Raw genomic sequence first — 237,815 nt, forward strand, 5'->3', positions numbered from 1 at the left:
TTAGATTAAGAAGTGAGTAGAACCAATCAGCCATTTTTCTGTGACTCAATACATTATGACAGAAACCAAACTGGAAGAAGCCATACTATGAGTAGGCCTTAGTTACCACTTATCTTATTCATCAAATATTGGGCAGTTTCTAGGGAACAAATCCATACCCCACAAAATGAATCCAATATGAGTTATCATAAAGGGATATCATAGATTCCAAAGGCAATTTCAAAAGATGAATAATCATCAATCCCCTTCTCTAATCCTCCCCATCCAATTTTCTTAGCAATGGCAGCATCTCTGAAATAAAGTCATGGCTTTTCCCAAAGGCTTCTGTCATTTGTTTACTATAAAATTGTAGACATTCAAAGGACACTTAGAGAGACCCTGCACTAGCCTTTAGACACAATGAAAAACCAAACCATTCCCTGTCCTCAAAGGGCTTACATTCTAATGGTACAGATGATAAATTTTGAACAAGAGTTTATGATAGGTCATCTATTTCAACATCCTTCCTTTACATTTAAACAAACTTGGGTCCATGACAGCTGATGATCATCAGGTTGTAAATAAAAGAACTGAGGTTTGAAATCAGGTTTAAATTGAACAAAAACTTTCAAACATAGGTTTAAGATGAAAGAACATGAAGAGATCATCTAGACTGGGAGTTCTTAATGGTGATCAGCAAATTTGCTTTTTAAAAAAAAACCTTATATTTTGATAACTATATTTCAATATCATAGCTTTGAAGGCTTTAAAATAAAGAAGAAAGCTCAGAGAGTTGGCATTTTGTACTCTGTTACAAAGTTTAATTCAATTTAAAAAGCATTAATATTCATTACTTGTAGTAGTGCCCAGAAAGTTTCATCACTAGACACATGGAAAAGCCTTTGGAAGATAATGAGGGAATGAATGTAAAATCTTTGATTTTATTCAGTCTTTGTGTTTCCAGGACCTGGCACAAAGGAACCAACTCATCAAAGCTTAGTGATTGAAATGTGCTTTTAAAGATATTGATAATAATCACTGATATTTGTGTAATATGTAAAATGGGGGGGTCACTTCATATTTATATTATCTCAGATGAGCCTTATAACTATCCTGTGATGTAACTGCTATTATTACCTCTATTGTACAGATAAGGAAACTAAGGCAGAGGTTAATGATTAGCTCAGATCTTCCAGCCTCCTAATTACTCATTCTGTCTCCTAGGCCATGATGTCTCCTCATTTTACAAAAGAGGAAACTATTGAAGGAGATTAACTGATTTGTCTGAAGTCACCTGGAAGCTCAGTGTTAACTCCTGAGTTACACATCCCTCTTTGGATATTGGCTCTCTGGGTGAGATGGGGCAAGACATGGCCTCCAAGGCCAAAGTTTCCCCACGTACAAGATGAAAAGATTGAATGAGATGGTCTTTGAGCATCCCTTCAGCTCTATATTTATGATTATATGATCCAGCTCCACAAAACTCGAAGCTCAGTGTGGTTTCCACAGCAGATACAGAGAATTTTTAAGATGATTATTTGAGATGTAATAATAACAAAAAATAAATTATTGCTTCAAAGTTCATAAAAGAACTTTAGATAGATTATCTTGTTTGAGCTGTACAACAACCTCTATCTAAAGTAGGTACTATTATTATTTACAATTTTTGTTGTTCTTGTTTCACTTGTGTCCAATTCTTTGTGAGCCCATTGCATTTTCTTGGCAAATATCCTGGAGTGGTTGAATGTTTCCTTCTCCAGATCATTTTACAGATGAAGAAACTGAGGCAAATAGGGTTAAGTGGCTTGCCCAGGGTCATACAGGTATTTGGGGCTGAATCTGCACTCGAGTTTCTCTGACTCCAGCTCTGACATTGAAAACTGAGCCTGAGGAATATTGTGATTTGTTAAAGGTCACATGAGCAGCAAATCCATGGTAAGGTACTTGGGCTTTTTCTGAACCCATTCAAGTTCCCCAGCTTGGATTTCCTCTCTCTACTCTTGGATGTGAGAGAGATAGAACTCTGGGTTAGTGAGTATACTATGAGATCACTTGGACCAGAGTGCAAAGAGCTTGGACCTGGAGTGGGGAAAATCTAGATTCAGACATATCAGATGGATGACCCTGGCCAAGTTGCTTAACCTTAACACTATTTGCCTCTATTCATTTAGTGAGATAATGCTAGAGAATTCTGACTCAAAAAGCTGACATACTATCTTTTCCGAGTCTCCCCCCCTCAAAAAAAATCAATGGCCTGAGGCTCATGAGTGGTGAAACTTGTAAAACTGGGATCTGGGTGTTGAGCCACCATGAGGGCCTAGTGAAGGCGCCACGTGGTCCTTTTAATGAAGCAGGTTTTGTCCAGTACCTCATAGTCTCTGAGAATGGTGTCTCCTTGCCGCCCCTGGAAAATAGGGGTAAATAATCACAAGGTTGTTGGGAGGATAAAAACAAGATATATTAGTCAAGTGCTTTGCAAACCCTTCCACGTTATATTATTACAGATGAGGAAACCGCATCCCAGGGGGGATTGCCCAAGTTCACACGAATAGGCAAGGTTTGAACCCAGACCATGTGACTCCTATTGTCCCTGCACTCAGTCTAGCATAGCACTGTTCACTTTGCAGAATTTCCCGTGTAAAGAGCAAATATACCTCTGTTCTAACAGTGAATGCCCTCAGGTTATAAAGGAGGCTGGGGGGAGGAGGACACAGAGCCTCTCCCCCATCTGAAATCTTCTTTCTCCTGACATTGCACCCTCTGACTCAGGCACCATGTAGCAACCGAGATGCCTGCCCCTGGATTCTGGCATAGCCCAAGGGCACAGTGTGATCACTCTGTGCTACCCAGGGACTGCAAGCCTGGGAAGGGCAGGAGCGGGAGGAGAAGGAGGGAGGAGGAGGAGGAAGAAGAGGAGGAGGATTTGATAAGCTGGGCTGACCAATGCCCTACCTCTCTTGCCCCTGAGCTCACTGCCTGTGTCTCTCCCTCCTTCACAAGAGACTCCATCTGGCCAGGGTAGTGAGAGAAGAGTGTCCCAGAAGCCCCTGCTTTGTGCTCAGCTCCAGCGCCTCTGTCCAAGGTCCTCTGGAAGCCCTATCTTTGAGGGAGGAAAAAAGCAAGGAAGGCAGAGTGGGAGGAGCAGAGATGAGTTGGAGAAGGCCTGCCCCCAGGTGTGTACCTGGGCCAGCTCGGTCAGGCAGCTGATACAAAGGGACAGAGAACAGCGGGAAGCACCTGACAAGAGCAGGGGCTAATTAGCCAGGGAGCCACCGACGCCAGAGCTTGTTTCTTCATCAGAAACCCTTTCAGCAGGAAGCAGAGGCATAAAAATGGTAATGAATTATGATTTTTTTTCCTTTCTCATTTTGTGATAACTTGATACTGGGGGGCCGGGGGGGAGATCCTGAGACATTCAGAGCAGAGAGACATAAGAGTCTATTTATTATTACTACCCACAAAAGTTGAAGAGACCCAAGGAGAAGCTGCTGAAAGAAAACTTGGTGTGGTGCAGTAAGGAACTAGCTCCATGAGTAGAGGTGGAATTCTGTCTCTGCTACCTGTGGAAACTTGGGCCAGTCACTTCCAATTCCAATTCTTGGGCTTAATTTCTTCTTCTGTAGAAAAGAGCCAATTTGTTTATACCAAGGATTAAGTATCTTTCTTCCTTGGAAGGGATTCCATGGACCCCCATCCCTAGCTAGATTTCAGGGATCTGTGACCTTGTATAAAGAGAAAAAGAAAACACGCCCAATTTTACTCATCTCAAACTGAAATTCAACCTTTCCTTTGATTATTAATGTAAACAGCAAAAATGATTGTGATAAGGGGTTCATAAGTGACACCAAACTAATTGCCCAAGGGGTACAGGACACAAGGGGCATTAAAAATTGCTGGTCAAGAATAGATGATCTCTAGGGCCCTTTCAGGGTATGAGCTTTTGACTTCTATATCACTTCTACTTGAGTTTTTGTGAGAGAGACAGAGACTGAGACAAAGAGAGAGACAGAAACACAAAGACAAAGAGAGAAACACAGAGACAAAGACAAAAATAGAAAGAGAGAGAGAGAAAGAGACAGAGACAGAGACAAAGACAGAACAGGAACAGAAAAAGACAAAGACAGATGGAAATGGAGAGATAGACAGAGACAGAGATTGAGAGAGACAGAGAAAGAGACAGAGACAGAGGAACAGAGACAGACAGAAAAGGAGAGCAGAGCAGAGAAAGGGGAGAGGAAAGGAAGAAACAGAGTTAGAAAGAAGAGATAGAAGGAGAGGAAGAGAGAGAATATAATTGGGGAGAACATTGAGTATCTTTAATGGATACCAAAAAGATGAGGATGGAGTAATTAGGGAGAAGTTTGACCTTGGTGGGGAGAAGGTTCACCTATACATCACAGATTGACTTAAAGGTCAATTAATCTTTTGAGAGGCAAAGCAAAGTCAAGAGAGAAGAGGCTGCTCAAGCCCCCTTCTCCCCTCAGAGGCAGACCAGGGAAGCAGAGACCAAACAGGATTCTCTCTTCCTCTTTCTTTTCCATTTAATCCTCATGCTGATGAGGCTAGTCTGAGTCTCTCCTCTCCCTTTACCTATTTGTGTGAGTTTCTTCTCACCCTGTGAAGCTGAAACAGATCCCTGTGGGACCTCCCTGTGTAACAGAGTCCCTTGGTAAGCCCTGCAGGATAGGGAAATCACCTGGTGTAGCAGGGTCTCCACAGTAAGGATGCTGGGTAGAGAGTCGGAGAATCGGAGTTTAAATTCTGGCTGGGCGACTCTGGGGAATCACATTCCCTTTCTGTGCCAGTGCAATGGGCCATGAGACTAACAAGTCCCCAGGAGATAGAGATGGGAGATCTCTGCCATTCTCTATGTGGAGGGGGCCCTGAATATAGATTCGGGGGGGTTCTGGGTTCAAATCCTTTCCAAGTTTTTTATTAGTTATGTACTCTCAGGGTAGCAAAGTTTCCTTCCCAAGGCAGGCTCCATTTCAGAGACCTCCCTTGCATCTGCTAGGCACTTGAGATAAGCAGTGGGTCGGGGGGAAGGGGCAAATATTGTAACTTTCCCAAAGTTACGTTTGTGTAGCATTGCTCCAAGATAGCTATGAGAAGAATTCCAGTCAGAAGCTACTAATATCCTTCCATTGTTCTGGGCGGCCTTGATGAAGTGAGGATTCCGAGCCCATGTGTGGGGTGAAGGAAAGGTGAGGGATTTGCTTGAAACTTGGTCTCCTGCTTTGGTTTCAGCTGCCTTGGCCCGAGGCCTCCACAGACAAATAAAAATCTTTATTTCAGTATAAAACGTTTGTCTCAGAATATCCCTCCCAAAGGTGAGTGATCAACTGGTCCTTTCCATCTTTCCTGGGATAGCAAGCACTGGGATCATCTCCCAAACAACCCCAACCACTCCCCTACCCTATTCCCCAACACTCTCCCACCCAACCCTTGTCTCCAAGACACAAACTCCCACTTCTGAGCCATCTCAGTTCAGTTACAACCTAACAACTACTGGTGTGCCCATAGATACAGTTGTATAGACAACTTCAAGAAAATCCCTTCTCCCCTCCACGAATTTACTCACCTTGCATCCCTCAAATCCCCTCCTGGCTATAGAAAACAGACACCCCCCTTAAAGTAGGTTCCACTTTGAAGCAATGATCACCCCCTACTTCTTTGGGGGGCACTTAATAAATGCTTGATTCCTTTCTTGTTTCTACCAAACATGTATTGAAATTCAACAGAATCAAGACCCCGAATTAAATCCTCATAGTCCAGGAGCCTTCTATGATGTCCTCAACCTAAAGATTCCCCCTATTCCTACAGCTCTTATTGTCCCCAACCTAAAGATTCCCCCCACTCTTACAGCTCTTATTGTTTCTCTCTGTTGGGAGTGGTTTATTGCATCCAGATCCCTTGTATCGTATCCATGTGTGTTCATGTCTCATTTTTGAGATCACCTTGGGTAGTGAGAAAGAAGGTACCTGGGAATGACATGAGTGTGGATCCCAGGCCCTACTTATATTAGCAAGTTAGGCCCTATTCTCCGTGGATTTCTTCCCTATAACATTTGTTATTGGAAGTCTATTACAGAAAGAAGTTTTGTTCAGTGTGATTTGGACTAGAGGAAGGATTTCCCAGCTCTGAGATTCTAAGAACATGTCGCCACTAACTTTAAGACTTTGCTAACCAATAAACTAATGAAACCAACTCAACCCTAGCCATGACATTCAACCTTGGAAAGAGATGCTCGAAGGGCAAGAAATTGCCCAGTTATATCTGAACACTGGAGAGGGAGAAGGCTGCAGCTTTTCTTTTCATCCATAATGGATGTCATTCTGTCTTTAAAATCTAATGTTCACATTTATTTTTTAAAATGTTTGTAAGCTTATATTCACTAATACATCTGTGAGGACAGACAACAAGATTAATCAAATTTTCCTACCCAAGAAGGAAAAAAATGATCAAAAGAAAACCATGTGGTGGATTGAGAAGCTTAAAAGGGGGATTTCATCTTTCCTGACTTTGTTATCTTAGAATAGGAAGCCCCCTGTGGTTTCCAGTGGAATCAGATCAGATTAGCTCTAGGGACCGTGCATGTCAATCACTCCAAGATCTTCATTTTTGGAATGATGAAGCTAAGGCACAAAGAAGTGATTTTTTTTTATTATTTAGGGTTTTTTAAAGATTAAAATGCAAGAGGTTAATGAATTAAGAACTGGATCCTAGGACCCCAATATCCCAGTCTAAATGCTGCATTAGCTCCACTTTTATGGACTCCTCTGAATTATGTTTATAAATTCATAAAATAAACTATGGAGGATTGCCAAACAAATCAGTGATATCAGAATAAATATGTAACTTTTCCAAGGTTCATGGATTCCTGGAATATTTATGAACTCCTAATTGAATTCCATTATCCCATTTTACAGTAAAGAAACTCAAGATTAAGAAATAGCTTCTAACTAGACTGTAAGGTCCCAGAAGGCAAAGGGCATGTCTTATAATGTATGGTGACCTTCCCCCCCAGGGGTCTGATGCATTACCAAGTAAACAATACACATATTAGAAGCTGGACCAGCATGGTCCAAGATGTTATGATTTTTACGTTTGTGGTTGAGCTGAAAGGTTCTAGAAATCCCTTCCCAATTTTCAGTTCTATAATTCTGTGGAATCATCTATATATATTTTTGTTGATTTTATTTGGATTTAGTGATTCCAGTCCCCTCTGGACTGGAAAGAGTTAGTTTGATAATCATACCTACAAAACTGTCATTTCTACTCTGCCCTAATTTATCCTGGGACTCAGCAAAAGTTATTGTTCCTTTGGGACATCAATACCTTCTTTGATCCATGAGGAGATCCATTAGAGTAAAATAAATATCCTCATCAGATCTACTATTCAATGATTTTTCCAGTTCACTCACATAATCATTAACAGATCAGAGACATGAGTCCAGGTTGACTGAACCCCTTCAGTCAAGTGCTCAGAACCAGAAACAAGGATGTCTCTGCTCTCAAGGAACCCCTTGACCTTCTTCCTTTCTAGTCTATCAGATCCTGGAGCCCAATTAACTTCTGCCATGCACTGTCTGCTTCTACCAAACGTTTCTGGAGGAAATCATGGAACCATTCTGATTAAGTTCAGTACAAATGGAGGGTATCCAGACTCAATTGACCACCAATGGCCATCATTCTCCTTTTCTTCATCTCTCACTGACGGTCACCCTTTTCACAATGGAGATAGATTTCCAGTCTTCCTTTTCTTCTCAAAATCCTAGTTTCCCTCATTCCTCCATCTCAGTAGTCTTGCCTCCTGCTTCCCTGGGAGATTGAGGACATCCCGTACAAATTTTCTCAAACCAAGTTGGGCAGTGTGGTACAGATGAAAAGGCACTGGATTTGGTGACAGAAAACCCGGGTCAAAGCCTAGTTCTGCTGCTTGCTACCTGTGTGGTCTTGGACAAATTCTAAAACTTCCCTGCTCTAGTTCTCCCACCTGTAAAACTCCAGCAAAATATCAAACTTCTGGAGTTTCAGCCATTCTCTGAGCTCTGAATTTATGATCACCCTCTTAAAGATAGGAACTCTACCTTTGATCTCTTTGGAAGAGGACACCCAATTTCCAGAGATGTCACTTTGCCTGAAACAAATCATTAAAAAGTTACCTAGATCACTAAAAAGTAAAATTATGTGCCCAGGGTCATGCAGGGCACCTAACAGGTGTCATAGTACACAGAGTGCCCAGCCTAGAATCAGGAAAGCTCATCTTCCTCAGTTCAAATTTGACCTCCAACACTTAATAGCTGGGTGATCCTGGACAAGTCACTTAATCCTGTCTACCTCCATTTTCCCATCTGTTAAATGAGCTAGAGAAGAAAATGGCCAGTCATTCCAGGATCATTGACAAGAAAATCCCAAATGGAGTCGCAAAAAATCACAACCAAAAATGACTTAACAACAATAAAGTTGATTAATAAGGGAGTATAGAGAAGGAATAGAAGAGGGTTCAGGACAAAGTCTTGGAGACATCCATGCTTTGGAAGGAGGAGATTGATGCTGTCCAAAGAAAAAATAAAAAACCAGGAAAAGAATCAAGAGACTATCATTTATGCCAAGGAGAGATGATTTTATTATGAACTCACTTAGTGTCAGGTACTGTTCCCAGGGCTGGAATCCGGCAAAAAGACGGTCTTCCTCCCCTCAAGGAGGTCATACTCTAATGGGTGAAGACAACATATAGAAGTGACCTGGAAAGGATGGGAAAAAGTCCAAAGGCAAATCCAGGATATGTAGTGGCAGTGGGAAAAAAGTGAGTGGATGGGGAGAGCTGAGGATGAGAACATGGAGAGCATTAAAGAGGGGGCAAAATCCTTGAGAAGAGGAAAGGAATTGGAACAAAGGCTCTTGGCTCAGGCAGAAGGGCCACCTCTTCGTTAGTGTCTGAAACAAAGGAAGCAGAGCTGTAGAGAGATGGGGAGGTGTTTGGTGAGGTGAGGGAGCTCTTATCCGATGATCCCCAAAAGGAAAAGGACCAGTCATGTGGTGAGAAGCCAAAGAGCCCCTGCCTGAAAGAGCCCCCACCACAGCACATCACAGAAACCTTGATGTACAGGGAACACAAAAATAGCAGGCCAGACTCCTGCAGTGACTGTGAAGAATGATCACCACATAAACAAAATGAGAATGCCGATCCTCGGGAATATGAATGCTAATGAAGCCCGGATTAGGAGATGTTTAAAGAAAATCTTCTAAGTTGCTTTAGGAGCATGTGGAAAGTGATTTGTGCTCATTTAGAGCACTTGAAAGTAGGGTCACTTAGAAATCCTACTAGCTTTCAGCTAAGCCAGATGAAGGAAATTATCTTTCTATACTAGAATTTAAAACAAAGACTGTGCTATAAATAGTTTGATTCTGGTTCTCAGAGCCCAAGGCTGAGCATCTAGAGACCTGGGTTCTAGAGCCAGTTTTTCAATACTGTTGTTATAAATAGTTTGATTCTGGTTCTCAGAGCCCAAGGCTGAGAATCTAGAGACCTGGGTTCTAGGGCCAGTTTTTCAGTCAGCATGCCCTGCAACAACAAAAAAAGTCCTTTCACCTCTGTGGGCCTCATTTTACTCAGTGATATGAGGGGAAACAATATAACAACATGACCACTTCACAGCATATACTTCAACATTTCAACACGAGTGTTTACTAGTATAAGTATTCCATTTCCCATTACACTTTAGTAAATATTCCTTAAAGTTTCCTGTGGCCAAAAGCTTTATCTCCCTGCATTCAATCTGCTGATAAGTTTCTTTGAACTTAGCCAGGCTTGTGTTCTTAGAGCAGACACCTGGCCCAGCACCAGCTCTGTCTCTGAAGCCCTCCCCAATAATACCACCAGCTACGGTCTGTTCCTTTTAAAATAATCTGCAAGAAATCAAGGTCATTGTTGTACCACAACGAGGTATCAGAAGAGGACTTTGATGGAGATTATTTAGCATTTATGATTTTATCAGCTCCCTCGAAGTTCATAAGCACAGAATTATAGAACTGAAAAATGGGAAGGGATTTCTGGAACCTTTCAGCTCAACCACAAACGTAAAAATTATAACATCTTGGACCATGCTGGTCCAGTTTCTAATACGTGTATTGTTTACTTGATAAGCCCTAGAAAGTTGCCTGTGACTCAGTAAAATTAAGAGACTTGTCCAGAGTCCCACAGCTGGAAGTTGGATTGGAAACCTGTCCTTTGGAACTTTGTGCCCAGCATTCAGTCCAATATATTAAAAGAAAATATAAGATCATAAATGTAAAATGCTTTAAAAATTTAAAGTTATATCAAAAATGGAAATCAAAAATGGTGATGGCAATCAGCTAGGCGACCTCAGTTGCCACCAGAGTTTGACCTACTTCACTTGGCAAAAGTTTCATTTTGAGACATAAGTAGTCTTAATAAGGACAACTAGGTGACTTAGTGAATAAAGTGCTGGGCCTGGAGTGAGGAAGACCTGAATTCAAATTCAGCCTCAAACAGTTGCTAGCTATGTGACCCTGGACAAGTCATTTTACCCTGTTTGCCTCAGTTTCCCCTTCTGTAAAATGAGCTGCAGAAGGAAATGGTAAATCTCTCCAGTATCTTGACAAAGAAAATCCCAAATGGGATCATGGCATGTTTGACAAAACTGAAAAATAACTCAAGAACAAGTCTTTAGTAAGCCAGAGCCCTTACCAATGTTTTATGCAAAAAGAACCATAGAACTAATGTGGTCATTGGTAGAACGCACACTGCCTGTAAAGAAGCAGCCTTGAATTTGACTCCTGCTTCCAATGCCTGTTGTCTGTGTCTCTGGGCAAGTCACCTCATCCATCTGACTTCATTTAGCTCTTCTGAATAATGGGAGCAATAATTCTTCCATGATTTACCTGTTTCTCGGGCTTTTTGTCCGGTACAGAATACTGTCAACCTTAAAACATTATGTGAATGTATCCAGAGCCAGTGGAGTACCGTGGGCAAAAAGTAGGAGATTTGGAATCAGAAGTCCTGAGTTCAAATTTTGACTCTAAATGTCTCTTATTCATTACCTTTGTGACCTTAGGCAATTTACTTCTTTTGTGCATGAGGGCAATATTATTTGTTTGTGCCATATTCAATTCATTCATATGAATATTTCATATTCATTCATATTTATTTTCCACCATTAGATCATGAGTTCCTTAAGGGCAAGAATCGTCTTTTGGCTATCTTTGTATCCTTGGCACAGACTTTGTGCTTACTAAATTCTTCTTGGTCAATTAATTAACTAGAATATTCTTTAGAGGCTTTTTGTTGCTCTGATAGTCTCTGATTCATTCATCTTCAAAATGTACTCATTAGTCAATCATGTGATCTTGATAAATCTTTTGGTGCCTCAGTTGTCCTCACCAAAAAATATCAGAATAAAATAGTTAGACTTAGTGGTTTCTCAGGTTCCCTTTGATTGTAGAATCTATGATCTAATGAAAGATCTTAGAATTTTCACAGGTGTAGGCCCTTTGGGTTTTAATTGAGTTAGTAATAGAAGGAGGAGGGAAAACAGTGCTGGTCAGAATAAGAAGTCTAGAATAGACTTGCTCCTCCTCTCTCCTCTTTTACCCTTCCATGTTAGACTCCTATTCTGGAAGTGAAAAGCTTAAGATCCATATTTTGTGGGACAAGCTTTTGGTAATTAAAATATTTATTTAACTCTTCATCACTATGACCAGTGATATTAAATCCCATTAAAGTGGAAGTCAAATTTAACATGGCATCTGCTATTTCCAAAACTCCCCAAAATCCTCTTAAAACACAAAGAATGTAAGGAAAGGAAGAAGAAAGACAGAAAGATAGAAAGAAAAAGGAAGGAAGGAAGGAAGGAAGGAAGGAAGGAAGGAAGAAAGGAAGGAAGGAAAGAAGGAAGGAAGGAAGGAAGGAAGGAAGGAAGGAAGGAAGGAAGGAAGGAAGGAAGGAAGGAAGGAAGGAAGGAAGGAAGAAAGAAAGAAAGAAAGAAAGAAAGAAAGAAAGAAAGAAAGAAAGAAAGAAAGAAAGAAAGAAAGAAAGAAAGAAAGAAAGAAAGAAAGAAAGAAAGAAAGAAAGAAAGAAAGAAAAGGAAAGAAAGAAAAGAAAAGGAGAGAAGAGAAAAGAAAATGGCCTATTCAAAAATTCAATACCTTCCTGTCCAATGTTATTCTACTTTCAAGGACTTTAGCCCTTAGACTAAAGCTTATCCCTGAGATTGATTGGTTGAGTCACTTGCTCTAAGCAGGGTAGGCTGACTTGATTAAGTAAATGAATCAACACCACCCTTAAGTGGATTTGGAGAGTGATCATCTTGTCCTACCTTATCTTCTTATAAATGAGAGAACAAGTTCAGAGAGAAGGGTCTTCCAAGGTTGACAAAGTCAATAAGTGACAAAGCTGGGTCTCAAGCTCTGGTCCTCTCCCTCCAGGGCTGTTTTTATTATATCACTGCCTGCACTTTATTTTTTCCAAAGTATGTTCCCCTCTATTAGAAAGGATGCCCCAAAAATCTTAGTGCAGTTTGAAAGGTTACTAGCTTTAAAACTGCACTAAAACTTTTAAGACACGCTGTAACATGGAGGTATCTTTTAGTTGACCTGTGTCCAAAATTGTATAAGACCCTCAGGGACAGATAAGGACTATCGCTTATTTTTTTCTTTTTGTATCCAGAGCTCTGGGCACAGAGCCTTGCAGATAGTGGTAGCAGTTGCTAATAATTAACATTTATGGAGCATTTTAAGGTTTGCCTGATGTCCTTTGTTTCAATCTCACAGCGGCCATGTGAGGTGGGAATTACAGGGATTATTAACCCCAATTTATGGTGAAAGAAACTGAGGCTCAATAAAGCTAAGGAATTGGCCCATTCTGCTATGCCTGGGGCAAGATTTCAATGTGGGTTTCCTTGACTACCAATCCAGGCCTCTAGGTACCAATATATCAATTTCACCCTTCATCCACCATGTTCATTAGTTCAGACCTGTAATTTCATCAATGTGGGGGTTTCTTGGGGTAGAAACTGTTTTCATCGATGCAGATTGGAGATTTATTTGGAAAAAAGAGACTTCAACATTTATCCAAAGCACTGTGAGATTAAGTGACTTGTTTACATGGTTACACAGCTGCTACACAGGAGAGATAAAGCTCAAATGCAGGCCTCCTGGTCTCCAAGACAGTGCTGGCCCCAAAACCCATCCTGCCTCCAACTTCACATCCATTGAGGGAGTAAGAGTAAGAACACTATGGGGTACATTTCATAAAGGGCTGGATATGGAAGCAAGAAAAGTTGGATCTAAATTTCACCTTTAAGACTGATTAGTTTTGTGACCATAAGCAAGACAAATAGTCTTGAGTCACAGATTTCTCATCTAATAATACCAGCAGGTAATGAGATTCACATGGTAGAATCTATGCAAAATGTTTTCTGAATTTTAGAGAACTACTGTAATTGTTTCATCCTGGTGTTGGATTTACTCAATGGAGGGAACTTTAGATGAGGAAAATCCCTCTTACCAATGGAAATCATGATTTATTAAGTCAGTCCTTCAACAAGTATGTATTAAAATATGCTATTATTAGATATTGTATTAAGTATGTTGGGGATAAAAAAGGAAAAAAAAAAACAGCCCCTTGTCTCAAGGAGCTCACATTAGAAAGAAAGAGTCAATGAGAAATTAACTAAATACACTCCAAACAAACAGATATAACTAGCTGTCTGTAGATACCTACCTCACTATAGATCTATGTATATCTCTCTATATCTACATTTAGATATTTAGGTCTACATGTAGATATATAAATATATAAATTTAGGTCTACATATAGGTATATAAAATAGAGAGAAAGATAGACAGAAAAGAGAAAGAAAGAAAAAGAAAGAAAGAAAGAAAGAAAGAAAGAAAGAAAGAAAGAAAGAAAGAAAGAAAGAAAGAAAGATGAAGAGAAAAGAAAGATAGAAACAGAGACAGAGAGATAGAGAGAAAAGAGAGACAAAGAGAGACAGTGTCTCTATCTCCTATTCTCTATTGCTTCCTAACATTAACAATGATGATGATAATATTAATGATATATAATAATTGTTGAACTGAACTTGATACATTTTTTTCCAAACATGTGCTATTTTTAAATAGGGTGAGGGAATTCAGCACTAAGGGGATATAAAGGAAGATGCAGGGCGGGCGTAAGGAGGTGAAGTCCAAGTCTGACTGATCACCTGTGATTTTGCGCCTGTATTTGTGGTGTCCAATATAACATACACATATTGGCATTTCCTCTTGTCAGCTGGAGGAAGAAGCAAAAAACCCTGTTACTGTTTTATTAAACCATTTGCCACGGTCTCCTGCTCCTTCCTTACCCTCTACTTTTGTCAACATCATTGACAACATTATGTTTGTGCCAGTGAGCTAAATGATAGCGCCTGCCCGTCTCCCCTGAGGCCCACTGGGAGCCAAGTACATCTGCTTCCTTTTGTCATCCTTTTCAATGAACTATCACAAGAGGGAGGCTTTGGGCTCCCCCGGTATTTTCCAAGGTTGGCTGCCAGTGAGAGGAAGTCAAGAGGGGGGAGGAAAGGGGATATAATAGCTGGGAGCTGGGAGGTTGGGGGGAAAGCAATATGAAAAAGAGAAGGCAAGGAGATGGTTGGAAAGAATTGAAGCAACAAGGTAGAGAACAGAGACAGTGCCCCAAGAAGCTAGGAAAATAGTTCCTGTAATTCAGGATGAAGAAAGACAGAGACAGAGAGAGACACAGACAAAGACACAGACACAAACAGATAGACAGAGACTGAGAGAGACAGAGATAGACAGAGATAGAGAAAAACAGAGACAGAGAGAGATAGAAAAACAGAAATAGAGAGAAACAGACAGAGACACAGAGAGACAGTCACAGACAGAGACAAAGAGTGAAAGACAGAGATAGACAGAGACAGACACAGACACAGATAGAGACTCAGAGAGACAGAGATAGAGAGAAACAGAGACAAAGACACAGAGAGACAGTCACAGACAGAGACAGAAACAGAGATAAAGGCACAAACACATACAAACAGAGACTCAGAGAGACAGAGATAGAGAAATAGAGATAGGGAGAGAACAGAGACAAAGACATAGAGAGACAGTCAGAGACAGAGATAGAGATGGAGAGACACAGAGAGATACAAAGACAACACAGAAATGCAAAGAGGAAAAAAAGAGAACGATAGAGACACAAAGACACAGAGACAGAGACAGAAAAAAAAACATACACACAGGCCATCTTTGAAGTGTATCTACTATTGGCCACAAACCTGCTTTAAGCTAGAATAGATGAAGAAAATGGTTTTAGGATCATGAGACTTTGAATAGGAAATGACCTTGGAGATCATCATAGGCTGGTTAAACTTTCAGGGATGGGGGAAGGCACTGACTTCTGGAATGGGTTTTCAAAACATGTGTACTTAACATGTCTGGTTCATTGTAAGTACTCAATAAGTATTTCTACATAACTATCTTCTTTCGAGCCATCCATCTATAATCCATTTATTACTTGTATGTATTTATTCAATTATTCATCTATCATGTATCTATTATCTTCCTGACTACATATTTTTCTATCCATCTCTCCATCCTTACTCTGAATTTTACTTAGGTCTAATAAGTGTCTAGCATGAATGACATAGAGATAGAATGCTGAAAAAAACCACTAGATTTGCAGTTGGGGGTCTTGGATTCAAATTCTGTTATTTTCTATGTGTGTGACCATGGGAAAGTTATTTAATATCTCTGGGGGGAATGATGTTTGGGTCAGATGATCTCAAAGATTCTTTCCAGCTGTCAATCTATTAGTCTATGATTTTATGGCCTGACAGTGACTTTTGTTCTTGTTTTCAAATGTATTTAAATGCTGTTCTGATTAATCAAATACAAGGGTTATCCTAGAAGATTGTAAATGAAGGATAACTTTTGGTACTTGATACATTAAAAACATTACTGAATTCCTAAGAGGTCTTTGACATCATGTGGTTACTGTAGCTACACCCTGTAACATCCCAGCCCTGGTTGTTCTTGGAGAAGAGACAGTAAGCAAAGAACCAAAGAGAAAATAGTAGATTGATTGAACCTAGAGATTGTTCTCCTAGCTATAGAAATCAGAAGTCAGATTGGAGAGGGCAATAAATGAGATGAGAGAGACAGAGACAGAGACAGAGACAGAGACAGAGAGACAGAGACAGAGACACAGAGACAGAGAGAGAGACCGAGGCAGAGACAGAGACAGAGAGAGACAGAGAGGCAGAGAGAGACAGAGACAGAGACAGAGAGACAGAGAGAGACAGAAAGACAGAGAGAGATAGAGAGAGATAGAGAGAGAGAGAGAGAGAGAGAGAGAGAGAGAGAATGAGTTACATACAAAACAGAGCAAACAAAAGAACAACCTTGAGAATATGGCCTGAGCAGCTGTGGTAAGCAGAAAGTGGTGTTTGGTTTGATTCTTGCAGAGGTAACAAAGGAGAGCATCTCTTCCTTATAGGAAGGTTATTTACTACTGTTTGGAAGGAGCTAGTAAGGCCACATGGACTGGATTGTAGAGAATGGAAAGGGAGTACTGACTAGCAAAGGTAGAAAAGTGTGAAGGAACCACACTGTAGTATAAGTAGCAGAAGACTTTATATTGATTCACTGACATTTAGTGAGTATGGGAGGGATATGGTCAAATGGCTTTAGGAAAATCTCTTTGGCAGCTATGTGGAAAACTAGTCAGAATGGGGAGAAACAAGAGGTATACATTATTTAAAACAGTTAAAGGAAAATTTCAGTGTTCCCATTGAGAAGTGATCAGGTAACCATTTATGTGAATTCAAACAAGAGGATGGATGCAGGAGATGATGTGGAGGTATAAATGACAAGATTAAATAAATGCTTAGGTATCTGAGGCAAACAAAAGTGAAAAATCAAGTGTGGAAAGATAAGGTCAAAAAGAGTGATATTATAAGCAAATTAGAAGAATAAAGATTAGTTTACCCATCAGATCTATGGAGAAGGAAGGAATTTACATCCAAAGAAGAACTGGAGTTCATTATTTTTTTTATTAAAGATTTTTATTTTTTAAAAAATACGTATGGACAATTTTTCAATATTAATTCTTGCAAAACGTTATCTTCCAATTTCCTCCCCTTCCCCTCAGCCTCTCCCCCAGATGGCAAGTATTCCAATATATGTTAAACATGGTAAAATATATATGTTAAATACAATATATGCATACATATTTATACAATTATCTTGTACAAAAAAAATCAGATCAAAAAGGAAAAAATTAGAAAGAAAATAAATTGCAAGGAAACATCAACAAAAAGAGTGAAAATGCTATGTTGAGCCACACTCAGCTCCCATAGTCATCTCTCTAGGTGCAGATGGCTCTCATCATCACAAGATCATTGGAAGTGGCCTGAATCATCTCATTATTGTAAAGAGCCTCGTCCATCACAATTGATCATCGTATAATATTCTTGTTGCCGTGTACAATGTTCTCCTGGTTAAGCTCACTTCACTTAGCATTAGTTCACATAAGTCTCTCCAGGCCTCTCTGAAATCATCTTGCTGGTTGTTTCTTACAGAACAATAATTCTCCATAACATCCACACACCATAACTTATCCTTCAATTGATGGGCATCCACTCAGTTTCCAGTTTCTAGCCACTACAAAAAGGGCTGCCACAAACATTTTTGCACATGGGGGTCCCTTTCCCTCCTTTAAGATCTCTTTGGGATATAGGCCCAGAAGAAACACTGCTGGATCAAATAGTATGCACATTTTGATAGCCATTTGAGCATACTTCCAAATTGTTCTCCAGAATGGATGGATCATTTCACAACTCCATCAACAATGTATTAGTGCTCCAGTTTTCCCACAGCCCCTCCAACATTTGTCATTATCTTTGTCTGTCATCTTCACCAAACTGAGAGGTGTGTAGTGGTACTTCAGAGTTCTCTTAATTTGCATTTCTCTGATCAACAGTGATTTAGAGCACCTTTTCATATGACTAGAAATGGTTTTAATTTCTTCATCTGAAAATTGTTCATATCCTTTAACATTTATCAATTGGAGAATGGCTTGAATTCTTATACATTTGAGTCAATTCTCTATATATTTTAGAAATGAAGCCTTTATCAGAATCTTTGAATATAAAAGTTTTCCCAGTTTATTGCTTCCCTGCTAATCTTGTCTGCTTTAGTTTTGTTTGTACAAAAACTTTTAAACTTAATATAATCAAAATTATCTATTTGGTGTTCAAAATTGAGTTCCAGTTCTTCTTTGGTCACAAATTTCTTCCTTCTCCACAGATGTGAGAGGTAAACTATCCTTTGTTCTTCTAATCTGCTTATACTATCATTCTTTATGTCTAAATCATGAACTCATTTCTACCCTATCTTGGTATATGGTATTAAGTATGGATCAATGCTTAATTTCTCCTATACTAGTTTACAATTTTCCCTGCAGTTTTTGGTCAAATAGTGAGTTCTTATCCCAAAAGCTGGGAACTTTGGGTTTGTTAAACACAAGATTACTATAGTCATTGACTATGTTGTTCTGTGACCCTAGCCTATTCCACTGATCCACTACTCTATTTCTCAGCCAGTACCAAATAGTTCTGATGACCACGGCTTTATAATACAGTTTTAGGTTTAGCACAGCTAGGCCATCTTCATTTGTATTTTTTTCATTAATTCTCTTGAAATTCTTGACCTTTTGTTCAAGATGAATTTTGTTATTTTTTTCTAAGTCAGTAAAATAGTTTCTTGGGAGTTTTATTGGTATGGCACTGAATTAGTAGATTAACTTAGCTAGTATTGCCATTTTTGTTTTATTAGTTTGGCCTACCCATGAGCACTTGATATTTTTCCAGCTGATTAGATCTGACCTTATTTGTGTGGAAAGTGTTTTGTAGTTGTATTCATATACTATTGACTTTGCTTTGGCAGATAGACTGCCAAATATTTTATATTATTGACAATTATTTAAAATGGAATTTCTCTTTGTATCTCTTACTGTGGGACTTTGTTGGTAATATACAATAATGCTGATGATTTATGTAGATTTATTTTGTATCCTGAAACTTTGCTCAAGTTGTGAATTGTTTCTAGTAATTTTTTAGTTGATTCTCTAGAGTTCTCTAAGTATACCATCATATCATCTGCAGAGAGTAGTAATTTGGTTTCCTCATTGCCTACTCTAATTTCTTTAATCTCTTTTTCATCTCTTATTGCCAAAGATAACATTTCTAATACAATATTGAATAGTAATGTTGATATTGAGCAACCTTGTTTCACCCTGTTATAATTGGGAATGGTTCTACTTTGTCATCATTACATATAATGTTTGCTGATGGTTTTAAATAGATGTTACTGATAGTTTTAAGGAAAACTTCATTTATTCCTATATTCTCTAGTGTTTTTTTTTTTAACAGAAATGGGTGTTGGATTTCATGCTTTTTCTGCATCTATTGAGATAATCATATGATTTTTGTTAGTCTGGTTATTTATATCATCAATTATGCTAATAGATTTCCTAATATTGAACCAGCCCTGCATTCCTGATATAAATCTTACTTGATCATGGTGTATTATAATGAGGATGACTTTCTGTAATCTCTTTGCTAATATTTTATTTAAGATTTTTGTATCAATATCATTAAGGAAATTGTTCTATAATTTTCAATCTCTATTTTCGTGCTACCATGCTACCATTAGGTATCAGCACCATATCTGCATCATAAAAGGAATTTGGTGGGACTCCTTTCTCTAATTTTTCAAAATAATTTGCATAGTATTGGAATTAATTGTTCTTTAGATGTTTGGTAGAATTCACATGTAAATCCATCTAGCCCTTGAGTTTTTTCTTAGGGAGTTGATTAATTGCTTGTTCTATTCCTTTTTCTAAAATGGGACTATTTAAGTAATTTCCTCTCTATTAATTTGGGAAATCTATATTTTTGTAGGTAATCCTCCTTTTCACTTAGATTATCAAATTTATCGACATATATTTCCTCTTCATTGGTGGAAAATTCTCCCTTTTCATTTTTGAGACTAACAATTTTGATTTTCTTCTTTCTTTTCCTAATCAAATTAACTAAAAATTTATCTATGTTGTTGGGTTTTGTTTTGTTTTTCAGAAAACCAATTCTTAGTTTTATTTATTAATTCAATAGTTTTCTTATTTTCAATTTTATTAATCTCCTTTTTTTTATTTTCAGAATTTCAGAGTTGATATTTAATTAGGGGGTTAATTTGTTCTTTTTCTAGCTTTTTTAGTTGCAAGCCCAATCCATTGATCTTCTTTTTCTCTATTTTATGCAAGTAAGAATCTAGAGATATAAAATTTCCTCTAATAACCACTTTAGCTGCATCCCACAAATTTTGGTATGTTGTCTCATTATTGTCATTCTCTTAGATGAAATTCTTGTGTCTATGATTTATTGTTTTACCCACTCATTTTTTAGGATGAGATTATTTAGTTTCCAATTAATTTTTGTTCTCTTTTCCCCTAGCCTTTCATTGCATGTAATTTTTATTGCATCATGATCTGAAAAAAATGTATTTACAATTTTTGCCTTTCTGCATTTGATTTTGAGGTTTTTACACCCTAATACATGGTCAATTTTTGTATAAATTTCATATGCTGCCAAGAAAAAGGTATATTCCTTTCTGTCTCCATTTAATTTTCTTCAAAGGTCTATCATTCTTAACTTTTCTAGGATTCTATTTACCTCCTTAACTTCCTTATTATTTATTTTGTGGTTTGATTTATCTAGTTCTGAGAGAGTAGGTATAGTTTTGCTATCTAATTTTTCTTGCAGCCCTCAAGGAATTTGGATGCTATGTGTTTTTTAAGCATTTTTTTAGTATTGATATTACTTCATTATCTATGATACATTTAAGTAGGATGTAGTTTCCTTCCATATCTCTTAATTAGATCTATTTTTGCTTCTGCAAATAATAGATTCTGCTCCAGCCTTTTACCTTTACTCTGTATGTATCACTCTGCTTTACCTTTATTCTGTATGTATCACTCTGCTTCTTGTAAACAACAAATTGTAAGAGTCTGGCTTTTAATCCAGTCTGCTATCCTCTTCTGTTTTATGGGAGAGTTCATCCCATTCACATTAACAGATAAAATTATTAACTCTCTATTTCCTACCATCTTGTTCACCCCTAGTTATATTTTTCTCTTCCCTTTCTCCCTCTCCCTCCTCCCCAGTATTTTGTTACTGACCACCCCCTTCCTCAAACAGCCTTTCCCTTTTGTAGATGCTCTCCCTTTCTTATATCTTCCCCCTTCTACTTCTGTTCTTTCTTCTATTAGCCTCCCCCCCTTTTTTTCCTTCCCCCTTCCCCTCCTACTTCCCTATCGACTGAAACAAACTTCTCTATGAAGCTAAATGTGTCTGATATTCTCTCTTTGAGCCAAATCTGATGAGGATAAGATTTGCACAATGTTCATCACCCTCTTCTTACCCCCAATTGCAATAAGTCTTTTTTTGCCTCTTCATGAGGTGTAATTTTAACTCCATTTTCCTCTTTTTTCCAGTAGAACCACCTTTCCTCCTCTAGTTTCTTTTTATATCATCACAATACAATTAAGTTTTATCTGTACCCTCTAAGTATATCCATAACAGAGATACTGATCTTAAAAGTTAAACATAACATCTTCCCATATAGGGATATAAGCTTTTTAACTTTTAAAGGAAAGTTATTTTTCCTTTCATTTTTACCTTTTTATGCTTCTCTTGAGTTCTGTATTAGAAGATAAAATTTTCCATCAGAAATAGATGAAATTCACTTACTTCATTGAATGTCCATCTTTTTCTTTCTTTCTTTCTTCTTCTTTTTTTTTTCCTGAGGCAATTGGGGTTAAGTGGTCACACAGCTAGGATGTGTTAAGTGTTTGAGGCCAGATTTGAACTCAGGTCTTCCTGACTTCAGGGCTGGTGCTCTATCCACTGCACCACCTAGCTCCCCCTAATATCCATCTTTTTCCTTGAAAGATGATGCTCAGTTTTGCTGGATAGTTGATTCTTGGCTGCAGTCTAAGTTCCTTTGCTTTCCAGAATATCAGATTCCATGCTATTCAATCCTTTAAAGTGGAAGCTGCTAAGTCCTGGATAATCCTGATTGTGGCTTCTAAATATTTGAATTATTTCCTTTGGACTGTTTGTAATATTTTATCCTTGATTTGGTAAATCTGAAATTTAGATGTTTCTTGGAGTTTTCATTTTGGAGTCTTTTTAGGGGGTAATTGGTAAATTCTTTCAAAGATTATTTTACCTTCTGGTTCTAGAACATCCAGACAGTTTTTCTTGATGATTTCTTGAAAGATAATGTCTAGGTTTTTTTTTCATCATGGTTTTCAGGAAGCCCAATAATTCTTAGATTGTCTCTCCTAGATTTATTTTCCAGGTCAGTTGTTTTTCCAATGAGATATTTTACATTTTCTTCTCTTTTTCCATTTTTTTTTTTGTTTTGTTTGACTGATTCTTAAAGTCTCATTGAGCCGTTCACTTACATTTGTTCAATTCTAATTTTTAACGAATTATTTTTCAACTAGCTTTTCTATCTCCTTTTGCATTTGACCCATTGAAGTTTTATATAAAGTGTTTGGATCGTTTCATTTTTTTCCATTTCACAGATTTTGTTTTTTAATGAATTGGTTTTTTTCGTATCTATTTTGCAAGGAGTTATGCTTTTTTTCCATTTCATCAACTCTATTTTTAAGGAATTTTCTTCAGATAATTTTTTGTTTTTTCTTTTCCATAACCTCTGGAAAAGATCTTATTTCCTTTCCCCATTTTTCTTCTAACTCTTTTTAAAGATTCTTTTTGAATTTTTCCAACAGAGCCTTGTGAAATGGGGACCAATTTATCTCACCCTTTGGTTCTTTATCTGGACTTGATTTGCCTTTAGGATCCTCAGGGTTTGAGGTCTGTTCTTTTCTTTCTCCATAAAAGCTGTCTATGGTCAGAGTTCTTTTTGCTTTTTTGCTATTTTTTAAAGGTTGAGATCTGCTATTCAGACAAAGGGGTTTAGTTTTCCCTGGGGTGGGTGCTGCTAACTGAGTTCTGGTGCTGGGTAGGCGTGGCCAGGTCCTGCATTCTTCCAGGACTCAGTTGTTCACACTTGTCTTTTGTATTTGCTTTTGGATGTCTTGCAGAAAATCTGCTGAACCATTAGTTTGCAACCAGGACAGAGTAACCTAAGACCCTCGCAGCAGATTTCCTGGTGCACACATGCCACCATGCCCTGACTCCCTGTCCCAGTTTCCTTACACTGGGGTCTGGGCTCACCAGCTTCTTCCCCTGCTGGATTAGACAGACCTTTTCTGAAATTCCTCCAAAGTATCTTCTTCTAGAAATGTGTTGTACTCCAAATATTTGTAGGTTGTGTCACTCCAAAACCAGTTCAGAGGCTTAATCTACTGTTGATTTGAAGGACATCTCAGAGGAGCTCAGATAGAGACATGTCTACTCTCTGCCATCTTGGCTCTTCCTTTTGGAGTTCAGTATTGAACACAAAATAGATAATTTTGATTATATTAAGTTAAAAAATTTTTGTACAAATGAAACCAATGCAGACAAGACTAGAAGGGAAACAATAAATGAGGGAGGACGGATTTACAAGGTTCTGATAAAGGCCTCATTTCTAAAATATATAGTTTGACTCAAATTTATAAGAATTCAAGTCATTCTCCAGATATTAACAAAAGATATTAATAGACAATTTTCAGATGAAGAAATTGAAACCATTTCTAGTCATATAAAAAGGTTCTCTAAATCATTATTGATCAGAGAAATGCAAATTAAGACAACTTTAAGATACTACTACATACCTCTCAGTTTGGCTAAGATAACAAGAAAAGGTCATGATGAATGTTAGAGGAAATGTGGGAAAATTGGAACACTAATACATTGTTGGTGGACTTGTGAACCAATCCAACCATTCTGGAGAGTAATTTGGAACTATGACTAAAGGGCTATAAAAATGTGCATACCCTTTGATCCAGCAGTATTTTTATTAGGCTTATAACCCAAAGATATCATAAAGGAGGGAAGACGACCCACATGTGTAAAAAATGTTTGTGGCAGCTCTTTTCATACTGTCTAGAAACTGGAAACTGAGTAGATGCCCATCAATTGGAGAATAGCTGAATAAGTTATGGTATATAAATGTCATGGAATATTTTTGTTCTATAAGAATCAGCAGGATGATTTCAGAGAGATCTGGAGAGACTTACATGAACTGATGCTAAGTGAAATGAGTAGAACCAAGAGAACATTGCATGGAGCAACAAGATTATGTGATGATTCAGGCCAGTTCCAATGGTCTTGTAATTAAGAAAACCATCTGCATCCACAAAGAGGACTGTGAGAACTGAGTGTGGATCACAACATAACATTTTCATCCTTCTTGTTGTTTGCTTGCATTTTGTTTTCTTACTCTTTTTTCCCTTTTTGATATGATTTTTCTTGTGCAGAAAGAAAGATAATTGTATAAATATGTATATATATATATATATATTGGATTTAACACATTTTAATATGTTTAATATTTAATATATATAAGATTTCTTGCCATCTGGGGGAGAGGGTGAGGAGAAGAAGGGGATGTTCAAAAGGAGACAAGTTTGGAAGGAGAAAATGTATAAATGTATTCCTTTGAGATGACAGACTGAGTTTTTGTTGCCTACGGATCATTGGGTATGAAGTATCCAAAAAGTAACTAGTATTGTGGAATGAGAACTCAGAAAAGAGACTAAAATTAAATATATAGCTATGAAAGTTATTTTCATAGATGATCACTGAATACATGGGAATTTATTGTGTCACAATGAGAGTGAGAAATGAAAGAGAAGAAGGACCAGACAAATTCATGGGGCACATCGATAGTTAAGAGAAGTCATATGGATGATGACCCAGAAAAGTGGGACAAAGAAGTAAAAGTCAGATGGGTAGGAAGAAAACAGATATAGGAAATTTATGCAGAGGGTTGTGTTGGGAGAGAGAATGTTTGGTTTTGGAAGTATGATGTCTGGGAAGCCTGTGAATAACCTTGGCCATATCTGAATATGGCTTTGATTTCTACAGCACTTCCAGATTACAAAATGCTTTCCCCCAATTTCATGTTAAAACAATTTTAACATCTTTTCTTTAATTTTGAATTCCAAATTCTCTCCCTCTTTTTCCCTCCCCCATTGAGAAGACAAACAATTTGACATAAGTTATACACGTGTAGTCATGCAAGACTACACGTGTATAACTTATATTTCCATATAAGTCATTCTGTGAAAGAAAAGACTCAAAAAAAAAAAAAAACTAAGAAAAATAAAGAAAAGGCGTCTTTGATTTGCATTCTGTGCACTACCGGTTCTTTCTCTGAGGATGGACAACAACTTTCATAAGTCCTATGAAAACATCTTTGATCATTGTATTGTTGAGAATAGCTAAATTATTGCTAGTAGGCTATCATACAATATTGCTATTACCATGTATATTGTTCTCTTGCTTCTGCTCATTTCACTTTATTTCAGTTCATGTAAATCTTTCCATATTTTTTTCCAAGAGCATCCTGCTCTCACAACACAACACAAAAGTGTTCTATCACAATCCTATACAACAATTTGTTCAGTTGTTCCCCAAGTGATGGACATTCCCTCAATTTCCAATTTTTGCCACTACTAAAGGAGCTGCCATAAATGTTGTTGTACACAGAGATACTTTTTCTTTTTGTTTTTAATATCTTTGGGATATAGACATAGTTTAGTCAAAGTATATTTGTGGTTTTATTGCCTTTAGCTCCAAATTGCTCTCCAGAATGGCTGAATTAGTATACAAACTCACCAATAGTATATTAGTGTTTTAATTCTTCCACATCCTCTCCAACATTTAGCATTTTCTTTTTCAGTCACATTGGCTAATCTGACATGTATGAAGTAGTAGCTCAGAGTTGTTATAATTTATATTTATCTCGTTGATTATGATTTAGACATTTTTATATGACTTTTAGATAGCTTTTGATTGCTTTGTCTGAAAACTGCCTGTTCAAAAATTCTTTGAGCATTTAACAATTGAGGAATGGCTCTTATCTGTATAAATTTGACTCAGTTCTCTATGTTTGAAAAATGAAGTCTTTACCAAATAAATGGGTAATGGCCTTGAGATCATGTCATACAGGAATCAGTCAAAAAAAACTAAGTATGTTTATACTAGAAAAGATAGAAGGGTCAAAACAGACTACCCAACAAAGTGTCTGAAGGACTCTCACGGGGAAGAGTAACATGCTATCCTTTACCCCTAAGTGCAGAACTGAATCACAGGTGCAAGTAGCAGAAGATCAGATTTAAATTTAATGAAAAGAAATCCTAAAATGGGAGCTCTTCCAAAAGGAAGATGGGCTATTCCTGGAGGCCACACCTAGTACTTGAGACTGCATTGTCTCTGTAGCAATGGGCTAGAGTCAGCTTTCACATAGCAGACTGGTAGAATCTGCACCTCAGAAATTATCAAATGCTCAGGATCAGGGCTTGGTTTATTGCTTTGTTAAGAAACAAATCTAGACAAAAGAAAGTGATGGTAAAAAAAATATTAATAATGCAGATTAAATGTAAATGTATGTCATGGGTATATCTTTTTTCCCCTCGGGTGGTTAAACATTTCCCAGCACAATCCTAGAAATCAGGGACATGGTAGAAAGATTTTCAGTTCAGATATGGATTGGCCCTAATGCCCCCATGAGATCCCTTCCAAATATAAGATTCTGTGATTCTTTGTCTTAGTCCAACATCATTTTTATTCAGCAACACATTTTCATTAAGAATTTATTGCATCCAATGATCTATTAATCACCAGGGGAGATAAACAAGATAAATTCCAACCTATTTAGGAGTTTTGAGTAGAAGGGATAAGACATGCACAAATAAATGAACCAGAAATCGGAATATGGTGAATTAAAGAGATGCATAAAGTACTTCTACATCACTTGGTTATTCAGTGTCCAAGAATACACAGACATAGAGGACCCTGTGTGAAGCATTTTGGATGGTAGCCATATTTAGAGCCTGAAGCAATGCTGATACAACACCTAGTTCAGTGCTCTCAATTTTTTTTTAGTCTCGCCTACCCCTGCCGGAAAACTATTTTGAGTCTCCACCAATGTGTTTGCTTATAAATTATATGCATATACTTACCAATAGTTATGTACATTATAAAACTTAGACCCCAAAAAGAAATTTTTAAAGGATAAAATAAAGATGAAATATTTGAACCTTGAATCACTGGAGAACCATGGAGTTTTATTAAGCACTTTAGGAAAATCTCTTTATCAGCTTGCCAAGGGGAAAGGCCTGAAATTTTTAGGGAAACCACCTATTGCAATAGTTCAACAAGAGATGATGGAGCTGTATGAGTGGACAGAAAGGGTCAATGGCTAGATCAAAGCTTGGCCACCAATTGACCACATTTGTGAGTGAGAACAAATGAGGAGCCAAAGATGATGCTAAAGTTGTACCTACTTGGAAGGATGATAATGCTCATGTCAGTAATAATCTGTATCTCAGATTGTAACCCATTCATGTCTGCTCATACTCTGTGGCAGGTTTGTTGAATCATTTCAGCCCCGTTTGACTCTAGGTAACCCCATTTGGGGTTTTCTTGGTTAAGATACTGGAGTGCTTGCCATTTCCTTCTCTAATTCATTTTACAGATGAGGGAACTGAGGAAAACAGGGTTAAGTGACTTGTCCAGGGTCACACAGTTGGGAAGTTTCTGAAACCACATTTGAACTCAGGAATTTCTGACTCCTAGCTCAGCCCTCCAACTACTGAACCACCTAGCTGCCCATAACTCACCTAATCCCACCCAAAATGAAATGGGGGAAAGGGAGAGCTCTTCTTTATCAAGTGCCAGAACAGAGCCTTCCCTCAGAAGGTGATCCAAGGAGTAAGGGTACAGGAAAGGAAACGGAGATTATCCCAATGGATCCTGTATCACTGCTGTGTCCCTAGTTTAAGGCAGGTTGACCTAGAACAGGAGAGGTTGGGACTCTGAGCGTGGGTTAGAATGACCATGCTAGAAACAAGTACCATGTTGGTCTTTCCTAATGAGTGTGGGAATTAACTTGTCTGAAACTGCATTTGAACTCGTCTTCCTCACCAAAGTTTAGGGAACTACATGGCTGCTTAAATGCATTAACATTCATATTTATGATAATAAATCCTTTGTGGTCTCTTCCTGTGATTTCATGGATAACAGGAAACTCCCAAGAATGGAAAGCTATTCCTCAAGTTCCGATCAGCAATTGAGTTTATAGTTTAGATCCTCAGGGAATCTCGCATTTCTGAGAAATTAGTTATTTGCTGTATGGATGTGTATACATATAATATATTTAGCATATACTTTAACATATTTAACATGTATTGGTCTATCTGCCATCTAGGGGAGGGGGTGGAAGGAAGGAGGGAAAAAGTTGGAACAGAAGCTTTTGCAAAGATTAGTGTTGAAAAATTATCCATGCATATGTCTTGTAAATAAAAAGCTGTAATAAAAAAAAAAAAAGAAATTAGTTATTTGCCCAGGGTCACACAATCAGTATGTGTCAAAGGTGGGACTCAAACTCAGGGCTTCCTGACCTGAATGTCCATCTTCTAGCTATTCTTACTTTCATCTCTCAAATATCTTCCTCTATAGTATACTATATATAATATACTATATAATATGCATCATATACTGTGTTATAGATATAGGTAGATATATTACATATAGTATATATACTATAATATAATATACCATAGTAATAGTTATGATTATTTGGAATATAAGCAACATTCTCATTTCAAGGACCCCTAACTGTCAATGTGTTGTTTCCTTCCAACAGAAACCTTAGTGCATGATCTTTTTCACACATTAGGGAGGACAGAACCTATAGCCAAGGCCCTTCACCAGGAATCTGCTTCCCCTTTGCCTTCTCTTCCCCATCTGGGCAGCCAAGAACACAGGCAGCTGCTGGACCACTCACACAGTTTAGATGAGATGGGAACCATTCAGTCAATAAGCATTTATTAAGTGCCTATGGTGTGCAAGCCCTGTGCTAAGGACTAAGAATACAGAAAGTAAAAAACACTTCCTGACCTCAGGGAGCTCATGATCCAATGGATAAGATAGTATGAAAATACATAAGTACATGTGTGTATTTATGTATTTTCATTCTATCTTATGCATTGGATCATATATGTGTATATACGTACATATACACATATATCGTATACCACATGTGTACATACACACATACATCATATACCACACATATACACATATAGTATACTACACATGTACACATATATGTATCAAGTTATACATAGGATAAATAGAAGATAATTAACAGAGGGAAGACATTCAAATTAAGAAAAATCAAGGAAAGCTTCCTGTAGAAGACAGGATTTTAGTTGGGATTTGAACGAAGCCAGGGAGATCCGAAACTGGAGTGGGAAGAGGGAGAACATTTCAGGCATGTGAGAGAACCAGAAAAGATGGTCAGAGCTGAGAAATGGAGCACCTTGTTTGGGGAACAACAGGAGGGCAGGATCCCTGGACAGAAGAGTATGTGCTGCGGAGAAAGGTGTAAGAAGGCTGTAAGAAGGTAGGAGAAAGTCAGGTTATGAGGGCCTTTGACAGACAGACAGCATTTTGTATTTGCTCCTGGAAGTAATAGGGAGTTAATGGAGTTTATTGAGTATGGAGGTGACATGATTGAGTTTTAGGAAATCACTTTGACAACTGACTGGAAGATGAACCAGAAGAGTGGAGACATAAGCAGGAATACCCGGTCCCTGCCCCTCCAGGCTCCTGCAAAGGTTCTACTCCTTCCAGAGTGGGGGAGGACTAATAAATACGCCTTTCCCTGCACTATGATCCTCCAGGCCTTGCCATCTGCTCCATCATTCTGCCCTCCATCCTGAGGGAACCGCAGAGGCCCTGGACCTGGCCCTCAGCCCCCTCTGCTGCTCCCTCAGGACTTTGGTGCTTTTGTGTCTGCCCTGCAGAAGGGCCTCCATGTTGTTTCACCCATTGAGAGGATGAGCTTCTTGGGAGGTGAAAGAGATATGCGAAGCAGACCAGTCATTGTGTTTTTGGCATTAGGTGAATCGTGCAAAAAATAAAATAAAATGAACGAATGAATGAAATATAAAATAAATGAAAACATCATAAATTGTAAGAATGCTGGGCAACTGACAGGACTGTAATGGCCAGATCTGGACATTGAAAAGATAATTCCTTTTGCCACAGAGTTCTCAGAAATGGTTTTTCCAGCCCTTTCTCTGGGCCCTCTCCACTGCCCCCAGCCCAGCAAGATGTGGCCCCACAAAGTAGCATTTCAGTGTTCTGTAACAACAAAGAAACATTTATTACTAATTCCTATATTCTTCAAATCTCCTTTTCATGCATTTCTTATCACATTCAGAGAACATTCCCTCTCCTAGAGTCCTCCTTGATGGTTCTTTGTGATATGGAGGTAACTGGGCTTCTTGAGGGCACTCTGGCAAGTGATGGGGAAGTTAGCCAGAGAGCACAGAGCTGAGCCCGGCCGCGGGCTCTGTGGCTCCTGTGAGAGCCCAGCTGAACGTACAGACGCACCAGGGGATGGTGATGGGAATCCCCTCCACCAGGGGATGGAGCTTTAGTCAGAGCAATGCTCTGTCTCTCTTTCTCCCCCCCTCCACCACACATGTGTGTCCACACACAGACATAATGATTCCCTATTTTCAAATACAAATAATATAAAATCCTATTTGGCATTCAAAACCCTTTATAACCTCATTTCCTCCTACCTTCCTAGTCTTCTTACACCTTATCCCCCTCTCCCCTACAGACTCTTCAATACAGAGACACTGTAATGCCTTCTCACACTTCCTCAAACAAGGCATCCCTTGATTTTTCTTTAAGTCTCAATTAAAGTGCTATCTTTCACATGAAGCCTTTTCCAAATCAGTTTTAATCCTAGTTTCTTTTGATCATTCCCTATGTATCATGTATGTAGCATATGTGTACACAGTTCTTTATATATTATCTCACTTATTAGATTGAGAGCTTCTTGAGGGCAGGGACTGTCTTTTCCCTTCCTTTGTAGCCCTACCATTTAGCCCAGTTCCTGGAATACAGTAAGTACTTAATAAATGTTTGTTGATTGCCTATGCTTAGTATTGTTATTGTCTTATTATACTCTGCATATTTATGAAGGAGGTTTTATTTGGGGGCTTTTGTTGTTAAATTGTGGGGTAATAAGATTAGATAACAAATTTTTTTAACTCTTTGCCACATCCTCCCTTGAAAGAGTGTAAAGAAACCATTGGCTACAATAATATCTGATTATTTTACAAACAAATGACATAGACAATAACTATATGGTGATATTGATGGTCATGGCAATAACTGCTGATTTTTGCTTCCAGTTTACAGCAAAGTCTTCATTTTTTAACTCTTTTTATGTTCAAAGTAATAGAAGACTCTAGGCTAGCATGTTTAAAAAAAATGCTACATAGAAATGAGACTCGAACTGAGCCTTGAAGAATGAGTAGGATTTTGATGAGATTTGGAGGGAGTGACATTGCAGGTGAAGACAAAAGGATCTGAAAAAAAACCCACAGGATATTCCCAAAGAGAAGTGAATTTAGAGAATTCCATAATCTTTCATTTAAGAGAACCTCAGGAGCTCTCTATTCTGCTCTATAATTGAACATGGATCTCTCCTCAACGTACCTAAGAGGTTATCTTCAAGTCTTCAATGGAAAAACTCTAGTAAAGGACGTCATGAAAGATATTGTCTAAAAATTCAGATAGGATAATTTTGTGGAACGCTTGAAAGTTCCGAATCAAGAATATGAGCTGTGGGCACTGGAGAGAAACTGAAGGTTTCAGAGTAGAGGAAGAACACTCTATCAAAGAATTATTTTCTCTTTTTTTGACTAGTATCCATATTATAGAAATCTCATTAGGTTAAATGGCTTTTTCTACTCACTTTGTGCTTTGTGACATGAAGCTATTATAAATTCAATGTATTTAATGGTGATTTTCTTGAGTCTGAAGAATGACTGCAAGCGAAGTCCAATTAGTTTCATCCTATGATAAATAAGAGCAATGTTACTACCAGTTAAAATAGCAGTGTAGCTTTAATTCTTTGAAAGTAATATATATTTACTTAGGATAACCCTCAAAGTTTAAGATTCAGGCTAGTCTCTTCCCATACTAATGAAACTGCTTCTTCTCTTTTGCCTTAGGAAAAAGTAAAAACTGTGGAAATGCTTCAGAACCGATACCAAAATGAAGAGAGAATTTATGCCATTCCGAGATCCAACAAGCTGCAGGCTGCATATAATTCTGGCACTGACCACCAAGTTTCGACTGACAGAAACTCAGACTCATTTACTTATAAGAACTTAGACAAATTACCACTTTGTCCCAATGGCAATTCACAATCATCTGACCCTTTTAAAATCCAAACAGAAAAGACCAGTGAGGAAGAGAAATGTTCCACATTCTCTGAAGTTTCAGGGAAGAATGTATTTCCTCCAAAATATTCTATGCAGGATGTACTTATTGCCGACAAAGGCCAGTCACCTCAAAAGACAATCAAAACAGAGGAGGTAAAGCTGAAAAATTACTTTAGGAACACCCTGGACAATTGGGAGAAAGCAGTGACTCAACACAGTGGGACACAGGTTGCAACATCCCTTGCAAAGTATTCAAATAAATCCTTCCCTCAGGAAAGCCAAAACAGTGCTGTAGGAAATACCCCAGAAAGCCAAAAAACAAAACCTAGGAGAAATCCAAAATGGACATTACCTTCCCAGAAGCACATGATTATTCATGGACTAATAGTCGCCTCTTTCAAGGAACCTTCTGAAACCTCTTCTCCTTCCAGTGACAGGAACCCAGGGTCAAAACCTAAGTCTTTCAAAGAGACTTCCAAGATTCCTTCTTTCTCTGCTGATAAAAGTCCAAAAACCACAGTGACATCTTTCAAAGAGACAGCTGAGATTCCTTCATCATCCAGTGACAAAAACCCAAGGGCAAAACTGGTTTCTTTTAAAAAATCATCTGAGATTTCTTCTTCCTTCAGAGACAAAAGAGCAAAGAAACCACAGGTGTCTGCCAAAAAGTCTTCTGAGATTCCTTATTCATCCAGGGACCGGAGACCGGGGAAAACTTTGGCCAGTTTCAAAGAGACCTCTCCGATTCCTTCATCACCTAGGGACAAGAGAGCAGGGAAAACAATGGCTACTTCCAGGGAGTTCTATGAGATTCTTTCTTCGTCTAGGGACAGGAGATTTGGGAAAACACTATCATCTCCCAAAGCACACTCTGAGATCCCTTCTTCCCAAAGTGGTAGAAAACCAGGAATAACACTGGTATCATTTAAAGAATCTTCAGATACTATTTCTCCATCCATTGACAAGAGACCAAACACAACACTTGACTCTTTCAAAGAGGGCTGTGAACTTCCTTCTAACACAAGTCAAGTGAGCGCACTGGGCTCTTTTACAGAATATTATAAGGTTCTTCCTTTGCCCAGAGACAAGCAGTCAGGGAAAACAATGGAATCTTCCACAAGTCACTATGAACTTTCTTCTTTACCTGATGACAGAAGCCCAGGAACAACAGTGGAGTCTTTCAAAGATTATCATGATATCCTTCCTTTGCCGAAGGATGAGAAACCGAGAAAAACAGTGGATCCTTCCAAACAGTCCTCTGAATTCCATTCTTTATCTGGTAACAAAAGCCCAGGAACAATATTGAACTCGTTCACAGAATCTTATGAGATTTCTCCTTTGTCCAGGGACAAGAGACCAGACAAAATGTTGGACAGAGCCAAAGAGTCCTCTGAGCTTTCTTCTTCATCCAGTGACAGAAACCCAAGTCTGATATTAGACTCTTCCAAAGATGCCCCTGAGATTCCTCTTTTAACCAGGGACAAGAAAGCATGGAAAATGCACACCTCTGCCAAAGAGTCCTCTGAGCTTTCTTCTTCATCCAGTGACAGAAACCCAAGTGTGATATTAGACTCTTCCAAAGATGCTCCTGAGATTCCTCTTTTAACCAGGGACAAGAAAGCATGGAAAATGCACACCTCTGCCAAAGAGTCCTCTGAGCTTTCTTCTTCATCCAGTGACAGAAACCCAAGTGTGATATTAGACTCTTCCAAAGATGCTCCTGAGATTCCTCTTTTATCCAGCGACAAGAAAGCATGGAAAATGCACACCTCTGCCAAAGAATCCTCTGAGCTTTCTTCTTCATCCAGTGACAGAAAGCCAGGTGTGATATTAGACTCTTCCAAAGATGCCCTGAGATTCTCTTTTATCCAGGACAAGAAAGCATGGAAAATCACACTCTGCCAAAGATCCTCTGAGCTTTCTTCTTCATCCAGTGACAGAAACCAGTGTGATATTAGACTCTTCCAAAGATGCCCCTGAGATTCCTCTTTTACCAGGGACAAGAAAGCATGGAAAATCACACTCTGCCAAAGAGTCCTCTGACTTTCTTCTTCATCCAGTGACAGAAACCAGTGTGATATTAGACTCTTCCAAAGATGCTCCTGAGATTCTTCTTTTATCCAGCGACAAGAAAGCATGGAAAATGCACACCTCTGCCAAAGAATCCTCTGAGCTTTCTTCTTCATCCAGTGACAGAAAGCCAGGTGTGATATTAGACTCTTCCAAAGATGCCCCTGAGATTCCTCTTTTATCCAGGGACAAGAAAGCATGGAAAATGCACAACTCTGCCAAAGAGTCCTCTGAGCTTTCTTCTTCTTCTTCCAGTGACAGAAACCCAAGCATGGAATTAGACTCTTCCAAAGATGCTCCTGAGATTCTTCTTTTATCCAGCGACAAGAAAGCATGGAAAATGCACACATCTGCCAAAGAGTCCTCTGAGCTTTCTTCTTCATCCAGTGACAGAAACCCAAGTCTGATATTAGACTCTTCCAAAGTGCCCTGAGATTCTCTTTTATCCAGGACAAGAAAGCATGGAAAATGCCAACTTGCCAAAGATCCTCTGAACTTTCTTCTTCATCCAGTGACAGAAAGCCAGGTGTGATATTAGACTCTTCCAAAGATGCTCCTGAGATTCTTCTTTTATCCAGCGACAAGAAAGCATGGAAAATGCACACCTCTGCCAAAGAATCCTCTGAGCTTTCTTCTTCATCCAGTGACAGAAAGCCAGGTGTGATATTAGACTCTTCCAAAGTTGCTCCTGAGATTCTTCTTTTATCCAGCGACAAGAAAACATGGAAAATGCACAACTCTGCCAAAGAGTCCTCTGAGCTTTCTTCTTCATCCAGTGACAGAAATCCAGGCATGGAATTAGACTCTTCCAAAGATGCTCCTGAGATTCCTCTTTTGTCCAAGGACAAGAAAGCATGGAGAATGCACAACTCTGCCATAGAGTCCTCTGAGCTTTCTTCTTCATCCAGTGACAGAAAGCCAGGTGTGATATTAGACTCTTCCAAAGATGCTCCTGAGAGTCTTCTTTTATCCAGCGACAAGAAAGCATGGAAAATGCACAACTCTGCCAAAGAGTCCTCTGAGATTTCTTCATCCTGTGACAGAAATAAAAAGATAATGGCATCATGCAAAGAATCTTCAGAGATTATTTCTTTATCTGAACACATAAAGTCTGTGACAACACCCGCTTCTTCCAAAGAATCTTCTGAATTTGCTTCTTCACCCAGTGTCCAAAGCCCAGGTACAATACTGGTCTCTTCCAAAGAATCTTTGGCGACTTCTCCTTTGTCCAAGAAAAGGGGGCCAAGAGGAAGACTTAGCTCTTTCAAAGAGTTTTCTAAGCTTCTTTCTTCATACAGGAACATGAAATCAAGTACAACACTTGACTTTTCTAAAGAGTGCTGTGAGCTTCCAATTTTATCCAGCAACAGAAGCTCATGGACATCATTGGACCCTTTAAAAAGATCTTCCAAGTTGCCCTTATTATCTGAGGACAGGAGACGCAAAACAAGCTTTGGTTCTTTCAAGGAATCCTCTGAAATTCCATCTTTGTCCAATGACAAAAGCCCAAGGATGACAACGGCCTCTTTCCAAGAGTGCTCTGATATTCCTTCCTCATTTAGTGAAAGAAGTTCAAAGCCAAAAATTGCTTCTTTCAAGGAATCCTCTGAGATTCCTTCAATGTACAGAAACAGGAGAATAAGGGCAAAAGAATCCTGTGTGCGTCCTCGTTCATTCAGTGGCAAGAAACCCGTGATGACACTCTCCTTTTCCAAAGAGTCCTTTAATACACCTTCACCCAGCGGGGTAAGCCCAGGGACAATATCGGACTCGTTAACGGAATATTCTGAGATGTCTTCATTATCCAATGACAGAAGATCAGGGCCGAGATGGACCTCTTTTAAAGAACCCTCTGAGATTCCTTCTTCTTGCAGCCACTTGAGCCCAGAACCAACATATTACAAAAAGTCTTCTGAGCCCAATCCATCATACAGTAACATACCCAGAATGGCTTCCTTCAAAAAATCTTTTGAGATTCTTTCTTCATCAAGTGACAGGATCTCAGATCCAACATTTATCCCCCTCAAAGAATCTCCTGAGATTTCTCTAACTAGTGATGTGAATCCAGGTACTATTTTAAAATCTTTATCAGGCTTCATCACGAGCTCAGAGCCAACAATGACGTCTAGTAAAGAGTATTTTGAGATTCCTCCATCTCCAAGTGACGGAATGCCAGAGCCAGTTTTGATTTCAATCAAAGACTCTTCCATCACTCCTTTGTCTGGTGACATGAATCCAGGGATCCTAGCTAAATCTTTTAAAGGGCCTTCTGAAACTCCCTCTTCATCCACTGATCGAAGCCCAGGGATAATACTTACCTCTTTCACGGAATCTTATGAGAGTCGTTCTTCTTGTGAAATGGATTTAGTAACCATATTTGTGTCTTTCAAAGAATCTGCTAAGATTCTTTCTTCTTTAGATGACAGAAAATCAGAGCCAACATGTGCATCTCTTAGAAAGACCTATGAGATTCCTTCCTCTGTTGACATGAATTCAAGATCGATATTTGTCTCTGTGAAAGAATGTTCTGAGATTTCTACTTCATCTAGTGATGGAATCCCAGGGAGAACAACTGACTCATTTGGAAAGTCCTCTGAGGTTCCCTCATCACATGATTCCAAAATGACTTCTTTCAATGAGTCTTCTAATATACTTTCTTCAGCTGTTGACAGGCATCCAGGGATAACCCTTACAACATTCAAGGAGCCAATATTACTTCCTTTCAAAGAGTCTTCTGACTTTATTTCTTCATCTGATGACAGGAGTCCAGGATTAACAGGGGCTCCTTTAAATGATGCTTTTGTCACACCTCCTTCATCTAGTGATGGGAATTCAGGGACAGCCCTGGCTTCTTTCAGAGATATTTCTACGATTCCTTTATCATGCGTTGCCAGAAAATCAGGGCCAACAGTGACTTCTGTTAAGGAGTTTTTTGAGATACCTTCTTCTTCCACTATTAGAAAGCCAAAAAAAGATCTTACTACTTACTCTTCAGATATTCCTTTATTATTGAATGACAGGAGTCCAGAGACAATAGCAGTCCCTTTTGAAGAGTCTTCTCATATTATTTCTTCATCCAATGATAGAAGACCAGAGCCAAGAATTGCTTCTGTCAAAGAGTCTTCCGAGATATCATCTTCATCCAGTGACAATAGACAAGGTATATTTACCCTTATCAAAGGATCTTCTGAAATTTCTTCTTCATGCACAGACGGGAGACAAGGGATAACACTTGCACCGATCAGAGAAATTTCTAAAACATCTTCTTCCAGTGAAAAGAGCTCACGAGTGATATGGGCTCCTCTCAAAGAGTCTTCTGAGAGTCTCGTTTCAATCAATGACAGGAAGCCAGGAACGAGACTAGCTCCTGCCAAAGAGTCTTATAAGATTCCATCTTCAGCCACTGAGAAGAATCCAGACGCAACAGCCACTCCTCCCAAAAAGTCTCCTGAGATTCCTTCTTCAACTAGTGACAAGAATCTGGTACTTGCTCCAGCCAAGGAATCTTCTAAGATTCTATTGTTATCCAATGACAGACCATGGCCAACAGTGAGTTCTATCAAAGAATCTTTTGAAAATGCTTCCTTATTCAATGACAGGAGACTAAGGGCAAGTTTTTCCTCCACCCAAGAATTTTCTCAGATTCTTCCCTCATGCACTGATAGGCAATTAGGTAAATTAGCCCTCATCCAAAAGTCTACTGAGATCCCTTCCACGTCTGTTAACGAAAGACCAAAGACTACGTTTGCCTCTTTCAAAGAGTTTTTTGATATTCTTTCTTTAGACAATGTCAGGAGTCAAGGGACAACACTTACTTCTGTCAAAGAACTTTCTGAGAGTCCTGACCGAGGATTGGAACCAAGAGTCACTTCTTTTCAAGATTCTTCTGTGATATGTTCTGTCCTCAAGGACAAGGAATCAGGGACAGCCCTGACCTCTTTCAAAGCTATTTCTGAGATTCCTTTATCATGTATTGACAGGAGACCAGGCCCAACAGTGACTTCTGTTAAAGAGTCTTTTAAGATACCCTCTTCTTCCACCAATAAGAAACGAGGGAAAGGCCTTACTACTACTACTACTACTATTAAAGACTCTTCAGATATACATTTATTATTGAGTGATAAGGGTCCAGAGACAAAATTAGTCCCTTTTGAAGAGTCTTTTCATGTTATTTCTTCATCCAGTGACAGAAGACCAGAGCCAACCATTGTTTCTGTCAGAGATTCTTTTGAGACCAGTGATAAGAGACCAACCATATTTATCCCCATTAAGGAATCTTCTGAAATTCCCACTTCATGTACACACAGGAGACTGGGGATAACACTTACACCAGTCAAAGAAACTTCTAAAATCTCTTCTTCTTCCACTGACAAAAGTTCAGGGGCAAAATGTGCTCCTCTCAAAGAATTTTTTGAGATTCTTGTTTCAACTGGTGACGGGAAGCCAGGAACAAGATTAGATCCTATCAAAGAATCTTCTGAGATTCCATCTTCAGCCAATGAGAAGGATCCAGGGACAACAGCCACTCTTGTCAAAGAGTCTTCTGAGATTCCTTCTTCATCCAGTGACAAGAATCTAGTACTTGCCCAAATCAAAGAATCTTCTAAGGTTCTATTGTTATCCAGTGATGGAGGACCATGGCCAACAGTGGGTTCTATCAAAGAGTCTTTTGAAATTTCTTCTTCATTCAGTGATAGAAAAGCAGAGGCGAGTCTTCCCCCTGTCCAAGAGTTTCCTAAGAGTCTTTCCTCATCCACCAATAGACAACTAGGCTCAGTAGTCCTTGTCCAAGAGTCTTCTGAGATTCCTTCTTCAGCCAGTGATGAGATGCCACAGACACTGACTCCTGACCAAGAGTCTGCTGAGATTCCTTCTACCTCCATTGTTAGAAGAGTAGGGACAACACTTGCTTCTTTCAAAGAGTCTTCTGATAGTCCTTCTTTAGAGAATGTCAGGAATCAAGGGACAAGTCTGACTTCTGTCAAAGAGTCTTCTAAGAGTCCTTCATCTCCTGATGGAAGATCAGAACCAAGAGTCACTTCTTGCCAATATTCTTCTGTGAAACCTTCAGAACCCAATGAGACGGGGCCAGAGATACCTCTGGTCTCTTTCAAGTCATCCAGCGATAGAAAACTAGGGTCGACGGTGTCTTTGGCCAAAGAGTGTTTTAAGATACCTCTGCCCACTGGCAAAAGACCAGGGGCATTATCTGCTGCTATCAAAGAGTCTCCTGAGGCAGCTTTTTCATCCAGTGACAAGGGCCCCGAGACGGCACTCGGCTCTCTCAAGGAGATTTCTCCTCCAGTGGATGACAGAAGACTGGGGCCAACAATGTCTTCTATCAAAGTGTCTTTTAATATACCTTCTTCATTTAGGGACAGTGGACCAGGGATAACACTTGCATCTTTCAAAGATACTTCTAAAATCCCTCTGTCATCCAGTGAAAGAAGATTAGGGCCAACGGTGGCTTCCATCAAAAAGGTTTTTGAGACCGGAAAATTTGTCTCTTTCAAAGAATTTTTTGAGGTTCCTTCTTTGATCAGTCCCACAAGCCAAGAAGATACAAAACATAGGAAGAGTGGGGAAAAAAACCCATCGCTGCCTATTTATGAATCAGTAGATCTCCATGGGGTAGAGCTAGATCCTCAAGGTATGTTGTTTTAATCATTTCTTCTTTGAAGAAAGGGAACTCTGTTGTTTTTAACCCCCAAATATGATATGTTTTAGAATCAGGGGTCCTCAAACTTTTTAAATAGGGGGCTAGTTCACTGTCCCTCAGACTGTTGGAGGGCCGGACTATAGTAAAAACAAAAACTTTGCTTTGTGGGCCTTTAAATAAACTTCATAGCCCTGGGTGAGGGGGATAATTGTCCTCAGCTTCCACATCTGGCCCACGGGCCATAGTTTGAGGACCCCTGGATGATTTCAATCTACTTTTCTTGCTCCTCTACCATTTTAGAGAGAAAGAACAAGTGAGATAAAGTTCTTTGCCTCCAATTCTAACTGGAAGTAACTAGAGAATTGGGGTTTCAAACAGATCTTCTTCCTCCTCCTCTAAATAAGGATGTTCTTTCTCTACAGTGTTGCCCTCCTATTAATTGGATGCTTCATGACCTTATGATTTAAGAAAGACATTAGAAAATCTTCAGCCATTTTAACAAGACAGAATGAAAAGGTTTGCTTGAGACACCAATGAAGACATTTTAGTTCCACCTAACTTCATTCCTAGTTGGTGAAGTGCCCAAGCTTAGATAGCATTCTTTCTTTCCCCCTCTCCCCCTGAACTCTCTCCCCAGTTTTCAATCCAACCTAAATTTTCTGAAATGAAAGTGGAGAAGTTGGGCTCATGACTGTGCCAAAATTAAGAATGACCTTGATATATAGGGGGTATCATTGTGATGCTACCAGCAAAATAATGTTGGATGTAGATTACGAGGACCTGAGTTCAAATTCCATCTTTGCTAATACCTATATGTCCTGGAGGGTGTTTAACGCCTTTGAGTTTCAATTTCCTTATCTGTAAAATGAAAGGGTTAATCACTCAAAGTTCCATCATAGGATCATAGGTTTAAACCTGGAAGAAACCTTAAAGGTCATCTAGTCCAATGTCCTCATGTTAGGGGCTGAGATCTAGAGAGATCACACAACCTCTGAATCACCAACGTGGAATCAAAACTGTATTTTCCTGCCTCCCCAGCAGAGCCCCATTCACCATATCGCACTGCCTTATACTATCTCATATGGACAGGATAAGAGCCAAAGGTGGGTTGGTCTCCAAAGGGTTTCCCTTCAATGGAGGCTTAATAACTACTTCTCATCTATTAGGACGATTCTTTTTTGATGTCAGTTGGAATGAGCTGTCCAAGAAGTCCCTTCCAACTCTGAGCCATTGGGATGGTGCAATTAGGCTTAAAATTGGTTCTGGAATCAGAGGTCATGGCTTAAAACCCTCTCTCCATCTTTTACCACCTGTGAGACCTTGGCAAGTGACCTAACCTTTTTGAATCTTACCAACTGTAAGGATGAGAATGATTACTCTCCCTACTGCCTTCTTATGAAAAAATGGCCTTTGTGAACTCGAAGGGAATATAGGAACAGGACTGCTGATATAACAAAAACAAACAAATGTGAGAGCTGATATAATGAAGGACATACAAACCAAGAACTTGACTCCACCAACAGTAAGGACTAAGTTCCTCTAAAAGCTGTGTCCTGGGCTTTCTTTCTTTATCTCTTAGAACAAAGGACAGAGTAAATATAAAGTAAGCACTCCACAAAGAGGGGCCAAATGGAACTTTAATGAATTTTAAGATGGAAGTGTTTCACTTTATCTAAAAACGATCCGAGGGTTAAAAAAAAAACCCAACAATTTTATTGTGAATATCTACTACCCACCTGATAAATGCTCATCCAGCCTTTGCTTGAGCCACTTTGCTTCACCACCACTGCTAAGTCCCCATTCCATTCTGCTTTTGGATCTTAAATAATGTCAATACGAATGATTATACAGGAAGCAAGGTGGTGCAGTGGATAGAGCACCAGCCCTGAAATCAGGAGGACCCAAGTTCAAATCTAGTCTCAGAACACTTAGCACTTCCTAGCTGTGTGACCCTGGACAAGTCACAATCTCAATTGCCTCAGCAAAAAAAAAAAAAAAAAATTAAAAAACCCAATATGAATGATTGTAATCTGGAAACCCATTTGCTTTTTTATTTTGTTTGATGAGTTTTTTACTCTACAATGTGGTTCAATATTTTGTTTGCTTTGCTGGTTGGTTAAAAAAGCCTACCTGACTTAACCATCTCAGCCAGATCCCAATTCCAATGAACCCCAAGCTCCCTTTTTGCTATTTAGAATGGAGCGTGGAGTGAGGTAGGCGGCTGGCCCCCAACAAGTCTATGTGACTATTTTTGAGACAACTTTCTGAGGTCATCAAGGCAGCCCCTTCCTGATTCAAGCCTTGTTTGCTTAAAATGCACATGTGCGACATGGGCTGGGAGTGAAAGGAGGCAGACAGTGATGAGGAACGAGACACATTCACCAGCCTTCAGATATGGCGCTGATTTTGGAATATGTGGCACTACCGAACCTCAGAGACAAAGGAGCGAGTACAGAGACTTGGGAGCCGTCCACACTGAGCAGGGGGGGATGATGGAACTTCTCAGAGCCTCTGCCTTCCCTCATGTTTCCCTATGTTCTTCTTCTATCAGGCATTAGCGCTGTTCTTCCGCCCACATCTGATAGCTCCATGAATGACCTCCTTGGATCTAACACAGGTACGAATGTGTGTATTGTGTCATTAGAACCCCCGTTCCCTTATTTGAATATTATTTCCCTTATATGAGAATTACATCCTCATTTTGGAGAAGTCCTTTTATGAATGTACTGAATGAGGAATACCCCCCCCCATTCACTTGCTCAAGTGCTCTTAAAGCCTTTTTCTTACCTTTCTGAAGTGTTTTGTAAGAGGGAAAAGTAAGCGTCTACTTCCCAGTCCGATTATGTTGTTTAATAACAATAATAAATGGCATCTCATAAAATCCTTCCATAAGAGACCTAGGATACCCTCATGTTATGGATGGGAAAACCAAGATCTAGGAAGGTTTATAGGAAATTGTCTTTGTGTAGCACTTAGGATTTTAGATTCTATTCTTCATTCATTCATTCATTCTCTTTGGCCAGCCAAAGCTTTACTTATAAAGCACCTGCTATGTGCAAAGCACCTACTACGTGCTTCAGCAGATAGAAAGTTTAGAGGACACACGTGGTATTGACTTCATTCTGAAAGGTGAGAAATGCTTTCCTCCCAACAGTCCTGTGAGAGCGGCTTTCCTGGCTCCCACTCCACCTACCTACACAGTGCCTCCACTTCTAGATACCTAGGGAATTGCATAGGGGGCTGTTTGAATTTTCTGGATTTCTAGGACTTACAAGTTCTAGACATTTTTAGAAATTTCTAGAGCCAAGGGGAATAGGTATCAAATAAATTAGCTCCTGATCTCTGCCTTCGCCCAGAGCATGCAAAGATGGCATCTCTCCCCCTGCATCTTCATCTTTTGGAACCTCTAGCTCCATTCCAGACTCAGCTGAAGGGACAGCTCCTACAGAGCCTTTCCTGACTTGGACCCCTCTCACGTGGTCAGACTCTCCTCCCTTCTGTATTTGTTGTGTCTGTTTTGTCTCTATTCCCCAGTACCTTATTTGTGGGTGTCTTGCTTCCCTCATAAAAATCAGGCTCCTTAAAGGCAGGAGCTGGGTCTTCATTTCCCTCTGGCTCATCAACACCTGACCCAGAGCTCGGCCGGGGCGGGGGGTTAAGAAAAGTGCACGGACTCGAAGGATCGCAGCTGACGGGACATCTGCTCTCTTCTCAGAAACCCCGGACTCTGGGCCGGGCGTCCAGGGACCCAAGAAGAGGCCCCTGCCAGCCCCAGAGACCCTGGGCTGTGCACCACGCAAACCGCCCAGGCCTCCAGCTGTGAGCCTCCTGGCCCTTCAGAGCATGATCTCTGCCTCCGCCACGGCACAGAGTGGAGGTGAGGAAGCCCTCTCGGCTCTCCGTGTCCGGGGGGAGAGCTTGTCACACGCCAGCCCCTGAGAGGCAAGGCCCTATGTAGTGTGTGTGTGAGAGAGAGTGTGTGTGTGTGTGTGTGTGTGTGTGAGTATTGTGTTTGTGTGTATGTGTATTGTGCATGTGTGCTGTAATAAGTATATGTATGTGGTGTATGTGTGTATTGTGTATGTATGTGTGTGTGTGTGAGAGTGTATTTGTAGGGGGAGGGGACTAATAAGGCCCTGCTCACCCACCCCGAGTGACTGCCAGGTCTGCGGCCCATCGAGGGCTCACCCTCGGCTCTGGAGGCCTTTTTAAGTCCGGAGGGATTTCGGTTCCGGACCCGGGGCTCGCTGGGTGAAGCAGGACAGCTCCCTCCGACCGGGCCGCTGCACCTGCTCCAGTAACTTCCCCAGAGTCACGGGGCCCAAGCTTTCCTCCCTCTCCGTGCCTTCTCCTCACTGGGTCCCGCCGCCTCCTTTTTTAATATTTCCCAGAATCATACCAAAGTTCTCTCGGGCAGTGTGTGCTACAATTGGAGCTTGGTAGAAGGAATGACCATGGCCTCTGCCCAAGGATGAGGAGGAGCTGGGCTTGTAAAGATGGAGATTTGGGGAAGGGAGGAAAGAGAAAGAGAAAAATCGATGTTTCTTAGTTTAAAAAAATGAATTTTAAAAATCCTACTTGTGACACAAGCTGCCCATGACCTGGAGTGGGGAGGTGGGGGGAACTTCACCGCTGTGTGCCTGAAGTTAGGAGCTAGGATATTATTTCAAGTCATAGAAATTAGTGGAAGGAGGTTCTACACCATGAATAACAACCAAAATCCCAGGCCCTCCCTGTAGTTACATAGTGGAAATCTTAAAATAGAAAAAGGAAGAAAGAAGGAAAAAAAGAAGGGAGGAAGGAAGGAAGGAGGGAGGGAAGGAAGGAAGGAAGGAAGGAAGGAAGGAAGGAAGGAAGGGAAGGAAGGAAGGAAGGAAGGAAGGAAGGAAGGAAGGAAGGAAGGAAGAAAGGAAGGAAGGAAGGAGGGAGGGAGGGAGAAATTGAGAAGGGGAACAGGAAGGGAAAGGGGAAGAGGAAGGGAGAGGAAGGGAGAAGGAAAGGGAAAGGGAAAGGAGAAGGGAAAAGAAAAGAGAAAGGGAAAAGGATTGGGAAGGGAAAGAGAAAGGGAAAGGAGAAGGGAAAAAAGGGAAAGGGGAAAGGATTGGGAAGGGAAAGTTAAAGGGAAAGGGAAAGAAGAAGGGAAAAGGATTGGGAAGGGAAAGGCAAAGGGAAGGGGAAAGAAAAGCCAAAGGGAAAAGGGAGGGAAATCATTTTTTTTTAAAAAAAGCGCTTTTGTATAATAATAACAGGATTTGAGACGAACATCTCTTTTGCATATCTGTCTAAGATTCAGACCGGTTAAGAATAATTTCATCCATGTTAAACACCTCAGAGATAAGGCCTAGAAATGAGGGCAGAGTATAGACAAACTATAGACAGTTTTTGGAAATCTTCATACCATATGGTTTCCACTGAATCATTTCCCCTTCACACCCTGAGGAAGAATATATAATCTGATGTGAGGATAAAAATAATAAGCCGGAGTGGCAATCTCAAGAGAACTGGTGATTGTGGGCAGGTGGAAGCCGATTCTTGACGTCAAGGTCCCGTCCACAACCAAGACGGCCAAGGGGGCTCAGTCCCAATCCCTGAGGGAAGCTGTTGCAGACCTGAAAGCTCCAGCACGCTGGGGCCGCTCTTTGCTGGCACCCCCTTGGTGCCTCTCACCCACTATGGCAGACATCTGCCACTTGGTGGTAAGGACTGGGATGTGACTCACGCATTATAAAACACCACAAATGTTGAGCTTTCTCTTTTCTCTGCCTCCTTCCAGCTGCTGCAGAACAGAACTGCCTCGCTCCAGAAAAGTAAGTATCTGATTCTTAATTGGGCAGCCCAGAAAGTGGGGCCATTAAACCGGCCCATGAGCCCTTAATGCAGCCTAGATGAGCTTGGTGATACCGTGGAAAGGAGCACAAGTCTAAAAGTGATGAATTGCTACTTTTGTTCAAATGAAAGATTAGGTAAACTCCATCATACTACGGGATAGACACTAAACTGTAAATATTAACCTCCTGGGTCTCCTATTTATTATACGACTGAGGACGGTAAATTGAAACATCAACTGCCATTGTCATAAATCAAATTAAAGTCAGAGAGGCACTGGACAGCTAGATGGACTCAGGGAACCGGGAAAGAAAATATGGTGCCTTTGGCCTTCAGTCTCCTCGTCAGTAAAATGCATCCCCATTTAATTGATTGGGATTGTTTTCAAGTCAAATGAGATAATGTATGCAAACTTTAAAGCATCCCATTAATATTAGCTATTGTGATGACGCAGAAGATAATGTGTGGCCCAGGAGGGTGTGCAAAAATTTAAAAAGAAATGGATAAGGGACAGTGAGGTGGCGCAGTGGGTAGAGCATCAGCCCTGAAGTCAGGAGGAGCTGAGTTCAAATCTGGTCTCAGACACTTAACTCTTCCTACCTGTGTGACTCTAGGCAAGTCATTTAACCCCAATTGCCTCAAAAAAAAAAGGAATGGATAAGAAGAAAAAGTAGAAACTCATCCCTTCCTAGCACAGCCTGACCCATAGCAGATGCTTAATCATTGGTTACATAATTATAGGCCATTACGACCATTCTGGAGTGTGAGGTCCTGCTTCAAAAACTTGATGAATTGGTTGTAGGTTTCCTAAAGTTCCATTAGATGGTCACTGATGACGATGGCCTTTTAGCTCTGAAATTCTGTGACTCCATGGAGACCTCCTGGAGGAGGTGACATTTGGAGCAAGTCAATAAGGAAAGAAAAGAAGGGCAGGAGTGTGGGAGTCATTGAAAGGGCTGAGTGTAATCCATCTTGCCAGGGCTTAGGCTAAGAGATGGATGCAATGGGAGGTGGACTTGGAAAGTTAGAGAGTTTCTAAATTGGAAAGGACTTCAGATGCTGCTCAAGGAAGCAGTAAGTAACAGGGAGCCACCGACAGAGTCTGCAGAGATTGACATGATTGGCTGTCTCAGTGGGATAAAGACTGAAGGTAAAAGAGAGATTGGAGGGGGAATGAGTGGAGATGGGAAGACCTGTTAGGAGTCACCCTTAATAATCCAGGGGAGTGGCAACAGTGGCTTTTGCTAGAATGATGACAATGAGGACAGAAAGGAAGGGACACATGGGAACAATGTTATATAATCAGGAGCTGAGAGAACATGGGAACTCATTAGACCTGAGAGGTGAGAAGGAAAGAGAAGAATTAAAGCACCAGTTCAGGAATATTTTTTCAGTGTCTTTTATAAGCAAGATCCCAGGAGGGCCCAGATTAAAGAAAAGCTGTCCCTTCACCCAAAATTTGCACTTTACTTCTTATATTATAAGACATACAAGGATCTAAGTGTATACATGATAATGTCAGGAGGGACTGCTCTCATGACATTTATTTATTTTCTTATTTTATTAAAACTTTTTATTTTCAAAACATAGACATGGATAATTTTTCAACATTGGCCCTTGTAAAACCTTGTGTTCTAAATTTTCCTCCCCTTCCCTCACCCCCTCTCCTGGATGGCAAGTAATCCAATAAATGTTAAACATAATGACATTTATTGTGAGTTGAAACATTCTGACTCTGAAGTCAATGATTTGTCATTCTATCATCTCGGTCATTTCCAACTCTTCGGGACTCCATTTGGGGTTTTCTTGGTAAAAAATACTGAAGGGATTTGCCATTTCCTTCTCCAGCTCAGCTCCTCCAGCTGAGGAAACTGAGGCACTCCGAGTAAGGTGACTTGCTGGGGGAAATCACACAACTAGGAAGTGTCTGAGGCCATTTTTGAACGCAGGAAGAGGTGTATTCCTCAGCCCAGCTCTCTGTACCCTTCACCACCTAACTTACTGGACTTGGGTTCGAATCTCAACTCTAAAACTGACTACTTGTGTGGTTTTGGGCAAGTCTTTTAATGTCCCTGGGCCCAGGTTATCTGTGAAATGAGCGTTAAATGGTCTCGGAAATTCTTCCTGTTTTTTGACCATTGACACAATCATCAAAGGGGACAAGGAAAGGCTTCTCCTAAGAAGTAACATCTGAGCAAATCCTTGTGGAAGCCAGGAATTCTATATGGCACAGGTCATCAGGGAATGCATTTCCAGCATGAGTCTAGGGAGCTGCAAGAAGAACGTTTAGTTGGGAAGATAGTAAGTGGGTCCTTCTTAGCTTCAAATATACAAACATAAATAATATGTAAAAAAAGAAATCCTGAAAAAGATAATGGCCACCATCTTGGAAAGGACTTTTGTGAAGGGAACTATCAAGCCAAAGAGTTTGATTTTTTATTCTAGGTGCAGAGAAAGCCCCTAAGTTTTCTTCAGCTGGGTATGTTCAGATAAGCTTCAGGAAGGTTGTTTTTGCAGCTGTTTGGAGAATGATTTACAGAGGAAAGAGCGTAGACGTTGAGGGTGCATCAAGAGGCTATATCAGAACTCTAAGTGAGAAGAAATCTAAGTGACCCTAAAGTCAGTCAGTATCCAAGCAAGTGAGAATGTGGGGATGGATGTGAGTGATGTGATGGGGGAAGAGCCAAAGGAAAGAGAGCTCTGTAGTTTGGGTCTTGGTGAATGAAAGGATGTTAAAGAGACTGACGAAAGTGGTAAGATCAAAAGGAGGGAATGGCTGAGGACAGGGGAAAAAGAGGTTTTCTTTGGATGTGTTGCTTTGGAGATGGTAGTAGCCTGGAGTCAGATAGTGATTTAGAGAGGAGGGAGATAGCCAAGTGATTAGAGCACTAATGCCAGAAGTCAGGAAGCCCTGAGGGCAAATCCAGCCATAGATATTTATTAGCTATATGACCTTCCAGACTTGCTTAACCTCCATTTCCATCAATTTCCTCAATTATAAAATAGGAATAATAATAACACCTCTCTCCCAGGATTATTTATGAAGATCAAATGAGAGGATATTAAAGATAATAATAGCACAGTGGCAGGCACATAATAGGTGCTAAATAGATGACAACTATATATCGTATCATTATTTATATCATTATTTATTTCCTGCTGTAGAATCATCCATTTTTGTTAGCACCTCCATCAGAACCAGCGGTATCCAATGCTTGTTTTCAAAGGTGTGGGCTCCCACTGGTCCCCTCCTCCTGGAGAAAATAATCCTCTTTTAAGACTGAGCTCAAAAGCTTTATTTTCTACAAAGCCTTCTCCCATTATCATCCCCTTGGGATCAAACTCCTCTCTCTGTTTCCAAGATACTCTGTTTATTCCTTTTGTTCAGTACTTACCACACTTTCTGTCGTGTAATATACTGGTTTGGCTGCATTTCCATTTCTACAGAGACCATGTTGTGTCCATTTTTGCATCCTCCCTGAACACCCTTTTTTTTTGACAATCTGATGTGGGTTTGTTTTCAAAATTAGACAAAGAACGCTTTTCCTTCCCAAGGGCAGCCCTTCAAATATTTGAATATGGCCATATTGGAACCAGGAGCTAGGTGACACAGTAAAAGGAGAAAGAATCATCTTCTTGAGTACAAATCTGGCTTCAGACGCATGAGACCCTAGGCAAGTCGCCTAATGCTCTTTGCCTCAGTTTCCTTTTCTGTCAATTGAGCTAGAGCAGGAAATGGCAAACCATGCCCAAGAAAACCCCAAAGGGGCTCACCAAGAGTAAGACACGACCAAAGTGATTGATCCCCAACATATTTGAATGCCTTCCCCCCATGGCCAGGCTACTCAGACCTAGCTTTAACAAGCCCAGTTCCTTCAAGTGATCCTCAGATGCCATGACACTTGGAAAGCTGCCTGGGAACCCCTGAGTTCACATTTCATGTTTCCTTCAAGGATCTAGAAGGCCATCACGAAGATACCTGAGAATCATTTCTTTTCTCTCCCTTAGATTTACTGCTCTTATCATTCACTTGGGCATCACAGTGCCAAATTCATTGGCCAAGTAGCCCTCAGTTTTACGCCTGACTGCATATTAATTCCCTCCGTGAACCTCAGTTTCCTTCTTTGGAAAAGGGAGACGAGACTAAAGTTTCATCTAGCCCTGACTTTATTCCATAGCTATGCGACAGTGTTAATGTTTCATTAGCCTTGGATGGGAAGCTAATTCTCCAAGGTTCATTTTTAATCCTTGCTCTTTTTTACGGCAGAGCAAGTTTGTGTCCTCCCTCCTTAAATAAGCTGGCCCTTTTTGTGGGAATAAAGCCAGTTAGATCACAGGGCAAGCTCCGTGGTGGGTCTCTGTGGATACACAGTGGGAACTAGCAGTTTTATTCACTGTTTGCCCAGGGGAAGTCCCCACCCCACTCCATAATTAAGCATGGGGAGGGGAGGAGGAGGAGAGAAGGGGGTGCTATTTTTGACTCACACTTTTTTTCTATTATTTCTAACAAAAATACAAGGAAGAAAGGGCTTATTTATTAAACAGCAGCAAAGGGTAGCAACAATTTGAAGTCTAAACATGACAAACCCGGAGGGTGGAGAAGTGGGCAAAGCTAGTCTTCAGGCTTGTAACCGAGGCCCTCCATCATTCAGGCTTGTCACTAATATTCTTCCTGGGAGCAGGTGACACTGAGCTTTCTAAGGCCAGGAACTAATCAGGACAAGAAGGTATGGAGGGACTGTGTGCAACAGCTAGGGAGTGTATATATGGACTCCTAAGAGATCTAATGATTTAGGATGATGAGAGTCTTATTTATGTGATAGGTTTTTAAAAATAAAAACAACTTTTTTTTTCATGAGGTAATTGGGGTTAAGTGACTTACCCAGGGTCACACAGCCAGGAAATATTAAGTGTCTGAGGATTTGAACTCAGGTCCTCCTGACTTCAGGGCTGGTGCTCTATCCACTGCATCATCTAGTTGCCCCAATAAAAACAACTTTCACAGCATCACAAATTTAGAACTGAAAGGGAAGGTTATTAGAGGCAAGAGAGACTAACCCCCTCATTTTACTGAAGAGAAAACTAAAGTCTGGGAAGGATCCATGGTTGCCCTGAGAATGCTGAGTGGCAGAATCAAGGTTTGAACTCAGATCCTGGGACTGCATGACTAGTGTTTCCATTTGTTTTGGTTTTCATTGTATTATGTTGCTCTTCAGTTTCTAACTCAGTCCAGTGCTCTTTCCACACACCTAGCAGCCAACTAAAAGTTCAAATACCACTTTAAGAGGTTCACTGGAGCAAGGTGGTACAGTGGGCAGAGCACCGGCCCTGGAATCAAGAGAACTCGAATTCAAATTTGGCCTCAGACACTTACTAGCTGTGTAACCCTGGACAAGTCACCTCATCTTGATTCCCCCCCCAAAAAAAAGAAGTTTTGCTAAGCTACTGGCCTAAAGCTCTTCTCCTTTTCCCAGCTGCACCACCAGAAGAAACCTCCTTTCCTCACCTCTGCTTCTTTTCCCAAGGGTTCCATTATCATCTCTATCTAAACGAGTCCTCAAACCTACATATCCAGCTCTGGTCTCTAACCTGAACTCCTGCCCGGATTCACCAACTGCCCGTGGCTCGCCTCCAGCCAGATGTCCCAAAGGCAGGTCAGTGCCTTGAACTTAAGAGTATTTAATAAAGTGTTTGTTGGGCTGAATGGAGGGAGGGTAGTGGTAATTATGGGATATTTTTCCCATGACCCTTCACATCACCTAGGTATATCCAATAGATATTTATTTCTTGATATCTAATCTAAGATCTAAAATGAATTTGAGGATTTTTGATTAATAATATCAAAACCTAAATTGACTCTATAGAAAGAGGGGAAAGATTACCAATTGGAAGGGGAAACTACCGTAAAGATCAAAAGCACTTAAAAGTCTGTAAGTAAACAATGATTTCTGGGGTGTTTTGGAAAGAAAATGTCTGAATGTGTGAAAATTAAGAGCTTTAATCTTACTTTTCCAAGAACCACTTTTGGGCCTTTTCTACTGGAAAAATCCTTGTTATTGTCCTTTTTTCTGGGAGAGATCAGAGTGTCTCATATCTTTTAAAAATATGCTTTCTTTTCCAAATGGCTGTATTTTAAAACAAATCACTGAGAAAGTCACAAGTCAGAATATAGCTAGCAAACTCTCCCTCAATCCGTTTGTCAATCTTCCAGTTTCTAAATTTTTTTTTTTTGGGGGGGGGAAAGGAATCAGGGTTAAGTGACTTGCCCAAGGTCATACAGCTAGTAAGTATCAAGTGTCTAAGGTCCCATTTGAACTGGGATCCTCCAGACTCTAGCTGCTCTATCCATATAGCTCCACCTAGCTGCTCCTCAGTTTCTACACAAATGCTCCTTCTTAGCCCTGCTCCCTTCTAACTATTCACTAAGTGCTTTATCCTCTTATACCTGGACTATTTTAGGGAACTTTTAGTGAATTTTCATATTTCAAGTCTTTCCTCCATCCTGATCTAATCTCCACTTAGCTTCCAAAGTGATTTTCCTTAAGCATAGTCTACAAACTCCAGTAGCTCCCTATTGCTAATGGAATATGAAAAACTGTTCTTTTGTTAAAAGTTAAACAATCTGGGACAAGTAGATATATCTGTCTGTATATCTGTAGATGTCTATAGATGTAGATATATGTACAGAGAGAAAGAGAGACAGATAGAGAGAGAGAAAGAAAGAAAGAAAGAAAGAAAGAAAGAAAGAAAGAAAAGAAAAAAGAAAGAAAGAAAGAAAGGGAAAGAAAAGAAAGGAAGGAAGGAAGAGAGGGAGGGAGGGAGAGAGGGAGGGAGAGAGAAAGAAAGAAAGAAAGAAAGAAAGAAAGAAAGAAAGAAAGAAAGAAAGAAAGAAAGAAAGAAAGAAAGAAAGAAAGAAAAAAAAGAAAAAAAGAAAGAAAAGAAAGGAAGGAAGGAAGAGAGGAGGGAGGGAGAGAGGGAGAGAGAGAAAAAAAAGAAAGAAAGAAAGAAAAAAGAAAGAAAGAAAGAAAGAAAGAAAGAAAGAAAGAAAGAAAGAAAGAAAGAAAGAAAGAAAGGAAGGAAGGAAGGAAGGAAGGAAGGAAGGAAGGAAGGAAGGAAGGAAGGAAGGAAGGAAGGAAGGAAGGAAGAAAGAAAAAGAGAGAAAGACTTTCCAATGATCTTTCTAGGTCTAAAATGCAGCATCCTATGATTTCCTCCACCCTTCCCCACTTTGCCCGTCAAATCTCTTCTTCTTACTAAGCATAACCAGTTCCTTCAAAGAAGCCTCTTTATTTTCACGTAGATTGTATTTTATGCTTCCTCTGTACATTCTGAAACAGAAACCTTTAGCAGCTTAAGCTAATGTGACTTCAATTAATTTAAGTATTACCACAAGTTCATTCTAAACCTTTAATAATTGTTTTGAAACCCATTCTTTATTTCTTTCTGTTTCATAAGGTAGATAGATAGTGGATGATCAGCCCTCTGGTTTTTTCCATGCTAATTCCTCCATGACTTTCCTCCCAAATTGTCTCTATTGACTCCTGCATGTGGCTTGTATGGACAATTGGTTTCTTTCTGGTATCAGCTAAAATTACAACTATAGTAGGAAACCTTTCTGGGTTTCCTTTAATACCTTCCTTCTGACCCCCAATGTGCCCTTTATACATCTTACCTGCTGTTTGCTATTTGCATGCTATTAAATTCGAATCTCCATGAGAGCAAGGACAGATTGGGGTTTTATTTCCCCACTACCAACTATGTGCCTAGCATACATTCAGCCCTTAATAAATGCTTCTTGTTTAATTGATTTTTTATAAAAAACAATCACAAACCTATCCCCTAAAAGAACATTTCTGACCCAACAAAAGTGCCCCCCCAGTAATGGTACCCATAAATTATATTACCTTTGCTATCATCAGGACTTGTAGGCTATTTGACTAAAATGCAGGTGGAATGGAGTATTTTTCCCACCACCACCTCCATTTTCCTTAGCAGGTAGAACTGCTACAATTCAAGGAGAATATTGTACCCAATTCAACAATTATTCTCTATCTACTGGGTACAGAGCACTGTATGAAACACTGGTCAGGCCATAGTTTAGATAAAGTCAAGTTCTTTATCTCATGAAGCTCATGCTCTGGCATGGAATGTGATACTAATACATAATAATATACAATATTCCAATAATAAGTATAAGAGAATGTAAAGGATGTAAGGAAGATTTATCAAAAGAGGTACAAAGGCAAATTTCTGTATTCTCTCCTCTCTCTCCTCTTTTCCCTTCCCTTCCCATTCCTTCCCCTCTTCTTCTCTATCTCTCTCTGTCTCTCTGTCTCCATCTCTGTCTCTCTGTTCCTGTGTTCCTCTGTGTGGGTGTGTTTTGTTTTCTGACTCTCACTCTCTGTCTCTTTTTCACTCCTCATCAGATTTCTCTCCATAGCCAGACTTTATCTTTCTCTCTTGAAACTCAATCCCACATCCCCCACTTCTACCTAAAAACCCCACAGACATCTCAATGTCAATATGTCCAAAACTGAACTCATAGATTTCCTAAAATCTTTCTCTCTAGCTTCCCCATTTCTATTTAGGGCAGTTTGCATCCTTTCATGGTTCATAACTCAACAAATCATTATCAACAAAGAAGTGGGGAAACAAATGTCTGAGTGAATCATGTCAATTTATTCATAGAAATGGAAGGGATCTGGGATTTTGTCATCACCATAAGAAATTAATGAGGGATGAGGAAACTGAGGCAGGATGAAGTGATTTTCCCAGGACCACACAATTAGCAAGTGGCTGAGGCCATATTTGAACTGAGGTCTTCCTGATTCCAGGTTTGATGCTCCAACCACAGACTACCTATATACATCCCATCATATAAACATACACTTCACAGTAGCCTGGAAAACTCAACTCAATCCATACTGGAAGCAAAGCATTATCTCAGGAAGAACTGTTACCTTCAATTTCTCAGGCATAAAACTGATCCATGAGAACATAGGGAACATTTTAATAGATGTTGTCATACCAAATGGCCACAGTCTCCAATGTGCTTGAAATGAAAAGCTTTAAAAATAGAGACCCAGCTGAAAAAAAGTCCAAATTATATGGCACCTGTAGGAGGTCCATATGTTTTCTGTCATCTTGTTCTGCTACTGGAGTTGGACCAAGAATAGTTTGGGTGGCTCTCTAGAAGATGAGATCAAACCCTAACACTTTTATTCGACTGCAAAAAGCAGACATTCTCATGCATCTATGCAGTAGTCCATAGAAGATTCAATGCAAAAGAATCACAGCATCATAGACCATTTCAATTAAACTCCATTTCACTGTCATAATAATGAATATTATTTATTTAATTTTTAATTTAATGCTTTTAATTTAATTAAATAAATATTATTTAATCTTTCCATATTACTATAGAAAGATGAACACTTTCTCATCAAAAAAGAAGGGAAAAATGGCTAGATGTCCTCAGGGCACAAAAGAGATTTAAAACACAGAAAAATACTGAGCTCTCTCAGTCTCTATTTCTTCATCTGTAAAATAGGTATCCCCCACAGAGCATCCCTAGATATCTAGAATTGTTCCCTGAAATCAATTTTGAAAATTACCAGGGGAAAATAAACTAACCTCTGCCATTCCTCCCCATTGCTTCTCAGCCAAGAATCTGAAGAACTGCATAATTACGAGGCAAGAATCCCATTCCAGAAGCCATCTGAGGACTTCATTTCCCCATGCGCTGATAAATGTGAGTCTACAGAGCTGACGAATGTATTAATAGTCTGGTATATGCAGGTGGCCAAACGCCACACTGCCTGGCCTACTTTGGGCACGACAGATACGGCACCTCCCTGGCTGAGCCCACGGTCCCCATTTTTCCCTGAGGGGAGGGAAGGGTGCATCAGCGCTCTTTCTCATTGCCTCTCACAACCCCATTTCTGCTTCTTTTCCTTCCTATCCAATCTACTTTGATGTCCTTCTTTTTGTAGATATTGGGTGGGGGAGAGAAAAAGAAAATCAAGATAGGAAGATTAATTTTTTTCTCCCTATGCCTTCTGTAAGGAACTTATCCTGAAAGAGGGCTTAGAGCTTCCTCTGTACTTCTGATATCTCCTTTGAAGTCACAGGCTGTTCTGTGTGTGTGGAGGGAGATAACAGACCTGGGGAATTAGGTCCCGGGGTTCTGTCTAAGGGAGGGCAAAGGGCCGGCTCAAAGGGATGAAGTCACTGACTTGTAAGCCTCTGGGTTTTCTGCTGGCAATCAGAGCTTTCTGTGGAAACATTTCTTCTCAAGTGAGGGGGAAAGGGATGGAGTAGGTTGTTGTTGTTGCATTGCAGTTCCTACTGCCTTTTATCCATTCCCATGGCACTCAAATCATTGGCCAGTCTTCTATGGTGAACTAAGGATGTCAGAGCTGGGAGGGACCCAGAGTATTGGAGCTAGGAGGGATGTCAGGAAATCCAATGTTATAATGATGATAATTCACATTTCTGTCAACCTTGAAGGTTTATAAATCATTTCTCCTTCCCCATGAAAGCACTGGGCCATGGGCAATGAGGTATTGCTAGCTCTGTTTTAAAGATGATAAAATTGAGTATCAGAAAGACATGGTAGGTATTTCCACAATCACATGCCTGGAGATCAATAAACCCTGAACTTGAGAGTCCAAACATGGACCTGTTGGCTTAAGCACAAGCAACTGCACCAATATTTTGTGATCACTTTGATGGGAATACTCCTTCCTGTGAGGCAGGCCATCACCCATGTGAGCCTTCTCATCTTGGGTTATCCTATTTGTGTTTTCCCTTAAGTCTTCCGTAGAAGCTCTGCCCATGGGTACTGGTACAGTGCTCACATTATCCCCCCAATGCTCATTCTACCTTATGTCCTTTTGTAATCAGGCACTTCCTGAGAGTTCTTTACATCACTCGTGTTGGTATAAGCCATCACTGTTAAAAACTATGATCCATGCAACAATAGTTGTCTGTTCTTTGGGCCAACCCATGATTTTGGATCTTTAGAGAATGACTTTGTATGATTTGTAATCATAGGGGGCAGCTGGGTGGAGCAATGGATAGAGCACCAGCCCTGAAGTCAGGAGGACCTGAGTTCAAATCTGGTCTCAGACACTTCACACGTCCTGTCAGTGTGACCCTGGGCAAGTCACTTAACCCCAATTGCCTCAGCAAAATATATATATGTAATCATAAACAATCACTGGAAGAATACTGGTGTTAAAAAAACAAGTTTTATTTTCTCAGGGAGCATCTTGGGATCACTTTCTGACATCCTAAAATATAAATCAGGCCATTGTCTTCCTTCTGTTGAATTCTGAACTTAGCATCCGACCATCTGCAGTGTCTATCCTGTATATGCTAATAGACTAACTTAATAAATTTTCAGATCAAGTGCAGGTCCTAATCTGGATAATGGACACTCACCATCCATTTGTTTTATCCCATGTGGATTGTTAGTCTGATCTGCTGAGTAGCCAAAGATGTCAGATCTCAGTAAAAAAAGGTCTATATCTGGCACTGTGTCCTGGCAAGTGTGATGGATTTAGCAGCAGAAGCACCTGGGATCCATCCTGTTTCAGAAACTTGGGTGGGACTATAAGAGGGTCCTGATCTCCCCTAGGCTCAATTTACTACTTATTTAGACAAATAAGAAGAATGCCTGTAGAATCTGCCTTACATGGTCCTTGGAGGCTTAAATATGATGTCGAGGCATTGTGGTTCAGGGATTTAGGACCTCTTGACACAGAAAATTTGGATTCAATCCTGAAATTTATTATGTGAGACCTTCTCTGGGTCTCAATTTGGTAATTAGTAAAATGGCAGTAAGATCTCTTCTTGTTCAAGGGCAACAATCCTAGAATTGTGTGTCTTAAGGTGATTTGGACGCTTTAGAACTCAGTCATTATTATCATAGGCCAATGGGACTGTATAGAGAACCTCACATCTCTGGATGATGTAGTGTAGACAGTAATGGACTTAAAGTTAGGAAGATATAGGTTCAAAGTCTGCCTCAGACATTTAGTTAGCTATGTAATCCTGGGCAAGTCATTTTACCTTTCTCTGGCTTTCATCCAAGTCAGCGATCCAACTGGCAAAGATTACAGGGTGATATACACGATCCCAGATCTCTCTCTCAACTTCTTCCATGAATGACTCCTCTTGGGGTCTTTCTGGCCAACTAGCTTTGAATCTACTCCAACTGGACCATCATGGTGTCTCCATGACAAAGGAATAGAAGATCTAATTAAACTATTTCTAAAAGTAAATCTTTCTCCTGATTTACTAGTTTAGTAACTCTGTTGAGAGAGACAGACAAAGAGATAAAAGGGGGAGAGAGAGAAAAGGAGGGAGAGGGAGTAAGTGAAAGAAGGAAGGAAAGAAGGAAGGAAGGAAGGAAGGAAGGAAGGAAGGAAGGAAGGAAGGAAGGAAGGAAGGAAGGAAGGAAGGAAGGAAGGAATTCCAAGATTTCCAGGCCTCTGCCAAGTAGCTCTTTCCAGAATTCTTTGATCAGGAATGCTCCAGTGTAACCAATAAAATGGCTAATTGAGAGCACTTGAAGGCTCACCAATTGCCTTCCCCATCACACTTTATGCAGGTAGAGGACAGGACGTACCACAGTCTGTCCCAGGCCACATGGCCAGTGTCCTAGTGCTGTCTTCTCTCCAGAACCTCAAGTGCTCCCTGTTCCCGTGGTTTCCCCACTGCTTTAGCCTCTGCAGCACATGTGGCTCGGTGCTGGGGATGGGAAGAAGAAAGTGAGGGCCAGAGCAGACCGTCTTGAAATCTAACTTTTCTGTCTGTTTATTTTAGCCCCTTCTGACATGGGGATAGAAGTTATCGCCAAGGTAATTTTCCTCCTTCCTAGCAAGCGTCTATCTGAAAAAGCAGGAGCAGATTGGACTGAAGCACCTTGGTCTCTGAACGGCTTTTCAATTTCCAAGAACACCCATGGGGGCTGATTGCCGAGGCTCTGAGCCTTTGAGAGGCTGGTACAGGAGGGTGTGGAGGGCAGAGCCAATAGGAGCTTAGTGGGATGCCAGCCCCCCATCTTGTGCCAGCAGGTCCCGTTTTAGCTTTAATAAACTCGCTCTTCAAGGGCAGAGCCCTCCGGCATTTTCTGGGATCCCATTTTCTCACTTCCAAAGAGGGCAGTCACCTTAAACCCATCCAGAGCCTGAAAAACCCCTCCCCGTGTTCAGAGGGCAGTCAGAGGTTACCCAGGAGCCAGGCAGATTCGGGTAAGAGCAGGTGACCGGGAAGGAATTATTATACCATATCTGGGCAGGAGCGGGGGGGGGGGGGGGCTAATTCTGGGCTCCTGGGACTTTTCCTCTGTTAATGAGCAGCTCTCAGCCGGTGTGGGAGCTTCCGTTGTGTCAGGAGACTCTAACAAGCACAGGGCGGGGAGGTTATTAGACAAACATTTCTCTGTCTCTCCGTCCTCGGGCTCCCAGAGTTGGGCAAGGATGGTCAGAAACATTCTTATTTCAAGGTTGGCCTAAGAGCTGAGCACAGCAAATGGAGAAGGCTCAGAAGTGGGGCTCAGAGGTCCTGAGTTCAAAGCCTCTGCTGCATTCTGGGTGACTTTGGACAAATCATTTCATCCTCTGGGACATGGCTTCTCATTTGTAAAGTGGGGGGTAATAACAGCATTCCCTGATGTTTGAGGGGCAAGTGCTTAGAGAATGTCATAGTCTTGCAAATATAGAAATGCAAATGTATTATTACGACTACTATAATTATCTGGATGCCCATCATGCTTACCACAATACTCTATATACAACAGGTGCTTAATAACTGTTTCTGGAATCACACTGAATTGAAAAGAGAAGGCAAAATGTTGGTGGCTGAAATGTTAAAAAAAAAAATTCTTAAATCGGCCTCCTGAACTCTTCCCTCTCTCCCCCAAAATCAATCCAACTGTATTCAGCAAGCACTTATTAAGTGCCACATGTGCCATGCCATAAAGGAGCTGAGTCTGGACCACAAAGCAAAGACTTCCCTTCACGGGTGTTCTGGGCCAACATTTTGGTCTGAAACTTGGAGACCATATGACCTAGTCCACAAGATCCATAGAATTGTGTTCCTTAGCTAGAACCCCTGAGATCTCCCTCTGAAACAACAGATCCAGCCCAGGAAATCAGGGGAGAGACTTAGAAACCACAACTCCAAGAGGAACCTCCAAGAGGTTTTTCTCTTCAAGTTTCTCTTAGGGTGGGAAAATAATGGATCAGTAGATGATTGTCTCTGGTACCAGGGGATACCTAGCTGTCCAAGTGGATTGTCCAATTGCCTGAAGTTTTCCTCTTTTCAACCTTACAAACCGGTTATTCCATCAACAAGAATTTATTAATCACTTAACTTTGGGGCTGGAAAGGTACTCTCTCTGCTCTCAATGAGCTACATTCTTTCTGAGGCAGAGGAGGGAATATATATATATATATATATATATATATATATATATATATGTATGTATATATTCCTCCTCTGTCTATATATATATATATATATATATATATATATATATATATACATAAAAATAAAAGTAAAGTAATTAGAATGAGAAGGAGCTAATTCAAATATGGCCAGTTATAAAGCCCCATCTTCAGTGTATTATTCAGGCCTTAGGCTGGACTACTGAGGAGGAGTTAGTCTCCTGCTATAGGACTTAGACCTTTAAATTAGCAATAAGTGCCTAGTTCTGCTACTTGCTCCTCCACCCCAAAGTCAAGGTCAAGTCACTGAAGGGAATGTTTTCTGTTTACAATCCTGAATACTCTCCCTTCTATTTTCAGCCTCGGAAGAGTTTTGTCCATCAAGGTTTTAGGTAAGTTCTCAAAGGCCTGATACTTTTCCCCTGCCCCTAACCCCCAGTTTTCCCAGTCTATATAAAACTTTGGGCTTGTTTTGTTTTAAGCCAGTTACAATTGTGAGCTCTGGAATAGGTCACTGATCCATCTCTGCTAAACAATTGTACCAGACTCTGCTTTTAAGGCCAGCAGGACAAGACAAATTGTCAGATTACAGTAGAGTGGGAAGAGCTGTACATTTGAAGGTCAGCTTGACCTTGGCTGGGCCCCAAATCACCGAAAGTCAGAGGCGAAAGGGACTTCAGAACCTGTCTAACACAAACCATGCAGAACTAGGGATGCTGCTACCACCAACTTGACAACCAGCCCTCCAAGCCAAGTGTAGTGACTTGCAGGAATGGAGATCTCCCTACTTTTTAGTTCAGTTTCCTTGTCTAAAAGAACGGCAGTGTGGGTTTGGATGACTCATCTGAGAAATGAATCAGAGTTGGATCCTCTCCCATTGACATGGATCCGATATTTGGAAATAGCCATGGTCCCCTCAGTCCCAACTCCTGTGAGTCTGGAAGTAGTTAATTGGCCTTTGGGGCTCAGGTTTGTGTTGCTCCTCTAGCTCCTGTCTGGTCTTTCCCCCGTTTTAGTCATGAGGTAGATGGAGATATTTTGCTCCTCGTGGCCCCAAAGGAGAGAACAAGCTCAGAAGGGGCAGAAGCTTCTGAAACGTCAGAATCGCCTCCATACCGAGCGCGATGATGGGTCCTAAGCCCGTGGTTCGGGAAGGACAGCATGTCTCTAGAAGAGGGTGATGAGAACTGGAGGCCGTGGCTGCTAGGACTGCTTGGAGGAAGTGGGGAGGGTTAGCCCAGAGAAACCTTGGGAAGCCAGGAGAGTTGGTTTCAGGTATTTGAAGGTTTTCCTGAGGAAAAGGAATGAGCTTTGCTTGGCTTTGACTCAGAACTCGATGCAGAGCAGGAACGCCAGCTTGACAGAAGGGAAATCCCTCCAGAGATCCTGGGGCTCTTCTGCCATGGCTCAGGGGATGCTGGGGAGGGACTTCTCCTTCAGGCAGGGTGGGAGGGGAGGAACTCTGACCTCTCTCCAAATTCTGGGGTTCTGTGAGCTGGCTCTCCAGCCTATTTCTGACTCCTCATCAAGTTCTCTTCACACCCTAGAACCTCCCTAACTGCTCCCATCTGGCTTAGAACCCCTGGGTGTGTATTTGGGTCAGAGACTGGCAGGAGACGGCTGGCTCTGGGCAGAGCAGCCTTGATGCCCACTAATTCCTGGGGCAGATGGACTTAGGAATAAATCCCTTTCTGCTAAAAAATCAGCCTCTTCCCCTCCAAGGGCATTTGGGAGAAAAGAGGTGTCTGGATGGATTCAGACGGTTCTCCGGCCCGAACTGGTGCTCTTCAACTCAGCGAAGGGCTAAGGTTTGTTACCCAAAGATAAGACGTGACAGTGGCTAATCCACAGGTCCAGCCTGTCTACTGCTACTATGAGACTGTCCTCAGTTCAGACTTGGTTCGAGCATCTCTTAATTTTTCAGCCATGAACACGCCTCTGGGAACGACAAAAAGAAGGGGAAACAGCCACGGGAAGGTGAAGTGCACCAAAAGGACAAGGACCCAAATCTGAAGAAGGTATTTGTCTGCTTGGGTAGACATCGGGATCCCCTCCTAGATGCATCATTCTGTACGTGTGATGTCTCATTAAGGCACAGGAGCTTCTGGGAGCAAGGGCTCTTTGTGATGGTGGTCCTTGAATTCTAAGGCATCCAGTGTAGCATTACTATGCATAATAATAATAATAATAATAATAATAATAATAATGATGATGATGATGATGATAGGTGCTTAATGAGTGCCAGCTGAATTATAAGGAGGTGAATCCTAGTCTGTCAGACTTTATAATGGGCCAAGGAGAGCTGACAGTCAAAGGAACTAGATTCTCTCTGATGTTCCCCGTCCCATTCCCATATCTCACACTCTAAGGGTTCCCCATTCCCATGTTCCAAGGTCCTTCCATTATCCACACATGACTTTCTTAGTGTCACATAGATCTACTAAGTGTCTGAATCTGAGGTAGGATTTGAGTTTAGATGTAAGTTTAGATTTTATTTTTATTATAGAAACTGTGTAAACTTCTTAAAAGTAATTTAGGGATTTAATTAATTCAATAACAATTTATTAAGTGTTTACTGTAGGCAAGGCACTGTGATAGACGTGAGGATAGCGTATCCTGAGAATTGCTTATGGAAATCATTTTATAAATCTTAAACCATGAAGAAGTTTGTGGCACCGTAGCCAGAGAACTATGGAGTCAAAAAGACTAAATTCAAATCTTGTCTCAGACATGTACTAGCTGCAAGACCCTTGGCAAGTCATTTAAGTCTATTTGCCTCAGTTTCTCATTTGAAAATTAGTGGAAAAGAGAATGACAAACCACCCCAGGATCTCTGCTAAGAAAACCCAAATGGGGACACAATTGAGTACTGTTTGCAGAACACTCTAAAGTTCCTCCCAATCCTAAATCCTCCGATCTTATTAGGAAGTCTTTTTTTTTTTTTTTTTTTTTTTTTTTTTTGTCATTGTCTTTAATTTATGAGAGAATAAAAAGGAAATAGCTTTTTAAAATGGAAATGAAGTTCCTGAGAACTCTGCTGATTTCTTCTCATTTCTTACATTTAGATCAACGGGGCTGAAGGCATTCCCCGAAAACTCCAGGTAAAGGAGGACTTCCGAGGCAAGAGAAATCTGCTACGCCTAAAGCCAGGTGAGACTCGCTGGGAGCATCCCAAGGGAGGCAGCCCTGTGGGGATGCTGCTGTCCAAGAGCAGAGACAAGCTTTAGGAGTGTGCAGGGCACTGTGGGAGGTACAGGAGATTTACAAATAGCATCCCTGTCCTTGGGAGTTTACATTCTCCTAAGAGATGCATAAATAGGCAGATACACACTTAATAACTTGAGGAGAGAGAAAGCACTGACAACTGCTGGGTTCTTACCTCCTCCCTGAAGGAAGAGGTACCTGAGCTGAGAGTCAGAAGGAGATAAGAATGGAGTTTAGAAGAGGTGAAACAGAGAGGCTGGTTCCTCTTGCCTCCCTGACCCTCGCCTCCCATGGTGATATCATTTATCAAAGTTCACATACAAATAGCATTTTAATAAGCTGTGGTTCTTTGGATCTGAAGGAAGCTTTATGGTGGGGAAAGCTGTTGTTTCTGATGCAATCTTGTGGAAAACCGGGGGCCTCAGAGAGCTTGGTATCCCTATGCATTCTGTGACCTTGTTAAGTGTCTGTCGGGATCTTTGCTGTGGTTACATTGCAACTTAAATGTAATTTAGGGATTTAATTAATTCATTAACAATTTATTAAGTGTCTACTCTAGACAAGGCACTGTGATAGATGTGAGGATACAGTATGCTGAGAATAATCTATGAAAATCATTTATTTTCTTAAATCTTAAATCACTATATAAACATTAGTTTTTTATGGTTGTTTTATGGTTTGGTTTGATTTTACATAATAATAACATTAGGGTTTGTGTTGCCTCCTGGGATGTGGGTAGGAGTTAAAGAAATGACAGAAATGGATAGATTAGGATCTACAGCTTTGAAAAAAGAGAAAAGTGAGTGAGATGAGTGGAGAGGAGCACATGGACTCACAAAATGCATTTAAGGAAATTATTGTTGTTGCTTTTCCAAAAGAAGGGCCTTGGAGTATTTGAAAGCATTGTACTCGCCTTTTATAGAGGGGTGACTTTCAGGAGTTGACCACTTTTGTGAAAGAATTAACATCGGAGGCAGCTAGGTGTCCTGGCCCTGGAATCCAGAGGATTCAAGTTCAAATCCAGACCTGTATATTTACTTACTAGCTGAGTGATCCTAAGCAAATCACTTAACCTCTAATTAATTCCAAATAAAAAATTAAAAAGAATAAACACTGGTTCCAAGATTGCAAGCTTGATGATTGAAAGAGAACTGGAGTGAGAACTAGCTGGGAGTGATAGCCGGAAAGAAGTGAAAAATACAAGTTGAGTTTAGAGAAATCAGAGCTGGAAAGAACATTTGTAGAGTTATTTGGTGATGAAATTATTGGAGAGATGGACTTGAACTCATGAAGAGCTAAGTTCAAATCCTACCTTCAACACTTATTTCATAATGTCTCTTAACCTGTCAGCTTCAGTTTCTTTGTGTATAAAATGGGGATAATAATAATATCTACTTCCTAGATTTGTTGTGAGGATCAAGTGAGATACCATATTTTAAATGTTTTGCAAATCTTGAAGTACTTTACAAGACGTCTCAAAAGTGTTAGGATAAATTTATTAAATATTGAAAAGGGCTACAAGTTGTATGTAATAAATTTTCAGTTCCATGTGCAATCATCATCATGTTATGGATGCTTATTTTATTCCATAAATTTAAAATAAAATCAATAAATATTCTTCTTAAAAGTCTTTGTTCATTTTCAAACTTTAATAGCTAAAATTCCACACAAAGACTTTTGGAGCACTATCATCATCTCTTTGTCACCATTATCGTGTTTCTAGATAATTGGATAATTGGATGATAATTGGAGGCAGAAGGATGGATAAGATAAGCAAGAGACAAGTTTAGAGAGGGAATAAGAGGTATGCATGCAGAGCCTTGGAGGATGTTCCCACTGGAGGCAGAAGAGAGCACAAAAAGGAACCACGGGAAAGTGCTGTGATGGCCTGAGAAGTTTGTTGAGTTCACAAGGTATGCCCTTTACCAGCCCATAGTTTTTGCACTCTGGAAAGCTGCTCCATGTTGAACTCATCCTAATGATGAGGAATAAAACAATCTGTTCAGTCCTCAGCCCAGTGTGCTATTCAGAGTTGTATGGCTGCCCCTTTGTGTTTCTAAATGGGCAGGAAAAGCCTGGAAGAGGATGATGGCCCAAGAATGCTCCTGGAGCACAGTGCCCTCATCTATAAAAGGTCTTTGCAGCCTGGGGAAGAAGAATGGGTCTGGATTTGAAGTCAAGGCACAGGGGATAGGATCCTCTCTCTGCCATTTGTATGACTTTGAGTATGTCATTACTCCCCTCAAGGCCTCCATTTCCTCATCTATAAAATCGGAGCTTGAACTAGGTGGTTCCTAAAGTCCCCTCCAGCACTTGTCCTCTGGCCCCAGGACCTCATACACTCAAAGTCCGCCCTAACCCCTTTGGCACTTCTTTGCTTGGGAGTTTAGTCTTGTCTCACCAGCCCTAATTTTATTTCACAAAGTGCTTAAGCACGTAGTAGGTCCTCAAGAAATGCTTTCTAATGACAAGCAAGTCAGTTATCTTCTCGGGACTCCGGGTTCCTGAGACAGAAAAGCAGAACACTGGACATTAGAGGACCCCATAATCTGATGTCTCCGAAAGACTCGGGAAACACGGAGGTGGAAAGGATTTCCTTATAGAGTCTCTCAGATTCAGTTTCCCTCATCTGCAAAATCGTAAAAGCTCAGGAACACACTACCTAGCTCACAAAGATCTTTTGAATATTGAATCAGGTGATGCGTATAAACTGACTTGGAAATTTTGTAGTGTCTTATAAATACTAGTTATCATTATTCTCTTAACTGACTCATCAATGGCTCTGTGGAGTTTCTACAGAAATGGTCTTTCGAATACTCTGACGTCTGATGATCAGTGGATCACTGAACAGGTGGACAAGATACTCGTTTCTTTCTTATTCCAGTTTTCTTGTGGTCCGGTTTTTGGCAACAAGATGAAAGTGTGGGGGTGTTAGCTCACGCCCACAGGCTCAGTCAGGGCCAGCACCTTGGGGCCACCCAGTGCTAGAACGTCTGAGGAAGGTGACAGGGGCAGTCCTGTAGCCTTGTGTTTGTGTCTCCCACTGGCACTCTCTGTCTAGAAAGTTTTTCTGCCGGTGCAGCTCAGAAACTGTAAGTTCTCATTCTTGCGCAGGGAGAGATGACCGGCAGGATGATCTCAGACAAACCCGGAGAGACTTGCAGGGACCGGCGTCCCACGTTGCGGGCCCGTGGGCGCCGCTTCCCCGAAGGATCACGCTCTCCCAGGCGGCCTCCCTCTGGGCCCCGGGGCACACCGCGCTCACGGAGGTGACCGGCTGCTCTCCTTTGTTTTCAGACGCGCACGGCGGCGAGGAGGTGTACGAGGACCTGTACGGCGGGGAGAGCGGCCAGGCCCAGACCGAGTGAGTGCCTCTGCTCCTGGCCCGGCTTCTGCTGGGGGGGGCAGCCCCGCGGTGGGGGGAGGGGGAGGCTTCTCGGAAGCCTGGAGCTCAGTCACGTGCAAGAGCGCGCAGCCTGGTTCTAACTAACCCCAGAAAGGGGGGGCGGGGGGAGGGTCATGAGCAGATCTCAGCTCGGTGTGAGAAGAAAAATGTCCCGGGAATTGCCGCTGGTCCCAAGTCACTCAAACTGCCGGGAAACGCCGGTAACCGAGCGACGGGGGCGCTCTTGGCTGGGCTGCGCCCTTGTCCGCGTGGGGGGAGCGCGGGTAGAGCGGGGCCGGCCCTCTCAGAACGGGGGAGACCCAGTTCTAACGCCGCCGACACCAGCTCTTCCTGAGGCGGGTTTGTCGGCGGTAGAACGGGGGCCCCGCCTTCAGTGTGTCCCCAAGTCACCCAGACCCCAGCGTGGACGTGGGGGCGGGGGTAGATGGGACCCTAACCCTGCTTCTCTAAACCAAAGAACGAGGCGCAGAGTGGGGCGCCCCCTGCGGCCGGGGGGAGCAGGTGGCGGCCCACGAGGCAGCACGCGCAGAGTGGGGCGCCCCCTGCGGCCGGGGGGGGAGCAGGTGGCGGCCCACGAGGCAGCATGCGCAGGTGGTGGCCCACGAGGCAGCACACGCAGAGTGGGGCGCCCCCTCCGGCCGGGGGGAGCAGGTGGCGGCCCACGAGGCAGCATGCGCAGAGTGGGGCGCCCCCTCCGGCCGGGGGGGAGCAGGTGGTGGCCCACGAGGCAGCACGCGCAGAGTGGGGCGCCCCCTCCGGCCGGGGGGAGCAGGTGACGGCCCAGAAGGCAGCGCGCGCACCAGGACCAGTCGGAGGCGCGGGACGCTCGGCGCTGCTTGGCCCTCCCTCCGACACCCAGCGCAGACAGAACTGGCGGGGACGCAGAACGTGACGGTGCCGGCAGCGCCACGTGCTGCCTTTTCTCATCCCACGAGGACCAGTCAGGGGCCCGCGGGGACAAACCCTCAGCCGCGGGAGGGCGGCGAGGGGCCCAACGGAGGGGCTCCTGAACCCGAGGGGGAAACGCGGGGACTCGGGATTAACAGAAGTTCCCCAGAGGGGGAGAGAACGCCCGGCCGGAAGCGCGCGCCCGGAGCCCGGGACAGAGCGGGCTCGCGGCCGAGGGCGAGGCTCCTTCCCCTGCCCGGCTGTGAAAGGCGGGGCCAGCGGGAGGGGGGGGGGATGATCCGCTGCTTGGGGGCGAGCTCTCCCGGGGACGCCCAAAGGGTCGCAGCGCCCCCGCCGTGCCTTAGGGGAGGCTGACAAGCCGGGCCGCCCGTCTCTTTCAGAGAGAAGCCAGTCCCACTTGTCGGTGTTTTTTCTTCCCAAAATGGCAGCCAGCTGACAAAAGTTCAGATCTTTCATTGTGTCCTTCAGTATAGCCCGGTTAGCCCAGAGGCCTCTCTCTCCCAAGAGCTCTTACAGCTTGTCCTTGGCTTCTGCCTCTGCTTTCTTCGGCCTCCATCCAGCTCCAAGGTGGAAGATGCAAAGAATCTCTCTTGCCTCCAAGACGGGGCTTGTGGGCTTCCTCCCAGAGTGCTCCTCTCCGACCCCAGTCGATGTTCCGGAGAAATTCTCCTCAAGCTCTAAGAGCTTCCTGTTATATATGATCTCCCAAAGGTTAACTCCTCCTTCTGGAGAGAGAGGGATTCTGGGTTATCTCCCAGAGTGCTCTCTGGCCCTAAGGGAGGTGTGAATTCAGATATCTCTTTCTAAACCCTGAAATCTCCCAAACGTGTGAACTCCAATGAGTACTTAAATACTTCTTGCTTCTAGGAGCTCTCCAAAGGTGTGGACACAAGCATCATTTCCATCAGTTGTATTTGGTACCTTGTTTCAAGTTCTGGCCCAAAATATCTCCCTCTCCAATCAAATGAATCATATAATTATTGTCTCTATCAACTCTAATGGCTTAACAGTTTGTAAAGATTCCAACACCACTCTTGACTTTAACTAAAAAGCCTCCACCAATTCTTAAAAGAAATTGTGTTTGTGAAGGAGCAAAAAGGGTCATGCCTAAAAACCCAAAGGATGTGTTCAAAAAAGCACATTAGTCCTGGTTCCACAGTCATGGAATAAGAACAGCTCAAAGAACGACTCAAATCCCTAAGTCAAAACTACATGTAAAATAATTGATTCCTATACAATCCTAGTCTTAACATACATCTTCAGGCTCAGCCTTAGAAGAAATGTCATCATAAATTCGCGCTACAAGCCCTCTCCCCCTCCTCCTCTGTACTAAGTAAACTGGAAATAAATCGCTAGGCCATTCAGGTGACTAAAAATGAACTGAGGCTGGTCTCCTTATGAGGAAGAAGCAGGAGCAAGGAGGGACATTTGAGAGAGAGAAAAAAATTGTGCATTGATGTCGAGAAACCCTTCTGCGTAATGAGAACTGCCCATGAGTGAAGTCTTGAAGGGGGCCAGGAAGGAGAATACCTCCCCCTACCCTTGTCCAACAACAGATTGGTCTAGATTCACTATACAGTCACTTCTAACTCAGTCACTGAGTCTGTGAAGTACACTCAGCAGTTTTGTGGTGCTCCTTGTGACTACCCCTGAAATGCACCATTTTGTTCTAGGATCCTTTCTATTTGCCCCTGCTTTTAGAAAAGTATGGCAAAATAACTTGCCCTTTTGTATCAGAGATTGGTTCACTGGTCCTTTGCAAAAAGGAAGGGAGACTAGAACACGTTGAGATTTGTTACTGAAATCTCTTGGGGTTGTGTCTGTTATAAAGCCATCAGAAAACCTCTGGTCTCACTCAGTGGGGTATCTCTTAGGCCCAGCACTTATAACATTTTTTTTTCTTTAGGTTGGAAGGAAAAGAAAAATTTAAAAAACTGGGAAGGTTTTTTAAAAAAGAAAAAGAAAAAGTTAAACCGAAGAAGATGAAAAAGAACTTTAGGTAAAAAAAAAAAAAAAAAAAAAAAAAAAAAAAAAAAAAAAAAAAAAAAAAAAAAAAAAAAAAAAAAAAAAAAAAAGTTGGGGGGGGTCTTTCTGTAGGAAATAGTAATTTTTTAATTTAGTAATTTATTTTACTTTTTTAATTTTTAATTTTAGTAATTTATTAAGTCAACAAAGTATAGCATAATGCATCCTGTTCTGGGAAATACGGATGCTACCCACAAAAATGAAGCCCAAATTAGTGGGAAATGTCCCCTTTTAAAACTAATTTCTAGAGGAAAAGACATTTACTATATAGACAACAATGTGGACCATCAAAAATATTTTTTCTGCTGTATATGTATACATGTATTTAACAAATAGTTTAACATATTTAACATGTATGGGACTACCTGCCATCTAGGGGAGGGGGGAGGGGGAAGGAGGGGAAAAATTGAAACAAAAGGTTTTGCAAGGGTCAGTGTTGAAAAATTACCCATGCATATGTTTTGTATGTAAAAAGCTATAATAAAAATATATTTTTTTCCCTTTAAAGATTGAGGGGAAAGGATTTCAAAATATAGGACTTTGAATAGGTGGCTCCAAGAAACTATGAAAGGAGAGATTCAGGGTCAGAGGATCTGGGTTCAAACCCACTATGCCACTTGATTTTTCTGTAATACTGAGCAAATCTCTCAATCTTCAGAAAAATAAGGAAGTTGCTCCTCTAAGTCTTTATGGTCTTCCAATTTGAATTAAATGTACATTGAAAGAGAAAGTTTCTTTTTCTGGCTGGGCATATATTGCTCTAGACATTATTATTATTATTATTATTCCCTTTTTCTTAGGTGCTAAATCCCATTTTTAGCCAGTTATTTTAGTTTTAGAAACAACGTAAGCATGATTTGGTGTCATCAGTGTCCTCATCTGGGAAAGGAAGCTTGACTAAGATTTATATTAAGGTCCCCTTCAGCTCTAAGGCTGCAGCCCTTTGTGGCCAGAAATCATGCCATCATAAAATCTTCAGGGGAGAAGGAATCTTCAGAGACCAGCTCGCCCCAGATCTCGGCCTTCCAGGCTTCCAGACAAGGAGATGGGAAGCCGGATTTTTCAACCTGTCTCCATCATTGACTGGTTAGACAGTCCCTCATTTGTACATTGAAAAAGGTTGGACAGAATCAAAAGATTCAATCTAGAAGAAACCTTGAGATCATCTCCCTCAATTCCCACCTTCTATAAAGAAGGCAACTTTAGTGGCCAAAAGCACACAGGTGGGCAGCAGTGGAGATCTCTTGAACCTGGACCCTCTGTCTCTAGAAATAGTATTCTTTCCAGGCTACCATGGTAACCCACAGTTACCATGCTGAATTCACACCCCTAAAAACACAGTGATGATAGATCCCTAATTGAGATCATCAGTTGTGCCTAATGCCAGCCCATGGGAGAGAGAATGGGAAAATGGGAGGTTCCCTCTGCTACCCAGACTAGGATCTAGTTCCATTCCATCCTCCTAGATGAGGCGAGAACTTGAGTGTTATCAAATGTCTCTAAGTCTGCTTTCCTGGTCTGTCAAATGAGGGAGGGATGTGGGCAGGGAGGCCATCTCTTGGGGTGGAAACTGAATCGGAAGACACAGATAGAACTGGGAACAAACAGAAGACAAGAAGGGACTTCTTGTTCAAGCTCGTTAACTTGAAATTGTGTCTATCAGGTAAAATTGCAAATCTATGTTTGTGTCCTACTGGGAAATCATCCCTTTCTGGCAATTTTTAAGTCTTTCAATTCATTCATTTTTCACTCATTTATTAAATGCCTACTCTGAGTTAGGATCTCTCTGTGTCTTCCTCCTCTTCTTCTCTCTCTGTCTCTGTCTCTATTTTCTCTCCTCTTCCTTTTTTGTCTTTCTCTATGCATATAATCTTGTCTTTGGAATGGGTAGAGAATAGGACACTTGTGAAGTCATTAGAACAGGAAGGGCCAGATGAGAGACAGTTTTCTCTGCCAAGGCAAAACAGACTTCTCCGACATTAAGGGTCTTAGAAAGTTTCCTGGGACCCTGACAGGTCAAATGACCGAGAGGACTTGAATCCAGATTTTCTTACTCCAATGCTACCTTTCTTTGAGATAAATAAATGTGTTCCGTATAATAATATTTTTGTCTAACACTCCATCCCCCTTTTGTTTTTGCTGACTTACAGTGGATTTTCCATTTCGATGCCTAATTTAGGTAAGTGACAATTACTTTTCTTGGTTTTATGCAAATATATTAAATAAGACAGAATGAGGGAAGGGAGAGAAGTGAGTCCCACCCCCAAAAAAACTTGATACCCCAAAACAGAAGCTTTCCATACAGATCAAGCATTTTACCAAAGTATTTCTCACTTTACCAAGCCTGAATATGATTCACTTTTGAAGCAGTGCTTCCAGAAAACATCGATGCTTCCTGAGTGAATCCTCACATCAGTCAATAGTGTGATAGACGGGGCACAGCACTGCCCCTCGAAAACCTCAGTCAAAATCAGGTTTCTGACACTTATTTGTCTTGTGACCCAGGGCAAGACACTTAATTTCTAGGGGTCTGAGCTTCCTTATCTGTGAAATAAGGATAATAAGTTTTCACAGAGTCATAGTGTTAAATGTGATTATATTAAACATTTTCTAAACCTTCAGGTTTATGAAATTTAAGGTTTGTGAGAGACAGAACATTGACTTAGAACAAGAGAACCTGGGTCCAAATCCCATCTCTGATGTTTCTTTCTTGTAAGACCTTCCATGGACCTTAGTTTCTTCATTTTTAAAATGGAGAAGTTACATGAGGCAGCCTCTGTATCTGTGCTCCTATGAATTATTCTCTAAACATCAGTTATCATGATGGGGTGGTGATAGTGATAATGTTGATGATGACAACTTGGAATTGTCAGAGAAGCTCATGAATTAGAAATTATGTGTCTTATCAGGTAATACTGCAAATCCATGCTGATGTCTTATTGGAAATCATCCCATTCTGGCAACTTTTAAGTCTTTCATTTATTCATTTTTTCACACATTTATTAAATACCTGTCTGTCCTCTCCACTTCTCTCCCTCTCCCTTTTCCCTTCCCTCTCCTTTCCCCCACCCCTCTCTTTTTCTTTCTCTTCCTCTCTCTCTCTTTCCTTCTCTTTCTCTCTTTCCCCTTTCTCCCCCTCTTCTTCTTTCTTTCTCTTTCTTTTTCCCTCTCTTTTTTTATATCTTTATGCATATACATATACATACTAACACATATATGCATACATATCATTTATATAAACATATGCATAGTACAAGAGGGAGCTTCAGTTTCACCTCTTGGTGAATATTGGGGGCAGCCCAGTATCATCATACAATTATGCACAGTCTGAAAGAACTATGAAAGCTTTACTCATTTGTAAATAAGAATTTCTCCTTTTGACTTTCCTTGTCTCCTGCCTTGCACATACTAGGTGCCTAATAAATGCTTAGTGATTGATTAATTAGTGATTTTCATTTCCTTTTGATTTTAGAATTTAAGTCTCAGGAAAACATATTCTACGATGATGTGACAGTGGATAAGAAAGATTCCAAGTATGTTGATTTTGCTCTTTTGTCAGCCAGATATGCCCAACGTTTAACCCAGTCCCTCAGTGTAGATCGGATCTTTTGAGAAGTACACAATTTTTTAAGTCCGCTGAGGACAGCCAGTATGGTACAAGGGAAAATCGCCCAGATTTGGAATTTTGACTGGATTGGGAAAAGTCACTTAGTATAGGAGGCAGGCTTTATTTAGTCCCTTGTCTATGAGACAAGGGTCCGACTGGCTGATCTATAGTGTCATAAATCCCTAACGGTCACGTGAGTTTTCTAGGGCTAATCCACCTGTCTGCCTCCCGGGTATAATTCCCTTCTGCCTTTTTCTAGGACCTTGAAGTTTCCTCTCTTCTCTCAAATAATCCCTCTGAATTGACTTATTACCATCTGGCTACAACATACTCTTCTCTTCTTAATCTTCCATTTAAAAAAAAAAATAGACCTTTTTAAGGCCTTCTTCACTACTTGGCTGCTCCCGGGCCGTGGCTCCCCTTACTCTTGCCTCTACCTCCCTTCTTCCTGAGCTTGTTGGCGTCTAGTTGCGTCCTGCAGCACTCCACTCAGATAGCTTCCCAAGGTCCCCAGGAGCCTCCCGAATAGCAGGACAGCTGGTGGTACAGTGGCTGGAGCGCTGGGCTCGGAATCAGGAAGACCTGAGCTCAAAACCAGTCTCAGACTCTTACTAATTGTGCGGCTCAGGGGAAGTCACTTCACTCTATTTGCTTCCATTTCCATTTGTAAAATGAGTTAGAGAAGGAAACAGCCAACTGCTCTGGGGCTTTCGCCATGAAAACCCCAAGTAAGGTCATGAGGAAATAGACACAAGTGCAAAATGGCAGTGGTTCCCAATTGCCCCATTAAATGGACTTTTCTAATGCTTCCTCTCCTTGATCTCTTTGTGGCAGTAACCAGCTCCCTCTTCTTGAACATCCCTCCCCACCTCTGGGGATAGAAGAGCTGCCCTTGTCTTGTTCTCTGGTTCTTTTTCACTCTTTTATTGCTTCCTCATCCTCTGTCAGTGACTTGCCCCTCTTACAGCATAGCTCTAGCCTTCAGGGAGCTGGGGGAGGGGGGTATAAGCAACCCCTCTATTTCTGTCCAGGACCAAACTATCTTGATGACTACGACTCTGTAGTAGAGCTTGGGATGTGGTACCACTAGCCATACCCTCCATGAGGAAAGAGGCAGTGAAAAAAAATTAATTAAAAGAAAAGAAAAAGGCCATGACATATCTCAACGTTTTTTAATCTCACCAAGCCCAGTTATGAAAGTCTGGCTACTAGAGGTGCTCGAAGTCAACGTTGAATTGAACTAAATTAATGCAGACACTCTCATAGTTGGGCAGCTATAGGTATTAGGCTGTTCTTTCTTCCATCGGGCCAAAGTCTACCTTCCACAAGTTCCTTCCTAGGGTCCTCACTAATTATGTTCTCGGGGGTCAGATCTGTTTAAATCTTTTCAAATATCCAAAGGCAGGGATCTTGTCTGGCCAAATTTTTTATTTCCCATGCTCCGTGTTATTCATTTCTAAAAACCACTTGTGCTTACCTTGTTTTCATTCCCTTTTCCCATTTCAGAGAAAAAGAAGACAAAGGAAGACTCTGGAAACCAAAATTTCTGATGATGAAAGACAGCAAAACAAACAAAATGCCCGAGGAATCCGAAAGGTAATGGCTTGCGCCCACCCCATCCCTCCCTGGGTCTTACTCAAGGGTCTCCTTGATGTGATTTTTCAAATGAACAAGAACCTAAATTCTGGGATCAGAAACATGTCAGATTTGTGACCAGAGAACTTTTTAGGAGTGTAGACGACCCAGCACCAGGCACCTGGTATCGAGCCTGAGGCAACAGGGCCGTGTAGTGTAGGCAAGACACCATCTTTGCCCTCGTGGAATGGACAGTCTCAGGGCCTAAGTAGGAAGCTGCTCATGAATGGGTGTCTGGGGTTAGGGGATCATTTTTCTCCAATGGAACTTGAATGAAACTGTAAGAAAAGCAACTCAAGTTGATTAAGTATTTTTATTAAATGCCCACTGTCATGGGGAAGAGGAACTGCACGTGCTCTGTCCAGCTCTCACAGGCAGACCTGAGAACAATGAGTGGGTGTCACCCATGCGGGCCTGAGGTGAAAGGGAAGAGAAATACCTCCCTAATGGCTAGAGGGGCACAGAAGCAGAGTGGGCTGTTCCAGGAGGGCGTGGGCTCCCTCCAGTGCCCGAGTCCAAGCTTGCTGGATTGGCCCGGTCATGTCCGGATGCTCTGTGGGGTATGCATGAGGCTTCAGGGCCCAAGTGGGCCTTTCCCACTCTGGTTTTGTGAGGATTGTTATGCCATGTGCTGGTAATGCAAGGATCTGGACCCAAGGGTCGCTGGGATGGATTGATCACTTCCCACCAGGAGGTGCTTTGCTTCTGAGAAGGAAGGTGCCATGGAGTCAGTGAGTTACGTCTTCAAATTAGGCAAGATTTAAAAAGATGGAGAATAGGGGCAAATCTACTCTGGCAGTATTGTCAGGAGAAATGAGAAGGAGGGAAAGCATTCAGTTTGGCTGGAATACAGAGTGCATAAAGAGTTGTGAGAGATAAAGCCAGAAAAGTAAGCTAAGACCAGATTCCACAAAGGGCAGTGCAGTATAATAGAAAAGCAAAATTAACAAGTCTTGAAATCAGGAAGTCTCGTTTTGAGTCCCCCTTTGACCCAGAGGAGCAGAGGAATACAGATTTACATCTGAAAGGAACCTTGGGAGACAATCAACTTCAATATCTTCATTTTACACATGAAGAAACTGAGAATCAGAAAGGATGAGTCACTTGCCCAGTGTCACACGGAGAGTAAGTAATCAAGACATGATTTGAACTCAAACCTTCTAAGTTCAAATCTAACACTCTTCCCACCTTACTACCATGGCCAGTTATTACTGTAATCTCTCTCATCCCTAAATTATGGAAAGTAATACCTGAAATACCAACCTCATGGAGTTGTTTCAAGCAAAGTGTAGGAACTGTGGAGGACTCAGAATTGTGGGCTGTTATTTTATCATCTTGTATACTACTATATTTATATGTAGACAATAGGTGGAAAATGAAGATTTTTATGCTGTAGAGGGATACGATCAAATACTGAAGATGATGATGGCCCAAACAGCAATGTCAGTCAGGCATCTCGCATTTATTAAGCACCTACTATGGGCCAAGTCTCAGTACTGAGGATGCAAAGAAAGGAAAAAACATAACAAAACAAGAAGTAATCCCTATTCTCAAGGAGTTCACAATCTAATGGGATGGAAAACATATAACTAGCTCTGTACAAACAAGATATACATGGAGCAAAAAAAGGAAGCCCTTAGAATTAAGAGGAATTGAGAAAGGCTTCTTGGGAAAGGGAGGCAAACAGGAGACAGGCAGGACTGGATTAGAAGCAGGAAGGCTAGTTGGGAGGCTATTACCTTTATCTAGATGAGTGGGTGAGATGAGTCAGGGGTCCTGAGCCAGTGTGGTAGAAAAGGACCAGATATAAGAAATATTGAAGAGTTAAAATTGACCAGAGTTGGATTGTAAAGTGAGGATTGAAAGAGTCCAATTGAGTCGGAGGATATGAAACAACATCATTAGAGTACTGGTGGCACTTACTTCCATAGAAGTAAGAGAAAGGTGTAGCCTTAGAGGGCCAGAAGGTTCAATTTTGAACATGTTGAATTTATAAATGCCTTGGAATATTGTGAGGATCCTGTGCTGGATCTAGAGACTTGAAAATTATCTCTGTTTCTATGAAATGTAATTAATACTTAATTAAGTTTAAATTATCTAAATAAATAAATTTAGCCACAAACATTTATAAAGCATCTACTATGTGCAGAAACCCATGGAAATACATGCTATCCCAAGGAATGATGCAAAGGGGGAAGAGAAGGGGACCAAAGACAGGTCCTTGAGGGTCATCTACATTTAAAGGGAAGCAGGAAAAGATGACTGAAGATGAACAAGGAAAAGGAAGGAAACTGTAAGAGAAGGGTCCCAAAAGTGGGTTGGGGTCTAGAAAAAAGAAAAACGAAGTGATCTACAGCACCAAATATCAGTAAGAAGAGAATTAAAGGCCATGGGATTCAGAGGTGAGAAAGTTACCATTGATTTGGGAAAGAATGATTTCAGCAGAGCAGGAGAAGAAGAGAATGGATAAAAAGTCAAATTAGAGAGATCTGAGCAGTGAGACGAGAAAGTAAAGCCAGTGATGGTGGGCCCAAGCCAGGAACAGGAGAGTGTATGCTGGCTGGAGGGGCTCACAAAGTTGAGACGATTTGAGGAGGGGGAGATGGTGAGAACTTAGTGAGCCTGTAGGTGAAGGTAAAAGCTAGTGGGAGAAGTTAAAGATGCAGGAAAGGGGACAGATTTGGCTCAGAAGTCAAGTCCATGACTGAGCCAAAGCTCGAATCCCTCCTACAACATCTCTGGGAGACAGAGTCAGGTAAAGGCACTTGTGTTCCCTAGGCAAGACTTGGAAATAGGGTCCCCTGGGGGCCTTAAAGCTTTACGCTCACACACATGACTTGACATCACAAAATAAATACCTGCATATCATGAAGGATGGAATTTTTTTTCTTTAGTATTAAAGATGTCTGCATTCCTAAAAGGCGGCATTGTGGGGCGGTAGGCAGAGACAGACTTGGAGGCAGGGAGAATTGGGTTTAAATCCCACTAAATACTGTCGCTGTGTGTCCCTGAGGTAGTCACTCAGTTCTCAGAAAGCTCCCTAAAGTAGAAAATCGTAACCTTTCTTATTTCATAGATTCATTAGGCAGCCCTTGAATCTTGTCTCAGAAGAAAGCTAAATTCATAGGATTGCCCCAAAAATACACTGAAATAAAGTTCCCCAGATAGTTTAAAGACAAATTCATGGACCTCAGGTTAAAGGCCTCTACCCTAGAGCTTTTCTCCTAAATCACAGACAAGTTGTGATGTGTACTGGTGGATAGAACTTCCATACTGGGGGCTCCACACGCTGATTAATGTAAACCAGGCCTAACCAACACCAGTCCAGTAATTCAAGCTAGGGGATCATAGTGCAGTATGTGAAAAAATGTAAGGAAACCAGCTTTGTGGATACAATATTTTAAAACTGATTTAAATTCAACATAAAACATTTATCTCTTTTCCTTCAAAGTCACCACAGCCAAGAATCAGGAAGGTCAGAAAGGCTCGGCCCAGAGGGCAGTAAGAGATCAGCTGAAGCTCCCACACTCAATTCTCACTGAGCAAGTTTCCACTTGAAAAACTGCCCCCTTGCCCACTGAAAGAATCAGTCTGGCTCGTACCACAGCCCAGAGCCAAGCAGGGGAGTTGTGAGGGTGAGGGGATGGCCCCCAGGATGGACCTGACTTTCCCCCAGCACAGAAGCACCAGCCAAACAAGCTGGGAGACAGAGGGGTGACCCAAAAGTCTTCCACTCTGTTGAAACCAAGGGTCGTATCCCTGAGAACAGTCATATCCCAAAGTCCCCCGTATGGACCCCCAGACAAACCTCTCAGTCTGCCCCCACTCCACTGTGGGCCATCGGCCAGTGACCGAGTCCAGACGCGACTCTCCCGGTCCCTTCCTTGTCTTCATTCTCTGTCCCCAGAGTCTTACACTGCAGATCATGACCTCACGGGTGGTCTCATAACTGAACGTGGCAGTCGTGAAATTATGATTCATTATCAGTGAAATTTGATTTGCAGACCCATTTTACATACCCACATCCCTGGGGTCATGCAAACATTTCTCAAGTGCAAAAGGCTTAAGAAGCCCCACCTGGACCACAGAGAAGAGATTTTCTAACCAGGGAGTGGCTGTTCTCTCTGCCCAGGGCCCCCTCTCTGCCAACTAAACATGGCTAGCCCCTTCCTCCCTGATGCACAATGTGGAGTCCGCTCCCTCGCCACCCTGGCATTGTCTGGAGCAGTTCCATCTTGTAGAAAGAATCAAGGTCAAGCCCTCATGGGAAGATGGTCACTTAGGGCTGGCTAAGCACTTTCTTCCCCCAAACAGGCAGGTTACATAGTAAAATTCAAACTTAAAGGCAAGGAAAATCTGTTTAGTGCCTACTATGTGTCAAGAACTGAGCAAGGCATTGGTGAATGCAAAACCCTCCCTGTTATCAAGAAGCCATCATTCTATTGGGGAAACATGTGGGCAGATAAATTGATAATCATAAAGAGAGAGCAAATACTAAGTGGACAACTTGGTAGTGCCATGGTGCCTAATGTCAAGAAGACATGATGAGTTCAAATCCAGCCTCAGACACTTCCTAGCTGTGTGACCCTGGGCAAGTCACTTCGCCCTGTGTGCCTCGGTTTCCTCCCCTGTAAAATAAGCGGAAAAAAAGGAAATGGCCAACTGCTCCAGTGTCTCCGCCAAAATTCCAAATGGGGCCGTGGAGAGTCGGCCATGACTGAAACGCCTCAAGAACAGCAGCAAAATCTCTAGTTGGAGGCGTGAGGGAAGCCAGCTTTTAACTGTGCTTTACAAGTAGAAACAGAGGCTGAAAGGGTCGTGTGCCCGCTGCCTCAGGGCTAGGTCTCAGTCAGATGCCAGCCCCGGCTGGGGCTCTCAGACCAGCGATCTTCCCCCCCATGTTGCTTGGTGCTCTGCCCCCCCCCAGCAGAGATTACCCCAAGCTCTGATCTGAAGGAGGAATCAGCTTTGCAGCTCTAGCCCCGGGCAAGCCTGGTGGACAGTTTGGAGGGGGGATGTTTATGCTATTGGGAAGCAGACTCGGAGCCTCCTCCATGGTTAGGGCTGGGGACGCTCTCTCTGGCTCTGTTGTAGAAAGTGTCTCATGAAAGGTTTGGTGGCGGTGATGGCTGCTTTGGGCAACACTGGGGACCCCCGGGGGAGGGGATCCTGGGCCCCGCCAAGGCAAATACAGACTTGGAAGATGGCACAGAATCCCCTTTTTCTGAAGTTTATTTTTTCTGGACTCAGGCTTCATGTAATTTATTTTTCCTGGGATGGAAAGATGGAGTCATGGGTTGGAAAAGCCGTTTTCATTTTAAACTTTAAATGCCCCAGTCATTGAAGTCTTGTATTTATGTATTTATATCAAAGAACAGCTAGACATTCACAGAGCGGGAGGAGGGGAGACCCGTGCTGTGCCCAAAAGGCAAATGGCTCGAAAGGAACAAGTACTGCATTTATATGCATAGGGTCGGTCATTTTTCTGACTTTCCACGACCCCACTTGAGGTTTTCTGGGCAAAGATACAGAGCGGTTGGCCGGCTCCTTCTCCGGCTCATTTTACAGATGAGGAAACTGAGGCAAAGTTAAATGACTTGTCCAGGGTCTCACACGAAGTGTCTGAGGCTGGATTTGAACTCAGGAAGATGAGCTTTCCGGACTCTGGGTCCAATGCCTTGTGCATTATGGCGCCCCCTAGCTGTCCTAGAAACATGTTTATCTGACATCAGAAAAACACCCCATGAAAAAGTGGCACGAACTGGATAAAAGCCTTTGGGTTCTAGTTCCAACTTCGCTACATTCTTCTTATTTGCCAAGACTTTGGGCATTTCTTTCTTAGCTTCACTTTCCCCTTCTGGAAAAAAACAAAAAACTGAAAGGGTTGGACTGAGTTTTTCTTATAATTCCAAAGATCTGTTTCTAGTAAATGTAAAAAACAAGCCAAAAAACCTTCAGTTTTCGAATTGATAAAAGGCTTGAACCGAGAGATTCTACAGGAGATGAGAGTATCTGACCCTTTGTAGCTGAGTGAACTTCTCTGAACTTCAGTCTCTTCATCTATAAAATGGCAGCAATATCAGTAGTTGTACCACTTATAGAGTGTAGGGGGAAAAAACCCCTTTGCAAACCTTCTGACACTCTGTCAAAGCCAGCTGGTGAATCATCATGAAGTTTATGTCAGTATAACTGTCTCCTGCTGCTTAGTTGTGCCTTGGAGAAGGGAGAGAAGGGGATTTGCATTTGTAATCAGAAAAACCTGGGTTCGAATCTCCCCACTGGGTCACTTTCTAACTGAGCCTCGGGATACTTTCTAAACTTGTAAATAGAATCCAGCATGTGTGTGGGAATTCTCACGGGAGATTCCCCTCCCCAGACAAAGTCCTTGTCTTTCCCATTGGGATGTGTTTGCTGCCTGTCACAGAGAGGCAGAGTGGTATAATGGATGGAGGGCCAACATTAGTTCAGTAGGCCTGAGCTCAAGGCTACCCCCAGCGTGCAGTCTGCTGGACCATTAATGATGGGAGTTGATAGAAAAAAAAAAAAAATTAAAGCACATTTAAACCAGAGTCAAAAAAAAATCTTCCCAACAAGAAGAAAGATCCCAAAGCAGAGGAAGCTTTTTATGAGAATTGGTCTGGGCCCTTTGGGTGAGATGTTCAAGAAAGGGGAGATGATGAAGGATAAAAATGGAGGAAGGATTCTTATGTAGTTATTTATTCATTGGACTAGATGATTTTTGAGGTTCCTAATCACTCTGAAGTTTGAATATTCTAAACTTAAATTTTTATGTTTTGTGCTTTTAGAAAAAAAATTAAATTAAGACAAAAATGAATTTATTCATTAAAAAACAAATTATTAAATACCTATTCTGGACAAGATCATTACAGAAATCCTCTGAAACCTCCTCCTGGAAGAGGGAAGTTAACGCTTACAACCCCTAAGAAGTTTTCTAAGTTTATAAACTACAGAAAAGTTGCTGATCTGCACTGGGAAAGCACTTTCTCTATCTCCTCCTCCTTTTTTGGATTTGTTTGTTTTTGAGACACACTCCTGCGTGTGGGGAAGCTTAGACCTCCTCCATTTCTGACTTGCGCTGGTTTGCCCCTTCGTGGGTCTTCCTGGGGCTCGCCATGTCGGTACCAAACAGTGCAGCTCAATTTTTCAATCATCCTCAGTTTCCCCGAGGAGCTGGAATTACAGGCCTGGGCCACCACACCCAGCCCTACCTCCTTCTAAAAACTGGCTGAGGGCCATGACTCACAACCTCTTAAATACTTCAAAGATGAGGGATATTTTAAGCTTGGGTATTCCATTTACTGATGGGAATGGTAAGCCTTCCACAGTTTAGTAGATTTATGAATTCTTTGAGCAACAATTCTTGATATTATGGCCAATGTAGTGAAGAGTTCCTCTGAGAACTGGATTCTGAATCAGGAAGACCTGCATTCAAGTTCAACTCCATTTACTTACTGCCTGTGTGACTACTGGGCAAGTCATGTAGTTTCTGTCTCATTGTGCTTAAGTATAAAATTAAAATAATAACAGTAAAAAAAAAAAGAGTTTCTCTGAGCCTGAGCTCTGAGCATTTTCAGCTTTGTTGACACCATTAAAGCTTGCTTATGTTAACCCAATCTCCAAGAAACCAGGAACTCCCCCTTTCAAAATGACATTTCAGAGAAAGTCTTTTTTTTTTCATTTTTTAATTCATTTTTTAAATGAATGAATTCAATTTTTTGTCTTAATTTAATTTTTTCCTAAAAGGACAAAACAAAAATAGTTCTTCATAATAGTTCTAGATTATTCCAATTTCAGAATGACTAGAAACCTCAAAAATCATCTAGCCCAGGGAATAACTAAATAAGAATCTTTTCTACGACATTTTATCCTTCATCATCTTCCCTTTCTTGAACATCTCACACCAAGGGCCCCTGAGTCTTCTCATCAAAAGCTTCCTCTTCTTCAGGATGCTGCTTATTGTTGGGAAGTTTTTTTGAATCTCTGGTTTAAATGTGGTTTTTTGTAGGGGGTTTTATAACTCCCACCCGTCAGTCTTGTCCCGTCTCTGGGCCAAGTAAAACATATCCATTCTATCTCCCATGTGACAGCCCCGCAAACACTTGAAATTGGGGGTAATGTCTCCCACCTCAGGACTCTCTGCCAAGTTAAACACTCCAGTCTTCAAATGAATATTTATATGGCAGGAAGTCCAGATGCTTTTCTATCTTGTTCACTTCCTGTTTATCAATACCCAGTTTCCTTGCCCTTCAAACATTAGTCTGCAGCCATTAAAAACAACCGCAGTGAAAAGGATGAATTCTATCACTTTTTCCCCAGGCCGGTGCTAGAGAGATGAATTAGGGGGAAGGGAGTAACAGCAAGATTTCTCAGCACTTTTCAGTTTCATGAAGAACTTTCCTCAAAATAAATCAATCAACAAGCATTGGTGAAACACTCTGTGTCAGCTCCTCTGCTAACGGCTGGGGGGAGAGAGAAAGGCAGAAATAAGGTCGTCGCTCCCAGGGCAAGGTGGGGTTGCAGGGCAGTGTACAAACAGCCAGGGACCAACCGGTTATAGAGAGGGAAACTGAGATAATCCTGAGGGAGGTGTTAGCGTTGGCAGTGATTGGGAACGGCTTCTTGTAGGATCTGGGATTTCAGCTGGGACTCGAAGGAAGCCAGGAGGCAGAGATGGCCCAAAGAATTACAGGTGGGGGAGGCAGCTGGTGGAAATATGGGAGATAGAGGTCAAGGAACAACAGGAAAGTGTCAATGGAGAGAGGTAGAAAAAGATGGGCAGAAAGAGATGGAAACAGGCTGTGGAGGCAACTAGGTGGCGCAGTGGATAGAGCACGGGCCCTGGAGTTAGGAGGACCGGAGTTCAAATCTGACCTCAGACACTTAGCCATTGTGGCTGGCTTCTGACTATATTAATAATAGCTCAGATTTATAAAGCTCCTACTGTGTGCTGGGCCCTTTACAAATTGTATCTCATTGATCCTCACAGCAGCTTTGGTGGTAGGAGCTGTGAACAGTTGTGGAAACCGAGGCAGGCAGCAGTTGCCTTACCCAGAGACTCACCCACAATCACCCAGGCTGGGGCTTCCTGACTTTGGGCTCCATGTTCTGTGCCCCCGAGCAGGCAAATATATTTTTCATTATGCATATTCTATAATGTATTTCACATTGCTTGAAAAGGGGCTTTATGAATTTTTCTAACTTTGCGCTCCCAAAGTGGGAAGGACTCCATCATTATTGAGCTGCCCCAGGGCAGCAGGCTACAAGGGCTCCAGGGTCCCTGTAACTCACAGAAGAGTTTAGACCTGGAGCCAGAAGGGACCTCAAGAGTCATCCCATGAGGTCCAACCATCTTTCGGAGAGGAAGCCCAGGGAAGTGACCCAGTGTCCCAGATTTAGCACTGCCAGGAGTCCCCCACTTTACAGAGAAGCAAAATGAGTCCCACAGATACAGGGTAACTTGTATCATTTCCTGGCTGACTATTCAGTGATGACCCTCTTAGCTAGGCTAGTTTTTAAAATGACCTTGAGAAAGGTAACTTAACCTCCGTTTGCCTCATCTGTCAAATGGGTTCATAATACCCCCCACCTGCCAAAGTTGTAAAGATCAAATGGAACAATTCTTGTAACGTGTTTAGTAGAGTACCTGACACACAGAGTCAAAATTAGGGTGAGAATTGGAATCAGTTACTAGAGGAATTATCGCTCATTTGGAGGAATCTGTGAGAATCTTCTCTAACTTGGGGGGCTTCCAGAGCTTGTGTTCCTCTGGCAGAGCCACCCAGAGCGCCAAGAGGCGGCCCAGGAGCCACAGAGCAGGGGGGAGTCAACAAAAAACACCCGGCCTCCACTTACGCTGACTTTCTCTCTTCCTGCACTTTGTCTCCTAGACTCTTCCTCAAAAACAAGAAATCCAGCTTAGAAAAACTCAAGTTGGAAAAGGAAGACAAAGTGCTTAAAGAAAGATTTGAGGTACGTTGAGCCTTTGTGGCAAAGCCAGGCTAATGGTGGGTGCAGGAACTCCTAGAGGTCTCTCTTACCTCTGGGTTCAAACGTGATGTTCCCAGTTTGGCTTTTAAGGCTTCTCGTGGCCCGGCTCCCACTTCTCCTCCAGCCCCTTGTAGCCCAGCTACATCCGTCTACCAGCCGCCATCCCCCTGCTCCTCTGCTAGCTTCCCCAGGGCCTTATGGGCTGCCTCCTCCCTTCTGGCTCCCGGAGACTCAACTCAAAGCCCGGCTTTGGCACGAGGCCCGTTTTAGCCTTTATCCCCCCGTTCATTAATGGCCACCTTTGTCCCACCCTACTTATGTCTTGTCCATAACTATTAACATGCTTACCTTTTATAGAATGTATACTGGCGGAGGGCAATTATTAGCTTTTTTTGTAACTACACAGTAGTCACTTAATAGTTACTCATGGACTGACTGACTGCTGAGCCCATTCCATTCATGGATAGTTCTAATAGAAAAAAAATTTTTTTCAATGAAACAAAGCCTAAAGTTGCTTCCTTGCATCTTCTACTACATTACTCTGGGGTTTCCCAGGCCCAGATCTAACAAGTTTGTTTTTCCTAAAGACAAATTTTCAGATACTTGAAGACAGTTATAAATCCCTTTTTTGGGGGGGAAAGGGGGAGATATTTGGGGATGGGAAGAGAAGAGGAAGATTGGGTCTGTGATTTCACCATCAAAGCAAATTCAATTTTGCAAAAACTCTTACTTCCCCAAAATATACTTGAGTCCAAGGGAAGTTGTCTGTCAACTATGAACTCTTGTTTCTCCCTAAATCCTTTAAAAGCTCTTAGTTTGTCAGATTGGAAAACCCTCTTGCCCTCCTGCAGGCAGCTTTATAAACTCTTATACTGAAGAAGGGAGCCATCCGACAAATCTACGGGTGTGTCTTCCCTCAGTGAGTTCCTCTTCAATGTGTACGAGGATCTGTTGGGCCTTCTCATCTTGGGAAGGGCGGTCTGACCCTCCATGGGAATTCTAGTGCCGTTTCCATAGAGATTCTCCAAGAAAAGAAAGGGTTTGGTAGATGAAAATCTCCTTACCCTGAGCAGGAGTCCCCACTTGGCCCAAACATGGCGGATACGTGATATTTTCCCTCGGTCACTGATATCCCCTGACTGCCTGTTCTTGGCTGGTTATTTAGATACTCTTATAAAACAGCTCAAACACCTCAGGACCTCCAGTTAAGGCACAGGAAGGGGTTCCAAGAGGAAAGCGTAACTGCGGACACCCGAGATGCATCAGCAGGTGTTACAGAAGGAGATCGGCCGCAATTGTCTGGAGAACTCTGAGCTCGGACAGACCTGGTGGGACCCTGAAAAATAGATATTGTCATCGTCCACATTTTACAGATGAGGAGACAGAGACAGACGGAAGTAAAGTGACTTGCCCAGAGACACACAGTATAGGTATCAGGCTGGATCTGAACTCAGGTCTTCAGGACTCCAGGCTTCATTCTCCATCCCCGGTGCCTCAGAGGCACAAAAGGGTTTGTTCCTTTCAGTCATGACTCCATTCGGGATTTTCTTGGCAAGGATACAAGAATGGCTTGCCATTTCCTTTTCCAGCTCATTTTACAGATGAGGAAACTGAGGCATGATTGAGTTAAGTGGCTTGCTCAGGGTCATACAGAGTGTGAGACCAGACTTGATGCATCTTCTTGCCTCTCCCCACTGTACCACCGGTATACCACCTGCTGCTGCCCATGGTAAGCTTCGAGACTATCCTGGGGAGCAGGAGGGGCTTAAGGAAGAACTCCCTCAAATCAGAAATGGAGCCTGCCCCACACTCATCCCTCATGAGATCTGTCCATAGTGGCCACCAAACTCCCAGCTTGAAAGAGAGAGACAAGACTTATGGGACCTGGAGTCAGAAAGAGATATTTACCAGTAGTTGGCAAGTCACTTAATCTCTGTCTGCCTCCATTTTCTCATCTGTAAGATGGGGACAAAAGCAGCACCTGCCTCCCAGGATTGCTGTGAGGATCAAATGGGATCACATTTGTAAAGCACTTTGCAAAGCTCCGTATGAATGCTAGCTATTATTATTTCATCTTTAATGTTTTTATTTTTATGTTACGTATGTTTTATGCTAGATAACATTTTCATACAGGAGAACATGTATGATTATAAATAAATATTCGTGTATTTTAGGAGCATGTGCTCAATTTTCTTTTTGTACTTACTTTTAAGTGGGGCAATCAAAAAAGCTAGAACCTATGAGACTTTTGAAGAGATTGCTACACTTAGAGTCAGGAGCTCCTAGGTCCTAATCTCACCTCTGACATTTCTGTCTGGAACAAAGGAAAGTCAACTTTGCCTTATCTGAAAATAATCCTGAAGTCCCTCACAAAGCAGTCACAAGGCTCAGACAATGTAACGGCTTTTAAATGGCATGTAAATATTAATTACAATTATTACTAACACAATTCAATAATAACTAATACAGTACGCGTGAAAAATTTCCCAGGATTCAGCAGAATGCCTCATTGCCTCATTCATCTAACATTATTAAGCACCAGCTACATGTTGACAACTGAGGAAAAAGCTAAGACATTCTCGGCTTCCTGGAGACTGAGAAGTGGAATAGCTTCTTAAATCGTGATCCACAACCCTGTACACGACCTCATAACTGAATGTAGGGATAATGAAATTCTAGTTTATTATCAATAAATGTTTGGTTCGTGTACCTATTTTATATCTCTGGGGGCACAGGAAAATTTCTCAGGTGAAAAGGGGTTACAAGTAGAAAAAAGTTTTAAGAAGTCCCCTTAGTCCATAAGGATATATCCCAGTAAAATGAGGTGACAGATACCAAAAAACTTCCAAAAAGTAGAAAGCACCATCAAAATGCAAGGTAGCAATGTTTGGTTATTATCTTAAACAAAGTCTCATCAATCCCATACAAGTCGTTTGCTTTCTATTCCTAAAGGCACTACTTGGTAAAGCTGCACAGGAGGAGTGAAGGGAGGAGGAAGGGAACCTATTCTTTGTCTCCTCAAATTATTTTATTACAGCAAAGGAGCAACGTTGCTCAGTAATCCTCTGATTGGTATAATACGGTGTACCCCAGTAGAATAAAGAGATTACAGTTATTAACATCTATATAGCAACCTCACATAACTCGTGGAGATGCTAGATTTGTCTAGAGAAGAGCTTGATATCATCGTTTCACTCAAAATAATCTCATTGTATATTATAATTCTAATGGCAAATATTAACTTCTCAGGGACTACAGTTGTATTCATAAGGTAAAACATCAATTTAGGGTTTTATTTTTTATTTTGCTTTTTTTTTAAGCCAGACCCCTCAAAAACAATTTCTAGTTTACCATTGACAATGTCCCATTCTTTATTTTTGATGGATACATGCTAATTGACCATCTTAATTTCAAGGAAATGGTTTGATTTGGTTTCTCCATTTGTATTTTGAAAACCTTCACCCTTAACTGCATATATAGCCACCAGCATTCAGACGCTCTTGGAAATATAGTCCCACTGTAAAATCATAGATTCTTAGATTAGAAAAGACACAAGAATCACTTACCCAATCTCTCGAAACTTGAAGTAATTTTTTTTCTAAAATATTCCAAATTGTTGGCGCCAAACTTCTACTTAACTACTTCTTAAATGATGGGGAATTCACTACTTCAAAGGGAGCCGATTTCATTGAGGGAACATAGTTTTTTTGTTTGGTTTTGTTTTCGTTCTTTGTGGCTTTGAGCCAAAGTTTAGCTCTCCTTAACTTCCCCCTACTTTACCTCATCCTCTAGATTGAAGCATCCAGAATATCCCGTCTCTTCAAAATGACAGCCCCCCCCCATGTTTAAAAATAATAATTAGAAGATCTAGGGTTGTATCCCTGGATATCATTTCTTTTAAATCCCTGATTTTATACATGATAAAAATGTTGCCAAAAGTCATGAAGCGTAAGGGACACCTCCAAAGTCACTGCTTATGTCACGTTTTTGTGGGGGCTGTGGTGGGGTATACGCTTGCACTTTATTGTGTAGGGAATTCTTGGTGAGCAAACCCTGTCCAACAAAGCAGAGCAACACCTGCTGCTCTGCCGCTTGGGGTGGTCAAGTGCCTTGCTCAGAGTCCCATGGCTAGTTTGTGTCTAAGCCAAGATTTGAAACCAGGACTTCCTCTGTCTAAGGCTGGCTCCCTGAATACAACTGCACATAATCAAATTATTTCTCCTGAGCTCTCTTTTCTCCAAGACAAATATCCCCAGCCCTTTATTCAAGCTTTAAAGGACATACATTTAAATCCTTTCAGCACCCCAACCACCCACTTCTGGTCTTGTTTTATCTTGTCAATGTCCACTTTAACATGAGGTACCCCAACAATACCTCATTTAATGTCTGAGACATCAAAGAAATAAGTTAAAAATCAAACACTGCTGCTCTTTGAGGAAGCATCTTGAATGTTTCTGATATCTTCCTAAACTCGGGGATTCAATATAAATTTCAGTTAAAATATAATTAATAAACTGTATACAATGTGAAAATGTCCTGATCATCAGTCTGGAAATTCTACAGGGATTACTTCCTGTCTCATCCCGTCACCTAAGCTCCAAATGTTTGGTGATTTCTATTTTTTGCAGGCTCCAGAAATGCTTTCCTCGAGAATTTCTTGTGTGAGAACCTGTTTTAATGTTCCTCTAGCAATGAAACCCATCAACACCTTGTCAATAAGAGATTCTATCTTATTGATGAAAACATTTGTGATTTTGTGACCTTTCCATACCTATGACCTTTCCAAGTGCAATCTTTTAACATACCCCAAATCAATTTTTCCATGAATATTATTTAAGGAGGAGAAGTTGTTACAGTTACTGGAATATGGAATATTCCAAAAAATATTCCAAATTGTTGATCGTCAAACTTCTACTTGACTATTTCTAAATGATGAGGAACTCACTGCTTCAAAGATAGCCGATTTCATTTAGGGAACATATTATTGAGTAGTAGGTTTACATAATCTACTCAGCACATACTTACTTTTATTATTTAAAAGTCTAGATTCTAAATTTTCTCCATGGAAGATTTTTAGCACTTAAATGGTATTTTAGGGAATTATTTTAAAACATTTGACAGTGGGAAGGCTTTGAGGCCTTGTAAAGTATAAGTAAATGCTGTATTTCAGGGGATTAAAATGAAAGGGATGAGGTCTGGAGGTTGGAAGCGAGCTGCCCCAACTTCTAGCAGAACTGCTGTCCCTCCACACTGACTGCTCTCATTGAGGTCACGGGCATATTTCAGAGTCGCTATTTCTTCAGTTCACGCCAAGGTTATTCTTGTTTTCTCTGGGCCGCCTCTACTTGGGCAAAGCCTGGCTGGTGTGCATGTTAACGGCCACTTTGAGAAGTCCTGTTGGTCATGGAACCGAGTTGTTTTGCCTCTCTAAACAAAGCTAGCACTTAAATGTATTTTCATATTAAAAAAAATAAAAAACAGAGTTGTGGGGGGGATGTTTATCAGAAGTTGGATTGTTTGGGGGGATTTTTGTTTTTAATTATGTAAAACAGACATAATGCCGGGGAGGTAAAGGGTTTCAGCATCAGGGCTCCTTGAGTAGCATTGTCCCATTGGCAGAGACGAGTCGCTGTTGCTTCCCAGTTTAATTGGGGAACTAAGGTGAAAACAGAAATACCACCGAGAAACACAATGTGGCAGAATGGCTGCGCTCACAGAGCTTTGTGGGAGGGAGCTAACACCCAACAGGCTTCCTGAGGGCAGGGAGACATCCTATTCCTCTGTCTCCTCTGGAAACTGAATGAACATTTGCTGGATTGAATTACAGAAAACTCAAGGAATAGGTTTTCCTTCAATTGCCATTTGACTTTTTTCACATTGTGTATTGTTCAGACGATTTCATGGAAAGTCAGAGCCAGAGCAGAGGATGTTAGAACTGCTAGGGATAACTTTAAAAAGAGGCTGCTGGAACAGAAAAATGTCAGAATTGGAAGGAATCTTAGAAGAAACCATATTGGAACAGAGACTGTTGGAGCCGGAAGAAGACAGATGTGAAGTGATTCCACACTCCCGCTGGCTTTCAGATAAAGCAATGGAACCTGCCAAGGGCAGCCGGGGTCCTCCGGTGCCATCCAGGCGCCTTTCTCTCCTGAGTTTTCCATTCTCAGACTACATGAGGGCACCACCCATTCACATTAAAGTTTCAGCATAATATGGTCCAAGCCACAGAAACAGAGCAAAGGTTAGAATCCAACTCGCATCGAGAGAAGGAATGCTGATCTTTGTTATTTCGGCGAGGGCTCGCCATCCCCGCCCTTCAGCATGTGCAGGTCTGTGCAAGCGCCAACCCAAACATAAGACATTGCCAAAGAGAAGAGGAAAATCAGATGGTTTCCCTCTGGGCCCTGATGCTCTTCTCGGCATTTTGACCCCTTTTCTGACCCACTCACCTTAAAGTAAGTAACTGGATCGTGAGAGAACCCCAGAAGCTCTGGGCTGGGGGTGTCAGAGGGCAGCAAATACCACCCTAACACGAAAAGACTCCATTATGTGTATAGAGTCTACAATAAAGACTCCAATGCAACTCTGGTTGGGAAGCCTGTGTCTGCCCTAATTCTTATCTGAAAAAATTATCCTAGTAACTATGTTGATTCAAGCCTTTGAAGGCAAATCCTCCTCCTCACTCAGTAACTTCTTCCCTTTCTGAGCAGCTCTTAATAATCAGAAAGCTTTTTCCCACAGTGAGTCTAAATCTGTCTCCTACCTTCCCCCCACGGTGGCTCCTTGACCTTTACGGTTAGTTGGCAGCTAACCTCTCCTCCGTACCACAGTCCTTTAACACGTGATGATGGCGATCCCTGAAGCCTCAAGTGACCTTCGGAATCACTGTCTCACCTCCTTGGGATGTGCCAGGGAAATGGAAGTTCAGAGGGATTATCCAAGGTGTCTCTCAGAGCCTCTTCTGTTAAGAACTAAGAAGCTGGAGTTTTCTCAAGAAGTTCAAAATTCAAAATTTGAGATCTGAGAGTCTGGCTTAAGCATGTACCATTTATTGAACAAGTATGAGGAGACATCATCCTTGAGGAGACATTTTCAAAAGAAAATTTTCCTTCTTCAGAGGCCTTAACTGGCTTTAATGACCTTCTTCCCCAATGTTAATCTTCAACTGGCTTTAGACTTACTTTATCTACATGTGCATGTGCGTATGAGTCTATATGTACATATGCTTGTATATCTCTGAATATATACATGCATAAGCATACCCACACACATAGGTTTGTGTTTAAACTTGTTTAGATACACAGAGTATGTGGGCTCTTTTCTGCGGCCTCACATAAGGCAGGGAATGTGTCCCCTTTGGTTTTGTGTCCTCCCACAGGGAGCCCAATGCCCGTGGGAAGGGCAGAGTCTGGATCTATGCTTGCCTGACATGGGGAACTCCCTAGCAAGACAGTTCTCTTGTCCAGTTCCCAGCATCTTCTGTTAGGGAGTTGTCTGGAGCCCTGAGAAGTTAAGTGACTTGCCTGGGGTCACCCAGGCATGGGGTCCACCCACCCGTGTGTGGACATGACTTAGTCTTTCTGACATCAAGAATGACTCTCTCTTCACTATAAGCCCCCAGCAGGTTCTCAGGAACCGATCACTCTTGCTTTACAAAACTTCCAGCCTGCTAAGTGTCTTCAGAATCATGTTGCTCACTATATTTGCGACATTGAGAAAGCAGCGGCGTTGGCTGGCTTTGAATTGAGAGGTCCAACCAGCGAGCCGGGCCTTCCCCACGAGTCCTTTGCCTCCCGATCTGGCGCTCTCTCTATTGTCCCAAGCTTCATGTCTTCCATGAAGACAGTTTCCAAGTTCATAAAGATGGCAGCAAGGTAGCACTCTCTCCTTAGTGGTTACAATATCAAGTGCTATAGAAATAGAGATTATTTTGTGCCAGATTATTATAACGTTGCCTACTATTCTAATAACAATTAATATAATACAATAATTAGTAATAATATTAAAGAACTTTACATACATTATTACTTGGTTAGCAGTTGGGGGAGGCAGAAGCAGCCAATCCTGTGATTTCATGGACTAAAGACAACTTGTTAATTAGACTTAGAATACTATGTAGATTTTCTCAACAGAATCTCCTATTCCCACTATTTTTTAACCAGTGCACTCCTTCCCCTTCATTTAGCACTTCCCTACTGACTGACTTTCCTACCATCCCAAACACACCAGTCTCAATCTTCTCCAGTAAAGGTCGCTCTTCTCCCTGGGCTAAATGAGAGGATAGTGGGATTCTCCTTAAGTTCTGCTGCCCCTACTAGGCTGTCCACTTTCTCAAGTTCTCCCAAGAGTCAGACAACCAGACAACATTTCTCCATTTCTGTCATTTACCCATTGCTCTCCCTCTTTTGATTATTTCCAATTATTCAAGTATATATAAATGAGTATAAAGCTTCTTTTTAATTGTTTTCATGGTGTCTCTCCTATTAAGACTGTGGGTTATTACTTTTCATGTTATCCCCAGCACTTAGCACAATCAGTGCTAAGCACACAGAAGTACTCATTAATGCTTCTTGAATTATCTTGATTTTTCCCTGACTTTATTCTATTTTCTTTATGGTTTTTCAAAAACTATCCTCTATTTTCTTTCATCCTTAAGTTAACAATGTAATACTTTAGTATGTATTAATTAATGGAGTGTGTGAAATGTGAGGAAGGTATAAAGGAACATCCATTCTTTCAAGCTTCAAAAACATCAATTTGAAGCTTTTAGTTCAAAAGAAATGTTCAAGCTGCTTTTTTAAAAAAAAAAAAAGTACAACTAGAGCTAATCCTGAAGTTTCTTGAAATGTCCTTCAAAGTATATGAACCAAAGGGGCTACAAGCCTTACACCGTGAGAGCAACTCTGTGGGCTGCCTGTACTTTTCAGGCAATTGAAAACTCTCTTATTGGTATCCTGTGTTTGATGAGCTTCCTCTTCTTCCTCAATTCTTCAGCATGGCTAGTTGGTCATAGGATTTTGAGCTGGAAGAGTTCGGTAAACTTCACCCTGCCCCCCTCGCCAGCTTTCTTTTATTAAGGAAAAGTACCCCATGTCCAGTAAAACTGTTCAGTTACATAGGAAAGGAGCCAAAGCAGAATTTGAACCCCGACTCCATAATTACCCATTCAGTGCTCCTTGCCCAATTCCACACTGCTGTTTCCTGCTATGTTTGCTGGCATTGGGAGAATGGACATCCCAGCTCTGGACCCAGACCAAGAAAAGTCCATAAGGGCCCGCAAAGTTGCTGGGCTTCCAGACCTGAGGAAACCGGAGCCCACATGGGCAGTAGTAGTGGGGGTGGATGAGATGCCGGGGCACTCTCCACCACCTCCTGATTCTCGTCCAACGACACGAGGCCGTGGTGAATTTTCACCAGAATCGTTTTATCTGTCTCCCTGCACACTTGATCACCCCCCTTTAATAAACAGGAACCACACAAATCATCCTTCAGAGGATTTCCTTTATTTACCGGTAAAGGCTTGCAAGCAGCCAGAGCATCCTTTCTTCTGGGTGGGTGCTTAATCTCAGAGTTTCTAAAGTGCATACCCCAAGCTGGGGGAAACAAGAGCTATGACATGAGGGACAGTGGCTGAAGACAAGTTCTTTCTGGGTGGACCTTGGGAGGTAAGGCCTTTTACTAATGATCTGAACCCTGCTAGAAGTGCACCAAAAACAAAACTGAAATCCTCTGGGTCTTCTGCCATCTTCAAGGGAAAAAATGGCAGTCAGGGGCTTTTCATTGTGACAGACAACTCTGAAAAATGGTCCCCACTTTCAACGATTTTAAAAAAGTGTCTCAAAATAGATCGGTAAACCATGTCACTGATATCTCTGTGTCATTTGGGGATTTACAAAATGCTTTTCTTATAAACAACGCTGTATGGAAACAAGAAAAGCATTTTATATTCCCATTTTAGAGATAAGATAACTGAGGTTAAGATAGGCTGTGATTTGCCCAGAGTTGCACAATTAGCTGGTGTTACAATTAGGGTTTCAAACCCCAGTCTTCTTGGATTAAGTCCAGCAAACTTTCCCCTACCTCACACTGCCTCCCTCAAGTACTCTCCAAGGCCCCCCACTGGAAGGCTGCAGGTTGGTAGCGGTTTAAGATGGGTGAAGTGAACATTCATGCCTTATCACATTGAAACTGTTACGTGTCGCCCCCATATCAGAAAGATATACCTTCATAGTCATTTATTTCCAGGGTTTAGGAGTTTTTCCCCCACTAAAAAGTTGCCTTTTAGATACGCCAGCACACGTGTGTAACAAAATACAAAATACAAACATGCTTTGTATAAATACGACCATGTTTAGAGCACTTCACAGTTCTGGGACAACTTTATGACTACACATTCAAAACTGTGTGTACACCCAGTGAGCACGAACAGTCTGGAGAGAAAGGTGTGTGGTAATGCATTAAGGCAGCTTCTGCAGGCGTCTCAAGGCTTTCCATTTAGAAATCAGAGCACAAGATGACAAAGGTCACATCTGAGAATTTACTTAGAATCAATTTAAGGGCAAGTCCTTTGTATCCAGTCTTTCATAATCTGCAAAGACGTGTTTCAAACTTTTTAACCGCAAAATGTGTGGATACTGTATAAGACTCACCTAGAAAATTCAGACTAGCCATCCTGTCCGTTATCAAAGATAATTATTTTTAAAAAAAATCAGGGAGCAAAGGGTTTTTATATTTCCCATGAGGACTCTCTGCACTTTCTAATGCATTTCCAATAGCATCTCACAATTCATCTGTGAGGTAAAGAAGGGATCATTATCATCTGGATTCTGCCAAAGTGATCCCTGATTGATTATAGCACAATCAGCTGTTAAGTTGGAGAATTCTATCCCCAGCTCTGCTCCCTGGACAATATTCCCTTCTTTCAAGAACATTGAAAGTGCCTCTATGAAGCCTGAAGTCGGTGTTCTCTAAAGGCTACTCGAGGAGCTGGACTTTTCCCATGGAGCTTCTGGCCAAGTCATGTCAAAGAGGAAGCAGACACCCCAGAGAAACACAAAAGGACAGAGCAAGGGCTTAATAAACGTAGTCCAGTCTTCACGGTAAAAGGCAACTGGGAACCAACTTGGCAAGAACAAATGGCAAAACATTTGCTGTTATAAGAAGCAAAGAGAGAAAGGGAAATAGGGGGAATGAGGTATCCCATCTGTGCTCATTTTCTCAAGTCTCCATCAAACCCCCATGCAGCAGCAGCAGCACTAATAATTATCAGCTGGACAATACTGCCCCTAGTTCAAGTACAGAAGGCACGATTCTGGATTTCCCTGACAACAGAGGCTCTGGTTTTCCTTAAAGTCCCACGAGAATAATATCGGCTCCATAAAAGTTTTTCCCTTTGACAAAGCAGATTTAATGAGCACTGGAAAGGTAGAAAAGGCTTCCAACCACAAAAATGGTCTTTGGTGTTTTGCCGTCTATTCTTCTTACTAAAAATATCCCTCTCGCTCCTCTTAATTTTCAACCAGTGCAAACTTATTCAGGCCAAAGATAAGATGCTCTATTAACCTTCTATCATAGAGTACCTGGCTTCTGAAATCTCTGCGTATTCTTAAGTGTGGATGCTATGATGTGCTTAACCGGTGATTCTTGTAAAGAGAATCTTTGTCTAGAGAATTTTTTAAATTGTACTTTAAATTTACATGAAATATACCTACCCTGGTTGCCTAAATAATTGTGAACTTCTCAATATAATCTCTCTTCAATTGTAAACAGAACACACACACACACACACACACCCCAAGGATTTACCCTATAGTGAAAGCATCCACAAAGCAAACAAAAGGCTCTCAAGCAGATCCAACCACTGCATATCTAAAAATGATCGGTCTGTGATTGAGAAAATTTTAATTAAAACTCTAATTCACCTCCAATGATGGATCTGGTACCAATTACTCCATGCTTAGTGTTAGCAAGTATACAGTAACTACAAATGGGAGAAAAACTGCCCGTTGTGTTAGAAACTTTTCAGTGGACAAAATATAAGTCCACTCCCAACAAAAATGAGTTAAATGTGAGGATCCAAGTTGAGTGCAGCCTTGTGCATCGCCACATAGGTTTTAAAAATCATGTTGGTCTTAGGCACATATGGCACACAGAATTGAGAATATTTCAGTTTGTCGTACAAAATACAGCTAACCTTCGATAGCTTAGAGCTAGTAGTAACTTAGACAGTTTTGTCTTTGTCCTATGAATACAAGGTTTTGCCAAGATGATGGGCTCAGTAGTAATGTCAAACTGAAATGTTTATTTCACATTTACAACGCTCCTCTAATGGTATTATTGCCCTCTAAATCTGTATTTCTCTATACAAGAATGCATAAATACACACACACACACACACACACACACACACTCCCACATACAAAACCCTCATGAATCTGATTATGGAATAAACTGGACAAAAGACAGCATGACCTAAGCTGGGAACTTGAATAGTCAGTGGCCAAGGACTCAAGATTTCTGTTCCACAAAAAAAAAGATTTCAACTCCTACACATACATGCTATTTATAAACAGTTGGTTTGAAAAAGATCAACCATTCTTATTCATGATGATTCAATTATATATTATTCTTATTAAACTGTTAATGTTCTCCCCAAAGAACTAAACCAGACACCACTGTTTGCCTTCTGCTATGTGCTACTGAAAATAAAAAAGCTATTTTCTTTTTCCAGTATACCATTCAGACACAAAAAGTGCTTTGCAAATTTTAAGTGCTCAACCAAGGGAAGCTGTTGTTCCTTTCTAATTCTGACCAGTCTTCCCTGTCCCTTTATTCAATTTCAGGAGGGTTGCCTTCCTATGGCACCCATCGAGTAGAGGATATGTCTGGGCAAAGTCTGGCTCACTGAGATGTTTCTGCCATTGGCATTCTAGAGGATGATTTTATTTATAAAAGATTCAAGTATATATTTTATAATCAGATCCTAGCAAAAGGAGACCCAGCATCATCTCTACTGTACTATACATCCTCATGTCTGTCACAGCTCTAGTAATCACTACCGTGGAAAAAACCACAGTTTCCAAGTCGGAAGGATCCTGCTTGGGAATGATCCAGTCCTGTTCCTCCAAGAAAGCCAGAGTTCGCCCTTCATTAATTTATTCAGCAAAGTACACAGCTGTATCCCAAGGAAAACTATTGAAGGAAGGGAATTTCACCATGACAAGAGATGGTTATAGGTCTCATGAGAAAAGAAACGACAGACCAGAGGGGGGAGGTCTTGCATGAGGTCCTAGATCTTTGCTCTTAGAGAGGAAAGAATTTTGTAAAGGAAAACCCACCAATAAAAATCTCTCTCTCCTTTTGTAAGAGCTCTCAGCTCCTAGTCGAGCATGCAGTGTTAACTGGTGAGCGAAAGGGTGATTTCTATGGTAGCTAAGTAATTTTAAAGGATGAATGTAAGTCATCCTTGGGGAAAAAATCAAATTCAAGGATGGAAGGTGACACGTAAACATGAGACTCGGCTCGCTTGGTTATATACACTAATGGAAAATACAGATTAACTTGAAGAGCAACTGATCCAAACTCATTTATGGCTATGGAATGCCTGATGATCATTTCCTATTATGTCAAGTCAGATTTACTTTCCCAGATACACCCTGCCTAAGCTAATATTTAAAGTAATTTGCATTTCCTGAGTATAGGCTGGCTGGACAAAACAGTCACAAGGATTACATGTTTCCCGGGGACAATTTACACATTGATGAATTAGGAAAGCATGTGACAGCGTATCATAAATCATCAAGTATGGCATTTCTATGGATGGGCCTCTGCAGTTTGGGGACCAGATCCATGACTTATTTGGTGCCCAGTGAAGAAACTCCCTCTTCCAATATAAATTAGCATCTGTTCTGCAGTTTTTTAGTCTTAGAGTAACCTGAGTAACTGAGACTTTAAGAGACTGGCCAGTCAGTGTGGGTCAAGGGTAGGACCTGAATCCAGGCCTTTCTGGTTTCCAGGATATTCCCAATTCATGCTGCCTTCCCATACATTATGGAAATGTTATTTCTAGTCCATCATCATCATTGGAAAGTTGTGCTTCACGCAGCCAACAGCCTGACACGGGACTGCGGCCTGCAGTTGGCTAAAGCCTGAACTGTCGGGCTTTGGCTGCTGAATGGAACTGGTTCCCTTCCTCATTGTTATCTCAATCCCCTTATTCGTGAGCCAGGTTACACTCTCTCCGGCTCAGGCCAGTACGGTCTTCCAGATGCAAACATTCACTGACTTCTGAGGGCCATATCCTCATGACCTTCTGACTCCTAAGTCATGGATAAGGTTCGACTAGGATATGAAACGACTTGAGAAGGAAGAAAAGAAAACATTGGGGATGTCTGGATGCAAGAGCTCACTTGTTGGTTATTGGTTGAAATGATGATTTGATTCCACACTTGAACAAAATTCTCTTTGGTTAAAAAGATGACGTGTGATAAACAGAGGCAAAGGGGACCTCAAAAGTCCACTGGTTCAACCCTTACCTCAAGCAAGAGTCTCCTGTATAGCATCTCCAGTGAGTAAGAAGCTATCTTCCCCCTGAAGGCCTTAAAAGTCATTAATGAGGGGCAGCTAGGTAGAACAGTGGTTAGAGCAGCAGTCCTGAAGTCAGGAGGACCTGAGTTCAAATCTGACCTCAGACACTTAACGTTTCCTAGACATGTGACTCTAGGCAAATCACTTGACCCCAATTGTCTCAGCAAAAAAAAAAAAAAAAAAGTCACTAGGAAGTCACTAGTTCCATACATAATCACAATTCCAATAGCTGTGAATCTGTAGTAATTCTTTAGTCTAGCAATAGCTCAAGTCAAAAATTTTCTATGATACTAAGATTCTGTAATAAATTCAAATTGAATCTGATTAAGAAGAAGATCATCTCTAATGGAAAAGGGCAACCAAGACTGGACAAAGCCAAAAGCCTTATCATCATTCTCTGGGACAGTGATGTCCTGGAGTACTCCAAGTACTCCAGGACCAGAGAGACTGGTACTTTATCTGAGGTCAAGGCTTAGACCCCTGGAAATACAGCTTCTGCTACTGAACTCTGGTCTGGTTGCCCTCAGGAGTAAGAATTGGGATACTTCCGAGCGACTGCTCCTGCCCCAGACTGACTGCCACAAAAATCAAGTATAAGAAGGACTGGGTAAAAATGATCATATTCCTCACAGGAGTAAAAGGTGAGGCTGGTGGCTCATGTGCTCTCCTTCTTTCCTATAATTGGACAACAGAATAGTCCTAGGGAAGTCCCACTATGACTATCTATACTAGGAATCTTATTGGATGGTCTCACCCTAAAATCAAGGATTAATGGGTTGCTACAATGTCCATAAAACTTAGAACAATTTCCCAAAGATTCAAAGGATATAGGAGTTAAACCCAGAGGGATCCTCAGCAAGCAAATCCCTTAGTGTTTCAGATGAGGAAACAATAGCCCAAAGAGGTTTAGGGCTTTGCCCAAGAAGACGGTGCAGAGAATAAGTAGATAATTTGAAATTTGGGCCTCAGTTCTTGAAATCCAATTGCGATGCTGTTTCTACTGCTTGGAGTACCTTAAAACAGCTAAGTATTTCACAATTAGGTAGATGAGAGAGAAAAAATGAGATGTTCATAAAGAAAATATTCCAAAAGTCCTAACACCAATATCCACAACCCATTTTAAAGTCAATTTTATGTGAACAAACTTGGTCAAAGTTTGGAGTAGCATGTGCACTATAACACTAATATGACGGCAGTCCTGTCTCTCAAGCCTGGGACGTTTCCCTCCCGGCCTCCGCCAGGTCCGGCTCTTAGCTCGGACCTCTCCGGGAACCCCCTCCCCATCTGCCATGGCCCCCTTTCATGACCCACAGTCCCTTGCAAGCAGTGCTGTGGGCTCATACACCCACTTCTTCCCCAACACCACGTGAGCCCTTCTGGTTCTCCCTCTCGTCCCAGCTCTGACACATGTTGGCTGGGTGGGGACTGGCTCTGTTTTGTAGGTTTCCATGTTCAGAACTCCTGCAGGTTTGGGTGTTAATTGGACTAATTTCCTATTCTAGCATTTTACAGCCACTAGGCTTGTCCCGCAGCCGTGTGTGAAATATGGCAACTTTTCCTCCAAAAAGCAAAGTTGTCCATTTAGAATCTGAAACGAGAAGGAGCAGGAAAGACCCTCAGTTCTCATTGGAGCAAGCAAGCCTGAATCATGCCGGTAACCACTGAAGGGGAAACAATTACGCTCAATTGCCACTAGATGGTGGACTTTCCAGCAGCTCTCTAATTAATCAAAATAATGATTAAAAAAACAGTAGTAATAACAATATTTTCACTTTTGCATTAAAAAAAACCCACATTTGAATCTAAAAATCAAATCATTTACAAAATATTTAAAGCATTTTAAAAAATCCTACTAAACAACATGCTGTATTGTTAACCCATAATAATTCCTGACTTGGCTAATATTTCAGAATAAAAAATGCACCATTTTTAGAATGAAAAAGGGATATCAAATCCTCATTTGGTTCTTGGCGGAGAACGCGAGATGTCTGACAAACATAATCCCTAAAAGCGATGCCACGTTTCATCTCACTGTCGGATGATTTGTAATTTTATAATTTATACTAAGTATTATATCTCGGATGAGTCAGGTGAAAGATGGCATTCTCGGTATCAAAAAGAAGCACTGAATAAAAAGAAAGAAAAAGTAGATACGTGTGTGAGCCAGAGAAAGAAATTACATTTTTTCTTCTTTAAAAAGGGAAAGTAAACACGCCAATGTAATATACACATACATCTACTGTGTGTATATCTATATCTATAAAAGATATAGGGATGTAATGATAGAACAAAATGGGTCAGTGTCCCTTCCCTATCCATTCCACAGTGAAGGTCACAGCTCATTCCAAACCTGAAGCCCAGAAGGTTGGAATTATGTTTTTGATTAAAAGGGTAATAACCAAATTCAGATCTTCAGAAAATGTAAAAGCTCATCCAGTATCGAGGAGAAATGAAATCATAAAGAAAAGTACGGTGGGAAGAAAGGGGAAAGAAGAGAAAGAAATCAAACTTGAAACAAAGAGCTGACTCGATGGAATTCAGAGTTTCTAATGCGGTCCAATGTGTGACCAGAGGTAAGTGCTTGCTTTTTAGAGTGGTTGCTCTCTCATTTAAGGGTCTATTTCACTATTATTAAAAACTAGAAAAGATTAAATAAAGCAAATATCAGTTTGTCTCGGAAAAATTGGAAAAGAGGTCTCAAAATCATTCTGTGAAACTTGGTGGGAGGGGTGGAGAAATAAACCTAAAAAGCCAAATGGGAATAATTCTAAGCATCCTATATTCCTTGAAAATTTTAAAAAGGAAAAAAAAAAAAAGGTTCAGAAATGAAATCAGCACTCTGGAAAGATAGATATCAAAAGCCCTGAGGTGGGTGTGCAAAGGTGATCCAAGGACCTTTTCCAAAACAGTGACTTCCCAAGAATGACGGAAACCTGCTGCAGAAGAACCACGAACTCGCCATGCTGCCCCGCATGAGACGCGTCTAGACAAGGAGAATCTTGACCCTGGAATTCTTTGGCTAGTTCTCTCCTCTCACGCTCTCAACACCAGACTAAGGACTGCAGGACAGATTACAAAAACAAAAAGTCTTGTTGGACTCTGCCTACATCTGTGCATACACTAGTTGCTTATTATAGTAAACTGGAGGTAAGTGGGAGGGCTAAAAATACCTCACCACCTAGCAAGGGTTGTGCAGAGTCACCCTGATGTACCCATGTCAAAGACTACAGAGAAATGATGCTTCAGAATCCCCATAATTAAGGCTACAGCTTCGGAAGGATGATGTCGATCGGCTTACACACAGATTTTCTACTTTAAAACCACAATCACTTTCATTCCTATTTACCTATCAAACATATTACATATGTGACTTCTCCATGAGCAAAACAGATAAAATGTCAGTCTACTCAATGATCAATGTGGAAGTGGGTGTCCCTGGGAAATACAACTTTCCGTTCGGATTATGGTGTATAAGATATCCAGAATAGGAGATAATAATTTAAAAAGACAGATTTGATTCTCACAGTGCAATAACACAAGGACAGAGACTGGGGATGAGCCATCGTCAGCGAGCTAAGGTAGTGATCAGACTGGCGCACATTTCGAAAAAGTCCATGGTGTGGCTGCCCAGGCGCGGCGCTACCGAAGGCACACTCCCCGTCAGGGAGCCCGTCAAGGATCCAGCGAGAGAATGGCAGTCGGCCGTGGTCGAATCGAAGCTCAGCCTTGGTCGGTGTAGGCCGGCAGCAGAGCAGGAGCGCTGGGGCGTGGAGGAGCCGGACTTCTGCTCCGCCAGGTCATCTTAAACGGACAAATAAAAAGAAAGGGGCATGAGATGCTTGGCCAGGAGGGTCCTTCCTGAGGTGTAAGAGCTGCGCTCACCAGATAAACATCCCCGACACTAGTGGGACTTCTCCAAGAATACACATACACAGACCCCAGCTGGGGTTGCTCGGGGTCTCCTTGGGAAGGCCCGCTCCATAAGAAGCCTCCATAGTTTCCTCTTGCTCCGATAACTCATTAAGGTCGGTCTGGCTTCTGACCTTATCATTCACCTGAAAGTGCCCTTTCCAAAGTCACTAATCTAGTTTCTCCATCCTCTTCCTCTCCCTAGGATTTTGTGGCCCTGAGGCTCTGGGATTTCCTCCCTCACGCCTGACCTCTGGCTCCTCCTTCAGGTCATTCCAGCGAAGCTCTGTCTCAGCCTCTCCTCCCTCCTCCCTCCTCATTCACTAGGTGATCCATCAACACTTTCGATTTCATCTTTGGGCTGATGAGCCTTAAATCTACTTCTCCACCCTTTCTGTTGTCCTCCAAGCTGCTTATTAGACATCACCAGCGAGATGTCCCACGGCCCTCTTCAACCCAGCATATCTAAAACGGAATTCATCTTTCCCCCTGAGTCCTTCCACCTTGCTTACTTCCCTACGGCTGCAAAGGGATCATACCCCCAATCCAGGTGGTCCCTTGCCTGTCATCCTCCATTCCTTCTCTCATCTCCATGTCCAATCAGTGGCCAACCCTCATTTCTACCTTCATAAAATTCCTCCGATTCCCCTTCTCTTCCCTGAGCCTGCCCCACCTGCAGTGCAGGCCTCCAATCGCCCTCCCTGTAACAGCCCACAGTTGGCCTCCCTCCAATGCAGCGGCCAAACAGACCCCCCTGAAGGACGGGTCTGACCACATTATCCCACTCCCACCCAACAATCTCTGATGGCTCCCTATTACTTCGATGATCAAATAGACAATCCCCTCTGGACTTTAAAGCCCTTTGTAGCTTCCCTTTCCCGTCCATTCACACCTTCCTCCCTTCCACACACTCTGCAGGCCAGTCTCCTGTTGTTCCTCAAATACTGAACTACAACTCTTGACTGAAAGCATTTTCTCTCCTGCTTGGAATGGCCTCCCTCTTCCTCACTTCCTCCTGGCTTCCTTTAAGTCTGAACTAAAGTTCCTCCATCTACAAGAAATCTTTCCAAGTCCCCCTGAGACTGCCCCAATTTATGTTTATATATCTTGCTTATACAAAGTTGTTTAGATGTGGTCTCTGCCATTAGACTGGGAGATCCTTGAGAGCGGGGATTAGGATTGTTTTGGGGTTTTGCTTTTCTTTGTACCCTCAGTAGGTACTTAATTAATGTGTAATAACTTGACTTTGAAACAGCTTTGACCTTGGTTTGGGGAGAGTTCTGAGTTCAAATCTCACTCCCACAAATAGGGATAGTTACAATCATCAACAAACCACTTAATCTCTCTAAAGCTAAGATTCCTCACATGAAAAAGGGCTGAAATTCTCTCCAAGGAGTATTGTGGGGACTACATGAATTAATGTTCATACAAAAATAAGAGCAGCTATGATGATGATGGTGATGATAATTATCTCTTACCATTCAGGTTATTCTAATGATTCAGGTAAACAGTGATAAGCAATGAGTATCTGAGAAGTGAGAAGAGAATAAAGAGAGGCTGTGGAGTTAAGCATGGCAAGATTGGGCAAATGATTAGATATGTGAGGAGTCAAGGGTAATGCTGAGGAGAAGAGAAGGATGATGGGAAAGGCGATAAACTCTGCAAAGCCACAGGATACCCCACGAACTCCCAAGTATCATCTGCATTCCATTTGCTACTGATGAAGATAAAAAAGGAAATAAAAAAGACCCATGGACAATAAGAAAAGTCATCCACTATTTGAGGACTAGCCTGCCTGAGAACAGAAAACATCCAAGGGAGCAGAAGCCTAAAATATAATGACCTTCAAAGTGAAAGGATACAGAGCTGCCCACAATGGGTCTGTTTACATAGGAAACCACCACACTCCCAAAGCTATGTCTCTATTTAGTGCAAATAGCAAGAGGCTTCTTTATAGACCTAGATAAAATCAAAACATGTTTACGATAAAACAACTTGGAGGGAATATTAAGGGAGATGCTGACCAGAAAAACTGATGAAACAGGGATCTAGCATCCAGTCTGTTTCTAACTTTAAAACATGTTACCAAGTGACATAAGCAAAATTAACTGGAACTGGCAAAAAAAATCAAGTTATTAAAAGAAAATAATAAATAAAATATTTACACATTATCTCAATATACCAAAAAATGATTAATGTTTGACAAACTTCGAAAATGAAGACTGGAGAAAGGAGCCATTATTAAATAAATGCAGCTAATTTGGCAACGGGATCATCAGAAACTGAGAGCTGAAAGGGATTGTATATGTTATCTCCTGCCCCAACTTTTCAAATGTGGTAACGAAGATAAATGATTTGGCCCAAGTCGCACATATAGCTGGTAGCGGAGCTGGGATTGACACTCAGAGTCTCTGATTCTAAAGCTGCCATCTTTTCCACTCTCCCTACTTCCTCCAAAGATACCGGGACCCACATTTAACATTATCTACATAAATGGAGTAAGCAAGCATTAAGCACCTAACATGTGCCAGGCATCGGGCTACACATTAAGGATACAGATAAAGATCACAGAGTGCACAATATAATGAGTGAGACATCGCACAAGCAACTATGTAAAAACCAATCATGTTCAGAGGGAAGGCACTAAGATTAAAGAGGACTCTGAAAGGCTGGGTCTTGAAAAAAGTCTGGAGTGATAAGGAGAGAGCTCCGGGGAGGAAGGGAGCGAGTAAAAACCCTAGGAAGGAGCCGGGTAGTAAAATGTAAAGTCAAGCCTCAAGGTCAGAGAAACCCGCTGGAGGTGACTGACCACAGGAGGGACATAATTAGACTAGCAATGAAGGGAAATCAGTCTGGTAGTAGAGGGAAGGATGCGCCAACCAGGCAGGGATCTCAGTAGTTCAGACATGAGGTAACAATGGCAGAGAAGAGACGGGACCACGTGAGAGAGCTGTTGCAAAGGCAGAAACAATGGGATTTGCAAAGCGATTGGATACTGGAATTGGAAAAGAGAAATGTCTATGTTGAGAGCCTAGGTAACTGGGAGAAGGAAGGTATCCTTGACAGTAATAGGGAATTGAATCCACATTTGATATACTCTAGAAAAATATGGAAGAAAATAGAATGACTAAGTTAATTGTAGAGGGAAGATTTTTTTTTTCATTCTAACAAATGGAAGGAATTATAAGGGACAAGACAGGTTATGTTTGAGTTTAAAAAAAACAAATTAAAACAAAAACAAAAAATAAGTATTTTAATATCTAAAATACATTAATTTTTTTAAAAAATGACAACTTCTCAATGATGCAAATGTTTTGTTCATCAAAAAGACAAATATGTTTTAGGTAATATATTTAAGTTAAGAAAACTAAATTTCAAATAATCATTGGGAAAAAGAAGTGGATGACTAAAAATTCTATAGAGTAAATTGGTTCGAGGGATGGGATGCATTCAAAAATGAAATCCCGCTAATCATCATAAATCATTCCACTGAGTAAGAAAAGTACTAGCATCAAAAACTTCTAGTATGAATGCACTGAAAACACAATGACCAATAGATTTTTAAGACATACACAATTTTTGTTAAGGGTATTTTTTAAGAGTGGGAACTCTATGTTTTCTTTCACAACATGACTTTTATGGAAATATTCTGCACAACTTTACATGTGGTTTCTAAATGGAATCTGACGGTGGGGATAAGGGAAATAATATGGAACTCAAAAGTTTTTTTAAAAATTTAAAAATTGTTTTAAATGTAACTGGGGAAAATTAATTACAAATTTTTAAAAGACATACAAAAAAGACTAAAAAAAAGATAAGGAACTAAGAATAACTGCATAAGGAGCAGAATCCTTTAGAATGCCAGATCCCTAAAATCAGAATGAGCTGAGAGGTATAAGAAATGCCAATAAAAAGAGGGCCAAAACTATTGCTTATATAGATGAGATGATGCTAATGATGAAAGCAGGACACAACTACTCAACTTTCATTTGACTTCTGCTTTTCTACCAAAGAAAATGATCTTAGTTTTGGTAAATATAGGAGAAGGGGAGACTGTCGATAGGGAACCCAAGATATGGTAAGAGAACAACACTTTTATTGACTCAATAGGCGTAGACAAACAATATTCCTTGGTAACAAAAGAACTTGAAGATGTGATTGCTGAGTTTCTGCAAATGATCTTTGAAAAACCATTCAGAAAGCAACAAGTGCCACATGGAAGCATGCTAATGCTGAAAAAGGGAAGACAGATTCTTCTACCATATTCTTAGAAATTTGTATTTGATTCCCGGAGAATTTTCAGATTGACTATTAGAGAGTTTGTGAGTAGTTAGAAAGGAAATTGAGAATTGCTATAATCTAGCAAGAGTTTATGACAAACCAACATCACTTTCTTATCTGATTGGGCAAGAGAGGAAAGGGAAGGGAGACACTATAGAGAAGGGAATCTATAGAGAGCAGATACCTGAACTTCAGTGACACACCGAACCTGCTTGCGGACGAGAAGGGAGTGTTTGGGATAAATGACTAGATCAAGGACTAGTTGGCAGTCCAAGCCAATTATAGAAGAAGGCCTCTGGAATTACTGGCCCTATTGTGGTCAATACCTTGATAAAGAACTTAGATGAAGAGAATGTGCTTAACCAATCTGTGGGTAACGTGTTGCTGAGGAGGCTAACTCAATTATTAGTTGACAAATCAGGACCCAGAAGACACTGAACTATGGAATGAATCTAAAACCTAAGTGATGATAAATGTAAAGAAAAAAATCGAGGTTTAAAAAACTAAATGGGGGCAGCTAGGTGGAGCAATGGATAAAGCACCAGCCTTGAAGTCAGGAGGACCTGAGTTCAAATATGATCTCAGACACTTAACACTTCCTGGCTTGGACAAGTCACCCCAATTGCCTCAGCAAGAACAAAACAAAACAAAACAAAAAACTAAATGCCCGAGTATAGCCAAAAGAAAGAGTGCTTAGGTAACACTCTATGAAGAATAAATGCGTATTTTTGTGAATTGCAAGTCCCCTCTGAGTCCATAGAGCAATGTAGAAGCCATAAAGGATATGGTCACAGGATGACAACATCCCAAAGGGAAGGATGCACTCAGGCCCTCTGAGGCCCTCTGCTCAAGGATGGGCATTGCATTTCCTAAACCACTGACAAAAATGCCATATAGAGATTGATCAGGAGCTGGTGGAAGGACCCAAATCTTTCCCCAGCCTCCACACACACAAAAAGCATCCACTGGAGAAAACGAGGTGTTAAGCCTAGAGAATGGAAACCCCATGAAGTCTGTCTTCAGGTTTTTGAAGGGCTCTCACATAAAGAGATTCTGAGTGATTCTGCCAGGTTTTGGAGAAGATGCTTTCCACTAAGTAGCAGAAGGAAAAACTTCCCAACAAGCTGGGTGGAGCCCAGAGCAGAAGCAGCTGCCTCAGGAGAGAGGAGCGCTCCCTCCCTGGAGATGGTTCTGCAGGCGCTGGATGAGCAACAAATAGCAAGGACACTGACTTCCAAGGACTGCAGAGCTGTATTTTCATGAGAAGGACAAAGAGAGCAGAGGCAGAGTGGAGCAGGGGTGCTGGTTAAATGCAGGAAACTCTGAATTTCCAAGCTGAAAGGGCCCCAGAAGCCATCCCACCCGACACATGCAAAGCCCCCTTCCTATAAAGGGACATAAAGATGATACAAAGGTCTGTGTGGCTCACCGTTGTGCATGCACCAAGACAGCTCCAACCTGATTTTATGCTTACTGCCAAGGATGTGTCATTTTCCATCTGAAGGTGCTTTTATTTCCTTAAACCTCCCTTTCGTTCTATTTGCATTTTGTTAGGGAGTACACAATCACAAGTGCTAGAAGCCATGCTCAGAGGGACCAATTCCACCCAGGATCTGTACTCAGAGCCACAGGGAACCTTGAAGGCCACCTAATCCAACCACTTCATTTTATGGATGAAGAAACTGTAGAGCAGAAAAATTAAGTGATTTTCCCTCAAATAATAAAGGCAATGAGGGTCTGAACCCAGGCCCTGACTCTAAGCAAACTTGTCTTTCCACTTGCCATGACGGCTTCCCTCTCACAGATCTGTGAACAGACTGACCTGCAGCCACAATGTCCCTTCCAAAGATGCTCAACAGTTAATCCCACGGCAGCAAGGCCTCCTTACCGTCAATACTCTTGAAGTCCAAAAGGTAACTTCGATTGTCCACCTGGTACAGCTGAAGGCTCATTTTCACATAATTGCCGGTCACAGGGTTCTTCCTTCTCACTCTAAGATGATAAGCATTTACCACCTACAACATGGAATCCTCTTTTAGGTAAAGGAAGAATAGAGAAAATGCAATGTTTTTCCTTTAATCTATGAGAAAGTTTTAGGACGCCCTGGAAATGAGAAAAGATGTTCAGGATATTTTCTCCAATGGTGATTACATTATTCTCTGCTGACAACATTCCTCCCAAACACTGCTACCCTTAAGCTGCAATGAGAAATGGCCATGTGGAAAATGGACAAAATCACATGATCGGGGAATTATGTCGGGACTGATGGAATGGGACGGAATGCTAGGTTTAGAAATAATATTTGTAAAAACACCTTATAAATATTTAAAACAACATATAGATGCTAGCTCTCACTATTTATTATTATTATTATTATTATTATTATTAGGAAAGGAAAATATATATAATTTTCCAAAATACCATCTCTCACTGAAGTAGTTTTGGTTATACAACATAAAGCACACACACACACACACACACACACACACACATGTGAATAAATGAAACAAGAAAATTAAAGAGAATTACCAAATCAATTGGGGAAAATAAAATTTTTATAAAGAAATTTTGAAAAGGATGGTGTTCATTTTTAAAAGAAATAAAGAGGGAAGAACTCTCTACCTATCTACCATCTTTCTCATTGTGCTCAGAAAAGCGATGGGGAAGAATTTAAGAAAGATCTTCAAAATAGTTTCCAAAAATATCGATCCATGTATATACATGTATGAATATTAAAACAAATAGTACTTCTTTCTTCAAATACATCAATTAAGAATATGGCAAATTTAAGATTGTTTCTTCCTTTTTTCATTGAAAAAAATTAGAAACTGTCATTATTAATTGTCAATGGGAAATGAAAAATGGCTTTCTAAAATGATGAAATGAATTTGAAAAATATTTGAATAGAATTGGAATCAATCAACAACTACTTTTTTTTTTTACTTTTAAGGCAAAATATGTGCTAAAACTGCCCATTCTCAGAACAAATTCTTCAGAAAATCATAAGCACCCAAAAACTGGTCAGGTTTTTTTCAACCTAGCGGAAAGCATCTATCCCCTGAAGGCAGAATCAATGATCTGGGGAGGAAAGGTATGCTGCCCACACACTCACTGCTATAGCTTCCTATCAAGTGGATCCTTTAAAGAAAGAAAAAAGAAAAACATCTGTGAAGTCTCAGGACATGAGACTGCTGGAGCTCAGGCTGAAACAGGTGAGCTATTTTCTCAGGTGTTTTCAAATTGATAAACATACTTGGCAGGGGGTTTTCCACTAGAATTAGAAATATGGACAGTTTCCCAGCATAGTCCAGTTCTGTAAAGAGAAATCTTTGTCTTTCCAACTTAATGAAAAGAAGGGACAGGAGGAAGAAGAAGGGAAGAGGAGGAAGAGGAGGAACCAGCAGCATATGACACATCATTAATAAGAATGGGGCTCATGAGTCAAAACTATTAGAACCATTGTAAGCACATGGGAATTACAAAGGGGTAAGATGCCCCTGACTAGTGACTGGCTGTGTGGCTGTTCACTAACTGGCTCACACTGACAATAATGGGATATAATTCATGACAAAGGGTCACCCATCCCAAGCGCGCCCTACCTTCCATTCATAATCCAGCTGCTTCATGGCCCGGTAGACCTCATTCATAATATCGTAGGGTTTGCTCTGACTGCGGATGCCCAGGTGCCACTTGGCCTTTTTCACAGCCAGAGACTTGGGCTTGGTCGTGTTCAGGGCGTCCAGGGGGCACTTGGCTTTGGGGCTGTCGGAGACGAGGGGCGGCATGCGCTCGGGGTGCGGCTTCAGCCCGACGGGAATGTGCATGGCGCTGTCGTCCATGAAGGAGCCCGTGGGCGGGCTGGAGGCCAGGTAGAACTCGCTGGCCTGGTTCATGATGCGCCGGTTGTCGATGATGAGGTGGTAAGCCACGGCGAGCTGGTCCTGGGGGTCTCCGCTGTACAGGCTGTTCATCACTTCGGACTCTGTGCACTCAAACTTTTCACACACTTCCTTCACAGCTTCATCATCAATGACATTTGCATCATAGGAAGGGTCTTCAGGAAATAAATAACTGGGTAAGTCTTGTTTAAACCACTCGTGTTCTCTAAGAGAAATAAAAGATAAGCATCATGGGGAAAGTGGCTTCTTGTAGAGAAGGAGGCTGAATTAGAAAGACCTGGGTTCAAGTCTCTCCTCTCATTTATTGTGGTTTTGTGACCCCCTCCAGGCCCCGGGAAAGGACCTCAGACTAAAAACCAAAGAACAGGTGCTAACCCAAAGTAGGAGGTGCCCATAACAACAAGAACTAAGCTACGCTTAGGAGGTCCTGTTCCAATTTAAAATTGTTCAACAATAGGGGCTCATTAGCATGAATTGCAATTATTCAAAACTAATTACTGGACTAACAAGACTATACAAGGGCTCTAGTAATTAAAACATCAAAGGACTTTTTGAATCAAAGAATAAAAGCAGATACATTAGCAGCTCAACATTTAATATTTCATAATGATAACAGGCACCAAATAATGTTCATCAATGACACAGCATGGCATTCTTTGTTTTTAAGGGTACCCCACCACCACCCCCACTGGACGGCTGCCATTACATCCTCCAGCTCATTTTACAAATAAGGAAGCTGAAAGAAGCAGGGTTAAGTGACTGCCCTGCCAGCATCACGTGAGTACACGTAAGTACATAAGGATAGATTTGAACTCAGGAAGAGGAGTCTTCTTAGGTCCAGCTAAGGTAAGTGAATTAATTAACAAAAAGAATTTTTACAATAAAGAGAATGGACCTATATACAATCATGACTGGCCAAATCAGGAGTTTCTCCCCAAATTTTAAAATATAAATACCCAAAAGCTATAAATTCAACATTTAAAACTTCCTAAAATTGATTCTAAAATAAACTTAGGTTTCAAAGTTACAAGTTTTAAAATAACTCACATTAAATTCCGTATATCAAGTTACTTTACAAAGTTAAAATTAGTGAAGAATGAAATATGTGGTAATTTTATGCCATATACTTTATGCCACTTATTGTACCATATTTCTCTTTTCTCCCTAATGATAAAAATATTCAGCATTTCAGAACTTTATGCAAGTTAATGGGATTATAATTTATAAATTGGTGCTTGAAAAGACAACTCCTGCTTAAAAAATGTGTTACTGTGTACAGCGGTAGGTGAAGATGTTTGAATCTCACAAGGTAAGCCCCTTTTCCTGCAGATGTTCCTTCAGAAGCTCTTTTTCAGCAGGATCATTTCTAAAATTAACTCTTACAACATGAACCTCTGTTTTTTTTTTTTCTGTCTTTAAATCCTAAACCCAGTGGGGAGGAGAAGGAGGATGATAACACCCAGCTTTAAGGAAGGCTGCAAGGTGGGCAGTTGGGTCCGTCCTTAAAGGGATATTTAAGCTCCTCCTCTGGGCCCCACTACCGGCTCAAGCTTCCATCTTATGACTTTTTTCCCCTTCGCTTCTAAATTGCTACCTACATACACTCTCCACTTCTTCTCCCATCTCACTCCTAACTGATCACCTCTGTGGGTGACATGGTGAGGTCAAAAGGCCAGAGGCCGGCCCCAAAGAGCATCTGGCCTCTTCTGGTCCGGAAGGAGACAGACCCAGGAGCCTCCTCCCAGCCTTGAAGGAAGAGTTCCGAGGGATGAGTCAGGAACCGCTTCCTGAAGGGGACGCCCCAACTGTTGGGTTTTCCCTCCTGACCAGTCTCAGTTTGGTTCAGCAAACCTGGACCACTCTGGCTCTGTCCCCTGGGTCTGCCCAGTCCCCCGCCCCTTCTCCATGACAGCTCTGCAGACACTGAGAAGCCAGGACCACTCCCTTCTGAGGCTGCTCTCCTTCAGGCTAAAGGACCCTTGAGTTGGTCCATGTCAGACACCAATTCGAGCTTTCTCACGGTCCTGGACGCCTTTTTTTTCTTTATTGATTTCTGTTCATCAATGCCATTCCTAAATTGTGTCCCCTATGGCTGAATAGAGAGAGAGAAAGAGAGAGAGAAGGAGGAAAGGAGAGAAAGAAAAAGAGAGAGGGGAAGGAGAGAAAGAAAAAGAGACAGGGGGAAGGAGGAGGAAGGAGAAGGAGAATGGAGAAGGAGGAGGATAAAGGAGAATGAAGGAAGAGGAGAAGGAGGAAGAGAAGGGGAGGATGAAGAAAAGGAGGAGGAGGTGGAGGAGAAGGAGAGGAGGATGAAAGACGATGAAGGAGGGAGGAGGAAGATGGATAAGGAAGAAGAGGAGGAGGACAGTACAGGAGGAGGAAGATGGAGAGATAGAGGGGAAGAAGGCAGAAGAAGACCGACAGACAGAGACACCCTAGAGGGAAATGTCTTTCCCCAAGATCTTGAAGACCCAACTCACTTCCATGGTCTCAGTATGTTCCCCAGAGCTACTATTTCCTCTAAGCTCTGGTCACTAACCCTCAACTGCTTTTCGGCAGCTTGGTGGCTTAATGGATGGAGCACTAAACCCAGAATCTATAATCCTAGGATGCTTTTTCCTCCCTTGCCAGATTCAGGAAGATCCAAATTCAAATCCAGTTCCAGACACTGTGACCCTGGGCATGTCACTTAATCTGGTGCCTCAGTTTCTTCAGCTGTAAAATGAGAAGATAAGAGCACCTATTTCCCTAGCTCTTTTAAGGACCAAATGAGATGGTGTTTGTAAAGAGCTCAGCAGGTTGCCTGGCACCCAGTGGGCACTCTGCCTTTCTCCTAATGCCCCTCTGCCCTACCTGCCACCTCCCCATCTGTCTGCTCTTGGTCTCCAAGCCCCGGCGCTGGGGCCATCTCCCCCACAAAGTTTCCCCAGCTTCTTCACCCAGCCTCAGCCCCAGCTGAGAGTGATCTTCCTCCACCTCCTCATTTTTTCTAGGTCTTTTTTCTGGACTTCTTTATTCCCATCACATTCTGTCTTGTGTCATTTTCTCCTAAGATTTTAATCTCCTAGAGTTAACAGGATTTATTCAGCACCCAGACCTTGTGCCAAGAGAAGGGCCTGTTCATCTTTGTCTATCCAGTGTCTAGCACCCAGTAGGTACTTAATAATGATTTACCAGCCTGAGTGTCCGCTGTGCTGTTAAGGCGAGCTGATGGTGAGCCCCACAGACAAGGCCGCCGGCCGCCACTGGCACCTTCGGTGGGTCAGGTGTCCTAAAATAGGCCTTCCAGTCTGTGGGGGGCAGGGACGAGGCTCTGGAAATCTGGAGCACCAGGCAGGAACCAAAGCCGTCTGCGGGCCTGGACGTGACGAGTGCAGGCTCGGGGGGATGGCTCGCCCGGGCATGTGGGCACTATAAAAAGCTCGGCCTTATTGCTGCCAAGCTGGCAACTGCACTTCCCAAAGCCTCGCCCGTGCCAGCCTCCAAGCCCACCAGCAGCTATTTAAAGGCTTCACAATCAGCAAATGCCTTTGCCTTTTAGTTTCTTTCATTGAAGCGGAGAACCGAAACGGCAGAAACACTTTAAGTCCTGTCCAGGGCGGCCCCAGCACTCACCTGATGTCCTTGATGGTGGCCCGTTTCAGAGGGTCCACCTGCAGCATGTGCATGAGCAGAGTGGCGATGGAACGGTTCAGGTACTCCGGGATGTAGAAGACCCCCCCGCGGATCTTCTTAAACAAGGTGGGGACGTGCTCATCATCGAAGGGCAGCGTCCCGCAGAGCAGGGCGTACAGGATCACGCCGCAGCTCCAGATGTCCACCTCGGGCCCCGCGTACAACCTGTGGGAGGCAGCAGAGGGGGGCTGGGCCGGCAGCAGGGGGCCACTCCCCCCAACCCCATAGCCTCACACAGACCCTCACCCTCCAGTCCAACGTTCTCCCTGATGGGCCCTCGCTCTCCTCCCCCCAGAGCTCATCCCAGCTAACCACACCCAATGCTGTGACCAAAAGGGCCTGTATAGGTAACGAGGTCCGGAGCTATGGCCTGTTTCAAACAAAACTCTGGAGAACAAAATGTCAGTAAACAGGAGGAAGCATCACGAGGGTCCTTTGGGGCGACAATCGGGGAGGAAAGTGGGGACAGCTCTTAACTGCTTCAAGCTCCCTTTGCCTCTTGGGCTCATTTCGAGAACAAGATGAGAGTGCCCCAAAACGACTGACCCTGTGTGTCCTTCAGCTCAGACATCCTGATATGGACACGCCTCTCGCAATCCCCTTTTTTATGGCAGCAAAGGAATGGGTTCCCAGCTGTTGAGGAATGGCCGGACAAACTATGCCCATGAATGTAATGGAAGCTCGTGGGGGGGTTTTGGTAAGAACTAGTGAAAGGGATGGTTTCAGAGAAACCTGGGAAGAGTTATATGGAATCATGTGGAGGGAAGTGCCCTGAAGAGTAGAACTAGGAGAATGATACCCCAAAATTGTAAAGATAAATAGTTTTAAAAAGCTTAAGACCAACCCCCAAGTGCCAGAATCTGATGATAAAGCCTGCTGTCCCCCTCCCAGCTAGCAGAGAAGTGGACTCAAGGGGCAGGATGGATAATGTAGGGACGTTGTCTTAACTGACGATCTATACTTGCTACAAGGGATTCTTTTTGACTATTTTTTCCCTTGAGAGAGTGTGAGGGGGACAAAATAAATTTTTATTTAAATAAAATAAATAAAAACAATAAAATGATAACTTTGGTTTAAATAATCTCTAAGATTTTGTCCATCTCTAACCATCTGTGATTTTATTATGGAAGTGACTTCCTTCATCCTGAATATATCTTACTATTTATTACTCATTGTTCTCAGGGGCAGCTTGAGGTTAAGATTAGATTTAAATATATGAGGACTTTTTAAATTTTCCACTAATAACCCCTTTTTGCCCTAGAAATGTTTATGCAAGCTACGTTATATAAGTATATAAAATAGGTATACACATCAAACATTTACTGATGATAAATCATAACTTCACAATCTCTACATGCAGTTATGCAACCCCATGTGGAATCTCAACCCACAATTTAAGAAGCTTTGAAATATGTGGATATGTGCTATCTTGGAGTTAGATCTGAGATCTTTACCTCCAGCTAAGCTCTGTTTTTTATAGTACAATATTATTATTCCTTTTATTCTCACTCATATTCTTATTCTCTCTCTGTATATATATGTATGTATATCTTCCTCCCTCCTTCCTTAATTCTCTCTCTCTCTTCTTTTCTCTGTCTCTTTGTCTGTCTCTGTCTCTCTCTCTCTGTCCACACACACACACACACACATACACATTAGATTAACATTGCTTTGAGCACCAGTGGCACACAGGAGTCTCTGATAATTCAGTACAGACCCATAATTCCAACAAACAACCAACTATCAAAATTACAATAGTTGAGAATGTGTTTTGCTTTCCTGTTCAAAGGACTAATCTCGCTGCCTGCACCAATGGATGGCTAGTTGTTTTCTTTGTTCAAATGATTTCTTTCCACTTTCGATAGATGTCTATTTTTCGTTTGCAGAGAGCCTCAAGTTAATGTTGACACAAACTAAAGATCAATACCACAAAGAAGTTGGGCAAGCAGCAGGATGGCTTTGAAGGTAAAGGATGCCACTTGTGTATTCTTCACAAGGAAAGCGAGCCGTGCACAGCAGTCAAAGCTTTTTACAACCCTATGATTCAGAGTGTGTCAAGGACTAATAAAAGAAGTTGCTTCTGCTTATGAATTTTACTGAACTTTTTACAATAAAAGCTACCATGATGTCCCCCTGACCTGTATATGCAGTTAACTAAAAAGAAGTCTACTACTATTAAGTACACTGTTTTGTACTTTATCTAAGTCAGTCAATCTAGCAACATTTCTTAAGGGCAGTGTCATACTGCACTGGGGCAAACTAATAAAAAACGCCCTCAAGGAGCACACATTTCTTTTTTTTTCTCTCGTTTTCAAAGATATCCCACCTTGCTCAAGCGAGCAAGTTGGGGCTCCTCGTAATCTTAAACTCACTTCTGATCAGCGCATGGGCTCTCATCACCCTGGGCCACCTGGGGGCTCCCCAACATCAGGGCCCTGGGCCCAGGGCAGGGCAGAACTTCTAAGCTCGAGGCCTGCCCAGGGACCCCAGATGTGCATCACCACTTCCACTCTACTTTCACATGGGAGGCAGCACGTGTAATCGGAGCATTTAAGATAAATGGAGAAAGAGGGTAATCTGGTAGGGGAAGAAGAGACTTGGTCCTCAAAACATTTGCTCAGCCTGGACTCTGCAGGAGCCAAAGGAATATAAAAGTGAACTTATCCACATATTTATGATAAACTCTAAAGAGAGCCCAGAGCCAGGGCCTCCCCTATGTTCTTTGCCAGAAAATAACAGAGACTCCAGGAATTCCCCAGGAACTCCTTCTTCTGAAAACAAGTTCCCTCCAAACAATGTTGAGAAATGATGAGCAAACAGTGAAATCCCTTTCACAGAAGTTTGTGTCATCTCAGAGACCACTGTGTCTATCTCTTCTCTAAGAAGAAGCCCCTCAACCACAGCCTTAGGTGAAGAACTGGCCACTCACCTTCCAATGGGAGAGCCTAGGGCCACTAGGCCACTGGCAATAGTGCTTAATGTTGGAGACACATCTGGCTCCACAAGTTCCTCTCTACAACTCTGGAATCACTCCTTTAGGTGCTAAGATTTGTCAAATGTTAAGGAAGAATCTTTGAAAAACAGAACTTTCACTGATGCATTACCTGCCTGAGATGACTTCAGGTGCTGCATAATTTGGAGACCCACAGCTCGTTCTCAGAAATTCACCATCTGACATCATATTTGATAAACCTGAAAATAAAAATATGGTTTAAAAATATCATCAAATTATAAGCAAATTAAAAGAACATAGGATAGTTTACCTCTCAAATCTGTGAAGGAGGAAGGAATTTGGGAACAAAGAAGAACCAGAACTCAATTTTGAACACCAAATAGATAATTTTGACTATATTAAGTTTAAAAATTTTTTTGTACACACAAAACTAATGCAGACAAGATTAGAAGGGGAGCAATAAACTGGGGAGACACTTTTACAAATTAAGGGTTCTGATAAAGTCCTCATTTCTAAAATATAGAGAGAATTGACTCAAATTTATAAGAATTCAAGCCATTCTCCAATTGATAAATGGTCAAAGAATATGAACAATTTTCAGATGAAGAAATTAAAACCATTTCTAATCATATGAAAAGGTGCTCCAAATCATCAATTATCAGAGAAATGCAAATTAAGACAATTCTGAGATACCATTACATACCTCTCAATTTGGCTAAGATGACAGGAAAAAATAATAATGAATGTTGGAGAGGATGTGGGAAAACTGGGACACTGATACATTGTTGGGGGAACTGTGAATGGATCAAACCATTCTGGAGAGCGATTTGGAACTATGGTCAAAAAGTTATCAAACTGTGCCTACCCTTTGATCCGTCAGTGTTTCTACTGGGCTAATATCCCAAAGAAATCTTAAAGAATGGAAAGGGACCCACATGTGCAAAAATGTTTGTGGCAGCCCTTTCTGTAGTGGCCAGAAACTGGAAACTGAGGAGATGCCCATCAGTTGGAGAATGGCTAAATAAATTATGGTATATGAATATTGTGGAATATTATTGTCCTGTAAAAAATGATCAGCAGGATGATTTCAGAGAGGCCTGAAGAGACTTACAGGAACTAATGCTGAGTGAAATGAGCAGAACCAGGAGATCATTGTACACAGCAGCAACAAGACTATACGATGATCTACTCTGACGGACGTGGCTCTTTTTAACAATGATATGATTCAGGTCAGTTTCAATGATCTCATGATGAAGAGAGCCACCTGCACCTAGAGAGAGAACTGTGGGGACTGAGTGTGGACCACAACATAGCAGTTTCACTCTTTTTGTTGTTTGCTTACATTTTGTTTTCTTTCTCATGGTTTTTTTCCTTTTTGATCTGATTTTTTCTTGTGCAGCAAGATAATTGTATAAAACCGTATGCATATTATATATGCATATTATATGATTACTTGCCATTTAGGGGAGGAGGTGGGGGGAAGGAGGAGAAAATTTAGAGTACAAGATTTTGCAAGATTCAGTGTTGAAAAATTATCCATGCATATGTTTTGAAAATAAAAAGCTTTAATAAAAATAAATAAATATCTTTATTAACAGTTTTAGATCTGTCAGGAATATATTTCCATTCCATGTGTCATTCATCCTATTTTTAAAAATAGACTAAAAATGGTTATGGGCATTCATTAATAAATGAAGTCATTTATTAATACTGCATTTTAAGACACAGAGGTAAGAAAACGAAAATCTCATCAAAAGACAAATGGGATGCCAAACCCTATGGGGCTTTGAAATGCTGTTTTATTTTTCACAATGAAATGATTTCAAATAAATTATTCCTCAAATATCATGAGCTTCAGTTGTAATTTATATGACCTTCCATGAATAATGGAGAGCTATCGTATGGATCATAGTTCTTATAGCTTTTGAATTTCTTTGTCTTTACAATATTGTCGCTCATATAGAAATTGTTCTCCTGAATCCCCCATTTGAATCTTCATCGATTTCTAAAAGTCCTTGGAATTGTTCATTTTTCTAATATGGATGCTATATTATAAACTGATCTGGTTCTGCTCATTTCCCTCTGTATCAGTTCAAATAAATCTTTTCGTGTCTCTGGAATCATCTATTTCCCCATTTCTTGTAGCACAATAGTGTTCCCTAACATTCATCTATCTTAACTTATTCAGCCATTCCACAACTGATAGCCATTCCTTTAATTTCCAATTTTTTTCCTCCCTCAAACTACAGCAAAGTAATGCAGTAAGTAGAGTACAGGTTCTGAAGTCATAAAGACCTGAATTTAAATCTGGACTCAGATACTTATTAGCTGGGTGATACTAGGCAAGTCATAACCTCTCTCTGCCTCAGTTTCCACAATTTTAGTTTGGAGATAATGATAGTATCTACCTCCCTAGGTTACTATGCGGACTAAACGAGATAATATTTGTAGGATATTTGGCCTAGTGCCCGGCACTCATTTATTTATGTTATATTTAGATCTTTCATATTTAGGTCACATATCCATGTGGAGCTTATTTAGCTATAAATGAGGTGCTAGTCTAAATCTATTTTGTTCCATATTTCTCCCAGTTTTCCCAGCAGTTTTTATCTGTAGTAAATCTTTGCTAAAATTTTATTTTAAATGTTTGCATTAATGTTCTTTAGGGTTTTTTGGTCAATAGTTTTCTTTTTCTTTTTTTTTTTTTTTTTTTTTTGTTTTCATGCTCCCCTGGTTTAGATTCAAGACCATCTCAATATTAAAGAAGGAACTTGTTAGAATCACTTCTTTTGATAATTTTTGCTAATAGTTTTTATAATAAAGCAATTTTCTTTGAATGTTTGATAGATGTGAATGTATCTAGTCATATAGTTTTTCTCCTCTTTGAAAATGCATTTATGTCTTCTTATTAATTTGTACTTATGAAAATGAGCTATTTAAATTTTCTGTTTCTTGTTTATTTAATTTAGGTATTTTGTATTTTTTAAATATTCATTTATTTTATTTAAAGTTAACAGCTTCATGGAAATACAGTTGTGCAAAACATTTTCTAATAATATCCTTTATTTCTTTTTCATTTATTATGAGTTCCCTTTTTTCAGTTTTGATATGGGTAATTTGGTTTTCCTCTTCTTTAGTGTCAAATTTATTTTTTTTTCCAAAAAAGCTGAGTTTCATTGATTTTTTTTTAAAAATTTGTTCATTCTTTTTTATTTTTAGAATTTATAATTTGGCATTTACTTGGGGATTTTTTCATTGTTGGTTTTCCAATATTTTTAATTGCATTCCCAATTCATTAATCTGTTCTTTCTTTCTTCCTTTTTTTTTTAAATAAAAGCATTTAGAGATATAAATTTTCCCCTAAAAACTATTTTGGCCTAATTTTCCCCTAAAAACTATTTAGGAAAATCTAAAAATGCATTAAATGTACTTATGATTGTTATTATCATTAAGGAAACTATCAATCTGTGATTTATTTTTGACTCACCAGTTCTTAGGGATTGTTATTTATTCTTCCATTAATTTTTAATACTTTTTTTGAGTACCCCTCATTTCAATGTAATTTTTTACTACATGGTGGTCATTATTTTATGTTCCCTAGATACAACTTAACTAATCTTATGTGTCAGCAGAGTATAAGATACACATTTCTGAAGATTATGCCAAACAAAGCCCCCCACACCCCAGGCCCACAGCGCTTGCCAAGCCTGGGGTGGAAGGAGAACCGTCTTTGCATTGGCCCGCTCCCCCAAACACCAGCAGTGCTTTCACATTTCTGGCGCCCTGTGGGAGTCACATACCAAAGTCGGCAATCTTGGCATTCATGTGGGCATCCAGCAGCACATTCTCGGGTTTCAGGTCTCGGTGAACAACCATGTGTCTGTGACAATAATCCACAGCAGAAAGAATCTGCTGAAAGAGTCTTCTAGCCTCTGTCTCTTCAACCTGCCAGAAACAAAAGAAGTGACAATAAGACAGACTTATTTTTATATTTACTTAAATTTACTCACTCAGCAAGAAAAGTGAGTTTATGTTAAATGGAATTTATCAGAATCCTGCTCTCTTCAAAACAACAAGAACAAGAAGAACAACCTTTCCTGTTAGCAAAACCTGAAAAGTGACTGATATATCTTGATGCAAAAGTGATTTTTATTCCCTGGGTGCCTGGAGAAGGCTGGGAACTAGATGAAAGAGCCTGATCTGAAAAGGTACTTTCACCCAGGCATTTGTGCCCAGTTATGGATATGAAATGGACAGTCTGTAGTACCTACTATGATGTGAAATTCCCTTCCCTCAAAAAATAAATCTTTGCATTGTTTCATAAATTATGTAAATCTTTAAAACTTACGGGGAAACAAAGAAAAGAAAAAAGTCCTTTCTAAGGAATAATTCCTACATCTCTAAAATTTAGCATGTTTGCTTAAAGACAATTATTCAAGTTTGTATCACACATGACAAGAATATTGACAGGTGGTGATTACTTTAAGATATTTGAGTTTATTTAACATGGGATCAAACAGTTAAAATTAAAAACTCCTTAACATTTCATGCGCACTCACACATACACACACACACAACTGTCCACCAACATCCTTGTCTTCTTCAGCTTAATGTATCATGTCACTCACCCGTCCATGTTTACAGATGTAGTCAAATAATTCACCACCAGACACATATTCCATTACCATAAAAAAATCAGTTGGGGTGCTGATGACTTGGTATCTTTTAGAAGAAAATGGAAAGAATTTAGAAAATGTTAGTTAATAGGAAAAATGACTTTAAATAGTAATAACCTTTCCTAGTACTATAAGAGATTACAATATTTTAAGACACGATCATTCTACACATTAAGTTATACCTCGGCCAACTCCACCAGAACATTTCCAAAAGAATTTCTTTTAATAAATATCTTTAAAAAAGCAAAAGAAAACCAATGAACCTTCGAATTATTTCCGAAAACAATGTCTTTTCCTAAGAGACAAGACTGTTCCTACAACCTTTTGTTTTAAAGCCTCAGCTCCTCTCTCTGGGGTATTCTATGGTTCACAAAGTACTTTGCTCACTCCAAGGGGGCAAAAGAGGGAAAAAAGCTCAGAAGCCATCCAGGACAAATAAAAACTGTAAGAAATCCCTGTTCCCGGACTCCCACACCAGGCCACTCCGTTGGCTAGCCCCAGCTGTACATTGAGCTGAATGTCTAATGGAAGCATCGCTGCTCTGTCACAGCTCTGGAGATAATCAGCTTCCAAGTCCCACAAGGAAACGTGCTCCCTCACATGCAGGTCCCCTCCTCTTGGTGCACGGCCAGAAGCCTCCGCCTGACGTCAGAGGACCCACCTGGGATGTCCCTCAGCCCGAGGCACTGAGTCTGGGGGAGCGGGGTCAGTGAGCTCACCGACAGGTTTGAGACAAAGTGTGAACTCGGCCCTCTAGGGCCCTCACCCCCATTTAGCTCCATCACCTGATCTTTCCCCGAGGCCATGGGTCATATGCTGGTTCTTCCCATTCCAGTGTGACTTTGTACTCGTCCCTTTCAGATTCCGTCCTTTTGGATCTGGGCCAATTCTAGGCCTATGAGATTCGGCTCCATCCTTCTCCAACACCGTGGTTCCCCAGAACGAGATAAACACCATGTTCCATAGCGCCCCCGGGGCACCCACCAAAAGGCCAGGAGAGAGACGGATCCTCCCATCATTGTTCTAGGAACCATGGGATGGCTGAGTCCCAGTACTCGCTCCCACCTTCCTGCTTGTCCACAAGGACAGAACGGACTCTGAAGGCCCTGCTGGATGGAAGCGCCCACCTTCAGCCCTGCTGCCCCTTGGATGGGGAAAAAGCTGGGATCATGGGGCTTTTTCTCTGGGACTCGTCCCTTGCAGACCTTAGGAATGGGCATGTGGATCATAAAGGCATTCTGGCCTGCCAATAGCAACGAACGCTTATATGTACATCCACCCATTTTAAAACCAGATCAGGTTCTTCAGATTGAGGAGCTATGGTCTGGGCGAGTGGGGGTGGGGGTGGGGATTTGTATTCCAAAGATCTGAGTTACAGTCATAAATCACAATTTCTGTGTGCCTCAGTTTCTTCTTCTGTAAACTAAAAACTGTGCAACTCACCCCACTGAGCATCTGTGAGGATCAAATAGAGTGCTCAGAACACTGTTAGACACTGTTAAAACACCAGCTGTTATTTCTGTTATTTCATCACTGATAAACGGATTAAGATGATCCAGTACATTACATTTAATGCCATAAAAATTAATCACAAAGATAGCAAAGTACACACACACACACACACACACACACAAAATAACCCTTTACCTCAATACATCACAGTGTCATATGGAAAGTCAATATAGAAATAAATCAAAATACATAAAGCATCAAAGCTACAATATCAAAAATGCCATATTCTAGAAGTTATGTAAAACTTTTCTATTAGTGAACATAATTGCACAATGCAAACAAAAGGCCTTAAATAAATACTTCTGAAATGGGGAAGATAAAATATTGTTTAATCTTTCTATCCCTCAATTCCTGAGCTAGAAAATGAAAGGCACAATCTCAATGACTTCTGAAGGTCCTCGCCAGGTCTAAATCCATAATCATATAATAATAACCTCTAGATGTTCTGTATTTTTTTTATTGATATTAGGACCAGATATTTTCCTATCCTACCATTTACATTGTATTTTCCCTCATCTTAATCATACAAAACCTATGTGATTTTATAGTCAAAACTTTATTTTGATCTTGCCCATCCCTTATTTAGGTAAGATCTCTCTCTCCAATTGTGAAATGTATGAATTCCAACTCATTTAATTCTTTCATGATGTGTGATTCTTTCTGTTTAGGCCGTGTATGTATCAATTTTGAGTAGCTGGTACAAGATCACTAGAATGGGGCTTAAATTAATTTCTCCCAAATTCTTTTTCAGTTTTTCCAAGAGATCTTTTCCAAAGGGGGCAGCATAACATAGTAGATAAAAATCTGGCCTTGAAGCCAAGAAGATCTGTATTCTTCTGCACATCCTGGCTGTGTGACCTTGAGGGAGTCATTTAATATTTCAGATCTTTTTAGTGATTCCATAACCACTTATGTCCTGGAGGAGCCCACCTGCAGTGACGGCCCATGGGTCTTCCCTCTATCAAAGAAATCACAAGTCCGATCCCAACTGAGTCTCAGATTTATCCAACAAGAGCCTCCTATTTTCAGCTGCTTCCAATCCTTGATTTGTCAGTCTGTCCCATGGCTCTGTTTTTCAGTTCTCTTAATCAGTTAAGAGTTTTCGAGCATCCCACTTGACAACACACTTGGGGGGTGGTAATGCTTTGTAACATGGCCTCTCCAAGCCTACCCTCCTTACTTCCCTTGAGATTCTAAGGTTTTCCTTCTTCCCAGTGAATTTTACTTCTAAAGTCTCTCCCTCGCCACCACACCTCCAGCAAGCCTTAAACCTATAAATTCATGTAAGTCATATATTTCAAATATTGGCAACATTTGGTCCCGAGCAGTGAATCTCTCTCATTACTTGTTTCTTTCTAGTTCCATCAAGAATGTTCTACAATTATATTTTATAAGTTTTTTATTTGTAGATTATCTGCCAGATATTTTGTGCCTTTTGTGCATTTGGGACGGATGCCTTATTTCTTTCAAGGTTATGGTTAGCAGTATTTTAAAAGTTGACCATTTTATGGATTATCTTACTAGGGACAGCTAGGGGTGCCATAGTGCACAGAGCACTGGGTCTGAAGTCCGGAGCACTCCTCTTCCTGAGTTCAAATCCAGCCTCAGACACTTCCTAGCTGTGTGATCCTGGGCAAGTCACTTAACCTGTTTGCCTCAGTTTCCTCATCTGTAAAATGAGCTGGAGAAAGAAATGGCAAATCCCTCCAGTATCTTTGCCAAGAAAATCCTAAATAGGCTTATAAAGAATTAGACAAGACTGAACAACAAAACAGTATCCTATTACCTTGCTAGAGCTAATAATCATTCCTGTTAGTTTCTCTGATGATCCACTGGGGTTCTGATTATGCCATTATTTCAACTGCACACCTGGATAATTTTATTTCCAATTTTGAAAACATTTAGCCCTTTAATTTTATTCTCTCTGCACATTGTTCTAGCGAACAGTTCTGGAATCTTACCAAATATCAAAGGAGGGGGTAAGGGAGGAACAGCCTTGCTCCACCCTGGTATGTAATGAGCATACTTTTAGTGTTCCTTCATGGCAATAGCTTAGGGTTAAAAATATAAACTTTTAATGTTAAAGAAGAGTCCTCCTCTGCCTTTTCCTTGAGGAATTTTTAACATAAATAAGTGTTGGATCTTATCAAAAGCTTTGTTCTACAACTGTTGAATTAATCATATAGTTTTTTTGTTATCTTTCTTGTTAACATAATTCAATAGATAAAATGTTTTACTCATGTTGAATAATCCTTGTGTTCCTAATAAGAATCCTTTCTCTGTATGTTATTGTTGTCTCTTTGTAAAAAAAATTCATTAAAATTTTTATCCTGGATATGTTGGTAGGCAGATGGGAAAGAGCCAAGAGATAGACAAAAACTAAGAATTAAAGCAATGCAATGATTGTGGAAGGGGCTCGCAGGAGGAAAAATGGAGGAATTAGGCTTGGCATGAAGAATGGTCATCTGTTCACCAGAAAGGAAGAGAAAATGGGAAATGATAACAGGGAGTCCTGACATGGTGGAAGGGGGAAGGACAGGGAGCTCACAGACCATGGCAACTGTTTTTTCAGTAAAGTAAGAGGCAAGATCTTCTGAAGGACAGGATGGTGGAGAGGACAGTTTGGAAGTTAAGGAGAGGAGAGGTTTGAGCACCTAGAGAATGAAGTAAGAGTCAACTCCAGACCAAGATGCCCAAATGGGAGGTAGACTGCCCGGGTCTTACTTAATTACTCCAAACCAAATGATAACCAAAAAACCCAATATGGAACTACAATTGATTTATTCTACCTCAAAACTAAACAAAAAGTCATCCAGAAATCCAAGGGTAATGAGAAAGACTATACCAGCAGTACAGAGTTGCTCCAAGTACCTATCTTAGTTTCCTCATCTGTAAAATAGGGAGAGCAATGGTGCTGACCTAGTTATAAAAATAAAATAAGATGAGATGTTAAATGCTAACTATTTGCTATGACTATAGTACTATGGCTGCTGCTGCTGCTGCTGCTGCTGCTTCTATTATTACTACTCTTCCTCAAACTGTAGACCATCATAGAAAATTGTTCAAATTATTCAATATAGATAACCACATAAATAGTATTGAAATATTTCTGCAATTATAACCAACATAAAAGCATTCAATGTGATGACCTTGTTATTGTTGTCAATTCTTTAGAGAAAAAAAGGCCAAGGTTTCCCATTGCATCCAGCGCCATCTCCAATCCTCCTGATTATATCTGGCCTTTAAGCCCAGATGGCTCTGAAGGGAAAAGTGAGACAGGTGACCTTGCACAGCCTTCCTTCCCTGAAATCCAATTCACTTGCATGTCACAGCATCACCTCCCTGCTCTCTTCAAGAACAAAACACAAAAAACAACAATAACAAATTCTTTGTGAAATCCTGATCAGTTGGACTGTTCAGATTATGTCCCATGGAGTACAGTAAAAATAAAGGAGATTTTTTTAACAGCTGGAGACACTGAAATTGCCTCAAGGTCCTCGTTAACTATTGTTAGAGATGCAGAGAGTACAGGAGGTTGCGCTGGGGTTGGACCAAGTCTTGACATAATTCCAAATGAGTGGAGTTGGTCAAGATGGCAGAATAGGGCAGTTCCCCAGATCTCTACCACAAACAGAACAAAATGGGGCTAACGTACAGCAATAAAGACAAATAAGAGTTGGGCTAGAACCCTCCTCTGACAACTGGAGAAGATCTGAACAAAGATAGCCAATGGAAGTCTGGCTGGTATGAAGTGTAATCTCTCTTAGCTAGGCCCAGTGAAAAGCTTGGAGCTAGGGGCTAGCTGGGCAGGAGGTACTCTCAGCCCCAGTCACTGCAGCCCAGCCTCATCCCTGGCTTCCTTCCCTCCAGCTGAGCCTTCCCTCTTCCCTCCATCTCCCAGCCCACGACCAGTCCTTTTCTGTGACTGTCCAGCTCTCTTGGCTAAAAATCCATAACCAGACCCATCCCGACTTTGGGGTTCCCTCTGTCCTTAAATCTCATGTTTTTTCTGTCTGTTGTTCCCTCTGTGTCTGTGCTCTGAGGATTTTTACAAAGCACATCTCCAGAAAAGCCGCAAAGGCCACGTCATCCTAAAGTTTGGGTCTTTCTTGCTAACTCTAAAGGCTCATTTTGTAACCAGGAGGCCATTGGGCAAGGCCACACAATACAAGATCCTCCAAGAATCAGCTCTAGCTCTCTCAGATGTTGGGAAGATGATAGGATGCTCACCGACGGGCCTGATCCAGGGCTCACTGTGGGAGTCTTTTCTCTCCTAATTCCTCCGTGAAACAGAAGAGGCAATGTGGCTAAATGGATTAAGCCCAGGCCCTAGAGCCAGCAGCTTAAAAAATCAAAGCCAGGGATTTTCTGAGCAATTCTGAGTATGGCCCATAACATCTCTGGGTAAAAATAATAACAAATGACTTTAAATCCAGACAAGCTAAAAACTAAAAGAAGGGATTCAAGATAATTCCTCACACAGAAACAATTTAAAAACAAAACCAGTAACATGTGTAATAGCAATTGGGTTGCGTTTTTGTTTAGAACCTTATGATGAGAGCCATAATCGTCTTGTTCTACAAAAAGCCATTTGCATGAAAGTGAAAGTTGAACGCTCTGACAATTAACAAGGTCAACAGAGGATGGTTGGTATGGAAGTGGATTTGGGGTGATGCCTCCAGTAAGAATGAAGGGGGGCACAGGAACTGGGGAAAGGGGGACCAGAAGAGGCTCCAAAAAGTGCTTGGGCTAGACCTGGATGGGGCAAATTCTGAGACAAATGAGGAAGGCGTGGGGACAAGGGCAAAGAACAAATTAAAAATACCATGTGGCTGGACCAAGGAGTGACCAATGAGACTGGAGAGAGAAGAGGCAATTAGAAGCCAGTGGAGTTTATGCAGTAGGGGAGTAACACAAGTCTGGGCTTCAAGAAAATCCCTTGATGAGCAGAATAAGAACATTGTACTCAAGAAGAGCAATGTTCTAATGCCGAATGACTTAGCTGCTCCAAGCGTGACAACGAGCAAGACACTTCCAAAGAACCCATAAAGAAAAATGCTTACCACTTCCAGAGAAAACTGATGAGCTCACAGTACACACTGAAAATAAATTTTTTACTTTATTTTTCTTGCTTTTGGGGGGCAACATGGCTAATAGGGAAATGTATGATTTCACACATCTAACGAATAGATGTTTGCCTTTTCAGTGGGTAGGGGAGAGGCTAAAAGGAGAGAGAGAATTTAGAACTCTTTTATTAAATATTAAAATAAATAATGAATTTAAAATTAAAATTAAAAAAACAGACAATTTATTTGTCAGCTGAATGAAGAGGGATAGACATGGAAAGAGACGAGAGGCAGGGAGACCAGTTAGGTGGCCATTCTAACAGCCCATGAGAGGATAGAGTTTGGAGTAATGGGATGAGCAAGGAAAACAAAGAGAAGGCTTCTCCTATCTCTGCTGCTGCATCCTCAGCTCCTGGAAGGCTTTTGACTTTCCTACAAATGGAAGCAAGAACTTCTACTAAGACCATACTATAATCACAGAAATGAAAAAACAACTCTTTGAAGCACCTACTCTGCGCAAACACTGCATGAGGCAGTGGGACAGGCAAAAGCTGTAGGCAGGACCAGTCACTCCAGAAAAGAACTCTGACATTGTTGAGAGCGCTGGATTACCAGCCCAGATACATATAATAGACAGAATTATATTATGGAGGTGAACCAGCCCCAACAAGGGAGCAACCAAACCTCCTTCTAAAACTTAGCAGATAAATGAACAACAGCAATTTACCTGAAGACGTTGAGGAATAAGGGAAGCCCGAGCTTTCTGGCTCCTTGGGAATGCTCCGTCATTAGGTTTTTCTTTACGTTGAGCCTGAGCTGCCATGACAGCCCCACTCATTTTCTCCTGCAGCTCTGGGTCCAAGAGAACAAGCTCCCTGGCAGGTGATAGCCCTTTTGGACCTCAAAACATCACCGAGTTTTCCGAGCCGACCAATTAACCTAAACAAGCATTTTAATCAGCACCTGCTGGGCCCAGACACTAGGTCTGGTGCTGGAGAAATCAAGATAAAACCCAAATGGTTCCTGCTCTCAAACAGCGACAAATAAGTGAACACAAAGGTTAAGGAGCCCGGAGGGAGGATGAGAGCAGGGAAGATCTCTTCTAAGAATCAGTCCTTGAAATGAGAGGATTCTTGAGGAAAGCCTGAGGTGAGAGATGGAGTATCCCAACCAGGCAATAACCCAGGAGCCACGTGTGGACTGAGCATCCGAGCAGGGGAGGATACTGCGGTCACCTGCCTGAGCTTGGCCCGGCCCAGACTCAACGTGGACGAACCATATTTCAGGAGAAAATCTCAGTAAAGAAGAGAGCAGGGTGATGGGCATCCCCAAGAACAGGGAAGGGGTTCATGCCTTATTCGGGCCTTTTAAGCCTGCAGAGGCAGAGGGTGTGCAGGACTGGATGCTGGTCCAACCCACGTATGGGATGTATGTTTGATGTCTCTGATCTACACAATATCTAGATCTTATTTAAATGAAAATCATGAAATTTTTTTCAGGATCTTACTGAAATTCAAGAAAAGAATGGCTGTGACCCTCCCCTGACCTACCATAGGAGAAAGCCCATCAACCAAAGAAATCAGGCCCTTCCTTGCACAACCTGAAGCTCTTCCAGCTTTTTGTGTCTGTGTCCCTGTTCAAGATAGCAGCCCTATGGTGACACTTCCTTGAGCAATGCCAGGAATCAGCATCATTCCGTGGCTCAATTCTGTTCTTGAAAAAATGGCCTGTTCACATTTCCTGAATCCGCAGGCACGTACCCATTCCTTCTTCACACATCCCAGAGACCCCAAACAGAGGCTCAGCCAGGAGGAGGCAGCTCAGGCCGGCCAGGAGGCCTGCACTGGGCCAGGTCTCACTTCTGCTTCACGGATGCCCTCTGTGCCCCTTTAATCCACTCTGCTATCAGAGGAAAGTGTTCTCAAACTCTTTTCCAACTAATCTTAGGCTCTGTATATTCAATGAAAGGCATCATGGCAAAGCTGAGGAAGAGTGCTGGGTTTGAAGTCAGGAACAGCCGGACCCAAAGCCACCTCTCAGAGTCATTAGCTGTCTTCTCAATATTAAACCATAACCCCCACTGTCAAATGTGTCGTTTCAGGTTTCCCAGGAGTTCATAATAACCGCCATCTTTGAGTTTGCATAGAGCTTTTCATTCATCATCTAATCATACATCATACATCACCTTCACAACAACCCTGGGAGGGAGGTGAGACAGATGTCCTAAAGAAAAAGAAACCACCCTAGCAATATCTGAAGGTAAAGTGAGCTGCCCAGGGTCACAAGGCACCTAGAAAACAAGGGTGCAGGGGGGAACCCAAGAACTCTCCTTTCTGACTCCTCAAGTAACACTATACTATGCTGCCTCTCACCTTCACCTGAGTCCGAGGACAGACTCAAACTCTGTCATAGGGACCGTCCTTCCTTCCTTCCCCTGGGAGTATAAAGAAACAGGGAACGTGTGTGGGCTCTAGAAGTTTAGTTAGGGAAGAATTATGGCATGAATCTGAAGTACAAAGTCATAAATGACCAGTAAGTGACATAATGATGGGGAAGGGTGTCTGAGGACTAGGAGGCATTCCTGTGTGTGTATACAGAGCTAGAACACAGAATCACCTGGGGCATGACAGCTTTAAATTCTGAGCCAAAAGGAATAAAGAATAAAGATGGAAAAGTGATTGAAAGCAATGATAAATATCAATCTGACCAAAACGAAATTAAAATTTCACAATACTAAAAATACCACTACTTATAAATAAATCAACAATCATTTCAACAGAATGTACTCTCTTGGACTTTCAGGCATAAAAGTACTTACAGTTTGATAATGTGGGGATGTCGGAAGAGTTTTAGATTTTGAATCTCTCGTTTGATTTTTCCAACCACATCCAAACTACGAATCTTCTGTCTATTTAAGATTTTGACTGCCACTTTATGGCCTGTCAACTGGTGTTCTCCAACTAAGCAAAAGCAAAAAGAAAGAAATTTGAGTGGTCCTTAGAATTTAACAACACATTAAAATCATACAACCTATTCTACGCCTTATTTTGAAGACCGCTGTGGCAACGTGTACATATCCCATTCCAATGTTGCACATGCTCCTCACAGAATAACAATTCAATAAGACGGGTGGCTTTTGGGAATGTGGCCAATAAGGAAATTTGTTTTGCTTGACTATATACAGAATTATTACACGGGTTTGGGGTTTTTCAGCTTTTTAAGTAGGAAAGAGAGGAGGGAGAGAAAGCAAATTTCTATTAATTGAAAAAATAAGATTTCTTTAAAAAGGAAAAGAATAACTTGTTGAGTTCTTGCTCTGAATACAGCAAACAAGGAGCTGCTTCTTGCAGGGAGAAACATGAATGAGTTTCTGGTATTCAGCAGGTGACTCCACTACAGCCCTCCTCAGCTTTACTTTACTAAGGATGCTGGTAGAACACAGCGGACAGGAAAGTGGTCCCCAAGTCAGCAGCCTCTCGGTTAAGTCCCAGTTCGGATACCCCCAGCTGGATTGGCACATCGCATCCTGTTAACGCCAAAAATTACTTTCTAAGACAGAGAGAAAAATCAAAGCTCTTGTGCCAGAGTGTGACCCTGACAAGGTTTTGACCCTTCACTGGGAGGCTGAGTCTCCCCATCAGAGAACTCCCTCTCTCAGTGAAATCATTAATCTAGCCCCCATCCCCACAAACATTCTGCAGAGTGCCAGGAATACAGACAAAAACAAAACCAGCTTGGCCATCAAAGAGCTTGCATTTCACCCAGGGATATGAGATGTTCACAGAGGAGAGCAGGAGAACTGGGGAGTAAAAGAACAGATGGCCTCTAGGATCAGGGAGGATGGCCCAGAGTCGGGCCATTTGAGGGAAGCCTTTCAGGAAAACAAGAGGCCTCCAGGGAGGTTCCTAGCACAGGGACTGTCAGGTACTAGACTCCACGTGGCTGCCAGAAGGCAGAGAAGGCAGGAGGGGTCAGTGCCCACCTGAAGGGTTTGCGTTTTCCCCTCCAGGCAGAGAAGGGAGCCTGGACTAACCCAGAGACCATGCCCAAGAAAGCGAGCTCGGCTGGGTCCTGCCGCAGCGTGGAGCACAGGCCGGCCAAGGAGCGGTAGGTCTGCCATTCAAGGAGGAGCCAGAATTCAGGCAGAACCAAAAGGCTGGATTTAGAGCCTGAATTTCAGCCCTGCCTGAGACACTAATTTGTTGTGTACCCTTGAGCGTGTACGTCACTTAAGTGGTCTGGACTCCCTGACGATAACCAGCTTAGAGCTTCTAGGAGCCGCACTAAGGAATTCTGTTTGTACAGAAGCTCCTCCAGGATGCGGCCCTTTTGAAGGACTGGAAAGATGGATATCGAAGGCCATCATGGCTTACCCAAGGTTTCTCCCAGGCGTGTGTGAAAGCCCACAGGATTCTTTGATGGCGTGTTTGCCTCTGAGTCATCTCCAAACCTGGTGTCCTCCTCTCCCCGCCCTCCCTTGCCCCAAGTATCCCATCAATCACCAGATCTTGCTCCCTTCCCCACCTCCCTCACATCTGACACCCTTATCAGCAGTGATCGCCTCAGTGCAAACCCCAATTACTGTAAAAGCTTCTTGATGAGGCCCCCTGACACCTCTCCCCACCGCAGGCCCTTCTACACACGTATTTTGGTGAGTCTTTTATTTCGCAGAGAGCCATCCCCAACAGAGAATCCAAAACGCTTTTACACACATTCCAGCCGCCGTGGGACCGCAGGCCCCAGGGCCCGCTCCCTGGAGCAGTTGTTCATCCTTCATGTTTGAAGAAAACCAGAGATGACAGGGTGTGTTCAGAGGCTCTTCAGCCTCGTCAAAGCCCGGAGCGAGACAAACGTCAGGACGACCGACTGGAGTCGCTCCACAGCCCTGCCTCAGCCATTCCCATGGCCACTGGGATGAACCGTGCTCTCCGGCCTGTGCTGAGGGACGTCTCCTCATGCTCGGGGCAGACGCCTCCCTAACTAACCAACAGGCCTGTGACCTGCCCCTTAGCCATGCACCAAGAGGGTTTGTGGGGTGCGGAGGGTTGGGGACAAGTGGACCCCAAAGGTGACTGAGCAGCTCCTACTCGTCCTCCCTGCACACCCCAAGCACATTTCCCTGACAGTTAACCCCAAAGGCCCGAGTGTGGCATCCGGACAACCAGAGCTCAAGTCCAGCCTCAGACACTTCCCAGCTGTGTGACCCTGGCCAAGTCCCTTAACCTGTCTGTTTCACTTTTCTCACCTGTAATGTGATGGCAGCAACATGAGTAACCTCCCTCCCAGAATTACTGTGAGGATCAAATGAGATACTATCTCTAATGTGCTTTGCTATCTTCAGGGCCCTCTATGAATTCCTTGCTCTTATGATAAACTGTAATCTGCAAACAGAAAAGTAATCAATAAGATAACCCAGCCTATCAAAATAACTAGGAAGGATCCAAGGGATTTGTAAAAGGGGATCGATGCTTCAATTTGTTTTAAAGTTAATGTTTTCCAAAGATTAACCTCATGAAAAAATACAAAGTAAACATCTTTGTCCAGAAAATAAAGTGACCACTCATATTTTATACATGAAGCAGTTTTTCCGTTGGAATACCGGCAGAAAAAAATAATTGACTTATGAAATAGTCAAGCATAACTTATAATCAAATAAGAGATAAAGAGGATTGTAAGAAGTAAAATGGATAATTGTGATTACACCGAATTTAAAAGATTTTGCAAAAACAAAAATGATGCAGCCAAAATCAGAAAGAAAATAGGAGAATGGGGAGTTAATACTAAGTTTCTTGGATAAAGGCCTCACTTCTCAAATATACAGGGAACTGAATCAAGTATATAAAAACAAAAAAATCATTTCCCAATTAATAAATGGTCAAATGATGTGAACAGGCAGTTTACAGGAGAAGAAATCAAAGCCATTCAATCCATAGTCATCTGAAAAAGTTCTCTAAATTACTATTGATTTTCTGAGGTACCACCTCATGCCTATGACTGATTAATATAAAAGAAAAAAAAAGATAAATTGGGGGGACTAAGAAAAAAAAATTGGAAGACTAATACACTATTAGTAGAGTTGTGAACTGCTCAAACCATTATGAAGAACAATTTGGAACTGTGCCCAAACAGTTATAAAACTCTTTATAAGCCTTGATACTCTTTAACCCAGCAATACCACTACTTGGGCCCATTCTCCAAAGGGAACAAAGAAAAAGGGAAAAGCCCTAAATAAAAATATTTATAGTAGCTCGTTTTGTGGTGACAAAGAATTAGAAATGGAAGGAAAATGGCCTATCAACTGGGAAATGGCTGGACAAGTTGTGGTATATGATCACGATAGAATACTACTATGTTATGAGGAATAACAAACAAGATGATTTCAGAAAAACTTAGGAAGGAAGATTTAATCTAACACAAAGTGAAGTGAAAAGAGGCAGGAGTACATGGCACCCAGTAATAGCAGTATCGTATGATGATACACTCTGCAAGATTTAGTGATCCTTAACAATCCAAAATAATTCCAAAGGCCTTATGACGAAAAAAGCTATCTCCTTCCAGAGAAAGAACTGATGAAGTCTGAGTATAGATTGAAGGCCATTTTTTCACTTTCTTTATTTGTCTTGGTTTTTTTTTCAACATGGCTAATATGGAAATATTTTTATATGATTTCACATGCATAACTGATAGATTTCTTGCTTTTTCAAAGTGCATAATAAACTGAAGGAAAAAGGAAAGAATTTGAAACTCAAAAAAATTTTAACTTAAAAATAAATAAATTTATTTTTAAAAGAAAATAGTTAAATATACTGATATCCAATTAAGTATTAGAAATCAACAAAAGGTAATATCAAAAGCCTTAAATTTTTTCTTGTATTTGTCTATATCAGCTTCTTTTACCCTATTTATCTCTGAGGAAAATTAGCAAGCACTTACATCTAATAAAATTCAAATGACTTCTTATGTGGTCACATTCCATACTAAACTTAAAGATAATCCACACCATTAAACGTTATTAAGAGTGGATCACATATGAGCTACCACAATACCTGTTGAGAACAGAGACCAGAGACATCTATGATCAGAGATTGGCAGCTATAAGTAGCATTGGCGATTCTATAGTCTAATGCCTATATTTTACAGCAGGGAAAATTGTGGCAAAGAAGTCCAGATTCCTTGTCCACAGTAATTGATGCATTAGTGAGTACCAGTAAGTAATGAAGGCAGAATCTGAACTCTGGTCTTTAGATCCCATTGCCAGAACCCTTCTCCTGCACCATCCTGCCAAGTCTTTCTAGCCATAAGGAATTTACTATCCATTAAAGGAGATCCTGCTATTGTGAATGTACTCCAGGCAAGTCAAACATTTGGAAGAAAGCTCCTGGGACACCAGATCATTTCTAGCCCTAATAGCAAAGATGTGGAAGCTCGGCAGGGATGTATCAACTGGGACATTACTCAGGACACAGCGCGAAGAATGACCAGTGTGACGTTAGAGTGGGTGAGAGCTGAGGACCAGAAGGAATAAAGAAACAGAAGCAAGCACCTATGAGCCAGCTCGCAGGGAAGCCAGCCGGCTGCCGGTCGCCCCGCTAGGGATGTCTTGGACCAGACTTCGGCTCCGGAAGGTCAGTCAGCAAGACTGTCGTCTGTCCCCTTATCGAAGGCGTTTGTGCTGCGCTGCCACAAGCTCCAAAGACCTCCCGCCCTGACTCAGTGTTTCTGGCTGCCAACAAAGCCATTACACCCCCGGCTTTCCTCGCCAAAGGGCAGCCCTGCAGCTTGGGTGCAAGCTTCTGCTGGAGGCGAGGAGGTAGCGGGCCTTCACCGGGGAGCCCCTTTCTTCCTCCGTCAGAGCCATCAGGAGCAGACCCTTATGTTTTCTCCTTTCAAAGCAAAAACTATGGGGAAGATGCACCTCTACCATAATAAAAGCTAATGTTGATCAGTCAAGGAGCATCCACTAAGCACTTACAATGTGCCACATATTGGGCTAAGTACTGGGGGGACAGGAAAAAGACAAAACCCACTCCTTGCCTTCAAGGAGCTCACATTTAAATAACCACATATACACAAGGCCGTGCTGTGTAGGGGCGCACCTGAGCACAAAGGGAGCATCTGGGCACGAAGGGGCCGAGGGCCAGCCGAAGGCAATCTCTAAGCTGAGTCCTAAAGGAAGCGAAGGAGCAGAGGAAGAAGGGAGAGCATCCCACACCTCTGCCGGCTGCTTCAGAGAAGGGGAGTCCTATAGCTAGAGCATCAAGGAGGCTGGATCCCAGGGAACACAGAGAACATTCCAGTCCTGGAAGACTTGGAAAGGTAGCAATGGACGGAGGCTTGAAGAGCTTGAAATGCCAACCACAAGATTTTATACTTGACTCTAAAGGGCACAGGAAGTGCCCTTGTACTGGAAGCAGGGAGGTGAACGTTAGAAAAATCCCTTTGTCTCCTGGGTATAGTTTGGAGGTGCAAGAGAATTGAGAAGGGAAAGTCGCCCAGAAGGCCACTGCAATATGGGTATAACCCATGAAAAACTAGCTTAGCCAGTCTCACTTTCAGGATTTTTTAAAGAGGTTTTTTATGTTTTGTTTTGTTTTTGGACCACACTTGTGATTTCATTATCATAGGGAGTTCTCAGAACGTTGCCTGGAAAACTCAAGAGTTCTGAGTGACTTCCCAATCTATGTAGCCAGAAGAACTAGAATCCAGATCCTTCTGCTTGCTAAGAGCAGCTGTATATGCACTGCACCGTAACGCCCATATGGCCAGCTTTGACAATTCTGAAACTCATTTCCCACTATGGATTCTGAATATAGATAAATTCTTTTAAAAGTTTGCATATGTGTAAATGCATATATGTATACATAATAGGTATGCAAATGTGTAATATATATATCTGTATATATAATTTGGGGGAAATTGATGATTCTCATAAATCTAAAGCTTTTTAAGTTAAAACAGGAATCAAAATTAAGAAAGTAAAAAAAACAAAATTTGATCATTTTAAATTCAAATAATTTAGCAAAGTCTCAAAAATTAAGACACTACTAAATATTATAGAATTTCTCTGAGGCTAGTGGTGATAAATGTAAGAAACAACTGAGCAATAACACTGTTCCCTTTTAGGGATGAAGAAGGTCACTATTATTAGCAGAGATAAGAACCGCCTGAAATTCTTTCCTCAATAACACCATTCTAAAAATAAAGTTGTTCACATACTTCAAAATAAAAACACTACTTTGCATACCCAATAATATCTTTTGCAATAGATAAGAAGAACTGAAACTAAGGTATGGTGTAACTTCTATTACATTTGCTATTAATAATTTTACTAAAGACTAAAACAAGAATTTATCTTTATAAGTTCATGACACATTAAACATTAATTGGGGTAGGGGGAAATTATAACACTGCATGCCATCTATGTATGTGATTTCACTATTTCTGAAAATATCATTCCAGAGATCTTATAAGGTAAATTTAATTATCTTCTTGACTCAAAAGTTATCTCAAAAGAGTTAAATGAGGATAAAATATTTTGGGCAAAAAATTACCTGAGGCTAAGGGATATTTCAATTTTCTTATAAGTGACCCCATTTCTACAAATCTTACAGAAAAGTGGGCAAGAGAACTTTGGGCTGACATAAAAAGAAATGAAGTATTAACTCCTAGTTATTTTCACACACACACACACACACACACACACACACACACACGCACACGCACACATACATGTATTATATGTATGGTGAGATGAAAAACCCAAGCCAGCATCTCATTCATGAAACCGAAGAGTAAACTGGGGCCCAGGAAGGCTGGTTCCCAAGTAATAAAAGTCCATCTCAATACTCTACATTCCTAGTCAACTTTCCACTACTCTTCTGTCCATGTCATCTGAGGAATGGCTAAAGGAACTGGGCAAGAAGTTTTAAAGGAGACATGATAGCTTCCTTCAAATAATGGTAACATTGCTACAAACATTTGTTTAGCTTGGTAAAGGAAATCAAAATCAATGGATGGAAGTTAGGGGGAAGCAAATTTTATTTGAACAAAAGGAGGGAAAGTGACCTAACACCTTCCTCCAATTTTATTACTCCCCCCCCCTCCAAAAAAAAAATAATACTCTTCTCTCAATGAGAAATTCCATGTGGAATGGAGGTGGGTAGTGCTGTGCAATTCTTGGTTTCATTTTTCATTTTTGTTTTTGAAATTACATTACGAGGTTATTTATGTTTTGCTATTTCTGAACAAGGCTGCTCCATACAATGTCCACACCACCACAGAGCCCTTCTGACCTGGACACCAGAGTTGCCACGTTGGTTGCCATGGTAATGTTGGCATTAAAGGGGAAAAATGCAAATTTTAAGGAAACTATTGATTTAGACATAAAAAGAAGGGGGGTCAAAAGCAGAAATCACTTTTGGGAGCTACCTTAAGAAAGCCCAAGGTGGGAATGCCCACACACTGAGAAATTCATTTCATTTTATAACTCTAATTGAAATTCCATGTATTCTACCAACTAGAAATTCAATTAAGGATTAACAAGCATGATCCTGTTAAAATGTAAATACCTTCCCAAGGGATAAAGGGCTACCTTCCCCTCCTTGCTCCTAAAATCAGTGCTTTCGTCCATGTGGGGGACTCCCTTCTCAGATGGAGATCAGCCTCTCCTGAGAGGAGCCTGAGAGTCCCATGGAGAGGGTAAGTCCATGGCCCTCAGTTTGTGTCAAGGCCTGGACTCGCACCCAGATTTTCCCAATGTCTCTCCTGGTATTCTGCCTCTCCACGCATACAAGACTGTGAACTGGGTCCTCCTAATGGGAAGTTCTGAAGGGAAGAATCTAGGGCCCCAGACCTGCCTGGACACAACCATGGATCTAAAGGCTTCTCGAACCCCCATTCACTTACTGGTCATGTGTAGTTTTCAAAGGAAGAAATACAAGCCATCAGCAGAGACCTAAAAAATGTTTCAGATCACAAATGACTAGGGAAATGCAAATTAAAGCAAGTCTGAAGTTCTCTCTCATATTGCCCAAAAAGAAAAATAACAAACACCACAGAGCTTATAGAGAGAGAGCTACATTCAGGGGCTGGTAGGGGGCCATTATGAAAAGTCATCTGGTTCTATGGTCCCCAAATTACTCAACTTGTTCCTTTGGCTCACTGATGGCACTGAGGGGTCTCTACTCCCAAAGAGATCAAAGAAAAAGGGGAAAGTTCTCCATCTATACAAACCTATTAAAGCAGCTCTTTTTGTGGCCACAAAGAACCGCCCTCTTGGGTAATACAGAACAAAGGAGGGTGCATGAGCATCCTAGCCTCGCGCTACAAGAGAAGCTGAAGGGGACTGCTTCAGAGAAGCCTGGGATGACACGGAGGAAGCAACCTGGGGAAGAGGGCCAAGCCAGAACCATTTATATAGGACCGTGGTAAGCACAAACAGCTCTGAAAGGCTCTGATCCATGGAATGGCCAACCCTGATTCCCAAAGACCCAGACACCAGGGGCAGCTGGAGACCCCATTTTTGGACGTGAATAATTTGGGGCTGATTTTGCTTGGCTTAGTTTTTGTAGCTTTCTCATCAGTAGGAAGGAAAGAAGGAAGAAGAGAAAGCTGAGCATCATTTGAAAAAAGTCAATACACAAATAAATATGTAGCATTAGTCAACATTATTCAATCTCCAGGTTCCCCCTCACTGTTATGAGCAAAAGCTTTGTGCAGGAGGAGACGGCAGTGCTGCTGTCAGCTTTGGGGGAGCACTGATGTGTGACTGTGGCCTAAGGAGTCATTCTCTGCCTGTAGTTTCTGATTCTTATGGACTAACCAGTCACTCAGGCCACCTTCCTCTGCTGACAAAATGATTCTCCCAAAATTAACACAGCGGGTGACTGATCCATGTAAGAACTGGGGAAAATCTAATGAGAAATTTTAATCTGACAGGTTAAAAAAAGACCTTTTCCCTGTAGAAACCAGGCAAGATGTGGCTAGTCAGCAATTCACTTGGAATCAACCATAGAATGGGACCTTTGGAATAGTCACAGCCGCAATCCGATGAGAAAAGGAGGCCCACAGCTCCGCATCCCTGCTTGAAGAGCTGCAAGGAAGGAGAGACGGATCCCTCTTGGAATGATTGCTAAGTGGCTCATTCCACTTTGGGCAATTCTAATTTTTAGCAAGTTTTTCCTGAAATCAAACCTGAATTTGCCTCCTTGTAAGTCTCACCTACTGTTCCTGGTCCTGGCCTATGGGGTCAAACAGAAAAAGGCTAATTAATCCACTAGTGGAATTATCAACTATTCCCCATCTCTCCATTACCTCTATAAGAAGAGAATGATTTCAAAGACAACTAAGTTGATAGCATTACTCTCATCTCTTAGTCTAGAAATCTAAAAAGGAAATTAAGGTCAAAAAAAGGAAATCAAGGTACTCTAGCATGGCCTGTTTTTTCATCCTTTTTATTTTCAGCTCTGATTCTTTCCCTCCCACCTCCTCCTTCCCTCATTTAGAAAGAAAATCAGTTCCCCAAAAAACTCACTAAAAACCATTATAAACATCCAAGAAAACAAATTCTAATATTACATATACATAAGTATATTATATGCTTATATATATATATATATATATATATATATATATCTGTGCATATACACACATATACAAATTTATATTCCAAGTTCTTCATTCTCTACCTGGAGATGAAGGCAGCCTATTTTAATATGAGCCCCCTGGAATTGTGGCGAGTCCTTCTTAATCAGAGTTCCTCCTCTTCCAAAGTTGTTTGTCTTTACAGCATCAGTCTTATTAAATAAATTGTTCTTCTAGTTTTGATCTGCATCAGTTCAAACATGACTTTTCAGATTTCTCTGAAATCATTTCATTTTTTCTTACAGCACAATAGTATTCCATCAATTCACAAATCATAATGTGTTCAACCAGTCTCCAGTTGAGGGACACCCTTTCAGTTTATAATTCTTTACCAACATGAAGACAAGCTATGCAATTTTTGTATCCAAGAATCCTTCTCACCTTTCTTTGACCTTTTTGGAAGGATGGATCTCATAGATTATGCACATGGTTAAATAGCTATGTCAGGCACAATTTCAAATTGTTTTCCAGAATGATCAGACCCACAGTTCTATCAACAATGCACAAATGTTCTTGTACCTCAAGCTTTGGTCATTTTCCTTTTTTGTCAACTTTTCTACTCCAATGGTGATGTGCCATAATAGGTGTGAGGCAGTATTTCAGAGTTACGTTAATCTGTATTTCTCTAATTTTTAATGATTTAGAACATTTTTTTAATATGTCTATTGGTAACTTGGATCTTCCTCTAAAAACTGCCTATTCATAATCTTTGAAAATGTATTAGTTGGGGGTGATGCTAATATGTTTAAATTTGAATCAGTACTCTATATGTTGTGAACATATATCTTTATTAGATTTTTGTTTGTCTTTACAATATCATTGTTACTATGTAAATTAGTTTTCTAGTTCTGCTCACTTCTGCTGCAAAGATTTATGTTTTCTTATAATTTCTTGATTCTCTTATAATTTTAGCTGCATTGGCCTTATCTGTAGAAATACTTTCTAATTTTATGTAATCAATATTGTCCATTTTAACATTCTATTAACATCTCTATCCCTTGTTTGTCATAAACTTTCTCCCTGGCCATAGATATGAAATGTAATTTCTTCTAGTATGATCTCTTATTTAATTTATTCTTTATTTTAAACATTCTTTTTTTAAAAAAAAATTTAATTTTGAATTTCAAATTCTCTCTCCCTTATCCATTGAGAAGACAAGCAATATATCACTTATACATGTGAAGTCATGAAAAACATTTTTCCATATCAGCTATAAGGTAAACAACAACAACAAGAAAACAAGATAAAGTGTGTGTATGTGAGTGTGTGTGTGTGTGTGAAACTTCAATTGGTACTCTGAATTTATCAGTTCTCTCTCTGGAGATGAAGAGTCCTTCAGAATTGTCTTGTATCTTTTTATTGATCACAGTAACTGTCTTTCACAGTTGATCTTCATTATAACACTTCTTATTACATACAATGATCTCCCGGTTCTGCTCACTTCAACTCTGCATAAGTTCACACAGGTCTTTCAAGGTTTTTTTGAAACTATCCCCCTTGTCATTTCGTGTAGCACAACAGTATTTCATTACAATGCTATACCACAACTTTTTTAGCCGTTCTCCAATTCATGAGGGAAGACAGATATCTATAAAACATCTCTCAAAGACCAGATTTATTGCTGGGTCTTCAGAAATATGATTAATTTCCTTAGATTTACATTCCAAAAAAGGGGGAAAGTTGTTGGAAAGAATCCCATTGCCTTGGGTCTCCAATAGATTGTCCCTTCTGTGTTTCCCACTCTCACTTATTCTCAATCTCTCCCGGTCTACTGGCTGCTTCCCCACTCCCCACAAACAGGTCCTCTCCATTTTCAAAAAGCATTCAATTGATTCTTCCATCCCCTAATTGTTTTTCTTAATCTCTTCTGTTCTTTATGGCTAAATTCTTTGAAAAGGCCACCGACTACACATGTCTCCACTTTCCCTTCTTTCACTCTCTTTTTTTTGAAAATTTCCAACCATATCATTCCACCAAAACTGCTCTCTCCAAAGTCACCAAGTCCCATGGTCTTTCCCCCATCACCATTCTCCTGGAGCTCTCTGCAGCCTCTGACATGGGCGAACTCTTTCCCACGTGGTCTTCTCTTCCCTCTGGGGTTCTCCTGGTTCTCCTCTTACCCTTGTGATAGCTCCTCAGTGTCCCTGACTGGATCTTTCTCCAGGCCACACCTTTAAACCCACGTGTCCCTCAGGGTTCTGTGCTAGGCGCTTTTCTTTTGTCTCCCTATACTACTTTACTGGGTGATCTCATCAGCTCCTACCTCTCTGCAGATGATTCTCAGACTTATCATTTCCACCCCAATCTCTCTGCTGACCTTCAATCCTGCAGCTCAACTGCTTTTCAAATACCTTGAACTGCATGTCCAGTGGAAATCTTAAACAAAACAGACCTCCTTATCTTTTCCCCTAAACCTTTCCTCCCTCCTACCTTCCCACCATCCTCCCAATTTCTCAGGCTTGAAACATGGAAGTCATCTCAATTCTACACCATGTCTTAACCCTCAAGCCCATATCCATTTGTTCCAAAGCCTGTCCATTTAACCTTTTCAACATCTCTCAAATACACCCCTCCTTCGAAGCAGGAAACTAGGGGAAAAAATTTTACCCAAGGGTTCTGATAAAGGTTTCTTTTTTAAAATATATAAAGAATTGACTCAAATTTGCAAAAATACAAACCATTCCCCAATTGATAAAAGTTCAAAGGATATGAACAATTTTCAGACAAAGAAATAAGTACCATTTCTAGTCATGAAAAAATGTTCTAAATCACTACTGATTAGAGAAATGCAAATTAAGACAACTCTGAGGTACCACTACACATCTCTCAGATTGGCTAAAATGACAGGAAAAGATAATGACGAATGTTGGAAAGGATGTGGGGAAACTGGGACATTAATGCACTGGAGTTGTGAAATATCCAAACTGGAGTTAGCCCAAAGAGTTATCAAACTGTGCACACCCTTTGCCCCTTGACCCCACAATGTTTCTACTAGGTTTGTATCCCAAAGAGATCCTAAAGAAAGGAAAGGGACCTGTATGTATCGAAATGTTCATGGCAGCTCTTTTCGTAGTGGCCAGAAACTGGAAGCTGAGTGCATGTCAAACAGTTGGAGAATGGCTGAATAAGTTATGGTAAATGAATGTTGGAATATTATTTTTCTGTAAGAAATGACCAGCAGGATGATTTCAGAAAGGTCTGGAGAGACTTACTGATGCTGAGGGAAATGAGCAGAACCAGGAGATCAGTGTATAGGTGACAAGATTATACAGTGATCAATTCTGATGGATGTGATTCTCTTAAGCAATGAGATGATTCGGATCAGTTCTAATAGATCTGTCTTAGAGCCACCTGCAACCAGAGAGAGGACTGTGGGACTGACTGTGGATCACAACATAGCATTTTTACCTTTTTTATTGTTGCTCACTTGCTTTTTGTTTCTTTCTCATTTTTTTTCTTTTTTGATCTGATTTTTCTTATGCAGCATGATAAATATGAAAATATGTATAGAATTGCACAAGTTTAATATATATATTACTTGCTGTCTGGGGAAGGGGGTGGGGAGAAGGGAGGAAGAAGAGTTTGGAATATGGGTTTTTGCAGGAGTGAATGCTGAAGGCTACCTTTGTATGTAATTTGAAAATAAAAAGCTATACATTTTGTTTTCTTTTGAATTTTTTCTCTTCCTTCTTGATCTGTTTTTTCTTGTGCAGAAAGATAACTGTGTGTGTGTATGTATATATATATATGTTGGATTTAACATATTTCAACATATTTAATGTATTGGACTACCTCCCATCTAGAGGAGGGGATGGGAGAAGGAGGGGAAAATTTGGAACACAAGGTTTTTCAAGGATCAATGTTGAAAAATTACCCATGCAATCAATAAAATACATTAATAAAATAAAAACCTTTAATAAGAAAAAGAAAAGGCTGTTATTTTTTTAAAAGTACAGTCCCTTCTCTCTTCTGACACTGTGATCACTTTGGTTTTATCCCTTGTCAGCTCACATCTGAAGTATTACAATAGCTTGAAGGGATGAGGAGGGGAGAATGTCTTTGACTCTAGTCCATCCACCCATTGAAGTGAATTTCCTAAAGCAGATCCAACCACTCCTCGTTCTATCCAGTTAACTCACTGTGACTACCTAAAGTGTCCAAGATCAAATATAAAATCCTGCGTTTCATATTCCAATTCACACCATGAGCCCCTCTGACCTTTCACTTCCAGGAGCACTGACTTCCTGGCTGCTTCATGAACTGGACCTTCCATCTCTCAGACTGGGCCTTTTCTCTGGCTGTCTCATGCCCGGAATTCTCTCCCTCCTCACCTCCACCTACTGGCTTCCCTGGTTTCCTGTAAGTCCCAGCACAAGCTCTATCTTCTATGGGGGAAGAGGAGGGATAGTTAGGTGACCCAGAGAACTGACCCTAGAGTCAGAAGGTTCTGAGTTCAAATCCATGATCTATGGAAGCCATTCCCAATCCCTCTTGATCCTAGAGTTGCCCCTTCCCTTACTATTTCCTATCTAGCCTGTATTAAATTCATTTATACACATTCGTTGGTCTATCTTCCCGCCTCTAACAAATTATTAGCTCCTTGAGAGCAGGCTCTGTCTTTGATCTCTTTTTATATCCTAAGTGGCCAGCACATTGCCTAGCCCAGAATAGGAACTTAACAAACATTTGTTGATTCACTGAAAAAGTCCAATGTGAACTCTTTGATTTACCCCATGTCCTATTTCTTTTTTTTTCCATAATCATAACTTTTTATTGACAGAACCCATGCCTGGGTAAAATCCTATTTCTTTAATCTCAAACAAATAAAAACTAAGTAAGAGAATTTATTATAGGTTTATAAGCATCTCCTCAAGACATGAATTGTTTGTAGTATGGGTAATTATTTTTTCTATAAATTAGAGAGAAAATTAGGAAATAGCATTTCTGTGATGTGAATCCTAAGTATTTGCTGAGCATCCAAATTTCTTGTAATCTTAAGACTGAGGCCCAACTAAATGTGGAAATGAAAGCATATTTTAAAGAATGGACTTTTAAGGCATCTCCCTCTCTTCTTTGCAGAGATAAGAAGCCGTGAATATGAAATACTACTGATGTTAGACTTTTTCAGGGGGTGTTTTCAAAGTTAGGTTTATTGAACCTATTTTATTTTCCTCTTTTTTTATCTTGTTATGAAAAAATGATCTCTAGAAAGTGGGAAAAGATGCATTAGGAAAAGTCAGTCAATTTGTATTTATTAATTGCTTAAGGGCTGGGGATAAAAATAAGGGCCAGAGGCAGTCCCTGCTCTCAAGGATAGTTAGGGAGATAACATGAAAATAGACATGTTCAAATAAGGTCTATACAAGATAAACTGAAGAAAATCCTCAGAAAAGGCCCCGGGATTCATGGAGGATGCCAAAGAATACTGCAGAAGGTGGGAATTGGGGTGAGACTTGAAGGAAGCCAAGAAGGCAAGAAGCAGAGGGGAGGACTGTAGGCATGAGGGACGGTCGAAAAAATGCCCAGAATCCAGAGACGAAACGCCTTGTGGGAGCGTTCTACATCCCTGGAGCATGTGGAGCCAGGTGTGAGACATCAGGGCAGGTAGAAGGGGCCTGGTTATGTAGGATTTAAAAACCAGAGAATTTTCTGTTCAGTCCTAGAGGATGAGGAAGCCACGGCAGCACTGGAGACAGCCAGGGTAATGTGGTCAGACAATCTTAGCAAGATTGGTTTGACGGCTGAGAGGGAGAGAGCTGAGGACATGAGACCCACCAGAAGGCCTAGAGATGTCCAGGCAGAGGGCCAGCACCAGGATAGTGGGAGAATGCAGAGGAGAGAAAGGAGAAGTAAAGGAGAAGCCTTAAAAGGTGGGAAGACTTGACCACTGATCAGAGATGAAGGGGAAAAGGAAGTGTTGGGAAGGACACCCCCAGACTGAGTCCAGGGGAAGTAAAATGTATCAATAAAAATGTGTTTTTAAAAGATCTTAATTCTATTTTTGATATGGCAAATGTAATGTACTTTCAAGTCTCTGTCAAATATTCCTATAAAAAGGCAAATCTAGCCCTGATAAGATGCTCTATCTGGGCCCAGTGAAGAGTCTCCATGTACAGTGCTGGCCCCAGTCACGGAGGTCTGACCTCCATCCTGCTTTATATGTGTGCTAGAGGTCACTCACCTTCTCTGCCCCCATGTCCTTTCCTCCCAAAGAAAAGTGGCTGCAGGGCTGCTGCCCCAAAGACCAAGGAGCTCCCCGGTCTCCCCACAGTGGCCACGTCCCGGATGCCCCTATGCCCTGTGGAACTCACTTCCAGGATTTGGCTTCCCACTGCACGGGCCCACATTTCATGGGCTATCCTGAGCCTCCTTGGCTCTTTTTCTCTGTACACAGGGGCTCGGTACCTGGGACTTTATTGGAAAATTCTGTCTCGGCCCATGCAGGCCTCTCCTGTCCGACTGGTCATTACTGTCCCTTGTGTCCTCACCAGGGACCCTCTTCGCTTGCTCCATATCTGGAGGGAGGAGAGGAGCATTCCAACGACCACCTGCCCCCCACAGCAGGCCTTCTGACTGCCCGTACTCTCTTCCCATCATAGAACACAATCCGTCAAGGGCGGCTTACACTCCTGTCCTCTGTATTCTGTGACACGGTTTCTCCCACCCACCCTGGGCACCGTTCTCCAGTATTTAATTTTTCTAATTTAACATTTCTAAGAGAGCCATTGCCCATGTCTCCCTGCCAGGCAGCAGCACCAATAAAATGCTGGCATCAAAAATTGGGCTTTTGATTTCTTGGGAAGTTTGGGTCTATAAAGAAGGTTTATGATTTCCTAAAGTCAACCCAGCCACTTTCCTCTTCCCTTTCCACTCCAGATCCAAACTTTTATCCATTTGTAACAACCACATGACTGCCACTGACACACTTGTGGACAAGACCATCTCTGTCAACAGGTCATCCTTCCAACGCATGTCGAAATCTGGGCAAGAATCACGTTCCACTCACTTTATATTTCTTGCAAAAATGGCCAGGTCAGACTCTTTGGGGTGATTTCAGAATTCTTCCAGGAGACTCAGCAATGTGCTGTGACTTGAAGTAATCAGCATAATGTCATCTGTACACAAGAGTCCCTGGAAACCCGGGAATCCCTCTTCAAGCTGGACTCTGAACTGGGTCTCGATCCCAGGGAAGATAACTTAGGCAAGCATGCTTCTCCCTTATTTGTGTCTCGCCTAATATTTATATTCAAAGGGTCTTTGAATTATTTCTATTTTTATCACTGTCAAGAAATTTTGAATGATAATGATGTGAGACTGGAAGATACCTTTGGAAAAGAGTTCTTAATGTAAGGTTTTCTCCAACCAAATTAAACAACCTTTTTTTCCCATACAAGAAACAAAACAATCGAATTTTATATTACCCTTCAGTGCCCTAAAGATACAGTACATTGCTGGACATTGATGATAAAAGTCTGCTTGTTCCTGACCACAAACACCTTCATCCAGAATGCTCTAAATTCACTCATACAGAACTGCCATAAAGTATTTTGTAGCAATTGAAAGAATAGGCATTGAAATCTGTAAGTACTGATATTCGCTCAATATTAAACAAGTCTGAGACTTTTTTCAACACCTTTAACACTTTCACCTCCTTCTGGATCTTTGTATGTCATTTCTAGGGCATGAGTGCATCCTCCCAGATACACTTCTGACACAGATCCCTATAATCACATCATCCACTGGGCTTCTCTTCCTCTCTTTGTTTGTTCCTCCATTAACACATCCAGGGAGCCTACAACTAGGCTCCAAGCGGGGGACTTTCAATGTCCATAATAAATCCTTTACTTTCTTCTCGCCTCTCTGTTGTCCTTTCTCCATTTTTATGGTTAAACGTCCCTGGGATGAATTTATTTAGTTTGATATCTTGCCAAGTTTTCTTTAAACTGGTTTTACCTTCCGCTGTTTCTCTCTGTTTTGAAAGGACAATGCTCATATTCATTCTTTGTAACATTTTATAAGCAAGTTAATATCCTTATCTGGTTTTTCTTTTGGCAACTACCTGGCTCTATTTTGCAAACAAGTCAGATGGTTCTGGACTAAAGCAGTTTCTTGGCTCTCGGACCATCCTTGTTGTGGCAATTACCTTATATTACTTAAATCTTTAGATAAAACTATTTTCTTCCCTGTTGATGTCATACCTGTTATTCATTTCCCACTTCTGATGATCAATCATCTGTTTATATAAGTCAAGGTTACTACACAACAGATCTTTTCCCCATCAGTCATATTTCTTGATTTTTATTGATTTTGATCTTAGGTCTTACAAGATAGGGTTCCAAGACAAATTACTGAGTCAGGGATAAGTCTTTTCCTGTACACTAAATTGTAATTTGTTTCATTTTTTGTGGTGCTACTTGGGACTCACTCAAATCCAGCACCTAATAGTTATTTTTTGAAGAAAATGTTTAAGGCAGCTAGGTGGCTAAGTGGAAAGCACATAACACCAAGACACACCTAACCCCAATTGCCTCAGCAAAAAAAAAAAAAAAAAAAGAAAGAAACAAAAGAAAATATTCATGATATAAAGCAGCCTCGAATCTGTGACTTCTCTCCTCCCTTCTTCCTGAACCATGATTTCCCACATATTTTTCCCATTCTCACCTTTTCCCACAATGTAATTTGGGGGATCTTGGTAGGTTCTTGTTAAAACTTCTCTACTTTTTCACCTTCAGCAAATGATGTTCATGTAAAAACCGCTATGATTTTGAGAGTAATCATTTAAGAAATTCCAGTCATTAATATCACAATGAAGGTCAAGCTTCTGCTTGAAAACTCTCCTCAAATGAGGAGCAACTGGCTAGCCCAACATATTCACGTTAGAAAATTCTGAATTGTTAGGAAACATCTTCCTTACAGCAAGATACAATTTCTTTCTGTATTTCCACTTGTTGGACCAGGCAAGACAATTGCAATCCCTCTTCTACCTTGACAGCCCTTCACATAATCAATGACCATTTTCATGTCCCCATGAAGTGTTCTCTTCACCAGCCTAAATCATCCCACTTGCCTCAACCAATTCTCATATAAAACAAACACAAGGCCTTTCACTAACCTAGCTGCTTTCCCCTCCACACTTCAACTTATCAAAATCCTCCCTAAAATGTGTACTCTGAGCTGAGCACAACATGACAGATGTGGTTTGCCCAGGACAGGGTGTAACAGAACTACCTCTCATCTTCCCAATTCCCACCTCATTAGTTTTCTTAGCTGCCATATCACCCTATTAGCACTGTTGACATATTGAATCTGAAGCCAACTGATCAACAAACATTTATTAATCACCTACTATGAAATACTAAGAAAATAAAAGATTTTTTTTTAAAATAAAAAATCCTCTCAAAGATTCTGTCAGGGGAGATATGGAATTATAAAACTAGTTCCAGAATGAATATCTTCAGAAGATAAATAAATGCAAGACAAAGATTATCCCCAAATGCAACAACTAGCAGTTGGAGAAATCAGAAAAGAAGAATTTTGTGAGATGGAGGGAGGGAAGAAGGGTATTCCAGACAAACAGAATGTCCAAATACAAAGGCTTGGAGACAGGAGATGGACACCATGTTTTAGGAAAAGAGAGGGCAATTTAGCACAACAAATGTGTGAGAAGTAATGTATGTGAGTGAAAAAATCAAATGGGCCTTTAGAAGCCAAACCAAAGTGTTCATGTTTTCTTACAGAGGTAAAAACGAGTCAGTGGGATTTATGGATTTACAGTCAGAGATGCACTTAATCCAGCAGTGTGGAGGGCCAAAGGGAGACCAATGAGGAAGCTGCTGCAATCATTTTGTGAGAGACAATAAGGGCCTGAACAAAAGTAGAAGCTGGATAAACAGAAAAAAGTCAGATAGAAGAGACACTGTGAAGGTAGGAACAACAAAATTTGTCACTGGGGTAGTTATGTGGACTAAGGAAAAGAGGGAGGCTCTGGGAATAAGCCCTGGTTACAAACCAGGGAAGCTGGAAGATGGAAGTACCCAGGGCAAAATACCCAAATTTGGAAGGGGGAAAAGAGGAGAATATTGAACTCTTGGGGACAGGGAGAGTTTTTCGGGATCAGCGTGAAAACTGTCCAAGAGGAAGCTGTTAATGCAAGACTGCAGAGAGAAGAAAGATGGCACTGGCATCTGCACAGAAACAATCAACTCCTGCAAGTTCATGAGGTCAGCAAGAGAAGAGAGAGAAAAGATAGGAGGGTTTAAGCTAGAGAAACTTAAAGTTCTTCCATTAAAACGCCCAGGTCTGGTTTCAGACAAACTGCCATCTGGCCGAGTCTACCCCCAACGAGTCCTTGGGACAAAACAATCTGCACAAGATGGCACCGATATTCCTAATGAATTTCATTTAATTATATTTGAGACCTGACTTTTGTCTTCCAGCCTCCTGAAGTATTCAAGTCTGCAGATGAGATGAATGTGATATTTTTCATTACTCCACGTCATTGATAAAAATAGGGGGGGAGACCAAACAGATCCCCGAGACCCACGAAGGCCTCAAAATGAAGGAGACAGGAATAACTATTCTTGAGTTGCCTGACCAACCCAAATTCCAAATTCATCCAACTAGCCTATCTTCTAACCCACAATTCCCCTCTTTGCCTCAAGAACAACAGGTGGGGGGCAGCTTGGGGATACAGAGAATAGAGCACCAACCCTGAAGTCAGGAGGACCTGAGTTCAAATCTGATCTCAGACACTTAACACTTCTTGGTGTGACCCAAGTCACTGCCTCAGCCAAAAAAAAAAAAAAAAAAAGAACAACAACAACAGGTGGACCTTGTTAATACCTTTAGTTATAGGTGAAGAAAATAAGGTCCACAAAGTAAAGTTAATGATTCCTAAGTGAAAGATCCAGGATTTCAAATCAGACCTTCTGATTACATGACCAAGGCTCCTTCCACTATACTAATTAAAACTATTCCAATAAGGAACAATGAACTATAAAGCTACTTTTCTTTCAAGTCATTTGTGCTTTTTAGACTAATAAATGAGATTTCCATTTTCATTTTCTAATTGCTTAGTAAGTTTTTCTTCTGATTTCTAAAACTATATAATGTTAGTAAATCAATTTACTTTTTAGATGTCATAGAATTTCAACTTAATTTCTATTCAAGGATTGACTATAAGATGATATAACAATTAAAATAAAAGTATCGAGATACTTTATATTTTATAAAAGATGAGAACTAAATTTAGAACTGAGAAAAAAAGCCTAAAAGAACACAGTGATACTAACTTCCATATATCTTCTTAGTCATATACCATTAAATCATCCACCATCCAACCTTTGAACAGAAATTAGGTTAAAATTCTACAAGGCCTAGAATCTGAATGATTCAAAAAGATCCTGTGTTTTTATTTCCTTTCCTGATGAAATGATTAACCTAAATGTTGAGGTAAGAACTGTGTCCAGTAAGCAAACAACCAAACAGATCCTAACCTTGGTTCAGAAATGACCCTATTTAGCAAAAATCCTTCACGGTCTGGCATGGAAATTTCTCAAAAAATACACTCTTTATAAGAGAAGCACTCTCCATGAAGTGAGTTTTTCATAAAACTACGTAGTTTATGTTAGATGCAGATCTTTTTTTAAGTCAGAAATTCAAATTTATTAGGAATATGAACAATAATTTAAATGGTCCTTCGCCCCTGGATTAATTAGCCCAAATGGCTTTTCATTAACCATCAGGTGCTTGATTAAAACAGGGCTTTTTTTTACACAATGTGAAAAGCTATAAAATTAAGTTACACCAATCTGAGTCACAAACCTCTAGGTGTCAAGCATTACCCCTTCCAAGGCCTAGCTAGTACGGTAACATTTTATAAGTAATATTAATTCACATTCATATAGCACTTTAAAATGCTGACATTCCAATAATTTTGTGAGGGATTGGAGAATTCCAGAAACTCAGTGGTGAAAGCCATTTCAGCAGCCCCCTAGGCTTATCCTCTGGGGATTATCTCTAGGTTACTCTGGCTGCCCTGAATCTCACTTCTTTTCCCATTCAACTGGAAGTTCCTTGAGAGTCTTTGTGCCCTTTTTTTGTATCCAAAAAGCTTAGCACAGTGCCTGATACCCAGTAAGGTATTATTAAATACTCAATGACTGACACCGAAAAAACCACTTCCTACCTCATGGCCAAAAAGTGATTGCCTTTGGGGCTTGAGTCCATCTGATGAGAGATACTTCAAACAAGTCAGTCCATGACAAAATCTCAGTTATTTAGAGGAAGCTACTTCATTTCTGAGCCTGTCAATGACATACCTATAATAACGTAGCTAGCGAATAGGCAGAATCAGGGCTCCCGACTACAAACTTGCCAGACTCCTGACAGAAAACATGATGAAGTAGCAACCCAAATGAAGATATATATATTATATGTAAAACTTTAATGATATACATATGTATAGATATGCATATATATACATCACAGATATGAATGTACATTATATCTATATGTATATATTAATACAATTTTAATTCTATGTACCTATATTATCTATTACTATATCAATGTGTTTACATGTAAATCTGTCACATTAAATCTATAATTTGTATTAAAACTCTGATAAATATATCTATGAATATTAAATCTGTAATGGTATATGTGACATATATTAAAGAAGGGTTCTTTTTTAAGGAACTGATCAAACAGAAAATCTGGATTCTGATCCTGGTTCCCTCATTTAGTTGGTGTTTGAACCCTTAAGGCTCAACTTCCTGGTCAATAAAACAGGTATAATAACAGTTGTGCAATATACTTGTCAGCCTTATCAGAAGGATTAAGTAATACAATGTACATTAAAAAAAAAAAACACTCTCTCTATATATAATTACAAACTTTTTATAACATAACTGCCCAAGGTGGGGTCTTGGATCAGGGCAAAGTAAGGGATGACCAAGAATGGAATTGGGGAAGGGGGAGATATTTATTCTACTTTTTTAATGTACATTTTTTCATGCCAAGAGGTTTGGTCCTCCATGGCCCAAGATATTAATCCAGTCACTGAAGACATGGTGTTCCAACCTCACCTCCAGGGTCCGGCTCTGTCCTCTCAAACTGTCTACACTAACCATCTGTCTTTACCACCCATCTGTCCCCACTCATCACAATGCTTTCAAAAGTAACCTAAGATTACATAGTACCTAGAAATCAATGCTCCCCCATGCCAGAAATGAGGAAGGAAACACCACCTGCTGATCTTGGCCATAATTCCATGTACCAGGGCTTGCACATTCCTCCCATATACTGAACCTGAAAGTAAAAATAACCCTGACACATTGATACAGGAATTGGGGCTGGAGAAGAGGCTTCAAAGGAATCTCCAGATTGCCTCCCCGCTCCTGGAAAAAAAAAAATCCACCTTTTAAAAAATCTGTGTCCAGCAGTTCTAATCAGAATGAAACTTTAACCAGCTGGCTCTAGAAGTGGTTCAATGTACAATCAACAGGAGCAGCCAATCAATATTCTCTGCGACTATGACTAACGGAAAAGGACAAAAAGGATTCTGGGGCAGCGTTCACAGAATTCCGGAGGTCCCCTATGGCTAACCAATCACCGCTCGTTGAATCCCAAGATTTGGGACTCTCAGAGACAGCAGTCCCATCTCTAGCACCCCAAGACAAGGAGGATGGGAATTCTGCCTCTCTAGACGGCCAGATTCAGGCCTGCCCTTCGGAGTCACAAAGCAGGGCCCGAGGGAGCTCACATATGCACCCTCCACCACCTCATCTTACATGGGAGGAAATGAAAGCCCAGAGCAGCAAAGTGACCTGTCAAAGGCGGCAGAGGAAGCAGTTCCGGTGGCAGCCCAGGTCTCCTGATGCCCATCGCTGCTCTTCCCATAAAAACCACGCTGCCTCTCAAAAGGCAGCCAGACTCTTCCAGCAAACTGCTTGCCCCCTGCCCCCTCCAAACCACTTACGGAGCTTCAGAATTCCTTTGCCATCTCCGTTCCTAAAACTCTGCAACATTTAAGGTAACTTCAGAGATCCTTCATTGCCACCCTCACACATCCCCATATGACTCTGCTAAAAACCTCTGGTTTCCCAAAAATGAAAGGTGAGTGGGGTCTGTGGAGCGCTTAACATCCGGCTTCCCAGAAGTTAAAAAAAAAGTGCTCACATGATGCACTTTTAGATAGAGAATTCATCACCTTGAGCGCAGCACACTCCGTTTGGGGTCAGCTTTTTGTGGAGCTGGAGTTTACTTCCCTGCACCTTCCACTGCTGCTTTACTGCTGGCTCAGGCAGAATAAATCAAAGTCCTCCTCTGGGATACGGCCCTTAGGCCTCAGACAGCCAGCTATCTCACCCCTGAATGGTCAGGATAAAGCGCCCTCGATCCTTCCACGGCCAGGGACGGCTGCTGAGCTCAGGAGCAGCACAGAACGGTGCAGGCCAGGCCTCCGGGACCGGCCAGAGGGAGGCTGCCCCTCACCTCCGGAATGACGCTATCTCCTCCGGAGCTAGTGTCCCTCAAAGCCAGTCTGGCGTTAGCTCCGACCTCCCTCACCAAACGATGCCCTCCCCTGCACAAAATTACTGTGTAGTTACCGCGCACATTTTATGTGTGTGTGTGTGTGCATATGTACACTTGCATTTCCCCTCCTGTGAAATATAAAATGTATGGGAACAAAGAACTGTTTTCTGATTCTGTGTTCCCAGGCCCTGTTCTTGGCTTGCACACAGCAGGTGCTTAATAAATGCAACGAGAATGAAAGAGCTGGGGGGACTTAGAGCTGTGTAAGATGCATGTTGTTGTAATGACCCCATCACACTCGAATAAGGATAATGAGCATTTTTTTGCATTTTAATGCAAAAGTGTTTTCCACGAACCATCTCCTGGGACTTGGAGACCCCTCGGCGAACCAGTCTAAGTAAGCGGAAACCGCGGCTCATTTTAATCGCGCTAAGAAGTGACAAAAGCACGATCCTAACTCCCGGCTGCTCCCTAAACCACCGGGAGTAACTCGGCGGCCGGGAGCGGGTTCGGTCCCAAAGAGCCACGATGTGGCGCCGCCAGCGGCTAAGCTTTTTTAAGGCACACGTTTCTCGCCCCCTCGGGGCCGGGGCCGCCGGGGCCAGAAGCAGGGCGACCCCGGCTCCGGGGGGGGGGGTCCCCTCCCTGCTTTCCCGGGGGCAGCGTAAGGAAGGGCCCGGAGCGTCGCAGGCCGGCTCCGGCTCCGAACCCCCACCGCCAACGACAGCGCCCAGGCTCTCCCGCCAGGGAACAGGGAGGGGCTCGTGGCCCGGCCCCGGCCCCGCCCCGCGGGAGGCAGAGGACGCCAAGTCCCCGGGAGCCGGCCGCGCTCAAGGTCACCAAGGTAGCGAGAGGCAGGCCCGGGACAGGTGTGGGAGGGGCGGGGGAGGCCGGGCGGCCCCGCCCCGACACCCCCCGAGGCCGCGCTCCAGCGCCCCCGCCGCCGCCCCCTGCCCCGCTCCGCCTCGGCCGGGGGAGGGACGGCCCCGCTCTTCCTTCCCCCAGGTGTGGGTTGGGAGGGCGCGCAGGTAACCCCCCGCCCGACCGGCCCCGCTTCGGCTCCGGGGGAGAGGCGCCCCACTTCCTCCCCCCCCCCCCCGTGAGTGTTTGTTGGGAGGCACGCGCAGGTGCCTCCCCGCCCCCTGCCGGGCCCCGCCCCGCCCCTCTCCCTCCTCCTCTCCCCGCCCCCGACAGGTGTCGAGTCAGGGAGGGAGCCACAGGTGCCCCGCTGCCCGGCCCCCAGGGACGCCCCCACTCAACTCTTCACTTTGCCGAAGGTGCCGACCCCCAGCGTGTCGCCCAGCACGTAGTGGCCGATCTTCACGCGCCCGTCGTGCTTCAGCTTCTCCGCCATCGTCCGCCGCCCGGGCCCCTCCTCGCAGCGCCGAGCCCCCGCCGCCGCCCAAGCCCAAGCCCAAGCCCGGCGGAGCCGCCTGCAGTCGCTGCCGCCGCCGGCCGCCGTCTAGCTGTCTACCCACAGTGCCGCGGGAGCCGGAGGGGGAGGGGGAGCGGGGAGAGGGGCGAGGAACCCCGAGGGGAGGGGCGTGCGCGAGGGAGGGAGGGAGCGAGCAGGCGCCGGCGGAGTGCGCGAACTGTCAGGAGCAGGGAGCGAGGCGCGAGCGCCGGGAGCAGGCAGGAGCGCGGAGAGGGGAGCGCGGAGGGGGAGTGAGGAGGGGAGGGGGTGAGGAGGGGGGAACGAGGAGGGGGGAGCGCGGAGGGGCAGAAGAGGCGAGGGGGGCACCAGAAGGATCGCTAAGTAACCAAAGGAGCCGACGGCGCCCCTGGCATCTCTAAGGCGGAAAGCCCGGCCGGGACTCCTGGCTGCGCCTCGAGCTCCCCTTCTGCCGCCTCCCGCCCGGGTCCCGCGGGAGCTGATCCGGGCGGAACCCTCCCTAGCCCACGCCAGCCGGGACCCTTGCCGAGGGCTGCGGCTTGCTGCGAGTGACCGGGGGAACATCGCAGTCCTTTCCGTGCCCAGACCCCCGAGGGAAGGGCTAGCGGCGGGAGGGGGGGCCCAGTCGGTCAGAGACACCTGGGGGCTACACGGGACACCGACAGTGCGGGGGGCCTCGCGCCGTGAGACCGGCCGCACCTGTCGGCGAGCGCGGCTCCCACGGGCGCTGGAGAAGGGCTCGGAGCCGCTCTAGGCTCTTGCAGCCCAGAACCCCTGCATGTTAGTGAGGAGGAGGCAAGCGCTTTCCGGCCATTAACTTCGTCCTCGGTTCGGCGGGAGCTGGTCTCTTCTCACACCCTTGGGGGCCGCTTCTGCTTGCCGCCCCTTATCTCTTTGTGCCCGGAGACCCTTTGGGAACCGCTTTCCCCTGACGGCCCCGGAGAGAAAGCGGAGCCGGCGGTTTGTTTTTGGCGGTCGCGCTTGCCTGGGGCCTCTCAGAACCGCGGGGACAACCTCTGGCACCCGCGGGCGAGCGGGCCGTCCTTCTGTGCTGCTCCCTTCCCGAAGGCTCCGCCAAGCCGGTCCTGCGGTGCCCACCGGCACCTGGGGGGCGGCGAGATGGTGGTGCACCTCCCTCACCGGTGCAGTTACCGCGGGCCCGACTTCCGAGCGTCCCGGACGCAGAAGGAGTTCTACTAAAGGGGCTTGCCCGCTGAAGGTCCAGCCTGACCCCCCTGTCCCGGAGGTGAGGAGCTACTGCCAAGGCCATGCAGCTGCTAAGCAGTAAAACCAAGACTCAGGCTCGGACTCCAAAGTCCTGAGCTCCGCATCCGGGCCAGCCTTGCTAGAAGCCGAGGCTCGCCCCCCAGAGACTGCCGGACCTCGGAAGATCAATGGGTCACCAATCAATTACCCGGAGTTATTCCCATTCCTATGATGTGGCAGGAGCTGGGGATACCGCCCCCCCCCCCAAAGAAAAATCCTGCCTTGGAGATCTTGTTTAAAGAAAGCAACATGTGCTCATAAACTGAATCAATATACTGTAGTCCCGGGTAGGGGAAGGTCCTGACAGAGAATCAGAAGGGTCTCTGAAGAGGCCAGAAGCAGGCTTTAAAGGCAGCTAGGGGCCCCCATAGAAGTGAGAGTAGGGGACATCCGGAGCACGGGGCACAACCTGTACAAAGGCCCGGAGACGGGAAATGGACTGCTCCGAGTGGAGCAGAACAAAGGGGCCAATTTCACTGCACTGTGAACCATAGGGGTGGGGGGAGGGACATATAATGACGGGAAAAAAGTAGACTGATGCCAGATCGTGAAGAGACTTAATTACACTAATGAATTCTTATTTAATTTCTGAGACAATGAGGAGCACTTAAGCTTCTTGAGCAGAAGAACAGCATAGCCAGATTTGTGCTTTAAGAACACTGTGTTTAATGAGGATAGACTAAAGGAGAATGAAGAGCTTTGGTAGACAGGGAAAGCAATTATAATCAATAGTCAAGGTCAGAGGTGATGAGGTAAATAGAAGAAAGATTGGAGAGAGAGAAACTTCTCTTTCCTCATCCAACCTCAAATCAATTGAAACAATATCTACCAAAAACCCTTAGCCCAGTGCCGAGCACACAGTAGGCACAATGTAAATGTTCTTTTCCTTTCTCTTCCTCCAAGCTCCCAAACTTCCCTTTCTCAGAAGAGGACCTTACCTTTTACTTTCTGAGAAAATTAAGACTATTCAATGGGATCTCCTTCTTTTCCCATTATTATCGTCTCAAATCTCTGGGCCAGTATCTATCTCCAACTCTCTCCTCCCTTGCCCTTTTCTCTAAGTTTTGATCCAAGTCAACCTCTGTGTGTGTCCTTGATGCATCCCTTGCCCCCCATTCTCCAACAGATCACATGCTTAATTACCCACTTTCTCTCACAAACTTCCAACCTCTCTTTATCTGTTGGTTCCTTCCCTGTGGCCTTCAAACCTATCATAGTCTTCCTCATCCTTAAAAAAACAAAAACAAAAAAAAAGCTTCTCACTAGACCTTACCAGTCCTTGAATTATCCTCCTGTACCTCTTCTCCCTCCTTGACCAAAGATCTTGAAAAAGTTAGTTACCATTCTGTAGAACAATTTGGAACCATACCCAAAGGGCCATAAAACTGCATTCCTTTTAATCCGGCAGTGTCTCTGCAAGGTCTGGATCCCAAAAAGATCATGAAAGAGAGGAAAGGACCCACATGTGCAAAAATGTTTGTAACAGACCTTTTTGTAGTGGTAAGGAATTGGAAACTGATTGGATGCCCATCAATTGGGGAATGGCTAATAAAGTATGGTCTATGAATGTTATGGAATATTATGGTTCTATAAAAAAATGAAGAGCGGGCTGATTTCAGAAAAGCCTGGAAAGACTTATATGAACTGATTCTGAGTGAAGTGAGCAAAATCAAGAGAACATTGTACACAATAACAGGAAGATTCTATGATGATCGACTAGAATATACTTAGCTTTTCTCAGCAATATGGTTATGAAAGACAATTCCAGGAACTCTGGATGAAAATTCTTTCCTCATCCAAGAGAGAACTAACTGTGGGAGAACTAACAAGGGAGATTAACTGTGGATCAAAGCATAGTCTTTTCACCTTTTTTTTGTTTGCTTTTTCTTTCTTGTGAGGTTTTTTTTTCCCCTTTAGTCTGATTTTTCTTTCACAACCTAACAAATGTAGAAATATGTTTAAAAGGATTGCACGTGTTTAACTTATCATGTTGCTTATTGTCTTGGGGAAAGGGTAAGGGAGGGAGGGAGAAAAATTTGAAACACAAAATCTTACAAAAATTAATGTTGAAAACTATTTTTACATGTACTCAGAAAAAAAAATACTAGCGAGGAAAAAAAGAAAAAGCAGATTACTTTCCCTGAGTGAAGAAGCTGAATTCTCACTTTGTTCTCCACTTTTTATCAACTGGCTCACATCCTTATCACGCTAGTGAAAGTGCTCTCTCCAACATTACCAAAAATGTCTTAATCACCAAATCTGATGTCTTATTTTTCTCAATCCTCATCCTTCTTGTCTGTCTGTTGCATATGACACTGTTGACCATCTTTCTGATTGCTGTATCCTCTCTGGATTTCCACTGAGAGTCTAGTCTTCTTAGTCCTTTCACAAGTTTATTCAATAACTATGGATATTTGAAAAGGTTTTATTTTAAGTTCTCTTCACTTCTAAAGAATCTCGAGCAATTTGGAACTCTGCTCAAAAAGTTATCAAACTGTGCATCCCCTTTGATCCAGCAATGTTACTACTGGACTTATATCCCAAAGAGATCTTAAAGGAGAGAAAGGGACCCACATGTGCAAAAGTGTTTGTGGCAGCCCTTTTTGTAGTGGCCAGAAACTGGAAACTGAGTGGATGCCCATCAATTGGAGAATGGCTGAATAAGCGATGGGATATGAATGTTATGGAATATTATTGTTAAGAAACGACCAGCAGGATGATTTCCGTGAGGTCTGGAGAGACCTAAATGAACTGATGCTAAGTGAAATGAGCAGAACTAGGAGATCATTGTACACGGCAACATCAATATTATCCAACCTGATGAACATGACTCTTTCCAACAATGAGATGATTCAGACCAGTTCCAGTGATCTTGTGATGAAGGGGAATCTGGAGGAGGACTGGGAGGTTAATCCCAACATTCTTCCACTCTTTTTTGTTTCGTTTTGCTTGCATTTGGGTTTTAAATATAGCTTTTTATTTACAAGATATTGCATAGGTAATTTTCAGCATTGTTTGAATCCTTTTTTTCCAACTTTTCCTCCCTTCCCCCCACCCCTCCCAGGATGGGGTTTTTTTTAAAATAATCAAATTATGTATATATGTCAAACGTTAATTTGTTTTAAAAAAGTCGACTTTGAAATGTGTACAATTCCTTAAGGAAATCAGAAATGCAGGTGGACAAAAATAGAGGGATTGGAAATTCTCTGTAGTGCTTCATAGTCATCTCCCAGAGTTCTTTCTCTGGGCGTAGCTGGTTCAGTTCATTACTGCTCTATTGGAACTGATTTGGTTCATCTTCATTGCTGAAGAGGGCCAGCTCCCTCAGAATTGATCATCATATAGTATTGTTGTTGAAGTACATAATGATCTCCTGGCCCTGCTCGTTTCCCTCAGCATCTGTTCTTGTCAGTCTCTCCAGGCCTTTCTGAAATCCTCCTGCTGGTCATTTCTTACAGAACAATAATAATATTCCATGATATTCATATACCACAATTTATTCAGCCATTCTCCAATTGATGGGCATCCACTCAGTTTCCAGTTTCTGGCCACGAATTTTCTTTTCTTACTCATTTACTTTCTTTTTTTGATCTGATTTTTCTTGCGCAACAAGAGAATTGTATAAATATGTGTAAACATATTGGATTTAACATATATTTTAACATGTATAACATATACTGGATTGTTCCCTATCTAGGGAAGGGGGTGAGGGAGAAAATCCCTCACAAGGTTAGTCAAGGGTCAATGTTGAAAAATTATCTGTGCATATGTTTTGAAATTTAAAAAATAGTATGACTTTCATAACAGTAAAAACAAACAAATAAATAATCTCATCAGCTCCACTGGTTGAGTTGTCATTCATCTCTATTCATATGATTCCAAGAATTCTATTATCCAGTCCAAGTCTCTTCCCTGACCTTCAGCCCTACTGACATTTCCTACTGGACATTTCAAAGTGTACCCTGTTGTAATCTCAGTTTATCCCAAGCTGAAGGCATTATCTTTCCCCATGAACCTTCTATTCTTCCAAATTTCCCCATTTTTGTCAAAGTAACACCAGCCTTCCAGGTTCGGACTACCCTAAACTTGTCCATTTTCCTCACCCTAGATAATAAGTTGCCGATTTCTTGTGCTTTCTACCTGCACCCCTTCTCTCCACTCACACAGCTACCACTTCAGTTCAGCCCTAATTGACCCCCCTCCCTAAATCTCTCCTACTCAAGTCTATCCTACTTATTGCAAGCAAAGTTATTCTCCTTGAACAACCCCCATATTGGAATATCCTTACCTCTACCTCTTGGAATCCCTCTCTTTAAGACTCTACTCAACCACCAGGAAGACTTTCCCAATCCCATCAAGTGCCAATGTCTTCCTTCCCAAATTTCCTTGTTTTTGCCCACTTTGTCTACACTTGTACTTATTCACTTTATGCTGTGTATATTGGTATTGATACTTGTTGTCTCTTTTCATCAGATTAGAATGTTCCTTCTTGCGGAGATTGCTTCATTCCTTGTACTTGTATCCCTTGCACCTGGCACTCGGTAGATGATTCATAAATATAAATAATTATCGTGCATGATTTAAAAATGTGATGTGAATACATTGATATATAAATGTGAAATTTTTAATATATCTTACATTTATATGTCAATATATTTAATATAATTATATTGAATTAAATCATTTAATATTAAATAGGTTATTATTTTTAGAACGTCAGCTCCTTTTGGGATTGCTTCATTCCTTGCCCTTGTATCCCCACTGCTTAGCATGGGACCTGGCGCACAGTAGGTGATTCCTAAATATTAATTACCTACTGGGTTAACCAAGCGTTCAGCCATTGAATCCAGTCTATTTTCTGATCCTCCATGGTTCCCCCCATGCCTTCTGCACATTCTGCCTCCTCCTCCAATGCAGTGGTTTCTCCTTTTGTCCAGAAGCCAGGGTCTGGCCCAGCTGAGAAGGATGACCCTCCGTTCTTATTTACTCAGCTTCCTTGGCATTATCAAGTAACCTTGATTTAGAGTCCAGCTGCCGTTCCCCAAACTGGGCTTTGCCCTTTGCTAAGTAAACTGGAGAAGCTCAGGGTTTGCCCTTTAGGAACTTTTGATCTGAATGAACTAATTCCAAGGTAAACAAAACTTGGCTCAAGCTAATCCCCTAGAATGCCTTGAAATGCCCAGAAGCACACAGGCTGAGGTTAATGAGGCTTAAGGGGTCAGGGGCTAGTGGGAAAGCCGAGGGACCGAGGGGACCCGCTGAAATCCCAAGGAATTCGATCTAGCCCTTCTCAGGGAGCTAAATGAAGAGCTGGGAGGGAAACTTGGCGTGCAGGAGCCCAGGCCCCATCTCTGAAGCATCCGGGAAATACAATGGCTCCAGCCCGGATGCTGGAGCCTGGGCTCAGTCTTTGTTCCAGAAAATAATCAGCTGTTTGATGAAAAGTCTTGAGGGCCTGATTGAGCAACAGCAAAGGCAGCATTACCTCAAAGGTCTATTAATAACTTAATATGTGCCGGGCATTGTATTACAAGCTGGGGAGGAGAGGGTGAACGGCTCAACAATCCTGGCCCTAGGGGAGCTTACAGTCTCTGCCATTCCGGGGACCGGGAGTGCATTTATTCGTCTCCAAGGAAAATCTTGGAGTGATGGGGTTTGTGGCTGCTGTTATTTTAGTCACGTGTGACCCTTTGTGACCCTATTGGGGGTATTATTGGCAGAGATACCGGAATGATTTTCCACTTCCTGCTCCAGCTCATTTTACAGATCAGGAAACTGAGGCAAATGGGGTGGTTAAATGACATGTCCAGGGTCATCTTACCAGATTCGAACTGGGAAAGATGAAGCTCCACCCACTATGTGCCATAGAGCTGCTCTCAATTAGCTAGGGGGACAAGGAATTTGCCACAGGACCTGACAGGAAGGGGATATTCCCCACCACCACCAGCCTGGCCCCCGATACACAAAACTTTGTATTCAGTACTTTCTCAAAAAAAAAAAAAAAAAAGAATTTGGGGGGGATAAAATTAAGAAAAATGTTTACTCCTGAATTACATAATTCATTCCTTTAAAAAACAAAAAAAACTTTGAAAATTCACCAACCCCAATATTTTTTGGAGAAAACATTTTATTTTGTTAAGATATTTTTTAAGTTTATGAAGTTTTAATTTGATGGAAGAACCATTCACGTTCCAACATCTATTTTTACCTCCCTCGGCCTCTTCCCTAGACTTGGGTCTAGAACATATGTGGTTTTCTATGAACACCAGCTCCTTGTCTCTAGTTGAGTCTGACACTACTGTTGTAGACCTAAGTACCCAGCAAGGAGCAAACCCACAGACTCTGGAGGAGCTGCCTGTGTGAAGAGCCACCCTAGTGGGGGGCAAGTTGCCCAGTGAAGGAGCTGTCCATCTCGTATAAGCGTCATGGCCAGCGAGAGGCAGAGGAACAACCTTAGAGAGGCGGGAGTTTCCTATGTATGTGCCTACAATCTACTCCAGGGGTCCTCAAACTTTTTAAATAGGGGGCCAGTTCACTGTCCCTCAGACTGATGGAGGGCCGGACTATAGTAAAAACAAAAACTTTGTTTTGTGGGCCTTTAAATAAAGAAACTTCCTAGTCCTGGGTGAGGGGAATAATCGTCCTCAGCTGCTGCATCTGGCCCGCGGGCCGTAGTTTGAGGACCCCTGGACTCTACTGAGCACCTTTCTGCCCTTGGATGCCATGTGTGTTGGTGGGAGAGTGTTTCCTAGATTAATGGGGAAAATATAACTAAACCACCTTAATATAAGTCTATAATTTTATCTACCAGCTAACTAATAATAGGAAGCATCTCATTGAACACTAACAAGCTATAGGGTTTTCAAAGTGGGGAACAGCCATCCTTTGGGGACCAACTTATCCGACTATCAAGTTGGGGAATAGCCAAAGGTAGGGGCTTCATTTATTAAATGGGAAGAGGGTGAAATTTAGTGAAGAGACAGCATTGTGTAGTGGATAAAAACTGGGCCTAATAGACCAGAATATAAGGTTCAATTTCACTAACACATACTATATGCTTATCCATAAACAAATCACAATCTCTCAACAACACCTAGGAAAAGTTACAGAGAAGTTAATTAACTTGCCTTTGAGAGGGAGTTTTCATTCCAGGAGTTTCCTTCTAAAATCTCAGGTCAAATTCTGTATCTATCTAACCATCAATCTTAGTTTCTCACCTGTAAAGGGAAGGGTTTGGGTCAAATGGGCTGTGAAATCTTATCTGTACTACCACAAGGTCTCTCTGTCTGTCTCTGTTGCACACACATACACACACAACCAGGGGACCATCTACTCCCTACACCCTTCCCCATCTTAAAAAGAAAATATAAACTTCAGATGCAGCATGGGATTATTAGTAGGGAAGACTTGAAGAACCTGGGAGAAATAGCATTCATCTAAGTGGGAGGAGAATTACATATGTGTATACATACATGTATATATATATATATATATATATATATATATACACATATATATACATAGAGAAGTAGGAATTAGATTATTTGAATAGTAATAATAGACAATAGGCCCTGACTCATAGTCCCCAGACCAAAAATTCTAATATCAATTACTACAATTCAATTCCTAGGAATGTTACAACAAAAGTGTGTATCAAAATGGCAAGAACTTTTGTACCTTGATGACCTATAACCCTATAACCCCAACCACTAGGCTTCCTGGGTTCAATCTTAGAAGCTACTTGAATAATTTCAGTCCCTCTTTGGTATATTGTGCTCTGGAGGAAAAAGAAATGAGAGAGAGAGAGCTCATAATTAGATATCCACAAATTAGATGAGAGGGTTTTCTATGCAAACCCACAAAATAACAATTCATTTGTTGGGTTCAGGACAACCCCATAGAAAAGTCACTGGATTCACAAGGGCCTGTAAGCATCACAGAAAACATAAAAACTCACAATTACCTATAAACAATGAAATGTAACATGTATGTAAACTTTTCTCTCTATATATGTATGTATACATATATATGTGTGTATATACATATATGTAATTCTCCTCCACTTGGGTGAACCTATTTCTCCCAGGTTCTTCAAGTCTTCCATACTAATAATTCCACACTGCATTTGAAGTCCCCTCAGAAGATAAGCAAATTTTGGATTTGTTGCACAGGTAACATTCCAGTAAAATCCATTGCCTACATATGGATGCTCTGAGGGTTTGTATTCTTTTGGTAGACAGGCGTAACTGGGGCTGCCAGACAGACAATGGTCCTGCCTGTCCCACAGAGAATAATTGGACCCATCGAGTACTCACTGAAACCATGGAGTACGTAGTCGAAGTTCTCTGCTTCCCCCATATTGTGGCTTCAGTCCTTTGCCACTAACTAACTTAGCACTAAGATCCATGCCCACCATCTTTTTCTCTTTCCAAGAAATTCATTCTTCAAAACATTTCCATTCTCTCAATAGAAAGCTGGATGCCCAAACTTTCTAACTTCAAGGATAAAACAGCCCAATAAATTCTTTTTCTTAAAAGCTAGATTCTAGGATCCCTCTCTATTATCAGGAAGCCAGATTCTAGGGCTCTATGATCTAGGGTTCCCCTTTCCACAGCTGTCCTAGGTTCCAGCACCACCTGTCCGGTGCTGGAGTCAGATATCTGTGAAAGGACCTCTCTTTCCAGACCATGATGCTCACCCACAGTTGAGGCCACCCTGTACCTTTTGAGAAACTACTAATCTCTATCAGTGTATGGATGAATAGTCTTTTAGGTGAAAGTCCTAGGGAAAAACAATGATGACTCACTTCACTCTCTTCATCATCATCAAATCCAATAATCTTCTTATTCCTCATCTTTGACATCTCTTATTTCTCACTGTGACCTCTGCCCCTTTCCCAATACTTTCTTCTCCATACGTGCACTTCTTCACACAAGTCTATTCTTTGGAGGCTTTCTTCCTTTCCCCCCTCAAGCCATCCTCAATTTCCTTTCCATGTTTATCATCTATGTCCCTCTCTGCAGGTACCTGCCAGGCTGTGTCCTGAGCTCCCTTGCCTTCTTTCTCTACACTCTCTCTCTTAATGATCTCATCAGATCTCCTGGGTCCAATGAGCACCTGAATGCAGATGATTCCCATAATGCCAGTCACATCCCGGTTTATCTGCTTGACATCTTCACCTGGATGTCACCCACTCATCATGTCCAAAACCAAAGACTTTATCTTTTCTCCTAAACCCATTCTTCCTCCTAACTTCCCTTTTTTGGTCACAGATACCACCATTTTCCAGTTACCCAAGTTTTCAACACAAGAATCACCCATTCATCATGTCCAAACAGCTGTCAAGTCCTATTTAGTCTACCTCCTCTGTCTCTTGCAGCTTTCCCTTTCTCTCTACTCCTCTAACAACCCCTCCCCCTCTAGTTCAAACCCTTATGTCTCTTCTGGATTATTGCAATGGCTTCTTCCAGGTTTCCCTTGTATGGTCTCTTTTTTTCCAATCTATTCTCTACCCACCTGCCAAGTCCTATTTTCAAAGCTCAGATCTGAGCACTTTCCTCATTAATCTTTAGGGGTCCATTACCTCTAGGATAGAATCCAAATGTCTCTGTTTGGCTTGTAGAGCATTTCATAAACTGGCCACAGCCTACTTTTCTAGGATGATCACGCATTACTCATCAAACTGAAATATTTGCTTTTGGGGGCACATTATATTTCCCACTTCTGTACTTTTTCTTGAGCTCTCTTCCCTATGGAGAATATTCTTCTCCTCACTTATTTCTCTTGGGACCACGAGGTCCTTTTGTAATTCTTTTTTCTTTAAATGCCTTTTCCCTCCTTTCCTGCATTGTCAGGAAATCATTCTCCCAATCATTTTCTGTTTATTTTGACAGCTGCTACATTTATTTATTTGTGAACCTGTCATATCTCTACTCGGCAGGAATATAAACACCTCGAGGGCCCAGACCGATTCTAAGTTGTCCTGAATCCTGAGCCATGGGTGCTGTAATGCCAGTTTTATGTAGTGGGCTTTAATTCCAAAGCTTTGGTGAATCCACCCAACCTCCTTCTCTCTCAGGGGACAAAGATTCACAGTCTGTAAGCTCACTGGGGGACTTCCTGTAAAGGACACACTCTAATCTTAGTAAGATGGTATTACCGAGGAGGCCACAGGAAAGACGATGGAAGATGGGCTGGACTCAGTGTCTGCACAGGACTACGTGTATATAAGTGAAGTATTATTTTCATTAGCAGATCCATAAAAAAAATAGCAAGAGATTGAATTAAATTAATCTTTTTTGGGGCAGAGTACTAAATCCCTTTGGTATGAGCCAAGAGGTTAATCCTTAGCATAGCTGAGGAGAAGTGATTGGAAAATAAAACAAAACCCTGTCCTTCAGACCTTAAAATCAGGTCTCTCCTCCCCGGGACCCTGTGACAGACACATATTTCAGGCAATAAATCTTCCTTTGCTACATAAACATCACGGATCGGACAGCAGTCCTGGAGGCGGACTTCCATTTATGCTCCACAGGCCAGAGGCTCTCTGCTCATGTAGACTTGCTTTTAGGCTCTTGGGTTGACACTGGCTTGTTCTGTCCCTCACACAGATCAGCATCTGGCTGCGCTGAGCTGGTCCGGTTGGGCCCGGTGGATGCAGACCAAAGTCACCTTGGCTCGGGTACCCTTTCTGCGCTGGGCACCTTCCAGAGCCAGCCGGACCGTCAAGGTGCCCAGGACTGGGAGGCTGTTGTCAAACAGCTGGGGTTCTGCGTGGCTGCTTTGGTTTGAGCTTCCATGGTGAGTTCTCTTAGTCCAGAGCTCTGAGGTCATTGGCTAATACCAATTTATGGTTTGTTTCTCCATGCTGTTTTAGCAATAAGATTGTTATCCCCTGCTCCTTAGTCTGTTGCTCATACTAACAATCCAGAATTTCCTCAATTGGGATCACAGAACCATAAAGGAACTTCGAAGTCATCCAGCACACTTTATAGATGAGAGAACCGAAAAAGTCGGGTTTATTGCTCAAGACCAAGATGTGGCCAGCAGCAGAAAAAGATCCAATTCTAGTGTCTGTCCTTAGCTATTTATCTAAGAAACTGTCTCTGCCGCAACCACATCCCCTTCATCTGCCTGGGATCTTCCCCGATTCTTTTCTTCAACAATCTTTTCTTGTTGTTCCAAATTCTTTTCCCTCTTTCGCCTCCTCTCCATCCATTGAGAAAACAAGCAAAATGTCAATTAATTACACGCATGAAATCATACAAAAGATATTTCCCCATTAGCCACATCACCAAAAAATTGTTTATTACTCCATTGTCAATAGTACTTTTAGAGAAACATAGTTTTCTGATTGTCTTTTAATTAGCTCTATTTTGCTAATATTTATATTAGCTATCTGAGAGCATGATTGCTGCCCAGCTTTTTTTTTTTTTAACTTCATCTGAAGCATATTAGGTTTTACTCCAGCCCTTTATTTTTATCTCTCTGTGTTTCAAGTATATCTCTTGTAAACAACGTATTGTTGGTTTTGGGGTTCTAATCCATTCTGCTATCTGCTTCTGTTTTATGGGTGAGCTTATCCTATTCTGTTTATCCTTCTCTTTTTAATCCTGTCACTCCTCAAAAGTCTGTTTTGCTTCTGACCAGTGCCTCCCTTAATCTCCTCTCTGCCTTTTATCATCCTTCGACCCCATATCTCTTATCCCCTTACTCTATTTCCCAATTGAGTAGGATAAATTTCCATAAACATCTGAGTGTGTATGTGTATATATATATATATTTTTTTTTTCTTCTCTCTTTGAACCACTTCCAGTGAGAGTGAGATTCCCACCATCCCATTTTTCTTTCTACTATAAAATATTATCCTTGCAAGCCTCTTTCATGTGAGGAAGTTTTTCCCATCCTACTTCTCCCTCTCCCCCTTTCCCAGTGCATCCCTCTTTCTTTCTTCTTCCCTTTTTTGAGATCATCCCAAAATAATTGACTCATACTCATACCTTCTGTCTAGGTAGACTCAATCTAACTGCCCTAAAAATATAAAGTTGTAGGAATTAAGATTCATCTTCTTTCCTTATGGGAATGCAAACAGTCTGCCATTTCCTTCTCTAGCTCATTTTACCTATACGGAAACTGAGGCAAATAGGGTGAAGTGACTTGCCCAGAATCGCCCAGCCAGTAAGTGTCTGAGGTCACATTTGAATTCAGGTCTTCCTGATTCCAGACCCAGCATTCTATATGTTGCACCACCTAGCTACCCTCATAAAATACATTAAATTTCTTTTTTTTTTTTTTTTTGATAGAACCTATCTCCAAATGAACACATCCAGCTTTGGATGTAATCTTCCGAATTTAAAAGGTCTGGAGGTTCCATTTTGGATGAGATTTAAACGACAGACAGGAAGATAACAGTTCTTTGGTGAGAATTGTTACAACTTGGTTGTTTTACTAGAAGATGTACTACCTTTCTCCTTGTAAATGTTAGTTAATGAATAGCTTTGCCCCATGTTATGGAGTCTTCCCCCTTGTTAATGGTGACTTCTGCTAGGAAGTAGAAATATCACCAAGTCTTTCCACTTGGTGATTGATAAACTTTCTTTTGGAACTTAGCCCACGGCCAACAGCATTAAAAAAAATCTTTCTCTTGATCTGGGGGGGAAAAAAAGATATATACTAGGAATTATTTGGTTAGTATGAAATTGAGAAAAAGTATAAAATGCCATTTAGAAGGACTGCAAATTGCTTTCTGTCCAGATGACATTCAAGCATCATCCACCTAGTATATTGTGATAGCAGCTATCTGTTAAATTGCTGAATCTTGTGTACATTTTTTGAGCAAATTTGTACTCTGTGTCTTTTAGATTAATATATTTTTTGTATTCAATGACAAACTGCCTGCTCTATCCCTAATGCCATTTTTGCCTTCCTCCTTTTTTAAAAATTAAGGGGAAAATATGAATCATAACTAAATCTATAAGGAAGTTTGTTTTCAGGATGGAAGAATAGTAGTTTATGAGTACAAAGAACTCGGCCCCTTTCAAATCAAGACCAGGAGTGAATTTAGTCCAAACTTGATTCCTGGATAAGAATTGGAAGTTGTTTCTATATCCCAGCTTCTGGGGATTCGATATTGATACTTCAGTGGAAGATGTTTTATGTCTCTGTCTCTCTCTGTCTCTGTCTCTCTTTTTCTCTCTCTTTATATATATACACACACATACACAAACAAATATATATATATATATATATATATACATATACACACATATATACATACAAATATGTACATATACACACATATACAAACACGTATACAAATATAAATACACACATATACACATACAAATATATACATATACACACATACACAAACATGTATACATACACACACACACACACATACATATATATATATATACACACATAGAGAGAGAGAGAGATGTATACCATGCATCCCAAATCCCTGAAGTCTAATTAAGCTCACTCTACAACCACCCCATTGGAATGTGTAAAGATGTCTCATTAATCATTATTTTGGGAAAATCATTCTTTTAAAAATGAAATACCTTTTAATTAAGAAATTTCTTTTGAAAACTTAAAATATATATATATATATATATTTTAAAAGATACATCCTTCTAGCTAGTTATGTGAACTTGAGTAAAATATTTAATCTCTTCATCTATAAAATGAGAGGTGGGAACTAATCCGATATCTGGAAGCAATCAGCTTGTCTTCCTCCTTGCCCAACACTGAAGAATGCCATCTACTTTGCCAAGAGACTCACAGTACCTCTGCTTGCCTTTGCTGTTACAGCCGTATTCCCTCTTTTGGGCTGGCTCTTTTGGGCCAGTAGCTTCAGGGTTCCATCTCTCTGATACCCAATCCTGGAGCCTAATTCTCTACTGGGCCATTTGGCCAAGTTTTGAGGGGAGGACTGGTCCTTCTCCTCATTCAACTGCACCCCATGTTGGGCTGTCCCACAGCTCATTGCCATGGTTCTCTTTGGGAACGAAGAACAAACAATAACCTCATCGCCAACATTGCCCTCCTCCATTTTCTTTTTTTATAACAGGTGAAAAAAAAATTAAGGACGTGGACCTAGAATCAGTTATTGACTCCAAATTCAGTGCTCTGTCCCACTCAGCCAAAGGGAGTATGGTCACTTCATACCTTCTTAAAACCAACAGGGGATGGAAGGTGGAAAGCTAAAAGACTCAGTAAGGATGGAGAACGAGGAAACAAATGTTCATATCTCATGTAAATTGATACGCAAAGAACAGAACAATTGTGGGACTGTTTGTTTTATTCCCTTTTTGGCTTAGACATATAGTGGTTTTTCAGTATTTTTAATCCTCTGGATATGACTCTGCTGAGTAAGCTGAGGTTGTAATTATACATGTCGCAAGATGTCAGTTTTGTGAAATGATGAAAATGGTCATGTTTAAGGCAAAACTTGTTACAACATTTCTCCGGAGGGTTTTTTTCCTTTTTTTTTTTTTTTTTTTTGCCAGATGTCAGCATTATCTTCTCCTGTATTCACATCAGTTGCTCTTTAAAAATTCTACTGAGAAGCCATGAAAGTCACTGAAGCGTTTCCTTCCTGCTTTAATGCCTTCTTAAAAATCTCATTTGATTTTTCTCTAGTTTAGTGGATCTAAAAACACAGAATAATAAGAAAAACTAAAATCTGGATAAGGCCTTAAGGTTTGAAAAAATGCTCATTATCTCCTCTGTCCTTCAGAACAACCATTAGGGAGATGCTATTATTACAAGAAGATAGAGATACTGAGAGATTCAGAGATACAGAGAGATTCTTCAGAGCAATTGTGACTTATCTAGAGTCACACAGTTTTTAAGTGTCTGAGGTCAGATTGGAATTCAGGTCTTGATGATCTCATCAGCAGTAGTCAGTCCACAAGCTATGGAGGCTGTTATTCTGTTCTAACTATAAAAGAAGATATAGTTGATCTTTTTTTTCTTTTTTCTTTTTTGGTATGGCTTTTTATTTACAAGATATATGCATAGATAATTTTTCAGCATTGACGATTGCAAATCCAATTTTTCCCCTCCTTGCCCCCACCCCCTCCCCCAGATGGCAGGTTGACCAATACATGTTAAATATGTTAAAATAGAAGTTAAATACAATATATGTATACAAGGACACAGTTAACCTTGAGATCGTTCTTTCCTATTTTCTTAAATTTATTGGCTATATTTTTATTTTTCTTTCTGTCATTCTTATTAATTAATTTTAGTAATAGCAAGTTTTAATGGGAGGGTTACACAGGATTCTCCAAATATTATTTAGACATATTCCATAGGTGAAACCATTCTTTTTTTTCCCAAAAAATTAAGTTCAATTCAATGCCCTAAGAATATTTTGAGGGCCTAGAATACTATGGGGCACAAAATAAATATGTGGGGTTTTAAAAAAATGAAGAATTTTGAAGGATAGCTTAGACTGTGAGCTAAGACCTTTCTAGGTCTGTTCATTGGATGAAACTGCCCTGCCTTCAATTTACACGTTCTTCCTTCAATCCTTTGGGAAGGTTGGCTTCCCCATTTAGAGTCATATCTGGGATGAGACCATGGAAGTTTTATTTTCCAAGGCAGGGAACTGAATGGCCACCCTCCCTGGGTATCCCTTCCCTCTCCCTCCATCCTACTGCCATTCAGGTTAGTTGTTCCCCTTATTTGCACCATAAAACCCCTCCTCCCGACTCTCCCCTCATCCCTGGATCACAGCCTAAATGAGCCTCCTCCCTGTTCCCCAGCAACACATAAATCAGACAAAAAAAAAAAATAGTTACACCTTTGCTTCCATACCTTCTGTCGCTATTCAGTAAAGGAAGAAGTGAGAAGCTGACCTGCTTTTCTCTGCCTTGCTTCCTTCTAGGAGGTATAAACAAACTGAAACAAACTTATAGGAGACATTTGTTTAGTCTGGAAGAGAGAATTACTGCTCTTCCCGCCTCCCACTCCTACCCTTATCCCCCTGCCACTCTTCCCAGCTGCATCTAAATACAGAGGCAACCCAAGGAAAGGGCACTGGGGGAAAAAATTCTGGGTTAGGTTCCCAGGGCTCTGGGTTCCTTCCCTGCCATTGGCCGGGTGACCTTGAAGAAGTCACTTAGTTGGGTCTCCATTTAAACACTTATAAATTGAGTGGCTGGATCTAGATGCCTCTGAAGTCTTACCCACTCCCAAAGGAGTCTGTGATTCTGAGCGTGGGGTCCTGAGGATGTTCTGGGATACCCACACCTCCCCTGGGTAACCCCAATGGCCAGGCTGCTAGCCAAGGGGACGCACGTGTGTACAACATGACTGAGCCATTCCCTGAAAACTCCGGAGGAGTATCGTGTTCCTCACCCTAACTGCCCCAGACCGTACTCCTTGTGTTTGGGTTCCCCAAGGCTCCGATCACAGGTGGGCTTTCCAAGCTAGGACAGCTTCAAGCACTGACGCTGTATAATCTGCATGGCCAGCATGTGGCTAAGGACACAGAAGTTCGCCACTGGAGACTGACCACCAGTAGATAAACACCTTTGACCACAGCAGCTCATGCACAGGAGGCTTTAATAACAACCCACATCTAGGTGTTTTACACATATTATTTCACTTGATTCCCACAATAATTCTGTGAATTAGATGCCTTTATTAGTCCTTTTTACAGATAAGGAAACTGAGGCAGAGATGAAAGGGTCACCCAGCAAAGGCGCACAATAGGCTCAAATTTTAACCTTCCAGTACTCCCTCCACAATGTCACCTAACTGCCTCGGAAGGAGGTAGCCCCCCTCCTTCCATAAGAGATCACAACTCCCCAGGACTGGAAAGAAAAGAACAAGTCTATGTTGAAAGTCGAGAGTGGAGTCCTTGGGGGAATAGGATGGAGAAATGTTTAGACCAAGACTGGAGGGAAAGGATAGGTTTTATTAATTGGAGAAATGAATTCCTGATGTGGATAAAAGAACATTCTACACCTTGTTTTTCCCTTCCATTCAACCAAGGCAACATTTCAGTGGAAGCAAGCCAAAGATTTTATGAATGGTCCCTTATTTCCTTCCATCTGTTCAGGATATTTTTGAAATATCAATTAAAATAAATCCCTGCTGGCATTTCTTATGTTCCAAAGCCTCGCTGGTGGGGGCTTTCTATTCTGAGCCTTAGTTGGGTTTGCATCTAATGATACCCTTCAGATACCCTTCTTCAGATAGGGACAGGCTGAGGGCATGGCATGAGATCAGAGACAGCTGGGCAGAGGAGAGAGAGAACTGCCCTCACAGCCAGGAGGACCTTGATTCAAATTCTAACTAGGACATACAGTGGGATCCTCCTCAGGGTCTCAGGGTCTCATCCTTGTTCTCAGAGCAAGGGAATTGGAAGGGGGACATCCTCTCTGGGGCTCTTTACTCTGATGAGACCATGGATATATCAAAAATAAAGAAGTGAAAAAGGCTGTTTAACTTGCACTCAGGGTATTTGCTTTTACTTGCTGGCTATGTGACTTTAGCCATGTTGCTCAGTTTCCTTTCTCCCTCATGTGAGAAATGAAGAAGGGTAAACTGAGAGGTACCTTTTACCTTAAATATATATGATTCTATGAGAAATATATTGTGCTTATGAATCAAAACAGTATTTCATTTCAAAAAGTCCTTGCTTTGTTCATTGTGGTCATTCCCTCCAAGGTCACAGCCTTGGTCAATGTAGGAATTTGCTCTGCTTGATTATGCATATTTACTCAGGGCATTGGTTTGGTTTGGGTTTTTTCAGTGGGAGTGAGGGAAAACAAATGCTTGGTAATTAGGATTTTTTTTTAATTTAAAAAAATTGAAAAAGACAGATCAAACCTAATTCCACGCTTTAACTTGGTGGTTCCCATTTAGTGATTGGCAACAGTCATTTAAGGAGTTGCTACTAAAAATTCTCGAAACAATCAATAGTCGACAAGGTGAGCTACAAATGGATTTTTCTGCTGTGACCAAAAGCATATGTATGTTTAAAACATTATAGGTTTGTTTCTTCAGTAATGCAAAAGTGTTATGATCATGCTCACAGCAGTTTTGGTATTTGTGTAGCAATTACATCAAACTGACTGCTCCTGACTAAGTGCAACATGTGCTCGCAGTTTCTCAACCTGTCATCAAATTGTTTCCAAATTGCTATATTTGAATGCAAACTGATTCCCAATGGTCAGTCAGTTACATGCACATATACTCATGTTGTTCTCTAATACTGCACCAGGGTATCCCTCCTTCCTTTCTGTTTTCTTGTAATTCAGCCTCTTCAACTGATTAATCGATTAATTTTTAAGTTAAAACTGCACTCTTTATCACTATCCCTTAACAGGAATATCCCAAGCTATATATCTAAAACTTGACTCCTTACTATCAATTTCCAGGTACATAAAGACCAAATGGCAAATCCAAATACACACATTTACCCAAACCAAAAACAAAAAGAAATCATAGAATCTATAAACATGAAAATATAATTGATGTTACAGAATGAAAGACCATTACACCTGAGAGAGTACCAATTCTCACCCAAAGGGAAATTCCCAGAAGTCTCTTTTGTAGTAAGTTGGTGATAGGGACAGGATTGAAGTGCTTGGTCTGTGTCAGCTTCTTTCCCAGGGTCTTGCTCTTATTTCAATGACCACTTATTGAAAGGAATCTGGAACAACATGTCTTCTCTCTTGAAGCTGGAAAATAGAAGATTGGATCTCTTCTTAAATTATACTCAAAGTATCACTTAATTCCATTTTGCTTGTATCACCTGAAAGATATGGATTAAAACAGCTTTAGAATAACTATAAGTATTTCAAAATCCTGAGAACCATTTTAAGCCTTTAGGAAATCTGAAATTGAAAGTAATTTAATTTCAACATTTCTGGTATTCATAAACAATTTTCAAAATTATTGAGATCTCTTAAAATGCCTTCAGAGACAACTTTCTACTACGTAAAATAATTGAAATGTATGTTTATGTGACTTTAGTTTATTTTCCAAATTCAGAGTCTATTACTTAAGCATTATGTACATTTAGACATTAGAATTCAGAATTAGTGCCTCTGTGCTCCATTTCTGGATTTCTTTTGGATTCTTTCACATAAGTGACTGTGTAATTCTGTGCTTAACAGTGCATTTTTTTGTCACATCATCACCTTTGTGTATTTTTGCAATATCTTCTCTGAAATAGAATGCTATGAAGAGAACCCTCTAGAATTCCCAGCTAGCACAATGCTTCACCCATAGTAATAAGCATTTCTTTAAAATCAATAGTTAACAAACAACTTTGAAAGTCTTAAAGACTATGATTGACACAATGACCTACCCTGATTCCATGACTGATGATGAAGCAAGCATACTATCCACATCTCCAGTAAGAGAAATGATGAACACAGTGCAGAATAAGATGATTTTTAATAATTTACTAGAATTTAATTTTTAAATTTTTCAATAATTTTTTATTTTCTGAATACATGAAAAGATAGTTTTCAACATTCATTTTTTTAAATCTTGTGTTCCAGATTTTTTTCCCTCTCTCCCATTCCTCTCCCACCCTAGCCCCACTTGCTGTACCAGGGGAGAGAGCAAACAATCTAATATATGTTAAATATGTGCAAATCTTTTATTTTCAAATTTGTCATGATGTGCAAGAAAACTCAGAAAAAAGGAAAAAAAAACATGAAAAAGAAAAACAAACAAACAAACAAAAGGTAAAAATACTATGCTTCAATCCATACTCAGTCTCCATAGTTCTTTCTCTGGATGTGGATGGCATTTACCTTAAATCACCACATTGATGAGAAGAGCCAAGTCCATCACAGCTGATCATCATATAATCTTGTTAATGTTTACAATGACCTCCTAGTTCTGCTCATTTCACTCGGCATCAGTTCCTATAAGTCTCTCCAGGTTTTTCTGAAATCATCATGTTTCTTACAGAACAATAATATTCCATAATATTCATATAGCATCACTTATTCAGTCATTCTCCACTGATGGGCGTCCACTCAGTTTCTAGTTTCTTGCCACCACAAAAAGGGCTGCCACAAACATTTCTGCACATGTGGGTCCTTTCCCCCCTTTTGTGAACTCTTTGGGATATAGGCCCCGTGATAAAATTGATGGATCAAAGGGTATGCACAGTTTGATAGTTGTTGGGCACACTTCCAACTTGTTCTCCAAACAACTCCACTCCAAAGCATTAGAGACCCAATTTCCCCATATCCCTCCTACATCCTTACACCCAATCATCTTAACCTATCTGAGAGGTTTAAAGTGGTACCTCAGAGTTGCCTTAATTTTCATTTCTCTAATTAATAGTGATTTAAACATTTTTTCAAAGGATTAGAAATGACTGAAAATTGTTCATATCCTTTGACCATTTAATAAGATAGAATTTTTGAAAAAGGCTAACATGGAAATTTGTTTTCTTTAATTGTACATATTTGTTACAAAGATTTGTTTTTTTTTTCTTTTTTTAATGAGGGGATGGGAGGGTAAGAAAATAAATTTTTGTTAATTGAAAAAAGTAATATTTCTTATTGGTTTATATATATATACACATACATATATATATAAGATATATGTATATACATTTACACACACACACATATATATTTACACACATATTATATATGTATTTACACACATATATATTTATACACACATATTATATATGTATTTACACACACACATATGTATATATACATATATACTGAAACACTATTAGCCTCTTTCTTTATGGCTCTTTCCTCTAATTGGAGTCCCTACTTGGGACCACTGATTTTGGCAGTGCCTTGGTCATCCAGGGTCACATCTCTATGAGATACATTCTTGACTCTCTGTGTTTTTCTATCTCCTATTCAGAGATACAGTTTCACCTCAAAAGTCTTGGAGCATTGAGGAATCAATCTCTGTTTCCTTCTCCACTTCATGTTACAGATGAGGAAACTGAGGAAAACAGGATTAAGTGACTTGTCCAGGTTCACACAACTAGTACATGTCCGAGGTCAGATTTGAACTCAGGAAGATGAGTCTTCCTGATTCTGAGCCTGAACCTCTATCCACTGTTCAATCTAGCTGCCCATAATGATAAGTAGCATATATTTAAAACCAAGAGCCAGGAGTATGCATAATGGTGAGTGGTAAGACCCATTATAAGATCAGTGATAAAGCAAGAATGTCCATTATCACTTCTACTATTCAATGTAATTCTAATACTGCTAGCTATACAATAAAATAAAGGGGGAACTGAGAAATTGAGCTGAAGTTAAGGAAACAAAATGATTTTGTTTTTTGCAGATGATACAGTGTTCTACTTAGCTCTGGAGAGTCAAGTAAAAATTAATTGAAATAATAACTTAAGAAAAGTTACAGGATATAAAATAAATCTACATAAATTACCAACATTTCTATACCAACAAAACCCAGATGGAAGAGAAAAAGGAGAAATTCTATTGAAAATGTATATGAAATTATTGAGAGCCTATCCACCAAGATAACTAGAAAATAGTCTTCAAACATATAGATCATACAATTGGAAAAGCATCAATTTTTCATGGGTAAGTCAACTTAATATAAGAAAATTACAAAACTACTTAAATTAATTTAATTATTCAGTGTCATACCAGCCTAACCACTAAAGGACTACTTCATAAAATTAGAAAAAATTAGGAACAAAATTCATGCAAAAGAATAAAAGGTCAAGAATCTTAAGGGTAATAATGAAAAGGAGGAATAAAAAGGGTCTGATAATACCAGACCTCAAACTATACAACAAAACAGTAATTAGCAATATGATTTGAGACTAAGAAATGTAGGTTAATCGATAGAACAAATTAGGCAGACAATGTACAGGAAGGAAATGAGCACTGCCCCATTTGGCAGACCCAAAGAATGAGCTGTCTGATAAAAAAAGACATTAGGAAAACTAAAAAGCATTCTGGCAAAAACTAGTTATAGCTCTACATCTCGTATCACATACCAAGATAAACTCCAAGTGGACTGATAGATGATAGATATAAAGGGTAACAACATAAACAAAGTAGAATAGCAAGAAAAAAAACAACTACCTTTCAGATCTATGGATAAAGAAATAATACATGACAAAATAATGGACAGAGGATTACAGAAGATAAAATAGACAATTTTCATTACATGAAATAATAAATATTTTCACAAAAACAAAATCAATGCTGCTAAAATTAAAAATAAAACATAATTGAGAATTATATAAATTTTTAATGAAATTTTCCCTGATGAGAGCCTCATTTCTGAACTATAAAAGGAACCAATACAAATTCAGAAGATAAAAAACCATTGATCAGTTAACAAATGGTCAAAGGAAATGAACAGGTAGTTTTTAAAGGAAGAAAACCAAGCTATCAATAGCTACCTGAAAAAATTCTCCAAATCACAAATAATTAGAGGAATGCAAAATAAAGAAGTTTTTACCTCACACATATTAGATTGGCCATGCTGAAAAAGGGGGGATGGTGATAAATGTTGGATAGGCTATAGGAAAATAGGAACAAATTGTTTCAGCTGTTCTAGAAAGCAATTGAAACTAAACCCCCAAGCTGCATATATCCTTTGACCCACCTATACCACTACTAAGCCTATACTTCCCAAAGAGTTCAAAGAAAGAAAGAAAAGATCCATGTGTATGAAAATATTTATAGTAGTTTTATTTTTTGGGCAATGGTAAAGAATAGGAAACTAAGAGAATGCTCATTCAATTGGAGAAGAGTTGAACAAATTATAGTTGTTGTTCGGTAGTTTTTCAACTTTTAGAAATAACTTCACGACCCCTTCTGAGGTTTTCTTGGCAAACATACAAGAGTGGTTTGCCATTTTCTTTTTCGGCTCATTTTACAGATAAGGAAACTGAGGCAAACAGAATTAAGTAACACAGCTATTGAGTCTTTCTAACTTAAGATCCTGCACTCTATCCACTGCAACACTTCACTGCCCTACAAATTATACTATATTAATACTAGATAATATTGTATTGTAAGAAATTATTAAAAGGACAAATTCAGAGAAACTTAAGAAGAATTATTGCAGAAAGAAATGAGCAGAGCCAGGAGAGAAAGGTATATTAAGAAAAACCCTGTAAAGATAAACCAATTACAAATCTAAAAGATCTATGACATAATCTGCTACCCATCTTTGGAGAGAGTCACAATTGGACTTCTTTTTAGACATTGCCAACTGTGGAGTTATTGGTTTTTTTAGTTTAAATATTTTGTTTTGTTTTTGCTTTTCCCAGGGGTAGGTAGAGGGAAAGAAAATAGATTTTTGTTAATTAAAAAGAGTAGTTTATAATTTTATTTAAAAGAATAGATTGGGGCAGTTAGTTGGTGTAGTAGAACACTCGCCTTGAAGACAGAAGGATCTGAGTTCAAATTCGACCTTAGACACTTAACATTTCCTGGCTGTGTGACCCTAGGCAAGTCACTTATAACCCCAATTACCTCAGCAAAAAAGAAAAGAAAGTGGATTGAACTTATCTAAGTCTCTTCCTCTTCTGGAGATCGTTACTTTTTCTATGTGTATGCAAGTCATCATCAATAAAACATAATGTCCTATTTGTACCCACTGCACATAAATAATCTATTGTAAATGGATTTTTAAAATGCATTTTAAAGTATGAGCAGGCATAATTTAAGAAGCACATTAATAAGCTGGAGAAGGTCCAAAGGAGGGCAACCAGGAAGACCAAGGACAAGTGAGGTCATACCTGATATGGACCAGTTGAAGGAACTGGGGACATTTGACCTGGAGAAAAGAAGTTTTAGGGAACATGTGAGGATAGTCTTTAAGTATTTAAAGGGCTAACAAGTGGGAGAGGGATTAGCTTCTCTCTGCTTGGTCCTGGAAGACAAAGGCTGAAGGTAGAGCCCTAACTACTTATATTCATCTGGGGCAAGTAAGGACTCAGCCTATGTCCCATAGACATGGCAAGACCTGAGCCTTCAAATGGTGTCTTAAAACACTCCTGGGGCTTAGCAGATTGAGGACCAAGGACAGCACCGAGGCTTAAAGGGAGCTTGGAGAACATACAGGTGTGGACACCTGGCTCCTTCTGTTCTGGTTGTCTGTTATTCCCAGAGAGGGGTTCCATGACATGCAAGTGAATTGGAGTGACATGCAAGGTCACCAGTCCCACTCTCTCATCCAAAGTCACGGTATGAAGTGTAGAGATCACTTGACTGGAGACTGGCCTTTGTAAGCTAAAGTCTTTGACAGGTCTCAGGATGACTGAAGCAAAGTCCATTTGGTGACTAAGGTGGCTCTTTGTTAATAGGAGCAGGTGTTCCTATGCTGCTGAAAGACTGCACAAACTGTTAGAACCCTTGTCCCCCTCTAAATATGAACGTGACTAGAAGTTGGGGAGGCAAATTTGGATTTCATGTAAGGAGAAGACTCCTGACAATTCAGTTGACGCATTTTTCAGTCATGCCTGACTCTTTGTGATTCCATTTGGGTTTTCTTGACAAAGATATTGGAGAGCTTTGCCATTTCCTTCTCCAGTTTTATAAAGGCAGAGGTTAAGTGACTTGCCCAGAGTCACATGGCTAGATCAAATTTGAATTCAGGAAGATGAGCATCCTGACCCCTGGATCCCGGTCCAGATCCCCTAATTGCCCCTCCTGACAGTTACAACTATCTTAGAGTGGAATGGGCCACCTCAGAGGGAAATTGAATTCCTCCTCATCAGAGGTCTTTAAACCAATTGTGTATGACCTCTTGTTAGGTAGAATGGAGATGGGATCCTTATTCAGATACAACCTGCATAAATGGACTCTGTAGTCCCTTCCAGTTTTAAGGGATCATGTGAAATCCCTTTGTGGGGATCCACTAAAGTGGATCTTCTTCTTCTCATTATTCAGCAAGATCCACTAAACATATACCCATCAAATGGCTCTCCAGAGTCTACTTCAAGAGCTCCATTGTAAGAGAGGAATTATATTTGGGTTGCACCAAACCAGGTACAGTATTTGATTGGGAAACCAAAGCTATACGAGTCTTCATAAATATGAGGTCTTTGGTCTAAAATATTCTAGAAAAAGAAATCTCTATTCTCCATTCTTCTTTGAATTTCAATCTCCTACATGAACCAATGAGTTCAGGGTGAAATCTGAAAAATACACAACTAAGTTATTTGCTAATCTTTTCTTTTAATTCTTTAAACCAACAGTTTCAATATACATGTGAAATGGTAGAGGATACTAATTTATATCCAATTGTTTCCATTCTCTTTGTTCAAATCATTCTCAGGTCTCTCTATGAATTAGCTCTGGTATCTTTTGTTGTATTGAAAATATACATTGTGTATGTGTGGGAGAACTAGCTGGAATCTCCCACAGTGCCATCAGGTAGTCACTATCCTCTCGAGAGGCTCCTAACAGCAGAACGGGACTCTCCGGAGGCTGCTAACACAAGCAAACATCTGAAAGGATAGAAGCAGAAAGACAAGGACTCGGGAAGGGATTTTCATAAGCAGTGGGATACAGTAGCTGAATACTGAGAAGAATAAGAGTATATCCTGAAGAAAGAAATATATTAAAATATATAAATATTATCATATAATATTTAAAATAGTTTTATGTGATATATTTATGTATAAAATATTATATATTAATACATGCACATGTATATGTGTATATACAAACACATTATGTATGTGTATAAATCATATTCAGAGAATCATAGCCTTCCAGCTCGGAGGGACCCTCCGGGTCCCACTCCTTCATTTTTCCATGTAATATTCTGTCTCTTTAAGATTTGTGGCTGGGTTAAGCTACTTCCAGGGCCAGGGAAAACCGTTTCTAGGAGACAGCTCTCTGGCTCTCTTCATGTCTTTACAATAGTTCCTCCTTGGTCTTAAAGCCTTCTTTCTCCATAATCTCCACTTATCCTCTTTCTATCTGAAACATCATAGTTATTTGCTTCTTGTCTCCCCATTAGATTGTGAGGTTCTCAAAGGCAGGGACTGCATTTTGCTTTTCTTTTTTGTTCTTCGTGCTTAGCACAGTTCTTGGCACACAGTAGTTACCTAATAAATGCTAATTCACTAAGAGACAGTTATATATAACTTTTTAGAATGTAAGAATAGTAACCTAGAGAGATGTGGATATCACGTTAGTTATATGAATTGAGATCAAAATACAATTTGTTCGGTTAAAAACAAAATTGGAGAACTTGATTACTATTCATAAACTAAAATAGGATTTTTCACAAAAAAAGGATGCATAGTTTAAACCCAAAAAGTTTACAAGAGAGAAGTTAAAAGATTTTTTTTTCCTGAAGCAATTGGGATTAAGTGACTTGCCCAAGGTCACACAGCTAGGAAGTGTTAAGTATCTGAGAACAAATTTGAACTCAGATCCTCCTGACTTCAGGGCTGGTGCTCTATCCACTGCACCATCCAGCTGCCCCTAAAAGATAGATTTTATTTTATTTATTTATTTATTTGGTTAAGCTTAAAGATATAAAGAGACTAGATTCCAACTAATGCATTTCTTTTTTGGGGGGGAGGGTTTGGGGTTTTTTGTTTATTTGTTTGTTTTTTAAAGGAGTTGAGTGTAAGTGACTTGCCCAGGGTCACACAGCTAGTAAGTACTTAAGTGTCCTGAGTCCAGAATTGAACTCAGGTCCTCCTGACTTCAGGAGTGTCAGAACTTTGTAGTATCAGAACTGTGAGTTGCCATGAGCACACAAATTTTCTTCATTCATCTATTTCATGTCAAGTTTGTCTAAGTTTGGGCCACTTACCATTCAGATCATGATTGCATTGGTGAAAGTGTGACCAGGTTTATATGTGAAATGTGATATATTTGGTATTAATACAAGTTCCTGTGATTATATCTTTATTCTATGTTGCTTTGTTGTTTAAGCAAATGGTGATGGTTGGTATCTAATATATTCAGTATTGTTTGAAGCTGATTGTATAAATACAAGGATATCAGTGGGGGCTCAAGAGCTAGAGCAGTAAACAGGTGAATGACCCTGAGAAATTTTGAGTGTAACTCTTGATGTTCCTTGTCTGGGAACTTAGTGGAATGACTGAGCCAACCCAGAGAATGAATGATATCCACATGCTTATGTAATAAATGTGAACCCAGGAGCTACATTAACCCAATTATAAAACACATCAACATAAATAAGGTCAGAAATAAATAACTAGGAAAATATTAATTGTTTATGGGTAGCCCAAGCCAATATGACAAAAATAACAATTCTACCTAAATTAATCTATTTATTCAGTGCCATTCCAACCAAGCTCCCAAAATTTATTTCCTAGAACTAAAAGAACTAATAACAAAATTCATCTAGAAGAACAAAAGGTCAAGGATATTAAAAGAATCAATAAAAAAAAAAGTCAAGTAAGGTGGTCTAGACATACCCTAGCCAAATTTTCTTGTAAAGCAGTAGTTATCAAAACAATCTGGTGCTAAAAAATAGAGTGGTAGATCAATGGAATAGATTAGCTAAACATTACATTATAATAAAAGACCATAGTAATCTGGCATATGATAAATCCCAAGATCTAAACTTTTAGAACAGAAATTCAGCATTGGACTAAACCTGCTGAGAAAACTGGATAAAAATATGACAGAAAAATAGGACAGAAATTTGCATGACAGATAAAAATATGACAGAGACCAACATCACATATCATATACTAAGATAAGATCAAAATGTACATATAATTTACACATAAAGAAAGGTTGATATCAGAAGCAAATGAGGAGAGGGTAGAATAGTTTGTCAGATCGATGAATAAGGTAATAATTTAGGATGAAAGAAATTAGAGAGAGCATTGAAAGACGTAAAATAAATAATTTTGATTATGTATAATTAAAAGATTTTTGCAAAAACAAAATCAATGCAACCAAACTAAAAGGAAAGCAGAAAAGTGGAGTGAGGAGGATCTGTGATAAGTATCTTCGATAAAGGCCATATTTCTCAAATAGAGAGAACTGAGTCAAATTTATAAAAATACAAGTCATTCTCCAATTGATAAGCGGTCAAAGGATATGAACAGGCAGTTTTCAGAAAAAGAAATCAAAGCTCTCTATAGTCATATGAAAAAATGCTCTAAACACCATTGATTAGAAAAATGCAAATTAAGACAACCCTGAGATACCACTTGACACCTATTACATTGACTAATATGACAAAAATGACAAATGTTGGAGGTGATGCAAGAAAACTGGGACATTTATGTCTGTTGGAGTTATGAAATGATCCAACCATTCTGGAAGGCAATTTAGAACTATGCCCAAAGAACTACAAAACTTAGCATACTCTTCGATCCAATGATACACTGCTAGATCTATATCTCAAAGACATTTAAAAAGGGGTGGAGAAGGAGGATTTATTTCAATAAAAATATTCATAACAGCTCTTTTTGTGGTGGCTAAGAACTGGAAATTGTGGGGATGCCCATCAAATGGAAAATGGTTGAACAAACTGTGGGATATTGTTGTAATGGAATACCATTGTGCTGTAAGAAATGACCAGCAGGATGATTTCAGAAAAACCTAGAATGACTTACGTGAACTGGTGCAAAGTGAAGGGAACAGAACCAGGAGATCACTGTGTACACAACAGCAGAATTGTGAATGACTTAGCAATTTTCAGCAATATGATAATCTTTTTTTTAATTATAGCTTTTTATTGACAAAACATATGCATGGGTAATTTTTCAACATTGACCTTTTTATTATTATTATTATTATAGTAACTTTTTATTGACAGAACCCATGCCAGGGTAATTTTTTACATTATCCCTTACACTCACTTCTGTTCCGATTTTTCCCTCCCACCCTCCACCCCCTCCCCTAGATGGCAAGCAGTCCTATATATGTTGAATATGTCCTAGTATATCCTCGATACAATGTATGTGTGCAGATCCAAACAGTTTTCTTGTTGCACAGGGAGAATTGGATTCAGAAGGTAGAAATAACGTGGGAAGAAAAACAAAAATGCCAACAGTTTACATTCATTTCCCAGTGTTTTTTCTTTGGGTGTAGCTGCTTCTGTCCATCATTGATCAATTGAAACTGAATTAGGTCTCTTTGTCAAAGAAATCCACTTCCATCAGATTACATCTTCATACAGTATCGTTGTTGACGTATATAATGATCTCTTGGTTCTGCTCATTTCACTTAGCATCAGTTCATGTAATTCTCTCCAAGCTTCTCTGTATTCATCTTGCTGGTCATTTCTTACAGAACAATAATATTCCATAACATTCATATACCACAATTTACCCAACCATTCTCCAGTTGATGGGCAGCCACTCAGTTTCCAGCTTCTAGCCACTACAAACAGGGCTGCCACAAACATTTTGGCACATACTGGTCCCTTTCTCTTCTTTAGTATCTCCTTGGGGTATAAGCCCAGTAGAAACACTGCTGGATCAAAGGGTATACACAGTTTGATAACTTTTTGGGCATAATTCCAGAAGCAATATGATAATCTAAGACAATCCTAAAGAACTAATTAGTTAAAGCATATGATCCATCTCAAGAAGGAACTGATACTATCTGAATACAGAAATATATTATTTTTTACTTTCTCTTCCTCCCTCCCTTTGTCTTCCTTCCTTCCTTCCTTTCTTCCTTTCCTTCCTTCCTTCCTTCCTTCATTCCTTTCTTTCTTTCTTTCCTAAGGGGTCAAAGCCACATTCATAAGGGCTAGATTTTTTTAGGTATAGGTAGAGTTGTGGTAGTCAGAAAGCAATAAGAACTACGATGGTTTCTAAAGCAGAGTTGATTAGGAGAGTCAATATTAGGTTATTTTTCTCTGGTTTTACCCTGAATTTAATGATTGGAAATCAGTAGTATTAATTATACTAGAAAATAGGAGCCTCATCAGTAGATAGAGACATACAGAAATAGTCACACTACGTCTACAAAGTGTCAGTATCAGGCGGCAGCTCGAAACCAAAGTGGTGTGTGGATGTGAAGTGGTAGAAGAGTTGTCGAAGGAGGCAAACAATTAGGAATAAGGATCCAATGATTACGTATATTTCTTTCTTTCTTTCCTTTTTTCTTTCTTTCTTCCTTCTTTCCTTCCTTCCTTCCTTCCTTCCTTCCTTCCTTCCTTCCTTCCTTCCTTCCTTCCTTCCTTCCTTTCTTTCTTTCTTTCTTTCTTTCTTTCTTTCTTTCTTTCTTTCTTTCTTTCTTTCTTTCTTTCTTTCTTTCTTTTTCCTTTCCTTCCTTTCTGACTAAGACTCATATCTGAAATGTGCTCCAGTGTGGAAATGTTTCCCTTTCTCTCAAGGTTTGGCTTATTTGCCCCATTGTCCATGAAGGTTTCCCCAGTTCTCATAAATTTCCCCAGTTCCCTGCTCAGACTTTCTCAGCCCACTCCATCTGTGCCTCTTCTTGGCTCCTTTACAGGCCTGTATGAAACCCAAAGCTAAGTGCTATTGCTACAAAAGCCAGAGTCCTTGACTTCCAGGAGCTTTCACTCTAACAAGGGATGCTTAAACATAAACAAATTGTCTGAAATATGCCACACAGAGCAGATAGAAGGGAGTTTTAGAAAGTATATAATCCAAAGCCTGAGACCTTCTGGCTCTGAGCTCACATGAACTGGGTCCATCTTGGGAAATGAACAAAAAGGGCAATTGGGTTCAAAATAGGCTCATATCTTTTGCAACAAACATTTTTCTCAACTCCTCTAGAAACATTCAAGTAATCCTTGCCTGGTAGCACATTTTATTTCACCCCACAGAAAATGAAAGGCATAAAATAATCATAGAAGCCCAGAAATAAATATAGAAAACATGTAAAATATTCACAGTGATTCCCTTCAGTAGGGAGATGGAAATGGGGCTTTACAGAACTAACTGACATTTCAATGAAACCCCCTCCTTTGCAAGGATTCACTCCAAGACTCAGGCTTATACCTCTTCTCTCTGGTTTATACTTCCTCAAGTCAGAGGGATCTGGTTCCTTCTTGCCAACACAGTCCAAATCTCTCATAGTCAACAGGGAGCAAAGTACAGGTTTGCCTTTACCCAAGAGGGAGGTTACACAGGGCGAGGGATTGAGAGTTGATTTCTGTTACCAACACTGCTCAGGAAAATCACTTTTTTTCTCTTTAGAAGGTCGAGGTTCTGAATTCTCAAACTTCAGGTCTCTCAAGTCAACCCTCAGGGCTGGTCCTGGCCCAGAAATCCCTCTTCCCTGGCTAGAAGGCAAGATCTGGAGTCTTTCTGCCTAGGAAAATAAAAATCCCCCTTCCTCTGCAGAAGCATTAAAACATCAATCATGAATTCTTCTTTCGGATCATGTGGACAAACATGTCTGACTGTGCCATATGCTTCTGTAGAAATGTTTGTTTGTCCGTTGAACAGGGAAAAGAGGGGAAAGCCCCTGGAGAGGGGTCTATCTTCCAGATTAGCACAAACGGGAACCTTTTCCAACTCTATCCTGTAAAGAGTTTAAGCCAATTAGATCAACTTGGCAGCAGCCCTAGTTACTGAGACTCACGCTCCACGAGCCACCAAGGAATATCTTCAATTCAGTTATTTCCTCTTCGGGGAGTCTGGGTTGATTTTTGTCCACAATTTTACCCTGCATAACCCAGCTTCTCAAGCTCCTCCCTACAATGCCCCTAGTACAAACAAGTCTTCCCAATTTTAAGGGGATGGGGAAGCTGAAACTCAGAGAGAGCCAGTGGCTCCCAAAATCACACAGAAAAGTGAACTTCTGCCATATAGAGCTTGTAATTACCTCTGCAGACACTCATCATGCTCCAGGAGGTGTTTGTATAATGGAGGCATATTGTATTTCCTTGGCCATTTAACATGCATTGTTACGTGTTGATTAATAGGGGCTCATCTGTCTTGTATTCCCTTTGGGTCATAAAATCTCCATGGCAGATCCTATATCTTTACATCCTGCCCTATGAAGCATATTAAAAAGGGTTTTCTAATGCTAATGAACTCCAGAAACACACAGAGGATGAGTTGGGACACAATGGAGCTGAAACTCAGGGCTCCCCCATGGCTTAACTCAGTTTCCAAGACCCATGAATGATCACAGTCAAGGCAAGGCAGGTCAACTAGCATTTATTAAGCACCTAATATATTCTGGCAACTGTGCAAAATTCTAGAGAGGATGACATATCTGTTAAGATCAATTTGACAGCTGAGTACAGGATAGACTAGAATAGGAAGGGACTTCTTTACTTGTATAGTGACCCAATTTACAAAATTCACTATTTGAAGAGTGAAATCGAATTTTTTAAACTTTATTTATTTTTTATTTAATTTTGTTTTCTGCTGAGGTAATTGGGATTAAGTAACCTACCTGTGGTTATACAGGTAGGAAGTATTAAATGTCTGAGGCCAGATTTGAATTCAGGACCTCCTGACTTCAGGGCTGGTGCTCCATCCACTGTACCACCTAGCTGCCCAGAGGCAGCCTAATCTAATGGCTAACTCACTGACTTTGGAGTCAGGAAGGCTCCAGGTTTAAATATCTCCTTGGACACTTACTTACTCTGGGCATCAGCTTGGAAGCTATTCCTTTAAAGCTCCAAGCACTCCACAATGCCTATTTCCAGGACAATATCCATCTCATTCTCCTTCCCAAGGTCAAATCGTAGATGTAAGGCATTTCACAAATATGAAAGTGTTATGTAAATGTGGGCTATAATCAAGTTCTTTGATCTCCATAATGTCCCTGAAAGGCACATAGGTTAGAAGTAATTCTCACTGTTTCAGATGTAAGAAATCAAATGATTCCTTCTCAGGAGCTTGACTGAAACAAATCACCTTCATGCTGGCAGATATTCTAATTTGGGGATTCTGAATTTGTGGGTTCTTTTATATCAAATCCTTATATAATAATGTAACTCCATTTCTTCCATTGACTTTTAAGGATTTTTCAGTTGACTCTTTTGAAAAACCTATATGTGGGTCAAGAAGGAACAGTTGGAACTAAACACAAAACAACTGAGTGGCTCAAGGTTGGGAAAGGGGTACAATTAAGTTTATATTGTCATTTTTATTTATTTAACTTATATGTATTAATATACATATCTGTTTTATAATTAAAATATATAATTAATTTATATTTATAATTATATAATATATCTAATAATTACATATAATAAATTAAAGCTTTTGATTGATTCAGTAGGATGTCTAGATCTCGTTCACACTTAATTCATATTTTTGGTGATTGACTGACTCTTCGAGGTGTTCACATTGACAAAGATAACTAGATAGAGAATCTTGTCAGTTATTTTCATCATGATATGAGTGATTGGATTATTGATTGACCCCAGGGATCTCTACCCTTTTACTAGTTAATTGCTAATCTCAATCTTTCCATCCTGCTGAAATGGTATAAGATCTTCTAGTCTTTAAACTGTAATGCTTCTAGAAAAACCCTAGTTATCCATACCTAATTATAAACGATTCTAGACCCATGGGAAGTCAACCCGTCAGTGATGGAATTGATTTTGCATTAATGCTATATACACTGTAAGTGACCAATACAGAAATCAAGTGGATGATAGTCCACAACTATGATATTTTTTTCTTCCCAGTATCCTTGACCTATTGCCCAGAAATTTGGAATCCATGAAACTGAGTGTGCAAAATCTTGAGATGATTGTAAAACCTACTTTGCAAACCAGATTGTCTCTGAAGTAGCTTGCTACTTACAATAGTGTTATTCAAATTTCAAATCCTAACTCTGCACCCACATAAAAAGAAGACTCAAGAAATATTTGTTGAAGTGAATTAATTGAAGAATCTTTTTCAATTTCTGCAAGGCTCATTGTACTGTGAAAAGATATTGTTGTTTGTCTTTTGTTTTCAAAGAGGAATGATATCAAAAGGAACATCTTGACTTGGGAGTAAATTGGATCAAAGTAAGGCAGTTGCCAGAAGCCCCCAGCCTGACTCTCTCTTCATGAGTCACTGAAGTCTATTGGCAAGACAAAAGTCAAGATGACTGGCAGTGGTCTTGGATGCAGTTGGTGTCTTTGCTATTTGACCAAGCTCCAAGTGCCTATTTCCAGGACAATCTCCATCTCATTCTCTGTTGGCCCTTTCTCGTTTTCCTTTCAATATTTCCCAGCATCAGAATCTTTTCCAATGAGTCCTTAAATACCAATTATTATTGAACCTTAAATAACGAATGATCAATTATTTTCTTTAAATACTGATGATTTGATCTCCCCGTTATCCAAGGGATTCATTCATTGATTCTGTAGTGTTCATCTTTCCTTACAACCTAGCTCAGACAGCCATAAGTTACTACTGGAAAAACCATATGGATCTTGATCAGCAAGATGATGTCTACTTTTTAAATATATAGTCCAGAGTTTCCATACTTATCCTTCAAAGGAGAAAGGAGCAAGTAAACCTTAATTTCATGGTATTCACAGTCTATAGTAATCTTTGAGCCTAAGAATATAAAATCTGATATTGTTCCCAATTCTTTTCCCTCAATTTGCCAGCAATTGATGAGACCACAAACTAGTATTTTTTTTAATGTTAAGCTTCAAGCCAGCTTTCACACATTTCTTTTGAAAATTCATCAGAAGCTTCTTAATTCTCTTTCACTTTCTGCCTCTAGAGTGTTTTCACCTACACATCTGAGATTGTTGATATTTTTCCTGGCTACCTTAATTCCACCTTTTGATTCATCTGTTCTGGCGTTTCACATAATGTACTCTACATAGAAGTTAAATAAATAAAAATGACAATATAAGCTTAATTGTACTCCTTTCAAAATCTTGAGCCACTTAGTTGTTTCATGTTTAGTTTGAACTGTTGCTTCTTGACTCGCATATAAGTTTTTCGAAAGACAAGTAAGATGATCTGATATTCATATCTTTGAGGAGTTTTCATAATTTCTTGTGATCTACACAATCAAAGGTTTTTGTACAGTTAATAAAGCAGAAGTCGATATTTTTCTGGAGCTCCTTTGCTTTCTCCATAATCCATAGAATGTTGACCATTTGGTCTCTAGTTCCTCTGCCTCTTCAAAAAGCAGCCTGGTCTTCTGCTAATTCTCAGTTCACATATTTCTTGAAGCCTGAATCACAGAATCTTAATTATAACTTTATTGGGATAAGGTGTGAAAACAATTGTTCAATAGTTTGAATGACATTTTTCTCTTTGTGATTGGAACATAACTGACTTTTTCCAATCTAGTGACTACTGCTGTTTCCTAGAGTTGCTGACATGTGGAGTGCAGTGTTTTAATAACAATGTCTTTTAGAATTTTAAATAGTTCACGTAGAATTCCATCACTTCCACTAACTTTATTATTAGCAATACTTCTTAAGTTCTATTATACTTCTTTCTCCAGATGGATGTCTGGCTGTAGGTCAGTAACTGCACCATCATGGTTATCAGTGATGTCAAGAGATTTCTTTAAGTTCCTACCATTTTGTTTTTTTTTTTTTATCACGTCCATTTTTGCATGAAATATCCCATTGATATCTCGAATTTTCTTGTAGACATCTTTTGTCTTTCCCATTCTATTCTTTTATACTACTTTTTACATTGTTCATTTAAGAAAACCTTCTTAGGGGCAGCTAGATGGCACAGTGGATAGAGTACCCCGTTTAATTAAAAGAGAAAGTACTCTACTCCAAGAAAACCTTCTTACCTCTGCTTGCAATTTTCTGGAATTCTGTATTCATTTGGGTTTATCTTTCTTTCTTTTTCTCCTTTCCTTTTTTCCTCAGCTATTTATAAAGTCTCATAAGATAACCATTTTGTTTTCTTGCTCTTCTTTTATCTTTGGAATGTTTTTTGTTGCTGTATCCTATGTGATATTATGAACCTCTGTTCTATCTGCCAGATCCAATTCTTTAAATCTATTCATCACCTCCACTTCATATTCATACAGAATGTTATTTAGGTTCTATCTCTATGGTCTGATGGCTTTCCCTACTTTCTTCAGTGTAAATCTAAATTTTGTAACAAGAAGCTCATGATCTGAGCCACAGTCAGCCCTAGTTCTTGTTTTAACTGTATAGAAGCCCTCCACCTTTGGTTACAAAATATAGAACCAATTTTATTTCAATATCGTCCATCTGTGATGTCCATGAGTAGAATTCGTTGCCTTTTGAATTACTTGAAAAAGAGTGTTTTGTAGTATTTTCACCTTTTTGTGTTATTGTTGTTTTCTTGCTTGTTTTTTTTATCTTTTTGATCTGATTTTTCTTGTGCAACATGATAAATGTGGAATTATGTTTAGAAGAATCCTACATGTTTAGCATATATTGGATTATTTGCTGTCAGGGGAGTGAGAGGGAAGGAGGAAGAAATAGGAAAATATGAAACACAAGGTTTTGTTGCAAGGGAGAATGTTGAAAACTATCTTTGCATATATACATATATATATATATATACACACATATATATGTATACACACACAGAGAAATAGATAGATAGACATGTATATGTGTGTGTATATATATAGCTGAGGCAATTGGGATTAAGTGACCTGCCCAGGGTCACACAGCTAGAAAGTGTTAAGTGTCTGAGATCAGATTTGAACTCAGATCCTTCTGTCAGGGCTGGCCCTCTATCCACTGCACCCCCTAGCTGTCCCTCTTTGTATATTTTTTGAAAATAAAAAGCTATTATTTAAAAAAAGAAAGGTAAAGATATTCCCTGACCTCAAGAAGTTTATAATCTAATAATCTAATGATTAGATAATTATTACATATTATATATTATGTATACATACATAAAGTGTTGTATAGTAAACACTTAATAAATATTTATTACTTTAAAAAAAATAAAAAGAACATTTACTGTGATCAGCAGCTTTTCTTGACAAAACTCTATCAGTCTCTACCCTACTTCATTTCGGACTCCATGGCCAAGTTTGTCTGTTATTTCAATTATCTTTTGACTGATGACTTTAGCGTTCTAATCCACTATGATGAACGTGACATTTTTTTTTTTTTTTGGCATTATTTCTAGAAAATGTTACAGGTCTTCAGAGAACTGAGCAACTTGAGCCTGAGGAGCACAGACTTGCATTACTGTGATGTGAATGGTTTGCCTTGGATTCGAATATCATTCTGTCACACTTGAAGTTCTACCCCAGGACTGCTTTTCTCCTATTTTTATTGAGAACTGTTTCATTTCTTCTAATGGAATCTTGCTCACAGATCATCAGAATTAAATTTCCCGTTCATTATCATTTAAATTCACTGACAACCATCATCAGAATTAAATTGGCCATTTATATCTTTTAAGTTCACTGACAACCAAGACTTACTGTTTAATCTTTCCGTCTCCTGTTTCACCATGTCCAATGTAGTTTGGTTCATAGATTCCTGTGCAGTATTGATTAGAGTGGCTCGCCATTTCCTTCTCCAATGGATCACCATTTGTCAGAATTCCCTACTATTACTTTTCCGTCTTGGATAACCTGACACCATGTAGCTCATAGTTTCGTTGAATTATCCAAGCCCTTCTGCCGTGATAAAGCCGTGATCCAGGAGGGGACAGGTGCTGTTACTCATCAGATTGGCAGATGAGATGAGATTTACCTGAATTAGAGAGATAAGTGGCTTTCCCTTAGGTGAGTAGGGCCTGGAAGACCATTGCATTGAAGTTCTATCTGGCCTCTAAGGTCCATACTTTTTTCTCTATACTGTAGAGCCAATAGTGTAATTACTGGATTTTAGTCAAAATTATTTCCCAGGGACTAAATCAACCAATTAAAAAGCATTTATTAAGCAACTGTGTATTGTATTCAGTGAGTGCTAAGTACTTGGGATTCAAAGACAAAAATGAGTTATTCTCAAGGATCTTACATCCCATTAGAATAAAATGAATGCTGAAGTCCAGGACTCATCAGGTATGTATCAATTCATAAATTCCATAAGATTAACATTCAGTCAATCAGTCAATAAGCATTTATTAAGCACCAACTGTTTGCCAGGAGATACACAGAAAGCAAAAATCAGCCCCTGCCCTGCAGGAGTGCGCAGGCCAATGGAAGAGATACCACAGAAACAGCTATTCCTTAACATCTCTAAATAGGAGATAATTAAAAGAGGGAATGGGAATTGAGAAAGGCTTCCTGGGGAAGGGTGATTTTAGCTGGCATTTGAAGAAAGCCAGAAGGTAGAAAAGAGAGAGAGAATCCAGGATTTAGGATGATGCTAGACACTCTCTTCAGTCTAAGACACTCTATGGGTAAAGGCAAGTATGTAAATGTGTGTCTATGTATATACGTGTGAGTGTATGACTAAGGGTGCATGTTTATAAATTGAAAAATCTCCTATAAGCTTCAGGGAGAACCGAATGTTCCTTTGCTCTCCCCCTGGCAGCTTCCAGAACTATCTGGTATTTGTCATGTAAATGGCAGCTATTTTCTGCAGCTAATCTGCTCCTTGGTTTTCCATGGTTCTCTGCCAATACACAAATGCGTCTCCCTCCATCCTGTTGGTAAAGTTGACCTGTTATTATAAACAATTCCTTTCTCTGCTCAGATCCCAGCGTATTATGTTCGCCCCTCCAGGAAAATGGGAAGAGCAGTTTGAATCAGATGAAGCTTTAGTAATCACCTCCAGAGAGCTCTCAGTACGCCATTCCCAACCGGAATCACGAAGTCTCTTCTAGTCTTTCCTTGATAGAGGCTGGAAGTGTTTTTACAAAGTTTGCTGAGTCAGGAGGAAGGGGATATTTGGGTTACATGGCATGGATTTATTTGAATTCCCTTAACCCTTCTGAATGAACCGAGAAGCAAACAAATGCAGCTGTTGGTTACACAGCTGGAAATATATCCATTCCAGCTAATTCATCACAGGTGATTATTTGACAGTTGGTTCAATGTGGCCCTGGTAACAAACAGAGAATGGATGACTTCTTCCTTCCTCTCACTTTTAGAGGGAAGTATTTCTTTTTTTGTTTGTTTTTAACTTTTTTTGTTGCTATGGACTTGATTGTAACAGCAAACATTTGTATTTATACTAAGGTATGGAAAGTTCTTTACATATAATATCAACAAACATCAATAAAACATGAATATTTCGATATGCAAAGAGAAATTTTTGAAAATGAGGATTGTTTTTGAAACTGCGAATCTCTGTATTGTATAACCTTATTTTTTTAAATGTATATTATGCTTAACAGATTAGTACCAGTGCTGACCTGTTCATCTGTGTCTGTTGCTGAACTCTCCCTGCTCTATTCTGCATATTTTAAAATGTTTAAAAATGGCTCCCTTATATACTTGTTTGTTTTTCATTTTTAAAAAGTTTCTTCGATGTTCCTTTATTCCCCTTCCTCCCCATTTTTGTAAACATCATCATCACTTTCCTTCTCCCTCCCCCAGTTCTCAATCCAAGGAAAATTAAAGTCCATCCTTGTGATAAATAAGAATAGTCAAGCAAAATAAACTTATACATTAATAATGTCTGAAAATTTGTTTTCTTTATTTTCTAGATCATCACTTCTCCGCAAATGGAAGGAGAAAGCCAACATTTCTCAAAACAGCCCGTTCCGCTTGAGGATGGCTTTCATCATTAAAGAACTTTTTCCCAAATTTTCCCTCTTTTCAGCTTTCCCCCTTCACTCCCTTAGAGTCCTTTGGGGCCAGACAAAACAATTCTCCACATACCACACAGGCAGTATTTGAAGACATCCCTAATTAATATCTTTGTTGAATCTTCTGTGCTCTAGGCAAAATTTACCCAGTTCCTTGAACTGATCTTAACGTGACAATAACTCAAGGTTCTTCACCGTTCCAATTGCCTCCTCTGGTAATTCTTCATCTTATCAGTGTCATTTTTACACCATGATGTCCAGACCCAACAGAAAGTCCAGATGGCAGCTGATAAGGGCAGAGTACGGTGAGACTGTCAGTTCCCTAGTTCTGAAAACTTTTTCTCTCTAATGTAGCTGTGGATAGTTGGGGGGATAGAAACCACTATTGTTTCTCAATTGCTGATGACCTAATGCTTCAACTACTTGATGACCTACTCTTAGAAAATCTCCAGTGACTATTGAAGGAGAAATAAAATATAACAAATAATGCAAGGATATAGTAAAGGGGGTGGTCTCATTCACTCCTGTCACAACTGCTTGTTGTCTTTGGATAAGAGACCTTGCATCTGGTCACTTCCCCTAGGGGAAATGGAATCTTTTCTAATCACAAATCCTGTCACCTGCATTCCAAATACTCCCTTTTCTTCCTTGGCTGATCCCCCCCTTTCTTTATTCCTTCTCTCTTGTCAACTGCTTTACTTAGCTACCATAAAAGGTTATAAAACCTAAATCTGAATCTGAGAAAGCTGGAGCTGCTCTTCAGTGAGAAGAACATTCCTTAATATGCTAAGAAATTGCTTTGACCAGTTCCAATTGTCCAGTGATGAAGAAGCCAGAGAGTGTGGACACAATATAACATTCTCACTCTTTTTGTTGTTGTTTGCTCGCATTTTGTTTTCCTTCTCAAGTTTTTTTTTTCCTTTTGCAGCAAGATAACTGAATAAATATGTATACATATATTGGATTTAACATATATTTTAACATATTTAACATGTATTGGACTATCTGCCATCTAGGGGAGGCAGTGGGTGAAAGGAGGAAAAGATTTGGAACAGAAGGTTTTGCAAGAGTCACTGTTAAAAAATTACCCATGCTTGTGTTTTGTCAATAAAAAGCTTTAAGAAAGAAAGAAAGAAAGAAAGAAAGAAAGAAAGAAAGAAAGAAAGAAAGAAAGAAAGAAAGAAAGAAAGAAAGAAAGAAATTGCTTTAGCTTTGGTCTACTTCCTTTGACTTGCAAATAGGTCCCTTTACTGTTGATGGAGAGAATTCTCTGACACAGTTCTCCCAGTCACACTGGAGTTTTTTCCTACCATATCATGTTACTGACTCTCATGGAGTTTTCAGTGGCAAGCAAAAATCTCCCAGATCTTCCTTCAGAATAACTACTGACTATGCACGCCTCCTACACTCCATACTTATGGAGTTGACTCATGTGGTCCCAAATGTAAGAATTTGTATTTATCTCTATTGAACTTCTTCTTATCAGACTCAGTCAGATGCTCTATCTAGACCATCAAGATCCCATTTGGATCCTCATTCTTATTCATTGTGTAGCTGGTGACTCAATCCTTAGAATAATGGTTTTGGAGCTAGGAAGACCTGAATTCAAATCTGACTTTGGACACTTAGTAGCTGTATAGCCCTGAGAAATCCTCTTAAACTCTATTTGCCTCAGTTTCCTCAAATTTAATATGGGAATAATAATAATAACTACCACCCAGGGTTGTGATGAGGATCAAGTAAGATGTATTTTTTAAGTACTTAGCAAATTGCCTGGAATATAGTGATATATGCAAGTAAGTACATATATATATATATATATATATATATATATATATATATATATAATATGTGTGTGTGACACAGATACACACACATATTCACACACACATATACACACATATATATCCTAGGAAAATGTTAAAATGCTAACTTTCAGAATGAACTAAGAATGACGCTGGAAATTAAGGACTAAAAATTATGGGGAAGATTTCAGGAGAGGAAGAATTAAGCTATTTTGGAAGGACAGAAGATCTTTGCCTTGAGATGGATGAGATAACAATAACTGAAAAGAGAGAAAAGACAGAGTTACTCTCCTGTTCCTTATACCCCCCAACTCTGTGTCATCTGCAACCCTGCTGATAATGATCAGTTACTGATCAAATTTTAAACAGCACAGGACCAAGGACAGATCCCTGGGGCACTCCACCTGAGACCTCCTGCCACACCGACATTGTATAATTAACAAGTATCTTTTGAATCTAGCTGTCCAATCAGCTCTGATTCATCTAATGGTATCATCAAGTCATTACTGCTCCATCTTCTCCATAAATCATGTGAGATTTATTGAAGTTTTGCAAACATCTAGGCAAACTGTATCCACAACATTTCCCATATTTATTCTTTTAATTTTCCTGTCCCAAAATGAAATGAGGAAAGTGAACTGTAGGCTGTTCCTGACAAAGCCAGACTGCCTCTCTCTCATCACGGCTTCCCTTTCTCCATGTTAGTTGACCATTCCTTGTCATCCAGAAGCTCAATGGCCTGTAGTCGGTAGATCCCATAGTTTTTTTATGTTTTGCTTTAATAGGAACAATATGATGATATGAGAAAATAGATGAGAGAAATCAGTGAAGACTTATTTATTTTTAAATTTATTTATTTTTATTTATTATAATAACTTTTTATTGACAGAACCCATACCAGGGTAATTTTTTACAACATTATCCCTTGCACTCACTTCTGTTCTGATTTTTCCCTCCCACCCTCACCCCCTCCCCTACATGGCAAGCAGTCCTATATATGTTGAATATGTCATAATATATCCTAGATCCAATATATGTGTGCAGAACCGAACAGTTCTCTTATTGCACGGGGAGAATTGGATTCAGAAGGTAGAAATAACCGGGGAGGAAAAACAAAAATTCAAACAGTTTACATTCATAGTGAAGACTTATTTAAAAAAAAAATAGGGTCAATATTTCCTGAACACAACTGCGCCTTAACACTTGTATTTACGTGTACTTTTGGTACCAAAGGAGGTAACTCGCCTGAGCCAAATGACTTGAATTTGTCAAGTACAGCTAGTGCCACTGATTATATCCTTAGTTGCACTGATTATCAGCTCTCTTGGAACCATGGTTTTTTTTTTTTTGTTTGTTTTTTTGTTTTTTTGTTTTTTTAACCACTATTTTCCGTGCAAAAGTTCTTCTCTTTAGCAAAGAAAACAGCAGCAAACAAATATTGAGCATCTCTGTCTTTTCTCTCCTTTCATTTATCACTTCATCTACCCCAAGGCAAAGATCTTCTAAACTCTTTGGTCCACCTCTCCTCCCATAAAGCTTAATCTTTCCTCTCCCCATCTCTCTCTCCACTATTTTTAGTTTTTAATTTCCAGTGTCCGCCCAACTCATTCTGAGCTTTAACATTCTTGACATTATTTTTCCCAGACCTTGCCACGTTCTCATATTTATCCTCTGTTATCACCTATAGAATTCTTTTTAAAATCTAAATTTAAGATGAATTCCCTGGGCAAACACTCAGACAAATGTGTTCCTCCTCACTGAAATGATTCCCCTTTTTGTCTTTAAATTTTCATTTTTGAATATCCTCCATTCCTCCTGGGATAACTTCTCCTTGTAGCATTTTAGTGCATGGGACCTTCTTCTCCTTCTTCTCATCCTTTGATATCTGCCTTCCCAACATGTAAGACACATGTCAAGCTAAGCCTGGATTTTTTCCCTTCTATGACAAAATCTAAGAAAGGGTGATATTTTCCTCCTCAGACTTCCTGTCATTTCTATCCACCAAATAATTTCTCCCTGTGAGTGAGAACCAGATCCAGAAGTGAATTTCCCTTCGTTGATTCTTCCACCTTTCAGAGGATTAAATGATTGCTGAGCCACATCAAGCAGTTATTAACTGATATCTTTGGGGAAAGAGAGCTCCAGTTAATATTTAGATAACTGAAATCCCTCATCACTGCAATATTCTGCCTTTGTACCAAGTTCCCATCTCTTTCTTAAACTACTCAGCTACTTCTTTCTGTCCAAGTGATCTGTAGTATATTCTGGTGACAAAAACACATCTGTCTCTTCTGTTGACTTTCAGTAACATAGCCCCTAGCAAGCTTCTCTTCTCTAATTTCTAGATTTTTTATATGATTTACAGTACCATCCCCTCCTAAATGCCATCCTTTTTCTTTTGAATAAAACAAACGTATCCAGAACTCTAATCCAAGCATGGGTTTCATCCCATAAGCTTAGTATAATTCATAGTGTCAGTTTTGCATCTTTAATAAAGAAATCTAGCTCTTTTTATTATGGCCTAACATATTTTACATAATTTCTGTAATATATAAATTATATAATTAATCATTTATATAATATCTAATAAGTTTGAATATTGAGGCATTTCTGCATAAACACTTGAGTTTTACTAATGGCGCCTTTCTTAGATTGGTCATTTTACCAAACTGCCCAAATTGTTCAAAGTCATTTTCCTTTTCATTACTATAGTCAGGGTAAAAATTGTTCTCCTAAACCTGCTCACTTTGTTCTGCATCAGTTCATATAAGTCTTCCCAGGCATCTCTCAATCCATCTCTTTGATTATTTCCCACAGCAAAATAATATTCCATTACGTTCATTTATTATAATTTATTCAACTATTCTCCAATTGATGGGCACACCCTGAGTTTCTAGTTCCTAGCCATAACCAAAAAGTACCTCAGTGTTTTTGTTCATATAAGTAAGTCCTCTCCTTTGACTCCTAGGGGGTATATATGTGTGTGTGTGTGTGTGTGTGTGTGTGTGTGTGTATAGATAGATAGATAGATATAGATATAGATATATATAGAGAGAGAGAGGAGAGATATAGATATAGATAGAGATAGAGATAGAGATAGAGATAGAGATAGAGATAGAGATAGAGAGAGAGAGAGACAGAGAGAGAGAGAGAGATCAATCTATATCTATCTATCTATATCTGGCACTGGTGTCCCTGGACCAAAGGGTATGCACCGTTTAATGACTTTAGGGGTGTAGTTCCAAACTGCTTTCCAGAATAGTGGGACCCACTCATAATTCCACCAATAGTACACCAATGTCTGTCTTCCCACAGCCCCTCCAACTGCTGTCATTTCTTATTTTTGTCATCTTTGACAATCTTTTGGGTATACAATGGAACCCGAATTGTTTTAATTTGTGTTTTCACTATTACTTTATTAAATTATTAAAGTGATCCTTTTTTACTTGCTTTATTATTAGTGATTTGGAGCATTTTAAAATTTTGCTGTTGAGAGTTGCTTCTTCTGAAAAATGCCTATTCGTGTCCTTTGACCCTTTATCTCTAGCTCCCTTCACCTCTGCCACATGCCCTCCATGACCTTTCAGGATTCTGCTCCTTTGATAAGAGTCATCTCATGAATCATGAAATGATAGAATCTTAAAAGCCAGAGTGAGCTGATGAGCTCCCCTTCTGGCTATCCCCTCCTAGCCCCCCCGCTTCGGGCTGGACATCCAAGCAAGGTCATTCCAGACCACCTTTTGCTCAGGATGGTGGAGTCATTCTTTTATTGATTCATTTGTTTGTTTTCTCATTAGGATTCTATCTCACCAAATGCATGGAAAGATATTTTTCGACTTTCATTTCTGGAAGATCTTGTGCTCTAAATGTTTTCTCCCTCCCTGCCTCATGTCTCCCCCTCCACAAGACAGTAAGCAATCTGATATAGATTATGCATGTGCAATCCTCTTAAACATTTTCATATTTGTCATGCTGTGATGAACTCATTCTTTCATTCCTTCAGCTGTTCTTGCTCTCTCCTCCTTTCTCTGTCTCTCTGTCTCTGTCTCAATGTCACTCTCTGTCTCTCTCTTTCTCTCTGTCTCTGTCTCTCACTCTGTCTCTCTTCTCCCTTTCTTTCTCTCTCTGTCTCTGTCTCTGTCTGTTTCTCTTTCTCTCCCCCCCACCTCTCTTTGTCTCTCTTTCTGTCTCTGTTTTTCTCTTTCTCTCTGTCTCTGTCTCTCTTTCTCTCTCCTTTTCTCTGTTTCTCTCTCTTCTCCTTTCCCTATGTACACAGTTATTTGCTTGTTGTCTCCCTCATTGGATTTGAGTTCCTTCAAAGACAGACATTATTTTTGCCTCTCTTGGAACCCCCTGGGACTTAGCACAGTGCCTGACACACAGAAGGCAATTAATAAATGCTTATTACTGGCCGGTTCCTGCACCTGATACCCACTGCTTTGTACAGTGAGTTCCAACCCAGAAAAGACCCTGTTAATCCTCTTTTAAGACAGACTCTGTATAGGAACCACACCAAAGCTATATTGGGACATTTTCCTGGAGAAGCTCCAAGGAATGATGAGCCAGAGTGGAAGAAAAAAGCATGACCTTTTCTGTTAGGAGTGAGACAGTTCCCCAAGCATGAACCTGAGACTGATTGAGCCCTGAGTCAGGGTAAATGAGAGAGAGAGAGAGAGAGAGAGAGAGAGAGAGAGAGAGAGAGAGAGAGAGAGAGAAGAGAGAGAGAGAGAGAGAGAGAGAGAGAGAGAGAGAGAGAGAGAGAGAGAGAGAGAGACAGAGAGAGAGAGAGAGAGAGAGAGAATGCTATTCCCCCCACCTCCTCTTCCCGAGTCACAGACCATATTGGGGCCTCTTCTGGTGAGTGGAATTTTTACCCAGACCTATTTGATTTCTCATTTGAGAAGGAAAGGGGCAGTTTCTAGTGAGCCCCAAATCTCCAATATTTGTAGGTAGATCCCTATGCTCTTAGAGTTCACCTGAGGCTTTCCTTTTTTATTTTTAATTTTGTTTGTTTTTATTTTAAATTTTTTCCTAGTTATTTTGGGTTAGGACGGGTCCCTCTAGACACCAGCCAGGTGGAAACCTATAAGAATTTTACAGCTTTTTGCTTGTTGAAGTTATAATTGAATTTATAACTTTATTATTTATTTATAACAATATCTGTGGTGAGTCTGGCCCTACCCAAGGGCCTTTAATTTGAGATTGTCTAGGAACTAAGAGCACCAACAACTAGTTTATTGAGCCCTCCAACCTGCCTTACTACCTAGCTTTCATAGGCTCTTTCTCAGGCTTGGTCTTCCTTCATGCACCCATTACTTCAGACCCAGCCCAGAGCCATCTCAACAAAGGCTTGGGATAGAAGATTCCTTCTCTTCCTACCTCCTGGCATATCATGCTATACACTGAGGGAGACCTGAAAATTCTAATCATGGAACTCTCTTTAATCACAACTTACAGATATTCTGCTTAGACTCACTCTTCAATGGCTAACATGACCCTTCCTCCCATACCTTTCCTATCCTGATGATTCTGAACAATGTACAACTCTGTGTTTCTCTCTCTCTCTCTCTCTCTCTCTCTCTCTCTCTCTCTCTCTCTCTCTCTCTCCTCTCTCTCTCTCTCTCTCTCTCTCTCTCTCTCTCTCTCTCTCTCTCTCTCTCTCTCTCTCTCTCTGTCTGTCTCTCTTTTTCTCTCTGACTATCTCTCTGTCTCTCTCTCTTTCTGTCTGTTTGTCTGTCTCGGTGTGTGTCTCTTTCTCTCAACTGCCTACTCTTTTCCTAGTATATACCTTAATCCCAGCTCCCCTCAGAAGTCCCATCAATATCTGCCCATACCTTCCATGTTGCCCTTTGGAATTTCTATAATTAACACAATTTTTTTCATCTTAAAACCATTTTCCTTTCTCACGCTTCTATTCCTGTCGCTCACCAAGGTTTGGGTCCCTCCGGATGACACTGCTGCCCTGGACATCCTTTCTGGTGCCGGTTACACTAACTACCTCCCCTACCCATCACCACTCATGGGTCTTGACTAAATCCCATTGATGAAGTCCCAGTGTTTTCACCTCTCACTTCCATTCTCTTCACTCAACTCAAATTGTTCTTCCCAATATTACTAAAGATCTCTAAACCTTCGAACTGGCCATCCTTTTCTCAGTCCTAGAACTCACTGCACCATGTAACCCTGTTGATTCATTTCTCCAATATTCTTAATATTCTTTCAATATTCTCTATTCTCTGATCTTTCATCACTCTGGTTCTTCTGTCTGTCTGATCACTTTGGCTGGTTTCTTATCTATGTTGTCCCCCAGCTCTGGCTCAGATCCTCTTTTATTTCCCTTCATTTTAAAAAATTTGATTTATTATTATTATTTTTGCTGAGGTAATTGGAGTTAAGTGACTTGCCCGGAGTCACACAGCTAGGAGGTGTTAAGTATCGAAGATCAAATTTGAACTCAGGTCCTCCTGACTTCAGGGTCAGTGCTCTGTCCACTGAGTCACTTCCCTGCCCCTTTTATTTCCCTTCACACTCTTTCACTTGCTGATTTCGGTTGTTCCCATGTGTTCAATGATCATCTCTCTTCACGTGATTCCCAGATCTATAATCCAACCCTCATCTCTCTCCTCAACTATAGACTCACGTCACCTTTTACTCATCTTGAATCAGAAGTCTTTTTTAAGTTTCTCACACTCAACCTATCTAAAACAGAATGAATTCCTCCTTTTCTGCAGTCCTTTCTTCCAGCTGAGACTCCCACCGATAAACCAGGCTCGCAATTCCAGTGCAATTTTTGTCCCCCCGCTCTCTCACCACACATGTTCAATTTATTGCTAAATCTTGTCATTTCTCCTTTCACCTGCCTTTAGTGTGTCCCCTTATTTCCACTCATACAGCTGCTAACATGATAGAGGCTTCCATCATCACCTCTTGCCCAGACTGCCACAACAGCTTTCTAATTGGTCACCAAGTCTCTCTTCACCTAATCCATCAGACCAAGCAATTTTCTTAAAGAACAGGTCTGATCATGTCACTCCCTCTTCAAGACTCCCTAAGGACTCCCTATCATCTCCAGAATCAAGTAAAAGTTTTCTGTTTGTTATTTAAAACCCTTTATAACCTGCTCCCTTTCTATATTCCCAATATTTCCTACTTTTTATCCCCTCCACAGTACTGAACATATAGTAATTACTTTTAAAATGCTTATTGACTGACTAAATGGATATTTGGGACTTTTATTATTATTATTATTAGCTTTTTATTGATAAAACATATGCATGGGTAATTTTTCAGCCTGGACCTTTGCAAACATTCTGTTCCAATTTTTCTCCTCCTTCCTTCCATCCCCTCCCCTAGATGACAGGCAGTTATTTAGGACTTTTTTACATATTGTTATTGTTTAGTCCCTTTCCATTCTGTCCAACTTTTTGTGACTGTATTTGGGGTTTTCTTGGCAAAATACATGAGTCGTTTGGCATTTCTTTCTCTGATTCATTTTACCAGTGAGGAAACTGAGGCACACAGGGATAAGTGACTTGCCCGGGATCACATAGCTAGGAAGTATCTGAGGCTGGATTTAAACTCAGGAAGAGGCGTGCTCCTGACTCCAAGCCTGGCACCCTGGGCACTATGGCATCCCCAGCTGCCCTGTGGAAAAAACGCATTCTCTGCTTTCTGCCTCTTGAGGACAGCAAGTGTTTTGTTCTTTGTGCCTGTATCCCCACGCTTAGCATAGAACCTGGCACAGAATAAGCCTTCAATAAATGAACTCTACATATACCAAGCACTGTGCCGGGCACATTACATCTGTCCATGTAATTAAGGAAAATTAGGAGATACAGGTACAAAGAATGAGTGATTGCATAGTCATAAGGAGTCCACTTTCTGATATATATTTAGTTAGTTGACACATCTTGCCCTTCTCATCTCTCCAGCATCTCTCATGGGTGACTCCGTATCTCCAGCCACTGTTACTGCCCCAATCCAGGCTCTCGTGCTTTCTTCCATAAATTATTCCAATTGCCTCATCTTTGGTTAAACTGTCCCAAATCTCTCCCCACTTTGGTCCATTCTATATATTGTATTAAAGTGATTTTCTTTAGGGAAGCACGGTCCAAATCCGATTCTCCTATTCAGTCAATCTCAGGGAGTTCCTACTGTCAAACTTAATTAGACTTTTGAAGCCCTTTATCACCTGGCCCTAATCTAGGCCACATTGGATTCCTTCTTCCATGTTTTTTTTTTTAATCCATCACAACAGACCTTCTCAATTCATGATGAAACAGGCTGTCCACCTCCAGAGAAAGAACTGATATCTGAATGTAGACTGAAACATCCTGTTTTCCTTTCTTTCCTTCTTTTCTTCCTTCCTTCCTTCTTTCTTTTTCCTTCCTCCCTCCTTTTCTTTCTTCCTTTTTTCCTTTCTTCCTTCCTGTCTTTCTTTCTTTCTTTCTCTCTCTCTGTCTCTCTTTCTCTCTCTCCCTCCTCTCTCTTTCTGTCTGTCTCTGTCCCTGTGTGTCTCTCAATACAATTCCTGCATTTTACAATTAAAACCCCTACAAACTCTCCCTCTCCTTCCTGCTTTCCTTCCTTCCTTCCTTCCTTCCTTCCTTCCTTCCTTCCTTCCTTCCTTCCTTCTTTCCTTCCTTCCTTCCTTCCTTCCTTCCTTCCTTCCTTCCTTCCTTCCTTCCTTCCTTCCTTCCTTCCTTCCTTCCTTCCTTCCTTCCTTCCTTCCTTCTTTTCTTCCATACTCCTTTTATTCTTTTTTATTTCTGTCCTTCACAAAATGACTAATAGAAAATGTTTTACATGATTGGAATTGTATAACATGTCAGACTGATTGCAGTCTCAGGGAGGGGAGAAGGAACTAGGTTTAGAATTTGAATCCGACACACACACAAAACCCCAACTGAATGTTTATAATGTTTTTTACACATAATTAGGAAAAAATTAAACATTATTTTAAACATCAGACCTTCCCTTGAGAAAAGGAGCCCAGGCTGAAAGCCGTAGCCAGTACCCGGGTGAGAAGTAACAAGGGCCTTTGGAGGGTAGTGGTCTCCGGGTGGAGACAATGGGACAAATGTGAGAAACATTGAAGGCAGAAGTGACAAATTTTGACAACAGATTAACTGTGTGGGATGAGTAGGAAAGGGGGGTGGAAGACATCCCTGAAGTTATCATCTGGGCTTATTAATCCCTTAACAGTAACAGAAAATTTGGGGGAAAGGGAGAGTTTAGGGATAAAGATGATAGTTTGGTTTGGACATAACAAGTTTAAGATTCAGGGGAAATTAATGAACTTACCCAAGACCACGCAGGAAGGAAGGAAGTAGAAAAGGCAGGACTCGAATCCCCGTCCTCTGGTCATCTGTGTTCCGTCGAGCTTAGTGCAAAGTGGTTTCTAAATGTGGTCCAGAGGCAAGAGTAAATGCTTGGAGGGCAAGGACTCGGATTCTGACATTCATCATCTGTGTGATCTTGGTCAGGTTTCTGTTCCTTGGTTTTCTTATCTATAAAACGGGGGCAGCTGGGAATAGCTGGCCACTGAGATCACTTCGAGCTCTGATCCCATGATTCCTGGCTGTGTAATCTTGTCTGTAAATTGGAATAGAGAGCACTTGCAGTCTCTTATCCTACATCATGGCTTGCCCTTAAAGCACTGTATAAATGTCAGCTATTCCCATAGAGGATGCGCTAAAACAAATTTTTAAAAATGACACAAAACTCTATATCTATCGAAGACTATTGAAAATGTGAGTTTCCATTACTCTCCTGATTACTTTTTTTTCTTCTTCAATCTGAGTTCTGGAGCTTAGAAGAACAGGCTGAGAATTTCTCTGTAAATTCACCAGCGAACACTAGATGGCGGGGATGGCCGACAATTGGAATTTCTGAATTTGGCACAAATGGCGACTCCCGGATTTGTGAAACTCTATCTTGTTTTGGGTTTAAAAAAATAATAATGATGTTTTATTATTTCCTGTGTCCATTGGGCCAAAGCAAACATTTCATCTAAGTCGGAATACTTCCTCAGATCTCCTTTGGACGCTCCCTGGCCAGGGAGCAATTCTCCTTTGGGGATGCTGGTGACAGATTAGCCACCACTGGCTCTCACCTTGGAGGGGCTCTGGTCCCAACAGCCTGGGTCATCAGGGGAGTGGAAGGGGCAAGAGGAAGGGTCTTCTCCCAGCCTCCCCCAGCAGCCTTTCCCCTATCCTTTGGCTTCTCCCTCCCTCTCTATCCCTCAGGCTTTCGATTGGTGAGCCATCATCATGGCGGGCGGGAGCCAGGGCAACCTAGACCCTTCCAGCTGTCAATTGTCCCTGCCCCAAACTTCTTCCCAGAGGCTTCTCCCCCATGCTGCCTAGGGTAACGGGGACTCCCAGCTCCCCCATGCCGCCCAGGGTGACGGGGACTCCCAGAGGGCATGGACCAGCTTGCTCTTCGGATTCCTACCTAGCATTTGGCACGATGGCAGGCACATGATGAATGCTCCATCATTTTTCCACTACTCATTTATCGTCCAGTCAAACAAACAATTTTTTGTTCATATGACCAGACATAGAATGAGTTTCCTTAATAACTTTTTTTAATCACTCATTTATTCTTCAAACAAACCACTTTTGCCCAAATGCTTTGGGCATTAGGGACCTAGGTCACGGAATTACAAAGTTAGAAAAAACATAACGAGAATCTATTCAAGTCCTGCATCTTCCAATTAAAATCCCTACAAGTTCATGAGATTTAGAGCCGGAGGAAATGGAGGGAATCACCCACCGACTTTTTCTCCATCAAATGCAAAAGTTCCTGAGAATAGACCTGTTCTGTTTCTGAATTTGTTTTCCTAGCACCAGGCATCTTTCTGGTATACAGACGATCTCTAATAAATGCTGCACGGATTGATTCATTAAGTTAGCTTCAACGCTTCATTTTACAAATGTGAAAGTCGAAGCTGAGATCACCTCGAGCTATGATCCCATGATTCCTGGCTGTGTAATCTTGAGCAAATCAATTCACTTCACTGGACCTCAGTTTTCTTGTCTGTAAATGGAAAGTTTGGAATGGAGAGCATTTGCAGTCTCTTTTATCCTATATCATGCCTTGCCCTTAAAGCGTTGTATAAATGTCAGCTACTCATGAAAAAATGTGTTAAAACAAACAAATAAATAAAAAAAAAACATAGAAGGGAAATGACCAAAGCCACACATCAGATCATGGCAGAATCAGGATAAAAATGCAGGTCTTGGGGGTAGCTGGGTGACACAGTGGACAGAGCACCAGCTCTGTCAGGAGGAGTCAGGAGGACCTAAGTTCAAATCTGATCCCAGATACTTAACACGTCCTGGATGTGTGACCCTGGGCAAGTCATTTAACCCCAGTTGCATCAGCGAAAGAAAGAAAGAAAGAAAGAAAGAAAGAAAGAAAGAAAGAAAGAAAGAAAGAAAGAAAGAAAGAAAAGAAGGAAGAAAGGAAGGAAGGAAGGAAGGAAGGAAGGAAGGAAGGAAGGAAGGAAGGAAGGAAGGAAGGAAGGAAGGAAGGAAGGAAAGAGGGAAGGAAGGAAGGAAGGAAGGAAAGAAGGAAGGAAGGAAGGAAGGAAGGAAGGAAGGAAGGAAAGAGAAATAAAATAAAATAAAATGTAGGTCTTCAGATTCCTAGTCTTCAGGTATACCCAGGGTTACAAATTTAGACTTTGAAAGAAAGTGAGACGTCAAATCACTCCTTCCTTTTACAGAGGAGAGAACTGTCCAATATCGCACAAATCTTTAATGGCAGAATTGGAGTTAAACCCAGACACCCTGAAGGGCAATCAACCTCTCCTCGCACTCAAGCCCGGGGTCTCAGGGGCAGCTCTCACTGACGACTTTAAAGATCTCTCAGCTTTTGTGGAAAGGGGAGAGAGGGAAGGGAGTTTAAGAGGTGGGAGCAGAGGAGAGAATCAAAGCTTTTTGGAGCCCCTTGAAATTGTTAGTCCTTTGGGTTTTTCCTGTGTGAATCTGGGACAAGAAAACTTTCACAAGAAGATATTTTTGTGAGAAGAGAGCTGAGAAGGAAAAAAAAAGCTAAGTTGCAGCAACGGGAATGTTCCCAAATGTGGAGACCAGGTCGTCTCCACAAATTTTCTCCTGCAGAATTTTCACTTTGACATTAGATGGCAATAGACGGAGCAATAAGAGATCTAGGCCCTGGTTCATGCTTCACGGCATTTCCTCAAGCACCTCATTGCGTCTTGGTTCCTTTATCTCTAAAGTGATACGGTGCAATTAGATTAGATTTAAGAAATCTTCTCGTTTTAATATTCCATGTTCTAACATTATGACTTTTAGCCCCCCCCCCCCCAGCTCTGACTGGGAGGGGGCTTAGAACAGGGGATGTCGGGGCTGGGAGGGGGCTTAGAACAGGGGATGTCAGGGCTGGGAGGGAGCTTAGAACAGGGGATGTCAGGGCTGGGAGGGAGCCTAGAACAGGGGGTGTCAGAGCTGGGAGGGGGCTTAGAACAGGGGATGTCAGGGCTGGGAGGGGGCTTAGAACAGGGGATGTACTTTAGAACAACCTCTCACTTGCCAGAGTAAGAAGCTGATTTGCAGACGTCCCATGGGCAGTAAGTAAGTTATGTAGCATGAGGAGAAGGATTTGAATCCAGCTTCTCTAACTAATCTCTATTAACTCATCTCATTGTACCGAGCAGGAAGCTGAGGGGGGTCACAGGAGAGTCCGAAAAGAACCCCAGTCTCCCGGGCCCTGAGCTCCTCTGTTGACCCCACTGACCCCCGGAGGAAGTGACGTGGACAGTGGATGGCTGGCAGGCCTTGGAGCCAGGTGCAAATCCTGCCCCAGAGACTTCCTTGTGATGTGAAGCTGAGGAGTCATTTACCTCCCCCTGTGCTCTCTCTACTCTGCGAGTCTCCTCATCCTTGGCCTTTCCAAGGTTATTTTCAGCTCTGAGGGGATGGTCCCCCAAGTCTGGCCAGCATGCAAGTGACTGGGCCAAGGTTCCGACCGCTTTCTCCTGTTCAGTCGTGGGTGGATGCTCCCAGCTCCCGGGCAACAAGGGAGAGCAAAGCCGCAGACCACAAGAAAGCCCCACTTGTGGCGGGGGAAAGCCGGCTGTGATGGACGCCCTCAGCCCCATCCCAAGCTCAGCGGGCGGTGGTCTGGAAACAGCTTCCCCACTGGGGCTCACGGTGCCATGTTTAGAGTTGGAAGGGGCGTTGGGGGTCACCTGGTATAGTTCTAGGCAGGTGGAGGGGACTGAATGCAAAGAATCAGGCAGCTTACCCAAGATCACCCAAGTGCTGAGACCATAGCTGGGCTTGAATAGGTCGGTGCCCTACAGAGCCACCCTGTCTCCCTGGGCCCCTGGCCCTGTTTCCCTGGGCCCCTGGCACTGAGTGCAGGTCAGTGCCCTTGCCACGGAGTTGCCCTGTCTCCCTGGGCTCCTGGCACCCAGTGCAGGTCAGTGCTCTACAGAGCCAGCCTGCCTCCACAGGCCCCTGGCACTGTCTCCCTGGGCCCCTGGCACTGATTATTCCAGGGTCGGAGATTAATAAATGCCGGTGGGATCACTCAGCCGTGGAAGCTGCTCTGCTTTGGGCCCGGAACCCGGGCTCTCCCAGGGGCCGGCAGGGGGACGCTGGGGGGACGTGGGCTGGGTGAGGGCCGAGCCGATCGGGCCTGAGTGGAACGTTCCATGGCCTCGCTGTGCCCCGGCCTTTGCCAGATGGAAATCAGGCCACTCTTGTGTGAACGAGTGCATGAAGATCACGGCGATGGGGGAGGCAGCACTTCCCGGCCCGTATTTCACTGAGTGCGTAAGAAATCCGAGGATTTGGGTTTGTGCATTTGTTTGTTGCTGTTTTAACTCTTAGAAGCCGAGATTTGGGGAGGTTTGAGAAGCGGGAGCTGCTGCGGAGAGAGAGAAGCTAGGAGCCGGCCCGGGGCGGCCAGTGACACGTACTGTGGGCACGACCTTGGGAAGCCCTTCCCCTTAGCCGAGTCATAGACTGAAGAAAAGGAGCCAACTCTGGGGGAAGGAGTTTCCCGGCTCATGGAGTTGCCTCGACCATGGACTGCTGGGCTGCCTCTCCCTCTGAAGTCATTGCTAACTCTCTGTGATCCCGTTTGAGCTTTTCTTAGCAAAGATGCTTTGCCCTACAAAGGGCATTCTCCAGCCCATTGCACAGCTGAGGAAACTGAGACCAGCGGGGTTAAATGCTTTGCGCAGCTGGTGAGGGGCTGACACAACATTTGAAGTCAAGTGTCGCTAACTCCGGGCCCAGTGCTCTGCCCGCTGCACCGCCGGCTCCCTCGACAGCCCCATCAGCCTCCTTTCCACTGGTCATCCCCCGACTTGGGGGCCGCCGTCAGAACCCTGACTCCGAATGCCAGTGGTCTGAAGAACAGCATTTCTTAGAAATGAGCTGGAAGCTGGGAGGAGTTTCCCTTTATCCCGCAGCTGCCCCCAAGAAAGGTGCTTCCCACCTCCCAAATCTTCTCCAGACTTGAGCCAATCACAGTCATTAGAGACAGAAACCTCTGCTTTTTAGACAGATGGTAGGGAAGCTGCTTGGAGCTTGAGCAGGAAGCGGTTCCTGGCGAAGAGCTGGGCCGAGTTCCACCGAAGGATGGCTCCGATAAGGGCCGTGGATGGAGGGGATTTGGGATCTGCGAGGAAGGAACCAATGTCCCAAGAACCGGACCCTGGCTCCAGGAGCCGAGGGAACACAGGAGGGAAGCAGCAAGGTTTAGGCTTGTTCTCTCCTTGGGACTGCCAGCCACGCCGAGGCCTGTGCCCCTCATGGGGGCTGAGGCTCCGAGTGGGGCAGGAGATGGCCCAGATGGCAGAAAGGGCACCAAGCCAGAGGGAGGGCCCCATCGCTGCTTCTGTGGTCCCAAGAGACAAGGAGAAGGCCTGAGACTTAAGGGACCAAAGAGATGAGGGGCAGGAGCTAGAGTGGGACCTGGGGGACCTCTATCTCTCTAAGCCTAGTTGCTGCCCCTGTTAAATGGGTGTGTGAGAGAATGTGGGAGGGGGCAGCCAGAAGGAAAGTCTCCCTCCTGCTCTTGATCTGGGATTCACCAAATCCGACCTGCTGCCCAGGCCCATTTTACAGAATAGAAAAGTACAGTGACAATACAGAGAAGCATCTGAACCATGCGGCTGGGAAACGGCAGGGCCAGACCTCAAGCCCTGCTCTTCAACTTTGACCACAGCAATAAATAAAACAGGAGGTGACTGTGGTGCAAAGTGCTGGAGACCAACCCAGCTCTGCCATAAACCACCTAGGGGGCTTGAGGAAGTCACAGAACTGTTATTTGAGGCACTTAGTCCCCAGATCCCTCCCAGCCCTGACATCCTCTGTTCTAAGCTCCCTCTCAGCTCTGACATCCCCTGTTCTAACCCCCCTCCCAGCTCTGACATCCCCTGTTCTAAGCTCCCTCCCAGCTCTGACCTTCCCTGTTCTAAGCCCCCTCCCAGCCCTGACATCCTCTGTTCTAAGCTCCCTCTCAGCTCTGACACCCCTGTTCTAACCCCCCTCCCAGCTCTGACATCCCCTATTCTAAGACCTTTCCCAGCTCTGACATCCCCTGTTCTAAGCTCCCTCCCATCCTGACATCCCCTGTTCTAAGCTCCCTCCCAGCTCTGACATTCTTTGCCCCGGTCCCCTCGAGGTTAAGCATTCTCTCTTTTTGAGGGAGCCTGTACCCTCTGTGATCACCGCCGAGATGCCCTGGTACCCAGGAAGGGCAGGGGCCCTGGCCAGTTGGACATCTCCAAGCAGGCTACAGGCCGAGCTTCCCTCCTGTTTAGATTCTCTCCCACAGCCCAGAGGTCAGGACAAAAGGGAGGAGGATTATGGGCTGCCTCCTTGTCTTGAGGACCCAGCTTGTCTTTGCCTACAGGGACTCTGCGAGGGTTTGTCTTCTGGGAATAGGTTTTCTTTGTGCCTGTCCCCTAGACAGGTGTCCCCTAGGTGTGCTCTGACAGCCCTGGGGGAGGAAGAGTTAGGAATTATGCACAGAGTGGGGAGGAAGAGGAGGGAAAATCAGCTTAGTTGGAATTAAGAGACAGGTTCAAATCCTACATCTGACTGATGAGAGAGGCAGCAGCATCCAGGGGCCAGGTGCTCAATTAGGAATCTGCCTCAGTTTCTTCATTTGTAAAGTGAGTTTGAGAAGGAAATGACAGATTAGTCCAGCATCCAGCCAAGAAAATTCCAAATGGGGCCATAAAGAATGGGGCATGCATTCTCCAATTGAGAAATGCTCAAAGGAAACAGACAATTTTCAGATAAAGAAATTGAAACCATTTCTAGTCATATGGAAAAAGGCTCCAAATCACTAGTGATCAGAGAAACGCAAATTAAGGCAACTCTGAGATACCTTCATACTTGTCGGACTGGTTAAGATGACAGGAAAATATAATGACGAATGTTGGAGAAGATGCAAGAAAACTGGGACACTGATGCATTGTTGGTGGAATTGTGATCCAACCATTCTGGAGAGCAATCTGGAATTATGTCCAAAGGGCTATCATGTTGTCCATACCCTTTGATCCAGCAGTGTTTCTACTGGACAATATCCCAAAGAGGTCTTAAAGGAGGGAAAGGGACCCACATGTATCAAAATGTTTGTGGCAGCCCTTTTTATAGTGGCCAGAAACTGGAAGCTGAGTGAATGCCCATTAGTTGGAGAATGGCTGAATAAATTGTGGTATATGAATGTTATGGAATATTATTGTTCTGTAAGAAATGATCAACGGGAGGATTTCAGAGAGACCTGGAGAGACTGATAGGAACTGATGCTGAGGGAAGTGAGCAGGACCAGAAGATCATTATATACTTCAGCAACAATACCATATGATGATCAATTCTGATGGACGTGGCCATCCTCAGCAATGAGATGATTCAAGGGAATTCCAAGACTTGGGATGGAGAGAGCCATCTGCACCCAGAGAGGACTGTGGGACTGAATGTGGATCACAACATAACACTCTCACTATTTTTGTTCTTGTTTACTTGCTTTTTTTCTCATTTTTTTTCCCTTTTTGATCTGATTTTTCTTTTGCAGCATAATAATTGTGGAAATACGTTTAGAAGAATTGCACATGTTTAACCTATATTTTCTATCTACGGGAGAGAGTGGGGAGAAGGAAGAGGGAAACATTTGGAAAACAAGGTTTATGCAAGGGTGAATGTTGAAAACTATGCTATTGTTTTAAAAATAAAAGCTATTATTTTAAAAAATTGGACGTGACTGAACAACCCTCACCATCTCTGAGACTCTCCCTCAGTAATGTATGCAATGAGCTTTCATTTTTGGCATTCCCAATAATTTCCAATTAGAAGAAACCTATTTTATTTCTCTGGGACTCAGTTTCTACCCTTAAAATCCCTAAAATAGGGAGATAACATATGTTCTATTTACTCCTCACAACCGTTGGGAGGATCATGTATGTAATTTTTGTACGCATGTGTGTGATCCTGGAGAAGAAAATGGCGAGCCGCTCCGGTCTCTTTACCGAGAAAACCCCAAACGGGGTCACAAAGAGTCCGACATTATTGAAGGGACCGAACGACACGATCCACATTAATCAAGGAATCCTCATTCTTGTGCTACTTTTTAAATCAGCGGGAGATTAGCCGCCGTGTCCTGGGCTCCTTGGGTCGTCCTTCCCTCTCGTCATTTTAACATCATACAATTGAAATTGATTTTCAAACCAATGGAACCAACCAACTCTTGCTGTAAACTTTGCTTTATCTCCTGCTTCATTCCCATGTTCTTTCACGGCCTTAAAGCAACTTGGACCTTTTCTCGGAGGGGCCGTTCTGTTCTGTTAAGAGGAATGTAGTTTTTGTGCAATATGGAATACGCAGAACTAAAATATTCTCCATTTCCATCACTGAAACCCTTCCATTCTTTGTAATTGTTTGCAAAAATCAGCAAAAGTTGATGCAATTTTGCCCTGTTTATTTCACCTGTTTTGCAATATTCTGTACCGTAGACTGAGGCATTCTAACACCTCCTCCTATTTGGAAGTTTAGAGACTATGGGCAATTGCATCATATTTTCTAATGTAATAATGAGCCTTTTCTTTTGGGGGGCTGTTTGTCCCTATTGTTAAGGGGTTTTTTTCCTTTTCCTAAGGCAATTGGGGTTAAGTGACTTGCCCAAGGTCATAGAGGAAGTCTTAAATATCTGAGGTCAAATTTGAACTCAGGTCCTCCTGACTTCAGGGCTGGTGCTCTATCCACTGAGCCATCCAGCTGCCCCTGTTGTTAAGGTCTTTAAAAAAAATGAACACTACTGTTGGTGATATGATATGTAGTAGCACATCTCATTCTGGTGAGTGAAGGACAATATAGATTAGTTGGGGGGGGGGGAGGGAACGATACACTAAGGGCTAAGAGATCAAGAAAGACTTCACGTAGAAGATGGCACCTGAGCTGAATTTCAGAGAAAAAATAATAGCTGATATTTATAAAGCACCTACTATGGGCCAGGCACTGCACGGAGCATTTTACACGTAGTATCGCCACATGAGATCCCCTGTGAAATAGTGGGCATTATTATCTCTATTTTTATAGAGGAGGAAACTGAGGCAAACAGCGGTTAAGTTACTCGCCAAGAGTTCAAGAGCTTGTAAGTGTCTGAGGCTAGATTTAAGTTCAGGATGTCCTGGCAATGTGGATTCCAAGAGGAGGTGGGGAGGGGGCGCTTTCCAGGCCTGGGGAATTTCAAGGCACAAAGGATGGGAAAGGTAATATCGTTTGTGAGGAAGCAAGAAGGACAGTTTGGACTACAGAAAAATGATGGAGAGTAATAGGGAAAGGGCCTAGGAAGGGAGGACGAGGCATTTGATAATGAGGAGCCACTGAAATTATTGAGCAGAGCAGGTCATTTTTACAAAATCACCTTGTTAACATGAGTAATGTGAAAATAAGTTTAATATGATTGTACCTGTATAATCTTTATCAGATTGTTTGTCATCTTGGGGAGGGGGCTGGGAGGGAGAGAGAAAGAAAATTTTTATTTTATTTATTTTTTTATTATAATAACTTTTTATTGACAGAACCCATGCCAGGTAATTTTTTTACAGCATTATCCCTTGCACTCACTTCTGTTCCGATTTTTCCCCTCTCTCCTTCCACCCCCTCCCCCAGATGGCAAGCAGTCCTATATAGGTTGAATACGTCGCAGTATGTCCTAAATACAATATATGTGTACAGAATCAAACAGTTTTCTTGTTGCTCAGGGAGAATTGGATTCAAAAGGTAAAAATAACCCGGGAAGAAAAACAAAAATGCAAACAGTTTACATTCATTTCCTAGTGTTCTTTCTTTGGGTGTAGCTGCTTCTGTCCATCCTTAATCAATTGAAACTGAGTTAGATCTTCTCTTTGTCAAAGAAATCCACTTCCATCAGAATCCATCCTCATACAGTATCGTTGTTGACATATATAATGATCTCCTGGTTCTGCTCATTTTGCTTAGCATCAGTTCATGTAAGTCTGAGAAAGAAAATGTTCATTCAAAATCTTATAAAAGTAAATATTGCAAACAATCTTCACATGTAATTAGAAAACCATGAAGTGGAGGAAAAACTATTTTTTTAAAAAAGAAAAGAGCAAAAAAATGAAGAAGTCTTGTATAGACTTTAAAAATAATCATGATTCTGATAAAACTATACCTTTTGATACAACAATACCCTTCTGTATCCCAGGATCTATATCCCAAAGAGATAATAAAAAAGGAAAGGACTCACATGTATAAAAATATTTACAGCAGCTCTTTTTTGGGTGACAAAAATTGGAAATTGAGGGGATGTCTATCAATTAGGGAATGGCTGAACAAGTTATGGTATATGAATGTAATGGAATATCAGTGTTCTAGAATAAATGAGGAAGAGGAAGAGTTCAGGAAAAAAATAACAATCTAGAAAGACTTACATGAACTTATGCTGGGAGAAGTGAGTAGAACCAAGAGAACATCGTACATAATAACTACAACATTGTGTGATGATCAGTTTTGATAGACTTGGCTCTTCTCAGCAATGCAATGATCCGAAACAATTTCAATAGACTTGGGATGGAAAATGCCATCCACATCCAGAGAAAGAACTGTGGAGATTGAATGTGGATCAAAGCATGCTATTTTAACTTTTTTCTCTGTTTTTTTTTTCTTTCTCGTTGCTTTCCCTTTTTGTTCTGATTTTTCTTTCACAACATGACAAATGAGGAAATAAATTTAGCTTGATTGTGGGGACAGGGGAGAGAGGGAAAGGAGGAAAAAAAATCTGGAACTCAAAAAATGAATGTTGAAATCTATTTATGTAATTGGGGGGAAATGTTATTAAGTAAGAATAGATTCTAGCTTCCACAATGCCCCTTACAATTATATTTGTATTGCAGATTGACTGTGGCTTCCTTTATTCATAATAAGGCTGGGAGTTGAGTCAAGAAGCATTATTCTCCCTGTTTCACAAAAAATAAAAAAAAATAAAAAATGAAACTTGGATTTAGGAAATGAATTAAACTGAAAACAAAGTCTCTTGTTATTGTGCTCATCCCAAATGTGAACAAGATGGTTTTTGTTGGAGTTAGGAAGACCTTAGAGCTGAGCCTCTTATCAGAAGAATGATCACTCATCAGACCTAGCTCAGGAGGGATGAGTGGCTCATAAAGTAAATTCTGCCAGGGGGCAGAGGACTCAAAAAGGCTTCCTTTACTTTAAGTCTTTTTTTTTTTTTTCAGGTCTCCTATTCAAGCAGTAGAGCCTGTTTCAACTTTAGGAACGGGTCAAGACTATGAAGGACGAGACAAAGATGTTCTCTTCAGACTCTAACATACAGAACAGGTCTTCCCAGATGAGTACTTTCACTCTCTCCCCACAGACTCCCAGAACTGAGAAAAAATGGAAAAGCAAAAAATTACTCCTTAATTAAGCTCTCTTAATGCTATGGACTCATTGTTCAACATGACCCAGTTTCCTTTTATCTTTTATTAAAATCACAGAATAATAAAATAATCATAAAACATTAATGGGAAAATCATAATAGAAAAATAATCACAGAATAAACATGATGGTAGCAGAACAAAATAATTGAAAAATACTATCTAAGTGACAATATCAAAATAATAACTACAGAATCGTTTATATAAATATTTGTTCTAAGGTTTACAAATTGCTTTATATACATTATCTCATTTGATCAAAAGATATTATATTTTATATTGTAGCATTTAATCAAATGAGATAACATATGTAAAATATTTTGCAATTCCTAAAGTGCCATATAAATGCTCTTATCAGCGTTATTGTTGGTGGCGGAATTGTTGTTACTATGATATCTTTATGTTAACTTGTGAGGAAGGCACTAGTAAGATCTACTTTGATAGATGAGGAGAGGTTAAGAGAGGTTAGCTAATTAGTTCAAAGTCACACAGTTAAGTAATTTCTGAGGCAGGATTCACACTCAGAGTTTCAAACCCTAACCTCATCAGATCATGTGTTACTGTAGATGGGCAGAGGTCCAGAGTGGAAGGGACCTCAGAACTAACTTATCGAGCCTCCATCTTTTAGAGATGAGGAAAAGGAGACCCAGAGAAATGAATTCCTGGGAGATGCAGTAATTTCAGAGGGAGGATTTGAACCAGGACCCCATTTTCCAACTTAGTGGGATGATGCTTCTCCAACTCCTCGCTGGACAGTGATCTGTACAAAATATCAGCTCAAAGACTTACAGTGAGCAGAGTCCACAGCAGCCCATGGGGACTTTGGGAATGCTTTAATCCAGGGGTCCTCAAACTACAGCCCGTGGGCCAGATGCGGCAGCTGAGGACGATTATCCCCCTCACCCAGAGCTATGAAGTTTCTTTATTTAAAGGCCCACAAAACAAAGTGTTTGTTTTTACTATAGTCCGGCCCTCCAACAGTCTGAGGGACAGTGAACTGGCCCCCTATTTAAAAAGTTTGAGGACCGCTGTGAATCGTTTGGAAGTCTGTCCTTTTTAATTATCCATAGTCTGTTTACCTATCTCTCTGTCCATTTATTCATCTATCCAACTTACATCTAGTAATCATCTATCCAATGCTGAGCATAGTGCCTGGGGCAAAGTAGATGCTTTATAAATGTTTATCTGCTACTAGTAACTAATACTGCTAGTATCAACCCCACCACTTCTATTACTACCACAACCACTACTACAACTACCACTGCTACTATTACTACTACTACTACTACTACCACTACTAGTGCTATTACTACTAATGCTACTACTACTACTATTATTACCACTACTACAACTAGCACTATTACTCCCACTACCACTACTATTACTACAACAGTTACTATTAGTAGTAGTAGTACTATTACTACCTATTAGTACTACTACCACTACAACTACTAATACTATTGCTACTGCTATTACCATTACCACTACTAATGCTACTACTACTACTACCACTACTATCACTACTACCACCACTACTATTACTGCTATTACCACTACTACAACTAGTACTATTGCTACCACTACTGCCATTCCTACTACTACTACTATCACAACTACTACTACTGTTACCACTACCACAACTAGTACTATAACTACCACTACTACCACTACTAGTACTGTTACCACTACTACTATTCCTACTACTACTACTATCACTACAATTACTACTACCACCACTACTATTACTACCACTACAACTACTATCAATATTACCATCACTACTATTACTACTACTACCACTACTAGTACTATTACTACTATTACCACTACTACAAATATTACTATTACTACTATTACCACTACCACAACTAGTACTATTACTATTACTACCATTACTATTAGTGCTATTACTACCACCACTACTACTATTCCTACTACTACTGCCACCACCACCACTACTATTACTACTATCACTACAATTATTACTACTACTACTATTACTACTATTATTACTATTACTATTACTACTACTACCAATATTATTGTAACTACTATAACCACTAAATCTGTCTGCACTTTATGCTCCTTGCCCTGCCCGCCTGGGGCGGAGCAGAACCAGTCCAGGCCCCTTTCCGTGGGACCGCCCACCTTGTAAAGTCTGAAGACAGAGACCTTTCCCTCCCAGCCCTTGGATATTCTCTTTAGACCAAACTTTCCTGTTACTCCCCTCACTCCTAGTTTCTCCCGAAGTTGCTCTTCTCTGGTTCCTTAGTGGGGGGAGGGAAGGAACGAGGAAGAATCCCTCAGGCCTGAGCAAACACAAGAAAGACCAGTCTGACTGGTCTTCCATCCAGTATGTGATGGAATGATAATGTGTTATTCACCTGCAGAGGGAGGTGGGAGACACCTGAGGAAGGACTTTACAAGCCAAACCGGGTGCTTAGCTTGAATCTGAAAGACCAGAGGAAGCTGCTGCAGCTCCTTTGGCCAGGGAAGGACGGGGTCCGGCTTGTGCCTGTTACTCTGAGCTCTTGGAAGAGTTTGGGGGTGCGGGGAGTGGCAGAGCCAGTGCAGGTCCCATTAGGAGTGAGAGTGATCCGGCTGGGGGGGGAGGGGGGGGGAAGTGCTTGGGTACAAGCAGAGAGGAGGAAAACATGTGAGAGGGACCGAGGGAGGAGGAGCTGCAACCATAAGATCTGGCAATCAGTGATATACGTGGAGATCTGGGAAGTTCCAGTCTAGTCTCGTATACTTAATAGCCATGTGACCATTTAACCTATATCAACCAAAATTCTTTATCTAACATTCTAACATGACAACAGCACCAGCACCCGTTTTTCCGGATTCTGAGATAACATGTAAAGTAGTTTGCGAAATGCCAAGTGCTCTGTAAATACTCAACTATTATGATGTGGCTGAGGACTCCTGAGAGCCTTCTGCACTTACCACAGTCACCGGCATACAGTAGGAGCTTAATAAAGGCTTACTGACTGTCTGACTATAGGATCCTCCTCCTCCTAGAAATTCTCTTCAGGCGCAAAACATTCAACATCCTCTCTTCTATGGGCTAAAATAATGGCTGCCGGGAAAGTCTCATCCAAGGATGAAGAAAATGGAGGATTTTGTCAACCTCTACGGTGGTCCCCAGATTCTGCCCACTCCCCAGCACTCCACCATTGTTTTTCTTTCTCCAGAACTTCTAGTCAGAGGCGATCTTTAGAATCTTTGTTTCTATTTGCTCACTTTAAATTGTCATCAATTTGGGTCAATAAAAAAATAATAACAATGTTATTGTTAAAATAGTAGGTGGAAGGGCCATGGTGGATAGTGTTGCATTTAGAGTCATCTTCTTGAGTTCCAATCCAGCTTCAGCCACTTACTAGATGCATGGTTCTGGGCAGGTCACTTCACCCTATTTGCCTCAATTTCCCCTTCTGTAAAATGAGCCGAAGAGGGAAATGGGAAATCGCTTTTGCCAAAAAAAGTCACAGAGAATTGGAAACGACTGAAAAACGAGTAAACAGCTTTTTTCAAAAAGCAAAGGACCCAGTTGTATTTGTTACCCTCCTCGTGTCTCCTACCCCACGCCCTCCTCTCCCTCCTGTTAAGATCGTGTATTTTAAGATCAGCACGAGTCAGGAATTCAGGTTAGGGGAAAATCGTCAGTCTTTATTCTCAGTGAAGAAGGATCGGAGGTGGAAGAGAATCGGCGATAGCAATGTGTGCAGCTGAGTCAAGAAGCTAGCTCGACCAGCAGCCACACAACCAGCAGCTCGGAGTCTCGAACTCAGCCCAATCTCTCCCCACTTGTCTTGCTCCCTCTCTCTCTGCCTCCACCCACCAAAATCGTCATATCCTATACAACACATCAGGACTTGCAAGGAGAGTGGGCAGGGACCATTCTTAATCCAATCATGTATATTAATAGAGTATAGCCCAATTACTATCTAGCCTCATGTACTTGGGACCTCAGTGCATCAGCTCAAACCTCAGCCCATTACATTTCCCGCTTTCTTTTATTTTAGAACACCGGTGGTCATGCCCCCTGACTCCTCAGGGAGGTCAGAGCCCCCAAGGGGAGGTGATCACAGCCTCCCTAACTTCTCAGGGAAGGAGGTGAAAGCACCGAAAAGGAGGTGATCACAGCCTCCCTGACTTCTCAGAAAAGGCGGTGAAAGCACTAAAAAGGAGATGATCACGCCCTACCTGACATCTCAGGAAGGGAGATGAAAAGCACCAAAGGGAAATGGGGGTTGCTAGCGGGTTTCTGGGCTGAAGGGTCTTATTATGCACAAACCCATCAGCATGGGAGGTATTACACAAGCACATAGCAATAACGCAGAGGCTATTAGGGATGACCCTCCCCTCAGTCAGTGCAGGCTCGATGTGGTGTAACAAACATGAATTGTACACACAAGTAGCGGAATAGCAAACAATATAAATCAACATGGTGTTGGAAAAGATCACCAGAAGTCCTAGAAGGTGGGTATGTAAACAACAGTCACACATACACCTTCTTCAGCAGCCAAGAGATAGTCCAAAACCAATCTATTGTCCATTGTTTCACATGTCAGGGAATCCAATGCCTCCTGCCGCTGTCACCCTGGCTCCGCATTAGGTGTCCCCGTATCCCCTCCCGGCTTTAAGCTTCATCTCCCTTCCATTGTCGGCACTTATAGTTTCTGGCCTCTGTTATTCCCATCTCGTCCTTTCTCTTCTACAAATCTCTCCCCGCTTCCCCCCAGGAACTGCACAGGTCCTCGCCATCTCCAGAGTAAAAGCCAAGGCTGGCACGTGAAGACCCGGGCCCACCCCCCTTCCAGCCTCTCACGCCCACCCTGCCCCGCCTTCTCTCCCTCCGTCCCGGGACTCGCCGGTGGCTCTGACCCAGACCAAGCTCCAAGCCCCCAGAAGCTCCCCTCCCTCATCATCCCCCCCCCCAACTTGTCCCTTTCCCCGTTAGACGGGACGACCCCCGAGGGCAGGGCCCGATTTTGCTGAGTCTGTGCCCCCGGCGCTCAGCACACAGTCAGCGCTTTCAATCCCAGGCCAGGACCCCTCGGACAAGCCCGGGCTGAGTGTCAGCAAACCCTTGGGATGACACGAGGGGGCAGCAGAGGTCTCCTTTTCACTTCTCGGCTCCATCCAGTTTATGGTCCTCTCCCGACCATCCATCCTCATCACCACTGACATTTATAGAGAGCTTTAAGGTTTACAAAGTGCCGCACGCACATTAGCCCATGTAATCCTCCCGGCAGGCCTGGGAGGGGGCTACCGACAGGTACGGTCGCTTATGTCCAGGAAGGAGGAAACTGAGTCTCGGAGGGAAACCGCAGGTGGGCGGCGGAGCCAGAGGAACCAGGGCCCCCCATCCCAGAACCAGAGTCCGGACCCTGCTGCCCGCCCCTAGAAAAAGAGGGGTTCCTCCTTCCAGGCCCCGGGAGCCAATCCCGCCCCACGATTCTCTGATCCTCCCAGCGCTCTCGGCTCGGGGGCTGGCTGGGGTCTCAGAAGCCAACTCCTCCACCCTTCCTTCTGCAGAGAAGGAAACTGAGGCCCCGAGAGCGCTCGCCCCACCGCGTCAGAGAGAACTGGAAGATGGGTCCGTTTCCGCCATCGGTGTCTGTCCGTGGGACCCAGAATGCCCACCAAGTACCAAGGATGCTTGTTTCAGCAAACTGCCGGCTCTGAGCTGGGAGGAGCACTAGGAAGCTGGGAGGAGCACCGAGAAGCTGAGAGGAGCATCGGGAAACTGGGAAGAGCATCAGGAAGCTGGGAGGAGCATCAGGATCATTCTAATGGTCTAAGCCAGAGCTCAGGGCCTGAACACCTTCCCTAGTATCCCTGAGAAGGTTTCCTCTGCCTCTCCTTGGTCCTTACAATCCGACTCAACAAAAGAGGGAAGGGGCCCCCTCCTGATTTGGGGAAAAACCGAATGCACCAAGAATCATTTTGTCCACATGCGGTTTCACCTGGAAGCTAGTAAGAGAACTCCTAGGGATCACCACCACAGCTAGCATTCAGAGAGTCTGAGTGTTTGCAAAGTGCTTTACAAATGTTCTCATCCAATCATCAAGCCCTTTATTGATCTGCCTGAGATCTGCCCGCATAAATCAGGTCCCTCTTTTCAGAGCATTTCAGTTACTTGCAGCTTCTGAGTTAGGTCATGATAATAAAATCATTCCTATAGCGAGGACACACAGCTAGAAGAGCTCAGAGCTGGGAGCCCAGGTTTTCCCTGGAATATCCATTACCCCATGATTTGTCCAAAGAATTTAACATTTTTTCCCCTGAGGCAATTGAGATTAAGTGACTTGCCCAGGGCCACACAGCCAGGGCGCGTTAAGTATCTGAGACCAGATTTGAATTCAGGTCCTCCTGACTTAGAGGCTGGTGTTCTATCCACTGCGCCATCTAGTTGCCCCCATAATTTAAAGTTTCTGTCTCACACTCAGTCCCTCAGGTACATGGTTCGTGAACAGTGTGGACTGAGTCATGAACAGCACAAAGTTCCCTGGTTTGGGAAGAACTTTCTATCACCACTTCCGTAGGGAGGTAACCAGGCTCGCTGATCTCTGTAAAACTTAGGGGATTTCTGCAAAGGAATGGGAATTTTCTGTGGATATTTCTTGGAGATCCATAATTTTTTTGGTCAGGAGGAAAATCAGACCTTCTGGGGCAAGTGGGATCCGGAAAGGTCGGGTTTTTCCTAATCCATCTTCAGTCACAACAAACCTCTCCTCCTCCTTCAGCCTCTGTTTACCTTTCCCTAAAAGAAGGGTATTGAGCCGGCTCTGATCATTCCACTTTTCTAATGAAGAATTGAAGTTATGGTTTTAAATCTGATAATTCTACTTTTCTAATGAAGAACTGAGGTTATGGTTTTAAATCTGGCTAGTGCAAGCAGTTGCATTTGCCTACGCTTCCGTAAAAGTGACTGTAGCTAAAGCTGGAAAAGTCCTCAGAAGTTCTTCCGAGCCCAATTCCCCCATTTTGCAGAGAAGAAAACTGAGAAATTCAGTGACGTGGCCAAGCTCATGCCCAGGATTCAATGCCAGGCCGATGAGATGCCCCATAAGGTACTTACAACTTTTGGCACCAATGATCCTACATTTCCCGACTCACAGGATGTGGAAGTAGGAAGAGACGTGGTCTAACCTGACCTATGATCACTGATTATCACTAGAAAGGCCCCAACCAGTCATGTGACCTCTTCTTCACCTCACCCTGTTTGCCTCAGTTTCTTGATCTGTCGAATGAGCTGGAGAGGGAAAGAGCAACAGAAAATCCCAAACGGGGTCAGTTGGACACGACTGAAAACAAGTGAACGACAGCAAAAATCGCCTCCCGAGATAACGAAGACAAACCGAGAAGACAAAAAAAGGCTTCCAAAAGCCAAACCCCTTTATCACTCTAAGTGTTATTTATTAACCTTAAACAGAGCCACCTGAAATGGTCTTGCAGCCACTGAGAATAAGACAGGATTATAAGGAATCGGAATCCAGCCTTTACAACCTGTGTAGCCCTGGGTAGCTGCTGACCTCCCCAGCCTCAGTTTCCTCACCTGTAAAACGAGTTGATTGGCCAGAGGGATCAGTGTCAGCTCTCCATCCGTAACCTTTGCTCTCCTCCTCCAGCACTTCTTGGATGAATGTGTTAACATTTTGGGGTCCCCGGGGGAGGTGACATCCATTAAAATGATTAATATCGGAAAAGCTCCTACTCCTGGGAAGGAGAACTTAGGTGGCCCCAGCCAAGTCCTTGGTGGGCATTTGTGTTACAGAATCCAAACAGAGGCAGCGACCGAGCGGCAGCCCGGGCTCCGCCAGGGCCAGAGGTCAGAGGTAATGGTCTCCGAGGGCTTGGAATGAGGCTCTCCCAGCCAAGAGTGGTTCCTCTTAGTCTGGGGGGAGAGGGAAGGTCAGCACCCAGACCCCCTCGGATTAGATCCAGTCTCGGCTTCTCTTCCCTTAAACACTCTCGGAGACGATTCACACCTTCGAGAAGGTGAAATGATTCATGCTTAAAATTCCTGGGGTTAAAAAAAAGAATTATAAGGTAACAAGAGAGCTTTGAAAAGGGGCTATTTAAGTGTTCCCAGAGGTATTGGCTGTTTAAGAATGATGTGCTATTGTTGGCTGGTAATAAATTAGTCTCAAAAGGGTATTTATCCCCGCCTTCCCTCAATGTTCTTGTTATGAGATATATGTGAGTCTGTATCTATAGAAATAGAGATTTATGTGATAATATACACATATAGCTGTAGATGTACTCATGGTTGTTTTGTTATTCAGTCGTTTTCGGTAGCGTCCAACTCTCCTTGATCCCGTTTGGATTTTCTTGGTCGAGATATCAGGGTCTTTGCGCTTTCCTTCTCCAGCTCATTTACAGTTGTGGAAACTGAGGCACGCTGAAGGGACTTGCCCAGGATCACACAGCTAGTAAGTGTCTGAGGCCAGATTTGAACTCGGGGAGATGAGCTTTCTTGACAGCAGGTCTAGAGTTCTAATGCACCAGCAAGCTGCTGCAACACATGCACACACACGTATGCACATGTACATATGTGTATGAATATATTTATGAACCCATACATACATGTATATGCACACATACACATATGCACAGTTATGATTATATACACAAAAATAAAATATGTACATATGTATTTATATATACATATACATGTATATGTATGGGTAGCTAGGGAGCACAGTCAAACAGGGCCCAAGTCAAGAAAAGCCAAGTTCAAATCCAGTCTAGACACTTCCTAGCTATGTGATCTTGTGGAAGTCCCTTCACTCTTTTTGTTTCAGTTTCTTCGTCTGTAAAACGGGAATTTGCTTTAGATGGCCTCCAAGGTCATCTAATTCTATGATTTGCTTACCAGAGATAGAAAGTAGTTTCCATAAGTGTAACTAGATTCCACTCCCACAAGCTCTCACCCCCAGGTAAAATCCGAAATCCTTTGAAGTATGGGAGTCCTTTTCCTTTTTATCCCTGTTACTTCCAAATATCAATTATTAATAATTAATACAAATTATATCAGCAGTTATTAATTAAGATGTAATTATCTAGTGATAACATTTTTTAAAACTTTACAAGCCTGTTCCATTGCATCTTTGTTACCTAGTTTCACTCCTAGTTCAGTTTCAGTTACCTGGGGGAGCTGGCTCTAGCCTTCTTTCTCTCTTTTTTGGCTCATTATACACGCACCTTGGAGCCCCAGGGGAAGAACATTTAACACTTAAGTTTGGCTCATGTCCTGGTTCTCCCCAAAGAGGAAGAGAAAAATAAAACTACAAATATACGATGTAAATCGGGTCTTCCAGGACAGCGATTTATTCCTCCAAATATAAGAAACGCTTAAAGCATAAAAGTTTCGGTTTTCATCGACAAAAACTTAAAATAGGAAACAGTCATCTATAACTTTTATTATGCTCTCCTGAGAGTTTGATCTTTAAAACGCTCAAATACACAACATTTAGTGGGACAGTTTCTTGAATCCCATCTCACATTCATCTTAGCTAAGTCGTGTTTATTCTCTCTAGGTTCCTGTCCCCTGGCTCGTCTCTCTGTCCAGGAACATCTTGGAGATTTCTCCTACACACAGAATTGCTCCCCAGGTTGCATCTCAAGATGGCTATCGTGCCTCCTTTGCAGAGGGACAAAAATCGAAAACAGGAGAAATTGCAGGATATCGATTTTGAGTCAGGCTGACTCATGTTCTAGTTGCCAGAGGGTTCGGGGGAGAGAGGGGCTAAGCCCTCCCCTCTTCCTCCTAGGGAGTCCCAAACAGAAGTTCCTTTCTACAGATCCTGGAGAGAGGAAGAAGAGAAAGCAGAATCATGGCTTCCTTCAAAGAACATGGCGGCCAGATTTAGGGATCCAGGGGCTATTTTCTTTTGAGCCTTCTCCCTCGAAAACCTGGACTTCCACAGGCACAGTCCAAGGTTCCAATGAGAGGAAAATGACCCAGAGGCAGGCAGCAGGCTGTGGAGACGCCCAGTAAGTTGATAAGCTCATCAGCAGAGATTCAAACTCAGTTCTCCTGACTGGGCCCAGACTCTTCTACTCGGATCCCTCCCTGTTCCCCACACTCACTAAAAGTGAAGTTGACACTCTACTGATGGCTTGTTGGGAGTATTTTTAATGGGTATCTCCAGTATTCCTTGTCCTAGCAAAGTAATCCAAATGTAACACTTATTTGTACGCAGTTGCATGTGTCTATTTAATGCTGTGAGCAGCTTTGTTATGAAAATGTAAAAGTTTATAGCCTACAGAGTCTTGTAAAGGGAAATAGAAAACTCTAAATTAAACACCCATCAACTTCCCTTTTATTTGTTGCTGCAATAACAGATTTTCCTCCCTTTTTAATGGGGGATTGAAGAGAACCCGTGGAGCCCAAACATTGGGTAATGGAAGGCTGAAATCCACCATCTTTACACAATGACCCTTTAAAGGGCTCGGTGAGGGATTTGAGGGGTTACAGAAAAAGCCTTTATCTGGGTAAAGCTATATTTGAATTTTAATGCTTATTTTAAAACTTAAAGTGCTATATTATATTTTCTTACCTGCGTCTCACAAAACCCCAGCAAGTAGAAGCTGCGTGAGTTATTATCCCCATTTTATAGATGAAAAAAACAGAGGCCCAGGGAAATTAAGGAACGTGCGATAGGTAGATAATATCAGAACTGGAAACAGAACTTGATTTCAGTGTCGCCCTGCCTCCAGAGGGAAATTTTAATGTGAAATACAAACTCCACAAAATCTATTCTGGGGACACAGTAAGAAACACCTTTCTATTATTAATTGTTTTATTTTTTTTTCTGGTTACATATGTATACCAACTTTTAAAATACATATTTCTTTATGAATCATGTTGGGAGGTAAAAATCAGAATGGAAACCCAAATTTTAGAATTATATTACAATTCATTTAGGAGTTGGGGGCAGATCCCAGAACAATCTGGGAGGACTCTAAGTCTTTGCTAAGGTGTGACATGAGGCTGGTGAGGAAGGATGATCCAGGAGGAGTTTGTCTGAATTATAGCATCAGGCATCAGAACATTGGGCAACTTCCTATTCTAACTAGTAAGTTTTACTAACTAGGTACTCGTTGTTCCTCATCTGCTAGAGGATGTTATTATCCCCCTGCCCCCACAAAGTTAAGTGACCTAGGACACAGTCTTTGTTCCCTATCCTAGTTTCGGGTACTTCCAGTCTCTAAACCTTTTTGGGTAGAAGGTGAGGACCAATTTTTATGATATGGAATTATGTAGCTTGTATGATAATTAGAAACCAGTTTCATTATTACAGATTTCTGTTACCAGAAAAACACCAGGCTATCTTTTCTTAAAAAAAAAAAACCCAAAACGCTTTACTTTCAATGAACGTGTATCATTTTTCTCTCCTCTTGGCACACACCCTCACGTGCACCTACACTCACACAGACGGTGCCAAATGGCCCATTTGGTCAGAGAACAGATCAACTTCTGTTAGCAGCAGCGTAGAACTATGGGGAATTCCTGTGAAATGTGGCCAAAGAGGAGGAGCGTGCCCACGGTTTGGATTTCAAATCACAGCCTGTCAGAGATCTAAGAGACCTCAGAGAAAAATCTGATTTTATGTAAAGGGAAACTGAGGCTCACAGAGGTTCCAAATTTTTGGTCAAACCACACATATTTCAGAACTGGCGGTTATTGTTGTTAGTATTAGTGTGGATATATGATTTAAGGGAGACAGCAAAGTGTAGTGGAAAGAGCACAGGCTCTGAGAGGATCTGGGTTCAAAGAGTACCTCTGACTCTTATGATCTGGGTCAGTCACTTAAAGTGCTTGGTGCTGGTTCCTTCATCTGTAAAATGAAAGGGCTACACTCTATGTCCAGTCTCAGAGGTTCTTTCCAGTTCTAGATCGGTGGCTCTTTATTACCTGACCTCAAGGAGCTCGCAGTCTTGTTAGCAGATAAGACGTATAGATGAAGAAGAAAAATATAAAAACCCAAACAGGCAACTAATGCAGGGAACCGCAGAAGGTCAGTGTTATTTTTAGTCATTTCAGTCTGCCCAACTCTTGGGGGTTTTATTGGAAGTGACACAGGAACAGTTTGGCTTTTCCTTCTCCAGTTCATTTTACAGGGGAGGAAACTGAGGCAAATGGGGTGAAGGGACTTGCCCAGAGTCACACAGCTAGGAAGTGTCTGAGGCTGGATTTGAACTCACGGAGGAGAGTGCTCTCCATTCCAGACCTGGTGCTCTGTGCACTGTGGCGCCACCTAGCCTCCCCATTCTCCCATCAGTGCTGGCCAAGAGTGGAAAATGGTCCTTGTGGTTACTGACAAGGCCGGCTGCTGCCGGAAGGATTACCCGGAGCCTGCTTATATGAGACCACGGCTTCAAAATAGCATCTGAGCTCTCTCCGGCCACCGAGCTCCTGGGTCCTGGCCAAGGCAGCTTCTAATACTTCTGGTACAACAACGAGGCACCGGGATGCTGGAGAAAAGATATGGAGCAAGAAATAACCAGGTGAGCCCCTTCCAGGGCTCTGAAGCTTGGGAGGTGGGACCGGACTGGGTCGGACTCCTAAGGACCCGGATTCAAACACTGGCTATATGTGGGGCCTTAGACAAGACTTTTGTCCGTTTCTTTGACTGTAAAACTAAGGCGGTTGGATGACATGACACTTTATTTTTAAATTTGTGATGTTCTCTACTGGTCATCCCTGCCATCTAGGGGAGGGGGTGGGGGGAAGGAGGGGAAAAATTGGAACAAAAGGTTTGGCAATTGTCAATGCTGTAAAATTATCCATGCATATATCTTGTAAATAAAAAGCTATGAAATAAAAAATAAAATAAAAAAATTTGCGATGTTCTCATCTCCTCATAGACGTTGCAACTTTAAGGTACCATCCACAGCACATTTAAAGCCAATCCAACAACCAACATACCTCATCAAAACAACTGCTAAATTCTAAGCAAAGAAGACAGAATATAAATGTTATTCCTCCTACAGTGACTTTGTATTCTCCATGGCTTCTTCAATCGGAGAATCTGGATTCAAATCCAGCTTTTGATACTTTTTACCTATTGATCTTGGGCAAGTGATTTTACTTCCTTGGGCCTCAGGTACTTGACCTTTAAAATAAGGAGTTTGTATTTGACTTCTAAGATCCCTTCCAGGTTTAATTCTATGATCTTATGATTAATGGCAATAATAATGATAGAAAATAATTAATATTTATATATAGATGTCTCATTTGATCCTCACAGATGTCTCCTTGGGAGACATGTGTTATTATTATTGTTATCATTATCCCATTTTACAGTTGAGGAAACTGAGGCATTAAATGACTCGTCTAGGATTGAAGAGTTAATAAATAACTAAATAATAATAAAAATAAAATAAATATATAATAAATAAAATAAACAAAAAAAATAAAAATAATAAAAAATAAATAATAAAGAGTTAATAAATATCTGAGGCCTGATTTAATGACTCCAGGTCTAGCCCTCTTAGCAACTGAGCTATCTGACCTTCTAGTTAATTAAAGCACAATTTGATTAAAGTGCAGTTTGAGGAAAAGGAATGGGGGAGGGGCAGTAATACTTGGTCAACATTAAGGGATGTAATCAAGGTAGGCTTGGTGATCTTACTAGGGACTTAAACAATTGTAGAAACCAAGGTAAGAAGGGAGCTCAATCTAGGTAAGGGGGAGTACTGAGCAACGGGTGGGAGAAATGGCCGAAATCCAGGGGTTTTGATGGGGGATAAAATGAAATCATTCCGCAGAGGTATCTGAGGGCTAAAACATGAAGAGCATCGAATGCCAAGGGAAGCAGTTTGTGTTATTGTTTTTTTCTCCAAGGTTCTTTCCACACAGAGGCCCAACAACTCAATTAAACATTCAATAGGGGTCACCGGATGTTAGATTTAGCGCTAGGAGGGGCCTTTTAATCTAATCCCTTCCTTGTAAAGATAAGGTTAAAGTTGGCTAGTAAAATGGCAGCCAGAATTCGACCAAGGTGGTTATCTAGTTCTAGGAGAATTCAGTCAAGTCGAGGAAAGGAGGGGATGCACCCATGCTTTTGGTCTGTGGAAATCAGAGGATCTGGGTTCAAATTCTGTTTCTCTGTCCTGGATGGGTGGCCTGTCTCCCCTCCCACCCCCCAAAGTGGGGGACAAAGCAAATTAAGTCCACGGAACAAAAAAGAAAAGGTGTCAGGGTGCGAAGCATTAGAGCCTAAGTACAATTCCAGCAGCCATCAGTTCATTCTTTGTACCAAAGTACCCGAAACACTGAAAACATTTCATGAATAGGACCTGCCTTCGATTGAGTTAGTCTCGGTTAGGAAGAGCCAGTTCAAGTTCTGCTGCAATCACAGGCTACTTAGCAACTTTGCGGTGCCCTCGAGCAACAGTTAAACTGCAGAGCCAGGTGTCGAGCGGTGTTGGTGGAGGGAATTTGCCCCCCGGGAGTTCCTTGTAACCCAAAGAAATTACAGCTCAGTGTCCCCACCTTCAAAGACAGAGGGCCTTGTTTCCCAAGCCAGTGCTGACCACCCCCTTTTGTCTTTTACCGAGGCTCTTTTTCCTTTCCTTCTGTGTGTACGCGTCGTTGCCCAGCAAACCCTTTGGGGGGCAAAGGCCGTTTTGTTTCTACCTTCGGATCTCCAGCTCCCGGCATACCGTGGGGTCTCGCGGCTGCCTGTCAATTGACACCAGACCCCTGGCCAGTCTCCGGGAGTGGACGCTCCGAGGGATCCTCCGCTCGCCCTTTCAACCCGAAATGTCTCGGTAACCGTCCTTGGCCAACTGCGGCCGACCCGGGAGTGCTCCCCGCAGTCCCGCCTCCTCCGCGAAGCTTTCCCGGACTTTCCCCGCCGCTGCCTTAGAACTCCCCCAAACTTAGAACCCTTGTTGGGTTGGTTCTAATTCGCGCCCTGAAGCGAGTGAAAAATAATCCGGCCCCCGCCCCCGGCGCCCCTTCCCCCGCGACCGCTTGTTGCGTTCGATTGCCCTTGGAGTGTCCCCCCGCCCCCATCCCGAATGTGGGGGGGGGGATTAGTAATGGGGGTTGTCCCCCCGGGCCCGAGCCCCGAACGGTGAGTGGGGAGAGAAATCGGACCCACGGCCGGCCAGTCCGGCGGCCTGCAGTCAGCCAGCTCCGTACCCAGGCGTCTGGGGGATCTCCGGCCCCCCCAGGCCAGAGACCCGGTCGGTCGGAGGAGCCCCCAAAGGCGCCCCGAGAAGACTTTACCCCAAACAGCCCCGATTTCATCCCCGCCCCGCCCCCTCCAGAGGTCTGTTTGTGTCTTTTCCCCGCCCCGCCCCCCACCTTCCTTTCCCGGCAGCTTTCGCCATTCTGAACGCTAGGGGCTCCCGGATCCCAACTTGAGAAAACTTTTCCTTTTCGGAGCCTCTTATTTATTTATTTATTTTTTTAAGGAAAGGGGGTGGGGGGAAATGTGGCCTTAATTATCCTACGTCTTAGGCAGCTTAAGGAAGGGGTTGTGCTTTCGAAATCCCATCAGAGCCAAGTGAGGAGGGCTCTCTTTAAAAAAAGAGAGAGAGCGAAGAGCGCGAGAGAAGGAGGGGGCTGGAGAAGCCGACGGCGAAATAAAAGTGCCGAGAAGCGCCCGGGCCAGCGCAGAGCAGCCGAGGCAGCCTCCGCCGCGGGCGCAGCCCCTCCGGGACCCAGGCCCTCGCCCCGCGGACTCCGCCGCGATCCCTCGGCGCGCCCCGGGCTTCCATTCATTAAGGAGCCAGCCGCCGGGAGCGCG

At 41.5% G+C, this 237,815-nt stretch overlaps 3 protein-coding genes across 5 annotated transcripts; 2 read left to right on the forward strand and 1 right to left on the reverse strand.

Moving 5' to 3' along the window:
• The first annotated feature begins 2,883 nt into the window (after window positions 1–2,883).
• Window positions 2,884–34,483, forward strand: LOC116423528 (serine/threonine-protein kinase STE20-like). Its single transcript, XM_031968384.1, has 2 exons — window positions 2,884–3,314; window positions 32,291–34,483. Exons 1-2 carry the CDS (start codon window positions 3,312–3,314, stop codon window positions 34,481–34,483), a joined length of 2,196 nt encoding a protein of 731 aa, XP_031824244.1. The 5' UTR covers window positions 2,884–3,311.
• Window positions 34,484–35,030: 547 nt separating this feature from the next.
• On the forward strand, window positions 35,031–87,239 carry FYB2 (FYN binding protein 2). Of its 3 annotated transcripts, none has more exons than XM_031969040.1 (17): window positions 35,031–40,223; window positions 42,784–42,849; window positions 43,948–44,109; window positions 46,006–46,039; window positions 51,584–51,712; window positions 55,721–55,809; window positions 58,890–58,924; window positions 60,875–60,906; window positions 62,439–62,532; window positions 63,580–63,664; window positions 67,016–67,082; window positions 69,940–70,032; window positions 72,209–72,237; window positions 73,531–73,591; window positions 75,172–75,261; window positions 85,209–85,290; window positions 86,474–87,239. In XM_031969040.1, the coding sequence occupies exons 1-17, from the start codon at window positions 35,042–35,044 to the stop codon at window positions 86,483–86,485; spliced, it is 6,342 nt and encodes a 2,113-aa protein (XP_031824900.1). In that variant the 5' UTR covers window positions 35,031–35,041; the 3' UTR covers window positions 86,486–87,239. The 3 variants fall into 3 exon arrangements, 2 of the variants coding, with proteins under 2 accessions (XP_031824900.1, XP_031824899.1); XM_031969039.1 differs by having other exon boundaries at window positions 86,491–87,239; XR_004234259.1 differs by lacking the exon at window positions 73,531–73,591.
• A 13,699-nt stretch (window positions 87,240–100,938) lies between these two features.
• PRKAA2 (protein kinase AMP-activated catalytic subunit alpha 2) lies at window positions 100,939–158,457 on the reverse strand. The gene is made up of 9 exons (XM_031969041.1): window positions 158,306–158,457; window positions 132,684–132,825; window positions 123,240–123,333; window positions 122,412–122,556; window positions 118,763–118,850; window positions 115,599–115,823; window positions 111,684–112,188; window positions 109,973–110,099; window positions 100,939–103,695 (listed from the first exon to the last, which is right to left on the reverse strand). Exons 1-9 carry the CDS (start codon window positions 158,397–158,399, stop codon window positions 103,460–103,462), a joined length of 1,656 nt encoding a protein of 551 aa, XP_031824901.1. The 5' UTR covers window positions 158,400–158,457; the 3' UTR covers window positions 100,939–103,459.
• Window positions 158,458–237,815: the final 79,358 nt, after the last annotated feature.

This window comes from Sarcophilus harrisii, chromosome 4 (genome assembly GCF_902635505.1).
Source record: "Sarcophilus harrisii chromosome 4, mSarHar1.11, whole genome shotgun sequence".
In the NCBI taxonomy this organism is placed as follows: Eukaryota; Metazoa; Chordata; class Mammalia; order Dasyuromorphia; family Dasyuridae; genus Sarcophilus; species Sarcophilus harrisii.

Excerpts from the sequence above, each read along its gene's own strand:
- FYB2 (XM_031969039.1), top strand. The coding sequence starts at position 35,042 with ATGCCAACTTGCCAAAGATCCTCTGAACTTTCTTCTTCATCCAGTGAC. Across the intron at positions 55,810-58,889 it reads TTCCCCATGCGCTGATAAAT|CCCCTTCTGACATGGGGATA; the intron begins GTGAGTCTACAG and ends TGTTTATTTTAG. Across the intron at positions 67,083-69,939 it reads AGCGGCCAGGCCCAGACCGA|GTTGGAAGGAAAAGAAAAAT; the intron begins GTGAGTGCCTCT and ends TTTTTTCTTTAG.
- PRKAA2 (XM_031969041.1), bottom strand. The coding sequence starts at position 158,399 with ATGGCGGAGAAGCTGAAGCACGACGGGCGCGTGAAGATCGGCCACTAC. Across the intron at positions 123,334-132,683 it reads CATCCCCACATTATCAAACT|ATACCAAGTCATCAGCACCC; the intron begins GTAAGTACTTTT and ends TTCTTCTAAAAG. Across the intron at positions 110,100-111,683 it reads AGCTGGATTATGAATGGAAG|GTGGTAAATGCTTATCATCT; the intron begins GTAGGGCGCGCT and ends TCCATGTTGTAG.